This window comes from Vanacampus margaritifer, chromosome 2 (assembly GCF_051991255.1).
Source record: "Vanacampus margaritifer isolate UIUO_Vmar chromosome 2, RoL_Vmar_1.0, whole genome shotgun sequence".
Classification (NCBI taxonomy): Eukaryota; Metazoa; Chordata; class Actinopteri; order Syngnathiformes; family Syngnathidae; genus Vanacampus; species Vanacampus margaritifer.
In genome coordinates this window covers 50,374,126-50,648,068 of record NC_135433.1, presented here as the reverse complement: position 1 = coordinate 50,648,068, position 273,943 = coordinate 50,374,126, and the positions used below count along the sequence as shown (strand labels likewise).

The 273,943-nt window shown below is 40.4% G+C and overlaps 12 protein-coding genes across 21 annotated transcripts; 6 read left to right on the top strand and 6 right to left on the bottom strand.

Annotated features, from left to right (window-relative positions):
- Positions 1–2,613: 2,613 nt before the first annotated feature.
- Positions 2,614–28,506, top strand: grb2b (growth factor receptor-bound protein 2b). The gene is made up of 6 exons (XM_077557952.1): positions 2,614–2,790; positions 3,921–4,178; positions 20,495–20,592; positions 23,342–23,464; positions 23,846–24,014; positions 26,803–28,506. Exons 2-6 carry the CDS (start codon positions 4,101–4,103, stop codon positions 26,986–26,988), a joined length of 654 nt encoding a protein of 217 aa, XP_077414078.1. The 5' UTR covers positions 2,614–2,790; positions 3,921–4,100; the 3' UTR covers positions 26,989–28,506.
- Positions 28,507–32,122: 3,616 nt separating this feature from the next.
- bptf (bromodomain PHD finger transcription factor) lies at positions 32,123–62,449 on the top strand. 4 transcript variants are annotated; one of them, XM_077555802.1, is made up of 31 exons: positions 32,123–32,913; positions 35,826–36,648; positions 40,383–40,603; positions 42,420–42,605; positions 42,740–42,886; positions 44,245–44,415; positions 44,519–44,598; positions 44,760–45,112; positions 45,615–45,746; positions 45,833–45,962; positions 46,187–46,322; positions 46,425–46,676; positions 47,723–49,253; positions 49,404–49,528; positions 49,712–49,840; positions 50,123–50,276; positions 50,463–50,586; positions 50,700–50,952; positions 52,199–52,317; positions 52,403–52,460; positions 52,560–52,795; positions 53,132–54,221; positions 54,335–55,728; positions 55,803–55,885; positions 56,049–56,274; positions 56,429–56,964; positions 57,066–57,242; positions 57,311–57,503; positions 60,290–60,374; positions 60,480–60,666; positions 61,684–62,449. In XM_077555802.1, exons 1-31 carry the CDS (start codon positions 32,394–32,396, stop codon positions 61,718–61,720), a joined length of 9,888 nt encoding a protein of 3,295 aa, XP_077411928.1. In that variant the 5' UTR covers positions 32,123–32,393; the 3' UTR covers positions 61,721–62,449. The 4 variants fall into 4 exon arrangements, with proteins under 4 accessions (XP_077411928.1, XP_077411927.1, XP_077411929.1 ...); XM_077555801.1 differs by having other exon boundaries at positions 42,737–42,886; XM_077555803.1 differs by having other exon boundaries at positions 42,737–42,886; positions 60,978–62,449.
- Positions 62,450–63,652: 1,203 nt separating this feature from the next.
- Positions 63,653–69,689, top strand: kpna2 (karyopherin alpha 2 (RAG cohort 1, importin alpha 1)). The gene is made up of 11 exons (XM_077555806.1): positions 63,653–63,696; positions 63,914–64,035; positions 64,126–64,266; positions 67,158–67,246; positions 67,418–67,686; positions 67,785–67,879; positions 68,200–68,463; positions 68,633–68,866; positions 68,958–69,140; positions 69,227–69,376; positions 69,455–69,689. The coding sequence occupies exons 2-11, from the start codon at positions 63,979–63,981 to the stop codon at positions 69,542–69,544; spliced, it is 1,572 nt and encodes a 523-aa protein (XP_077411932.1). The 5' UTR covers positions 63,653–63,696; positions 63,914–63,978; the 3' UTR covers positions 69,545–69,689.
- A 1,111-nt stretch (positions 69,690–70,800) lies between these two features.
- Positions 70,801–122,414, top strand: smurf2 (SMAD specific E3 ubiquitin protein ligase 2). Its single transcript, XM_077557511.1, has 19 exons — positions 70,801–71,313; positions 99,031–99,069; positions 101,256–101,364; positions 104,049–104,182; positions 107,074–107,139; positions 107,963–108,047; positions 108,252–108,335; positions 108,444–108,652; positions 110,337–110,421; positions 111,399–111,557; positions 111,671–111,718; positions 114,606–114,807; positions 117,378–117,481; positions 117,791–117,905; positions 118,392–118,570; positions 118,806–119,064; positions 119,164–119,365; positions 119,905–119,980; positions 121,759–122,414. Exons 1-19 carry the CDS (start codon positions 71,232–71,234, stop codon positions 121,856–121,858), a joined length of 2,337 nt encoding a protein of 778 aa, XP_077413637.1. The 5' UTR covers positions 70,801–71,231; the 3' UTR covers positions 121,859–122,414.
- A 4,024-nt stretch (positions 122,415–126,438) lies between these two features.
- On the top strand, positions 126,439–131,507 carry ddx5 (DEAD (Asp-Glu-Ala-Asp) box helicase 5). Of its 2 annotated transcripts, none has more exons than XM_077556708.1 (13): positions 126,439–126,628; positions 127,246–127,426; positions 127,543–127,639; positions 127,720–127,853; positions 127,927–127,992; positions 128,089–128,230; positions 128,302–128,462; positions 128,552–128,724; positions 128,817–128,927; positions 129,003–129,064; positions 129,155–129,214; positions 130,437–130,658; positions 130,796–131,507. In XM_077556708.1, the coding sequence occupies exons 1-13, from the start codon at positions 126,576–126,578 to the stop codon at positions 131,188–131,190; spliced, it is 1,857 nt and encodes a 618-aa protein (XP_077412834.1). In that variant the 5' UTR covers positions 126,439–126,575; the 3' UTR covers positions 131,191–131,507. The 2 variants fall into 2 exon arrangements, with proteins under 2 accessions (XP_077412834.1, XP_077412835.1); XM_077556709.1 differs by having other exon boundaries at positions 130,437–130,671; positions 130,796–130,972.
- A 3,692-nt stretch (positions 131,508–135,199) lies between these two features.
- Positions 135,200–158,796, top strand: LOC144043331 (envoplakin-like). Its single transcript, XM_077556846.1, has 22 exons — positions 135,200–135,359; positions 139,753–139,852; positions 139,922–140,076; positions 140,294–140,417; positions 140,509–140,640; positions 140,745–140,786; positions 140,884–141,045; positions 142,432–142,539; positions 142,627–142,722; positions 142,791–142,901; positions 144,612–144,758; positions 144,927–145,081; positions 145,174–145,271; positions 145,343–145,515; positions 148,562–148,740; positions 148,828–148,966; positions 149,125–149,318; positions 149,634–149,784; positions 149,875–149,958; positions 150,028–150,165; positions 150,255–150,347; positions 153,472–158,796. Exons 1-22 carry the CDS (start codon positions 135,319–135,321, stop codon positions 156,961–156,963), a joined length of 6,114 nt encoding a protein of 2,037 aa, XP_077412972.1. The 5' UTR covers positions 135,200–135,318; the 3' UTR covers positions 156,964–158,796.
- Positions 158,797–159,651: 855 nt separating this feature from the next.
- Positions 159,652–163,420, bottom strand: LOC144043332 (serotonin N-acetyltransferase-like). Its single transcript, XM_077556847.1, has 4 exons — positions 163,342–163,420; positions 162,664–162,882; positions 162,137–162,291; positions 159,652–160,417 (listed from the first exon to the last, which is right to left on the bottom strand). The coding sequence occupies exons 2-4, from the start codon at positions 162,815–162,817 to the stop codon at positions 160,049–160,051; spliced, it is 678 nt and encodes a 225-aa protein (XP_077412973.1). The 5' UTR covers positions 162,818–162,882; positions 163,342–163,420; the 3' UTR covers positions 159,652–160,048.
- A 6,378-nt stretch (positions 163,421–169,798) lies between these two features.
- Positions 169,799–230,328, bottom strand: LOC144043236 (myosin-10-like). 2 transcript variants are annotated; one of them, XM_077556603.1, is made up of 42 exons: positions 230,145–230,328; positions 227,593–227,970; positions 221,776–221,932; positions 199,864–199,891; positions 198,028–198,130; positions 197,723–197,752; positions 195,589–195,681; positions 194,966–195,029; positions 194,567–194,665; positions 193,845–193,988; positions 193,622–193,717; positions 192,994–193,112; positions 192,706–192,858; positions 192,446–192,619; positions 192,192–192,365; positions 191,075–191,189; positions 189,080–189,273; positions 188,566–188,687; positions 188,356–188,425; positions 188,116–188,276; positions 187,928–188,036; positions 187,690–187,821; positions 187,411–187,617; positions 186,774–186,911; positions 186,505–186,628; positions 186,243–186,414; positions 185,068–185,280; positions 184,849–184,993; positions 184,543–184,749; positions 183,749–183,853; positions 183,496–183,648; positions 183,166–183,414; positions 182,835–183,047; positions 182,548–182,760; positions 182,297–182,458; positions 182,091–182,219; positions 181,911–181,999; positions 176,654–176,777; positions 176,366–176,574; positions 176,174–176,282; positions 175,861–176,033; positions 169,799–173,681 (listed from the first exon to the last, which is right to left on the bottom strand). In XM_077556603.1, the coding sequence occupies exons 2-42, from the start codon at positions 227,935–227,937 to the stop codon at positions 173,528–173,530; spliced, it is 5,970 nt and encodes a 1,989-aa protein (XP_077412729.1). In that variant the 5' UTR covers positions 227,938–227,970; positions 230,145–230,328; the 3' UTR covers positions 169,799–173,527. The 2 variants fall into 2 exon arrangements, with proteins under 2 accessions (XP_077412729.1, XP_077412730.1); XM_077556604.1 differs by lacking the exon at positions 197,723–197,752.
- A 1,961-nt stretch (positions 230,329–232,289) lies between these two features.
- ddx47 (DEAD (Asp-Glu-Ala-Asp) box polypeptide 47) lies at positions 232,290–237,075 on the bottom strand. Its single transcript, XM_077557557.1, has 12 exons — positions 236,901–237,075; positions 236,609–236,702; positions 236,281–236,469; positions 236,131–236,202; positions 234,245–234,363; positions 234,053–234,124; positions 233,875–233,991; positions 233,620–233,766; positions 233,335–233,472; positions 233,189–233,259; positions 232,905–233,034; positions 232,290–232,639 (listed from the first exon to the last, which is right to left on the bottom strand). The coding sequence occupies exons 1-12, from the start codon at positions 237,033–237,035 to the stop codon at positions 232,463–232,465; spliced, it is 1,461 nt and encodes a 486-aa protein (XP_077413683.1). The 5' UTR covers positions 237,036–237,075; the 3' UTR covers positions 232,290–232,462.
- Positions 237,076–238,143: 1,068 nt separating this feature from the next.
- On the bottom strand, positions 238,144–244,913 carry wbp11 (WW domain binding protein 11). 2 transcript variants are annotated; one of them, XM_077559345.1, is made up of 12 exons: positions 244,738–244,913; positions 244,170–244,258; positions 244,035–244,066; positions 243,854–243,947; positions 243,521–243,717; positions 243,197–243,330; positions 242,809–242,969; positions 242,505–242,693; positions 242,110–242,235; positions 241,746–242,015; positions 241,321–241,503; positions 238,144–239,212 (listed from the first exon to the last, which is right to left on the bottom strand). In XM_077559345.1, the coding sequence occupies exons 2-12, from the start codon at positions 244,231–244,233 to the stop codon at positions 238,557–238,559; spliced, it is 2,106 nt and encodes a 701-aa protein (XP_077415471.1). In that variant the 5' UTR covers positions 244,234–244,258; positions 244,738–244,913; the 3' UTR covers positions 238,144–238,556. The 2 variants fall into 2 exon arrangements, with proteins under 2 accessions (XP_077415471.1, XP_077415472.1); XM_077559346.1 differs by having other exon boundaries at positions 242,520–242,693.
- A 1,993-nt stretch (positions 244,914–246,906) lies between these two features.
- bglap (bone gamma-carboxyglutamate (gla) protein) lies at positions 246,907–249,030 on the bottom strand. 4 transcript variants are annotated; one of them, XM_077558489.1, is made up of 5 exons: positions 248,977–249,030; positions 248,213–248,328; positions 247,754–247,996; positions 247,394–247,469; positions 246,907–247,295 (listed from the first exon to the last, which is right to left on the bottom strand). In XM_077558489.1, exons 2-5 carry the CDS (start codon positions 248,268–248,270, stop codon positions 247,193–247,195), a joined length of 480 nt encoding a protein of 159 aa, XP_077414615.1. In that variant the 5' UTR covers positions 248,271–248,328; positions 248,977–249,030; the 3' UTR covers positions 246,907–247,192. The 4 variants fall into 4 exon arrangements, with proteins under 4 accessions (XP_077414615.1, XP_077414616.1, XP_077414617.1 ...); XM_077558490.1 differs by lacking the exon at positions 248,977–249,030 and adding an exon at positions 248,923–248,969; XM_077558491.1 differs by lacking the exon at positions 248,977–249,030 and adding an exon at positions 248,675–248,880.
- A 470-nt stretch (positions 249,031–249,500) lies between these two features.
- On the bottom strand, positions 249,501–251,894 carry mgp (matrix Gla protein). Its single transcript, XM_077558131.1, has 5 exons — positions 251,794–251,894; positions 250,522–250,632; positions 250,417–250,446; positions 250,153–250,255; positions 249,501–250,022 (listed from the first exon to the last, which is right to left on the bottom strand). The coding sequence occupies exons 2-5, from the start codon at positions 250,610–250,612 to the stop codon at positions 249,863–249,865; spliced, it is 384 nt and encodes a 127-aa protein (XP_077414257.1). The 5' UTR covers positions 250,613–250,632; positions 251,794–251,894; the 3' UTR covers positions 249,501–249,862.
- Between the last annotated feature and the right edge of the window lie 22,049 nt (positions 251,895–273,943).

The window sequence follows — 273,943 nt, the reverse complement described above, 5'->3', positions numbered from 1 at the left end:
AGCTACATTTTATGCAGTATGTGTGTTTGTATTTTTAATTATTGGAGTTATTGTAGCATTTAAATGACAATACATCCACGTTTTGTTTGCCCATGGTGGCATGTTTTACATGGGGGTTGGAAAAAAAAAAGGATGAATTTAACATTGTGATACAACACTCCAGCCATTTTGGAAACTTTCGAAATTTTCAATACCCACACAATATTATGTTCAATAATTATATATAAACCAAATCTGCCTACTGACAGAATAGACCGCCAGGTGTCAGTAGTGACAAGGTATTCGCAGAGTATTCGCCTCTGTTCCAGATGGGCCCAACGTTGAAAACCAGATGGCTGAAAAATGATAACAAAACACCACAAGCAAATATCACAAACACTTGTAAGTCATTGTGCTGTTTTTGAAACTGTGACCAATAATTTGCTTAACATAATATATAGTAATATTTTATATCAAAACAAAGAAAAATGAATTAGCAAGTCAAAAAAATGTGCGTTGTTGTTGTTTTCTGGATGCGTGGTGTCTTTTGTTAGATTGACCCAAGCTGCAAAGCCAAGCTTTACCTGTCTGTCTTTATTCAGTGCACACGCCCAGTTGCACCACAATGCGTTGCATTTATGTCTACATCCATTGCTGGGATGCAATAAATTGATCCATTCATTTACTTTACTGCTTACTTATCCTACAGTCCCAAAGCGTAAAAGTAGGTTAGCTGCTGTGTTATAAATGCTGTCGTTGGAATTAAGTACCATGGCCCACCGAGCATTTACATTTTAAAGAGTCATGTAATAGGTCTAGTTGTTGCATTAAATTACACGTTGTTGTATTAGGTAATTAGTTAAGTAATTATAGTGAAATGAATAAATTAAATACAAGCATATGAGAAATAATTATTTTATTAATAAAATCCGCTATTTTGCATATTGTCCTATCTACATATAGGCTAACTTTAAAACACAAATGTGGGCATTGAGCGCAAAAGTTAGCCCACCCTTGAAGTACATGGAATCATATGGACGAATGAGGTCGTTTAATGGTGACAGTTATGTTGGAGTTGGGAGTGTTGAAGCAGAACAGCTTGGGCGGGCGGAGTTTCACTTCCTACAAGCGCAGGCTGACAAATATAAATAAATAAATAAGCATAATATATAGCTTCTCATTGAGCAGGTTCGCATGTTGCTCCTATCCGACAGCACGTCCGCCATGTTGGATGTGTCATATCTGCCTGCACGTAAACTAATAATAGAAAAAAATGGCCTGAACTTCATGCAGCGTATAGTGCACATTTGCACAAAGTTAAGACTGTGCATCTCTCACTCACTCCTTTGCACACACATTTACATCGTTTTGGAAAAGGATAGGCATAAAAAAAATTATGTAACTTCGTAATATTTCTTAAATGTTTATCAATGCGTATATGTAACATTGTTACCCAATTGTGTTGACAAATATTGAAATAAAAATAACTTTTTAACTTATGAGTTTCTGATGGTGTAGTGATACATTCTCATGGCTAAGTGTAAGTTCAGTTCCCATTCTGTAACAGTGTGAACGTGAGAGTGAAAGTTTATTGTCTCTACATGTGCCTCTGCAACTAGAAGTCAGCTGGGAAAAGCTCTAGCTCATTCGCAACCTGGCTGAACGGGATAAGCAGTCTAAAAAATGGATAGTCAGACTTCTGACTTCATCTGTGTCTAAATTAGCCTACTAGCATGTAGATGTGACATGTATGTTTTGTGAATAAAGACCACTAATGTTTACGTTTAATTGTTAATATGGATCATTTTCTCATGACATCACACACCACCATTGTTTTGTTTGTTCCTACTAAAAAATACTAATCATCAATCATGTGAACAAAAAATATCCATATTCAGTGACTTACATCAATTTAACTAGTCTAAATAGAAAATAGTAATTTGCCTGATTTATTTTTTGTTTTTATTTTTTTTTTGACTTTTATGGGCTAAAGTATTAGTCACAAAGTCAGTAAATTCCATTGGCAAAATAATGTTTTAATCATATGAGATCTGGCTTTGAGTGTATCCCAATTGGTTAACCAAACAGTCCAAGCAGCACATGACCTGCCGGCCACTTCCTGATCACGAATTTACCACATCTTATATGGTGGCAACGTTTAAGACTGATTCAGTACCAAGGCAGGATGTTGGTATTGTTTATGATGATATACATGTGTGTCTCTCTCAATAAATAATCAATCCCTTCAAACTGTATTAATTTTGGCAATTGATTGAACTATTATGGATTCACTACACAGACTGTACGATATAAAGTGTACTTATACAGTAGGTTTTATGCTGACAGCTAAAAATGTGAGGCCTGTAGGGTTTAAATATGTGCTACTTGGAACTGAAATTGGATCATTTATACAGTGGTTGAATTTAAATGCAACTATTCAACTTAAGCAATTAAAATTAAAATACAAAAATGCTTCAAATTATTTTTCCGGAGGGCAGCACATTATTTCAGGCCACATGCCGTTCTATTTTGCCACATACAATATGGCGTCAACGTACGCCGACTAGAACTTGGTCTATAATATCTACGATGCTGACCCTCCCTCCCAGCTCAGTGAAAGGAAGCGGAAATAAACGTCTCCAAGCTTATGCTAACAGCTCGAGTCAAGCTCCGGGGACGGGCTGGAAGTGATACATGACACACATCGGGGGATTTTTTTTCCGTCACCAAAACCGAGACCGAGGAGCGGGTAACAGCGCGATAGGGATTTTTTTGTTAGGGTTGTAACATTGACGCGGAATATATCGAGTGGTGAGTTTGCGTCCTCTACGCGTCAAAGTTGTGTACTGTTTCCTTTTCGCGACGCAGGCTAGTCAAGTTTAGTGAGGCTAACGGGGCTAACTGTACCACTACGCTAGCAACAACAGCTTGCGCTATGAAAAAAAAGGTGTTTTCTTCCATGTCATATTTGCCAACGCGAAGCTAGCAGCAGTGTTCCCCGTCGTTTATCAACTCATCGCTTGACGTTAAAACGCGCGTTCACTTGTTGACTAATGTCGCCTCTTCTTCAGTCCGTTTTGCTAGATTGGTGGAAGTGAGTTGGAGAATCAGTAGTTATTGTTATCCCACCGTTAGCCGGCATGCTAACCTTAGCCTCCTAGTAGACTGGGCGCAGTCGTTTGGGGGCTAACAGGCGAAGTCCACGAGCATGATTGAAAGTACGATTTGAAGAGAAATATATTGTTTATGTAATGTACATTCCAGCCGACACTACTTGAGAAAATATATCAAGATTAGTGGCAATATAAGCACGACTTTCTTTTTATCGACTGATAAAATTATTTATTATTAACCTGTCTGACGATCACTTTTTAGATGGCACTGCGGATTGCAGTCAACTAGTGCCTTTTTCTTGCACGCTCCTAACGACTTTTCTAGAAAAGTGTCACATCCTCTGTTCTAAGTTCTCACATTCAGAGCGGATGAATCGTGCCTATTCTTTCTTCCTTTTTAAAACATAAATAATAAGCGATGGTGTTCTGTTGACAAGATCGTTGTTCGCCGTCGGCTATTGGCGTACAAGTCTGTTTTAATGACCTTAGGGATCGTTCGGCTGTATTAGATTGACGCGTATTTGTCAACAACATAATGAGATAACGCTGCTTTATCCGTTTAGCAAGTGTAGGTTGAGCTAATGTATCACTGACGGCTCTGCATAATCTCCAGTCTGCACAGGTGTTTAGCAGTCTGACAGGGATTGATTTAAATGTCCTCCAACGTTATTCCTCATTTTGAAGCAAACGGAATTACTGTCATTGTCATATGTCTGTTTACATGAGCTTGTGCATAGCTCAACTTCTTTTGAAGAACATTTCTCACAAACCTGTGCACATTTTTGCCCAGCCTGTCTTACTCAGCTTCATCTTTCCTCCCTTTTACAGGAACCTCGCTGCGACCTTTATGTAAGGTCAAAGCCCTAAAGCAGCGGGTCACAGACGGGAGGAGAGACTCGGGAGAAAAGCATCTGGCGGTAGAAGCTGGGATAAGCGCTGTTTTTATTTATTTTTTTATTTAGTCCCTGAATCCCAACTTGAGCCAAGACGTTATCTCGCACTCTCACCATGGAGGCCATCGCCAAATACGATTTCAACGCTACTGCTGAAGATGAGCTTAGCTTTAAGCGTGGAGAGGTCCTTAAGGTAAGTAGAAACCATTCGGTTTTCGTTGGAGGGAAGCGAATACTTTGTGTGGCTTTATGTAAGTAAAGTTTTAATGCCATCTGCCTTGACATTGCAGTGCCTCCTCAGTTTGGGTTGGTGTTTTGTTTTTTGTTAAATGCATGTTTTCCGAGCTTATGAGCAGGGTGCAATGAGCTAGTTTGCATATGAATATGTGGTCATGCATCACACTCAGTTACTGCTGTATGCACTATTTTTCGTTTGTTTCTATTATATTTCTGGCATAGAAACATTTTTCATACATAAGTAGGGAGCACCCCATTTGTTTTGTGTTTTTGGCATTGGTGCATTCACCCGTTTGCACTTTTTTTTATTTTGCTCTTGTTATTGTTGTTTATTTAGAACCCTTATTCACAGTTTTTATGCTTAGGCCAAAGCAACAAAAGCATTACCGTAATTTAGTTGCCATCTTGAGGAATCAAGGAACTATGAAGTGACTTGATGAGCTTCAGTGAGACAGTAGTAAAGCTTTGCCCCTATCTTGTGGCCTCTTGGTGCCATGGAGCTCCGTTGGAGTGAATTGAGGAGTTTCCTTTGGATAATTGTGACTTTTGGCTATTTACTGTATGGCAGGGCTTGGTCTACTCCCACTTGGGCGTTCACTGTTCATGTCTTTTTTTCCACTAAATGCAAATGTAAATACACAAAAGTCAATGCTACAATGGTTGAATGCCCAAATATTCAACCAACATGTACATTCAACCCATCATCATTCATGACGTGTAATGTCAGAAGACCTACAGTATTGTGGCTGAAGCTCATGATCCTGACATACTCTCTGTTTTGCATTTTCTTTCTTCTTCTTTTTTTTGCTTTTTGTGCTTGTAGCCCCACAGACAGAAGCGTAGCAGTGACGGCACAGTAAAAAGCATGCTATATATAGAACTGGGAATGACATTCATTGCTATGTCAGAAAACATCTGGCTGTCCAGTTCAATATGAGCAATACAATGAGTTTGGTATCAGTTGCATACATAAATACATGTTCATAAATATACACTTTACGAACATTCACTCTGTAAAGCTTTTTACTGAATCAAATCCAAATGCTAATTTGTGCATCCATCAAAAGTCAGTGCAGTTCCGCTTTAGGCTTTGCTGTAATGTTTCAGACAATGTGGTCCTCCCAACACTTGAAAGTGGCTTTGGATTTGCAGCTAGCCTAACTTCCAAGTCGTTGGCAGAGAAACTGAAGAGAAATGGTTATGTAAAGTACGAGTGGGCAGAAGTGCAGAACAGCTCACAGATATATTTTTGGAACAAGGCAAAGCAAACTATTTACTTTTAATTTTACACTTGATGGATGAGCAGCTTCACCAGAGAGCCAACTATTTATATACACACGTTTGAAAAGTAAGTTTTTCTTAATCTGTCCCCTTTAAATGAATAAATACCGTACAAGTTTTAAAATAAGGTAACGATTAATGTGACGTAAAACTGATGTACCTTTGCAATCAAATTTCCAGTGAACTGTGAATTCAGTCTCTTGAGTTTCTGAGGCACTTCGTAGGCCCATTTGTTTATTTTTGAGTCAGTTTATGGCGTGTACAAATTCATTCAAACCTTGTGCTTTTGTTTTGCCTCAACATGTCTCTCTGCAACCTTGATGTGATAAAGATATTTTGAAAATACACGCTGCAATTTTCCTGCACTATGGTGTTCTTAGGATTTAAACACAGGCATCATAATCCCTTTTGGCTAAAGCCATGCACATCAGGGTAACTGTTTTGTCGTAAGGTTGTGAAATAAATATTTGCCTCAATGTGATAAGAAGCAAACCTTATAACATAGGTAATCTCTTTCTATTTGATGAAAAAAATAAAGTATCAATAATAATAATAACAATTGTAATTGTATGTGCAGTTTGGAAGCACGTACCTCAGGTCACAAGTTTCCAAAGTAGGCAAGTCACTGACAGCTTTTGCAAGGCATAAATGGGCACCATGTTTTTGACTACATGATTGAGTGCCTTCCTCCTTTGATGTCATACGCAAAATAATGAAAAAATGATTCTGCTTACGTTTTCTGTCTAAAGTGTGTTTGAGTGGTTGCTGGACAGTTCAGAAAAGTTGCTAATCTCGAAATGCTGGCTGTGCTTTTGTAGACTAGTTCCCGCCTGTTTGTAGCCAGGTTTTCGGAAGCAGTGCATATCAGCAAGGACTATGGAAGCTGCAAAAAAGTAGATTAATGAATAAAAGCATTGAATGGCTCAGCCCCAATACTGTATGTGTGTGTCAGCGTGTTGGTGCAGGGGAGATGATATAGCTCAGTAAACACTGAGCAAGTATTATATTTCCATAGGCATGGTAATACGGATAGTGATGTTTTTCTTTGTTGAAATCCTATAGATCAAGGGGTTCTTAATCAGAAATGTAAAAGGTCCAGAATTTTTCTTTTTTTAGGAAGTCGTAGTTCCACACAGCGCGTGCATAGTAGTGTAAAATGTTGGTCTTTTTTTTTATTTTATTTTTTATACTCTGTGTAGCTGGGTGTACTGTACAGTAATATTCAGGCGTTAGTGGAAGGCACAAAAACATTTATTTTCAGCATCAAACATTCACACTGATTGTTTCTTCTTTAGTATGACTCAAGAAAGTAAAAATAAACAACTTTAAAGTTGAATCAAGTGTCTTGGGAGTTCATGGTCACATCAGCAAAATTATCATGCGTGTTATGTGGGCAAGTGTGGCAAGACTGAGGCCTTATCTAAGTAAAGAAAAACCTGGCTACATTTTGCACACACAAAAAACAAAGACTTGAACTCTCAAATGTATGTGGGGAAAATGTGTTGCGGTTCAATGAAACAGAGTTCGAACATTTTGGGCACTCGTTCCAAAAGGTGCAGGTATGTATGTTTGGCACAAACACAACACTCTTCATCACCAAAGCACAAAACCTCAAGAGAAGGCTAGCCTACTCGAGCATCTTAACTTTATTTGGCCTTAATCAGAGGCACTTGGTTGGCAGGTGTGAACAGACACCCATTTAAAATGAGCTTGAATGTGATTGGTTAATTCTAAACATGGCTACATCCCCAGTTACTAGAGATTGTGAGCACTTGTGCAACTACAGTATCCGAGATGTTTGTTTTTATTTCCCCTTCTCAAAGATCCCCCCCGCCTCCATTTGACTTTTACAGGTTATTGGTCACATTAATGTTGACCATTTTAGGCCCTTTAAAGAAAATCACAACAACAAAAACACATTGACCAAGGGTGTGTGTAGACTTTATATCCACCGTAGAAAGAGACAGGAAGGTGGTATATACCAGCAATTCTTGTTAATTAGTTGATCTGCATGTATTTTCCTTGAAATTGTATCTTCTTTTTGAGTCCACTCAATGCATGCTCTGACAGTTAAGCTGCAAACCAAAATATCTCTATAGAAAAAGAATGCTTTTAATTTTGCAACCAAAGCTAAATCTTGCATGTAACATCCATAATAACCTGAAGCTTGTACAGAAAGGAATTATTAATTTCCTGTAAAAGTCATTACTGTACAGGTATATTGAGGGAAGAATTTCATATTCTTTTCAAGTGATTTCTTGAGAGAAGATGAATCTAAAATAGACTGCCATGAAACTGCCCCCGGCACCATCCACAATTCATCTGAATCATTTGTTGGCTGCTTTCCCAATTGGACTAATTTGCTTTTTGAAGCAGGCACGATGTTCTTTCCTTTGTCGGATTGAATCCCCCTTTCTCTCACTCTTTCATCTTTTTTTTGTTTGTATCCGCTTTCACTCTTCCTCTAGTTTACTCCCCTTCCAACTGCATCCACCCTTTACAGCCATGTCTGACTGAGACAGATGCACGGTGCTACAAAGATGGAGCCATGTTATATAAGCTGTAACTAAATTTTCAGGAATTTCTCTTTCAAAGGAAAGATGACTAATTTAGTAGCATTTTATCCGAGAACTTAACAATGTCCGTGATCAAACTAATATCCTAACATCATGGCTGCTTCTGTACACAGCAAACAACAAAACTTAATGTCTGCCCAAATACAAATGTGAGTAGACTGACTTGAAAAAACAGAACTTAAGGTCAGATGTGCTCTGGTGGTACTGAAATTAGGCTACCAATTGATGAAGCAAGAATTGGTTCTCAGTGGTGCCAATGTGTATGGAGTCAAAGCAAGCCTTCTGCCAATCCTGATGCTAAACGGCTCTGTTCCAAGGACAAAAGGTCTCTCATGAGAGCCTACTGGCCTTGCTTAGTTGAACATCTACTTCTATCTTTGAAAAATGGTAGCAGTGCTGCATGGCATGAATAGGAAAAATATGAGATTGCCCTAAGGTAGAGCTTCTTTTTATGTAAACATTAACATGCCATGAACTGCAATAAATCCTAAGTTATAGACATTGTACTTTTTCCAACACTCCAGATATTTTCATGAATGGCAAAGGAAGGGAATACAGTCATCTTTACAGTTCTGCCGCTCTACCTTAAGCTTAATGCTTCCGTGCATCATATTTAATTCATTGAAATTACGCCCTTGAAGGTGATTGCAGTACAATCACTGTCTTGGATATAGTCTGCGCATGTATTTTGAGCTTTTTTACTTGCAGATAATGAAGAGAACTCAAATAGAGATTCGCACATTTTTATCCGAGATGTTTCTGTGGGCGCAGCACGGTGGCTGACTGGTTAGCACGTCCGCCTCCCAGTGCAGAGGACGTGAGATCGAGTCCGGGCTTCGGCCTTCCTGGGTGGAGTTTGCATGTTCTCCCCGTGCTTGCGTGGGTTTTCACCGGGTACTCCGGTTTCCTCCCACATTCCAAAAACATGCATGGCAGGTTAATTGAACACTCCAAATTGTCCCTAGGTGTGAATGTGAGTGTGGTTGTTCGTCTCTGTGTGCCCTGCGATTGGCTGGCAACCAGTTCAGGGTGTACCCCGCCTACTGCCCGAAGCCAGCTGGGATAGGCTCCAGCACCCCCGCGACCCTAGTGAGGAAAAGCGGCCAAGAAAATGGATGGATGGATGGATGTTTCTGTGGGCGTTTGTAAGATGAAAGAAAGGCCACTTTGTCCAGTGTCACTAGGATATTTAGTAATCAGGTTCCACAACTAGCCTCCAGCGAGCAATCACTGCGTCACTGTGTTTCACAACAGCTGGCCGCCCTGACCAGGCTCCCCTCTAATTTGCAGCCTTGAGTCATTCAGTAACATTTAGTTCTGTCATTTGCCATCTCATGAGTCATGAAGCAAACTATCACATAGGCATATCGCAGCATCTTCTTGGTGTGTTAGCTATTAAGGAAGACTATGTGATGACAAAAATAGAAAAGTCACTTAAATGATTGTTAAGCAAGTTGGTGTATAGACTCCAACACAACTTTATGCTGAATGTTGCATATTTTCTGTTGTCCTTCATTTTTATGTCCGTTGATTTGTAGGCAAAGCAAAACATCTTACTGAAGTCTGGCCGCTGCCCCAAGCACTGTTCTCATTTCCTCTTTAAATAAATAAAGATTAACAGCCCGTCGTACTGACAAAATAAGCTCCTCTCAACAGATCTGGGAGCTTTATGTCAACAGTTATAATTAAAACTCATTGTGCTCAGAGTTCACTACCCACCGATACAGACTGCTAATATAGGCTACACCTCGCAAGTGCTAAATGTAAAACATCACATCGTTGTTCTTGATAAATGAGCATCATATAGCTTCTTTCACCAAATCAAAACATTTCTAGTATGAAGCAGAATTTACAAAAAATATATACTAGTGTCAACATATTATTATTGCATCCACAACACACTGATTTTAGAGGCAACGCTGCATGTTAATGAGAGTGGACCAGTGTCATTCATTATTATTGGCATTGAATGTAATAACGTAAGAGGAAATTCGTAAAGATAAAAATGTATCTCACCTTGGCTAGAATGAATTTGGAAAGTAGCATGTTTATTTGACACGTTTAAAATATGGAAGTAATACTAATAAATATTATATCAGCATCCCATTACTTAAGTCTTAATTTATTTATCTATAGTATCGCTTTAAACTCATTCACTCCCAGACATTTTCACTGAAGCAACCCCCTTCACTCTTTTACTTGATTTTGACTGTTTTTGCAAGGCCCACAAAATATGTTCTATTGCTATAAAAACATGGAACCTACCAAAAGAAAGACCAAAAAGATTATGTTTCTATCTGTTTCTGTTTCGCAGCAATTAGCATTATAATATAGCTTAGTTTAATCATAATTCACAAATCTGTTTAGAACTGTGGGTAAATTCGCTATTTTCAACATGGCCCTGGTTGATCTCTTTTGCTCTGCTGACCGTTTTTGTAATAACTACTATTTCTTCAACCGTTCTCTGCATTTGATAGGCTGCATCAAAACCTTCTGATGCTCTAGCATAAAAAAACACACACACATAAAAAAACATCAATACGTCTTCGGGACAATGTTTAAAATAGAACGTATTTGTACGTTTGTGGGAGCAAATGAGTTAAAAGGTGCATTTTTCTTGTATCACAAGCATAGGTGATCTCTCTCTTTCTCTCTGTGTGACTAGGTTTACATGCAGCCAATACTCTGTAAAGGTCAAAATTCCGGTTTCTAAAATGTTTGGGATAACCCATTTACATGCGTGATTGGACAGAGTTACTCCAGTTAACCAACTGTTAGTTACAAAAGTGGGACGGACAGACCAAAGTCATTACGCAAATAGACGTCATTTCCACTTTAACTCTCTACTTTTTCAATAAAAGACATTATTTATGTTACTCACCACACTAAATAAAGTAGTCTGTTTCCTCCTCACTCCAAAAGTTTGGTTCTTTGCTGCCTCATCATGTTTGTTTTGGTTTACCTCTGCTTAACTATTTCTGGTGGATTACACGTCAGAAGCAGAGACTTATATATGTTAGATAACACAGTAGCCTTTTTGCGTAGACACAGAAAATTATGTGAAATCACCATAGAGAGATCAATGTATTCCAGTGAGGTTTGTTTAGCGTGCAAGGCATTCCTTCGTTGCAAATGCAAATAAGTGAAGGAGAAGAAAAAGAATAGAGCACGCGCACAAGGCAAACCAATGCCCTGTTCAATCACACATTTATATGAAGAATAATTCTGGTTACGAAAGGGGTAACCAAGGGGTCTTATTCAGGTTTTTAGCGTATTTGGGTTTACAGTATAGGCGTGTTTACATGGCCGTTCAATTCCCGAATATATATATATATATATATATATATATATATATATATATATATATATATATATATATATATATATATATATATATATAGGTTTTAAAAGGTTTATTGCCTGTATATAACCATACTATCTCTCTCTTTCTCTTTCTTTCTCTCTCCCTCCCTCTCTGTCTTTCTGTCTCTCTGTGTCTGTCTCTCACGCTCTGGGATTTCTAGAGACTGTGTAACAGAGCGTAGCTTCTTTCTTTTTTTTCACATCCTGTTTGTGTCGTCCAAACCCCCTGCAACTTCCTGCATCTTCGCAGCCAACGCCAGCAACCCCTGTCTGCATCTACCACAATTTTGTACTGCCGATGCTGAGAAGAATGAGTTGGAGTTGGACTGTGGAATTGTCATATGCAGTCCGCCAAACCTCAGACATTTTTCCCCTCTTGCCTTGCTGTTTTCATTTTCAAACGTTCTTATATTCTGGCTAACGATACTTTCTGTGTAAAACCCCATCAATGTTATCCTAGAAAGAAGCTTTTAAGCTTGTTGCCTCCATTACTTTCTAGAAGCCGCTCCACCCATCCCTGATTAATGGGTCCCACACTGCCTATTACTCATTGAACTATTGATCCTGCTCTAAGAAAAGTGTTTTATCAGGGCTGCCTTTTGATACCTAAATGTCAGGAGACTATATCCGGAGCTTTTATAGACAAATCTAAATCCATGCTTTTACTAAGAACTTTAGGACTACACAAATCTAGCTCTGATTTTCTGTGGAAATCTTGGCTGCTTGTCTGCCTTTAAATGGGGATCTTAGAGGTTATTAAATCTCTGCCTGGTTGCTTATTGGTAAACGGCCTTTCACCTATATAGCGCTTTTTCACCTACAAAGATACTCAAGGCGTTTAACACTAGCTGTGTTTCCATTACAGTTTTTCGCAAAAATAAAAGCGATATTGTACTATTTCGATGAAGTGCCATTTTCGACTTGCCGGTATTTCCATTGAAAAGCGTTTCGCTTCTGAGGCGCAATTTTCATAATATCCCGTCTCGCGGGATCTCACAGTTCTGTAGGAGGTGCTGATGATGTTTACAGAAGACAGACGCCCGGAGTTGTTAATATTACTTTAAAAACATCTCCCTCCCCTCATCGGGCGGGTTCGGCCATTTGGTGTTGGTGTGTGCGCACACGCTTATAACTCGTGTTATGGTGCGGACGGATGGATTTCAACGACGACGTGTGCCGTATGTCGCTCGTTGCCAGGGGCAACGGCCATTTGTCATGCAACGATATGGGACATGCGTTGAACGTCGGCATATTGGCTCCATAATGAATCGCTTTGTGCTTAAAAAGACCTGTTATCCCCTCCGAAGGCACCTCCGACACGAAAGCGAGTGGCCCCGTACTTCCTATTTCCTTTCCTCCGTTACTGGGCGGGGGTCACATGACTACAGAGAATGCGCAGAAAGAGTTTCCATTACACTTTTGCAAAATACTTCTATTTCGACACGTCTCAAAAACCACCTCATGAGAGCGTAAAAACTTTTTTTGCAATGTTTGAGAGTTTTTTCAAAAATCATGTGTTTCCATTACCAGCTTGCTTTTGCGCAACTTGCCTTTTGTGCAAAACTGAGGGTAATGGAAACGAACCTACTCCTCATTCACAGACTCATGATGCAGCATCAGGAGCAACTTGTGGTGTCTTACCTTGCTCAAGGACACTGACATGGTCACAAGGCTGGGGATCGAACCCACGACCTCTGGGATGGGAGATGACTGCTCTACCACCTGAGCCATGCCACGCATTATTGTGCAGTCGATTCAATTTTAGGATGTTGCAGAAAAAAATGAATTTTTTTGGGTGTTACATTTGCATAAAATTGTAAGGCTCAGTACATGTGTAACCCCCCCCCCCCCCCCTATTTAAAAAAAAATGTGGGTGGGCGTGAAACGTATCAACCGCGAAAAGTGAAGGAACACTGTGTGTACATAATATCCGAGGATGTCACTCTCTTGGCATGAATAATCGATGTAACCGTTACACTAATGTAAAGGTTGGTTATTATTGGTTAGTGTGGTTATGCCTAGAAAGGGACGGAAAGATGATGTCACCGAAAGAGGGTGCAAACGGCAGGGACAACGGGGCAGGGGCCATGGGTGTCCACCTGACAGGCGGGCACACACCCATCCACTTTCCTTTGCACGCCATTGGGTCACCACCAAGCATTATTGTGATTGATTGGTAAAGTCCAAATCTCTAAAGTCGGCCAAATTTAAGATGATGACGACTATTTGTTGTTGCATGGTTCGGTATTGTCTGACAAGTTATGCCCAATTTCCATGGTGATTACATTATTATCCTTTGATGTTGCATTTAGTTTGAAGTGGATACTGTTGGAATGACTGTGGACCTAGTCTACTTCTATTCCATCATGTTTGCACCACTTTTTTCTTGATTCTACTACCATCATGCTCTTGGTCCCAGTGCCCATGGCAAAACATGGAACTCACAAAACCACTACAAACTTAAAGATGTGATTGTCCTGAAAGCACGTTTTCAATGAATGATTAATGTGGTTTACTGATGTTACCATTTGTTTGAGCTTTCGCTGCTTCTGTCTTAGGAATGTGGTAATATTGAAATGGTACCACTGCTGGATTGTAGATTTTGGTTCTGTGCAAGCATGCGAATGAGAGGACAAGTTTCTTTTTCAGAAAGGATTGATGCGGGTTACACAAAGACATTTGATTAGTAAGTGAGCACAAATGCAGGACAACAGTACACACCTGACAGGAACATAGCTTGCTTAACTGCTTTGCAGTAGAGATGACCTTTTGATAACACTATTCTTTCTAGCGTATGACAAGATGTGGGATTCTTTGGTAGGGAGTCCTCTCTCTACTTCTTTGGCATTCATCTGTCATGATCTCTATTTGTCATATTGTTTTTTTCTCCACTGATTCCTCCAAGTCATTTCTTCCTGCTCTTCCTCTATTTGACTTAGTGCTGAGTCAGAGAGCTGTAATTAGGACGCCTCCTCATCACCACATCACTTCCTGCTGATGTGTGTCAAAAACAGACTTCTGTATTTCAAACAGAGCCCCATAATTCTCACTCTTAGACCTGTAACATCCTTCACTGTTACAGTTCCCATGCTGCAAAGTCTGAAGTGATTCAAAGTAGGTCAGAAATCACAGACACTAATAAGATGTATACTGTATTACACAAAAGATGTTTAAAGAGCCCACAGTAGTGATGTAACCATACTATCACTCTTTCTCTCTCTCTCCCTCTTTTTCTCTCTCTATTTCTTTATCCCTCTCTCTCTTGCCCCCTCTCTCTCTTTACCCACGTTCTCTCTCTCTCCCTCCGTTTGCCTTTCAACAATGTTGCTTCACTTGTACAGTAATAATATATAGGTTCCACTGTAATAACATTTATTTCCGCAATTTACTCCGCAAGCAGTGGGAGTGTTCATTTTACCTTTACCACAAGTGTGTTGAATAGTTGGAAGTCTGATTTGTGTATTATGATGCTGCAAGTTCTGCTCTCTAAGGGAGGCCCTCACGCATGGTATTGGTCTCAAGCATTATTCTGAATAAATAGATTTCATTGAATGAAATCACTGTAATCTTTCTCAGTTGATCTGAGACAGTTAGCTCATGACCCCTTTGGGCTGTTCTGCGCCGTCTGCTGCTTCCCTGCTGGGCATAAAGGAGGTCACAGTCGTTAGCATGACTTTTCCTAAATAACACAAAATACTTGTTTATCAGGGGTTTCACTCTAAGAGCCTTAAACTGTCACAATTCCAGTGGTAAGCACTCAATGGCATTTTCAACAAACACCTAATTCACTCTGGGATATATGATGTGTCTCAACAAGCCAATGTGGCTAAAGCTAAAATGTGATAAGGTGGCATATAAGCAAACCAATATTTAGTCCTTGCAGCATTGTCTGGGATAATCAGCAGATAGTCATTTCTGAGGTCTGAATATCTCTATTTGCTGCCTACACCTTTCAGTTAGTCTTTGCTCAACTTGCATCTATTTCCAGCCACAATTTAGTGCAAACATTTGTCACATAAATATCAGTATAAACATCTTGTAAATTAATTTGATCAATACACAATCTACCTTTGGTATTTTGGTATATCATTACAAATGCGCCGAAAACCTTTTAATGTCCAAATTTGGTCACTCCCCACGTGTGTCTGATATTTATTATAATTTTTTCTTGTATTTTGTTATTGTTTTGCAAATTATTGACCAATCTAAAGTGTTGAAAATGGCTTTCTGTTTTTGGCAATGTAATGTTAAATGGCGAAGTTTGCAGTTTTCAAACTATCAAGTTTTGAACGTAGCACACACTCCTTCGGTAGCATGTATATGAGCTGTGCAAAAGTCACTGGCGATAACGTCCGGATCCACGGCGCAAGTTACTTTACAGACCTGCATTACAAAATTGATCTTTATGGAATTTACATCTCATGAAAACTCCCCAGTCCGGGAAATTAGGGCCACCCTCGGACTAAACCGAAACATGCCTCTTTGGTTGTTGGTGGTTGGTATTCAAATTTTGTGAAAATACTGTTTTCGTGGGTTTTATGAGCTAGAAGCATAAATTATGTTAAAAACAAACAATAAAACAAATAAATGCTTATGATTATACTTATGAGTGTTTGACTTTTTGAATGGAATTATGGCAATAAATGAACTTTTCCATGATCTTTAAATTTTTTGAAAAAGGTGTCGTGTGTATCTTATGTTTACTCATGGTTGTGTTGATGGAAGTGCTGTATAATCTAATGTCAAAGAGGAGGTCTGCAGTGGCAGCTGTGGAGAAGATAATCCCTGGTATGGACCATAGCCTATCAAATAGCAATTTATATCTTTTGTAGCTCAATCAGATTAAAAAGACCAAAAAATAAACAGGTAGTCAGCACAAAGAGAAGAAGGATGCAAATCGTCCATTGTCTTGTCTTGGAGCAGAGACAAAATTCAGACGTAGACATATTGCTGTGGTTGTGCCATTTCTGTATGGTATGAACATTGCCTGCCAAGCAGATATTTAGTTCTGCTTTTTACGCTGTCAGTTCCAAGAAACACACCAGATAGACAACTACGCAAATGAAAAAGCCAACCAATTTCAGTGGGTTTTGTTTGATTGTAACCAGGACTAACCCAAATGGGGGGGGATTATGTGCTGTGTAGCACAGCTATGTCACCTATGTACATTGTGTTTTTAGGGATGCCTCAGTGTGGATTATTCAAATCAGATAAGCATCTGTGCACTTTGATTTTGTGGTCTTAATCACTTTTTTTTTTTTTCAGAGGTGTTTGCGTTGTTCCTGTGGCAAAATGGGTTCACTGGAAAACATATGAGAACCGACAGCAAAATGAGTCACAGACTGCCCAATTTTCAATAATAAGGTTTTGGCATAATCAAAAAGTGGAGGATCTTGGCTTTCAAATGATGTATCAACAGTTGTGATTTGGTGTTCAATTTCCGAGATATCTCTGTTTGAATGTGGTCTGGACATGTGGGAAAAATCTGAAATTGTCATCAACATTTTTACAACATCCTGAACTTCAGCAACGTCAGCAACCAGCATGTTTGTGTAGCTAGAAAACAACTAATTTTGACTCAGAAACTCAGGGCCTACAATTTAATGTAATTTTCAGCCATGAAATTGTGATTTTTAATGCATTTAATTCAACTTTTAAAAGCAATCTGGAAACCTAATTGACCTTTTTAACTCATTCACCCCAAGCTATTTTCACTGAAGCAACCCCCTTCGCTCCTGACTCTATTACTGGATTTTGATTAATTTTGCCAGGCCCACAGAACATTGTGTTATATTGCTATAAAAACATGGAACCTACCAAAACACAGATTAAATTATCTTCTTTCATCAGGAAGAAAAGGGTATTTTTATCTGTTTCAGTCTTGCAGCAATTAGCATTAGAATATAGCTAAGTTTCATCATTATTCACAAATCTCTTTAGAACTGTGGGTAAAAGAGTTTGTTTGCAGCATGGCCCTGGTTGATCTCTTATACTCTGCTGCCACCTGCTGGCTGTCTTTTGAACTTTATTACGTGATTGCTTCACCCGTACTCTGCAGTTCAGAGGCTGCATCAAAGCATTCTGTATGCTCTAGTAGAGCTGGGCTATAAGACGTCAAATAAATACCGCGATAAATTGTTTTACCTCGATAACTATAAATGCAAGATACACACCACTATATCGATACCATCTGAAAATAACTACAGGGAATGCTAAATAACTGATTCATTGACTAACTGGCAAACATTACTTTCATTAACCATTCAAGTATAAATATTCAAAATAGCTTGCATGACTTGAACAATGGCACATTGGAACATGAGAAAAGGGTGACCTTTTTTGTGTGCAAATGGCTTGTACAAAAGGTACTCTCCGATATTTGTGTAAAGGCGGTAATGTCTTTGTGGAGGTAATGTTTTTTGTAAAGAAATAATATAAATAATGCCATGTGCAAAGGAGGTAGTGTGGCTTGTAAACAATATACATAAAATGAAAACAATTTCAATGCAACAACTATAAACATTTGCAAATAAAAATGCTTGTCATGTCTAAGCTCGGCAGCCTGTCAGTGTACATATTGGGAAGCACGATTTGCGAGAAATATTTTTGCGATGGTATGGTGTACCTCTTGTCGGCTACTTTCATGAGGTGTTTAAACCCCATGCGCGCCGTTATGGGCTGCTGTAGCACTATTCAAACCTTGCTTCACACTTAAAAGCTTTTTGCGCATCTTCGACCTCAATAGTATAGTTGTGCTGTCGGTGTTGGACGTCTTGCTCTGGGTGGTTACGACGGTTTTCAGACACACTTTACATTTCCTGTTTTACTCAACATTTGTCTTTGTGGAACCCAAAATATTTCCAAACGACAGAGGTCAACTTTCTTTTCGGGACAAGCACAACAGGATCAACTTCGACAAACAATACTTCCGCTGTGTCAGACGCTTTTTCATATAAACCACCCGACCATTTACTTGTCGTCTGTTTCCCTTCTTGTTCAGACTGGATGGGTGGAGTCACGTGACTACACACGCTGAACACTGTCTTATAGGGAAATAAACATAGCCTACCAAGAACACACAATCAAAACAGACTAAAATACTTTTATTTTTTATTCAAACACCGAATTTACCGACATGTGCAAAATGACTTCGGTTATTGTAAATTTTCGGTTAATCGCCCAGCCCTATGCTCTAGCATAAAAAACATGAAAAACATATAAATACGCATTGGAACACTTGAAACATTTAAAATAGAACTTATTTAGGCGTTTTTGGGAGCAAATGAGTTAACAGCATGAATTCAGGAGTCCAGTACATGTATCAACATCAGGAGTATATGGAATCCCGTAAAATCTGGTTAAGCCTAAAATGCTGACAGGGGGTCCTGTTACTTTGTTTAAAGAATGAGAAATTCTAATGTTTTTGATTTTTCAATTAATTTGAATAATGAAATCAAAAATTTGAATAATACATAATAAACCAAAAAAAAGTTTTTTGTTTTTCCAGCTTTTCCCAACAAAACTTTTGAAAATGGAAATTACTTGAAGAAGATTTTGTAGTTAGAATTTGAGAGAAAGATTATAATGTACAAATTTCAGGGCGAGATCCACCCTGAGGAGGTTCTGAAAAGCGGTTCCATTGTAACCACACTGCTCTGAAAATGTCTAATGAAAAACTGAACACTCACAGCCTTCTGGTGTGGAACTGTGGGACAAGGCAGAAGAGGCTTAATTGAGGCATGGTTGGTGGCTATTTAACGACAGAAACCACAGCCACCCTCACAATTGATCTCTGCTTCTACCAACTTGTATTTGAAGTCCACTGCCTCACCAGATGAGATATTCAAGGGTTAACCTTAGCAGCTGAGAAAGGCTAGTGACAGCTGGCATTCTGCAAGCTCACTTTAGCAAAAAGACCTTGGCCATTTGCAATACGCTGAGGCCAACAGGACAGCTGTCTTGGGTGGGTCGGGGAAATAATCAAAGTTTTAGGGCAGAGGCAAAATGAGGATGGCGGGTAAAAGTGATACGGAAAATGGGAGCATATGAAGACATCCGATTTTAAGAGCAAGCTTGTGCCCCAGACCAAAAAAAGCATGTTTTCCTCTTTGAATTATGTAGATGGGATGCGATCAAAGGAAGTCAAGCCTCTGAACTTATGAAATTCTAATGAGTGAAACTGAGTCATTCTTCAATGCAGGATTCTGCCTGACTCCTTCCAAGGCTTGAGATTAATGCCATCTCTGCTTAAATTCAAGTCGCTCACAGTCTTAGTCAAATGACGGCCTGCTTTTGTGACACATTCCTGCTCATCTTCTTTGCATTACACTAAATGCCTTTACTTTCTTTTTTCAGTTTTTTGTTGTTTTTTTTTATTGTTTGGTCATTATGAAGCAAGTGAGTTTGCAGCTATGACATTAAATTGGAATTAACTGAAATTAACTCATTATCGTTATGCTTATTTGCCTTCTATCCTCACAGTTGAACTTCCATCCATTTTCCGAACTGCTTATTCCTCACAAGGCAATGTGTAGCTTTAGACAAACTGAATGTGAACTGCAACCATTTTACCCACATCCTTGCCCCATAAGTAAAGGGCTGCATTCTATTTTTGAATAGAGCGAGAGAGGATTATAAAAGCCAGCCACACGCACACGCACACGCATAGAATGATACAATACGGAAATATCACTGAAGGTTGTGGGCTTGTGGCTTAGGTAACTTTTGTGCTGACTTATCTGTATTTGGTTCAGTTCAGTCTATTAAAGCAGTGGTTGTCATTTTACACTTTGTAATGAGAATGACGGAAAAATCTAAAATCTCTTTCATTTGAATCTTGATGTAGTAGTTTTGCTATATTGTCTTTTTAATTGTGCTCTACCATATCACAGTCTTGTTTAAGTCATTTCCAAATATTTACCAAACAGTTACCTTGTATACGGTGTGCGCTCCACCCGAGGCCACCACCACAAATTATGAACTTCCACTTTAGAGGTCCTGCTGGATGTCATCCAGATGATTGACCCTCTTTCTTTGTTTTTGTCTTCTCCAGGTATTAAATGAAGAGTGTGATCAGAACTGGTATAAGGCAGAGCTAAATGGAAAAGATGGTTTCATTCCCAAGAACTACATAGAGATGAAGGCCCATCCGTAAGTATTCTAATAGTGCTTTCTAAAATATCTCATTTCACTGTCATTTGTACAACTTTCCTCCTGCGAAATGAAATTATTTGATGGAGGTCCAATAGGTTGCATCTGATCTTCCAAGAGTTCTTTGTTAAATGTATTTAACCAATGAAATGTTTAGTAATGGGAGTTTGAGCATTGTTTTGCCTCGTTAATTTGGACAATTTTATTTGAGTTGCACTCTAAATGGCAGTTGCTGGTTTACTGTACAATACATCATTTAAAAAAAAAAAAATCCTGTTGCATAACAATACAGGATGTTTTGTGCATGACTTTGCAATGACCGGCCACAACACGGGGGCCTTGCATAGTATAATAATTAAATAACAAAGAGCTGTATCAAAATATTTTATATTATACATATAATCTCATTTTTGATGATCACTCTGAGAAAGGTATTAATTGAACCTTGTTTATGTGTAGTTTACAGCGTCGAACTGCCTACATCATATTGAGCGCTTTCTCAGATGCCTTAAAATGTACTAATCCAAAGTACAGCATTCGTTACAGCTCTCGCAGTATGATGCCTTTGTTCACCACTGCAACCCGTGACCCCATGAAGACAAGCAGTATAAAAAATGTAACGATAGATGCAGACTAAGTACTTCAAAGGCAGAAAAATACTTTACATAACTCAACTGAGCATCATCTTTTGCAGACACACATTTTTCATGTGATGACTACCCTTCATCAGACCATTGGTTTGCTTTCTACTGTAAATTATTAATTCAATTACTATTAGAGCACAGTAAATAATGACTCCACAAAATTTTCAAATGTGTTTACTGGAGTGATTGTGCATTTTAAATATGCACCCATTGACTGTTCCGCTGTCTGGGGCAGGCTGTCAGGCTGCTCAGTTGCTTACTTCTATGTAGTACATACAGTCTTTCTCAATTTAATTTTTTTATTTTTGCTAAAATGTTCCGCAACCCCCCCCCCCCCCCCCAACTCTTCCCCTCGAGTATAAATACTGTCATTTGTCTATATAATTGTTGGAAGTACACCTGCAGAGGGGCTAATACTCCTTGCACACCATCTGAATGACAGCTCCACTGCCATCTATCTACAGTAGTGGATGTGCAATTCCACTTTATTCTAGAACAGCAAAAAAAAAAAAATCCCTGATGTCACATTTGAAAATAAAATAAGCTAGTTTGACAGTTGGGATCATTTGAATTTGCAAGTGGTCATAATATTGTGGTCGGCGGGTGTGGGTTTTAATGCGCTTTAGTCATGCTTGCGGTTTCGGGGGCCTGTAAAGTGCGATCAGTCAGTGAGAGTTGCGTTGTCAGTGAACCTCGGTAGACACGCAACGATCCAATTTGCTGTTAAATCTAATAATGATGTGTCTCTAAGAAGACTTCAATAAGAAATTGCTGCTCTCCAAACATCACCTCACCAAAAGCAAAACAAAGTGACTTCAATCATATTCAGTGTAATTAAAGCTCGACTGGTTTACATGTAATATGCTGCAGGCTTTTGTCCTTAATTAAATATTGACTTTAGCATTGTTGCACAATGAAACCTTTTTCCCCAGTGGGTAAATTGTTTAGGATGCATTGGTACCACTTTTTCTCTTTTCTCCACTCACGCTTATCATACTGTCAGAATTTGATCATGGCCCATGCCTAATTATGACTTTTTGTGGTTGTAGGGAATCATCTTGGTGTCAACTGTAATATCCATTGTATTGTTTTACAGCAGTTGTCAACAATACAATTTGTTGCCCCTGTTCTGGGAGCAAACCATTATAAGATTAGACCTTTAATAAATATATCAAAAAATTTCAAGTAACATTTTAACATTCTTAATAAGTAGTTAAAGGGGAAGTCAACCCCCCAAAAAATGTTTTTGGACGATATGTTCTATGCAGCCCCACTAGTCTAAATATGGTATTCTGTTTAATATTGCGTTAGTGGAATATGAGTTAAGCAGCAAAATCCAGCCGTTTTTATCCATCTCAGCGTGCGGCCATTTTGCCACTTGCTGTCAACTGAAGATGACATCACAGTTGCTCAGGTAACAACCAATCGCAGCGGAACTTCAGAAAACAGGGGAGCAGTGATTGGTCGTTGCCTGAGCCCTGAGCAACATTGATGTCATCTTCAGTTGACAGAAAGTGGCAAAATGGCCGCCCCCTGAGATGGATTAAAAAAAAAGAAGCTCATATTCCACAAATGTAATATTCATCAGAATGTCATGTTTAGTCTAGTGAGGTCATATATAACATATTATTGTCACGAAATGTTTAAGGTTGACTTTTACTTGTACTGTAATACCAAAAAAAAAAAAATCAACACTAACTTAACTCCAACAAGTGACGAAATATTGGTGCATTGGTCTTACAGCTTTGAATATGAATGCTTTTACTTTATGCAACTTCCTCCTCCTCTTTTCACTCCCAGTCTTGGCCTATGTGCATAAGCAATACGTTGAATATAGTAGATTTTACAATCAAGTCGTGTTTTGATTGACCTCTTAATTCATATCAGCCGCATAGTAAACTCTGAATATTCAAATGTGACCTTATAATGCAAGAGTGCTATTACAAGCAGAATACAATGTTGATTGACTGACTGTTAATATTGTCCTTAAACCGCTTTATCAGTGAGTCATTATCATCTCTTTTGAATGATTAGCTTCTGCCAAGATGGCACCTTTTTATTTGACTTTGCTAATGCTAATTAATAAAGTTTGTCTCCTCCTCCAGGTGGTTCTTTGGAAAGATCCCTCGGGCCAAAGCGGAGGAGATGCTCAACAAACAAAGGCACGATGGCGCCTTCCTTATTAGAGAGAGTGAGAGTGCACCGGGCGACTTCTCCCTCTCTGTCAAGTGAGTAGCACCGCACCAACTGGAGTTTAACATTAGACATCCATCATTGCTCGCTCTCCCGACTATCGATCAGCTTCACAAATGAGCAAGCTCTGGTGGTCTGAGTCATCAAGGCAGCTACTTCCTTATTCTGGTCAAGTCTGAGCGCGGTTTGCCCCCGTTAGCTTCTTTTCCAGTATTTGCTAAATAAACGGCCTTACTTCCTCTTCTGCGCTTCCATTTTCTGACCTTACCGAAAGACGCATCATGTCACTGCACTCTTCTCTTCGCACTTGAATGATTGTGCCGCTTCATTTGAATACAGTCCCCAGTCCCACACATTTCTACCGTTGATTTTCTTGCCAAGCCTTAACACTTTCTTCTGGCTGTGACCCTTTCCAGGTTTGGGAACGATGTACAGCACTTCAAGGTTCTCCGTGATGGCGCCGGCAAGTATTTCCTGTGGGTGGTGAAGTTTAACTCCCTCAATGAGCTAGTGGACTACCATCGCTCCACCTCCGTCTCCCGTAACCAGCAAATCTTTTTGCGAGACATCGAGCAGGTCCACCAGGTAACAACTTCCTGAGAAGATACTTTGTTCCCTCTTGTGCTTTATTGTTAGTGCAGATAGATTAATGAGCAGGAACTGACACTTGATAGAAACTTCCTATTGATGTTTATTAATGAGGAATTGGGAGGAAACCAACTGGTCCTTTTAAAAACAAACAAACATGTTTTGTTCATTTGCCGCACCAAAGAGAAGAATGATGTTAACAAGCCCGCAACATTTGAATGAAAAAGTAAAAAACAAAAATCTTCAAGTAGGTTGATGTTTCAAAATTATGATTTATTTTTGTGTGTGTGTGTGTGTGAAAATGTCTTCTCAGCTGCCAGACACTGTTGGCGTGTTGGCTAAATGAAATGAAGACATTGGCCCTGATTTAATACAATACTTAATCGTGATGGCAGCCGCTTAAAAAAAAAGAATATCCACGCTCAGCATATTATGGCAGCATAAGTAACACAAGATACACAACTTTTATTTTGAATTTAAATAACAGCACCAAGCTGCTGTTATGATGCATTTCGGGGAGTAGGCATAGCTAGCTCGCTAACTGCACTTTGTAGTGGTAGAAATGGGCCGCCAAATGATTACTTTTAGCCCCCATCCCACTGGGTTGCAAATGTTGCGTTTTGCCAGAGCTCGACAGGGTTCGGAGTTGGTTGGAATATGTCGTATTTGTGTTTGTAATTATTCGTTGCTGTTGTTATTTTCAGGCCTTGCCAATCCATTGTTTCGCCAAATCGGACTCCCTGAAAAATATGTTTAAGTCAATTAAGTGTCAAAGTGATGACATACCATGTACGCTGTCATACTGGAATATTTTTTATTAGTATTATTCATGTCCTGATGGCTGCCGTTGCCTATATAGACTTTAGACACAATACATTACGTCACTTTATGTAAAAAAGCAAAACAAGACTGATTGTCACCCCCAAAAAAATATGAAATGTTCAAACATGATTATCATAATCTGGAAATATTAGAACCAAATTTGCAATGTTTTGGATAATATTTGAAAGCGTTATTCATATGAATGTGTGGCAGCGAGTTTTGTTGTAATATTTTTAGACTGTGATTAACATACTCGTACATTTTGGTGACAATCAGTTGTGTTTTTTTTTGGATAGACATTTAATAGCACATATGTACTCATAAATTTTGGGGACAATCAGTCACGGTTTGCATTCATATGCCACCGTAATGGACCTGTTGCACACACAAACACGGGTTGCTGTGTTCTCTAGTCACTTCCGCAACAATTTTTTTTTCTCAAAGGAAGAATATGAAATCTGAGATAGAGTGATATCTAAATCATGGCAATACTTATACATACGCATTTTTATAGCACAATGAGACCATGAAATAAGGGGCGTGTTGCTTTCACGCACACGTCACAGCAATGACAGGACTGGAAAAAAATAACCAATGATTACATCTTCTAATGAAAAGAAAAAGAAAAATTTTAATGGGTCGATTTGACTCAGATTTCAGGTTCGTTTGTGCGTTGTCTCGAATGTCGCTTTTACCCCGCAAAATAACAGGGACGACAGCCTCATATTTTGCTAATTCAACCTTCGCAATGTCAGCAGTGTTTGCAGCTCAGTGGGATAGGGCCTTAAGCAACTCACAAAAAAATCTAATCATATCATAATGACTAACAAAGGTACACTATCTTCATCCTACCCTATAGCAGGAAACGTCATAGGCTAAAAGAAATTAGCATTATATTTAGTGTTGTCAAAGTTAAAGCGTTAACTAGTGTTGTTCCGATACCGGTATCGGCAGAGTCCCTGATCCTGAATAAAAACAGTGGCATCGGCAAGTACAGTACAGTACTAACAAGTAACATGCCGATACTATTATTTCTGACGCTAATATAGGACTTTGGATGCAGCGTCTTGTGTTTTACTTGTGCACAACATTCACTGATTTGTGACGTGTTCACTGCATGCCAAGCTACGATATCCTATTGGCTCTTGAATGCTCTGAACCAATGGCAGGGCAGCTTTTTCATGTTAAAAAAACAACAACAACCCAGTTATCGGAACGGTATCGTCATCGGCCGATACTGCAAAACGGGGTATCGGAATCGGTATCAGGGCCAAAAAATGGAAAAACACTAGCGTTAAATGATTAATTAATCACAAACAATTAACGCAGATTAATCACACTATTAATTTTGACCATAGATTATCCTTTAGCGTGACAGCGGATGGCTACGTTTAAAGTAGCACAGGTTGTGTTTTAGCAATAAACATAATTACATGCATTAAAGTAAAGCATTTAATAAATGTTTGCGTATCACATTTAGAATATTTGTGTCAAAATATTGGGGTCATTTTTTTTCCCACTTTAAATTATGCAAGTAATTAACTGATGAGGATGAGCGCGTGCAGTGGATCAAGAAATGTTGAAGACGTCCTAATAACAGTACATTTCAAAAGAATGAACACATAACCAGTGGAAAAAAAGGTTGATTAAAAAAAAGCCTCTTTTTTTTTCATGATTAATCAAGATTTGATTAATCTGATTAAAGCTCTAATTATATTCCATTCCATATCCCAGTTGAAATTTGGGATTGCAGCTTGAAGCGCGCAGTGTAATAACCAGCCTTAGTCTCATTTGTGTACTGTAATTAAGAATGACATCAGTCCCCAGTGTTGCTGTAGTTCCATTTTCCTTACAAACTTTTTTTTTTCCCCCTTAGCTTTGCCTTGCCAGTTTTTGATTATCCCGTCCCGGTGCACCTTGGCTAACCTGTGTTTGCTTGTGTTTCCCGCTTTCCATGGCACAGCATCCCACATACGTGCAGGCGCTCTTTGACTTCGACCCGCAGGAGGAAGGCGAGTTGGGTTTCCGACGCGGCGACTTCATCCAAGTCCTGGACAACTCTGACCCCAACTGGTGGAAAGGCGGTTGCCACGGCCAGACGGGCATGTTCCCGCGCAACTACGTCACGCCCGTCAATCGGAACATGTGAAACAGTCCCGCCATGTAAAATGGCCGCCACCACCTTCATCGTCATTCTAGATGTCATCAGTCCCTCCACCCTCATCCGATCGCCAAACAACCCCCACCCCGCATCCCCCTCCCTCCTCTTCACCAACCCCACAATAAGCAGGATCAGAGAGGAAGAATGCAAACAAGTGACAAGAGAGAGATAAGACGGAAGCGCTGTCACAGGTGGGTGGCAGCTGAGCAAAATCCACCTCGACTTGCACCGAGACTCGTTGAGGATCGCGACTGCCTTTGAGGGAAAGAGAGAAGCAAATGATTTGACTCCCACAGCCGCTTCTGTCTTCTCCTTAACTTCTTAACATTCTGCCGCCTTGTGTTTGCTTTTGCCGCATGTTCTTTTATCAGCCGCATCTGTTTTAAAGGAAAAATGTAAAGAAGAAATTGTTTTTAAAAAAAGAGAAAAAAAATAAGAGAACCGATGCCATATACAGCAAGTTTCCATGTCTGCGATGATTGGCTCGTGAGCATTGTACATCAGCCGCTGGCTGTATAAATAAATCAACTATAGAGAGAATCCATTTTTTAAGAATATATATATATTATATATTTGTATGTGTTTGTCTGTATTTCCGCTCATCACAAATGTGTAAATTATGTTGAATGGTTTGTTTGTCCGGAAAAGACCTAGTAGCTCTAGAATGTGCTGAATTGTCCTTCAAGTTTCTATCGGAGGCGTCTCGGATAACGTGAAATTTCCTCTTGTTCCTCACACGAGGAAGAAAACAGCGGAGCCCCTGTCGTTGAGCGGCAAGGGGGACGCAGCCGTGAATGCAAGCCATGTATGACGTCAGCCGCCCACAACCAAATGCAATGTATTTGTGGCAACCATTTGAATGTAGCTGAGCCAGTCCGCAGGCTGGGACAAGTGAACTACATGGTCGGCAAGGGGAAAAGGCGCTGTCATGTTATCCACGTTCGTTCATCACATGTACAGTCTAGCTAGTTAACAACGTGGCTCGAAGCTCTCCTTGTCATACGTGCGCATAGCATGGGGGCTGAGATCGGATAATCACGTGTAATCACCAGTCTGCAACCGGCACACATGAATACTTCCCACAACTGGGAGATCATCTTAAACAGGTTTGTCTTTTTGATTTTTGTCAATTGTGGTGTCGAGCACTTTTTTTTTTTTGGTCAAAGATTTCGATCTCCGTTCTGCTCCAGTTTGTGTCCGTGTGTTTTTTGTTGGTTTCTTGCTCTCTCTGGATAGTGCCTTTCTCCCTGGTGTTTTAGCGTCTCTGACCCCCTCCCTTTTTATGGGGCCTGCCAGTCCTGCAGTGAGAAACAAGTGTACATAATCTAACCTGTCCCACCACCTTCTCCCACATCAACTCGCCTTCACCTTAGTCCCCCACCTACATGGAACTCTTATTTAAGTGTCTCTCGCCTTGTCTTACCTAATGATACTCTTGGTTTTGCTCTTTTTTATTTTATTTTTTTGTTTCTTGTTTTCAATTAATAAAATGCAATTATTAAAAAAGGGGGTTGTGTGTTTTATTGAAAACCACTAAGAGAATTGTAAGGCTTACTCTGCTGGCCTAACCACTGACCTATACTAGCTAATTGTGTGTGCAACTATATCAGCAATGGGCCTGCACCTTGAGAAAATCTGATTTTAAATTGGACCCCACAAGCCCAGTGCACTGGCCCCTTAATGATATCCTTACAATTATTGTATGAAATTCATGGTATTACCAAATGGGCTTATATACTGTAAAACTTCATTGTTAAATTTACATCATGAATTTCAATTGCAATTATTCTTCCTGTTTTAGTATAATACAACACAAATTAATATTAATAGCATATATTATTAATAAATTCAAGAATTGAATTGGAATTTCGTGCTTATTCGATATTTTGTACAGCCCTGCTCCACATGTTAATACATTTCGATAATCAGCATTTATCATCAGTATGATGTCTTATATTTGTAAACGTTTTCATTAATGTCTAACTTATCTTGATTTACTTGTTGGGAGTAACCGTTGTGTTCTATCTCGCACTATTAGTGAGCCATGTGACATCCATTTTTAGATTAAGTTAATAAATACAGTTCCTCTCCCGAAATGAGTTGCAGAATACCATAGAAAACCCAAGAGACTATGCAACCAACTATGCCCCCGAGGGGATGTGAACATCACGTGAGTGACATCAGAACTAAGTAAGTGCTATGAAATCATTGACGCTACCCTTTGTCACATACTGTTTTTGTGTACGTGAACTAAGCACCTGCCTAAAGGCCCGCGATATCTCTCTCCCTCTCTTCATCTCTCTCTCTCTCTGTCTCTCTCTCTCCCTTCATCTCTCAGTCTCTCTCCATCTTGTTGCACTTTGTTGTTCTCGTACTTTTCTCACATTGCTGTTGCAGTTTTTTCAAACCCAAAACAGTAAACCACGTGACACCCTTATGGCAAATGCGTGAAATATTGGTTTGCTTGTATTGCATTTAGTATGTAGGCTAAGTTGATATTCTGTATCTCACTCTTGAAGATGAAAGTAAGTTTAATCTTGAAGATGAAAGTAAGTTTATAGTAGGTGTTTAAATGATCAATAATCAATATTATTGACAAAAATCAAATATTGCCTATAGGGCCTCTTGTAAGCTTCATATAACGTTTACCACCAAGCCTAATTTTATGGTCCAACGCCTCGCGGAGAGTTTGCACAATTCTTGTCATTCACAATGGGACAATGTTTTTCAGGCTCTGCTCTCCTATGAGGAACCTAGGTCGCGAGAGCAGCGCCCTCCCCCCACCTCTGCCCACAGGCACTTTTGACTACCAACAGATAGGTCAATGTGAGACACTTCTATCTGTGACAGCCCTCGGTGGTAAGTGTGTCCAACAAAGCAGAGATGGCACAGTATGTTTTTAATCTGCCACTGTGTTTTGTGTTGGTGATAAGATAACACAAACTCTTGTATTGTTTTGTGTCGTTGGACAACCATCATTTGAGTCTTTTAAAACACACTCGTTACATCATCAGTCCCCGTTTTACTTATCTAATCTGGACTCTTTTCTACTTATGAGAGATATCAGCCTGCTTCAGTGCTCCCATTCAATCCAAGGCACCCGCGACGCATTCAATGACAGCCACAGGCTCTGGCTTTAAATTGCATGAAAGGGTGTTCTGATGTTCTCAATGAATAAATAGAAAACAAAATGTGTGTGTTTCGAAAAGTATTCCTCTGATAACAATACTCTATACATTTTATGCCAATGGAAACACTGTTTTATTTCCCTCTTGGATGATGACCCATTTGCCAAGAAGGTGCATGTTAATGTGGCCTGCAGCTGTTTACCATATGTTGTGTCCATGCCGTGCCAGCATTTTAAGATGATTGAAGGATTTGCAAGAGACGGGACATTAAACCTTTTTCATTCAATCTAAACAGCAAGTGTTAAATGCATCACTTTGTGTGGCCTAGTTCAAGTTTCTTATTCTTTTTTTGGGTAGAAATTCTGTACAAAAAATAATTTTTTCCATCGCTTACAACAGAATTATTTTCCCCCTACACTTTTTGTCATCCACCCTTCAGCCGTTGGCAAAATCATGGATGTATGGCAGACTTGAGTTTTTGCAATTAATGTGGTTTCCATTTGTGTGCAGTCAGAGGTGTGCAAGTGTTGAGGTGTGAATGCTGTATTATCAGTTTAGCTCCTATTTTCAGCCCTGGTTGGTGCTGTTAATCATATCAGAGTCAACAGTGAGCTGAAGTTTAACCCTTCCTCTCACTTGTAAAATATTAAATCCAAATTTACTGATGTGTTAGTTATTTTGTTTTGCACTTCCCAGTTACCATGTCACTTATTCATATTACAATAAGCAGGTAAAAAAAAAAAAGAATCAATATCTCTATATTCCCAATCACTTTTGAACTATAGACAAAAAAGCAATGAAAACGCATACCCAAACAGTCTTATAAATAACTTTAATAATAATAATGGGCTATTGTTTGTTTTTGTTGTTGTGGTCAGATTTACTAACATGCAGGTTGAATGCCTTGTTTGCAAAACCTCAGTAAAATTGGTTTACAATCACCACTGTCATCTTGACAAACTCACCACTCTGCTTTCTTCAACCACACAAGGAGCGTCACCTGCCTGTCTTGTCTGTATACTGGAACCTTCCATCAAACTGCAGCCTGCTGTCAAGTTGGACGAATATAGCAACATCTTAATTACCACTATACGTTGTTATTAGACGTCTCAGAGTCCCTTGAAATGTGCTATATAAATCCAAGCTATTATCATGCTTTGTATGTGGTGCTGATGCTGTATTGTAGCCTATAGCTTACTCATACTGTTGTCTAATAAAACGACAGAGAATAAATATATGTTAATTATTTGATGTGATGTAATGTAATGATGACCTAAATATTATATCCACGCAGAATAGACAAAATGACATTTTTGAAAATGTGTGCAACTGCTCTGTTGTTGCCTCCCAGATGACAGCTTGTTTCTTTCTTCTGGGTTGTACGTCATTGGACTGCCACCTGCTGGTCATCTATTGTATGTGATAAAATATTACAAATACAGCACACAACGTTGACTGTGGGTACGGTATTTATGTTCTCACCATTTGATGTTCCGATGATTATGATGTGATGGCGAAATGTGCGTGAACCAATATCTGCTGCCTTCTAAATGTGTAAACTTGCATTGGTAAAGTAAATAAATGACTATTACAAATACGGACTTGATAATGAATTGAGATGAACGATTTGTGTTTGATTTTGTCCAACACGTAACTTATTTGTGGAATTTCACATTATGAAACCCTGTAATTTAAATAAAAATAACAATTATTTGTATATTATATAAGTGTATATTCGTATGTGTTAATATTGCTGCTGTGACAATTTAAATTGACGAAAGACTCCATCTATCTTACATTCAAAATACAATACAAAACAATACAATATGATGCAGCATATCATCAATGAAGGATACCCAGCAGTTAATAGAAAAAAAAAGGAAAAACGTTGACATGAAATAATAGTACTTCTGACAATAAATAACAAACCAATCGTTGTGTTTTTCCTCCCTCGGTTGTTGTTGTTACCACTAGGGAGCTCGTAGCTGTACCACGTGACCCGAGTGGTAGGGGCCTGTAGTGTTTGTTGAGCCAGAGACGGAGAGGCAGAAAAGAAAAATGGCGGCTCTAGGCGAACCCGAACGGGACGCCGGGCTAACATTTTGAGCTTTCGCACCCGAAGAAACGCACGGGGTGTTGTGGGCTTGCATGCTCGGCACCTACACTGACCGCTCCGGTACTGCGGGGGGACCTCTTTTCGCTCGCTTCCTCGTCGGCTAAGCGGACGCAATCATTGGGATTGTAAACGAATAGCTTTCGCCTATCATGAGAGGGAAAAGGGGCAGGCCGCCCAAACCGCTAGCAACCGAGGAGCAATCGCCAGCTTCGGCTTCGACCAGGGGCTTGCGGCCGAGGAGGAATATCAAGCCCCGTTTCCGAGACAGCGGGGACGAGGACGCGGAGAGTGTCGTTCGGGAAGCAGCCAAGCCGGTCAAGAAAAAGAAAGCTGGATCTGTCATCTCGACGCGAGGCAGGGGACGAGGCAGAGGTGGCCGCGGAGGAAGAGGGGGTCGCGCAGGCAGGAAGACGCCTGGCCACAAAACGGTGGTGTACGACGACCACGAGAGCGACGAGGACGACGACGCTGTCAGTTTGAGGTCGGAGGAGGAAGAGCCGGTCGAGGAGGACCCTCACTCCGACGAGGCCCTCAAGGAGGACTCAGACTGCCTCGAAGATGTGCTGGACGAGCAGCAGCAGGAGGAGGAGGAGGAGGAGGTGGAGGAGGATGCCAGCTACTGTACGGAGAGTAGCTTTCGGAGTCAGAGCACACACGCCAGCACTCCGGGTAATTAAATACAAACGTAACCATTATGCCCTAACATTGGCGACGTGGATCGTAATCCCACACAAGCTCAACAGGCGCTGCGCATAGTTTTACACGAAGCAGTAAGGTTATTGTTCAAAATGGAGAATGCACAGTATGGAACGCAGGCCGCAGTCTGTGCTTCGTTATCGGAGGCAGGTGGATTGTAAAGTTAGTTTACGGGAGCTACACGTTGCACACGCTATATTCCGATCGTGTATCTTGTGTGACCCAATTCAAACCTAATTGTTTTAGGGCATTGTGTTGCCCACAGGTGAGTAGTAGCATTGAATGCTAATGTTAGCAAGCAAAATTAGCCCATACAAACAAGTTACTGTCAACCAGAGGTGGCACGTTTCGTACTTACGCAAAAGTACAGATACTTAAAAAAACACACCTTCTTTTCACGTTTTAGTACAGATATTTTTTTTTATATAAAAAAAAAAACAAAGCAATAAAAACGTTTAACTTAAGTAGGAGACTGATTCCACTCTTGTACTTGAGAAAAGGAAAAATACACTGAATTATACTGAAGTTCAAAAGTAAAAATGACTTTTTACTGCTAATTATTTACAATATCAATTTTGATAATTTGTCAAAATGAAAAGGAAAAAAAAACCTACACACATGCTAGTTTAATAACTCTATTATTAACTTACGCATTGCTTGTACTGAGGAAAACAAACCTATAGTGGATATTTTGCCTGACCAGCAACTCTCCTAGCGCTATTTTGCCGTGTCTTTTTACAAAGTTTTAATTCCATTTTGCCACCAAAGATGCTGCTATTGGCATTACCAGCCTAACCATAACCCTCAGACCATATAGGCTGTTGACAAGAAACTGGAGTAAAAAAAAAAAAGAGAGCAGGATTCAAACCTGAATTCAAATCAAAATTTGAACACTTCACACTTAGGGGGTGACCGATCAAAATGCACAGAAGCTTCTACTCGTGAAAGATCAATCTCCGGGTTGTAAGCGAGCGAGGCACAGCTGTGCTCCACCAAACTATAGCAATACAATATACATAGTAGTACACATACAGTATGTGTTTTAAAAAAAACAATACTTAACCATTTTTATAATTCCATATGTACATGTGGATAAAAGTTTGTGGTAAAAATGTACGTGAAGCGGCGTACTTACTGCGCCAGTTCCATTCAAATGAGTGGGAGCGAGGCCCACCGGTTGACATTTTTTGCGATAGTCAGGTCCAAGTCGTGTTTGAAAGCATCCCGCAGTACGCTTTGGTCCAAAGGGCACTAAAAATTGAAAATTGTGCTCCAATTCAAGTGCGTTACTGCGCATTTGTGTATCATCCACTCATGCATTTTTTTGGGAGGGGGATGAGGTGATGGGGGTCGCGTTTTGTTGGCATTCGCGAACGACTTGTTCAAACAGACAAATGTTTTGAGTGAACACCATGAATGGAATCACTTCATGAACTGATTTGTTCCTTTCTCAGTTCAATTGAGCTCAGTCACGTGCATGTGTGGCACAAGACATTTCCCAGCAAACTGTGACACTCATGGGCTTCCGCCAAGGCACCAGGCTTCGCGAGTCTAGCAGTGCGGCATCTGTGACAGTTGTCAAATTATGTCTACAAGAAACCAGTCCATGGTGCGAAAAATATTAAGGACTGTTGCCCAATAGGCAACTGTACCAAATCAGCTGATCGCGCAGTCAAGTCAGGGCAATTCATTTTTCAAAGGGGCGATGTGAAAAACTGTTGCTGGTTGTCAAGGGCCACACTAACATGCTAATGTAATTTGTTTTAAGTATGGATTTAATGTGTTTGATTAAACAGTAAATTATTTTGTTTTAATAAGCCGCTACTTCTGTAGCTACAGTATTTCGGATGCTGTATTGCGGATTTTTGTTTGGATCCATAACTCGTACTTTGCGGGATTGTACCTTGATATTTCCTCAATGTTTTTCAGAGATCATCAGTAGTCATTGTCTATATTTAAAAATAAATATATATTTTTTAAATTGTGCTTCCATTATAAGCATAAACCATTAACTCATATTAACCAATAAATTTATCGGACTCCAGGATTACCAGGGAAAATTGTCCTTTTTCTTGGAATTACGCTATTCAAGGAAAGTACAGGTAATTTGAAATGGCTGCTTACAGAGTAACAAAGTATTTGTACTTGACTACTACTGAACACTACAGGCAACATATTTGTTATCATTGCTCTTCAAAACTTCTTTTGTACTGCTTTTTTATGGCAACAGTTACTCATTTATGTGGCTTGGCTCTTAAATTGACTATCCATCCATTTTCTGAACAGCTTATGTTATTGATTTAATCATTACCTGTATATTTGCGTAAATTAACTAGCTGGGCAACATATCTATGCTAATATTCCAGAAAGTGCCGCAATATTAGCTTCCTGGATCTTGCAGAAACACTGCCAAACTATTTTCAAATACAAATGAGCATTGTTTAGTTGGATGAATATAGATTTAGGACGTCATGTTTAGCATATTTGCATTTGAACTGAACTGTTGGTTATAGACCACCAAGATGACAGTTGGCAATAATGACACTGCTTGGAAGTAGCGCTTATATTTTTACCTCTACGCAAACCTGTCCAGGGTGTCCATAAAGTCTATTTATAGTTGACAACTTCAAAATACAAATTATACATATCTATGAAAATTATTATACAATAAATTGAGGAGTAGCGAGGAGAGTGTCTCATTTAATACAGCTCTTATAAGGGCATCATTAGTTGCATAAATTACATCATGACTATAAGCGATATAAATTGCAAAGACTGACATTGTAGACACTGGACACCTTGTAAAGTATACGAATATGTCATATGCGTGCTTATAATGGTAAATACAAAGGCATGCTAATACAATACCACTGTGTGTCCTACAGGGAAGAAACGGGCCCTCGCCCCCCGACCCCGCACCCCCATTCTGGAGGAGAAAAACATTCCCCCTCTTGAGCTACCTGGATCTTGCGAGGATCTCCTGGTGCCAAGTGAAGAGCTGCTAAACGCCACCTCCATCTACGAGGTGCTTCGGAACTTTAGCACGGTGCTGCGGCTGTCCCCCTTCCGCTTTGAGGACTTTTGCGCGGCACTCATCGGCCAGGAACAATGCACTTTAATTGCAGAGATACACATTTCTCTGCTGAAGGCCATCCTGCATGAAGAAGAAACATCCAACACTAGCTTTGGGCCTGCTGACCTCAAGGACAGCGTCAACTCCACTCTGTACTTCATCGACGGCATGACGTGGCCTGAGGTGTTACGTGCGTACTGTGAGAGTGACACGGAGTACCACTACGTCCTGCCGTATCAAGAACTAGATGACTATCCTTATGGTCCCGTTGAAAGTAAAATCAAGGTGCTTCAGTTCCTGGTCAACCAGTTTCTTACCACCAACGTTGCTCGTGAAGAGCTGATGTCTGATGGTGTCATGCGGTATGACGACCACTGTCGCGTATGTCACCGTCTGGGTGACCTGCTCTGCTGCGAGACCTGCTCTGCAGTTTACCACTTGGAGTGTGTGAAGCCACCACTAAAGGAAGTTCCGGAAGATGAGTGGCAGTGTGAGATCTGTGTGGCACATCAAGTACCCGGCGTTACGAACTGTGTGACGGAAGCGCAGAAGAACAGGCCCTACATACGCCAGGAGCCTATTGGATATGACCGCCACCAGAGGAAATACTGGTTTCTCAACAGAAGGATTATTGTGTAAGTCACGACCTCTCCGGACCAATTTACAGTTTCAGTCAAAAGTTTGAACGGTTACTGGTATTTAATGCTGCAGTGGTGTCTTGAGGTGAGGTTAGTTTGTGTCTTGACCCTGCTCATAACTCAAAACGCACTCAAATCATCTTTCACCATTGAAATGAAATGCCAATAATCCGTTCCAGCCTCTCAAAACATTTTATTCGCAGTGTTTTTTAATGAGAAAACTAGCACTATAAATACAATTCGATTGTATATAATTACAATTAGAAATAATTAAACTGTTTTTGCCACGTTCCAATGCACGTTCTGCTGCTCATTCTGGTGTGCGCGTCTTTGCCACATGGGAGCAGCATAAGACAGATATTATGGACGAGGAGGCTCAGCTCCTTTCTTGGCTTTATCAGTACGGCAGTATTAATAATATGAGTAATTTTTTTGCAGAGGATCAAGAATATGTGCCTCTGTGTTCAGATATGCGTTGCTTAAAGGGTAACAACACCGCCACATAGATGCTAATTGTTAGCTCATGCGCCTATGGGGTTTTCCACTGTAAGTTAGTGGAGACTATGTGGTTGTCTTTAAACACACAACGTGTAATTTAATGTGACAACTGAGAGTGGCAATAAACAGGTTGAAAGAAGCTAGTGACTTACGTCATCAATGTGACGTTGTTGAGGAAAACTTGAGCCAAATTCATTTGAAAGAGTTCTGTCTTTCCGTCCGTTCAAAAGGAAATGAATTGTCTTGCAAACCTGATAAAAGGACATCAAAGATTTTTTTTCTCCCAACTTTATTTTTGCACAGTTTTTTATTAACAAACAAACCAGCCTCTTAACAAACAGAGTGGTCAGACATGTCACAGCTTTAAATTCAATGGTAATCTGAGCATGTTATAAACAAGTTGTAACAATCAGCTATATCTGTCACATAAAGATATCATTTGAAAGGGAAAACTTTCCACACATTGTATGAAGGGACTCCAAGTCAGGATGAAATTCTTTCGGGCGTTAGACAGCTTGTATCGTAGTTTATAGATAAGTAAGATAGTACATTGACTCAACCACTGCAAGTACGATGGGGCTAAATATATTTGTTTCCAGTAGTCATTGAGGAAAGTACATGACCAAAACCTATGTCCAATCGAGGCAGGTTCATAACCACATCGTGGACAACTAGGATCCGTAGTGGGAAAGATTTTTGACAATTTATCCCTTGAATAATGCAGGCGATGTAGTACCTTGAATTGCAGCAGACCATGTCGTACACACAATGAGGTATGAATACATTTTTAAACATTGTTGCCACATATCATCAGAAAGGGTAACTCCCAAGTCCATCTCCCATGTCATTTCAATTTTATCCCATGTTATCGGTTTCAAATTGCTTAACAAGTTATCTATCACAGATACACGCTTCCTTCCATATGGATCCAATTCTAAAAATGCATCGAGATGATTTTTGGGTGGTAGGAATGGAAATGAGGGAAGCCTTTCCCTGGTGAAGCTGCGTAGTTGGAAAAAAACTAAAATAATGGGATCTAGGTATATTATGGGTACTTTCAAGCGTTTCAAACGAAATGAACACGTCGTCGGAATACAAATCACAAAAAAATACCAATACATTCCTTTGCCAAACTTGAAACGCCTTGTCAAGCCGAGATGGAGGGAAAAAGTGTTTACCTGCTACAGGAAAATACCTACTATACTGCTTTAAATCAAAATGTTTCCTAAACTGCAGCCATATTCTAAGTGAGGTTTGAACAACTGGGTTAGCTAAATGTACTACTGTCATGCGGTAACGATGATGTTGGGAGTGGGTTGGACAGTAGCTCCATCTGTACCCAGTCCGGGCCCTGCTTATTTTTGTTTGTGTAGATCCAGAGTAGTAGCTTTGTTATGTTTGTAGCCCAGTAATACCAGAGAAAATTGTGTAATCCGAACCCACCACCGTCTTTGGGAACCTCTAGGTAAAAACATTTTTTCATCCTAGGGTTAAAACTGTTACATATAAATGCAGAAATCAGTTTGTCTAATTGTTTGAATGTTTTCATAGGGATACATTTTGGAATCATCACACAAAGAAATCTAGGAAGGACCGTCATTTTAAACGTATTGATCCAACCTGCAAGTGAGATTGGCAAGGCCGTCCATCTCCCAAAATCTTGTTTGGTTTACTCGAATAATGGCTTAAAATGTTGACTCTCCAAGTTCCCCATCATACGGGTGACTTTAATTCCTAGATACGTGAACATATCTCGTTCTACTTTAAATGGGAAACCTGAATAATCATCATCTGTTCGATTAATTGGAAAAAGCAGGTTCTTTGAATAATTCAATTTGTAACCTGAGATGTATCAAACCTTTTCCAACATAGATAATAGGTTTGGTATTGACGACGTTTACAAGATGCCGCATCGTCCAATCAGCTCGAAGTACTGTACAGAATGTCCCGCCTTTCCCAAGCAAATCACCATGAAGAAGTCCCAGATTGATATTGTGGAGAACTCCCTTGAGTGAATCGCAATATCAATATGGCTATTGCCAGGTTAGGGACCTTTTACCGAGTTGATCATTTCATATGTACCTTTGGCAAGAAAGCAAAGCGCGGAGATTCTGTGTCGCCGAAATGCATGGGTTGCCAACAGCCACTCAAAGTATCCATGTTCTCTCCTTTATGTTAGCCTACGTCCTCTGTTTGTGCCAATGCGCTTCTTCTGTTGGCCGCAGTTTTTAATTTGCAGTCTAGTGATAGATGTCTGGTGCTAAATCGCTTGGTGTGCGTCGAAAACTGTAGTTTTTTCACACTGGTCCGTATCAGTCACATTTGACTATGTTGCTCAGTGTGGGGGGCTCTAAAATGCACCATAATCTTTACAGGTCACCTTAATTTGACAGTCTCTAAAGTTTTTAATCCAGAATTGTCATGTGACCAACTAACTTGAATGTTTCAGTACTTTTTCTGTTACCTAATAAAAAGCTGAACTGCAAAATTAATATTAGGAGTTTGTCGTAACACTGAGGAAGTGGTTTACACATTTGACTAACAGTTGAGGTCCTGAGTTTGAATGTCGGCTTAGGCCGTCTATAGTGTTTGCCAGGTTTAAAGTGGTGCTCTGGCTTCCTCCACCATTCCTTAAACGTGCAATAATGAACATTCTAAATTGTTCGCACATCGTAGGTTTTTGACTTTGAATAGTTGTTTGTATTTATGTGCCATGCAGTCTAGTACAGATAATAAATCGAAGGATGATTCCCTGCCACAAGTTTGTTTAACTTAGCAGTTGAGGATGACTGGGGTGCCCAACCATAGTGGCTGATCCTACCTGATTTGTCATATTATTTTGAAAATAATAACAAGAGTTACGGTAATAATAGGGTCAATTGGACAACTGGATAGGGGTTCGCACACTTTTTTTTTTAAACAACAAAAAGGTTTGTCACTTGAAGTGTTAACGTTTTTTTTTTCTCAATTAACAGTGGAAACCTCAAAATCACATGGTTTATTTATTACAATTGGTCAAGGTATCATTCATATATCGTAATTTGGATAAGGTGTATCCACAATCATTTTGTCTGAAATTTAAATACCTGCATGTGTAGACACCATAAATATAACATCTAGTATTTCATATCACTGTTACTGTATGAGATGTGTGTACTGTTAATTGTTAAACAGTCACCTGTATTGGTTTGCATTTATATTTACCAGCCTGTCTAATGTCATTTCCTTGCCAGCGAAGAGGACGGAGAACACGAGAAGAAAAAGATCTGGTACTATAGCAGCAGAGTCCAGTTTCAAGAGCTCCTTGAGTGTCTGGATAAGGAGTACTGGGAGATGGACCTTTGTGCCAGTCTGGAGGAGATGAAGGAGGAAGTTCAAACGCACATGGACATCACAGAAGACCTTACCAATACAGCTCGTGGAAACAATAAAGCCTACCTCACTGCTGTCAACGGTAGGGAATTGATATGAAGTTGTATGCCTATTGATTATTTAATGAAGGCGACTTGGACTGGGGCAACATTTGTTGTTAACAAGTTGTGTTGAGTTAAAGGTTTCGTTTGCACTATGCTCCATTTGTCTGAACCTCTGAGCTGAGGTATGATGGACTATTGAAATACTGGCTCATAGTCAGCTATATTCCTTAACTGACAGAAGCTCAAAATCATTATACATAGGGATGCACCGAAATCAAAACATTTTGGGCCAAAACCGAAAATGAAAAATGCTTGGCCGAAAACCGAAATGCCGAAAAAAAGTTATGCCAATTTTTTTGATTATCATTGCATTTATTATAATTAATTAAAATTATAATATTATTGTAAAATATTTAGGCCTATTTAGCACGGGCATTTTAAGAAAGCAAAATATAAGTTGAAATGCGTCAACACCACAGACATCAGATACATATTGGCGAATGGTACATTAAGCACCAAACGCGGGGTGAGCAACTGAGCATTTTCTGGCGGTGTAATTGCACTTTATAGTCAATGTACAGTACTTGGCAACGGCGGGCACGGATGCGTGCGGTGCGGATGACGCATTTGTAGGGTATTTGGAGCGGGACACGCGCACTTAAAATCGGCACATTCACATATTCACCAACCCTTAAAAATAAATAAATTTATTCGCACCAGCCAATCGGCTTTAGGAATGGACTTCAAAGTCACACACGGCGTCCTGTACAGGTCTGTCGCCACCCGGAGATAGTGGTAAGTGTTTACTTGTTTAAAACTGTTGATAACAATAGTGCTAACATTAGCTAAAGTATTTAGCATGGCCACCAAAATGCAAGTGAAAAAGTGGAAGCACTCGAGGGGCTCGCTCTCATCAAAGAAAAAAAGGAAGGCGCTGCAGTAGAAAGAGTGGCTCACCTGTAGTACAGTACTCGGCAGCGCTCTCTTTTTTTGACAGTTTACCAAGCGACCCTCTCATTCTCCGGTGTACACAATGAAGCTGCCGCTACTCACAAACGCCAACGAGCAACGAGGCAGACACTCACCCCCGCGTTTGGTGTTTAATTCAAACAGACACTGCCTTGCACCGTTTTTTTGTTGTTGTTGCTTGCGTCACCACAACATCCTCTTTCGGCCATATTCTTTTGGCTTTAATTTTATTTCGGCCGAATGGCAAAAATATGCATTTTCGGGCGAATTTTTTTCGGTTGTCAAATATTCGGTGCATCACTAATTATACATCCTCATGCTGGAGCTGCGTTAATTGTTGCAAATATCCTAATAATTGAGAATTCTATCTACAATTGAGGAAAAGTGAAGTGCACGACAGTATTTGTTTGCTGCCTGCACAGGTGCTGCAAATTCAGTTGTATCAAATGTACTGTTGCAAACATGAAGTCAAAATTTTGTTTTATTACGCTGTGTGCACCAAAGAAAAAAAGTTGGGCGCACCTGTGCAACCACGGCAAAAAAATTGGTTGAAAGCCCTGGTATGTTGGCTTCATCCAACAAGGAGTGCTGTTACAGGCCAAAAGACACACAAACACAATAGACTGTCATGGCCTGGAGTGACTTGGGGATTGATACTGTTTGAGCTGTCAATGCTTCTGATACCACTAAGATCGATTCTCAAGCTTGTATATAAGGTACAATACTTCTGGTTTGTTTTGGTTTTCATTATGGCTGCCCTATGTACATAATGAATTCTCAATGAATTCACTCTTACTTTATTTTTAGGACTCAATGTACTGATTGTTTACATGTGTCCAAATGTTACAATCTGATGCCAATTTGTCTGTGCCTGTTTTATGACAGAGACTGTCACGGAGCGTTTAAAGCTCAGAGGAGAAGCACGGAAAGCAAAGAGGCAAGCAGAGGAAGTGAATCCACCAGAAGAAACAAGTTCTGGGCAGACAGTGGGGGATTCTGCCAAAGTCACATCACAGATTGGTGATGGAGAGCACAAAGACACTGAGCCCAAAGAGGCCATACCTTCATCAGGTAAACGGAATAATTGTATGCACATCACTTTGTTTCCCTTGCTGCTACTCACTTGTGTGCAGTCTATGGTAAGAACTCATTTATATACAGTGTATAAACCCCCCCCGTACATTTATTCTCACGTGCGACAGCAGACATCATTCCGATTGATGCCCGGGAGAGCTGCATGTCTGATTCTAAGTCCAGCTCAGCCCCCCAGGACTCAACTGAATTTCCAGATTCAAACATAGAAGCCAATGAGGGAGGGGAATCCCCTCCAGTGGCAAAGCAGGAAAGGACAGGTACTCTTGAGTCAAATAATGACTCCTGCTGAGTTGACTTGTGTGGCTATCCGCTGCATCTTTAATCATTCAGTGCATTTCCTCCACCTACCCAAATGTGCAAATGCAGTTGGCTGCTCACTGGAGCCATACCTGATAGCTCACCTGGCTGATGTAGGGCATCACCTTTCAACTAAAGCCTTCCCAATTCTTCACCTTAGCAACCTACACTGCTTATTATCCCATTAAGCTTATACTACACTGTTCATTACACTGCTAACGGCACTGTCTGCACATTGGTACACTAACCATACCTGAGCCTTTTCATTCACCTGTCAGCCCATTCAACCATATTCTAACCCACTCGTCAGCCATACCTCATCATTACTGTATATCCAAATCTCCTGAGCAAGCTAACCATCCCCTCCCCTGCTCATCAGTCTGCTACCTACCAAATAAAATGCCTGCACATACATGCCACTATTAACCAGATGCAATGTTGTTTATCAGCCATCTTAATGCTAACCATTCCCATCAATGCACTTGAGGGAAGAGAGATTTTTCTTGTACAGATTTCACAAGATACAATTGTTGCTCAATTTACTTTTTCAAATCAGTGGTGTTTTGTGGTATTACATGTTATTAGTGTAATTTGTGTGATTAGTTCTAAAACGTATCTTACTAAAAAATTACACTATACCTGACTGAAGATATTACACCTATTGTGTAATTTACTCTCAGAGTTCCACATTAGCCACTGGAAATATAGTAGAACCTTGGTTCAACAACGAACAAACTGGGTTACGAACAAAATCTTTGGACAATTATTGCCATGTTTTGGAAACGGTCACATCCCCATTCTTCTGACACGGTGTGTGAACAGCATTCTCATATACTAGTACGTACAGATCTAGGTATCCCTTAGTATGTCTTCCAATAAAGTGAAAAGCGCAACTAGGAATTAGGAAGCACTGGGAAGTCTCGCGCTAATGGCGGCATCCGCCATCCGATGAGCTTCTTCTCTGAACGTGTGCCGCACTTGGGTGAACAGCCGCCAGAGCTGCGTTGTGGGAGTGCTGTCAGGCCGCTCAGTGGGAGCGGCCTGACAGCACCTGTGCGCGTGTAAGCAACTTTGCTGTGTATCGACTTTCATTAGTTTTAATGGGAAAATTACATGCATGTTTTGATGCCCTGCCTGCTTCCTTCTTGCTAAAAGCGGCCTTGTGGCAAGTGCACAACAAAACACCATCAAATCTTGTCATTATGTGCAGTACATAGTCTTTTCTTTCGCTGTATGGGTTATTCTATCGTATTGATCATTGCACCAGTAATACTTGGCTGTAGCTCACGTTTCCTATTATTTTACTTTATTTTTCAAGATGAGAATACAACAGCCAAGCGGAGCAGTGAATCCATGCAAGCACAAACCCTTGACGAGCATCCAGAAGCAGGTAGCCAGGTCTCCGACAGCGGGACTCCCAGAAAACCAGAGCAGCCGGACCTGTTTGAGAGGTCCTCTCGGTCTTCTTTTACCAGCCTAGATGGGACAGGTAAGTGAGGGGCAGGGGGGAGACTTTTATGAGAACACACTCATTTGGATGTTTTTGGTTTGTTTTTGCACGAAAGTAATGTGATCTGCTCTCTGGTTGACAGAGGAGTATAATGAAAAGCGCAACAGAGTAACTGGATCAGCGCTGGAATCTAGTCATCAAATTTCCAGAAAAAGCAAAGAGGTAATGCAGGTGTGAAAACACCCTCTTGAAAATGGACAATAGTTGTTTTTTGTGGCTTTACTTTTTTTTTTTTTTTACACACACTGTGGCTGCAAATGATTAAATCAAATGCAATATTTTTTGACATTATTTAGCCAACAAAAACTTCTCCTGTGTTTCAGTCATCCCCTGTGCACTCTGATGGAGAAACTTCACAGTCCAGCTTTTTCAAAAGTGACCTTGCACTGAACTTGAACAACTTATTCAAACTGGGTCAGGAAGGTAAATATAGGGTGTACCACAACCAGTACAGCACCAACGTCCTGGCTCTCAACAAGCATCAGCACCGGGAGGACCACGACAAAAGGCGCCACCTCTCCCACAAGTTCAGCTTGACGCCTGCATCTGAGTTCAAGTGGAACGGCTCCATCTATGGATCCCGCAGCCTGACTATCACCACCCTGCGTTTCAACATCATCCAGCTGGAGAGCAACGTCCCACCACCATTTATGCACCTTAACTGGGCATCACACAGGTTAGACCTTGGATCAAGTCAGAAAGAAAACGACCCAAAACACCAGCAGGTCGACTTCTGAATGGCTTTTGAAAAGGAAAGTTTTGGAGTAGCTTAGTCAAAGTCCAGACTTAAATCCGATTGAAATGCTGCTGGCATGACCTTATAAAGGCCATTCATATTTGGAAACTGCATTTTATGTTAACTTGGGTTATCTTTGTTTGATTTTTACATTTTGATTGCTGATCATACAACTAAGTGGGAAAACATCAAAAACAAGAATTTGAGAAGAGGGTAAATACTTTTTCATGACATTGTATATGGATACAAATTGAAGTTCCTCTGTTTTATCAAAGGAGATATAACTTGGTCCGTTAATCAGAAACTATTAGATGAGCTGATGAGCTCATCTAATGAGACTGTCCAACCTATATGTGAAGCTTTCAGCTGCTGTCTGTATGATTCTTTTTGACAAAAAAATCTGTAAATGCATGAACAAAACTGTGTTGTTATTCGTTTCTAGAACCAACTGGAACAAAGCCGTGCAAATGTGCAGCAAAGCGAGGGAATTTGCTCTGGCTTTGGCCATACTGGAGTGTGCCATCAAACCAGTTGTCATGCTGCCTGTTTGGAAAGAGTCTCTTGGGCACACAAGGTGACGTGTGTATTGTTACTACAGGAGCTGTGTAACACTCAAATAGTCCTTAGTGAGATTTTAAACCGGAAGTTCTCCTGTCTCAGGCTACACCGCATGACCGCCATGGAGCGTGAAGAGAACGAGAAAGTGAAGAAACGGGAGAAAAAATTGGAGGATGAGGAGTCACTTCAGCAGGCCACGTGGGTGAAGTACAGCGTTAACATCAAACACCAGGTAAAACGGCAACAATTAAAACATTTTATACAACATGAGTACAAGTATTATTAACACCATGGCCTACATTATTATATAGAATAATTAGTGTGGTCAAAAAATAATGGCTGGATGAATGTCTTTGTAAAGTTTTCATTTGTAATGTCTGAATGATCCTCACAAATATCCATACAATTGAAGGTATGCTTCATTATGATAATTTACTATTGTGTTGTTCTGACTAGGTGTGGAAGCAGAAGGGTGAGGAGTACAGAGTGACAGGCTATGGTGGCTGGAGCTGGGTCAGTAAGACTCGCGTACCACGTTTTGTTCCTAAATTACCAGGAAACACAAATGCAAACTACAGAAAAGAACTGAAAGGTAAGGAATAAAGTCAAGTGTTTTTTAAACACCCCACCTCACTCCAAAATACAGTATGTCCTACAGATGCCAGTTGCATATCTAATTCTGTCTTCATAACAGCCAAAATAAGCAAGGAAACTGCTGCTTCAACAAATAAACAGAAAAAATCAGAGGAGGAAATTGAGACCACTCAAAGTACGGCAGAGGACAAGCAGCAGGTTGCCATTAGGATGTCAGCTCAAAATACCTCACCAGAACAAGAACAGGCATCAAAAGAGGAAGTGAAGCCCACAGAAGACGAGCAAGAAAAGGAAGACAGCAAAATGGAGGTTGAACCCAGTCTGAATACTGCACCATCAAATGAAGAAAGAGGTGAGTGTGTAATTTGACCAAATTCAACACTGCAAAAAGGACTGTAGAAATGTTAAAAAAAATATATAGTAAAATAAGAAAATTATTACTTCAAATAAGCAAAATTAGAACAACAAAACAAGAATATTTTACTTAAATTTACCTGTAAATTTTGAAAAATAAGAAAATAATACTAGGCCCATATCAACCACTGCGGTCTTGAAAATAGTATTTTCAGAATAAAAACAAGTAATGTTGACTTTTTTCAAGCTGTAATAAATAGAACAATTTTTTTTAAATACGTGATTTTTTTTTCTTACGCTTGGATAACAGCACAGGTCCCATTTTCTTTGTCATGGCCCAGCCAGGAATTGAACCCACAACCTCCAAGTCTGAGGGTAGGCACTCTACCACTAGACAACTAAGCTGGTACTGACACCAGGAAAAATTAACGAAATGAACCATATTGCACTCGTCTGTTTTTGTACTTTTATTTTTTTCGATTTATCTTATTACTAGATTATGCAAAAATCTTAAAATAAGAAAACTCATGAAACCCCAGTTCAGGGCCTTTGACGTTGGTTAGTTGTCATCTTAAAATGTGGGAAATGCTTGTTTTAATCCTCACAGTACTTAAAACTGGCTGTTAACACTCAATGCCAAGACTGCTTGATCATATAAGATAATTAAGTAATAATTATCCTAAAATAAGCACAAGGATCTTGCCTGACAATTTCATTTTAAGTAAAAATAACTTGTGAAATCAAAATAAGCAAATTTAGTTTAAATTTAAGAAATTATATCTTACTTAAGATTTTAGTTTTTGCAGTGCACACTTGTCATTTGTGTATCAAGTGAAGAGGAGGTTTGAAGAGTGTTTTTGTGTGTAATTTATTGATATTACAGTGGTACTGGTTATCTTATTTTCACACATGTATGGGCATTGAGTTGTCATGATGTTGCTTAAAACATTGCGTTGGATTAAATAAATGTTTTCCAACTTAACTATTTGTAAAACATTATCACTCTTCAGACATGACATTGTCTTACTGTCCTGTTTATTCTAGAAAATGTTGAAAACGAAGACCCTTCCTCGCCTACTGTGCAACCTGTAAAAACAGAGCCAATCCAGAAAGTTGACCTACCTAAGGAGGGGACCACTGCACTGAAGCCTTCATATGACGTCGTCAATGTCAGCGAAGGATTCCATTTGCGAACAGCTTATAAGCAGAAGGTAAAGCCTTCCAAATTGGATGGACTCTTGGAGCGGCGTGTCAAACAGTTCACTTTGGAGGAGAAGCAAAGACTGGAGCGGCTGAGACAGGCAGCCTTGCTGTCAAAAATGGCTTCCGCAAGGTCGACTTCTGCAGTCAAGACTGAAGCTAAACAGTTGCCTGCTGTGAGCCCATGCGTAAAATTCGAAGAAAGGGAAGGTGACAAGCAGATGAAAGACGATGTTGTTAAAAAGCTTGACTTTGATCAGGAAAATAATGAGCTCAAAATAAACTCTGATATCAAATTGGACTCCACAGCAGTCAATCACAGCATGCAGACAGAAGTCAGTCATGGGCATGAGAAGAGCGGAGGTGCTGCAGCACACAACAAATTGAATGGAGGATCCCAAGGAAGCGCTGGTCACAATGGTAAAAATCATTTTAAATCCGAAGCAATAGAAAGCCAGGAGAAACCTCAGAAGCAAGAGGTGACACCAGTGGAAGAGAACACAAAGAAGCGTAGCTATGAGGAAATGGAGCACGGCAGTAGGCAGACTGATGGAGCCATCATGGAGGCCGACCAAAGCAAGACCAATTCAGAGCCGGTGAATGGAGAAACTGGGGTCACTGTTGTTTCAAACTCAAACATATGCAATCAAATCCAAGGTGATGACAAAGAACCTGTCAAGCCGCTAATGAATGGAAGTTTGTCCCAACATGAACCTTCCTATGACAGTCATCCACCTCCCCCAAAGATCCCCAAATTAGAAAATCATGCGACTGATACAGGGAAGCCTCATAATGTTATAAGTAATAATAAGGATGCACTCGTAGGTTCAGATGAAGCAGTGCCTGCTCATTTGCAAACTTCAACTGCCTCTTGTCTTAGTACTGACAACGGCAGTGGTACAGATGATGTAAAGACATCCACGCAAAATGTCCTACAGTCTCAAAACGCCCAAACTTCTGCAGCAAATAACACATTTGCTCCCACTCCAACCTCTACCAACAAACCAGTGTCAGAAGTCGCCCAAAGTTCCGAGCCTGCCATTGCAGATGTTACTAGTACAAAGCTGGCCACCACAGCCTCACCCATAAGCAGCTCCATGAAGATAAGCAAAGAGTATACCACCAGCGAGAGAGTCAGTCTTCTCAAGTTCACCAAATGTAAGAAGGCGCGATCAGGCACAGCCCTGCCGTCCTATCGCAAATTTGTCACCAAAAGCAGCAAAAAGAGCATCTTTGTCCTGCCCAATGATGACCTGAAGAGGCTGGCGAGGCGAGGAGGCTTCCGAGAGGTTCCTATTTTCAACTACAATGCCAAGCCAGCCCTGGATATATGGCCCTACCCATCACCTCGGCCTACATTTGGAATCACATGGAGGTTAGCATCACAGCAACATCTTTTTCTTCATCATTCTGATACTTGAGATGTTTATATCACCATGCATATTCTCCAAGGCTATAAATAGAAATGTATTTTATTTTTTCAATGTCTTGAATATGCAGATTCTCTTATTTGTTCCCTGTTTAGGTACCGTCTTCAGACTATGAGATCGCTGGCAGGAGTTAGCCTTATGCTCAGGTTACTCTGGGCCTGTCTAAGGTGGGACGACATGGCTGTGAAGCCTTCTGTTACTGTGGGACTAACACGCAAAGGTGGGAAGTGAACCAGTTATCTTTACTTGAGAGTAGCTCGTTTGTTTTTCCCATGTGTTAACATAGGCTTTGCGGATGTATATAGTAGTCTGCATGCCTGCCTCACAATTGACAGAAGTGCTATAGAATATGGATGGATGGATGGATACTGTGTTCCAATGTATTTATGGTCTTTTTTTCCAGAAACTACTGACACAGACGTCACCACAACAGAGATCATAAAACGCAGAGATGTGGGGCCTTACGGCATCTACTCAGAATACTGTATCAGGAAGATTATCTGTCCGCTTGGAAACAAGGACACTCCAAAAGGTAATATTTACAGTAGATGCTGTAGTAGGTTGGAGAGTGTAAAGCCAGCTGCACAACAAGTGATGTGACAGAACTGTGGCACACTGCGTTGGGTGCTGCAATTAGTCTTCATGGCCGGTCCACCATCGGCAACTGGTTTTGCTGGTGTCAGTCTAACTTAATCGCAATTGTCTAGTTCAGATGTGTTCGGCTGTCTTGCCTTGGTGTGTGGAAGACGTAGTGAAGGGCAGGATTTGTTAGAGTTTTAACAACCCTTTATGAACGGTTTCCCTTCCATATCAGCCGGAACTCCGACTCCACAAAGGAAAGGCCTACGGTCAAGTGCCCTGAGACCCAAGAAACAGGAGGCAATCAAGCCAACTGGCCCTATTGCTGTGGAGTCCTGGATTCCTGAAGAGGATCTCGAGCTGTGGGAGATCAGAGCCTTTGCTGAAAAGTGAGCGTCAGAGATCAACTTGTACAGTTTGGGAGACAATCATTTTTGGATTTATCACTTTTTCCAGATGTTATATTGCACATAATGTGATGTGAATGAGACAATTCTGTAATAGGGCTTTGAAGTACGCCAGTGGAACAGCATTTTATAAATGTAGCCCAATTACCCTTTTCCTTGTGCTTATAGAATGGAGAAGGAGAAATCACAGGGACTAGATTCCCCCAAGACTGTCAGTACCCTGAAGAGTGCAGAGGATGTCAAGGCACATTTGGAGAATCAGCTTAAACAGACTAGAATGGCTGCGCAGCAGGTGAGAAGACAGCGCAAGTCAGCAGTCGGCTTCTTTGGAACAGTTTTAGAAAAGCTTGATCAGATTGGTTAGTAAAATAAAAAAGTAAAGTTTCACTTAATGTGTCATTTTAGAAACGCTTTGAGCACCATGCCGTATCCACAGCTACAATAACAACAAGCACCACAACCACGACCTCATCATCCAGCACTTCATGTTCTGTTAGTGCGCCTATGTCCATGGGCCAGAGAACAGGTCAGGTCACATCAGGGACCAAGATGGTCTTGGCCTCCAAATTGGGCTCTCCGGTCTCTTTGCAGCAAGACAAGAACTTCCATCAGTCTTTTGCCACCTGGGTCAGGCAGGGTCAGACCAGTGGTAATAAAGGTAAACTTGTGTATACATCCCCAAACCATCTATCGAAAATGTAAAATTACAATTGCATTCCTGGCCCGTTTTAGACTTTTGGCTTCATGCATGTAAATACTAAATACCTGAAAATTCTAATCCTAATGAAGAAATCATGTTTTTTAATAAAAACAAATCATTACAATTACCGATAATCATTATACAGTGGTACCTCAGAGTTTGAAACTAATTTGTTCTGCGAAGTGTTCAAAGTCCGAATTGTTCAACCTCCGAAACATTTTTTCCCATAGAAATTAATGTAAATGCAATGAATCCGTTCCCAATCTCCAAAAACAAAAAAATCCTATTTTAATTTCTATTTATGTTTTTTACATTTATACCATATACAGTATTTAAACAATAAAAAACACCGTACCTTTTTGTTGTGGTGTGATGCCATTAGTGGATGATAAATGCTATGTTAATGCTAGCTTTAGTTCAGCGCCGAGTTTTTGTATTTTACATTGGGCATTTTGTTAGACTACTAAGCGGTCCTTGCGTACGTTGTTTAACGTCAGGCACGTTGTTGAACAGCTAAGGGCCTCGTGCCAGTATTTGCAGAAGTAGTCACGGTAGTTACAACTGCGCGATAATCTCCTTCCTAATTGCACTGTGGTTCGTAAAACTGTATGTTTTTCCTTGCTGCCACTGGCACTGTTGTCTTTCTTTGGGCCCATGGCGAAGAAAATTGTCGTGGTAAAATCAAAATGCACTCGCAAGTATGGAGCACCTCCGGGAGTATTCACGATCTGACTGGAAATGAGCAGTGTATCGTCTCAACTACCGCAACGTGAGCATTCGGCTTCACTCTGCTTCACTCGGCTTCCCATTTTCAAGGTACGTTCGGCTTAGCTTGCTTTGTTTGGGTGTTTAAACTCCGAAAATGAGTTCAAACCCCAAAAAGCTGTTTTTTTTTTTTTTGTTGAAGTCCGATTTGTACGAGTTCGGAAACATTCAAACTCCGAGGTTCCACTGTATTTTAGCATTAAATATGTCATTTTGGTTAGTTTCTACATACTGGTGCATGAATCAAAACCATGTGTGTCCATGTATTTAGAGTTGATATACTATACACACACACACACACACACACTCTGATGTTTATTTCACATCTTTATTTATTTAAAGGCAACTTTAAATAAAATGCATTATTATAACTTGCTTGTTTTTTTTAGTATCACACTCTGCTTTGCAACAGTGTTCATGTCAATGTTTCTATTGACAGATGAGCAGAAATGTACAAGCATATTCCCATCTGGGCCACCTGCAAACCTGAGGACATACAGTACACTACATCCTACAACTGGCAATATCAACCTCAGAGCTTCATCTACGCAACAACAGGTATTTATGTCTTCTAGACTTAAACCTAGTTCAAGAATGACCTCAAACAAGGCATGCACAATGGTTACTATTGTTTTTGCTCCAGATGATGAAAGCAGGTTGCCAAACACAACCAGGAACAAGCCCTAAATTGGCTACACAAGGTATTCTTTCAATTTGTTAGATTTTAATTTGAAATAACACTTAGCGATTAGGGGCTAATGCCTTATAAATAAAATCTATTTTTGTTTCCTCTTGACTAGGCCATTCCCAACAACTCCAGATGGGTGAAGGTCGAGTTGGATCTGCAGCTGTTTCTGGTTCTACTCCCGTGCAGACAACTGAAGCTCCGAGAGCTGCAGCTCCTGTTCCATCACCTTGCGCTACCGCCACAGCGCCTGGGCAGAGTCCTGTGACTCCTTCCCAGCCCGGTAGACCACAGCAGGGCCAAGTGAGGCTCACGATGGCACAGCTCATGCAGTTAACACAGAGTGCCGAGGTGAGTGAGGGGCGCATTTAAAACAGTGGAACAAATCGATTTACGATGATTTTTATAAAAATGAATATTAAGTTTATGAACAATATCCAGTCCACAAGGAAGACTCTATTATACTTTGTTTTGCACAGTCCTGTATTTTGCATAGAAAACATTTCTTTGTAAATGTATCAACTTGAGAATGGAGTCTCAGAACGAATTAAGTTTGTGAACTGAGGTTCCACTCTAGCTTTTTTCATTTACCCCATATTTTGAAAACCTCTTAGAATGTCTCAAAAATTGAAAGGGATTTTACACATTTTGTGTATAACACAATATTTTATTTGTTTACCATCTGAGGGAGGGAATCCTGGTTTGACGGTGGTGATCCAGGGTCAAGGCCAGACTGAGGGCCAACTGCAAATTGTCCCACAAGGTGTAACAGTCATCCCTTCCCCTGGTCAGCAACTGATGCAGGCGGCTATGCCCAATGGCCAAGTCCATCGCTTCCTCTTCACTCCCATGCTGGTGCCGTCTTCAGTTTCAACTTCAGTGCCTGCTGCAGCTCTTCCCACAAATCCTTCTGCACTACCGAGTCCGCAAACCCAAATATCAACTCCTGCTCTACATAGGTCCAACGTCCAGACAACTCCTTCAGCCTTGGCCCAGACCCAAATGGCCGCCCCTATTCCTGCTCCAACGCAACCCATTTCACCTCTTTCTTTAAAATCTAGTCCAGATTTGGCTTCCACCCCAGCCTCTCTTCCTATACCCCCCCAAGTGGCAGCCTCTGTTCCAACGACAGTGCACGTTCCTCCACAAGCTGCAGTACAACCCCACATTGTAGCATTATCATCACAATTACCCCCTGTTGCAGCCCAGTCTTTGTCACAAACACTAGTTTCATCCTCCTTCACAGTCTCTGCCCCAGCACAACCTGAAGTGGCAAAATCTGTGCCTGTCTCCCAACATAATGCAGGGCAAACTATGATTCAAACCCAATTATTAAACCAGAATCGAACGGTAATGTCTGTAGCTGTCGCAGGACAAGTTGCACCCCAGTCCCAGGTCCTGGCACAAACTTTGACCACTTCATCAACCTTCACATCAGCTCCGGTCCAGATGCATGTCACTGCCCCTGCTCCTGCTTTCGTTCCTCTCTCAAGCACTTCTACTGTCCAGTATGCTAGCTCGACCCAATTGCAGTGCATTTCCGCATCTCTCCCGTCACCTGTCCAACAACAAGTTCCAACATCTGGAATCACTCCCGTCTCTGGCCCTGTCATTGCTATGGCATCCAATCAAATTGGCGTCCTGTCCCCTGCTAAAGCACTCGCCCAAATTCAAGCCGTAGCGCTTCCTCCTCCTCCTCCTCCAACTCTTCATGCTGCCGCAGGAAATGCTGTGGTCACGCCAGTCACAGCCACATATACAACACCTTCAGTGCCAGGTAATCAGCCTGCACCGCTGTGGCGCCACAGTCTGTATTATTTTGATTAATGTTATTGATCTTTGAATATTTTGTACATTAATTTGTTCATCTTTTTTCCTGTCCTGCTGTAGCGCTAATAGAGCAGAGGGCTGCTCAGCCCCAGGTTTGGAAACCAGCTTCATGTGAAGCCCAGATTCCAATCCATTCTGTTCAACAGGCAACCATTCCTAGTCCACCTGGTCTAACTGCTCTTCCTGCCTGTACCCTGGCATCGGGTTCCACGCCCGTTTCCCCACTGCATCAGGCATCTCTTTCCTTACAATCTCAAGTCCAACACCCAGCAGTAGTGTCTGTGCAACAGGTGTCTCAAATTCCTCTCTCTGCTGTGCAGCTTCAAATGAAGGCATTGCCTGTCTCCTCTGTCGTGACTACAGTTAGACAGCCCCAAGCATTCAATCAACTGCAGTCCCGCCCGCAAAACCAAATCTGTGCACAGATTCAAGTCCAGCCTTGTGGCCAAGTCCAAAAAATGCAACACATTCAGTCGTCACCTCATCTTCAGGCTCAAGCGCAAATACACCCCCAGATCCGAGTTCAATTTCAACCACAAACTCAGCCAGCGTCCCAACCCCAAGTGCAGCAGCTTCCTCAAATTCAACCCCAGATGCAGTTTCAGTCCCCAAAGCCAACTTTGCCGCAGGTTCAAGTTCAACACCAACCAAGGGTCCAACCCCAGTACCAGTCACAGGTACAAGGTGCACTTCAAACTCAAGTGCAAACACAACCTCAGGCTCAGCAACAGCCTCAGGCTCCAATCCAATCCCAGTTGCATCCCCAGGTTCAGGTTCAGTTCCAGCAACAGAACCAGATTCACCCCCTGCCTCATGCTTCGCAGCAACCTCAAGTTCAGAGTCGCTCAGCAATTAAAAGTCAAATTCCAACCCAAACCCAATTCAAAGCACAGTCGCCAACCCAGGTTTCAGTACAGACTCAACCACAGTTGCAAGCGCAGGTTCAAGTCCAGTTACAATCTCCGAACCAAACCCATGTTCAAGCTCAGCCTCAGCTTCATGTCCAGCCCTCAATCAGGCATCAGCTTATCACTGTTCCGGGAATTCAACAACCAGTCCAACTGCTGTCAGCTCTTCCAGCTCATGTTGCGGCCCAAATCCAAGCTCAGATCCAAGCACAGGCACAGCAGCAAGGTGGTGCAGTTCCCCAGCAGATCAAACTGCAGCTGCCTATCCAGATCCAGCAGACGGGGGGTCAACTTCAGGCCCACCAAATCCAGAATATGGTGACGATACAGGCACCAACGAGCCTGCAGGACCAACTTCAGAGGATGCAGCAACAAAGAGACCAGCAACAGCAGCAGCAGCAGCAGCAGCAGCAGCAGCAACAACAACTGCAGCAGCACCCACAGCAACAACCACCACCAAAGAAGAAGAAACACCAAGAGAATAAAAGGGAGCATAAGGATCATAATCAGTTGGCTGTGAGCCCAGGAGATGGTATTCATAAACAGGTGAGACTGTCAAACAATGACTGGTTTGTTGTCGCACATTTCAGCACTGATGGCATGTTTATGGTTGCTGTCAGGTGGGAACAAAGCAGAGCGTTACAGCGGAACAGCTCAAACTGAGGAAAACTCAAGCTGCTGCTGAGCGAGAGGAGAACCAGAGGTTTGGGACTTCATCATCATCGTTGTTGTATTAAATATTGTTATTGCTGCGCTAACGACATTCTTGATTGTAGTTTTTCAAAATAATTGTCTCACTGTAGAGCCGCTGCAAAACTGCTCCACCAAGTGTACTAACGTGATTTGGTCTTGTCTACTTTCTCCAGAATGATCGTATGCAACCAGGTGATGAAGTACATTCTCGATAAGATTGAGAAGGACGAGAAGCAGGCAGCTAAGAAGAGAAAGAAGGACGAGGTGGTTGAACAGAAACGCTCCAAACAGAATGCCACCAAGCTGACGGCACTGTTGTACAAGCACAAGGAACATCTGAAGGCTGAGATTCTAAAAAAGAGGGCTCTGCTGGACAAGGACCTTCAGCTGCAAGTGCAGGTTAGCAATAGCATGCATTCAACTTGGTTCAAAGCAGGCCGTATGGGTCAAAATATAGGGACTACAGGAATTGCTAATGGAAGGAAAACATTTTGTTTTTTATTATCAAACGAATTCTCTGTCATATCATGATGTTTCTTCTCATTACACTAAGGAGGAGCTCAGGCGCGACATTGCCAGGCTACAGAAAGAAAAGGAGAAAGCCCGAACCGCCATTGCCCAGGCTGCGGCAGCGGCGGTTAAGTCCTCCTCCCACTCCTCACACTCGTCCCACTCCTCACATTCTTCTCAACCCTCTCACTCAGCACATTCCTCTCACAGCAACCGCACAGCAGGACCCCCTTCATCCTTGCATAAACGTAAGCGCGAAGAGGAGCGAGACAGAGACAGAAACAGGGATAAGGAGCGGCATCATGACAAGAAACGGGAACGAGAACGGGACAAAGACCGGGATCGATACAAAGACAGAGAAAAAGACGGAGAGCGCGATGGAGATAAGGAGAGGATGAGAGAACAAGAGCATACTCGACCTCAGGACAGGGAGAAGGGCAGAGAAGGGGACAGCGACAAGGACAGAGAGCCCTTCTTGTTAAAACACAAAAAGAAGAAGAAGCTCTCCTCTACCTCAAAGGATCACAAGAAGGACAATAAACTGTACTGTATCTGTAAAACGCCCTACGATGAGTCCAAGTAAGCTCTACATCAGACCATGTTACATTGAAGACTCATTTAGATGAAAGCTCATGTTGATTTGATTCCAGTGGTATAAAGACATCTGTCTTTGCTCTCAGGTTTTATATCGGGTGTGACCTGTGCTCCAACTGGTTCCATGGCGCATGTGTGGGCATCACTGAGAAGGAAGCCAAAAAGTTAGAGGACTTTGTGTGTAATGATTGTAAACGGGGCCATGAAAGAGGAAGCAAGGAGGAGCTCTACTGCATCTGTCGGACGCCGTATGACGAATCACAGTACGTGACACACATTGTCTAATGTTAATGAACAATTCCTGATTTTTTTTCCAATGACGCCCTTTCAGGTTTTACATCGGCTGTGACCGTTGCCAGAACTGGTACCACGGGCGCTGTGTGGGCATCCTGCAGAGTGAGGCCAATCACATCGACGTGTACGTTTGCCCGCAGTGTCAGTCCACAGAAGACGCCATGACTGTTCTCACGCCACTTACTGACAAAGACTACGAGGGCTTGAAAAGAATTTTACGTTCCTTACAGGTATGCAGCCTACTCTGGACAGTATTTGCTTATGCGCTCACTACAAACAAAACTAACTAGGGAATGAAGGAATCACAGTCAAAGAATGTATTTGGACATCCGTTGTGAAAGGTACCTCTTGATGCCAAACTTGTTTTCATTGCGGGCAACATCTTAGTTTTATTTATTTATAGATTTTTTTTTTTGCTAACCATGATGTCTGCTAGCCAGGAGCTGAGCTTCAGTGTTATTTTTTTCATGGACTGGACGTGTAGTTAGAGTTTTTTTAAACCAAGTATCAAAATGAGAACTGTGGGCAACGCCATTATCGTAGTCATGGGATCGCGACGACATATCCGGTGCGTAAACGACAGCCGCCTTTGTTCATTTAAATGGGAGTTGGCAAATGTAATGGGCAAGAACAATGCTGTCTTGTTTCGCCAAATACTGTGCCAATTCTGATCAGAGTTATCCTCAGCAGGTCTCATGTCATTCCGTGTGGAGGTGAGGGGGGTGGTGGGTAGCCTCTCCTAATGTGGGCTAAAGCGCGCTGAACATGTAGGTGGCATAAAAGTTACCCGGAGGTTTATCATCCAGGTTAGGGACCGTCCACAACTTACATTTTCAGAACGACCAATGTCAATGGTGACTTGACTGTTAACGTAAGCCTCTGTAACACGCAATTTACAGACGGTCCCTAAAGTCTTCTCGCTATGGGCCGGCCGAACGCGCTCTCCTTTTTGAGCCACATCATCTTCATTTTTGGCGGGACACAAATCTTTGGCAATTCCCCCGTGGCTGCAGTGCTTTTGAAGAAGTGCTTCTTTGCTTTAGGGCGTAATTCCCCCTTTCATGTCCGCCGTGGGACGCAATCATTTCTCGTGAGTCTCTTTGTAGTCATTGGCAGCCATGTTATTCTTTGCGTGTTTACAGCACGTGATATGTCACGATGATCACGTGACTCTCCAAAAAATAGCCAGTAGTGTATTAATGCAAACATTTTCTTAAAAGGTACTAACAAATCAAAATCGCTCAACATAAATTGACAATTTTTTCAGGGAAGAGTTCAAATGAACCATTTCATAGAATAACTAATTAGTTTTTTTATTCTTGTCTTCCTTTAAGGAAAAATTGTGCTTCGGGATTGATTTTTAAGGTGCTTTTAATAGTTTTTAAATGTCTCAATGGTCTTGGGCCATCTTATTTATCTGACCTGCTTTTACCGTATCACCCCTTGCGGCTCCTGAGGTCCTCTGGCAGCGACCTTTTAACTGTTCCTAGGGTGAGGACCAAAACTAGGGATGTTCAATACCACTCTTTTTAAGACTGATACTAAAATTTTCAGTACTCACCGATACCAAGTGCTGATACCATTAAAAGACCTATATATATCCCAATTATAGCAACTTTCCTTAAAATTGCGTGACAATGGCAATTATATTCTTTCAATTTGCTCATAAAAGTCATTTTGCAGAGAGCACACAATAAAATGAATTTAAAAAAAAGATAAATAAAATGAAACAAATAATCCAGTGGCCAGGGAAAAAAAAAAAGTCCCAATCAAAATATGTGGTTGTCCTTTTAAGTATTTGAATACTGGACTGAAAAGTACTGAAATACTCGGATTTTTCTTTTGCATTATAGGTAAAAATAAAAACATTTAAAAGCTTGTGATGAATCTACAGACACGAAACAAATTAGCTACTGGAGTACTGCCCTACAGGCCACATCTTAAATCGGGAGCCAGTTGAAACGTAACGTGACAGCCTTCACATCACGCTAAAATAACATATACACATGACAACCAGAAAAAGAATCCCTCGCACACCGACAGAACTTTTTACTCAATGAGTTTATTTGAGGGGACAAGACGCATTGAGCGTTATCAGGTTCACCTCAAATTTTTGTTGTTTTCCTCAAATGAACTCATTGAGTGAAGTTCTGTCAGTGTGTGGGCGATTCTTTTGGTTGTCATACTCGAGTCCGAGCTCCTGCTGCCCACCATTTTTTTAATCATACTGTCTTTTAGCTTTGTTTTTGCCCTTTATTCTGTTTTCTTCTAGTGTTAAACTGTTTTATTTTAGCATTTAACTGTTTGTTTGTTTTGTTTTTTTGTTACTAAGTTTTTAGCTCCAGTGTTTCCTCATGGGTGAGCCTTTGCACTGGTAGGGATGGCTGGTCTTCTCCTGCGGGCGGGTGATCGTCCTGGGGGCCCATTGGCCCCAGGGGATTGTGGCACGCTTCACTCTGTGTGGGGCGGGCCGCGGTTAATCTGGGCCTGGGGTCTCTGGGAGGACATTGCTCCCTGTGGTGGTTGGCAGTCATCCCTCTCAGTGTGGATGAGCTCCTCCTGGGTGCCTTTCCTCACGGGGGTTTTCTGTGCCCCGCCATGTTGTGGTTTGTGTGAGTGTGATTGTGGGTTTGAGGATAGGGGTGCTGGGAAGAGGGGTGGATTTATCTTTTTCTTGTACTATGGATGTTTTAATTGTTCAGCACCTTAAGTTGCATTTAAATGTATGAAAGGTGCTATATAAATAAAGTTTGATTGAAAATGCTAACCAAAATGCACATATATTTTAAAAAGCCACATTCTTGTGTTCATATGGGCGTAGCCTCAGTCTGTAATGACATTACACTTGAGCCACATTCATGTCAACTTAGCACACACACACCCTCCCCCTGACCCAAAGGGATGTAGTGAAATCATCAGTCAATGGTTCCAGTCTTAACACATTTACTTTGGGACATGGTTTGTGTGATTTTTTTTTTTTTTTAATCACCTTTGTATTATATTCCCATTGTCACAGTCTCACAAGATGGCGTGGCCTTTCCTTGAACCAGTGGATCCGCATGATGCACCTGATTATTATCGCGTCATCAAGGAACCAATGGGTAAAAATAAGTCTCCTCACCGATGTGTTTTCAGCATCCAATTTGCGCAACTCGCCAATAGTAACCGTTTCCAAATGATGCCGATATAATCATTCTCCCTTGCAGACTTTTCCACAATGGAAAGCCGTTTACACAAGCGCCATTACCACAAGGTCACAGAGTTTGTGGCCGACGTGACCAAAATATTTGACAACTGCCGCTACTACAACCCCAATGACACGCCCTTCTTTCAGTGTGCGGAGGTGCTTGAAGGCTTCTTTGTACAGAAGCTCAAATGTTTCAAAGCTGGCAGGTAAGCCCATGTTGTGTTTTTTGTTGCACCATTCTTGTTTGCTTGCTGTAATGTGTTGGTCTGACGACTTGGTTTCTTCTATTGCATCAGTTTCACTCATGTTTTCAATTGTACTATTGGCTTGCATGAATTCACAGTCGGAGATGCTTTCCTTGCCGTGTTTGGCTCGGACCAAGAACTAACTGAGCTAACAATAAAGTCAAGACATGACGCGCATGATGTGCTCGTTTACAACATCCGCCATGTCTGGGTTTGTTCACCTTTGCTGCATGCCTTTGATTTATGCCATCCCATTTTCTTCTGTCTTGCAGATTGTCAGATTCTTAAATGGGCCAGTCTAGCTGGAGTCTGGACTGGATGCTTGTCTCTAATAATCATGGCAAGAATGTTCAGTAAACACCATAAACTGGCAGCCATGTTGACGTTACTCCATCAGTTCAATGATGACAATACTTTTTGTCCAACCCACATTAAGTTATTAGTCTTAATCAACAAGCGGGCACAGTGGTTGGCCATTTTAAATACATTTGACCCATTTTGTGTTCATTCCTGATATGTACTGTACATCTTGTTTGAATTAGATTGGGTTTGAGTCAGCTGTTAACAGCTGTTAAAATATACAGAGCTGCATATTTTATTAGAGATATTTATGAGAAGTATCGTTTGGCTCCACCTCTTTGGCTTGATCAGTGTTTAAGGTTAATGTATATAATTGTATCATGTACAGTGGTTGTAATATATTGTTTTTAAGCAAAATGTTTATATGAGGGTAAATGTCAGCAACATCAATCGTCATTCTGTTGTGCTGCGTCCCAAAAATTATAGTTTGCAAAAATTGTCATCAAGGAAAAAGGCATTAGCAGTGCATAACATCCAACATGGCTGTAGGATCATCTTCCAGGGAGGCGTTTTTGCATCCGTTGTGTGTGTTTGTGTGTGCGATCATTGTCCACATTTTACAACAACTGAGAAACATGTGAAGGCTTCTCAACTTCGCCCTCTCTCCACATGTTGTAGGTCTCATAACAACAAGCTACAGCCTTCATCCTCTTAAAGAGCGTGGCACAATGGTGAAACGCTGAAAAACAAAATGCACTTGCCAGGATGTTTGGGTTTTCTCGACTGGCTCTCTGTGACATACGGCCTGTTTTGGGGATGTGCTCATGTGAGTGCGCAACCAAGTACTGCTGCTTTCACAGAGTTGAGCAGGTGCACCATTTCAGCTTCAAGGGACCTTTTTTTGTACCCGTCTACATAAGCGGACCTGTACGGACGAGCTGGCATTTCACAAGAATCTTTACCTCGGAGAAAAGACTCTCGATGAGCTCTCGTGTTTCCATGTACTTTATTTTTTGGTCATGTTCGTTTGGCTCTTTTTCTTTGTTCTTGTTAAAGTCTCTCTGGCCATGCAAATGGTCGACTTGTTCAATGAGAAGTAGGAAATGGAAGATAATGGCTGAGTTTTACTGAGCATACTAAAATATGTTGTGTCTACATCCTTTTTTTTTACTATTTGCATTGTTCAAGCTGAAGTGGTATGGCATGAGAAGACAGTTCAGTACTACATGTCTGGACAGTAGATGCTCGTTAGGCTCCTTACCATGCTCTGCAATAGTGACTGACTTAAAAATGACGAGTCTGCGTATTCAAAGGTTACTGTTCTGTTTGTAAAAAAACAAAATATATACAAAAAGTTGTCACATTTTGACTTTTTTTTTATTATTATTATTACAGCCGAAGAAATATGGATGTATATGGAAATTAATAAAATTCAGAAATATTGTGTTGTTCCTATTTTTGATGGTAACTTTCAATAAGATATAGCAGCATAGGGCAAATAATGGCCCATGATTCTATTGAGCATTTACATTATCAATGTCTTGCATTAGTTCTGGTGATTTTTCTTTTAATTTTTTGGTGCTGAAGTTGGTTAGTTAAAATTTATTTTTTTCTTATTTATTTTTCCCTATTTTTTTTTAATATTACATATACTTACTAATATTACTATACATTAATCAATTCAGCAAATATATTGTAAAAATAAGACTATGTTGCATACTGATTTAACACTTGATTCCATTAAATAATTGGTTAATTATAATTTTGACCATTTCTGGTCTATCAAAATGTTGAAGGTTACAGTAATGTATGGTAAAGACGCATTCAGTATTATTGTCAAGTCATTGGTCATTGCGCTAAAAATATTTAGAAACGTTTTTTTTTTTTTTAACAATTTTCTTAAAATATAAATTTGATGCACTAATGAATCGAAAAATCGAAATCTGTTAGCGCCATTTATCCAACCACTGCTGCCCTCTTTGTATTGAAAGGATATGAGTACAGTTCCTGGAAGCAGAAAACAATCTTACATACGCACCGGACATGTAACCTTGAAACAGAGTGGACTCATATTCTACAGACTACAATCAAAAGCTAGCTAATCAACTCTGAATGCGTGCGGTCCCAATCAAAAGTGGTCGTACTGACATGTCTCTTTCCTTTGGTAACAAACCATATATTCACAAGGTTTTTGTTATTGCTGTTTTCGTACGGTACATTTCATCTGATTGTTTTAACATTTAATTAATGCAAACGAGGGGTGGTCAAAGTATGACCGATATGACATTTTTGCATGTGTCATTTATTTATTTAAAATGGTAACCTAATATATATTTGATTTCATTTTACAGCTGTACATATTTTTATATTCATATGCAAGGGTCAGATAATATTCTTGTAACATTTAAAGTATGTTTAATCATTGTTTATCATTAATCAATGTTGAATCATTGCTTTCAAAACTATGGACAGGGCCACATGTCATGGACTAATATCGACCACGTTCACAAATCTCGCGATAATATGGGAGTGACAGCTTCCGGTGCGCTGGCTGTTTCTTTTCAAACTGTCCAATGGCGAGAGGCGGCTGGATGCTTGTGCTCAAACTGTCCAATCAGAACGCCTTGCTCCAGGAATTTAAAGGTCTGTGCGGCGTTTTCCACACAGTTTGAACCATTTCTCGAGAAGCAGGTAAGCTTGTACTCCCTTCTTCTGACTTTTTTTTTTTAAGTAGGGTCTATATTAATGCGTTGCTTACCCCTTAATGCGTTATTTTCCATATGTTCGATCATATTATTGTTTAATCAGTCAATGAAATGTTATGCGCAATACGTATTCTGTCATCATGCTAAAGTGTCTCGAGGCGTCGCCAAGTGGAAGTGAGCTAACGTGACATTTTGTACGGCAGGAACTCAACTCCAGAAAACAACTTTTTCCTCACTGTCGCCCAGCTTATTATTGACGTTGTGCAAAATGTCCGAGAACGTCGTCCGTCTGAACAAGTTCAAGAACAAAGGCAAGGATGCTAATGTAAGTGATCGTGTCAAACGTGAAATCGAGTGTTCGTTTGCACAATGGCGCATTCGTAACATTTTTGGGATGTGTACAAAACGCACATAGGAGCTACGACGCAGAAGAGTGGAGGTGAACGTCGAGCTCCGCAAAGCCAAGAAAGATGATCAGATGTTCAAAAGAAGGAACGTGGCTGCATTTCCCGAAGAGGCCACGTCTCCTCTCCAAGAGAAAAATCAAAACGGCCAGGTAAGCAAATTGTGGTCTCTTTTTGAACGTGCCCCCTTTCAACGTATAGCAGAGAACAATGTGATGGGCCAATGCCGTTATCGCTACGTTTAACAGCTGCTAATCGTCACGTACGATTGACAACTAGATAACAGACTTGGGGATTTCTCACTACTTCTTGCTCTTTAGAAACCTCGAGATCGCTTAGCAACGCCATTTTGACGTCTCTCGAGTAAAGGGCTTTTACGGTGACCACCAGACAACATAAATGCAAAACAAAATGAAAACTTCGTGGAGACACAAAAGAGGGTGAAGTGAGGCAGAAACTTTGCCCAGTGCATGACTCGGTCTGGCGATTGACCAATCAGTGCCGTTTACGGCAAAAATAACGCTAGCAGAAGAGTTGTGAGTCACTACAAAATAGCTACTGTCTTCGCTCTCGCGCTCTCGCTCTCTCTAAGTACGGTACCACTAGGGAGTGTTTAAATAAAATGTACCGGTACCTTTTTCATTCGCTCTAAAAGTATGCAAACATATTGGTGGGAATACTCCTTGTGTCTTTAAAGCATTTGAATTTACGTTTTCCACAGAAAAAATAAGGGGAAAGCCTAAATATATATATGGGGGGGGTTGCCCAGCCCATCCCATCCCATCCCATCCGTGGGTCCCGTAATGTGTAAATGCAGTGGCTGACTGTAGTGTTTTAATATCGCCACTAGATGGCAGACGTGTCACCCGTGTATCTCTGCCGTCTATCATGCTTCAATATTAACTCTTTGACTGCCAGACGTTTTCAGAAAAGGGATGCCGTGGGTGCCAGCCGATTTAAGCATTTTGACTGATCTTTCAAGGTCCACAGAAAATTATGTGTTTGGACTATGGAAACACACATACTATCAAATGAAAGATTGGACTCTCATCTTTCATCAGGAAAAAAAAAAGTTTTCTACCTTATTCCGTTTTTCAGTAATCAACAATAGAAAATGGTTAGTTTTACCCAAATGCTCTGTTTTGAAACAAAATATGGAGAAATCAAGCTTTTTGTGAAACAATATTATTTCATGCACTCTCGTGAATTTGACACCTTTTTTTTCCCATGAATGATGCCACAAACACCTTTTAAACAGTGCTTTACTTCTGTAAAACACTACCACCAACAATGAAAAAGTGTTTTTTGATAGCAAAATACGTTTATTTACATTCAACAGTGTAACAATTTGACAAACTATTTACAAATGTGTGCAACTGTGGTACTATTTACAATTGTGTGGATGTTTCAAATACAGTTTTTCTTTTTGTAACACTCCCCTGCGTGCAAGGGGACGCAGCAGAATTTGCACAACAGATTAGTTTCACTGCGATTGCAGACGCTACACTTTTTTGCTGTCTTTTTTTCCCCCGGGGAATAGCAAGTATATACTGCAGTGTGTGTTTGGCCATGTTGCCATCAAGTCTACTCTCAGGATCATGATACGGTGGTGTTACGTCTGGCTTCCTCGTGTCCTTCAGTTCCCATACCGGGTGGTAAGAGATGTTCTGATCCATCTTATCCGCTCCATTCATAGTGGCATCGTAGTCCAGAACCAGTGTCTTCTCCGTGATCAGACTGTACCCACTCCTCCGATGAATATGCATTGGACTCGTCGTCCGGCTGAGCAGAAGTGCCCAGTTGTGCTCCGCGTTAGCATCGCTAGCCAGTGAGGCTTTATGACGTGATCATAGCCGCGTCAACCTCGGAGTCACCACCATCATCATCGTCGTCATCAATGTGCTCTTTAGCATTGGTCGATGCTTTTCGTCTTTGAAAAAAAATGCTCAAGCGTAAGCTGCTTGCCACCGGTCGCCATTATGGCTTCCTCAGCCATTGTCCCCTCAACACTCTAGCTCCGCCTCACGTCTTCTACTGACGCCTACCCGATCTTGTCCAAAGAGTCATCGCTGCCATCTAGGGGCCAAAAATAGTCATTATACTAACTAGATCTGCTTGATACTTTCAGCACAGCTGGCCAAAGCTTTCCTCCACCCGTTTCCCCCCCCAAAAAAAAAAAACTTGGTTAACTTCTTTAACGCTCCGTTGTAGGATTTTACTAAACGTTATTTAACGTTTTTGGCAGTCAAAGAGTTAAAAGTATGTGGTTATTTTGTTTCAAAACTTTTGTTTTTGGGTTATGATAGTGTACCTTTTTATGCGTCTATTGAAAAATTCATTATCAAAAAAAAAAAAAAAACACCAAAGTAGCATTCAGTTTTCTTTGTGACAAATGGGGAAAGGAGGAAGTGACATGCAATAAAGCAGTCAGCACACTTGTAAAAAAATAAATAAATAAAATAAAATTTGTGCGGTCCTCCTCAAAGTGGCTTAGTGCCAGTAAAAGTGATCCAGCTATGACAAAAGTACCCTTCGACTAGCTGGAAGTCCATGTTTCATCAGAAGAGTTATGAAAATAGTTTTTGAAGGTTAAAAAGTTCTTAAATATACTGTATTTTGTGCATATTTTAAAATAGCATTTTTGTCATACAGCTCGTTAGAAAGTGTGTGGTCCTACATGATTAAAAATGTTGGCCCATCCAAGTCAAACCACTGAAGTCTTCTACTATGCCCCTTTTAGACCCTGCCCTGGCTACAAGAACATTTCTTAATCCTTACTTATAATTTTTACTGTTTCGTCAACAGGGTACCTGAATTGCACAAATTAATGTGATTTAAACATTTGTGAATCACTGAGCACATTGAACATATTTGATTGTCTCAATTTGCATGCGTGTGTTTAAAAAAAAAAGAAAAAAAAAAAAGATTAAGATATTGTGCACTGTATATTTTGGTGGATCACTGAGATTTCTAATTCTCAAAAAAATATGAGCCCTGATGGTGTCCTGCATGTTATAATGTGGCTATATGTTGTCAATTTTAGACTTCCAGCCAGTGGACTGTTGCAGAGATTCTCACTGGGGTTAACAGTGGTAATGTCGATTCACAGCTGCAGGCAACTCAGGCAGCACGGTAAGTGTAAAATTTTATTTTCATTTAAAATTTTGCTTTAATGTTGGCTCTGCTGGAGTTTGCATTGCATTTTCTCCAAATGTCGCATTCAAAAAATGTGGCCTAAGACTCTGAACTGTTTATAGGCTCTAGAAAATGGACTAAATTCCATTTCTTGTATTCTGAATGCAGGAAACTGCTGTCCCGGGAAAGGCATCCCCCCATTGACCAGATCATCAGTGCTGGTCTGATCCAAAAATTTGTGGCCTTCTTGGGACTGTCTGACTGCCCTCCCATCCAGTTTGAGGCGTCCTGGGCATTGACCAACATCGCCTCCGGGACGTCTGACCAGACAGAAGCTGTGGTCCAGGGCGGGGCCATTCCTGCTTTCATTAGGTTGGTCCCGTCCCCCCACCAGCACATCAGCGAGCAAGCTGTCTGGGCTCTTGGAAACATTGCTGGTAATTAACACTTATTGTTGAATATGATAAGCCGACGTCACTTGATGTGCATTGGTTTTGTAGTGTGACACCTCCCCCCACCCCATTCTGTTGTTTAGGTGATGGATCGGCTCTGAGGGACAAGGTGATCAAGCATGGGGCTGTGGCCGCCTTGCTCAATCTGCTCACAGTGCCGGACCTCTCTGTATTAACCGTAAGTATCGGCTTTCAATAGGTTACCGAAAGTGTTACGTGGTACAGACATTTCAAAGGTCCTAACTTATTTGTGTAACAAATTGTGGACGCATGCTCAAATAATGCAATACTTGCCAGTTTTCATTTGTTCTCTTAATAGCTGGGTGTTATCCATACAAACGTTCTGTAATTTTGCTACCATGTTGGCATATGATAGTGATTGACTATGGTGAGTTATGATTTTAGTAAATGTACGGTAGCTATATCTTTTGTAGCCACTAGGTAGCAGTCCAACTGCAAATGACATTTAATTAATTTTTATTTTTTTCTTCTTCTTAGCCTGGTTACCTGAGAAATGTGACCTGGACTGTGTCCAACCTCTGTCGCAACAAGAACCCCTCACCCCCTCTACGTGCCGTGGAGCAGCTCTTGCCTGCTCTCATACGCCTCCTTCACCACCACGACAAAGAGGTGTTGGCCGACGCTTGTTGGGGGGTTTCGTACCTGACTGACGGTTCTAATGATCGCATCGCAGTGGTGGTGCAGGCGGGCCTGGTGCCTCGCCTGGTCGAACTTCTTGGTAGCACAGAACTCTCGGTGCTGGTAAGTATTGCTGCGCCGAGGGGAATGTCATGTAAAGCAGCAGCGTGAAACTTTTTTTATTTTCTTTTTTTAATACTACTAATCTTCTGGTTGATATTCGGTGTTTGCTGACTGCTGATGTAAAATGACTCTGAAAGTATTTAAAAGTGACCCACTTGTATACCCTCAGACCCCCTCTCTGCGTGCCATCGGTAACATTGTGACTGGCACCGATGAGCAGACCCAGTCAGTGCTCGATGCCGGGGCCCTGGGCATGTTTGCCCAATTACTGTGCCACAACAAGACCAACATTCAGAAGGAGGCCGCCTGGACTTTGTCCAACATCACGGCGGGAAAAGATACCCAGATCCAGGAAGTCATCAGCGCTGGCCTTGTTCCACATTTGGTCAATGTGCTTGTGAGGGTATGCCATCATTTGTGTTTGTGCCCTTTTCAAAGATCTACCCCAGGATGTGCCTTTCATTCACTCGCTGGGTTTCCTGGCCTCTTTACAGGGCGACTACAAAACCCAGAAGGAGGCTGTATGGGCTGTGACAAACTTCACCAGCGGGGGCACTGTGGAGCAAGTAGTGTACCTGGTGCAGTGTAACGTGGTGAAGCCTCTTCTCGATCTTCTGTCCTCAAAGGACAGCAAAACTGTTCTTGTCATCTTGGATGCCATTACCAACATATTTTTGGTTAGTGCAATACATTTTTAAATTACCATTGCTCGACCTAAAAAGGAATTGCTGTGGTTGTGACTTTCCCTGCCCCTTCCTTTAAGGCTGGTGACAAAATTGAAGAGTCACAAAAGTTGGCGCTGATGATTGAAGAATGTGGTGGGCTGGATCGTATTGAATCGCTACAGTCTCATGAAAATGAGATGATCTACAAAGCGGCTCTCAACTTGATTGAGAAGTACTTCTCTGAAGAGGTAATGGCCTTTTTTGGGGGAAAAAAAAATCTCTCTCTCTCAAACATTCTCACGTTTTGCCTCTATTTGAATTCCTAGGATGAGGAGTTGCAGTGTGTTGCCCCCGAAGCAACAGCTGATGGTTACGAATTCCAAATCGGCGAGAGCCAGAGCACTTTCAAATTCTAACACTTGGTTCTACTGCAGTCCCACTGCTACGGTTTGTTTGTCCTTGTTCATGTCAATGATCTATTATATAGCCTGTTGTATGTAGTGTACATACTGTTTTAAACACTTGATGAACCACTCATGTAAATAAAGCTGATGGACGGTGTGTGTGTGTGGGGGATTCTTTTTTCAAACCGCTATTAAGTATTTGAAGATGAACTTGATGGATGGCTGCCTGTAATCTTGGTGTTTTTTGTTTGAATTTCACAAAATAGGCTCCTAATACAGTCCAAGGCAATAGCTCATACACAAAATAAATTAATCAGAGCGTCACGGTAGTTGCTAATGTAATCTAATTACAGTTGCTTCACCCATTCTGCTTTCCCAAAGATAATACTGCTGTAATTGACACTCTTAGATGTGTTGCAGAAAAATTGAATTTTGAATTGTTACTGCCACGTGTGGACAAAATAAATAATGAAACTGCACACTTAGTTCTCACGTCCACAATGCGCACGTCACAACCACAAACAGAGTGTGAAATTTGAACCTGAATCCTGTTAAGAAACTTGGCCAGAGGGTTGTAGGGGTCAGTTATAATTCTCTAATCAGATGTTTGAATCATACATGGTCAGAAAGGCTATTGTAAAGATATTTGGGGGCAATTTAAGGTACCAAATACTAACGATTATTGAGAAAATGCTAACAGGTGGGCAAAATGACTAAAGCAAAACATTTTTACACCTGTGTTCATGTACATTTAATGTGTTATTGTTGAGAAGATCACAAATTTGATGTTCAACGGTTGGGCCAAAGCAATAAAAGGCCTGTGAATGGGTAGATTATTCCATGTACTACTGACATGGCCAATTCCGGACATTTCGTTTTTTGATATTTCCGCAATGCAAAATAATGCCTCTATTTCACGGTGGAGAAGGTGGGGGGGATAATGACGTAGCCTATTGTTTTTGCCTGTGACTTCCATACAAACCAGGCAAATTGTTACAGTAGTCAAACGACATTTAATCACATTTTTAAATCAAAAATAATCCTCACAAGTTAAATTACAATGGTCCAGAGCTGCTAAATTATCACAAGCAATGATTAAATGCGTTTGATAAGGGGTTTACAACTTGCCATTTATTCGTGTAAATGTCTATTTGTAATGTCGATAGATAAAATGGAAAAACACAGTTTGATAAACAAAAGGGGGCGTGGCGGTTGCGTGAGCTCTTAAAGAGACAGTAAACCGGGAATCGCCAATCTTGAGGACACGCTCAAGGGGCGTTCGTGAGTGTGTGGCGCGCGAGAAGGTTGGAGGTGCTGCGCCACATGTGAGGAGAAATGTTTGGAGTGTTGTCGTCACTGGTCAGCTCCCCGCAGCCCAGGCTGAGGCAGAGGCAGGGGCAGCCTCCTCAAGTGGGCTACACGCTGGAGGACTCCGCACTTCAACTCGCTGCTTGAGGAGAAGAGAGGACGGCTCCCAAGATGTGGCACTGCCTTAAGGAGAACTCGTCTCTTTAAATCAAACAGCGGTCCATTCACGAATTTTTAAATTGATTTATTTTTATTTTCCTTTTTTTTTTTTTTTTGCAATGGCAGTCCTGTCCACATCCGGGCCACAATGCCTTGAATCCATTATTGTGTAAAACTGGCGGAGCGACTGATAAATCTTGTTCTTTCCCCCCCACCTAACGACTCCTTTTGTATGCGCCGTGAAGGCTGGAACAAAGAGGTGATGTCTAACCAAGGAGTTCGGCGGAATGGACCTGTGAAGCTGCGATTAACAGGTAGTGAGCGATGTTGTTTTAAGCCCCCCCAAAGTAATGCTTCTATTCCGTCGCACACTGGCTAGGAGGGCTCAGTGTATTTCCTGGATAGGAGGAACAGTTCCCATGGGCCACGGAGTTGGCTCGTCGCCGCTTCACTCTTCCTTTATTCCTACCACTGCCCTTTTCATAGCTAAAATACATTTTAAAGCACACCATTCGTCGCACTCCACTGACTATCGCGGTCTCGCTTTGCTTGTCCCTACGTTGTGCTAAAATTGCTGGTAATTGTTCATGGAAATTGTGATCGTCGCCTCTTAACCAGCCGTAAGTCTGGTCCCTGCGGAGTAAAGCTATTATTGTGTTGTCACTATTAAGTCAGTCGTTATCTGGTGAACCGTGCATATGTGACAATATCATTTTGAATTAACACCTCCACTTGACACATTCTCTTGTGCAGACAGGTCAGCCGACTATCATCAGAGTCGTGCTGTCAGACGAGCTCATTTAAAGTTGACTAGCCGGCGTTAGCTCGCTAGTTAGCCCGCCCGCCGTCGGGTCTGCAATAATCAAGTCTTGATAGGTTTACATGACATTTAAAAATACTTTTGTCACCCTGGAGCTCGCATTTTCCTAGCATTGCAAAGTCGCAACCTGTTTATGTGGAAGTAGTTATGATTAGTAATAATAAAGGAAAATAGCTTTGGAAATGTTTAAAACAAAACTACTCCTACTACTACTTATTAATTTCTTAAATGTTAAAAGTGAATTTCAGAACACAGAAAAGGGATGAAGTCAACCCCCCGCCCCCACCCATTTTTTTTAAACTTCCAATATGTTATAAGCAACCCCACAAGTCTAAACATGGCATTCATAGTAATATTGTGTTTGTGGAATATGAATTAAAGGGATACTTGACTCATTGAGACATTTTCAATAGAAGAAAATATTTGGTCTATAATTATAACATGATAACGTCATTATTTTTCATGAACAATTAATACCTTACAAAAACTAATTTTACCACTTGCTGTCGAGTGCCGACTGTCGACATCACCTGTGCTGAGGAAAAATGTATCGGCCAATCATAGTTGGATACATCATATGACCAAATTTAGAAAACAGGTGAGCCGTGATTGGTCATTACCTGAGCATGTGTCTTGTCATTCACAAGAAACTGAGGATGAAAGTGAGCACAATTTTTCACTAGTCTTGGCACTGATCTCGTCTTTTGAGGAAAGTGCAACATAACATCAATAGTTGTTTATTTTTTGTAATTAGTCAATTAGACTGAATTATTGTGCTGTAAAAAGCACCAAAGACATTTGTTACATGGGTGGCTGTTTAATTGTTTTTTCATTGGAAGTTGTGTTTGCATCACGTTAGTTTTTCAGTCTCCACTGATATTACAAAGAATGTAATGTAAAACCAAAAGCATATCGCTAGCTCTGCTGTCCACTAGTCAGAGGCTGAGTTGCATTGTATTTGTTTGCTTTGCAATTACCGGTATTCCTCAGGTGGAAACTTGTACAGTACAAGGGCATACCAAACCGCGCGCCCACATTGAACACAATGTATTTTACTTTGCAACAAATTTGGTACCGAAGAGTTCATCTTAAACTTAAATAAATGTCAACATTCAGCTGTTTTAATTATTCTTAGTAACTCACAGTGTCCCATCACCGGTGAGCTATTTTTAGAACAGACCCATAGGCTACTCATGTTGACCTTGGGTTAACTTGTACAAAAAAAAAAGGTATAATGTCCATTAATTAATTAATCAACAGAGCAAAAATAAAATCTGTTTGCTCAGTGTCTCTTCAAAATTGTAGCTTGTTTACTCAACTCTTTGAGCAGTCAATCATATTTCGCCTTGCTTAGAAGTCCCTTCATACTTATCAGTTATAGCTAGTATTAGCGTTATTGAAACCTTGACTTAAAACACCAGTAAACTGGTAATCGGCCCATGCCTACGTGGCTAAGCTAAATCGAGGACCCCCCCCCTGTAATTTCGTAATACCTGTCTGTTACCCACCTGTTGAGATTACCTAGTTTAGATAACATTAAAATGACAGGTCACACGAGTGGTGTCTGTGCATTTTTCTCTAATAACTGCTTTATGGCGCACAATTGTTTTCCTCTTTTGTACACGACACCATGAACTTCCACTCACACTCTTGATTGCCAAATATCAAAATGTTGAGACTTTTTAGTCTGGTGATGATGTCGTTGTGCTTCCTCCTACACACTTTTCCTAAGCTGTTTGGTTTGTGCATTTTCAACAAAAACAGCACCGAGTTTACATGAGAACTCGGTGTTTTGACTGTGAGAAGTGGCTGACGGCTTGCCTTTTTTTTTTTAATCTACTTCCAGGATCTGACCTGCTTCACATTCCCAGGGAACTGTGTGTATATGTGTGCGAGTGCCAAGTGAAATATTTAAGCGATGGTGTTTTCTGATAGGCGTAAGTGGAGACAACAAGGGCTGATCTTAATGAGATGGATTAATGACCTGCACGCGTTTGATTGCCAAGTTAACTGCAAGCTTTCACAAATGTTTATGGTTGTCATAAATCACACATGCATATTGAGAGAGGTAACCCAAGTATTTGTCACATGATATGTAGTTTGGATTCAACGCCTTGTTGTGTTGATACAGTAAAACCTCCCAGTAAGGAAGTTAATATGAAAATAATCTATTCCGGGGTGGAGCTGTCTCCATCAAAAAAACCCTCAAACTTACTTTGCTATATTGCGTTTATTGTTTTAAAGGCTGGGTTTACACTGCATGGTTGAAGTGGCACAATTCGGATGTGCGCCATGGCAGAGTTAAAAAAACAAACTGGAGGGAGTCATATTGTCACATCGGAATGAGGCCTCTTGCAAATCTGGAACCAAATGTGTAAATGGCATACACATGGAGTATACAATGTTAAGGCAAGCTTGATGCCATCAAAATACATCAATTTCCATATTCCAATCCAAACCTTTATTGAAATCTTGTGATTGATTTGTGTATGAAGGAGTGTGTTTTAAGCTGTCACACAGCTGTGAAAATGAGTTGGCACTCTTGATAAGAATTTGCTGATATGTGGAATTGAATTTTAATTGATCTTGGCTTGAAGCAAAATGCAGTGCGCTATTTGCCATCAGCACAGACGCTGTTGATTGTGTCTCACCTGTCACATCATCAGTGTGAGTTGCAACCAGGCAGACCTCTCTATGTCAATATGTACTGTTTTGGTGACTAGGTTATATGATTGTATTTGGCATATTTCTGTTTCTGCACACAAAAGTAATCCATGGTTTAGAACTTTTCTCCTTTTGTATGGCGACGTCGCTCTCAGGTACTTTAGCACGCGAGAGCCATTTTACAAATCCAAGGAGTGCATTAGACTGTGAATTAGTTTGTCACCGCGGTTGGAGACTGCAGTGCTCTCCTGGAATGCCAGGAATGTGAGCCCGCTGTGGAAAATGGAGCGAGCCGGACTTTATAGACCGGCTCTCATCCTCTTCCTTCTCATAACGCTGAGCGACACTGCACAGTGCGCACCCCATCACCCTGGGCAACAATAGTAACTCACCACCTCTTCAAATCAGTCCCTTGATAAGTCTTTCACGTGCCATCTTCATGCCAATGGTGAGCAGTGTGTTGCCTCTGTGTTGAAATGCAGCGCAGGTAAGGAAGCGCAGTAGGAAGGACACAGGCGCTAAAACCCAAACCTTCACCGCACACTGTCATTATGTGTGTCTTTGCTTAGCACTGCACAGCTGTGTATATACAAGCTGGATCACACTTCTGCGATGCTTCACATGCAGTCATGGACCCGAAAAGTGTCACTGGGGCATTGTAGCTGCATGTTGATGACTCACACGAACCTGCATTTGTTTCCAGCCCGCTTGTGAAGGATGTCTTGCTACATCCAATCAGTCCCGGAGCTGTTTGCGCTGGAGGTGTCCTTCCTTGTTGACAAGCATCCCCCACATGTCCATTCAGCCAGATGTGTCAGGTGTTTGTCAGCTATTAAAGTGGGGAAATATGTCAGGCAAGCTGCTAAGACTACACTTGGGGTGACAATTGCCCCTTGAACACACACCTGCTGAATGTAATGGATATAAAAAACTTGTATGGTCCACTGAGTCAAATGATCACTCTTTATGAACCATTGGCTACTTTTACAGTTGTGCCAGGGATTTTGGCCAGTAATCAGCAGTATTTGTGAAGGATTAATGGTTTACAGATGACAGGGTTTTTTCTATGTACAAAATTCAGAGGCGGCCACCTCCAGCCTGACAGACTGATATCGCTCAATACAGAGCTCCAGCTGTGTGAAGTTCGGCAGCAATGTAATTTAATTTAATTGCAGATGCAGCATTGGTAATGGTTTAACGGTGTCTTCACCGCCGCAAGTACGATACCTTAAAATAAGACTGGTATTGGCACCGATACGATACCTGGTATCGGTAGTCGCCCATAGTCAGGATGGTACCACCTCTGCCTCAATTTGAGCCAGGAAAAACACTGAATGATTTAGAAAAAATGCGCAAGAAGTGCACATGTATGTGTCCTAGTGCAACCCATTAAATATTGTCAAGCAATAACAAGACGTTCATTGTTTGTTAGTTTGAGCTTTTTCCCAAGTTTGAAAATTAGATAAGATAAGATAGAACTTTTTGGTCATAATTCCAAAGGCATATTTGGCGTGAACACAACACAACACTGAATGGGTAAAAACACTGCTCATCAGGAAGGATTCATGGATGTTGTAGAACAAATCTTTCAGGTTTCAGCACAAAAAAAATCAACTATAACATCTTAAAATTATTTGGGGTTAATCACTTTAATTAATGGAGGAAATTTGAAATACATTTTGAAATGACTTCTTGATCTTATTTTTTAAATCAGAAAAACCTGGCATTTGAACAGGGTGTGTGTGGACTTTTACTATTCACTGTTGTGTGTTACTGTGTGTTATGTACAGTAATTGGCGACCGGGCTCCAATTCAACTGTAGACAGTAGAAGGTGTAACACAAACAGATTTGAATCGGAAAATTGTTTTTGATTTAAAAGATGCGAGTGCATCGAAATCTTTAATCCATTAAAAAAAAAAATAATCACAGACTTCCTCAAAGAACTCATACAGTGCCTCATACAGAGAGATGAGGGACTAGATTTATTGATGACATGCGTAATGGGCCAAATGTTTTGTAATTGCATATCTCTATCATGGAGGATTTATTTTTCCTCTGATTGAGTATTTGCCTGTTAGCTGGGAATCACCACGTGACTTGTAGGCATATGTTTTGCTCATCGGAATTCTTTGGTGCGGTGTGGATGAGCGCGCAGGGCTCGAATCTCAGTGGGCTTCCCTCGTACTCACCACTCGCATTCCCACCTCTTCCTCCCTGAGTCACTCCTGTTCTTTCCGATTCGAGGCTTCTCCCCTCCTCTGACCGCGTCCAAAGTGCTTTTCCCACCCACCCGCGTCAGAGAGGTCTAAACTGCTGCAAGAATGTCCACGTTGGTTTTATGTGGCTTCGCTCGGTGCTTGGTACGTTCATGTGCTCTCGGTCGTAGCTGCATGGAAGTGATTTGAGTTTATCATTTGGTTGTTCAGACAAGGTACATGCGCAATGACTGCACCGAGCTGGCATCAGCCTGCAAACATTTTCCACATTTGGCTTTAACAAGTACATCGTGCACGGGATGAAAAAGACGAAAAGAGCGGAATAATAAAACGGGACGGTAATGAGCGCTTATTGCACGCCATTTGTAAACATTTTCCTTCTTCCTGCTGAGACTCCTATAACTTTTAACTTTGTTCCATCAATTAATTGACTGGCCAGGCCTTGCTTTCCTGTTGGTTCAGCTGCTGCTCAGTGAGGACAAAAACCTCCTGCATTAGCTTTTTCCTCAAATGCGGCCGGCAGAAGCCCAGAGGAGGCCAGATGTGGGCAAGCCGTCAGAGAGGAAATGCACCCCGGACCCTAACGCCACCCCTCGCAGGTGGGCAGCAGAGCAGTAGGTCCCCACAACACCGACAACCCCGATCCCTCTTGAGGTTCCCTTGTCATAATAAAGTCAAGCCTTCCAGTCATATTACTCAGCAGGCTGTTCGGTACACAAAGACCAGGCCTGTCTTGGCCATCTGGAGCAGCGGGACAATTCCCGGTGGGCCACCAGAGGGCGCTATTTATTACGGGCCGTGGGTTCGTTGCGCAGGCAGCAGCCCACACATTCGTTTTGAAATCAGTCCGTAAATAAAGAGCGTCCATGTCATCTTAATTTGACTGTCTCATTGTCAATATGCTCCGAATATAGGCCATTATATTATATACGTATAACACTGCCTGCCTGCCTTTTTTATTAAGAGTGTTGCCAAGTTACAATAATGTAATATCTAAAGTAGCAACATTTTAATCCACGAATAGAAACAATAACACTAACTATACTAAACCTTGTCTATACAAAAATAACACATAAAAACAAAGTTTGAACATTAACACGACACCATAATGGGAAAAATCAACTAAAAAGTTAAATACAACTGAACTGAGCTTCATGTAACAAGTGCTTGTACCACACTTTGAGAATCACTGCCCTAATAGACCATAATTTATGCATTTTCTGCACTTTTAATTTGAAATCATGCCCTATTTTTTTAATCATGGGATGGAGTTTAAAATGCTTATTATAAATAATGATAGATTAATCGATGATTAAAATGATTGTTAGTTCCAGTCCTACTATTTTTTATGGGATAAAGAGGGCGACATACAGTACGGTACAAGCTAGCATCTACGCACTTCTGGTGCATTATTTTTTTTAAATTGAAATCATTCAATAATTAGTAAGCAATTTAGGTTAAAGGTAATAATGTAAAATGAGTTTGAAGCAACGTATTCAACATTTTTAAATGTATGTCAATTTACTCATGCTTTTGCTATTTATGGCTGGTGATGGCGGGGGTTTACTGTACATGGCACATTTGATTTTTCCCCCGCCCACTCGAATGAGGCCTGCCCCTGCATTCAAACTGCAATTGCCCTCTAATGTGCCCATTTTTTTTTAGATTTATGTCGACCCAGAGTGCTTAGAAACTCATTTAATTACATGCGGCCTACGAAGAATGTAAATGAATAATGGTGTACTGAGTCAAAGAAGAGTACGGTAGTTATATCTCAATTTCACGGCTGACTGACTTATTTTATCGCTTCTGGGCTGCAATCAGATGAGTTTCATCTAGTTTGCTGTCTAAAGGACAACATGATGTCATCTCATGCTTATTGTCTCTTCGCAGTGTCCTCATTAGTCTAGCGAGGTTGTTTCAGCAACTGTGACTAGTTGGCAATATATTTGGGAAGTGTTTCAATTTGCCAGAGTCCAATTTGACGAAGGAGAGAAACGTGATATAAATACTTGAGTGTGGCAGCACGGCCTCAAATCGGTACAGACAGCCATTGATACAATTAACTCTGACTTGCGTCAAGCAGACGGGGGGTCTCCCACGTCTCCACTGTTACTTACTGGAAAGTGTGTGCGTGTTGCTGGCGCGGAAGCCGCAAAAGCGCCAACAGCTGACTGGAGACGTCTGTCTGTGTCTGGCCCCGCCCGACGTTTGAGCCCCTTCAGTCGCCAAAGGAGACGAGATCAGAAGAGACTTGTTTATATTCACACCAGATCACCTTTCAAATGGCATCTCGGCTCAAGTTGAACAAATACACCAGCGGATTCCTGCGCGCACAGGCAAACGTTACAAGCCCAGGTCGTTTTTGCTCCAGATGTGCAAGAATCACAAAAAAGCACCGCAGCTCCTTCCTTGCCACTCTTCATAAATATGAGGACTGACTTGACGCTGTTTTATTCAACGTGCGTTGCTTCCCGGGGAAATTAAGTGACAGAAAGTTGTTTGGTGACACACGCATATTTTTTCTGCTCTCAACACATTTTACAGATAAATACACACATACTGGTCCTCTTGCACACCTCTGATGAGAACGATTTAGTACCAAAAATCTAATATAGAAGTGTTTTGACTCCCAAACTGCAGAGATGTCAACCTTCCCAATTTCCCAATTTCAGTATGGCAAATATCAAGTTCTGCCATTAGAATAGCTCGTTCTGATTTAGAAATTAAATGTACGCTCTCGCCTCACACAGCCTTTATAGCGGATATTCTGAATTCAGGCCGTGTATACACGTAGGCGGGCTTTTTGCAAACTGGAGACATTTTTCTGTGGCTTGCTCTGTCATCCACACGTCCGCGAGGATTTTTTTCATTACAAACGAATGTTTCTAAAAACTCCGGCCAAAGTGAAGATTTGCACACGTCACTCAATCACATACCTCAAGTTGTTAAAAAAAGAAGGGGAAAAAAACATGTTTGTATGTGTATGTGTGTGGTGAGTGAGTGGGAAAAAAAGTTGTTAAAAAAAGAAGTGAAGCTTTTAAAGATTTTGTATTTATCCTATTTGTTTTCCTCTATGCTCCGTTTATGATGTACTCATTGACTGTTTTAAGTACTTTTTTTTAATTGATTAAAAAAAAAAAGAATCTTGTGCGCGCTGACAGCACGTATCCGCATATATACAGATCAGCGGCTGACAATCCGTGCTTGTGTGACGTATGGTGAAGTGACGTCAAGAGATGAGCAGTATTTGGCTAACTACTGCCCCCTGGAGGCTTGGCATGCATCTCATTGTAGGCCCAATGGACTATATGCCACGGAGGAGGCGGGACTTCCGACTTACGGGTTTTCATCCATCAACTTTGTTTCCGGTTTTTGACGTGTGGGCCGCGTCCCAGTACTTGCGCTTCCGCCTGTGTGCCGCTCGGTTGCGCGTTCCCGTCGACGGGTGCGAGGCTGCGAGTGTGTAGTGTCTGTCTCAGTGTTCGAAGCATTTCAGATAGCCGAGACGCCCTCCCGCCGCTGAGCGGGAGCGCGCGGTTGGGGGGCACAGGGGTGGGGGTGTGAGTGTTGGAACTGCTGGCCAAAAACGGCGCTGACGTGTAAAACTCGGAAGTCCGTGGCATCTGCAATCCCATTTGTGGAAGAGGCATACTCTGATTGGATAGGATTTGGTGAACTGTTGCCACCTTAATTGTTATGAACGTACTTAAAAATGCATTAATGTTGTTAGCTGTGGATGTTTTCCTTTCTACAAACGAGGTGGTGTGGTGTGGACACTATTTGTTTTTTAGACACAGAGGAGGGAAATATCCGTTTAAAAAAAAAAACCCTGCTATGTGTGTACATGGCGTCAGAGTGCTGCATTCACACTGGGCCCCTGTTGTGTGCTCATATAGGAGCAAGTGTAGTATACTTATTTTAATATATGCAATGCATAAAACATGAAGGCTACACCAACACCTGCTATGTGAGGTGATAAGTGTGCACATGAATTCACAATTTACACTCGCATAGGTATCATTAGCGCATACAAGCGGGCTGTAGAGGCAAACGTGATGATATTACTTGCTTATGTGAAGCCTTATAGTACAAATGCATGCTACATCCTGTACATTTAAATTACTATGCCTTTTCTTCCATATCGTCATAAATTGTATTGCATTATTTCCTAAATCACAATAGATTAAGATGATATGCGCTTGATGATCAGTAAATAGGACTGTGAAATCTGATAGCTGCCAAGTATAATATGAATGCCACCTCTGCCCAGTCCTGCAATCCCAATTGCTTTTTAAATGCCCATCCTGAGTATTCTTAAATGTTTGGAATATGTACTGGGATTTTGGCCCATGCTAAAACATTCTACGATGCTTTTACAAAAAGTATTGTTGTAACTTATGGCTAAACCAACAAAGGGCAATGTTCATCCTCACAATCAGCACATTGTGTAGTTGAACCCAGGATTAGTGGAAGTCATACCACACTTTGAGGACCCATGCCAAGGGATGATGTCATTGTTGCTTGGTTAAATTTAGGGCACATGCATGATGTCATGTCTTGTAGCTGTGTGCAATCCACTACTTCACGCATGGCTGACATGCACCTGCACGCTGTAGCGCCACCAGTGTATTGCAGTGGGGCTTCAAACTCTTAATTGACGTTGACTGCTGGTGATGAACCCCATCTCATGTCGCAAAATGACAGGAAGGTGCAAAGGAAAAAGTCGTCCTGGTGTTCCGTCCCCGTGCCATTTGTTTCCTCATCCATTTTCCATTTAAAGCATTTCTCAAGCTTTCATCTACGATTATGACATAACTGTCCTGATTCTTAAAGTCTAACACATTCGCTGGCAGTGTCGGCAGTAGGAAAGGGGGAAAAACGGGAATGATGTAACTGAAGTTTCTCGATGAAGTTGTGAAATTATTTTTCGAAACCTAAACTTCCCAGCACTGGCTCCAGACAGGGCAGTGGTGTGCTCCTCAGCTTCTGTGCAATCCGCCCTGGCCCCATGACATCAGCGGGGTCAGCGGAGCCAAGAGGCGAGGAGAGGAGAGCCATGCAGCTACTCGGCTTGGGCCCCAGCCAGTAGCAGTGCAAGCTTGCAGAAGCCCCGCTCGCTTCTGCTCGCTGTTTTGACTTCTCACCAGTGTTGTTCCGATACAGTTTTTTGGGCCCCCGATACGATTCCAATACCCAGCTTTGCGGTATCGGCCGATGCTGATAACATACCGATACCTAAATATTTGTTTTTTCTCAACATGCAAAAAGCTGTCCTGCCATTGGTTCAGAGCATTCAAGGGTTAATAGGATATCTTAGCTCGGCATGCAGTGAACATGTCACACATCAGTGAATGTCGTGCATTATCAAGACACAAGATGCTGTATCCAAAGTCCTATATTAGTGTCAGAATGAATGGTATCGGCATGTTACTCACCGATACCGATACCACTGGTTTAATGCAGTATCGGGGCCTCTGGCAATACCAGTATCGGTATTGGAACAACACTACTTCTCACTATAGTGGCAGCGCTGACTGCACTGTGGAAGACTTTACTCGCCTGGCTGACTCCCTGTTAGGCACGTAGTCGCGCGCAGATTTGAAAGAGAGATTGATGTAGTCTGCAGGGCCAACAAGAATGCCTCTCAAATTTGCCAATGTGACATGCTTTCCCACTATTTTGGAGCTGAAAATAGTTGGGGTGGACTCCTCAGTTATGCAATTGCACAGGACTGAATCACAGAGGGAAAAGGTGACGTGAGATGGGTGAAATGTTCTCACACTAAAAATGTTGCCAGTCTCTAGTCCTCTTGCGCTTGTGTGTGTGTGTGTGTGCGCGCGTGTGTGGTGAATTTCCTCATGTCGTCAAACTGGTTCCTGTTGAACTACTCAAACGCCACCATTGTTAGACTTGCTTCACTTGCGCACCACTTTGAAAACGGGTTGGTTTAGAAAGACATATTTACCGAAAGGAATGTCATATGGAAATGTAACAGCTTCCCGCTAATGCTAGAAGCTGTAGGCATAACTTTAAATAATAATGAAAAAATATCCATCTTATGCTGGACAATATGTTGACAAAATTGCTTTTCAATAAAGTGGAACCTTTCTAGTATTTACTATGTGGGTAATATTAATCTGTAAAAATTGGAGTTTTGTCAGAGCAGAGTGAGTTTGAGTTTAAATTAGGGATGAGCAAGTACCAATAGCGACCTTTTTGAAGTTATCGGGTACTCGTAGAGGCTAACAATACCAAGCACTGATACTTTCTTGGCAGTAGTTGGCGCTATAGTGTGGCAGTTTGACTCATGGGCTAACTATCATCTGCATCAGAGGGAAAATTGTTCACAATTTTTCATCATTGTGTTAAATGGATCGTATTTATTATTTAGCACCATCTAGTGGTGAATTAATAATTCATTTATTAAAAAAAAACACTATTAATTTCAATAATATGCAAAAAAATATATTTATCATATCAACATTCATATTTAAATTTTTTATATAACCGTAGGTCTATCACTCTCTAATTATATTGCATAGGTCGTGTTGCATCTTGCAGAAAGAAGGCTGACATGTTTCGCCGCCATCTTTCTGCTACAGATGCCCGAAAGAGAAGAACTCAAAGGCCGTAGTTAGCCTCTGGTGGTGCTTGCAGGTAGTGTTCGGCCCCAATAGGTCGACCATCGCTTACTTTCCACAGCTGGGGCCTGCAGGTGGCCGTCGCTGAATTCCTTCTGCCGCTTGTCTCCCTCTGCTTTGCTCTCGCTAGCTTCTTCCCGATGACACTCAGTAAGGCAACTACAGTCCATTAACCAAGCGATTTAAAACAAAATCAATGTTCATTGTTACATGCAGGGAATCCATGTCCAGACAGTTAAAACCCTGAAATAATTTGGCTTTAACCACAGGTGCTTGTGCTCATCAGGTGGGGGCGAGTTTGTTTACCTGCCAGTTGAGTAGAAGCACCTGTGGTTAAAGTGAATCTGTGGCAGGCTTTTTACTTTCTGGACCTGGATTCCCCAATCCAGATTACATAGACAGGAAGCAGTTCAAGTAAACGTAACCTCATTTACAGCAGATGGCAAAAATTGTGGTCACATTAGTTGGAGTGGGCCTGTTGTAACTACTCAACATCTCGGGACAGGCATAATGTCTGCTGTTAGGAAGTACTTTAATTTGGAAAGCGATGGCAGTGCAACAGCAATTTGTAATGTGTCTCAGGTTTCTCTTGTTAATTTCAATATTAGACTATTTGGTCTATATTCTGCACTACTCTGAAATGACCTTTTATTTGTGACTTGATGTGACGCTAGCTCTTAGAAGTACAGTTAAGTGCTTTGCTTCTACAATGTTGTGCAATTCAAGAATAACTTTATTTTGTTATTTCACTGAGTTGATCTGGTATTGTATGTTTTTGTTTTTAAGACAGGATATTTCGACGTAATTCATTTGCATTGGTATGTTTTGCTTCATCACTGATATGCTAAAAGATTGTATTTGTTTAACTTGCTTTGAACCACTGCAGCACTAGATTTTGTAAAATGGTAACTGGTTTTATTCTTATTTATTTATTCGTTTATTCTAAGGAAATTTAAACAATTTCTCTTTATACCTCAACACATTGCTTTGAGGTATCAGATCAGGACAAGGTATCAGCAGATATTCAGGTAGCTCGGACTCAAGACAAAAAATTGTGATCAAGACATCCTTAGTTTACTGAATTTTAGACTTTACTACTGAGGTAAGGTGGGGCGGTAGACTACCATGCACTCTGACTTACACATTTGTGTTTTGCCGCCGCGCTCGTAAAAGACGTCTGTTGTAAACCCTCTGTATATTCTGAATGATGGATGAACTGAAACAAAATCACGACATGGGATTAAGCTTTCTCTCGTCAGTTGTTTCCCCTCCAGACGAACTGCAGCGTCTTTTACTCGATTCACAGATGCCCCCCCCCCCCCTGTTTTTGAGGGACTCTCCACAGAACTTCTGCATGACAGGAAGTGAGGGCCACAAACCATCAAAACAACTCCAATTATCAGCAATGGCCATTTAATTGTGAAGCCATAACGTAGCTGTTTGAACCATTAAGTTATTATTATGAGCATTTCATTTGAAACCTCCATCCATCCATCCATTTTCTTGGCCGCTTTTCCTCACAAGGGTCGCGGGGGTGCTGGAGCCTATCCCAGCTGGCTTCGGGCAGTAGGCGGGGTACACCCTGAACTGGTTGCCAGCCAATCGCAGGGCACACAAAGACGAACAACCACACTCACATTCACACCTAGGGACAATTTGGAGTGTTCAATTAACCTGCCATGCATGTTTTTGGAATGTGGGAGGAAACCGGAGTACCCGGTGAAAACCCACGCAAGCACGGGGAGAACATGCAAACTCCACCCAGGAAGGCCGAAGCCCGGACTCGATCTCACGTCCTCTGCACTGGGAGGCGGACGTGCTAACCAGTCAGCCACCGTGCTGCCCTGTCATTTGAAACCTGATTAAAAAAAAAAAAACAAGTATTAGCAACTCGGCCCCACGACTAGACAATCGGCATGTAATGAATTAACTTCTGTCTGATGTGTGAGCACGTGACTGGATGTGCTTGCAGAGATCTTTCAATACTCGAGCAGGTGCAGAGTGTAATGAATGATGATTTATGGCTTCTCTGAGTCATGACCTTTTGCCCTTTGTCCTGATGAGAAGCAATCTGAGGATATATTGTGTCTTTTCTGCGCGACTAGTCACTGTGATTTTGTGCAGCAGTTGTCCTTTACCCAAGTGTGTGGTAAAAAAAAAAAAAAGCCTGTTGTTGCATTGGCGAATTCGATACACATCACCAAATCTCTTCTGCTTTCCTATTCACTCCTGTTTTTTTGACAGAATCGTTTTTTCCTTTTCATACTGGTGTTCCCTTACATCATTCTCGGAACGTGTGAGATAAAGCGGGAGCGCGGCTTTGAATACCTAAGTAATTGTTTGAAACTCAAGATAGTTTCCTTTCATTTAAAAATGATTCTCCCTGTTTTCCTCTTTGAACAAAATGATGCATTGGAAGAGTGTGTTACTCTTTCCTACCTACATCTTGGAAATTGCTGATTTTAGAAGCGTTAGAAAAGTTTCCTGGCACTTTAAAGTTCCATGATGACTCTTGTATATACTTTATATACGCTGTGACCAAAGCAGATCTTATCAGATTTTTGCACATTTACATAAGAGGATCTGTGAGGAAAGCTAGGTTATTTCCCAGTTTGCCACAACCACATTCCCACAGTCCAGTGAAAAGCTGGACAAAGTTCCCTGAAATTCTACCCTGTGTTCTTATGCTCAGCCCTTTAAATGCAGACAGAATAGCGTAAGTGGTGTAAGCAGATCTTTAAAAAGCAACCCGCTTTTGTCATGAACAGCAGTGAGTGCACTTAGTGAACGGACGGTTTGCTAACCTCAGTGGCACTTGGACTCGACTGTACCACCGGCCTTTTTAGGCCGGTCAGTCATGATATTGTCATGCATACACTTCATGTAGAAATTAAAATTAATCTGTTACATTTAATACAAACTTTAGTTCCACTCACACACATTTTAATTCTTCGTCTGCCATTTTGGACAAAGTCTATGCTTTCAACATTGTGGGAACTTTGGCTGGAATTCCACATCAAAATGAGTTTGGTATGGAAAAACTGGAAAGGCGTGACTTCAACCCCTAACACAGGAATGAACTAGGACAGAGAACTTGAGCAAGGCCCTCTTGTTCCACATCAGTGAAATCTGTCATAAAATGTTTCATATGTAAACATATTCCCAAACAAAGTCTAGTTTTTTTTTAATTTATTTTTTTTAGATGTATTTGATTTTGTTTGAATGAAATACATTTTCATGCCATTTACATTTCTCTACTGCAAAAGCAGCTTTGCTCACCTCTGTTCCACTCACGTTGTTTTGGAGGAAGTCTGCTTTTAACTTCAAAACATGTCAGTCAAACGAACAGCAACAATGGAGGACAACGAAGGTGAAAAGGAGACTGAAGGCAGCGAGAAAATAAACCACAAAAGCACAGTGGACAGTGTGGAGTATGATATCTTAGTAGCCAACATTAGCATACAGTGCTTGTTGTATTTTTGGCCTTTCTACCCTACCTAGGGGTGGGACGGTATTTTTTCAGCCACTGTTGTGTATGTGTTTTGTGCATATTTTCCTGTTCGTGCGTAGGTACATTTCTTATGCGTACGTTGAATGAATCCAGAGAATTCCTGCAAGCTCCCAAATTGTGGCGTTTTTCTGAGACATTTAGAAAAAATATGTCATACTTTAATTGTGAAATTAATTTACAGTAAAAACTGAGATTAACCTCATAGCTCCAGAAGCTAAACTGATCGGCGCCAGTGACTTGTGTTTTTCATCTACAGGCTAATTTGAATTTGCATGTGTTTTTGCATTCACTTTTTAATAAATCCAATAAAAGCAATTTAATCAGAATACCACACTCATGACTGAACGCTTAGGAGATGATGCAAGGTTGCCAAGCAACGCAACATCATTTTTAAGTGTTTTCACTCTTGTGAGAGCGCAAATTCGCAAGAAATCAACACGTTTGCCAATTCCTGCCTTCTTTATTTACTAATAAAACCACAGAGTGAGTAAATATTAACTCTTTGACTGCCAGACGTTTTCAGAAACGGGATGTCGCCAGTGCCAGCCGATTTAAGCATTTTGACTGATCTTTCAAGGTCCACAGAAAATGTTGTGTTTGGACTATGGAAACACACATACTATCAAATGAAAGATTGAACTCTCATCTTTCATCAGAAAAAAAGTTTGTTTCTACCTTATTCCGTTCTTCAGTAATCAACAATAGAAAATGGTTACTTTCACCGAAATGCTCTGTTTTGAAACAAAAAGCGGAGAAAAAGAGCTTTTTGTGAAACGATGTTATTTCATGCACTCTAGTGAATTCTACACTTCTTTTTGTCCATGAATGATGCCACAAACACCTAAATAGTGCTTTACTTCTGTAATACACCACCACCAACAATGAAAAAGTGTTTTTAGATTGCAAAATACGTTTATTTCCATTCAACAGTGTAACAATTTGACAAAACAATTTCGCAAACTATTTACAAATGTGTGCAACTGTGGTACTATTTACAATTATGTGGATGTTTCAAATACAGTTTTTCTTTTTGTAACACTGCCCTGCGTGCAAGGAGACGGAGCAGGATTTGCACAACAGATACGTTTCACTTCGATTGTCCGTTTCGCGTGCAGACGTTACACTTTCTTGACGGCCTTTTTTTCCAGGGAATAGCAAGTAGCAGACTGTACCCACTAATCCGATGAATATGCATTGGACTCGGGGTACTCTTCGTTGTCCGATTGAACGTCCGCCTGAGCGTGCTCGGTTGTGCTCCGCGTTTTCCGGTGTTAGCATCGCTAGCCCGTGAACCTTTATGACGTCGTCATAGCCGCCGCGTCAGCGCTTCCAACTTCGGCGTCAACCTCGGAGTCACCATCATCATCATCGATGATGATCATCGTCGTCATCAATGTGCTCTTTAGCGGGCCATCTAGTGGCCAAAAATAGTCATTAGGCTAACTAGATCTGCTTGAAACTTTCACCACAGCTGGCCAAGGCTTTCCTCCACCCGTTTCCAAAAATAAAAAATAAAAAATTGGAGAACGTCTTTTAACGTCCTTGGCGGCCCTCCGTAGGTTTTTACTAAACGTCATTTAACGTTTTTGGCAGTCAAAGAGTTAAGCAACATATTTGATTTTATTATAAGTACAGAAGAAGACGTGACTTTCGGCTTTTTCCCTGTCAAGGGTTGCCATAATGAGTCACTTGCACGATATGTTTGACACTTAAAGGTGGAAGAAAAAAATAATTACCACCAGAGATTTTAATGAAGTTGGTGCTTCTTCAAATTTTCGGCTCTCAACTACTTTGCTTGTGTTAAATATGACAATATGTTCTATGCAGCCCCACTAGTCCAAATACGGCATCCTGCTTAATATTGCGTTAGTGGAATATGAGTTAAGCAGTAAAATCCCGCAGTTTTTATCAATATCCGAAGGCAGCCATTTTGCCACTTGCTGTCAAGTAAAAATGACATCACAGACAAACAAACCTAATAGACGAATGGGCGCTGCAATAAATTGTTTTCACAGAATTACTCACCATTTCCTTGTTGAATTTGAACAGCGATAGGTGCTTTGTGCATTTTTATCTGGTAAAGATGTTTGTTTTTTTTGCACTCTGAAAATCATGATTAAAAAAACTTGTCTTCATTTTTTTCCCACTCTAATGAGAAAGTAGATAATGCGCTGTAAGCTTGTGGTATTAAATTAAATTTAGGTTTGAGAGCTCTTGACAGGTGGTTTGACAGACGCTTTTCCAAGTATTACAGTTTACGTTTTAGTGGGTTCAGTGTGAGTCAGTCCCACTTCCACTGCAGTCCCAGCTGTTGAAGGTTTACATAGGCAGCTTTCAAGACCGAACATTACTCAATATACTGCCATAGGAAATTGATTTTGGTTTGGCGACAGCAGATAAAGAACAGGTTCACTCACACAACCATCACTCGACCTCTTTTTAGTTGTTGTAAAGCCTTGCAATGGCTTGGGAGGAGTGTGAAAGGGAAAGGGAAGCCTTTTGTTTATAGGTGAACAATGCTAGGCATGAAGGTGCATGGTCCAAGGATTGGAGTCAAAACATGGTCGTCAGACAGACAGGGGGGAAAAAAGCAGAGGAAACGTAGCGAGAGTATGAGGAGCTTGGAGAGTAGTGTTATCCAAAGATGTGTCAGACTGTCTGGAGTGTTGGGTCAGCTCACTGGCCTGGAGGAACCAGGTGGTCAGGAAGGGAGGTTCAAAAGGGGTTCAACCTGAACTTGTGGTCCTGAAGAGATTTGTGTAGTCTCGCACGTTAAATGCCTGATATTTCTAAAAGACCCACTACTCTCCCTTTTCCTCCTATTAAACATTTGACAGGGATGGGAATGGTGGAACATAACCAGACGGGTGTCTCAGTTCCCACACAGCCCATTTCCTCCCCCCTCACCGTCTCCAGTGTAATGGTTAACCACAGAGCAAGAGACTGGAGGCACTTTGAGCCCACTTTTCCTCCCCACTGTGCTCCTTTTCTTTTTCCCATGCTTCAATGTTTTTGTGCGTGATTATGATTCTCCTCTCCGCTTATATGATGAAAAGAAAGACGTACAGCTGACTTTTCATCCCGCCATCTGATTGTTACCATGGCGACGCTCGCCTTTTACCCTCCCCCAGACGTCACATGACCTCTCCCTTCACAGGTGTTTGGCTTGCGTCTGGCGGAGCACATTGATTTGCCCGCACAGTGGAGCTCTTTGTGTGCCCAACTTGGGACGGGGGGTGGGGGACTCAGCCCATCCTCTCTCCACAGGTGGAACTCAAACGTCAGCCCAAAGGCCTGGGACTGCCTGCGCAACACTACTGTTGCCACCCAGACGAATCCATTTGTGCTAAGCCGCAGGTTGGTAACGGCACTGGCAAATCCGTTGTGTGTGGTGATCGTTTAGCTTGCCCTGATGCCTTAGTGGGGGCAACCATGGCATGTGGAAACTAGTCATTGACTGACTAATAAAGTTGCATACTGCCACCAAGAGCATATACACATGCTCGTTATATTTTGACTTGGGCCCTGACAAATTTGCCATGAGTGTTTACCTTGTCCACGAGGGTGTTTGATGATACTGGATTTGAATAGTCTTCAACAAGTCTTCCCTTGTCTGCACAATTCTAGTGCCAGTGGGATTTATTGCTGTGTTGTATAGATGGATTACATAACAGACACCACCAAAAAAAAGAAAAGAAAAGCCAAACAACTTTGCACTGACTATCTGTTTATTCAGGTTTAATTTGCTACAAGATGGAAATGGCTCCCGTGCTCATTTTTATTGCCTTATTTCTCATTGTGAATTTCTTGCTGGTGCTCATCCCGTCTGCGTTTCGCTGCCTCTTCCCCTCCCTAAAGCCCAGTCATTAGTCGGAGCTGCAGTGCGACCGGAATGAGAAACACAGGCAGCACAGAGACACCCTTCTCTCAGTTTTGCTTCAGTACTCGCCGTCGCTATGACGACAGGGGATTTCAGATGGGCCAAGATACGAAAGGGTTATTTGATGCTTTTCCGGAGTGTGTGTCTGTGTGTTTTTGTGTGAAAGAAGGGTACGGTAAAATGAAAACAATCAGTGATTTAGAACATCTCCTGAATTTCAGTAACCGGTGCATAAGGAAAAGGCAAGAAAAAGGGAGTCATACGCAGGCCAAATACTGAATACAAGTTCAGATTTGTATTTGTTGAATGGGTATCGGGGACTGACATTAAGTGTTGGGCCTCAATACGTCAAATTTGAGGGATTATTTCATATTTAGCGTATTTATGCTGTACACAGTTGCATTCATGACTATGGCTGTGTACTAAATTGAAATGGACCGGCATAGAAATAAATATTACTCACTATTCAGCTATGTCTCAATGAGACTGGTTGTATGCTGTATTCTGACAAGTGTTACGACAATAATGGCACACTTATTGTCCGCACATTATTGGACATAATGATCTGGTGACAAAAGTGTCACTGACACTTTGCATTGCTGCCCTTCTTCATCGCCGTCATTCCACGGTCCCGTAGCCGCTTGCATGAATCTATGGTATTAATGCTTGTGGCGATCAAGCTAGCCGAAGCTAGTAACGAGAGTCTAACCCTGACTCAAGCCCGTTTTATCCAGTTGAGCATGCACTGATAGCATTTCTTTCTTGCGTCATCACATCATTTTCCGTTTCTGCCTGGTTGTTCTGTTGCTGTCAGAGGTTTTTGGTCTGTAACAAAAAAATGCAAATGCACACAATAAGTAGGATTTGATTATTGTAAAATAGTTTAATGAGATTATTGCTTGAGTTTCTTCACATGAAGACCAAACGATGCTTATTTTCCCCGTAAAGTTCTGCTCTTTACTTATCCATGTTGTAACAGAGCAGCCAGGACAGATGTGCTTGCACCGCTTTTCCGCTTCATGATCAACTCCATTAAAGGTTTACCATTACCACCACTGGTACTCTCTTGTGGCGGCATCACACACACAAAAAGCCAAAGAAACACGACATCATGCATGACGACGGTTTTAGAGGCACATGTTTTCCCAGGAGATTTAGATTTAAGTCCAATTTGTACAATGTCATGGATGCCCGTGCTTTTCTCTCTCACCACTTTCTAAATCCTCGTGTATTAGATTTTTATAGCACAACATTTGCAGTATGGCAACATAATCATTGCAAAGACCACTTCTTGAGAGCTAAACAACTACAGACATAAACAATGATACAGGCACTTCATAAAGGCAAAACTCCTATAGCCTACTGTATTTTCTTGAGAAAAACATGCTCTCACATATTGTACATCCTTCCCTAAAATGATTTATTTTAAATGAATCAATATTGATGACCCTTCAAAAGCTGATTAATCTTTGTGTTCATGTATTATGCACCCCATTTGGCCTGTGTCCAATGCAGAAAAGTTGTAAAAGTATTATCCACATATTAATTTAAAAAACTTGGGATTTCTTGCTATTCAGACACATTGCACCTTGCCAACAGTTTTGGCTGGAACTCTTGAACCTTTCTTGAGTCAAGCCCTTGGCGTCAGAAGAACGAAGAGCCGATAAGTGTCTCCGAAGATGACCGAGTCTTGAAGAATGGCAATGTGGTGAAAAAGGCTTGCTTTGAAAAATACTTCTTGCTCTCTGGGGTATCCACTTTTATACATAACATGGTAGACATTGAACATTATTTATGGCTGTTTCCTTGTTCTTTGCCCAGACTCATTGCAGGACAAATCCACTTGTGAGGTTGTCATGATACTTAGTGAGCAGCAAAAATCACGTTATTAATTATATAAAAAATTGTAACATTAGTCATTACTCATTACATATCATATTGTAATGAAAGTCTAACTTTTCCGAAATCTCTAGTACAAGTAAAGGACTTAGTGGTGAATGTTTGCAAGTTTTTCCAAAAGTTAGTGACTGTTGAGTTTCACCAGGGTTCGTTCAGGTTTGCAAAGACGTTCGCCAACATTTTTAATGGTCGGCAGCAAAAAAATTTACGTTCAAAATTTCTTTGTGACAGGAAAAAGCATTAAAACTGTTGGTGAATGTTTGCAATGTGACAAATTTTCATCATTTTGTTTAAATGCTCAATATGTTCAAGAAATTACGGTTTGTGGAGTACTTGAAGACCTCCACACTCAAAAGTATCAAACACCATTTTACTAAGAGACAAGAAGACTGACTGACAACAAACCAAGAGTTGTGTCAATATTATGGTGGTGAAACACATTTTTGGAGACATGATATGGCTCTCTTATTTTTTCAAATATGCCCTGTGTTCATTACGGCAAGGTGCACACAAGCTAAATGGGAAATTTCCCGACGATGTTTTGTTGTCATACACGCATGTGCAATCATCTAATTTAAAAGTAAATACTTGAAATGTTACTTTTATTTTGTTTTGTTTTTTAAAGTTTTTTTTAGCATTATTGACTGATCACAACACATTTTGACTGCATACGAATTTGAATGAAAGCACCATTCTCAGGCATATTTATCAAATGTTCCCACTGTCTCCTCTCATTTTCTGTTTCTGCAGTATTATTCTTGCGCTGCATGCCCAGACTGGTCACATGTTGATGCTGTAACTGAACTAGACACATTTTTATAATGGATTGGCTCTTAATGTATCACTCATGGCACGTTCCATTACCAAGGGGATATATGAGGGAGCACGCTCAAGGCTTTCCCATGCAACGCAGTTTTTTTTTTTAATGATTTGCTTTCATTCCACTTTGCGTTTGAATCACACTCTTGATACCCTGCTAAACAATGCTCAGATGATGATTAATATTGTTATAGAAAAAAAAAGATCTGCCACATTATGTATGTGTCTTTCTTTAGCCTAAAGTTTGGCAAATTCTTGTAAACTTAGCTACTTTCTGGGACAGTAGAACATCACCCCACTCCTCACTGCAGGCAAAAATGTGCAGCCAGTAAATCACACAGTGGCGGCATGAATACTGGCGGACTGTCTGTGTTTTCATTTTTCCTAGATTTCACTCAGCAACTTCTTCTCGTTTATTGTCATTCTTGCATTGTAAACTTGAAAGTTGATGCTCATTTGCCATATAAAGTCTACGGGTAATGCTGTTTTTTTCTTCATGCTCTACAATGCTCAAGTGGTGAAGCAAAGTAAAATAATCTGAAGGAGTATGGATAAAGAAGATAAACGTCTTGCTAACCTGCTCGCAGCTGGTCACTGGCTTCAGTCTGGCCTTGGCGGGATGAGCAGATGTTCAAATTACCTCACTATAAGCCTTCAACCAGCGTGCTACAAAGTTTGATTTACCTAGGAGAAGTCTGTGTATAATGGAAAAATATGTTGCTTTTCCTGTGCTATTAAGGCCATATGAAAACTGTAGAAACAGTGACAAAATGACTTGATTGGTCTTGCCAACATCAAAGTTGCTATCATCAGTCTGGTGGTTGAGGTGGTTTCTCGAATGTCCGAGGGCTTTTTTCTAATGGACGGAATTCCTGATTGCTGTCCTTGCACTTTTCTTGAGCGGCTCTGAAGTTTCAGACTCCCAATTGACTTCCCTGCTGCCACTGTCTTCCTGCATCACCCAGTCCGGTGGTTTGCTCTCCAGCTTCTGTTTTCAGCTGTAATTCAGCCATATATGTTTTCCTAAGGATCCTAAATAGGTATCTTTTTAGTGTTCACTTCCTGCAACGTGGCTCGCAGAAGACTGCATATGCTTTTATTGTAGAGTGTGGCATGGTTGGTGGCTCATTGTGTGCGCATGGCCATTGGGCCTACTCCTTTGACCAGTGACTTTAGACAATTAGTCCTGACGCTGTAGACTGGATCCTTTCAATTTCAAAATAAGAATGCGGCTTGCATTATCTGCCATAAAACAAGGAAGAACCAATGACATTTTGGTCATTGTTTAAAGAGTCTAATGGAGACCCAATTTTTTTTCTATTTTCTACGTAGCCCCACTAGTCTAGCCACGGTATTGTGATTAATATTGGGTTTGTGGAATATATATTAAGCAGCAAAATCCATTTTATCCACCTCATGCCATTTTGCCACTTGCTGTTGACTGAAAATTACATCACAGTTACTCAGTGTTCATGTAACTGACCAATCAGGTACTGAGCCATGATTGGTTGTTATCTGAGCCATGAGCAACTGTGATGTCATTTTTAGCCAACAGCAAGTGGCAAAATGGCCACCTCTCTGAGATGGACAAAAACGGGTAGCTTTTGCTGCTTAATTCATGTTCCCCAAACACTATTTAATCAAATGACTGTGGCTAGAATAGTGGGGACGCATACAACATACTGTTATTGTAAAGGAAATCTTTGGATCGACTTATAATTTATTTTCACTGGAACTATTCACGCCCCAGAATAATAATTTCACGGTCCTTCGGTTATGCCGAGTTTACATTATATTTGTAGTGGCAACGGCAGCCCCTTTTGCCCGAAATATAGTGTGCTGTGTAACTTGACCCATTTTTGGCTTCATATTCAAGTTTTGTCAGGTCTTAAGTTTTCAACACGGGTTAGCACGGTATCCTTGATTCAGCCAATGGTCTACCACGAATGTCATAATGTCAACGTGTTCCCTCCTGGCCTGTCACATTCGGATGAGGTCCCTCAGGTTTTTCACATTCTGTCAAGGTAAATGGTACTTCATTTATATAACACTTTTCCCCTTACAAGGCTCTCAAAGCACTTTACATTCGACTACTCATTCACCTACTGATGACGCAGCATCAGGAGCAACTGGGGGTTCAGTGTCTTGCTATCGAACCCACAACCTCTAGACTGGGAGACGACCACCAGTGAGCCACGCCTCCCCAAGGCTTTCTTGGTTGAAGTGCGGATGCTAGGGTGTATTTGAGCACGTTTATGGCCACGGCAGACTTGAAGCTTCTTTGCTCGGCCGGCTTTACATCCCCTTTTGAGTTGGCGTCAGAGCACTTTTATACGGGGAACATTAGGTCATTTCCTAGGGGGAGCATACGCTCAATAAATGCTTGTTAATATAATTTTTTTTGCCAACAATTAATTCAGTAATCCAGTTCTCGTACAAAAACAGGCGAAAAAGTCACATGCAAACTGAAGAAAACATTCCCATTGACATTGAAACAAAATAGCCTATGCCAATATTTAAAAAATTTAATAAAATTATATATATATTTTTTAAATGAACAACTTCAAGTTATGTACAAGCAGTCTATAAATCACAGGAGAATATGACAAATCAGGTTTGCTAAATAATGTCTTAGTTAAGCTTTTGTTAAAATAAGTAAATGAAAACAAATATTAAAATAAGATGAATCAAAATGTAACTAATCAAATATTTTAAACCAAATAGACATGTTTGTCGCTACAGCACAAAATGACTGAATACAAATTAAAAATGTCTGTTTTTCATTGTGTGGCGAGTAGGAGGTGGAGTGCACCATGTTCCCGAGACTAGTAGACTCCTGGCTGCTCCCAACATGAAGGGTGTAGTGAAAAAAGAAAGGCAGGTTTTGCCTGTGAGTGTTATTATTGTTACATATTAAAAAATGTTTGTTGTTTTTTCAAAGAAAAAAGTAGGTTACCACTTACCAGTTTACATACCTCACTTCCTAAGCGTTCAAATAAAGTTTTGAGCAGTGGCAGCAGCCCAGAACTTAAGCTCACTGGTAAATATTTGTGCTGACAAAACAGACGGTGTGGATACGAAGTCAATCGCGGGATCAAAAATGGTTGGGCTTACAACATGTCATTCATTCTTTATTCATTTGTCAAGTACAACTTCATCATATGAATCATATGTATAGTTATGTATGGCATCTTTGAGTAAACTTATTGTCATTAAGTATCTTGAGGCCGGGCTGAGTGTCCTCTTTTTTTTGAAAATGAAAATATGGTCACCCTATATTAAGTTATCCGCTAAAACAAGAGACTCCTGCATATTTTCGCCATTTGGAATTGAATTGAATTTGAACGTATTTGGCCATGATGGCCACAAATACAAGCAAACAAACAAATAAACAGCGGAATAAAATATCAACAAGTATATACATACAGTGTATATATAGTACTTTTATAATGCTGTGGCTGGCGGAAGGGTTTGGGGCAGAAGCACCTGATAAATGCCCTAACCGCACTCACTATCTTGTCCGCTGATTGAGCAAATGAGGACTGAAAATGTACTTCCTCCTCCTTTGCCGTTTATGCACACCTTTGGTCGTTTTAAGAAACTTTCAATTCATGATTTCAATTTATATCGCCTACCCCTACTGTAAGGCCATCATTAGCTCATTCACTCGCAGCCATTTTCACTGAAGCAATCTCCTTCGCTCCCTGCTGTTTTACTGGATTTTGACTGATTTTTGCAAGGCCCACAGAATATTGTGTTCTATTGCTATGAAATCATGGAACCTACCAAAGAAAAATTATGTTTCTGTTTAGCAGCAATTAGCATTAGAATATAGCTAAGTTTCATCATTATTCACAAATCTGCTTTGAATTGTGGGGAAATCAGCTTGTTTTCAAAATGGCCCTGGTTGAACGCTTCTACTCTGCTGTCACCGTTTTTGTAATAACTACAATTGCGTCAACCATTTTGTGCAGTTGAGAGGCTGCATCAAAGCCTTTTGTATGCTCTAGCATAAAAAAAACGTATACAAATGGCTGTGTGACACTTAAAACATTTTAAATAAAACGTATTTATACGTTTTTGGGAGCAAATTAGTTTAAAAAAGTTTTCTTAAAAATCTGCAATATAGCGAAAGGTGATGATGTTTGGTTCACTTTGCTGTCAATGTGCCTAAATGAATCTGTTTTGAGTTGACTGGTATGCCTTTGTTGTGATGTATGTATGACATGTCACAATGTACATAGCAGACTCAGCTATTGCCATCGGGCCGACACGCGGAAACATAAGCCAGATCAGATTTTGACATTATGATCCAAAATAAAATGTACTGCGTGGTGTCAATTTACAGTAGTAAGATAGCGAAACTAAAATCTGCCACCTGTTACCTTACGTCCACCCCCTTTGCTCCTCTCTCACAGAGACCAAGTGGTGCATGTTTACATCTGCAGACAATCTTCTATGTGCCTGGTAATAATTAGTTAGATAGATGGAGTTGGATTGAACAAGCCCGTGTGCTTGAAGCACGTGCATGGCTGTGTGTTCAGGCCAACTGGAAGCAATGTATACCAGATGTTGCAGAAATGAGTGGCTTTCTATGGAACGTAAAGCATTCCCAGGGATGTTTGCGGAAAGAAATTCTTCCTCATCTGTCGAGCATGTTCTGCAATCCCCCCCACCCCCCCACAGCACCTTTCAGCGACCAAGAGGTTATGCGTCTAGTTTAACTTTTCTTTTTTGTTAATATATTCTCCGCCTGTCTTTCAATGTACCTACGGTTATTGAACTTATGTTATATGTTGGGACTCATTATATTTTTTTTACTTTACGGTTTTGGGTTCAATGAATTTGAAAAGACTATTCAAGGTATTTTAGGGTCTGTGACATCATACACTATTGTGTGTTACATTACTTTGGAATGTCCGTCTTGTTGCCATCGTGAATAATATTTAGTGCAAGGAAATAAATCTCAATCAATGCCCTCAAATGTTATCAGCTCTTTGCTCTTTACAGCACAAAGTCCCATTAGTTTTCCGGACCAAACCCATTCATCATTCCAACAGAAACTAAGGTTGACTCACTGCCCGTAGCTGTTAATCCAGATGCCCAGGTGGTGACGGAGCTTCCTCGTCCGTACACACGCGCACGCACACTCGCGCACACACACTTCCGTCATCATTTGTTCTGCCTTCATGTTCTGAGGAGTCATTGATTTGCGCCAGTAGCACAATTTGATGGTGACATGCTAGCCATTGAAGTCTTTTTATTTGGGGGGATTATGCCAATCTTGCCTGTGTGTTTCTGTTTTCCTGAATTCTATAAATGTAACTGAAAGTGTTTTTGACTCAATTTATTGTCTTTAACTGCGATTGGCTGACGACCCTTTTAGTATGTACCCTGCCTCTTACAAGTCAGCTGGGATAGGCTGTTTTACTCACTGGGATTGTACCAATTAAGTTGTTGTTCTTTAAACACTGTTGACAGTGTTAGAATAATACTATAAAACCCTACTATTGGCTATGTCATTTGATACATTGGACTTAAGTCATTAACACGCAACCCTCCCTTTTTTCTTTTCAGTCCTCTGTGCCAAAAACCTCGTCAAGAAGGACTTCTTCCGTAAGTATGAGCCGAACACATCGTCTTCTTTTTTTTCTCCCCACAGTGTTTGTTTATAACTGTTCTGTCAAGATACTTTGAGATTAGCACATGTGGGTCATGCTGATCGGATACAATTCCCGTTGTCAGATTGTACTCGACGTCAGCATGCCATTGGCACAGATGTGAATGATTTACTACAAATGATTCTTTTGAATCGAGAGGGTCGTCTGCTCCATCACGCATATCACAAAAGGAAGTGATACACTTGTCTTATTTTTGACTTTGTCTCAACACAGTCAATTTTACATAAATGCAAATGGTTAAATAAAACCAAAATAGAATGAATATGTGTATGGTGTCTTGTAAACAAGTGAAGGGAAAAGTATTCCCTCATCCTGGGAAATTTTGCATGTGTTTTATTTTTGGTGTGTTTGGGTCAGGCTGTCATGGTGAATGCGCATGTAAAGGTCTAGTGCTCACTCAGGTGGTTTCTGTGGTGCCCATTCCTGCCATTCCCAAAGCTGAGCAAACATGGTGGATCGGTAGAGAGCAGCACTGAGCCTATTGATAAGACGGACACATTTGTCGACACTTGCACTGTGACTGACTGTGTGTGTCGTACTGTGCACACTTTAATCTCAAAATGTGTTTATTGTTATTATCCAAAATGTACTGAAAAAATGTGTTTATTGTTATTATCCAAAATGTACTGAAGACCACTTCTATATGAAACAAGTCATTGAGGGACATTAAATGAGGAAAAAATAACTTGAGATGATGATCCTCCTTCAGTGATGTCAACCCCCAAAAATAAAAAAAAATAAAAAATTGGTACATCGGTGGGGTAATCAATGCACGAATAAGAATATGAAATCAAATTAAATGTCCTTGGGTCCCTTGTACAACATTCTATAATAAATCTAAGATATTATTGTTAATATTAAATACTAAGGGTGTGCCAAAAAATCGATTCTCATAAGAATCGCGATCCTCATTTAGTACGATACAGAATCGATTTTAAATGTCCCAAAATCGATTTTATTTAAATTATTTTTTACTGTCTTGCCTTTATTTGGAGCGCTGTTCATGTTGTACATTTGGCCATTGAGGGGCAGTGTAGTTCCACGCGGTCTAATACACTTAAGTTGCAGCCACATTACAGAGTAGAAGGAAAAAGTCACGATCAAGTTATTCCAATAAAAGTTGTTTTTTTCAGCTTGGAGCCGTTCTTTTGAGTGATAAAAGTGCCGCGAGTAGTGCGCTAATTAGCATTAGCGGGTCAGACTGGAGTAGATCATTACAATTCCTTGCACATCTGTAGAATGAAGCAAAAATCATTGTCAATCAAATTATTTTGAACCAAAAATCGTTCTCAATCAATTCTGAATCGAATCGCAGGCCCAAAAATAGGAATAGAATCGAATCGTGAGACATTCAAAGATTCCCACCCCTATTAAATACTAAGCTGAGCACATTTCTTTCTCTGATTCACTTCCAATTTCCTCTAATAAAAAAAAGTAATTCCAACACGTGATGTAAAAGGGAATGGCCTTGTCACCATAAAATATTAATACATATATTGACAATGTTTTATGCTAGAACATTGTTCATTCTTAGCTGCTGTAAAATAACTTTTGCGGTTAACAATAGACGAGGTGTGTCGTAAAAGTTCCAGGACTGGTGTCACAAAAGATATTTGGAACCCAAAACACAAAAGTACAAGTTTCCACTTGAATGTAGGCCAGACGGTCAAACAGCACGTCTGCATAGAGATCCTGTTTCATTCGGTGCACGAGAAGAGGCGAGAGTTGTGGCAGGACAATTTGTGGCTGCTTCACCACGACAATGGGCCTGCTCACAATGCCACGAGCATCCACTTCTTGGCCGAAAAGATCATCTCCATACAGATTATCCATATACATTTTTATGTAAGTAATAACTGAAGTAACAGATAATAGCTATTAGCAGCCTCATTTTTTATTGCACATGCCGTGTCTTATTCAGTTGCCTGCATTTCAATTTGTGGGCTCACCAAAGCCAATTGTTATAATTATTGCCTTTCCCTTGACAACTCTGACAAGCTGACACTGCCTTTCTTTGCAAAGCAAGAATTTTGTATTGGGACTCCTTAGATTGTGCATGTTTACCAAATATACCGTAGTAGTCCGTTAGCTTAGTGTGGTGGTATTTTTCTCTTCTTGTAGGCCTCCCTGATCCTTTTGCTAAGGTGGTCGTGGATGGTTCGGGGCAATGCCACTCGACGGATACTGTGAGGAACACACTTGACCCCAAGTGGAATCAACACTATGACCTGTGAGTTACTTACTGTGTGTTTGAATGTTCCCCACCCAAATGAAGCTGTAATTTGACGACGAATGAAAGTTGAAGACGGTGTTTGAAGACTCACAATGTTTATTTTTCCCTGTTTGACCTTAGTAATTGCGATTTCGAACAGTACCAGCTGTAGAAGCTGACACTTTTCTAGACACACTTATGACATAACCTGTCAATGCGAGCAAACGGTCTAGAAATGTCCCCTGGAACAGTATTTCATACACAGAAATAGACTGTAGTAGTATTTTCTTCCAATGACTGGAACACGTGCATGTCCAGTACATTTACCCTGATCTCCGTTTCCAAAGATGGCTTGTCCTGTGGAAGTAACCTGGAAAAAAATACAGACAGAGCGCCTGAGCGAATGTGAGAGGGAAAGTTTCCAATGTTTATCCAACCGACTAGCATAGCCAACTGCAGAAGAAGCGCAACTAAGTTTGTTTGGTTGCTCGGGATACCGGACCGTCTCTTTTTACATTGCCGATATATTAACTGTTCATGTCACATTTGACTTTGCATTTTCAGCGTTTGATGGAGACAGACTCCGGCTTAGCGTAAATCCTTTGGGATTTGCTGAGAATGTTTCCTCCAACGTTAGGTTGAATATACAGCCTCTTAACTCTCAGATTTAATCCCAATTGAATGGAGAAGAGGTTTTATTCGACTGATCAAGATCTCTGGCCTTAAATTATACTCCACCTGTTGTCATAAACCTAGTGGCACAGTTCAATCTGGCATAAGTACACCTTGTAGTCTTGTATAAATGTCAGTCCCGACAGCTGCGATGTAACTCAAATCATTCACAACACCTTGTAATCTATCACCAACCTACGCTAATGTAGTATTAAGTCATAGTTGCCATAAATATTTGTGTTCAAACAGTTCAAGGCCATAAATATAAAACGAAGAGAATGAAAAACAAGTATAAACTAGACTACATGCGGTTCGTTATAGAGAGGACTCCCGTACAAGCGATTGAGGCACAATGTAGTGCATTACGTGGCGGCGACCAGGAGAGGTGACGAAGATTCAGTATTAACTAGTTAGTGTCCTAAACACAAGATGACCTCAGCAATGGGAAGTTGAGCTGCATCCATGCAGACAACATTATTGTGTAATATGTCTCTGGCATGGACATGGGAGGTTAGAACATGTAAAGAGATTTTCACATTCCAATTATTTAGGCTCAGTCAACACTCAGGCTTTTGTGGCATTGATATGAAGTTCCCGTATAAGAGATAATAGAATTAGAATGAATCTGATGTCCACTGCTATGTTGTGCAGGTATTTGTTTTTGTTAGTTTTTTTTTTGACATTTTGTTGCTGTTAATTACCTATGTAAAATGCAATTCAAAAGATGTCATAACAAACTGTTCCCGGCCATTTTCACTGAAGCAACCCCCTTCGCTCCTGCTGTTTTACTGTATTTTGACTGATTTTGCAAGGCCCACAGAATATTGTGTTCTATTGCTATAAAAATATGCAACCTACCAAAAGAAAGATTAGAGTCTCTTCTTTCATCTGGATTTTTTTTGTTTAAATTTCTCTCTGTTTCCGTTTTGCAGTAATTAGCATTAGAATATAGCTAAGTTTCATCATTATTCACAAATCTGTTTAAAACAGTGGGGAAAGAGCTTTGTGCATCATGGCCCTGGTTGATCTCTTCTAATCTGCTGCCAGCTGCTGGCCGTTTTTGTAATAACTATCATTGCTTTAAGCATTCTGTTCAGTTCAGAGGCTGCATCAAAGCCTTCTGTATGCTCTAGCATTAATAATAATAATAATAAAAACATAACCATATACAGTAAATACGATAAATACGAAGGGTGGCTAGTGTGAAGCACCAGAAAATTAAATAAAAAGTCAAGTAAGTATCTAATGATCAGCTCTGGCTAATTACCTCGATTAAAAAGTTTTGTTTTACCCACATACCTCAAAAGCATCTTAACATGTGTGGAAAGGTTTGGCACAATCCTACAGTATAACATTATTTTACAATTTATTTATTTATTTTATTTTGAAAACCACAATTGGCAGGCATTACAACCACGTACAACAGGACATACTTTTTTCCTCCTCGGTTGTTCATCTCTTTTTAACATAATATGAATGTGTTTTTGCATGGATTACTGTGTATGTTATTGGACATGAGTCGTATTAAAAGATCATAGCCAGACTAATTCATTTCGATGACACGGCGGGTGTTGTTGATGACCAGGACTTTACGGTACTTCTCCCTCCCGCCACGTCTGTCTGACCTAGCCGCACTCTCACATCGCACCCCAGACAGGCATTTGGCATTGACTCAAAATGTCCAGACGTCTTACTCACAGACCATTGTTTCATATCCCTTTTGGTAACTGCTATGATAATTACAGTGGCATCCCCTTTCGTCAGTTCTCCAGAGAAGGAGCAGGCCCACCCGTGTGTCAAAACATGTGGCCCATGTTTTAATCACATTCAGAGCTTCACCTGATTTATTAACAAAGTGGCTTTAGCGAAGCTCATACATGGACAGATTGGACATGACAGTATATGGAAAGATAACAATTGTGATGTGCTGCTTTGACTTTTTTTTAACCTTTTATTAAAAAACAGAACAAACTGACTCATGTCGTGGCTGTGAGAGTATCATGAATATGTATACATCTGTATTTTCTTAGATACATTGGGAAATCCGATTCTATCACTATCAGTGTGTGGAACCACAAGAAGATCCACAAGAAACAAGGGGCTGGCTTCCTGGGATGCATTCGCCTTTTGTCCAATGCTATCAACCGCCTTAAAGACACAGGCTGTAAGTCAGACTCAACCTTCATTTGTCACATTTTAAAAATACATTGTTATCATGTAAGTTATCATTGGAAGAGCCATCAAATAGGCCAGCGTTATTGGAATGATGTCTTATTGTTTGAATTCTCAAGGCCATAAACTTATGAAAGGACCAGCAATGGCTAAATGTGCTGTATGTTAAATACACAAAGTATTTTTGTTCATGTCATTCATTTGTGCTACGCAGCAAATTCCTTCTTGCACCCTAACCAATGAATCCACTCCATTATTAGCTCATCAGTGCTGCGGGAGTGCGGCGCTAAAACAAGTCTGTAGCGGTTAAGGACGTAACTAAAGTAAAATATATAACTATAGTGGGTGGTGTCATGTCTTGCTTATTAGGTCAGACGCAAGCCAGACGAGGGTGTAAGTGGGGTCAACCTTCAAACCACATCACCCTGTTATTATTTCAAAATGGCTGGTCAGAAGGTAACTGGATAAATGAATCTTTAAGCAATGGCACGGTAATGGAAGTCCATTATAGTTTCAATATAACAGGCCTACGTTTATTTAGAACTCACCCTGAATGTACTCGTCATCCACTCACACAATGAAGATTGATGCTGCCGTGGAAGAATAATAAATAATACGCATACTGATAGTCAGACCAAAGGAAACTGAAAAATGGGGCTGTGGATATGTTTGTTTGTTTTTTAGGTCTTCGATTTAAAGGGACCGCCCGGACCAGTAACATTTTTCATATAGTTGTAACCCTCCCACATGCTTTAAACACATTTAAACCCATTAAAACACCCTTTTAAAAATATTGCTTGCCGTCTGTTATCACTCTCTAACTGTCAAGAAATGGGAGCCTGTCATATAAAATACTTTGGAAAAATGAAAAGCGACTGTCGCTCACAGAGTCCTCCAAATAAGAGGCAAAAGTGTGCTTGCTGCAAGCTGTTTGTCATTTTCCCAGTTGAAGTCTGATGTCAAAGTGACTCATAAAGGAGAATTAAACGTTATATATTTTTGAACACCCAAATGCTCTACTGTATAATTTAACATTTCAATTTTATGCAGCTAAAATCTGGAAGTCTTCCAGAAGATGTGAGCGAGGCCTCAACTAAGACAATTTTCAAATCTAAGATGAGAACAGTTCTATTTGTGTTTTTGCTTTTAATTCAATTAATGAAAAACTATATTCATGTTTTTTGGAAATATTTTATTTGCTTTTGAATTGTTTTGTGCAAAAATTGCACTCTACAAATACACTTGTCTTGCTTCGCCTAACGGAAGTGGAGTCGTCTGCTAGCTATGCTAATTTATAATCCCATAGACAGAAATTGCATATGGTGCTTAATAAATATTCAAACAATCGCTACTTACCTACATTTTATTGTACCGTGTAAAATGACAATATAGATTACAATTCCACTTCTTTAATACACATTAAGCAGCAACACTGTGGGAACAACAAATAATACTGTTGGGACTACGATTTAGACCTTCTCTGCCTCTTCTTCTTTCTGTTAATGCTGCATCTCTCCCAGTAGAGCTCAGTGTTGCCCATCATGTTGAAGCACGACATTGGTTCTTCACTAAACACGTGTAACTCTGAATTTAGAAAAGAAAACTGAATGGCGAACCGCATTATGGCGGTGTTTGACTGTAGTCTCAAGCTTCAAATGAAGGGTTGTTTTCCTGGAGTGACAGATGAAACCTGAACCTTGTGCCGCAGCTGTGAGTGGTTTTACCTCTCCTGGCCTCACCCTCTCCCCTCAGTGTCCCCCATCAGTTTGCTCCACAGACGAGCAACATCGAAAGAGACAACAAGAGCGTGCCTTTGGGGACTTGCCTCCCTCTATATCTGTCTGCTCATCCAGACAGCCGCTCATTTCATGCAGACATGTATCATAGAGCAACTTTAGACTAGCTCCGTTGTCGTGTATTTGTCAAACTTTTGCTCTACATGCATTTAAATGAATGATAGGGTTTGTCCTATCTGCCAGCCCTTTACAGAGATTTGGCTTCCATTCATTATTTGTGTCAAACTCGCCATTGTTTATAAGGGTGCCCATGTACTTAAATGAAATGCACCAATGTGAGTGAGCACATTCTTGCAGACATCTATGTGTGTTTTGTGTTTGTCTCTCTGTGGTTGCTGACCTCCCGCCAGCCTTGTAATGGTTTGACCATAGCCTGTTTTTGGTCCCTGTTTAGTCTAGACAGACATCCTGGGCTGGTCTGCATGACACCCAGACAACAGGGAAGAGATAGTGGCCATTTTCATGTCTGCAGGCGACATGGACTTTTTTTTTTCTTGCTCCCTGATGTTTGTCTCTCTCTCTATCGTTCTCTTTTTCTCTCGCTCGTTCTCTCTTTCTCTTGCTCGTTCTCTCTGTCTCTGTCTCTCTCTCTTTCTCTCTCTTTCAAATTCCAGTCTTTAAGAACTTCAGACAGATTCCAGACTTGGCAATAGTTCATGTCCATTCTAAGACGGAGCGGAATAGTGCTGGCTTTGTACTGACATTTGTCAAATGTTTGACCTTTGCATTTGCACTGAAGCCTGCTCTCTGGCTGGCGATACTCGGCCAGATTTTACAGCCTGCGGTTATTGCATGGATCTGTTTCGGGACACCCTCCCTCAATATGTGGCCTGCAGACAGCTGGAGAGACGGTTATCATAAGCATATGCGGCTGTAACTGAGGTAGAGGGAGATGATGCAGAAGAATATGACTTCCCCAATGACAAGAATGTGCCCCACTTGTCCATTTATTGTTGTTTACACAGACGTAGCTGTATGAAACTGATGAAGCGTCTGTTTTCCCATCTGATCTTTCCAACTCAGTTCTCATTTCCTGTTTGTCTCTCCACTTTCTTTCTTTTTTTTTTGCATCCGTATTCCCCCACAGACCAGCGACTAGACTTGAACAAGCTGAGTCCAAATGACAGTGACACAGTCAGAGGCCAGATTGTGGGTAAGCTCACAAGCACACACAAGGATCACATCTTACTTCAAGCAATAATCGCTTAAATAGGAAATGATGGAGCAGTTAAATTTTGTTGTAATTTATTCTTTTTGATGCATATTCCAGGTTGTTTCTCTGCGCTGTATATTACAGTCATCTGCTGTAACAGTGGTGTCCAAACTACGGCCCGGGGGCCATTTGTGGCCCTCCATCCATTTTTAAGTGGCCCGCGGGATATGCTAAAAGTCACATCTGCTACTAATACATTTGTTTGATATACTGTAGAGCTTTTGTGAATATGCAAATGACCTCTTCAGAACACTTTGGTTAATAAAGATAATGAATTTTTAAAAGCAAAAATGCTTTCCCTCCACTTTCTGCAGTATGCAAAGGTCCAAACAGTCAAAATATCACATAAAAGACTCCCAAGTAACTACTCTAAAAATGGACATCTTACAACAGATTGCTTGTCTTTTGCTTCCAAATGTCGAGATGGGATTCGACAGCTGTTCAGCGCAGGGGCTGATATTTTCTGGTAAATTACAGCCAAGGGTCTTGAGTCTCGACAATCCCAAAATCTTGTAAAATCCTAAACTATTTGTCTTATAGAAACCTGTCCAGGTAGCAGTTTTTCACACAAAAAAAAAACCACTGTAATATATAAACAATTTGCTTCTTTTTTTTGGTTTGACTGATTTTCCCCTTGTATCCTTCTATTTTTCTCTATTTGGCCCTCGGAGGAAAAAAGTTTGGCCACCCCTGTACTAAAATGTGATGTAATGTGTTGTTTAGTAATCCAGTGTGTGCATCTGTCTGCCATGTGTTGCTTCAGTGAGCTTGCAATCCAGAGACCGGATCGGCACAGGAGGCCCAGTGGTAGACTGCAGTCGACTGTTTGACAACGATCTTCCCGACGGGTGAGTCTGTTGGGGCAAATTTCAATCTTAAATATCATCTGAGGGGGAGCTTTGTAGCCGGTGTTGCCCGCCTTAAACAACACATTCTGCTATATGAAATATGGAAATTCAGACAGCGCCGCAAGGCAGATCGCTGCTGATCAGTCCTGTGGCCACATAAGTATGTCCCCTCACTGCTGTGCATGTGTATGTTTCTGTTGCCAGCTGGGAGGAGAGGAGAACTGCATCTGGACGAATCCAATACTTGAACCACATCACACGCACTACACAGTGGGAGAGGCCGACCAGGTGAGTCCACTGTGTAGCCCGCAGAAACTCAACAAAATAACTCACTTCTAACCCTCGAATATTCAATCGAGAACAAAAACCACCATGTCCTGCCATTGTGTCTGTCAGACCTGCATCAGAGTACTCAAGTCCTGGGCGGCCACTTAGCTGCATCGTGGATGAGAACACGCCCATTAGCACAAACGGCGCCACGCCTACCACAGCAATGCCACCAAATGACGGTGACCAGCGGGAGAGGCGCGTTCGCTCCCAGAGGCACCGCAACTACATGAGCAGAACACACCTGCACACACCTCCAGACCTCCCAGAGGGCTATGGTTAGTGATGTCACAATTAGACGTGCAACAATTAATCTCATGAGAATCATTTAGAGACCTTGTTTAAAGGAGAAGTAACCCCCCGAAAAGAAAAAAAACACAACAACAACAATATGTTCCATGCAGCCCCACTAGTCTAAATATGGTGTTTTGGTTAATATTGGGTTAGTGGAATATGAGTTAAGCAGCAAAATCCAGCAGTTTTATCAATATCAGAAGGCGGCCATTTTGCCACTTGCCGCCAAATGAAAATGGCATCAAAGTTGCTCAGGTCTAAGGTAACAACCAATCATAGCTCATCTTCAGAAAACAGGTGAGCTGTGATTGGTCGTTGCCTGGGCCCTGAGCAACTGTGATGTCATCTTCAGTTGACAGCAACTGGCAAAATGTCTGCCCCCTGAAATAAATAACTCATAACTCATATTCCACATAAATGTAATATTAATCAGAATGTCATGTTTAGATTAGTAAGGTCCCATATAATATATTATTGTCAAGAAATGTTTAAAGTTGACTTTCATCATCTCCACAGTAAATAATAATATTCTCAGATTTCTGTAGTTCTCCGTGAAATGCCAACAATGTCTGTGTTTAGTCAAAATAAGACTATTTTCAATTTGCAAACATCTGCTTTTACTTTGGGAAACAAAGACCAAACCAGTAAAACTCCACTGTAAGTTTGAAAGAAAAATGCTGCACCGTTTAGCAACAGCATTATTATATGAAACATTATGCAGACATCTTTAATTTGTCCTGTTATCTCTTGTAAAGAGCATAAAATGTCCAGAATTTTGAACATTTGCAACCTGATTGGTGGTGATGATGAAGTGCTTTATAATGACATTAGATTTTCATGCGCCGGTATTTCTTTTGCGCTTCGACACTTCATGATGAATCCCGACATCACTGTAATTGGATTGTGCTAATTGCTCCGCTCCTCCCTGCTGAACACTGGGCTCAGTAAAGCAGCTCGTCTGAGGCCTCATTCAGTCCACAAGCTCGCTGTGATGCTGTGGCCCCACACAAGGAGCCTGTAATACTGGCTCCGTTTTAGACAATCTAATTGAATTGATCTAGCTGTTAAAGTCTGGCTGCTGCCATTTACCCCCTCCCCGCCTCTTTCTTTTTTCTGCACGCACTCAAACAATCAGACACATTCATGTAAAAAGTAAACACACACACCAGCTGCAGTCCTCCACACATGTTTGGGAGTTTTGTTTATCCTCATGGGATTTTTCTTCACCGGTGTTTTGGAGCCAGAGCTGTCGAAGAATATCTGAGCCTTGTGCTCAGTGTGTCTCAGATTTAGGAGGCTCCTATCCGCTCTAGGTTCTCCTTCCTCCCTCTGGCCTTCATTCCTTTTTTTTTAAGGTCATATTTTTTAAATCCGTCAGCAGATCCGATTCTTCTCATTTGAGCACGCACCAAGAATTGTCACCTCAAACTTATATGTGTAAATCAGGGTGATAATCCAAAGCGTTAGCAGGAACGCCAGTACCTTGAAAACCATATTGTAGCAGGCTGGACTAAAAAAAACAAAAAACAAAGCCCTCTCCTTCCTCTCTGATATTTCGTACATTGTAAATCTCCAATGACTCTTCAATTTGACTCGTTTAGCAATCTAATGATTGCATTGCATCTCATGTTATTGTTGACCTGACTCCTTTTATAAATAATTTTACAGAACAGAGGACCACGCAACAAGGTCAAGTGTACTTCCTTCACACTCAGACAGGTGTCAGCACATGGCACGACCCCAGAGTACCAAGGTATGTGACCTCCAGGATGTGACATCATCACGACAACACATGGTATGATGAAAGTGTTGTGGAAATATGCACTGCTTTTCCGCCTCATCACAAACCCGATGATTTTACCATCTGACACTGATGTACAGTGTGTATATAATATAACTGTATATGTGTGTATGTGTATATATACTGTATATACCATATGTGTATATGTATTGTACGGTATGTATATTTGACTTCGATATTGGACATTTTGACGAATATTGGTGTCTGCCTTTTTTCAAAATCTGACGGCCGATAAAACTATTTTAATCTCCGGGAACTTTAAGTTAACTTTATAAGAGATGCTGCTGACTCTGGGAACCTTCTGAACCATTCGTTAATGTTCGACATTAAAACTAAGAAATATGAAAGTGTTAGATTTCAGTTATTTTTAAATTTGGGGGAAAAAAATATTTACTGTTGAAAACTATAGAGAGCAATGGCTAACTTTTTAAGACATACTGATGAAAGAAACTTACATTTTGAAAAGTCTGAAAAATTGTTCATTGAACATGCTTTGAGAAAATACAACAAAGCCAGGATTGGCATTTGCATTAAAAAATAAATTTACAACAATATCCCCCCTCTTTTTTTATTATTATTGAAAATTAATGTCGGCTCCAATTATCGGTTATCGGCCTCCTTGACTACTAATAATCGGCATCGGTATCATCCCTGAAAAAAACATATTGAACTATCTTTAATGTATATGTTTACTGTATGCTTATGTACTGTATATACATATGTACTGAAGTAGAAATATATATTCTATATATAAAATGGAATTTGTCAAATTTGAAAAAAATATATCATAATGAGCATGCTATGTATACTTAATCTATTCTTGCTTGCAGGTCTATTATACAGTATAATATATTGTTCCATAGTCTGTTTATTCCGGTAATAATGTGCCTACATTATTTATTATTGTGTTTTTTTCTGTCGCATTCCAGAGATCTTAGTAATGTGAACTGTGAGGAACTGGGTCCTCTACCTCCTGGATGGGAGATACGGAACACTGCCACAGGGAGAGTATACTTTGTGGACCACAACAACCGAACCACACAGTTCACTGACCCGCGCCTCTCTGCCAACCTGCATCGAGTCCTTAAGTGAGTTCTGACCTTTTGTACTCTTACAGTATATTATCGTGAAATCATTAAAAATATATTTTTTTAATGTGGTTTTGTTTTAGTTCATGTACTCAATTGTTTTGCATTTACAGTCCAAGCCCAAATGGCTCACGGGGAGGCATTGAAAGTCAGAATGCGAGGTAAGATTTGTTTTTCATTCCAGGAAGCCCCTGTTGTTGCACACGGCTACACGTTCGCTCCACTTTTTCCACACATGCTTCAAGCCTTGTAGAGTTTCGGATCATTTGAGCATTTTAGCACACTATTCGTCACGTAGCTGCTATTGGCTAGACATCTGACAGGAGAATGGGAGCCGAGGACTAGTATAGCTTACATCCAGGAAATATCACATGGATGTAATGCCCGTTAATGAATTGTGTGTTTTGAGTCAATCTGAGGAGGTTTATGCATCGGTTTATGTATCTGTGCATGGCCCAAGCCTTTGAGCATGGCCCAAACACATGTTCAGAATGTCTTTGCCTATGCAGCTGTTCAAACACCTACTGTGCTGTTAACGGCCATAGAGTTACCCATAGGCCTTTGCTTCACGAAGATGGAGCTGTGGATGGGCCTGACCTCATTCCTCTGTGCAGGGACGGAATGCATTGCAGAGAGATCCGGTTTCTTCCTTTCCCGTTCTTATGGATCAAAGAACATGCTGGCATTCTTGACTCGTTTTTTTTCTTTTTCTCATCTGTGGTCCCCTGCAAAGTCTTAAAAATGCCACTTTTTTTTCCCAATGTCAGATGCTTTTTTATGAACAAGATTATGCAGGGAAGTTGTTTTGTTTATTCTGGTGGAATAGAACGCGTTCAAGTGGGTGAGGGCACAACCTTTCTCTCCATTGTGATTATTCTAGTGTTTAGGCATGGTGTGGTCCCCCAAAAAATTTTAAGTAAAAAAAATTGTACTATCATTGTCAAACCTGTGTTTGATTGCTCAAATACTTTTTAGTACGTTTGTGATGTTAGGAAATATGTGCTATCTGGAAAAGATATCAAGCATCATGGAGTTCCATCAAGACATCTGCTTTTTATCAATTCAGGGATTTCACCCCCTCTGTTCCATCATACCACAAAAAATGTTTGATATACTGTCTGAGTCTGACAAATTTGTTGTTTTTAATGCTGCTTTTTATTTCATTGCGACTTTGTCTGAACATCCAGCTCACTTTTTGCTATAATACAGATTTAGCCCATGATGTTACAAACCCGACTGGTCACCTTTCAGTAACTGAATCCTTGATTCCAGACCGGTTTTGAATATCGCGGCATGAGGAGTTATGTCATCTCACACAGGATTTACATTTACGGTCTACAATATCCTGTAAACGTGCGCTCATTTTGGTGTCTGTAGGTTACAGAGTTCTGTTCATGAAAGAAAGGAGAAGTCCGTTGCATTTTGTTTGTGATGTCTAGGGGAGGGAGGCTTTATAGGTGAAAGTGCAGAAAGAGATGCTTTGGCGCCTTGCTCTCATCCGTCCCCTCCCACCCTCCGACTTGTCTGCTGGATTTGGATGCTGTCAGGCGAGTGCCCTTCCTACTTCCCATCCCTCCCTCAGAGTCTAGTCTGCAGGAAATAAAAGGATTCAAGAGGAGTTCTTGAGAGTCTTTTGGGGCCCTGTGGCTTTCTGGGCTAACAGGAAGTGATTGAAAAGCCTAACTCGATTCCACTTGGCAGACACTACAAACTAAGCAAAGTTGTCAATGTGATTATAGACAATGCAGGCCATTAGAAGGATACTTGAGAGCAATTGTGGTCGAATTTAACCTCTGTTAACTGCAGCTGTCTGTTTTGCCCTCTGCCTTTATATCTCCTTTCGTAGAAGTTATCTTTTGTCAGATTAACTGACTTGAACTTCTATTAAAAATACTTATTGATTTGTTTTATTCATTTTTTTCCCTTTCGGACACATTATTACAGGTAACATCGTTCACATCATATCATTTGCAACATTGACATCCGAAAAAAGGGCTGACGGGTAAAAGCCATGGCTTATTAGTAACCCGTCCCCATCGATTCTTACTATACGCATCAGTCATATACATTGATTATGTATGTTCTTTACTACTTTCGCAGTCGACTGACACGTGCTTCTGCCGTTCTCGTCGCTTCACTTCTGTTTACGACCCTGAGCCTCATTTTGCCTGCTTCCCCAACTGAAGTGCAAAATGCCGTTGTGGAAGTAGTCCTACCCCATAAAGTGAAATATTATATTATATTATTGTATATTATATTATATTATATTATATTATATCATATTATATTGGATACTGCTTTTTTTGACACTGCATCTGACAAGTTATTGTAGTATTAATATCTTGTGGCAAAAAAGGTGAGAATTTTTTATGCTGAAAAATTATTTGATCAAATGGATTATGACCGTTCGTCCACAGCTAAATTTAGGCTGGGGGGGGGATGTGTTAGAAAGAAAAAGAACTATGTCTCCATTGTATAGTGCATGCTTTTATATCCTTACATATGTCTAATCTACTGGATTGTTTATATTTGTTAATGTTATATTCAAAAGTAATTCTTTTATTACACCACTTTGTGTCCATCTATCCAAAGTCAGCCATTTTGACACGAAAAAACAATAAACGGGGTTAAAAAAAACAACATATGTCCATTATAGCATTGCAAAAATAGCCAACTGTTTCCCTCCTTTTCACTTTGTTGTTGTTGTACTTACTGGGAGAGAGATCGCTTGTTCTTCATCTTTGTACTGACTAAAATGTGTCCTATTTCGGGATTATAGCACCACCTCTTGTTTCGGCATGTAATTAATGTTGCCATATGGCCAAGTTGACCCAAAATGGATTTGAAATACTTCTTTATGTGTGGGAATAGCCTTAATTATTATATCTAAAATGTGGATTGGGTGACCTAGAATACACAAGTGTAAAAGCTTATATTTATTCTTTAGCTATTCTGAGTAGAATATTGCTAACCTCAGGCCTAGTTAATCTCTGTATTTTATGTTCTGATCTTTCCCATCTTCCTTTTATTTATTTTTTTGCCCATCAGTCGTCAGAACCAGTTGAAGGATCAGGTCCAGCAGGCTCTGGTGTCCACAGGTCAGCTCCCAGAGGAGGCCGAGTGTCTCACGGTGCCCAAGTACAAGCGAGACCTGGTCCAGAAGCTCAAGATCCTCCGACAGGAACTGTCTCAGCAGCAACCGCAGGCTGGGCATTGTCGCATTGAGGTGTCCCGTGAGGAAATATTTGAGGTGAGGAGAGCGCGAAATCAATGTATCAAGTATCACAACATCAGTGTCTCACCGAGGCACCCCAATTAACTCATTCACTGCCATTGACGGCTATAGACGTTAAAAATTCATTTGAACTATTTCTATTAATTTAACTTTTGTTAACTAGAGTATGAAAACCTAGAATTTTTTTTATTGTACATTTAGAACAGATATCAAATTTGGGATTAATCGTGAGTTAACTACTGAAGTCATGCGATTAATTACAATTAAAAATTGTAATCATCTGATGCCCCTAATTTTTTATATTTTCTTTCTTTTTTTAAATTAGGGGCATCAGGTGATTATTTTTTTTAATTGTAATTAATCACATGACTTCACTAGTTAACTCAAGATTAATCACGAATTTGATATCTGTTCTAAATGTACAATACATTTTTTTCTAGGTTTTCATACTCTTGTTAACAAATGTGGAAAAAAAAGTGAAACTAATAGAAATAGTTCAAATGAATTTTTGACGTCTATAGCCGTCAACGGCAGTGAATGAATTAATTGTTAGAAAGAAATTTCTTTGAACCGACTGCCAAACTTCCATAGTGCCCCAAAACAGTCTTACAAGTCTTACAAGTTATGAGCTGTTGCTAGGTTGATGTTTTTGTGTTGTGAGCCAGAATGTGAGTAATTTGAGCATGCTTCAATTAGACTGCCGCTAAAGTAATGTGTCAAAAAACTGAAGCCATTAAGGTAGTAGTAAAGTCCTTGTAGGCCTATGTGGGAAAGGAGAACACAAATACTAGAGTACATAGAGTACTAACAGTATGTATATATATATATATATATATATATATATATATATATATATATATATATATATGAGTTTATTAATGTTTGCTTTTATTTTTTTTATTGTAACATGAATTCAATTCCTCTAACTGTGGAAAATGTATTTAATCTGACTTTTTAAATAAGGGTGCCACTTGCTATTCCACTGTCTGTGAGGCAGACAACACAAGATCTGCTCTTAGTTAACTGTTCCAAGTTATTTTTAGATTCACTCAAGCTACGTGCATGTGAACCTTTTATCTCGATTTCTTGTGTACTACCATAAACATTGCCCCCTGGCAGTTTGACGGTGACACACACATGTGGAAGCTTTTCAGTTTCCAATCCAAAGCAGAACTCTGTCTCAAGTACGTTTACTCAGTAGGGGAATGTTTTCTGCTTCTGCGAGACGCAGGGAGGGCCTTTATCAGCGCAGCAACACCTGCAACGGACTAGACGACCCTCATAAAATATGCAGCGGAATGTGCTGGAACAGCCATGTCTGTTAATCTGAACGAAGACATTTTTGTTGGCTGATCTCACAGCATATGAGAGAGACGGGCGTTATAGGGCAAAGGGCGTCTTAAGGTTGTGTGAGACATAACGCGTAGCTTCTCCAGACCATCTGAAGCATTAACTCATGACTGAATGGGCAAGCGTTAGCCTGTGGTCTGTCAGAGCCTTCTAAATGTGCTTTTGCTGTAGATAAGACCTTCGCTTTTCCCCTCACAGCACCTCGAAGTTGTCTGCCTCATCTGAAGGGAAGGGTGGAACGTGGTGGTGAAAGAGGCTGTGTTATTATAGCCTTATGGCTGTGTTTATTATAACTGCCCCTAATCCACTTTTAATGAACCCTGCCCTTAATACGCCAGCAGTCTGCACATGGGATGAACACTTATTGAGCTGGAGAATGACAGCAATGAGCCGCAAGAGGCACACTGCAACAGCACATACAGGACTTGATGACCTTCTCGTTAGCTGTAAAATTTCACTTTCATGTTGTGTGCTGCAACATTTTCATATCTAGCTGTTGTTAAATGGTTGCGTGCATCTGTGGTGCGTCGCTAGTTTAATGGCAATAATTTACATTGCAAATAAGGTTGAACAATTAATCAAATTAAAATCAACATTGCAGTGTTGTGGAATGCAATTTTCAAATTACAAAAGATGGAATTTTTGGGGGGTACACGGCTTCATTTCAGTGTGTCTACATAGGTTTGGTGCAATCCACATGTTTACATATCATTGTTTCATGAAACATGAAAAGTTGAAGCCATTAAGACACAGCTTTGTTTGCATTATTGTTGTAATGTGATTTGTGACTTAGTCATTTATTTTCTGATGCACATATTTGGTAGGATTTTGTGAATTTATCAAAGTGAATGCTTCAAATACTGCAAGTCAAGTTGTTTAGTAAGTAACTGTATTTTTTTCATGTTAATTTACGGTTCATTTGCCTTTTATTTTGTGTAAACCTAATTTATAAGACCAAAACATTTTGGTATACATCTGGTTGTTGTAATACAGATTAATTTATTGGTTGTGTTTGTATAAAAATACAGTACATAGGAAGCGGACCTTGACAAACAATCGCATATTGAGGGAAGGGGAAAAAAAATCGCATTGTTTATTTTTCAAAATCATTCAGTCCTATTTACAGTTGCTTATGCAACTGTGTGTTTGTACTTGCTCCATTTTGCTTTGTCCACGGGAACCACTAGCAAGTTTTGCTAACTTTCCTTAATGAGTCTGTCTTTACTGCACTGCAGGAATCCTATCGACAAGTGATGAAGATGAGGCCAAAGGACTTATGGAAAAGGCTAATGGTGAAGTTTCGGGGAGAAGAAGGACTTGATTATGGAGGAGTGGCCAGGTAGGAAAGCATTCGAAAGTAATTGACACCCCCTCCAAAACTGTTAATGATTTGCTGTTGCTTACAAAAGCACTGCTTTTGTCTAAATGAAGCTCCTCAACTCACTTCAACATAGTTGCTTGTTACCAAGATGCCACAAGATAGCAAAGCAATACTGATATTGTTTCAGTCAACAGCAAATAGGTAGAAAAAAAATCTGCGAAAAGGTTCATTTGAGAATGCTGTACTGCAAATATGGATGAGTTCACTGTAGAATACAGTATAGATTTTGGTCAACTTATTTTTTCGTTGTTTGGTCTCTCTGTACAGGGAGTGGCTCTATCTGCTATCACATGAGATGTTGAACCCGTACTATGGCCTGTTCCAGTACTCGCGTGATGACATCTACACACTGCAGATTAACCCGGACTCTGCAGTCAACCCTGTGAGTCATGCACAATACAGCAGTCATATGTGATGGCAGTGCAACCAACTCTAACCAAACACCTTGTGTTGCCAGAAAGAATCTCCTGGTATTTGATAATTCCTATCAAACCATCATTGAAATTTTTCATCGCTCAAACATTCTTGCTGGCTTCTTTTTATGAGCTCAAATACTCCTATTTTCCTAATCACGTTTCCTTCATTTCAGCTTTCTAGAGAAGGAATCATTTGGAAAACAAATCGTGGTTTTGAGATTCCATTTGTTTTTCACTTGTTTTATTTGAAATTAAATATATTTGCAAAATTTGTAATAGATTTCCACTTTCCCCAAAAAATGACAGCTTGTAATATTTATAGTATTGAGTTATTTAAAAAGAGATATATATTGGTCACAGTTTAACCTCTACAAATATTTAAATGCAACACATGAGCAAGTTCCACATGCAAATAATCATTTCTTTAATATGCACGTGTCCTCTATGTGTAGGAGCACTTGTCATACTTCCACTTTGTGGGCCGTATCATGGGGATGGCAGTGTTCCACGGCCACTACATTGATGGAGGCTTTACCTTACCCTTCTACAAACAACTGCTCGGCAAACCCATCACCCTGGACGACATGGAGTCTGTAGACCCGGACCTGCACAACAGTCTGGTCTGGATCCTGTACGTACAAGACACATTTCATTGTGATATTATAACAAATAAATGTGCAATCCAACTCACTACATTGACATTTTGAGCACAAAAGCCCTTGCCCAGACCTGGTTGCTTGATGACAGCACCCTCTAGGGTTTATTATTGAGCAAAGCTGAAGAGGATTCAGATGATGGATTTTTCTTTTTGTTGATGTTTTCCTCAATGTGTAAAATCCTGTGATTGACTTGAAATGACTCCTCAGAGACAACGACATCACAGGCGTGTTGGACCACACCTTCTGCGTCGAACACAATGCCTACGGAGAGATCATCCAGCATGAGCTGAAGCCAAATGGCAAAAGTATCCCCGTCACGCAGGACACGAAGAAAGAGTATGTGCGCTTGTACGTCAACTGGCGCTTCCTGCGGGGCATTGAGGCTCAGTTCCTGGCTCTGCAGAAGGGCTTCAATGAAGTCATCCCCCAACACCTTTTAAAGGCTTTTGACGAGAAAGAGCTTGAGGTACTTTCCCTTTGTCATGTCGGCAAATCAAACTTGATTCAGGGGGGTAGTAAATTTACACACTATTCAAATAAACATGTTGGTGTCTTCCTTCCTCAGCTGATCGTATGTGGCCTGGGTAAAATCGACATCAATGACTGGAAGTCCAACACACGGCTCAAACATTGCACTCCAGACAGCAACATCGTCAAGTGGTTCTGGAAAGCTGTGGAGTCTTTCGATGAGGAGCGAAGAGCCCGTCTACTACAGTTTGTCACAGGTTCTTCCAGGGTTCCGCTGCAGGGCTTCAAGGCCCTCCAAGGTAAAGAAAGACCAATGATGAGAAGAGAAGTTGTTTTTAAGTCATTGTCATGTTTCAATCACAACGCACCAAAACCATGAGTTCTAACTACAGAAGATGTCTCTGGGTTTTTTCGGACCAATTTCAAGCCCGTTCTGCTGCTGGCAGATCGTGTTACAGTGAGATGAAGCACTCGGGCATGAGGAGTACACTCTGACCTCTTGTTATCTCATGGGCGGACAAGAATGCTTAACATTGCCATCTTTTTTCCAGGGCTAACAAGAATGATAAGAAAATGAAAAAGCAAAACTAGAAACATTTAGTTGCTGCAGTTTTGTCTCTGTGACCTTGCATTGATTGTGATAAATGGACATATTTCTGCCATTAAGAGTCAGTATGCCAGCTTCACGAATGGCCTACATCAAAACTGATAAATTGACAATTTACAATCAAAAATGCAACATTTGTTTACCAATGCTTGGTAATGGTGCAAATGTACACTGTAAAAGCAAGTGTCCGGAAGTCGATTTTTACTGAAGTTTTATTTTCTTTGACTGCAGGTGCTGCTGGCCCACGGCTATTCACCATCCATCAGATTGATGCCAACACCAACAACCTCCCCAAAGCCCACACGTGGTGAGAAAAATGTTTGGGGGGATACTGTATTATTTTCGAGGAGGTGTGACACTAGGGGCTTCTGCAGCTAAAGAAAAAAAGACAAACTTCCGTTGTGCTTATTCAATCAATCTTTTTCAACTGGGAATGTTGTTAATTGGTTGTCTTTTTTCTTTTTTTAATGGAGAAATGTATTGAGTTACACCTCTAACAACCCCTAGGCAATATTGTGACCCGTTTTGGGCTTTTTGATGGTTCTGGTCAAGCCATTTCAAAATAAAATACTACCCACGGGTTAATATCATTGATAAAAAGAATGATATAATAATATTAGAGGAATCAGGTGATTACATTTTTAAATCATAATTAATCGCATGATGTGTTGAGGTCATTTTTTTGCCACATGACTTAAATAGTTAACTCACAATTAATCAAAAATTTTATATCTGTTCTAAATGTACAATAAAATGTTTTTCTAAGTTTTCATACTCTTGTTAACATAAAAGTGGGAAAAATGTTAAACTAATAGAAATATGTCTGCATCTTTTAGTCGTAATAATTCATAGTAATTCACAGTAATGACGCCATTTTAAATTTAGTTAAAGTTGTGTTGTTGTTACCTCCAGCAACGGACGTCCATCGAGCAGGTCGGCTCGCCATTAGGCGCGTCAAATTTCCATGTTTAAGCTTCATTTAGCTCCACTCTGCCGAAACACGAAATATTGGTTCTGGCTCTTCCAGGTCACGCAAAAAGCGTTTTAAAAATTACTGTACGAAGTATTTTGATGTAAATATCAACTTTAACAGGAAAATCTGACTTAAATCGAAATCCGGGTTACATCGCCAGCATAGGCACGGAGCTCCGCCTTAACTTGAGGACTCCCTGTACTGTATTAAATTAATTAGTAAAATAAGGAGTGCGATATTGATTTGTGTTGAGGTCATTTTTTTGTCACTAGATGGCATAATTGCATCTGTAAGACATTGGTGACAGCTCAGTACATTTTTCTTTTCATATCAAAAGCTATCTAATCTTTAACATGAAGTAACTTGTGAAATTCTGCACATTTTTAAAATTGTAATAAAGAACTTGACCCCAGTCGCCACAAATGTATGGATTATTACTAAATTTATTACTGCTAAATCTTGACATGGACATGCCTGCTGCCTTTCTACTGGAATTCCCCCAGTACAAGTTTTCCAAGTAAGGTGCGGTCATTAAAGACACTCAAATTTTGACACCCCTAAATAATATAAATATTTTGTTTTTGAATGAGAATGTTTCATTCTGTAGTTTTTCAGTATTTACTCTTACCGTATAACTGGCTGAGAGAAAATTGTTTTTGAAACCGTTCATAATTCCCTCCTTCCACCTTGACTAAAGGCCCTACCTCCAATTGAAGTAAAACAACCACAAAGCATGATACTGCCACGACCACACACAGATAGGGTGTCATTTTGATGATCTAATGATCAACAATGTGGCCAGAGATACCTTTTGGAATTATCACTTGAAAAGTTCCAACTTGGTCTCATCAGATGACCATAACAAAATCACCCAAACTCAACTTTGGTTGAGAAGAAATGTTACTAGTAACTTAGACATAGTCGTTCTACAAGTGTGCTTAATTGTCTTAGGGCAAAGTGTGTAATGGTACAGATCAAGAATATGGAATAAATGCTCATATGACTTCATGAATTTTCTGCTGGTTTCTCCAAGCACTCCTGTCCATTTATATGAACTTCCTAATGCTTTTCATACTGCCCTAACTTGAAATCCTCATCTTCTATTTTTACAGTTTCAACCGGATCGACATTCCTCCCTATGAAAGCTATGACAAACTATATGACAAGTTGCTGACTGCCATTGAGGAGACATGTGGCTTTGCTGTGGAGTGACTCTGTGATGGGGCATGGCAGAATAACCAGCAAACGTTACATGGTTTGGCCATGACCCCCCCCCCCCTTTTTTTTTTTTTACACACATGCATCGAACACTCTATGGTCTTTTCTGTTATTAAAAAAAAAAATCTGCAGCTGCTAATAACTCTATTTACTAACTTGAGGAACATGCAGGATTCGCTGGCTCTTCCTCTTTTTCTATGTTCATGCAAGCATTTTCAAATAATGACTATTCCATGTAGCAAGGATCATTCTGAACCCCAACAACTGCATATACAAGAATGGATTGTTAGCTGAAGTACAGGGTAATAATTTCATTGGTTACCGTAACCGCTTGGAAACATGAATTCTCGATATGGAGCGTGCCTTGGACTGATCACATGGGAGCAAGCGGGCATGTGCGGATGCAACGACTTTGAATTTGGCAGACGAGATTTCCATCGCTCTCCAAAGAAAGCAGCAAGGACCCCAATGTGTCGCTGCACAAGCTGCATTCCCATTGTCACTTATTGTCAACCAGTTTGTATGAACATGTATACACGAATGAAGTGCTTGCAATGTGTTATTTTTATATAGTAACGGGGAAAATGGAAGAAAATGAGTACAGTTCTAATATATCTAATTTATTGCTGATATTCTATATTCACACAGTATATATTTACACAATATATACAGTATAGATGACATCTCCCTGTTTCCATTGTTTCAGAAAATAGGGTTACTGTTTAAATTATAAAAGGAATTTGTAAGAACAGAACTACAGTATTTTGGTTTATTTAACAAACTTCTAATATTCAATGGGAAGCGTTTCTCAAAGGCTGGCAAATCATGAACACACACACAGAGATAGCCATTGTTGAATCTTTGTCCAACTGAGTAGACCCTTTAAAATCTATTAATAGAATTCTGAAGCCACTTAAGCAACATGTTTTGTGTGTGTGTGTGTGTTTTTTTTAATCCTTTAGTCAACAGTCGCTCATTAACAGGGCTTCATACATGAATTCAAATGTTTTCATTAATTCCTAGACCCCAAAGTCTTTGAATACCATGCGGTGTTAAATATCAGTTTATCGGCATTTGTCTGAAGTTGGCGCCCACCTGAACGTATATTGATTGATTTCTTTTCAAAGTCCACATACACTATTGATGCCTTTTGTGGCCAAAACGAAATCAAATTTTGCAAGAATAATACTCAATGGCCACTTTCTCAGGGGTTATAGTAGGAACCTTGTTATTTATGACAACAAAACAAGCAAATTGGCCACTGTACCTTATTGTCTGATCTAAAAGATGAACATCCACTTTCATTGCTTTGGCATCGACTAATTGTTGCATGTCTGAGCACTTGGTTGTACAGGAGTTGAATAAGATGGCCTCCTGCTATACTATTCTTTTGATAATGTTCCATTTGTGAGATTGTTTTCTACCATTGAACATAAAATTTTTGAATGTTTTCTAAAAGATGCTGCCTGTTAAGCAATCTCTCTGACCGTGGACTGTTCTTAACATTTGCATACACTGTTATGTTGTTCTTTAATGTAAACAAGTGTATGCAAAGTGACAAGTGTCCTCACATGGTGCTTTGTACAGTAAAAATATATCGTTCATATACTGTATGTGGATCAAACAACGTGTAATTTATGTTTAACTTAATTAGAAAGCGATTTTGTCTAAGGGGGGGATTGAATTGCACAAAACCAGACGGAGGTTCAGGTTGTGTTTGGTATTGAATGGTGACCTAAAGGGCATATTCATCCACTTAGAAGTCCAGTGCACACGCAGATAATTACACTTCCTACAGTACTTTACTCAATGTCGCCTCATTGCTGCCTTTCACTGAAGAATTGAAGAAAATGTTCAAGAGATGCAGCTCTTGCCTTTTCAGATTTGTTTTTTTAGCATGATCCACTAGGCCTATTACCGTATCTCCCCTAGCTGACTGATGCAATTTGATGTATGTTAACACTACCATTTTGTAAGAGTATTTTATTTTTGTGTGTAATTAGTTCTAATTAAACTTGCCTTTGTCTAACAATGTAAGTAAGGCCTTGTACAAAAAAAACAGCATTGTCTTTCTTCATCTTCATTTTGTTTTTCGTTTTCAATTTAAATCTGAAAATTTACAACAGCAGTGTGTCTACATTATTTACATTTGAATGGCATTGCATGGAAGATTAGGGGACACTGAGGGCTCAATGGGAAAGTCCAAAGTGTCAAGTACAGTTTTTGTTATGTAGATGTAACAACAGTAGACAGACATGATGTGGAAAATATTTATTATGGGACTGCTGAAAGCAACACATATTACTCTCCACCCTAGAAAATCCCCAGATTTTTTCGCAAAAATGCGGCCCGTACCGTAGATTGCACCGAGACAAATGAGGTATCAAACGATGCGGCTCGATCTGACTCGGTGCGGCATTACTTTTCTAGGAATTCCGAGTTACCATGGCGACGCAATTCCCAAAAAAGTCCCATAGGAAACGAATGGAGAAAGGGGGAACAAATTACAGATCAAGCACCTTTTTCCAAGACACGCTGCGCGTGCATACGTTAACCGACCGATATGAATTTTAGCTCATTTTGTAGCAATTTTTCCCATCTTTAGCTCAGTGTCGAAATTTATTTTAAGGAATGAAAGCTCTCCCCCCTGTGCGGGTTCAAAGACAGTGAGTGAACTAGCCTTCTAACACACTCTGTGGAGCAATTAGGCTTTGAGTGGCGGGAACCAAAAAAATCTATTTCCAAAAGTTTCACTTCAACTCGTCACCATGGCCTCAGTCTTTGCTTACTAGACATCAAATTCTCACATTTTGTAGTGACAAGTCTCTTCTTTCAGACAAACTAACTTTTATTTGGCTAAGGTGTCATTTAGTACCTTTATTTTCACTTTAAGCGAGGAGAAGTCGGACTAAATCACCTATCTTTTCCATGTTAAATTCGCCTCCTTTTACCTCTTCATTTTGGATAAATCATAAGTTTTCAACCTGCTCTCATTTGGTCATTTTTCATCCGATTAAAAAAGTGAGAACATGCTCGTGTTCCCCAAACCCTTGCCGTTCTAACGAGCCATTTCTTGAATCTGCATCTTTAACCGTTAAGTCGTGAGAGGCTTTTGTTCGAGGTGTGCGTCTCTCATACAATATAAATGGAATGTGGGTGCGTGACGTCTCCAAGTCAAATGTGTGTGCGTGAATTTGCATTTTTCTTAAAGGGACAGTAAGATACTTTTAGTTTATGTTGATTATGGTTAACTTCCACATTTCTTGACCGATTCCAGTCGTTTGAATTTTAAACTGTTCAGCTCATTTACATTTTTTAAAATACATTTTCAGGGACAGTGAGATACTTTTAGTTGATGTTGATTATGGTTAACTTCCATATTTCTTGACCGATTCCAGTCGCTTAAATTTTAAACTGCTCAGCTCATTTACATTTTTTTTATGGACAGTAAGATACTTTTAGTTAATGTTGATTATGGTTAACTTCCACATTTCTTGACCGATTCCAGTCGTTTAAATTTTAAACTGTTCAGCTCATTTACAAGAGTCAGCAGTCCCATTCAAAATTTCCGCGGGAATTTTTCTAGTTTACATTGCAATTATGGTTGATATTCTAGCATGGGGTAAGTGAAAACATATTTAGATGAAAAGTTAACTTACCGCTATTTCAAAGTTTCTTTTTTACTTGGCTTAAGTTGCTCGTGCAGTTTACACTTAACTGTGCGTATTTACTATACAAAATACGATAGTTGTCTAGGCATACATCGCCATACATTTGTGCTAATAAGTTTACGTAATGTATGGCGTTAAAAAAGCTTAATGCCCTAAAATCCAAAGTACTGTGGCAATTGTTTTTATATTTTTAGAAATTGAAGTGGACACGAGTAGAGATGTGCATGTGAATTTTGGTGGTGATACATGCCACTGTTTTGTCATGTTTTCCCGTTGATAATGACTGTCTTCACTATTTCCACCAGTATGCAAGTTTTTAAGGCTTAGTAGGGTGAATGAGAAAATGTGTCAGGTTTTTGCTAACTCCCATTTAACACGAGTTTTAATGTTATGGATTAATGCATTAACCATGCTGAGCACAATCACATCTCCAGTTATGAGGGTGTGCACTTATGCACTCACATCTTGTTTTTAATTCCCCTGTGAAGACTTTTAGTAAGAGTGGAAAATTAAATCACAGAAATTAATTGCAATGAACATATTAGTTATAAACTGAAACTAACGATAAAAGGAAGTAAAAAATGCCGTGACGTTCACGTTTGGGTTGGTCGTAGTGACGTCATTTGTGGTATTACACGAGTAACCGAATTACCGGACTTTGTTTGGAACATATTCATCCGCTATTTCAATAGTTCTCCGGAATGAGCAAAAGGTGAAACAGGGCCAAAAAGGATATTCTATCTCTTTACCCTTGGTTAAGTTTCATTTAAACACACATTCAAAAGCAATGTTTAAACGTCAAGAAGTTAAATTACTGTTTGCTACGTTTTCTTCGTGCCGCTGAAGTTAAAGGAAAAAAACATATAGCGGATGAATACGGAGGAAGCCGAACTTCCGCTTGCTACATAAGCCGGACCTCCTTTTTCTTGAACCGGCAGTTCGGCATTTCAGCACCGCTGCCGAATTCGACGAAAATCGGTGTCCGAAGAATTCTATTTCACTTTTCTTTTAGATTTAACGTTACACAAATACTAAGAAACATGCCAGGATATTCCGACAGAGATCGTGGCCGAGACAGGGACAGAGATCGAGGGTAAGTACATTTTTCCGTTTGTTCAAGGCGGTTTTCCCCTCGTTGCAAATGGCCGACCGGGTTTAACCAAGAGAATAAATGAGGATAATGTACGTCTTTTTCTATTTTGACAAAAATTATCAATTTGTGTTGATGCTGGAAAAAAACAGAATAAAGAACCGTTTCTATATTATTCGACAAAAGGCAGCCTCAGCCTCTGATGTCTTTGACTGAAGGCCTCGTCTGGCCTCGTGCCTGATATGGCGGCTACTCCTTAGCTTCAAGCTATTACTTTGTTAGCTTGTTCGACGTTAAACGTAGTCTGGCGTAGTTTGGTTAAAGACGTGTGCGCGTATTGAAAAGTAATTTCACACAAATGACAAATCTTGTATCATATTGAACAGATCTCGCCCGTTATTGTTAAGTTTTGCTATCGGCTTTTTCGCCATGTGGCAATGGTGAAGCCCATACAAAATGCCGGCTGTTTCCATTGTTCCTCTACTGGCTGGAAAGTATATAGCAGCAGGACATTTTCCACCAATGACTCAGTTAAGACGCGTTTCTCCTGTTTGGCCATCTATGCACTCGACCGAATTGATTTTTGTGTGCCTTTTTTGAGCGACCTTGTTGTATTTCAGTTACGGTGGCGGCCCTCATCGTTTTGGTGGCGGTCGCGGCGGCGGTGGTGGCGGAGGAGGTGGAGGAAAGTTCGGCAACCCCGGCGAACGCCTGCGGAAGAAACACTGGAATCTTGACGAGCTTCCCAAATTCGAGAAAAACTTTTACCAGGAGCACCCAGACGTGTCGAGGAGGCCTCTGGTGGGTCCCGCATGGTACATGTGTTACGCAACACGTGTGCTGCACGTGTTGGCGTTATGCAATCAGCATGGACGCTGGACTAAATCTTTTTTTTTTTTCATTATTCCCGACTATAGCAAGAAGTTGAAAATTATAGAAGAGCCAAAACGATCACAGTGAAGGGGAGGAACTGTCCAAACCCAATTATAAATTTCCACGAGGCAAGCTTCCCATGTAAGTACTGCTAGAGTTGATGACTGTTGAACTTGTTGCATTGAAAAACATGCCTTTAAAATGTGTTTTCTTCAAAACAGCTTACGTTATGGATGTGATCAACAAACAAAACTGGACAGAGCCAACCCCTATTCAGGCTCAGGGCTGGCCTTTAGCACTAAGTGGCAATGACATGGTTGGCATCGCACAGACTGGTTCTGGCAAAACTCTCTCTGTAAGTTGACATGATTTGATGAAACGGATGGCGTATTTGAAAGTGTTGTAATTGTTATGCATGTTCTGTACAGTATCTGTTGCCTGCAATCGTTCACATTAACCACCAGCCTTTCCTGGAACGTGGTGATGGACCTATTGTGAGTATTGACAAAAATGTAATAGAAATATTAAAAATGGGCACATATGTTGTCGCTAGCCAAGCTTGTGTGTAATTTAAATATTTCGATCGTCAGTGCTTGGTGCTGGCCCCAACTCGTGAGCTAGCACAGCAAGTGCAACAGGTGGCTGCGGAGTATGGTAGAGCTTCTCGCCTCAAGTCCACCTGCATCTATGGAGGAGCCCCCAAGGGACCGCAAATTCGTGACCTTGAAAGAGGTAAGCTGTTTATTTAAATTGAAAGTCATGTTTTGTATTTTTCATTCATTCACCTGTTTAATGTTTCTCAGGTGTGGAGATCTGCATCGCAACACCAGGAAGACTCATTGACTTCCTTGAAGCAGGAAAAACCAACCTGCGCCGTTGTACTTACCTCGTATTGGATGAGGCAGACAGAATGCTGGACATGGGATTTGAACCACAGATCAGGAAGATTGTTGATCAGATCAGAGTAAGTTCTTCTTTTTTCTCTACTGGTCCTTCAGATACCAGAATCCAATTTTGCCAGTTTCAGTTTGGTCATAATTATGTCTATTGCAGCCTGATCGCCAGACGCTGATGTGGAGCGCCACCTGGCCAAAAGAGGTGCGTCAGCTGGCTGAAGACTTCTTTAAAGACTACGTGCAGATCAATGTTGGTGCCTTGCAGCTCAGTGCAAACCACAACATCCTTCAGATTGTTGATGTGTGCAGTGATGGAGAGAAGGAGAACAAGTTAGTACATCACTGCGTGACATTTAATCACATACTCAACTGTTGGTGGCAATCGGGCATAACATAAATTTTCTGTTTTGTATTTTCAAAAGACTCATTCGCCTGCTGGAGGAAATCATGAGTGAGAAGGAGAACAAGACTATAATCTTTGTCGAGACAAAGAGGCGATGTGATGACCTGACGAGGAGAATGAGGCGGGACGGGTAAGTTGTGATGCAACCAAAAAGCACACCTTCTGTCAGACAGCATATTTAATGAGATGCTTTTGAAATGTTTAGATGGCCAGCTATGGGAATCCATGGAGATAAGAGCCAACAAGAAAGAGACTGGGTTCTTAATGGTGAGCTTACAGTGTGTTTTTTTTCTCCTTCCATTTCGCGGTTTACAAACGGAAGGTCGTAATTTCGTAAAATCTTTTTGTGTTTTTCAGAATTTAAATATGGAAAGGCTCCAATTCTGATCGCTACAGATGTTGCATCTCGTGGTTTAGGTCAGTATCCCCCGTAAAGCACTTAAAACGTTTGAATTTTTTTAGAAGAAAGTATATTTGCTTTCTTTAACTCTTCTGCTTCTCTCTGAGTCTCTCCCATGGGCCAAAGGAGCAGAGGTTATGGCAGGGCCTTGGCATGACAAGCCCAGGTGCCTAGAGGGGGAAGGAGGATTCTTGGAGATGTCCTGACTGGCGAGGCACGGGTCTCCCAGTCGTGCACATAAGCAGAGGTGTCGAGGTCAGAGTGCAGCATACAACGCGCTGGCCTATCTAAAAGTGGGGGAAGTCCACAGTTGCTCCCCTACACGCTTGACTGTTGTCTGGCAACGGTTTGGACTGCGTCACGCACCCAGGCTCTGTAACTGCCCCAGCTGAAAGCCCCGCAGCATTGTTTGGACACAAGCAAGTCCCGAGTCATTCCTAAGGTGCTTTCGGTTGCGTGGATGGGTTGTAAAGCATGGGTGGCGTCGCCGTTGCAGTTCAACTTGTCGGATGAGCAGCTTGTAAGATCGATTGGAATCTCACCTCTGCAATAACATGGCTACTGGCGCTTTTGGTGACAGTGGGACATGCTAGTTGGACACATTCCAAGCTCACACTCCTCCCTCGCCTGCGTTACAAAAGTCATGTCGAGACCTGCCAACGAGAGACTTTGATCACTGGGATAATCTTGCCCTGGCGACTGGGGTGCGCCGTTTGTAGGCATCCTGCAAACTGGTTCACATCTCCACTTTGTTGGCTAAAGACTGCCGTGTGAACTTAGTAGCACCTTCTCACCAGTGTGCGCTGACAAGTGGACTTTGAGTCGATCAGTGACACTAGGAGGCAGTAGTGTGCCTAGTGGCCCTACTATGTAGACCAAGTGGGGGGGGTGCGCTGCGATGGGAACGGACTAGTGAATGCACGCTCCAATGAAGGGTAAGGCTTGGGATCTGTTTTTTTGATGCCTTGGTCACAACTTGGAGGACATAATTTTTTTTTTTTCTCCCCTCCTAACTCCCCTCAATTAGAAGTGACTGGAGTGTGCATTGTTTCTCTCTTCCCACTGTAGTCTCCCCATATGTTGAAATGCGGTTGTCTAATGACAGTTTTTGTGGCTTTGCCGACCCCGTGACGCTACTAACGGTGCTTTGTTTGATCTGGTTGTTGTGGTGGCGCTGGCGCACGTCTTTGTGTGCTGTCCTCCTCTTCCCTTTTGCCACACCGCACCACAATCTTACAGATGTTGAGGACGTGAAATTTGTCATCAACTTTGACTACCCCAACAACTCTGAGGACTATATCCACCGCATTGGCAGAACGGCCCGTAGCCAAAAGACTGGCACGGCCTACACCTTCTTCACTCCCAACAACGTGAGGCAAGCCAGCGACCTCATCTCTGTTCTACGCGAGGCCAACCAGGCCATCAACCCCAAGCTCCTCCAAATGGGTGAAATCAGAGGAGGTAAATCAAATTGGTGAGATACGGAAACTGTGCTGTAAAACACAGCCACTTCTCTGCTAAAGTTTTTGTTTTTTTACATTTGCATGAGTTTGCCATATCCCAAGGGTCGTGTTAACACTATTCTGCTCTCTTTGCAGGTCGTTCAAGGGGAGGCAGAGGTGGTGATTTTGACCGCAGGGATCGGTATTCTTCTGGAAGGCGAGATTTTGGCAATTTTAGGGACAGGGATAGCAGTAGAGGCTATGACAATGGACCCGGACCAAACAAAAGCTTTAGCACAACTACTCAAAACGGAGGCTTTGCGGGAAACGGTGGTGGTGGCAGTGCTGGTACTAATGGCTTTAGCGGCGGCTACAATGGCAATGGACAGTCATTTAATAACCAGGCAGCATCCTTCCCCCCTCAGAACAGCTTCCAACCCCAGCAGAATGGCGCAAGTCACCCCCCATTCCCCTTCCCCCAAGCACAGCCCCCCCAGCAGCATCCGCCCCCGCTGACGCCGTACCCCATGCCACCGCAGTTTCCTCAGTAAACATGCAAAGTAATTTATTGCTTTTTTTTGACTTAAGTTACCTTCCGAATCATTTTTTCCTTTTTTTTTTTTTTGTATTTACACAACGGGGTTACAAACACCTTTAACCTAGTGAGCATTTTAAGATCTGCAGTGTTGCACATTTCCCCTCGCCACTCTATTGCTATTTAATTTGTTACATTCCTCGGTAATGTTTAGTTATGTTTTCTACTATGTAATTTCAGGAGTACTGTCTTTTCATGTGTATCCTTGAAAGTGATGTTACCTCCCGCCATGGAAGTGCACTGCATGATCTTTCCAATAAAAACAAAAACACATTTGACTTTGTGCTCTTTTGTGCGGGTGGGCCTTAGAAATAGTTGTGTTGCTATCGCTGGCCACTGGATGTCGTTAGCCGTTCAATTTCGCGACTGCTCATTTACAAGCAGCGCACCCCCTTTAACGTGTGTGCGCGCGCGTGTAACATCAGCACTCACTGTTAACTCAAGTTGGCGATGACGAGCTATCAGTAAGTTGCTCACTGTTTTTATTTATTGTAGTCTCACTGTTCTCAGCGCACAAAACCAAGGACATTTATTTTCTAAATTTTAGGGTTACCATGTTTCACTCCACTAAGACACCTGATTCATGATCAGGATCGTTATCAGGCTTCTGCAAAGCTTGCTGATTAACTGATTAGATTCAGTTGTGCTGCAGGAGGAAAACATTGGAAAACAGGCTGGATAGGTACACTCGAGGACCGAGCTTGAGCACCCCTGCAATACAGCGAAAGAAAAAAAATCCCTCAATGATCTCTGCTACACTTCCTAAGCAAATACTCTACTGTTTAACTTTTTTGCAACATTGGGGTTAAGCCCCGCCCCTTTTAATGCTGCCACTCATTCCTGTTAACTTGCTGCTCTTCCTATTATTTTTCTCCTCCCCCTGGAAGGTATGAGGGTGTTGGTTTTAGGAGATCTCATTGCGTGGGCGTGCACTTCGCAATGAGACACACCTACAGCAAGCATGAGCCGCAGCAGCATGCTCCAGTCGGCCCACTTCCAATTCCGATGAGCCATCAAGTCACATTACGGTGACGGCGCTTCCGCTTGCCCCCTGCCCACTTGTGCGTATTTGTGTCTTTACATTTGCTATTCATTTCATTTGCTTTTTTTTTTAAGGCCATTTGAATGTAAATAAATTAACTCTTTGCATATCAGGAAGGCTAAGCTTGAGCTTGACTCGTACTGATTGAGAAATACTTAGTGATTGTTGTCGTGCCAACTTGACACTTATTTATTGCAAAATGCCAGTTAATTAGACATACCAGGCTTGATAAAAGTCTTGAGACACCTTTTGTTTTACTCTAACTTTGCTTCCACGTGGACATTATTGTGCAAAATATGTCCAACGTTGGATGAGTTTGTTGTGGAAGAAAATAAGCAGGTGTTCGAAAACAGATTGTGAATCTTAATTTCTGACTTGGGAGGGGAAAAAACAATCTTCATGACTGTGCAAGTTATTTTTGACATACATAAATCCAAATCCACAAATGAGCTTTCCATCAAACAAGTTCCTTCACAAATGCTTATGCCAATGACTGTAAAATAATAGAATACCAGTGAGTTGTCATGTCATAATTGCAGATAATAATCTGTATATTCAGCTGCCAAGTTAACTCGTTCTTCTACATTCCACCGCGTTTGTGATGCATGCATGCAAGCCCACGTCTTTGTAAATGTGTCACATTTTGACTTGAACTCATTAGGGGCATGTTTAGGCGAACCAGGGCAAATCTATTCATCGGAAGATTTGTACTGCAAAGATTTTGGATATTGAAATGTAGCAACTAAAATGTACATTTGAGAACATTCTCCAATTGGCTCAGATAGATTACATCCTTGATCCTAAAAATCCTATCGACAAGTGAATGATCTCAATTATTTTATTGTATTTGTAAAAACATCAACATTTGATATGATTGACTATTTCAACCACTTTAGTAGTCGTCTTTTGAAACGTGTCACTTATGTCACTCTCCACTTCATCTCTGCTGCATTCTCTTCACTCAGCAGTTGACACTGACTGCTAACGACGAGAACATCTGTCACAGTGACAAAAGTTGAAACCTTTGGTAGTTTTGCAGGGCTGGAGCAGGACTCATCTTCAGGCCTAGAGTCTCACAGTTCAGACTGACCCACTTGAGTTTACAACGTATGAGTGAAAATCATTTTACACACAATTTACTATTAGGTCAATAATATCAATCGAATGTGCGTACAAGATCATGATCATGATGATGAACATCAATAGCTAAAAAAGGACCAATCAAAATCTATTCACACCACTTCCAGTGTACTATCGAACAGACTAGCGTTAAATTTACTTAAACTGCACAGAAACTTTCTCATAATACTTTGTTGTCGTTACTAGTATCAATTTAATGTGTTATTTTGTACAGACAGTGCGTAATACAGTGGACTGTTTCTAGTCATGTACTAAATTATTGCTACTTTTATGAAATTATTGCGACACCCTTAGAAACAAAAGGGAAATTGCCAGAATTTTGCTCGGCTCATCAATAATCAAGTCTGCACATGTGCAGTGAAATGGACAAATCCAAGAGTCAGCAATCTTTATCTCATTCACTGCCATTGGCGGCTATAGACGTAAAAAAAATCATTTTATCAATTTTTATTAGTTTAACATTTTTCCCCACTTTTGTTAACAAGAGAATGAAAACCTAGATTTTTTTGGGGTGAGATTTGTGATTTATCGTGAGTTAACTAGTGAAGTAATGTGATTAATTACAATAAAAAAATGTAATCGTCTGACGCCCCTAATTTTTAATAATCTTTTCTTTTTTTCTAATCGCATCAGGCGTTTAAATTTTTTAATTGTAATTAATTGCATGACTTCAATAGTTAACGATGGCACGGTTAATCACACATTTTATATCTGTTCTAAATGTACAATAAAAAAAAAAATCTAGGTTTTCATACTCTTATTAAAAAAAAGTGGAAAAAATGTTAAACTAATAGAAATGGTTAAAATGAATTTTTGATATCTATAGTTGTCAATGGCAGTGAATGAGTTAATGTCAATAGAGCCATTTTAGGCTCCAACATTTTTTTACATATTTTTTCTTGCCTTTTTTTTGCTATTAATCTTTTGACATTTTTGGCAATTTTGTGGATATTTTATGGTCATTTTCAGGATTTCTTCTTTTGTTTGGACATATTTTGTAGTTTTTGAACGTTTTCCTTTTCTTCTTTTCTGACTTTTTCATTCAGTTCTCTGACATTTTTGGCAATTTCATGGACATTTTATGGCAAAATTCAACTTTTCCTCTTCCTTTTTGGCCATTTTATGGTAACTTTAAAAAAACTTTAATCAAGCTTTTGTCCCTTTTTTTCTGACAACTTAATTAAAAAAATTAATACAAAATTAAAAAAAAAATAAAAATAAAAATAATAAATAAAATAAAAAATATATATATATATAATCTAAATCATTACTTAATTAGAAGAATATTTTATCTAAAAAAATAAAAATTTAAAAAGTTTTCTTAGAACTAGACGGGGAGCCACAGGTGAGTGACTGAAGAGCCACATGCGGCTCCAGAGCAGCATGTTGCAGACCCCTGGACTAATCCATTGCGTGAGAAGTGAAGAGCGGAGCATTAGAAATGATGATGATAGAGTGAGACTAAAACATGAATACAATACGACTTCAGATTTTCAGGTGCTCCAGGAAACTCCATTGCTCTAGGCAATTGCCTGTGTTAGCCTATGCCAAGTCCTCCTACAACTCTTAACATTTAAACCAAACCTACTTTACTTTTGTTTCTCCACAGTACTGATCAGAAATATGATGTGTGGTTAAGAAAGAAAGAAAAAAATTCCAAAGTGGGAATTACTGTATGTGACAGCTTACAGAGTGTGGAACAGGTCTGCCCGGTCTGCCCCTCGCTGCTGACGGCTTTTTATTGACGACACACCTGCTGGCCTGGGCGGAGCCGATAGACACACCTTAACTGAGGGAAGACGTCGTCAGAGACGGACAGACGGAGCGAGAGGAAGGAAGGAGGAGCGCGTCGACACACACTCATACTACGGTTACACAAGCCGGCCCGAACAGCTTCCTGTCATGTCGAAGAATCAAGAAAGCGGCCCTGTGAAGATCAGCAAGTGAGTTGGGCCTCTAAGTCGTGTAGTGTTGCTAAATGTTTGTGCGTGTGTGTCAAGTGTCTCACACTGCTCTCACTGGTCTAACCTGTCACATTTTCTAGTGCATGCATCCACTCTTCCATGTTAATACAATGCGTGCATGCAAACTAGTATACAGTGGTCATGAATCAACAGTTGTGTGCAATGAATGAACAATCTTACATGATTTTAGTGTCATTGTGCGTCGTCATGCCAACAAACCAGTTATTGAGTGGTCCGGTAGCATGCCGTAACACACTTGTGCCCAAACTTTTTCCTGAGAGGGTCATATTAAAAAAATTTTTTTTTTTTTAAATCAATGGCTGTAACGGACGTATAGAATTATTATTATTTTATTTAACAAGCACACCAAAATAAGTCAAGCAATTGCATTATTGTTTATATATTTGTGTGTGTTTTTTTGTATCTGCTACCTGAAGCACTTTCTATATAAGGCACATAGTTTACGATTTTACAAGATTTTTGGGTTGGTCGAGACGCTGAAAAGGCACCAGAAAATATCAACCTCTGCACTGAACAGCAGCCAACTCACATCTCTACATATATATATATTTTTTAAAAAGCACTTCCATGGGAATCATTCATCTGATATTTTCACAATTTTGACCTTGACACAGAGCACAAAGTGGAGAAAACCATTTTGGCTTGTGAAAAGTAATCATCTTTATTCTCCACAGTATTATGAAGAGAAATGTTGTTCGTTGTTTAATTGTAAATAGTTCATTTGCATATTTAGAGAAGCTCTGCAGTACATAAAACAAATTTGATGTCATTTTTAGTCTACGCTGTGGACCGCTTAATATTGTATGGCAGGCCACAAATGCCCCCTGGGCCATAGTTTGGACACCACTGCCTTAACAACAATTGTATTACTAGGGGTTGGCACATTTTTGTGTGCAAGGGCCACATTCGATTTTAGAAATAGGCGTTACATTAAGTAAAATAAAAAAGAAATGTGACTGTAAAATATACTTCACCAAAAATGATATTTTTTTAATATTTTAATTATAAATAATGTGTTTAATTAATTAAAAGAAATTATTTGATAACAAAAATTTAACTTATTATTAAATTATTTTTCACAAATCAATTAACCAATTATTGAATGGTACATGAGTTTAAAAAAAAAACAACTAGGTTTCAACCCATACATGCAAAGTGTTTTTGTATTTTGTTTTACTTTACATTAAACAAAAAGATGACAAATTACAGTTTTGCTAACCTCTTTTATGAAAAAATTAATCAGGCACTGTTCTGAGTGGTCGAGTCCAGGCGCCAGCTTGTTTTTGTTGCAGTTTTTATTGATTAATAGGACTCATGTTAATGTAACTACTTCAAATGGAGTAAGTCGTATGTAAGTCGGTGCAACGCTCTGTTTATCTCAGTGTGACCTGTCACTTGATCAGCTCGAGGGTGGGTTCACACCGGAGGTCCTGCTTGTGTAAATGGGTGTGACCCGTAAAATTGTGAAAGGAGAGGCCCAGGGAGTGTCAGGGGTCTCCAATGGAAGATGATTAACAGTCCATTTCTAATGTTTAAAAGGCTGCATGAAAACTTGTGCACACGTTGGACTTTTGCAACAAGGATAAGAGAGTGAAGAGCAATAAAAAGGGAAGGCACCACTGGAAGGGAAGCATAATTAGCACACTGTAGTATATGTGCATTTAAGTGGGTGTGGTCAAGAAGAGGAACTAATGAGATTGTACAGGCCATTCACCAGGCATTTAGTTCAGTGTTAGCGTCTTCTACATGCTCCTTGTGAGTAGTTTCATTTCGTATTTGTGTGTTTGAATGTATGTCCCAGTCAATAATTGGCTGAAAGTTCAAAAGGTGACAAACACTCTTCTTTTTTTCTTGCAGGTATTTCAAAGTTTGTGCAAAGTAGAAAAAAAACTATATAATCTGATATAATGTTAAAAATGTATTGCACGAGATGTTGAATTGATCATATATTGACAGAATGATCAATTACACAAATGGAGGAATAGCAGGTGTTCAGTTCACATCTGCCTTGGATCGGCTCTGCGTCTCTCTGCATCGCATTGTTGCACATGAATGCTGCCTTTCATGTACATTTCGGTCTGACAGCATTCCGGCAGGTGACTTAAGTGACGGGGGAGGCGATGGCATCCTCTCCCCTCCCCCGTGTCCTGCTTCGGGTGTGTTAGGACACATAGTTGCTTTTCATATCGCAGAGGTGAGGGAACGACAGAGCAAACACGCCGAGAGCAACAACAGGTCACCGCTTTGTGAATGACATGCTGATAAAAAATCTTTGTGTGTGGTGAACATTAGCCACACAGTCTAATGACATCTCATGTAGATACATGAACGCATGGTAAACCTACAAAACAAACAGCAGTGCATTTCTATATTAACGCAGACTACAACCACAATAACTACTACATATACTGTTCAATTCATACCTTTGTGACAGTCAATAATTATTTTCATTATAAAGCAGGTGGCATTTATGGCATGTCGTTAAGTTGTGCAGGTGTGTGGCCAGTAGGTCAACACCAGCGGGCATTTTTATTTCTATTATTTGTTAATTGTTTAAAAACGGTGCTCTTTCTTTCTAAAGGGGTTCAAAATATCTAACCGAACGGACTGGTTTATCCTGATTCTGTCATATACTGTAATTCGTACCTTCCAGCACATTTATTTCAAGCTAATTGCTAACATGTCAGTTGCACACAACAGTCCTTAACGCTTTTGAAGGGTGTTCATTGAAATACGTTGGAGAACATTAGTTTTTATTCTCCATTTTTGTTCATTTTCTCTTTACTGTGGAAAGTTAGTTGGACCTACTGCCTAACAGCGAGGTGTCCGTTTTGAACAGCATGCTAAAGACCCAAATATGGCTCCTTGTCTTAGCTGCATGCTAATGTGGCTACCAGTAAATTGGTTTCTTTCTGTCCTCTGTCAACAAAGGTGGCAAAAGTACTCTCACTCTGTAAAAACATGGATAAAATTATAAGGATTGATTTGTCTCATTGAGAAAGTCAAAAGAAGTACAGTCTAAAGTCAATTTTTTTATAGCCCTTCATTCCCAAAAGAGTGTCAAAGGGCTTCACATGCTCACAAGATTAGCAACATCCCCTGATCTCAACTAACTGAAATGTATGCTACTTAAGCACAGAAGCAGGAAGTAGAAATTTTACTGTCAAATATGCCCAATGAAAAACATGTTTGGAGCTAGAGCAAGCTAGCGTTGGCTCAGGCTTTTATGCTGTCAAAATGAGTTCCCTTAACTTTGCTAATGTAGTGAATAGGCTAACAAAAAATAGCTCAATTAGCTATTGCTAACACTTTACCTAAATGTGTTTATTTTCTTCAAATTAGACTGAGACTTTTTGAATGCCAGAAGTGTGTGGTTTGTCAGCTGGCACAAGGTACATACAACATATCTGCTGCAAATCTTTCTTGGAGCAGACAACAAACAATTCTCTTAAATTAGGTCATGGATGGGAAATGTGTTACATCGTCATCATTAATGGTTCACATGCCTCCATCTTGCTGCTGCCCCTATTTTTTCAAGATCTCAACTGTGGTTGACTCCATTTCTTCGTTCTTAGTTGTTGTTTTTTACATTGCGTCATCCACAAAGGTTGAAAATGGAAGTGAGCCAATCAAAAAGTGAGAAGTAAGAGAACAGATATCTTAAGTACAAGAACCTGTCCAGTACCGTAGAAACCAAGTACACAGTAAAGAAGTATTTGTACTGAAGGTATTATTTGATTACTATATTAAATGTAATCTTTGCGTGTTCGAAATAATTGAAAAATGAGATCTGATGAAGAAGCTTCTTTTGCAAAAGATTTATTTTAGGAGCTCCTAAAAGACACAAGACATGCTTACATTCAAAGGTGATGTTAAGCCTCGAGTGTGTCAATATGAAAACACACAGTCGCTTTATAGATGAAAAAAGCATACTCCTCCTCTGAGGCTGGACAAAGGGTTAGTAATTATAATAGACAGACAAGTGATTTACTGACATGTTTACTCCAGTTCCGTCCAAAGCCGGAAATATATGATTAGACAGGTACTACCATGCGGCCTAGACTCCCTCAGACCCACAGTGTTATCTTCCATGAGAACTTGAGAACTTGCCTCCCATGTGCATTCCTATCTCACCAGCTGGAAGGGAGTGAAAAGTGTTATTCATTACAATATAGTTATATGTCCAATATATTTCACACAAACATTATCACAGTTATATGGCATCTATATACTATAAGTAAATTCATAAACATTAGAAAATGTTAAATGTCTTCAGTACTTTGCTAACTCTTGCTTGCTAGCTTGTCAACATGATTTGGGCCGTCATTTTGGTTTGTTGTGTTCTCCACAGGATTCAGGCCAACGACCTGACTTTGCTCATTGCTCGCATGCAGAAGAATGCGGACCTAGTGGAGAAGGACATCCTGAGCGCAGAAGGGTTGCTGGCTGTGGTATGAACGGCTCAATCACTCAATTTTGTGAAAACAGACATGTGAGATTAAAACTGGCTGCTGTTACAGGACACCAAGCGTGAAGGAAATAACCAGACCCTGGTCCACCAGAAGGAGAACTCGGACAACCTGGCAGAGGCCGAATACTTGCTGAAGGATCTCTTCATGGACGTAGGCAAGGCCAAACGTCTGCACCACCCGCAGGCCAACGAGATCGAGCGAGAGTGAGTTGACTGGCGTCGGCTAACAGTTCTTTGGAACGTGATGACACGCTTGCATGCCCGGCAGACACGCCTCGCATTCCATCTCATCAAGATAAAAAAACACTTCCACATTACCTTCCATTGCTCTCCGCCCACCTCGTTACTACCAAGGAAACAATTTCATGTAACTTTTGTTTTTTTTATGTTTAATTATCTTTTCCCATATATATGTTCTCAGTGTTAAGAACCTGCACGACCGTTGGGTGAAGGACTGTGCCACCTACAGGGAACTGTATGACCAGGTGCAAGACTTGGTGCCCGTGTCGAGGATAGACTGGGGTTCCGCGCTCGATGATAAACAGGTTTGCTGATGAACCTTCAACTTCACGCCAACTACTGCTCACAACCTTGTGAAGAAGTCCTATTTCCCCTCTGTGTATTGACATGTTCCAGAGGCGTTTAGACACCGAAGGATACGGTCGCAGTCTCTCTGACGTCGAGAAGCAGATCGCAGCTCACAATATCCTGCATAAAGAGATCGAGGCTTACAGTGAGCAGCTAACACCCAGCTCGACCTCTTCTCAGGTAGCTTTATATCATATTCATGATTTGAATCCATTTTGGAATAATGGTGTAACATAACCAAATGCGTGTGCTCATTTGAATTCTTTGCAATCCTTTTCCAACAGGGCCAATATGCCGCACATAAAGAGAAGTACGATAAACTGTTGGTGAGTTCCGTCGTTCACCCCCCCGAATTCCATTTGACCACTCGACGTTTAAATACGAGGGGCTCGTCGTCGGACGTTTTGTTTGGCATCTTTGCAGGAGAGCTCCAGGAAGAGGCGCACCCACCTGGCCTCTCTGTACGAGTACATGCAAAGCTGCAGAAAGGAGCTGGACTACCTGTCTCAGCAGAAGGAAAGGATCTTGCAGAGAGACTGGAGTGATCGCATGGTTGACCCGCCCAGCGTCCGCATGGAGTATGAGGTCAGTCCTCTTTTGCTCAGGATGATACAGTAAATAGGAAAAAAAATATTGTCATTACATCATCAGGAAGGGAAATTGTAAGATACTATGGAGTTAGTCTAACACTTGTCTTACAATCTATGGACCTTACTTTGACTGGCACACTGAATAGGGCCTCCCTTTAAAGATGACGTCAACCCACAAATTTTCTCTACAATAGTATCTTCTATGCGCACCCACTAGTCTAAACATGGCATTCTGGTTAATATTGTGTTTTTGGAATATGAATTAAGCAGCAAAATCCACCCGGTTTCATCTATCGATCCCATTTTGTCACCTGTTGTCGACTGATAGTGACATCAGTTTCTCAGGGGTCAGGTAACAACCAATCACGGTTCAGCTTGCAAAAGTCACATGATCAAACTCAGCAAGTAGGTGAACCGTGATTGGTCACTACCTAAGCCCCGTGATGTCACTTTGTCGACAACAGGTGACAAAATGGCCGCCTCCTGAGATGGATAAAAACAATGGGTAGATTTTGCTGCTTAATTCATATTCCACAATGGCAATTAATCAGAATACTGTGTTTAAACTAGTGCATAAACTACAGCAAATTTGGCCACAATAAATAGTCTTAAATGTATTTTAAGATGAATTCTATAATTATATTAACCTCAAAAAGCCAGATTGAAAATTGTGATTCACTCAAGGGAATTCTTCACATTATCAATCTGGAACTTCACTCGGCAGATCCGTTCGGAAAAGGAGGGACATTCTGTACAATACTTTGAGCCGATTGGACGATGCGGCATCTTGATTTTGTTCTGACCAATCACGGCAACGGATGAAAATGTCGTCCTCGGTCTTGTCTTAGGAAAAACAACAAAAAAAGCACAAATATCTTTACCTGTAAAAATTCACTAAGCGCCTCTCGCTGTTCAACATTCAACAAGGAAACGGTGAGTAATTCTGCAAGAACAGAATTAATTGCAGCATCCATTCGTCTGTTAGGTTTGTTTGTTTCCCCCCCCCCCCCCCGCCATCCGCGCTTCTTGGTTTCGTCAACAACACCTAATTGGTCCGACCTAAAAAAGGTCGGTTGCAAACGTATCAGTCTTGTAATATGAATTACAGCCGAGGAATCCAACAGTGTGTGGCCAGCTGCTTTTATTCCACAGAACTTTATATTTTGCAAATGCACACACTGTTGTGCTGCACAGTATATTTGTCAAATATAATTCTTGTAGGCTGATTTTAGGAAGACATTTGCCTCTTTTGTTTGTCAGTTTGCCTCGGGGCCCTGCTGCAAACACGTACAACCAGTGACTAAATCAGCAGCTGCCGCTGGCTATAAACACGACATGACTTCTTCTTTACATATCTTCTTGCTAATTTGTTTGCATGCAGAAATTCAAAAGCAATGGGCTGCTGTCACACGAGGGTGAGGTCAATCAACTCCTGGAGGAAGGAGATCGTCTGGCCGACATGAAACATCCTGGCGCCGCCGCAATAATGGTATGCATTCGCTCGCTGACACTGAGTCAACATGAATGATTCTCTTCTTGTGATTTTTCACACAATGGCTGTAAATGTTGTTGACAGGCGCACAAAGACTCAATGCAGAGTGGATGGCAATCGTTCCTCAACTTGTGTCTGGCGCAAGAAATCCACCTGGACAACGTTGAAGACTACAAGAAGGTAAGCCAGCGTCATGTGACTTCTTCCATTAGCATGACGCCTTGTCAACCAACGACTGTTTGGTACAGTTCCAGTTGGATGCGGAGACCTTGTCTGAGTCCCTGGACAGACTCATTTCCAATCTGGACCCAAAGTTGTTGGCTGGCAAGAGCAACTCGGAGGCCCTCTTGGAACTTCAGGTACTCTGGCTTCTAACGAGCATGCGCTCGCCTTGGCTGCTCGCCTGGTTGGGTGTGCCTGTTGGTGGCGTCCGGGAACCGATTTACCAATTCCAAATGATTAGCTGCAACTTATACACGGACGTTACTCAAGATGAACTGAGCGAGGAGTGTGCAGACTTAAGTCTGGGATTGATAACAATAAGAATCAATGACCTTCATAATCAATGTATATGACTGATGCGTATAGTAAGAATCGATGGGGACGGGTTACTAATAAGCCATGGCGTCACCCGTCAGCCCTTCTTTCGGATGTCAATGTTGCAAATGATATGATGTGATTGATGTAACCTGTAATAATGTGTCCGAAAGGAAAAAATGAACAAAACTAAACTAAACAAAACGGATGACGTCACAACAAGGGTTTCCCCAGGGACAACATTCATTATGCATTCTTGTTGAATTTCGCATGTTACCCAATGGATACTCACTTACCCCATCAAACAAGCAAATACACAAAAACAAACAAGTAAATCAAGATTTTTTATTTTTTTTTAATTACTCAATAAACTATACTGATGTTAACAGTAGTAACAATAACACTTTTTTAGTTATAACTATAATAACAATTATATTATGATAATAACAAAAAATATTTGTGATACAATAATGCACAACAATAGTAGTGATAATAATAACAATCATCAAATTATTCTTATACATAAAAAAATCAAAGTAGAAGACTGGAGTGACATTAACAGTAATAATAATAATAATAATAATACAACAACAGTACTGCTAATTAGAGTGATGGTAGCACTAGCAATAATAATAATAATAATAATATTAATAATAATAATAATAATAATGAAATTATTATTTTAGAAGAAATAAATAAAATCAAAGTGACATTTACACTAGTAATAATGACACTGCATAGATAAAAGTTATTACAACAAGGTTTATACAACTACTTATTATAATAACTATATCAACAATAATAATCATTTAATTATTAGTTTAGATTTTTACTACTATCATTACTACTACTACTACTACTAATAATAATAATGATGGTGATTATGATGGTAACAATTTTGTTTTAGTACATCGCTGCTATGTGAAAAACATAACATTTTTGTTATTTAAAAACAATTTTTTTTATGGTTTTAGGATGAAACTCAATGCAGACATCCTCAAAACGTAAAAATATAAAAAATGGGGGAAAAAATTGACAAAAGTGTTTTTCACATAGCAAAAACAATATTTATTTATTTTTTAGTCCATCCCAACTGACTGTGAAAGCAAGTATACACCCTGACTGGTCACAAGTTATTTGCATAATAATAATAATGGTTATGATAAACAATAACACCAATCTGAAGAACACTTATCATAAAGTAGACCTGTTGGCTAGTGTGCCAGTCTGCTTGAGTGAAAGCAAATTGTGAGTCCTAATATTCAGGTTCTTCCAAGTCTTGGCCCGTGTTGACATACAGTATTTGTTGAGTCGCATGTGTTTGCAGAGGTCTGTTTTCAGAAGAAGCTTTGCTCTGGATTATCTCTTCCGTCCAACCCTTAGCAGACGCTTTCTTTTTTGTCCGTGTGCCAGATTTTCCAGTGTCACCACACAACAAGCTTGAGCTACAGTATGCGAGGCTGACTGAACAAGCGTGCGGATGTTGGATTTTGCATTTCAAGGTCCTTGTGATATGTGCATTCTTCCCCCAGGGGGACGAGCCAGCGGTCAAGAGGAACGAGCAGCGCCTGGCGGCTCTCAGAGAGCTCAGTCGCAACATCGCGCCTCTGAAGCTCCGTCGGAGCAAACCCACAAAAGCCACCAAAGTCGTAGCTCTGTGTGACTGGGACAATGAAAACGTGAGAAGATTTCGGATTTTACAATGATGTTAAAATGAACAAACTCCACTGTGTGTCTTTTACTTTGGGTTGTAGAGGGGTTGACCATTTTCTAGACAGCTTCCATTTCAGTTAAGATGGAGGAATTGCATTTCCTGTTAATTCCCATAATGCGTGTGTCTACGTTAGGGAGCTGTGAGGCGTGGCGATGAGCTAACATTAAAGTCCATTCATGATCATGAGAACTGGGAGCTGCAGGATAGCAGCAAGAGAACCAAAAGGCTCCCCGGGGCGTGTTTCATGGTGCCACCACCTGACGCTGAATCTCTGGAGAAAGTAAACAGGTACATGTTGACATTGAATATTGCCATTGTGTTGCTAAAGGCCAAGCCCAGTTATTGACGGGTTCAAATGGAAAATGTCTTTTAACGTTCAGATTTGAGAAAACGCTGATAAACCTGAAGAGCCAGAGATCAGCCAAAATGGCCGCAATGAAGACCTCCACCGTGGAGGTCGATCGCCCTCAGCGTGCAGGTGGGAAAGAATGTTCTTCTTACATCCTTTTATTTTTGGCTAAACAATTTTCTATCAATGTTGCGCCCTAGCTTCTGTACAAAGAGCTCCAGAAGACTCCAGAGCTACACTGCTAGCCAGACAAATAGATGAGCTCAACAACAATCTGGATCTTTGCAAAATGGACATCCAGAAACGACTGAGGGCTCCTCTGGACAACCGCGACCCAGCACTCGACCTGGAAAACAGGCTGCAGGATCTCAAGGTTCGTGTTCAGCAAAGTAAGGCTGGCGGAAGGCTCAGTACATTAATCCAGCCCACTGAGTATATACAGCGTAAGTGTCAAATTCACGGCTGCCACATCATTTTATGCAAACTGAAGCAAGCACAGTAGTGTGTCTACTACTGTTTGAATAACTTCCGTTTTTTTGTACATTCGAGACTGACTAATTGATGACGTCATTTGCTCGGTTTTGGTGTTTTGGCCTCCAAACACAAGCTTACTCAATTTCCTCGCTTTCTTTGGTTGCACAGGCCCCTCCCCCTATTTTATTCATCCAATCACATTCAAATGCTTTCATGGCGTCGCAGACAATCGGAACTTGTAATGGACACTCTAAATTCACGTAGCACAACTGCAGGGTCACTACTCGCTGTTGTATAAAATAGGAATTTGTTGCAAACCAGTTACGTGGATTGTTGCAGGAATTTAATAAGCTTTGACTGTGAGAACATGAAGGCATATTAGTGTGATTTATAATTGGATGGGTGACTCACCACTTGGAGCAAAAATGCTAGTTGATCGACCTCTGCTTGTCTTCGTTTTTGTCATCCATGAAGACACTATAATATTTCGCCTTTTCAATGATGACTGACAAGGATTTAAGCTGTTTGTGAGCTTGTGTTAAAGTGGAAGTCAACCTTCAACATTTCTTGACAATAATATGTGGTATGTGCCCTCACTAGTCTAAACATGGCATTCTGATTAATATGAATTTTTTGGAATATGAATTATAAAGCAAAATCCAGCCAATCACAGCTCAGCTTCAGAAAACAGGTGAGCTGTGATTGGTCGTTGCCTGAGACCTGAGCAACTGTGATGTCATCTTCAGTTGACAGCAAGTGGCAAAATGGCCGCCCCCTGAGATGGATAAAAAAAAAAGAAGCTGGATTTTACTACTTAACTCATATTAAACCTATTAACATCAGGGCGGTCAAAGTGTACACAGTCCTTTACAATGCAGAAGCAGAATTTGATTCTCTGGTGTCCGTGCATGCATGACATTGGCATTCATGTCATAATTTATTTATTTATTTAAATAGTTATATATTATTTATTTCATTTTCATTGAACCTTTATTTAACCAGAGATTAAAAACCTATTTTTCAAGGGTGACCTGGCCAAGACAGGCAGCAACAAAAAAACACAAAGTTGCAGACATACAGTAGAGAGTGGGACAATTTTTTTAAAAAAATGTACAAGGTACAAAATTTTGGATTAAATGATCAATAAAATAGCTAAAACGGCCAAACTAAAAAATCAACACTGTATGGAAGCTGTTTGTTTGTTTTATTCATTTCCCTTTCGGACACATTATTACAGGTTACATCGATCACATCATGTCATTTACAACATTGACATCCGAAAGAAGGGCTGACGGGTGACGCCATGGCTTATTAGTAACTCGTCCCCATCTATTCTTACTATAAGCATCAGTCATATACACTGATTATGTAGGTCATTGATTCATATCGTTATAAATCCCGGACTTAAGTCTGCACACTCCTCGCTCAGTTCATCTTGAGTAATGTCCGTGTATAAGTTGCAGCTAGTACCAAACATTTGGAATTGGTAAATCGGTTCCCGGACGCCACCAACAGGACCACCCAACCAGGTGAGCAGCCAAGTCGGACGCATGCTCGTTTGCCAGTAGCGTCTTCGCTGACCTTGGAGCAGCTTTCACACATGTTGTGGCTTCCAAAAGAGTATGTCGGCTTATATTCTGCCCATTGCGTCCACAGCAATGTTCACTCCATTCTGGTCATTTCAGCCACCACTGTTGCCAACATCCGATTAGGTTTCGATCTTGACGCTCCTGAGCGCCCACCAAAGCTAGCCCACCCGGCTGAGTAGCCCCCGCTTGCCGCATCCCGGAACCATATTCACCAACCCCATTGTAAATATTTACAGCAGATACATTGCAGCCACAATACAACCTTATCACGACAGCCTTGCATGTTACAACAAATGTCCAAGCAGAAATAGAGCCAGACAATGTTTACATTCTTACAGGAACAGCAATACATGTTATCAATGCAGGTATATAAACAAAGGTTAACCATGTAATCATAGTAATCATATGCTATATTTACAATATTCAAATCATGACAGCTTCAGTTTTGGGTTAATTAATAATATGTTACAATAATTTCATTTGGGTAAAACATAATTCACAATTTAATGATGTGAGTTACTGATAGCAGTTATTGTCTCTTAAACACCGCCAATTTTTTTCACTCTTTTCACAATCCATAATTTCTTTTCAGAAGATGAGTCTTCTTTTGTTTGAATGAAGATCTGACAGTGCACATTTTTTACAAGGCAAAGTACATCTAATTCAAAGTTAAGGGATTCATCAATTAATATGCCCAGGTATTTGTAACAATGTACAACCTCAATCTCCTTTCCATCAAGAATCGAAAAAACAGGAACATATGGTCGGGTCCTAGATCTAGTAAAAAGCATAAGTTTGGTCTTATCTGTGTTTAAAGCAAATTTCCGCTCATGCAGTGTATTTTTAATGACCACAAAGTTTTTTTGTGTGCAAATCTTTAACTGCTTGTGCAAGAGGAGCAGCACAGCAGTATACAATAGAGTCATCCGCATAAAGGTGAAGTTTTGACCAAGATTGTTCACATAAATGGTAAATAAAAGCGGACCCAGCGCAGAGCCCTGTGGTATACCTTTAAGAACAGATATAATGTCACAGCATAAATCATCATATCGAATGCGCTGCGTCCGAAGATAATTAGAGAACCAAGAAACAGCTTCTTTTGAGAGCTGAAAAGTCTGTGTTCTAAAATAGCATGGTCGACAGTATCATATATTATTAAACATGTTGGTAAAAAAAAAAAAAGTATATAGACAATACATTCCTTTTTATAATGTACTTTATTAAATAAAATTAAAATAAAATTAATTGTGATTAAACAGACAATTTTACATATTATATTATATTATATTATATTATATTATATTACCCACCCCTGCTTTATGTTTATACTGTACACATCATATGCTTCCACTGTAGAATTGGTCCCAGACAGCGAGGAGGCTAGAGTCCGAGAAGGCTGCCATCCAGAGAGACATGGAACCCGTTCTGGCCAAGAAACCACTCGGACCCAATGCCTCAATCTTGCCGCTCAAACTCACTGCTGCCAATAGCAAATTGGATGACATCTACAGTCTTATTGATCTTCATGATAAAAAGTAAGAGGAGCAGTGTGAAGCTCCAAGTCACATTTTGCATGGAAAACGTCTCAGTTACAGATTGTTATTCTGCTCTTTTTCACTCAGAGCTTCGGCCTCTATGTTCTTGGAGAGGCAGATGCGGAAGGTAGAAGGTGTGGTCTCCGGGTTCGAACAGCAGATGGCGAAAGATGGCGTCATTCCTAATAAAAAAAATGCCCTAATGAGTCGCAGCCGTCAACTGCAGGTGAGGAAAACTTGGACGGACATTATAATTTCAGGCTAACAGCACAAAGCAAGATACTGCAGAGGAATTTATTCAGTGGTGGACACCAATGTCGCCCCCGTAACCAGTAGTGCTTTTTCATTTAAACTACATCACTTTATGTTCATGTCACCAAACAGGACCTTCGCCAGGAGGTTTCCTCGAAGAAGGATGAGTTGAACACATTAGGCAAAGACTTGGACCTGACTAAGCAAGCGTGCAGCTCCCTGCAGCAGAATTTCAATGAATACTGCCATGAAGTTCGCCGGCAGGAAAGTGCAGTCAAACATCTCAAGAACCGCTTCACTAACGTCAGTAATCAGTTGCAGGACAGGTGAGAGTTCCAAATTCAGTAGACTTCTCTCAAGTCGGAATTCAACCAAAACTTACAACATTTCGAGGTTATGAACAAGAACATGTTGTTATAGGCCGCAAGAAAGTACACTCATTTATGTGTGTCTATCCAGCAATGCAATTTTGAGCTTCTGAATGATTCAAAGTTCAAGTTAGGTCTAAAAAGGAGTCGTGCCTTATCACCTATGATGAAACAGTGTGTCGTTAATGTCATTGGTATGTGCATGTGTGGTTTGATGACATCTTAAAAATGCTGTTAGCAATCATGAGCGTCTTTCCTGCTCTGTTGCTGTAGGTCCACCCTCATACAGGAAGCCAGCAATAAAAACCAAGACTTCCAGAATGCTGCTCAGTCGCTGGATTTCTTTTTGGTCAATTTACCAAATAACACAATCAGTCCCACTGATAACGTGGCCGAGATAACAGCCAAGCACAACTCTCAGAACGTGAGTGAAAACGTACTTTGTCGACATGATTGTGAATATGTGAACACACCTGATCTCATCATTTGCTCGGGAATACTGTCTAATGTTTAGAAAGTGATGGAGGACATAAACAGAAAGTCAGGTGACGTGCACCGGATCAAGGATCTCTCCCGAGAACTCCAAAACACCTTAAATGTAAGTCAGGATTGTTGTCATTCACAATTTATTCGCACAAGACACATGGTCCTCCAAATGTACTTTCAGGATTACGAGACAAAATCAAACACATACCGCGCCATTTTATATGAAGACGAGGATGAAGATGATGACGATGATGACGATGACAAACCCGTTCTGAAAAAGGGGCAATCTTCTACGATGGCTCAGGCAGTGCAGAGGAAGGTACGACCACTTCAAGTATTATTTTAATCATAAATGTGACTTTTTCTATGCTTCATGTTGTCTAAACTTGAGATTTGTTTGTCCTACAGGAAAAAGATTTATTGAACCGTTTCACTGAAGTGTCTGTGAAGAACGAGCAGGTTTTCAGCCAGATGGGGACCGCCAAGAACATCATTCTCAGGGTAAAACAGCACCAATCATGTCAACATTAAGGTCTTATCTGGCTTTTTGATAAGATGGCGAGAGCATATGCCAAAATGACTTGCTCATTTGGAAACTCATTTGGTCTTGCAATAACATTATGAAACAATTCACTTTGGTACAATACGGATTTGGGGCATTTCAATGTATAACGTGCGAAAGGTTTAGGGATAACGTGCTAAACTGCACCGAATTTTGTCACTATTGTGGGAGGTAAATAAGGTAGTATGAAGTATGTCTTATTGTTCAGTACTGGAGAGGCACAGTGGGCTAGAGGTTAGCATGTATGCATCACTGTTGAAAAAGCCAACTGTGATAGGTTACTGCTTAGCTATGACCCAAATGAGGACCAGCACTATGGAAAATGGATGGATGGACGGACAGATGGATGGGTTCAGTTCTGAAAGGGGAAGCTAGGCATGTTGCTTGCTGTCCATTGATTGGTAGAAGCAATTTTCACTTCAGGATTGCGTTTGGAAGAACACATTTGAATGTACTACAACTAAGAGTGGGTGATCTGCCGCTGTTTTTTCTTGTTTGTGGATAATGACCGGTTCCTGTTTGATACTTTTGATGACTTCATTGACATTGTCATTGTCACGGAGTTAGGACCCAAATGCAGACAAGGTGCAAAAGTAAAAAACAGTCTTTATCTACAAAAATATAAAGTAACAACAGATAGCAGGTCTGGATTCAGATAGCTTCAAAGAAAACCTTGACTAAGAATCTTGAGTGTGCTAGATGCAGAGAAATCTTTTGAATGGAGAGGAGGGCAGGATGCATGAGAGCAACCCTGAACACGTGGAAGAACAACTTGCATGGAAGAAAACTTACATTGAAGAGTAGGAATAAGAAACCTGGACGTACTGACAAAAGAGTCATTCAGAAACTCCAGCTAGGGGGAGGCACAATTATATAGGACAGAAAAAAAGCCTATATGACAAAATAAGAGTGCCTAGACAAACTAAGAGTGACAAAAGCAATGCAACTGACAACATTCGCATCATAAGGATCATTAGCATAAGACTAGACAAACTTTTCTGGCTTTTTTCTGTTTTTCATCAAAGAAAAAGCATTTGAAAAAAAATACACCTGACATTTTGCCAGGATTGTTTAAAAAGATAGAAGTTCAAAATGGCGCCATGCTGTAATTTATAATTATTACCAAACAGGAGGGAGAGATTCACACGAAGTTGTTGTAATAATGCCCGATTTTGGCTCATTGACTCCCATTATAAATCACAGTTTTTGATATGCTGTAAACCTGATGTGTTATAATGCATTTTCCGTGATTACTGATGCAATCGCTTCTTTGACGAGTCATAAACATGAAAATAGAGGAATTTGTGTGTTTAGAGTGTTAACACAAAAATCCACTAGGTGGCGGCAAAGGCTAATAAATGAATACAAAATGCATGCATAAAAAAATTATATTGTTATGACTTATGGACTTGTTTGAGCCTCTAATTATGTCATATGAAATATATAAATTATTATTTTATTTTATATATATATATACAGCATAGTTAGTCTTGCTATTAGCATAATACTGCTATTGTTGTCCATAGGGGGCATTAAAAAAATAAATAAAAATAAAAACTATATATGTGTAGATAGGTCTGATGCCACTGAACATTTGAGTGGTTGAAAGTGAAAAAAATATTCATAAATGACTAAATTATCTCACTTCAAAGGAAATGACGGATTTTGGCAAAATTACAAGAGTTTTGTGCTAATCGGAAAACTGCCATTGTGTGAAAACTGGGATATGCAGAAAAAATTCTATTGTTATGACTTATGGACTTATTCAAGCCTCTAAATATGTCATATGAAATATTCAAATTAGTCTTTTATTTTATATATATATACAGCATAGTTTATCTTGCTATTAGCATAATACCGCTATTATTGTCCATAGGGGGCATTTAAAAAATATAATAAAATAAAAACTATATATGTATAGATAGGTCTGATGCCACTGAACATTTTGAGCGGTTGAAAGTGAAAAAATATTCATAAATGACTAAGTTATGTCACTTCAAAGGAAATGCCAGATTTTGGCAAAATTACAAGAACTTTGTTTTATTCAGAAAACTGCCATTGTGTGAAAACTGGGCATGCATAAAAAATTCTATTGTTATGACTTATGGACTTATTCAAGCCTCTAAATATGTCATATGAAATATTCAAATTAGTCTTTTATTTTATATATATATATATACAGCATAGTTTGTCTTGCTATTAGCATAATACCGCTATTATTGTCCATAGGGGGCATTAAAAAAATAAAATAAAATAAAATAAAAACTATATATGTATAGATAGGTCTGATGCCACTGAACATTTTGAGCGGTTGAAAGTGAAAAAATGATGTCACTTCAAAGGAAATGCCAGATTTTGGCAAAATTACAAGAGTTTTGTGCTATTCAGAAAAATGCCATTGTGAAAAACTGGGCATGCATAAAAAAATTATATTGTTATGATTTATGGACTTATTCAAGCCTTTAAATATGTCATATGAAATATTCAAATTAGACCTTTATTTTTTCCTTTATACAGCATAGTTAATTTTGCTGTTAGCATAATACTGCTATTATTGTCCATAGAGGGCATTAAAAAAAACTTTTTTTTAAAACTATATATGAATAGATAGGTCTGATGCCAGTGAACATTTTGAGCTGTTGAAAGTGAAAAAAATATTCATAAATGACTAAGTTATCACACTTCAAAGGAAATGCCAGATTTTGGCAAAAATTAAAAGAATTTAATCAAACTATAATAACGCCCAGTGGCTAACACATGATCATTAATTATCATCATAAGAGACATAGCAACTGTATAGCAACTACAAAATAAAAATGACTAGACAAAATAAAACTGACAAAGGGCCAACATATTACAAGACTAGAACAATTCAATGTCCCCCATGACAGGTGTGTCACACTTGTCAAATAGCTGCTGATTGAGCTGTCTTCATTTAGACATTCACTGAACTGTACCAATTCAGAAATATGCTTTTCTGTCCGAACTGTAATGAATCCCAGAGTTCTGTAAAATAAATAAATAAATCACCTTTTCTCTCTCTGCTCTCTGATATGTGGACAGAACGACGACAAAGTCAGCAGTGTGGTCGTCAGTCAGCAGCTGCAACTACAGAGCCAGAGGAAGGACATGGAGGAGTCCGAGACAATGAAAAAAGAACTGAGCGAGGAGACGGCCCGTCGCTTACATGCTGAAAATGACTTGGAAACATACAGACAGAGATACTTGTCTTTGAAGAGCAGGAGAGGAGTGGAGCGGTTGGAGGAGAAGGAGGTGGTGCAGTATTACCGTGATCACAAAGTGGAAGCGGAACTACAGAATCTGAAAAGCAGGATCCAAGAGGAAGGATTTAAGAGAACAAGAAGCCATTCAGATATAGAGATTATCAATGAGAAAATAATCCATATGGAAAAGCAGATGTCTGGTGCTGAACCTAAACTGTTAACCAAAGTAGTAACGGAATACGAAAGAGACCCGCAGCTGGATAAAGAAGTGGTCAGGATCCGAAGTGAGATGCAGAAGATACGACTGGAGATCCAAACCAAAGAGTCAGAGACCATCCATGTGAAAAAACAGCTCACTCTCCTGGCTCAACAGAAACCCAAAATCAGAGAGAGGCTTGTGAAGAAGGACGTGGTGAAGCTCGAAAAGGATCCCGAGATGCAAAAAGCTGTTTTCACGTTCAAGAATGACATTGCAGCAGAAGAAGCCCAATGCCTGTCCATCAATGACAGCATTTTCAGCATTCGTAGTCGGATAAACACACTGGAGAGGATCATTCCCACCATTGAACCAAAAATCGTCACCAAGGTGGTGAAGCAAGTACAACAAGATCCAGAAATAGTCAGCGAGTCAAAGAAACTACACATGGCTTTGGAAGAGGAGAAGGACGAGAACGTTATCTTGCTAAAGGACTTGACCACTCTTAAGCTGAAATACGGCGAAGTGGAGAAACTGCGGCCTAAGTTTGAAGTCAAAGAGGTGGTCAATGAGATTTTCCGAGTTGACCCTGAGACCGAAGTCCAGCTGCAGCGTCTAAAGAATGAGCTGCAAGACTGTGGACGAAAACGCACAGCAATCGAGCAAGAAACCAACGTGCTGATGACCACGTTGACCACGCTGCGTACTCAGAAACCTAAAGTTGATTACAAGGAAGTGACCCAGGAGGTTATCAAAGAAGAGAAAAGTCCGGAGGTCATTAGGGAGTTACAGCGGCTGGGCAATCAAGTTTCACGCCTTAAAGTCAACTATGACACCACTCTTGAGCTGCTGATGCACCTGCGCAAAGAAAGAGATGACCTGAAAGCTAAAAAATCCAAAGTGGAGACCACAATTGTCAACAAAGAGGTGGTCAAATATGAGAATGACCCCCTGCTGGAAAAAGAGGTTAACCGACTCCGGAGGACTGTACGAGACGAGACTCAACAACGTCGCAGTTTGGAAGAATGTCTCTTTGACCTTCAGAACCAGTACATTGTCCTTGAGCGCCAGAAGCCAGAGGAGAAAACGGTGGTACAGGAAATGGTGCGTCTTCAGAAGGACCCCAAGCAGATTTTAGAGCACGAGAGGTTAAACAAGTCTCTCGATGATGAAGTCAAAACCCGTCGGAAACTTGAAATCGAAGTGAGACAGCTGAGAGCCCTGACTCAAGAAAAGGAGAACACCGTAGCTCAGTTGGATGAACGCCAGAAGAAGATTCTGATCGAATCAGAGCTGCGGCAGGTCAAGGCTCAGATTCATGAGCTGGAGACGTCTCCAAAGGCTGTTGAGGAGAAGATCGTCATTGAGGAAGTCTTGAAAGTGGAGAGGGACCTGAAGCTGGAGAAACTCATGGCTGACATACGTGTTGGGATGGAAGGCGAGGCAAACCAACTCATTCACCTTCAGAGAGAAATCACCAGCCTGAAGATGAAGTTGGAAATTCTGGAAAAAGAAAAGACAACAGAAAAGATTGTTTACAGAGAAGTGGTCCACGTGGAGAAAGACCCGGGAGTGGAAGCCGAGAGAGACCATTTGAGAGATCTTGTTGCACAGGAGAGGAATATGCGACGTGACAAAGAAGACAACCTCCAAAGCTATAGAATAAAAATCTCCCATCTGGAGACATCCATATCTGTTATTTCTCAAGAGGAGACAACTCTGGGTGTCAGCAGAAGTAAGCTCCAGAGGGAGAAGGAAGACCTTCTCAAACAGCTCAAAATGCTTGAGGTTCAAAGACAGACCATCAGCTTTACCTTCCAGCAACAGTCCAAGCTTATGAGCGAGAGAACCCAGATCGTCAAGCAGAGGAGTCTCAAGGCGTCCTCTGAAATACAACGGATGGAGAAGGAGATCCTGAATGAAAAAGACAAAAACCACCGAAAGGAGGCACTCATCATGGAGTTGAAAGAAGCCCTCAGGAAGGAGGACCAGGCCGAAACTCACACAAGAGAGACAAACCTTTCTACAAGGGTCACCATCATGGATCCCGACACGGGTAAAGACATGTCCCCTTATGACGCCTATCTGAAAGGACTAATAGACCGCAATCAGTACATCCACCTGTCCGAACTGGAGTGCGATTGGGAAGAAATCACATCCACCGGCCCAGATGGCGATTCAACAATTCTGCAGGATCGTAAGAGCGGGATGCAGTACGCTGTCAAAGACGCCCTGAGAGACGGCCGCTTGACCCAATATGATGTGATGCGCTACAAGGACGGCCACATGCCCATTTCGGAATTTGCTCTTCTTGTGGTAGGGGAATCTCGAAGACCTTTTGTTCCGCCGCCACCAATTACAAGCCCAAAATCCCCCATCAAATCGATCCCAAGCTCTCCCTTAAACTCTACGCCCACTTCCATGATGTCCTCCCTCACCAGGCTCAACAGCCACAGTGACAGTGTTAACAACCTCTTTGCTTTAGGTGATGAGCAATTCCCAATCTCTGGTATTTTCGACACGTCCACGGAGAGCCGCATGTCCGTGAGAAGCGCCTTGACCCGGAAGCTCATCGATGCCGACACGGCTCTGAAGCTGCTGGAAGCGCAGGCGGCCTCCGGTGGAATTGTCGACCTCAACAAGAAGGACAAACTGTCCGTCCACAAAGCAGCCGAACACGGCCTCATTGATAACGCTCACATGTACAAGCTCCTTAACGCTCAGAAGGCCTTCACCGGGATTGAGGATCCTCTGACCAAAGAGCGTCTCTCCGTGGGGAAGGCGGCGCAAAAAGGGTACATCCCTCAGGAAAACGCCAGGTGGTATATTGAGGCGCAGTACCTGACCGGAGGCTTGGTCGATCCCACCAAAGCCGGCCGCCTCAGTCTCCAAGAAGCCGAAGCATCCAACGTGATCGACACCAAGACGGCCGAAGAACTGAAGAACGAGTCGTCCTACCCGAAAGTTCTGGTCGACCCCATCAGCAAAGAGAAGATCTCATACAAGCAGGCCATGGATAAGTGTAAGACTGACAAGAGCACGGGACTGTTGCTCCTTCCTGCGGCCTCGGGTGATGAAACCGATTCGCCGTCATACTCCAACTTTCGGTTTATTTCTTCTCACAACAGAATCTAGATAGTGAGTTTAAAATAGGTGAAATGTTTGACACCGGTGCTAGAGGGTTCATGGTCTTACTAACTAGAAGATTACATTAACACTTACTGATATTGATAACCCTACTGTGGATCTGGTTTGAATATGATTTGGGGATTTGCTGTAAAAAATCAGGGTCATGTTTAATGTTCCATTCAGCATCAAAGTCAAATCCAAGAATCCACACAACTTGAGTTGCTTTTTACTCACTTGTTTTTTTTAAACAATAGTATTTGCATTTTCAAAACACATGCATGTATATTGCATAAATGTGAATCATACTTTATACGGCATAAATGACAATCTTCATTACGTCTGCATCTTTTTTGTCCATCACAGCAAGTTAATATTTGGTCGACACATGGTTGTTACCTGAATTTCATTCAGCTATAAATACACCAATCCTATCAATTAACTGTAAAACTGATTAATTACAATTTTTTACTAGTCAACTTTCAGAAGCCTTACACCTTACCATGGACACGTTTTTTAAGGATACTAGCTTTACTTACTGTGTTGTAATGGCAATTTATTTGAACTACAAAAAGTAGAGAAAATCATCACTTGCAATCTTTACACATGCAGCCATGATATTCTGTCACTTTTTACCAACAAATTTACCTTAGCTCTTCCCCCGAAATACAGAGACCACAGATGTCAGGAGAGATTAAATTAAACCTTAAGTACAGAGTGTGAGCACATTTGCCACCTCTTATCAGCTGCATCAAAAAGATCTTATTTGAATGTGCATGGTGGTTGGTGCCAGTCAGTCTGTGAAGCGATTCTGAAGTAACCAGTTTGATAAGATTTTTGCAGCGCTCTTTAGTTCGCCGATCAGTCCGGGCTGATGCACTCCATTTGACACTTTTAGAAAGTACATCTCACAGCAAAACGACTCTTAATAGCAAATGCTCGTTAACACGGACGGGTGAGTCATACGCTTTGAGGAATGGATTAAGGATACAGATTAGATATGACTCATGTGTTAAGGTTTACAAGGTCAAATTCTACAGCAAGGGTGGGGAACCCTTTTCCCTATCAGAGGCCATTATGACAAAACATGACACAGTACACACCCTAACAAATGTGAGTTATGATATAATGTCTGCATTTGTGGGACAATTGTTTGGGGCTTTTATAAAATACCATTTCCTCTGAGTTATATTTGTTATTAGAATAGCATGGTGGGCCTCATTAAAATAAATACAATCGTATAAAACCATCATAAATACATTTTATGTTGAGTTCCTGTAGTTGGAGGCAATTGTTATATAAGTATACACATTTCAATTGAAATGAGCAGGAAATGTGATAATGACAGCTTTATGAGTAGCAGATTTTCAAACCACCAGATAAAACAGAGATGGGCTCGTTTGAGCATTTCATGTGGCCCCACTATGCAATTCTGTATTTAACGCACAATGCCCTTTGAAGCATCATGAACACGGTTTCATTCTTTCCACTCTATTTATTTATTAAAATGCAATTCTATACAGTGCCTATATTATTATAGTGTTATATATTTTTTAATTGTTCTTTGGGCGCTGGAATGATATGAATATTTCTATTCATTTCCAATAGAGGAAAGATGATTTAAGATGAGACATCACAGTGATACTGAAATGTATTCATATCATCTTCTGAAATATGCCTTTCTGCAGTTTGTTTATGAAAGCAAGAAAAAAAAAAGCGATCGAAAGCACTTTAGATGAATTATGTCTGTTGTGCCCACAAATGCTCATAACATGTAATGCTAATGTAAAACTTGTGTGAAATAATATGGCAGTGGTTACAGTAAATGGTGTTAAAGGCGTGCTGGGACGTCTGCCTGGCAGATTATTTGGGATTATTCCACATGAGCCTGTCTGGAGGTAGATGTGAACCCCCCTGTCTGCTACACAAAGGTTGTGTCATCATACCAAAAGAATAACATCACCTTGCTCTCACTGTAACGTGTTACCACCTTTGTCTTTTCATTGCGTGCTGCTTAACACAGGAAATGGTGGTGCATATGCTCTGTTTAGAATATTGTCCAAGTGACACACATCATGTCAGTCATATTTCATTTAGTCAGTATTTATAAGGCAAGACAATAATCCTTGAAGGGAAACCCATTTCCCACTGCACTTAGCAATATGCAACATATTGTCAATGAATGATGATGACTCCATTTGCTTCCTTGTGCAAAACTCCAATGCAAACAAGTTGAGGTATGTTGTTACGATTGCTTTATGTGAAAAAACAAACAAACAGACAAAAACAAATGAAGCAGCTCCTTTCCACTATATATACATATATCCCTTTTTTAAATTTTATTTTAATACACATAAAGCAGGATCGTAACATTTTATTACCAAAGTGAATGCGTGCACTTCAAAAGTACCTCAACTTGTTTGCATTGGAGTTTTGCACAAGAAAGCAAATGGAGTAGATGTCACATTTCTCAGACAGAGAGACTCTGCTGGTATGCGTAAATACGAAAAGCTTTTATCAGCCTGAAAACAATGAAGCATCTTGGTGTGGAACAATGTCTTTGTGCGGGCGCACATGTGACTCATGCTTGATTTTAAACTTTGAACACGATCACTCCACCCTCTAGTTTCTTATCTTAAAAGAAGTGATGGTTACAAACTGATGGGAACAAAACACTGAAGTTAGATTAGCGTTAGCCTCTATACAGTATAAATCATTTTATTTGCAGTTTGACAGTAACATGCGGACACACAGCACTATAACATGGAGCATATGTTTGGTTCATTTAGTGGCTCAAGTGTAACTAATCGGTGGCTCCTCTAAATCCTCCAGTGTTGACGCGTGCGATTGTGCAGCACAAACCTGTTTACTGACGCACGACACGGCTTATCATGGCTCACACACAGGAAACAACTTTACTCACATGCTCATGTCTTTACACATGCTACAACACTTATGTTGAAAATGTCTATTTAAACTACTTTTTGTTCATGTTAATGTATTTGCTAAGAAAAATATAATTGAATCACACATCACATGTAGTCTGACATCTACAAGGGTTACAATACTAATGGTCTGATGTGAAATGATGACATCATACGTCCATATGCTGGTCGCTCTGGGCAAGTGGCACAGTCAGGGGCGCGTTGGGGAAGCGGATGGCCTCGCTGTTGCGCCTCATGTAGGCGTGGCCACTGATGGGGTACCACATCTCCATGAAGGTCAAGGTGCCCACGGTGATGGCGCAGCGGCCCAGCACCTTGAAGCCCATCTTGACGTAGAAGGGGACCAGGAAGTCCTCGCACATGAGCACGGCCCGCCGCACCTTGGGCAGGCAGCGCAGGTACTGCAGGTAGCGCCACATCAGGATGGGGCCTTTGCCCTGCTGCCGGAACGTGCGATGAACCGCCAGCACGTGGATGTGCGCGGTGGAGCCGCGCGGCTTGTGGAGAGTTAGGGCCCCCTATGGAATACAGACTTCACTTCTATTTACCGTGGCTATAAAAAGTCTACACAGTTCATCCAACTCAAATCCTTTAAATCTGTCTGCTCTTCTGTTACGTCAGGTGTGCCACAGGGATCTGTCCTGGGGCCCCTCCTCTTCATCATCTACCTCCTACCCCTCAGCAATATTTTCCGCAAATTTAACATCCAATTTCAATGCTATGCTGATGACACCCAACTACACCTCTCTACCAAATCCTCTTCCATTCTACCACCCACCTCCCTTATGGACTGTATCTCTGAAATAAATACCTGGTTTACGCTAAACTTCCTGCAAATATTTTTTCCCCCTCTTCTTTGTAGTCTTATAGTCTTTTGCAACATATTGTACGGTGTCCTTGAGTGCCAAGACAGGTGCATCTAAAAATAATGCATTGTTATTATTATTATTATTATTACACACCCCTGTTCAAATGCCAGGTTTTTGTGTTTACAAAAAAAATAAGACCATTTCAAAACTTTCCCCACCATTAATAGGTACTAAAACCTTTCCAACTCGATTGATGGAGAGGGTAAGTTAATATAAAGAGCAGTGATAATGTGGTTGCATAAGTGTGCACACCCCTTTGTAACTTTTTTTAAGACAAGGAAAATGGCTTATTAGGCCTAGTTTGGACATTTTCACTTAGGAGTGTACTCACTTTTGTTGCCATCATTTTAATCAGTTTTTTTCTCTCTACAATGATGGCCTTCCAGTAGCAAACTGTAATTTATGTCCGTCCGTCCATCCATCCATTTTCTTAACCGATTGTCCTCACAAGAGTCGTGGGGTGATGGAGCCTATCCCAGCTGCCTACGGGCAGTAGGCGGGGTACACCCTGAACTGGTGGCCAGCCAATCGCAGGACACACAGAGACGAACAACCATCCACACTCACAATCACACCGATGGACAATTTTGGAGCATTCAATTAACCTGCCATGCATGTCTTTCGAATGTGGGAGGAGACCTGGAGAAAACCCACACAGGCACAGGGAGAACATGTAAACTCCCACGTCCTCTGCAGCGGGAGGCGGACGTGTTAACCACTAAGCCACCGTGCTGCCCCCATCCATATATATATATATACACATAAATTATACACATATCCCAACATGAAAAAGCATGAAAAGCAAAACAAAACAAGAAATCACAAGCACATACACAACATTCACAGCCTTTGCTCTATCTATCTATATATCTATCTTTTTGATGCACCTTTGGCGGAAGTTCCAGACTCAAATCTTTTGACAATATGATGTCTGCTTGGACACTTTGGCCCATTCCTTTTTGCAGCATCTCTCTCAAGAAATCACAAACTTTTTTCATGTGGTCACTAGACAGTATTGTATGTAGAATCTTGAGGAATAAAATATGTTGGAATGAGGTTAGTGTAACACGTATCAATAGGTCATCCTGGAAGGGGGATTAGCCCATTTGTGGTCCTTTCTCAAGGTTTCTCATTTTTCCCCTAATGGGGTTTTTGAGTTTTCCCTTGCCGTCTTGTGGTTCGATCAGTTGAAGTCGTAGATATTTGTCAACTGTGGGCAAGTGAAGCCCTTTGAGACTCTTGTGTGATTAAGGGCTATATAAATAAACTTGACTTGTGTAAAAAGCAAAACGCTCATTCGAGGAATTAATCCTGCCACGCTTTGCTCACAACTCCACACTGTTTAACATTCATCGGCAGATGGCTTACAGTGGTGAGCCGGTCGCGGTCCCACAGTGATCCGATGATGAAGGCCACCAGCCGGCCCTCCTCGAACCAGCCCATGGAAAATTCGGGACACAGAGTGAGGAAGTGACGCACCTCGTCCAGGTGCAGCGGACATTCGCCTGACACGGAGATGAACGCTGGCGTGACAACACACAAGCAAACATTTTTACTGGAGTACACAAGAAAACTTGACGCTGATTTATCATAATTTATTATTCATCATGTGAATGTCATTTTATGTGATGGTCTTTTTTTTGATGAGGTAATTATTTGAGTGACCTGTAAGAGCAGAAATTTGGATAGTTCATTTATGATTATACCTCTTGAAATTAAAATAAATATTTTTCTTCAATTAAATATTTAATAACCCATTTTTATGAGCTGATTGACTGGTAAAAGAAAAAAAAAATCATAAATAAAAGTGGCAGCTACACCAAAACTGTGTAATGCCCCCCCCCCAACCAATCAATTTGAAGATGAGTTGTAAGGACAAGACGGCGACCTCTTACCCTCTCGCTCAATCTCAAAGACGCTGATGGCATCCTGCGCGTTGAGAGGTCGGACTTCGCTGGCAGGAAGTGTGTGTCTCCGCTGGATGCCGGGCGACACCGAGGGCAACGGCTGCATGGGTTCGACGGAGGGCTGAGCGAGCACGGAGGACATGACACGCTTGAACACCCGTTGGCCCCACTCCAAGCGCCCTTCTGCAGGAGCGGCTGCGGCGGGCCCTGCGTGGACCGAGCGGACACGCTTGGACTTTTTAAAGGACGCCCGTGAGTCATGCAGGTCTCATTTGCATTTGAATATCTGACGGCGAGTCGAAGGCCTCAGCTGCTTGCGGCCTCCTGCCGAAACCCGTAATTTGTTTGCACTCACATGGATGCCATTTGAGTTTTGTTTCTACAAGGCATATAATCATCAATCTCCTCCTCCGGCATATTCATTAACATCCACTCAATAGAGGTCGAGCATGAGTCGCTAAAAGCAGCTGTTTACATGTATGCAGTTTTAGTGAATGAGTCGAGAAATACGCGTGTGAAAATTTATTTGAGAACATCCATGCACTTTATATATCACTTCTACGGTAATATAAATGGCAACTATCATTAAAACCGCAATGATAAACAGTTGCCAATCAAAATATGACCTCCTCAGTGGAGGTGATATCGGGTGATGTGGTCACTTACCTGTTAGCTTTGTTTTGGATCTTCAGGTGGAACAGTCCTTGTGTGTCTGCCTCCCACTCTAGCAGCACACGCACGTCCCTCGTCATTATGGAGTGATTATTATTATGGGTCACATGATGGAGGATTACAGAAGTTGTTTCCACAACTCGATGCATTAACTGACACGTTATCTCCTCTGCGGCAGGACGCGGGGACAAAAGCTTGGAAGATGAACGATAAGAGTGGCAGTAGCCCAAAAAGTTGAATGGCTTTACAGTTTTTCTCCACAGGTTTGGCACATTTCTTCAAACTGAAATTACAAATGGTTGTGTACATTTAGCCTACATTTAGCACAATGTGCCCACATTTAGCACATTTTCCAAATGAATAGACCTTGCTGATCGAGCTGGATTAGTTGTTTTTCAGTCTAATGGCTGTCGTCTCCAAAACGTCATCAGGATTTCAGTGTGTAAGTCATAATATGCTAAATCATCTGTTCAATTGTCAAAATTAGTCAAGCATATCACAGCGGATCAGTGTAGAGGATGGTTGAGACATTCACGTTTTTTTCCCTCGCAGCATTGCAAGGGAAAATATCCACTGCGACGTGGATGAAGACCTTTGGCCAAACAGAGAGCAGCGTATGGATGGCCAAGAGTGGGAAGGTGATGATAGTGACTTCACAGTAAATTCTGTAGAGTAAATTTGACTCAGTTTAAGAGTAATATTTATACTTGGAAGAGAGTAAAATAAAGAATAAAAATAAAATAAATCACTCAAGGTTTGAGGAACCTTCATGTTGGAAGATGGCCCGCAATACCACCTGAGCTATGCCTCTTCTACTGTTTGCTTAGTTCAAAGTTGTTTTTGGTCTCAGTTATGAAGATTCAAGCTGACACGAGCAATATACTACAGTAACTAACACATAGCAGGAGCTCTGTGGCTCAGGACGTCGATCGGCTGTCTCCCAAGCTGAAGGTTGTGAGTTCTTTCCTCAACCCTTGACTGACTTTATTGTCACTTCTTTATTTTACTCTCTTCCAAGTGTAAATATTACTCTAAACCAGAGTCTATTTGGTCCCGCTCTAAATAGAGTGAAATTTACTCGACAGAATTTACTGTGTAGTGAAAGCGTTACAGTAGTTGGTTCTACATTTACGCTGTGCGCTGGATATCATTTTAGTATTTCATAAATATACAGAATTTGGCCAAGACTTTCTTTTGTTGCACTCTAATGTGTAAGTAACTTTGTGTGAATTAAAAGTGTTGCAATTTCCTTGACTGTGAGTGGAGTATGTCAAACCGCAAATATTGAAAACTGCTCTTGTAAAATCCTTTCCCCCCTCAGTTTTATATATAATTGTGTTTTGTTAGCAGCACCTCTGCTATTGTGACAAAACATCTAATGATTTTGACTTGCAGTGCTCACAGAATTGCCAAAGGGACAATGCATTGTGGGTGCACTGACTGCTTGTATGACATAGAAATTTGATTTTGACACATAGGTGAGATATATGAGCTTTTGCAGATGATCCATGGTGTTGTGCAAAATCATCCAAGTTAACTCTTTGACTGCCAGACGTTTTCAGAAACGGGATGTCGCCAGTGCCAGCCGATTTAAGCATTTTGACTGATCTTTCAAGGTCCACAGAAAATGTTGTGTTTGGACTATGGAAACACACATACTACCAAATGAAAGATTGAACTCTCATCTTTCATCAGAAAAAAAGTTTGTTTCTACCTTATTCCGTTCTTCAGTAATCAACAATAGAAAATGGTTAGTTTCACTGAAATGCTCTGTTTTGAAACAAAAAGCGGAGAAAACAAGCTTTTTGTGAAACAATGTTATTTCATGCACTCTAGTGAATTGTACACTTCTTTTTGTCCATGAATGATGCCACAAACACCTAAATAGTGCTTTACTTCTGTAAAACACTATCACCAACAATGAAAAAGTGTTTTTAGATTGCAAAATACGTTTATTTCAATTCAACAGTGTAACAATTTGACAAAACAATTTCGCAAACTATTTACAAATGTGTGCAACTGTGGTACTATTTACAATTATGTGGATGTTTCAAATACAGTTTTTCTTTTTGTAACACTGCCCTGCGTGCAAGGAGAGGGAGCAGGATTTGCACAACAGATACGTTTCACTGCGATTGTCCCTTTCGCGTGCAGACGTTATACTTTCTTGACGGCCTTTTTTTTCGGGGAATAGCAAGTAGCAGACTGTACCCACTCCTCCGATGAATATGCATTGGACTCGGGGCACTCTTCGTCGTCCGATTGAACGTCCGCCCGTGCAGAAGTGCTCGGTTGTGCTCCGCGTTTTCCGGTGTTAGCATCGCTAGCCGGTGAACCTTTATGACGTCGTCATAGCCGCCGTGTCAACGCTTCCAACTTCGGCGTCAACCTGAGTCACCATCATCATCATCGATGATGTTCATCGTCGTCATCAATGTGCGCTTTAGCGTTGGTCGATGCCTTTCGTCTTTGAAAAAAATTCCCAAGGGTGAGCTGCTAAAAACCGGTCGCCATTGTTCGCTTCTTCAGCAATCTAGCTCCGCCTCACGTCTTCTACTGCCGTGTCAACGCTTCCAACCTCGGAGTCACCATCATCATCATCGATGATGATCATCGTCGTCATCAATGTGCTCTTCAGCGTTGGTCGATGCTTTTCGTCTTTGAAAATAACTGCTCCAGCGTGAGCTGCTTGCAACCGGTCGCCATGTTCTCTTCCCTTCCCCAGCCATTGTCCCCTCTAGCTCCGCCTCACGTCTTCTACTGACGCCTACCCAATCTTGTCAAAAGAGAGTCATCGCTGCCATCTAGGGGCCAAAAATAGTCATTAGGCTAACTAGATCTGCTTGAAACTTTCACCACAGCTGGCCAAGGCTTTCCTCCACCCGTTTCAAAAAATAAATAAATAAAAATTGGATGACGTCTTTTAACTCTTTGACTGCCAGACGTTTTCAGAATCGGGATGTCCCCAGGGGGCAGCACGGTGGCTGACTGGTTAGCACGTCCGCCTCCCAGTGCAGAGGACGTGAGATCGAGTCCGGGCTTCGGCCTTCCTGGGTGGAGTTTGCATGTTCTCCCCGTGCTTGCGTGGGTTTTCACCGGGTACTCCGGTTTCCTCCCACATTCCAAAAACATGCATGGCAGGTTAATTGAACACTCCAAATTGTCCCTAGGTGTGAATGTGAGTGTGGTTGTTCGTCTCTGTGTGCCCTGCGATTGGCTGGCAACCAGTTCAGGGTGTACCCCGCCTACTGCCCGAAGCCAGCTGGGATAGGCTCCAGCACCCCCGCGACCCTAGTGAGGAAAAGCGGCCAAGAAAATGGATGGATGGATGGATGTCCCCAGTGCCAGCCGATTTAAGCATTTTGACTGATCTTTCAAGGTCCACAGAAAATGTTGTGTTTGGACTATGGAAACACACATACTACCAAATGAAAGATTGAACTCTCATCTTTCATCGGAATAAGAAAGTTTGTTTCTACCTTATTCCGTTCTTGAGTAATCAACAATAGAAAATGGTTAGTTTCACCGAAATGCTCTGTTTTGAAACAAAAAGCGGAGAAAAAGCTTTTTGTGAAACAATGTTATTTCATGCACTCTAGTGAATTCTACACTTCGTTTTGTCCATGAATGATGCCACAAACACCTAAATAGTGCTTTACTTCTGTAATACACCACCACCAACAATGAAAAAGTGTTTTTGGATTGCAAAATACGTTTATTTCCATTCAACAGTGTAACAATTTGACAAAACAATTTCGCAAACTATTTACAAATGTGAGCAACTGTGGTACAATTTACAATTATGTGGATGTTTCAAATACAGTTTTTCTTTTTGTAACACTGCCCTGTGTGCAAGGAGAGGGAGCAGGATTTGCACAACAGATACGTTTCACTTTGATTGTCCGTTTCGCGTGCAGACGTTACACTTTCTTGACGGCCTTTTTTTCCGGGGAATAGCAAGTAGCAGACTGTACCCACTACTCCGATGAATATGCTTTGGACTCGGGGCACTCTTCGTCGTCCGATTGAACGTCCGCCTGAGCGTGCTCGGTTGTGCTCCGCGTTTTCCGGTGTTAACATCGCTAGCCCGTGAACCTTTATGACGTCGTCATAGCCGCCGCGTCAGTGCTTCCAACTTCGGCGTCAACCTCGGAGTCACCATCATCATCATCGATGATGATCATCGTCATCATCAATGTGCTCTTTAGCGTTGGTCAATGCTTTTCATCTTTGAAAAAAACTGCTCGAGCGTGAGCTGCTTGCAACCGGTCGCCATGTTCTCTTCCCTTCCCCAGCCATTGTCCCCTCTAGCTCCGCCTCACGTCTTCTACTGACGCCTACCCAATCTTGTCAAAAGAGAGTCATTGCTGCCATCTAGGGGCCAAAAATAGTCATTAGGCTAACTAGATCTGCTTGAAACTTTCACCACAGCTGGGCAAGGCTTTCCTCCACCCGTTTCCCAAAAAAAAACGTCTTTTAACGTCCTTGGCGGCCCTCCGTAGGTTTTTACTAAACGTCATTTAACGTTTTTGGCAGTCAAAGAGTTAACGTCATTGGCGGCCCTCCGTAGGTTTTTACTTGACGTCTTTTAACGTCCATGGCAGCCAAAGAGTTAAGAAGCACTAAGTGAATGCAGATGAGCCAAAGCAATTGAAAAGGATCTTTGCAGTTGTGACAGTACCGACTCTTTGTTTGGGAAAGGAACTTGGAGTAAAGCATGTGTGAGCAGTTTTGGGATATATATGTGCTTTTGCTAATGAACTGCACAAATGAGCTTGCAGTTTTGAAAATGTCATCTCTGTTTCAAGAAATGTGCCAAACCTATGGAGAAAAACTGTAATATTAAGTCTTGAAGTTGTGCGATTCAAACTGATGATGGTATCTTGAAAATCAATGTTTTGACACTTTAAAATATTATACAACAATTCCAATCCATTATTGAGCCAAGGTACATATACAGTATTGCACATCTGTGGATATTTCATTATCTTTACATGGGACAGCACTGAATAAATGACACATTGAAAAGTAGTCAATGTACAACTAATATAACAGTGTAAATTCCCTCAAAATAAAGCCAATAGCTAAAACCATGGCAACAAAAGTGAGTATACCCCTAAGGGTCATTTCGTGTCATTTAACAACATTTCTGAAAATCTTCCAACCTAATCATCACAGAATTTCTTGAAAAAAAATCTCGTACAAATATATCTGTGTTGATAGGAAAAAAAATCAAAATATTAGGTCTCTACTTTCTCATAAAAAATCGTTGAATGAAGGGTTAGACTTTGAAAAGCCATAAAAAAAAAACCTCTCTCACCTGTAGCCTTCAACATTTTTACACTATGAATAGCCTCCAAACATGGAATGTCAGAGGTGTATGCTTATTAAACTTCTCCCACAATTTTGGCTTGTTGAAATGAAATTGAAAAATTTAAGATTTGCTGAAATCCCAGTTTTGCAGATAAAAGACATATCTCACTTCTGCTCTATCTCTGGTGTCAGATGAAATATTCTCCAAATGATGGTTTCTTTTGGGTGATTAGTTTCACAGATATTAAAACCAAAATGGAAGTAAGCAAATCTTTGCCCAACGTCATAGCCGCTCAAAAACTGACAACAGGTTCAACCTTTCGTTCTTCTTCGTTTTTTTGGGGGGGGGGGAGTAAAAGTATTTTTAAAATCATATTCAAAAGGGGTGAGAGGGTGTTTTGCCTCATTTTGACACAGCGATTTAAGAACAAAAACAAAATCCTGATATTAGTGGGGTTTTGTGGCGAGTTTTGGTACTGCATGCTATTCCAGGCCTTTGCGTAAACATCACCGCAGGGCACCTCCAAAAGACTGCATTCTAGTCCATTTGTTCTCAACCAAGGGTTAAAGCAAAAAAAATATATAAAAATCATTTGACTGATTTTAAATTGACTGCAGTCAATTAACACACATTTTGCAGGGCAGTAGGGCACACACAGATAAATTCTTTTTAAATAATAATATTTAGGCATTAATCAGGGATGGAAAATGTGACAAGTATACGACCGCTCTAGGAGGGTGCAATTTAAAAAAAAAATACTTAATACATACCCAAAACATCAATTTGATGCATTTTGAGAGATAAAAATCATGCAGACTTAAAAGACAGTATCAATGTATAATAAAATATCTATCTATACATGGTCATGTTATGCTATATAAGCAGGGTTGGGAGGCTTACTTTTAAATTGGATTCTTCTGATACAGTTTCTCGTTACTTGTTGTAAAAAAATGTAGTTATAGATAGATAGATAGATAGATAGCTACTGTAGATAGATAGATAGATAGATAGAAAGATAGATAGATAGATGGATAGGCGTGGATGGGTGGTGAACTGTTCACCTCAGATACATAGATTATTTATTCAGCCCATGAGGGAAGTAGATTTGCTTTCTCCATAACATTTGTTGCCATCATAACGTGTAAACTGGGGGAAAAGCGGACAAATAACGCTTATGAAGACAACAGTTACAGAATCACCCCCATTTTTTTTTATTGATTTATTTAACAAATTTAAATCAAAAGCCAAACAGCAAACATTAATCGAACAATACACACAGTACACAACAATCTCACAATAACAGTAAAGGAAAAGGGGAAAAAAGGAAAAAAATAAACAAATAAAAACGCCAGGGGTCTTAAACTAAGAAATATTAAAAACACCCAAACGAGAACACAAAATTAAGGTCTTGATAGCCTTCTTATTTTTGGAAGTAGAGATGGACTGTAAATATACATCTAACTCTTACAAAAACAGAAAAAAAATAGGTTTCGACTTTACCCATTTACATTTATGAATATAAAACTTAGCAAGATAAATTAAAAGATTAATCAAATAATATTATTTTTTAAATAAATTGTCATAGTTCAAAAATCCGAACAAAACATTCGGTAAGGAAAGCTCAAAATTACAAAAGATATTGTCAAAAATAAATTTGCAAATGTCTTGCAAATGCTTGCGAGCATAAGTACATTTCCAAAACAGATGCACAAGAGTCTCTGATTGGGAGCCACAGAAGGAGCAGTTCAGATCCATATCATAACCACATTTAACAAAAAAAAGATTTCACAGGATAGCAACAATGAATAATTTTGAAAGACACTTCCTTTACCTTGTTCACTAAAAAGCATTTCTGAAGCAGGGTCCAAATGTTTTTCCAGATAGTTCCAGTATGATTTTGCAGTTGACACAGACACAATATCAGATTGGAAAAAAAACACGGATTTTGGCGATTGTTTTTATGACATGAAGGATTGAAACATAATCTACCAATTGGTGATTCAGTGATATCAGCAAAAAGGACTGTCAGCTACAACACCAATGTGACCTCTATACAGCATTAATACACCAGAAGAAATAGCATAAAAAACTACAGCAAATTGTTTTGGCGTCACAGGTATCATTAAGTGTAGAAGAAATTCCTCATAATTAAATAAGTCCCCCCCCCGCTGTTGTTGAATAATTGACTCACCCAGATAATATTATGATCAAACCAAGTCTTAAAAAAATTAAAATAAAATTGTTCTTCTAACAATGTCGTGGTTATTCCAAATAGAGTAGCGGTGTGGTAAAAAAGTTATGCTTGTAAATGAGTGACCAAGCAAGCAATGCCTGTTTATGGAAGTTCGATAAGCGAATGGGGATTCTTTCAATTTTATAATTACATGACAACAGAAATCTAAATCCACCAAGTTTGGAAGATTCACACCCAGATAACATTGCCTTCATCTCTCACAAAGACACGCGCGCGCGCCGTAATTATGACCTAATTAACGATGATGGAGATGCGTTACATCAACCGCAAAACGAACTTTTATCCCATTTTGACATTTTTATTGTTAATATGGTTTTTAATTAGTATATCAGTGCGTAATATGTAAAGAAAGTGGAACTCTAACTCACGTTAGCATGTAGCGGGTTAGCAACTTTCTCCTCCGTAGCAGGACGCCCCAGCACGCTGACAGTTAATACTTCTTCCTTTTCTTCAGTGGGTAAATTGCAAACAGTGAATAAAGATTAACACATCCTCTTTCCCCTCCCACATTCAAATTGGCCGTAGTGTGTGGAGGACTCGACTCTCGACATGTCCCTTCCGCAATGCCACCCTGCACTCTAGGGACAGAACGTTTCGCCAACTTCTCCTAATATGTCTTGCTGCTTCTCTATAGAGAAGGTACACACAGCATGACATTTAAGACCTCAACCAGATATTAAAAATTCAATACTTATGACAAGAAGAATTTTCAAGGTGGTACAGTATTAATAAATTCAATGCGTGAAAGCAATGTCAGTTTAGTGATGGGATCTTAAACAACAAACGTGCAGTCCCCATGGGGACTTGTTTATAGGGTGCACCCCTGTCTCATTTTTCAAAATGACGGAAATCCGTCCCCACGAAGGAGAACTTTAACCCCTGTTCTCAACCCAACACAGCTGAGGATCGTTATCAGGCTTGATGCTGAGCTTGCTGATTAGCTGATCATTTGAAACACGTGTTGGCTGAGGGAGGCATGGAAAAAAAGGCTGAATAGGGGTACTCGAGGACCGCAGTTGAGAAACACTGGTCTAGTCTGTAGGACGGGTGTCGAATCAAAAATCATACGTTGAAAAGAACTTGTCAGGATTGGGATTTGAATCTACGCCTCCATTTGGAGACCAGAAGGCCCAAATCACTGAGGAAAGATGCAAGATGACATCTTGAGTCTGGCGCCTCAGACCACTCGGCCATCCTGACATGTCAAAAGAAACAAAATATCCGCCATGGGATACAAAATCTTAAACAGTCAATGCATCCTAAAGCACTTTCCAGCAGTGCGTTTTGAAAACCATGCCAAAAACGGCCAGAAAAACACCATCAATATCAAGATTTCAAAAAATTAGGGAAAACACCCTTCCAATTTTTTAAACATTTTAACAAGAATTTGATCTTCCAATAAAACTAAACCTAATACCTACCTGCTGTCAGTTTTTTGGAACATGACTCTGAAACTGGGCAAAGATTAGTTTACTTCCATTTTCGGCCTCAATATCTGTGAAACTAATCATTCAAGAGAAACCATATTTTGGAGAATGTTTAAACTGACACCGGAGAGGCAGAAGTGAGAGATGTCTTATCTGCAAAACTGGGAGCTCAGCCACTCTTCAAATTTGCGATTTCATTTTGACAAGCCAAATTTTCGGAGAAGATTACCTAGGATATAATTGATTTCCACGCCTGACAATCCAAATTTGGAGGCTATTAGTAACAGATATTGACTATTTTGAAAGCTGCAGGTGATAGTTTTCCTGATATTGCTGTTTAAAAATGTACTTTTCTTGAGTGTGATTACAAAAAAAAAAAACATTCAAACTACATATATTCAATGATTTTTCTTGAGAAAAATATTGGCAAGACAGACCTAATATTTTAATTATTTGTTTATTATTTAAGTATTTTTATTAGAATTTTTTACAGGATATTCTGAGATGATCAGGTGGGAGGCATTGGGATGAAATGACACGGAATGACCATTAAGTGAAAATGTCCAAATTGAGCACAGTTTGTCATTCTCCTCCCAGTGTCATGTGACTCATTAGTGTTGCAAGGTCTCGGGTCCAAATAGGGAGGCCTTGTGTTCAAACTTATTTTATTTCAGATGGTGTCAAGTGTGTGTGGCGACAACCACGTGAGGACAAACAACACCAGCTTTTTTTCTAAAAATATCATTACATGGATGTTTTATTAAAATACATCTTCACAAAATGATGCATATATGAACAGTACACGTGGCATAAATGTGTTTAAGGGAGTGGAACAAGGCACAGAAGATGAACGCAAGATAATTGCAAGAAGTTGGAGACAGACTGTCTCCAATCTCTACCTTCATACACAAGCAAAGCATTCTTCACACAGGGTTGGAAAAATACTACCCATCTCAAATAACTTATGTTTCTCTAATGGGATTTCGGGATAAGATGAATGCAGTCTCTACTTAACGAAGCTCTACAGGACCAATAAGGCAATGTTTGTTGGGAAAAGAGAATATTGGCATTCCAACCGCTGGTGTCTTTATACGACATGCTAAGGTGCATGTGATAGGAAAGGCGTTCATACTCAAGAAGCTGACAGTTCCTCACTGAAGGTTGAAATTGAAGGCAAGTTGCCATTTATTCCTGCTGGGGGGTGGGTGTCTCGTTGGCGTTGTTGTCTGTGACCTTGTTTTCCAGCTCGTCATCAGACAGGAGGTCCAAGGACGATCCCTCGGCTGGCAACTGACGTCTGCCTGAGCGACTGGAGGAAAAACTGATGGGGCCGCCACGCCTACAACAACAACAACAACAGCATAGTTTCAGAAATTCAACTAACATTTTTCCGTTCTCAGCACATATTGCTATGGTTCGATATGTAGAAACCAAAGAATGGTGGGTACATGTTGTATCAGTAAATGGAAATAAACTATCAATACCTGTACAGTGTCTACCCAGAGCATCTACCAACTTTCCCACTACTTACCTGCAAAACCTGCCTACCTACCAAAAGCAGCTAATGCCCTACCTACGACACTATCCCCCTTTCGTAGTACCTTCCTATACAGTACACGCCTACTAACTAGAGCTGTGCACAAATAGGTGGCAATTGAATCCTAATTTGCAGACTCAGATCATATGGTGTAGCATCACCGGAACCGGCATTTACAGTTTACAGTTACCGACTTAAACCATGTTACTAGTTCAAACGCCAATAGGCAAGGCATTTTGAAATGCTACGTGAATGTTTAAAAAAAAGGAAGCAAAACACGTACAATTTCAAGCAAGCGGCTAGCCACAGAGATATCAATACAGAGTTATACTTCCCTCTGAGTGGCTGCCATGCTGAGCAAGTCTTAGTGTGAGTTGGTCTTGTGGCTTGCATCATAGCTGCATGTCTGATGTTTGTAACAAACCAATCCGCGTCAATATTGCTAAAGAATTCAATGTGTTCTAATGAATTTATTGGAGCCAAACACACACAAAATGGCGGCTATATGCAGGGTCATCAGTAAGCGAAGGCTTGCTCTATTGCTAATATAGCTATGGTCGTGGTCACTAGCTAGTTTAGCAAGAAGAATAGGCTATAACCCATAAAGCATACAGCATGCTCCCTTGAGGATAATTTTCTCTGGTTTTACAACACAAAGTGTGCAATAACCGACCCAGATTCTACCGTTGGACACAATGCAACACGTAAGATAAGTCATTTGAAACTTAAAAGAACAACTTTTCTGCAATCCAGCAATCCAAATAACTGAGGCCCCGTCCAGACGGAAGCAAAGCCGGCTTCGTTCCTCAAACAAATCTCGTACACACAGAAGCATTTCAAGACTTGCGTGTGTCCAAAAGAAGACGCTGAGGACGTTTAACGGCTGTAATGTCTGGAGTCTGCCAAGTCTGGAGTGGCGCTGTAGCGCAGCCACAGGGAGTTAAGGGAAAGCGTAGAAGAAGAATCAGCGAAGAAGACGAACACTTTTTTTCTCCTAACTTTACTGCAATCTACAGAACAAACATGGCTTTGCATGTATCAAAACAACATGAAAAATATGAACACAGGAGAAGTGACAATGGCGGGTGATTCAAGTACAAGACTGCTTGTTGAACGTGGGAATAAAGAAGCAAAATATTATGCTGCAAAAGCATAAGCAAGCTAAGGAGGCTGCGCAAAACGACTATGACACGGCTATCTGCCATTGTTGTTGACCGATTGACGGTTCGCGCGCAGTCACGCGAGAATTGGCGCATACGTCGTCGAGCTGCGACCATTACGTCATCACTGGAGGAGTATCTTGCATATGGTGTCTAGACGGACACGTACGGGGCGCATTTTGAAATCTTTCCACTCTGGAGCCCGGTTTCAAAAGTGATCGGTTTTAAGCTCCGAAACCGCGCCGTCATGTGGACGAACAGATACATTGAAACTGGCTTTCGTGTGGACGGGGCCTGAATGTCGGGCTTTGGACACTGTATGGTGTAGAGAAAGCACTATATAAGTCTTCTCCATTAAACTAGTTAGGTCAAATTTGATTTATTTTCCAGGAAATACATATTTTTCCTTGGAAATATGCCATATTAAGTAACAAATTCAACCGGAACTCATTCACCAACGTTAACACGATTAGCAAATCAGCATTTTAGGAGCAAGTCCAGACTCTACCTGGTAGAGTCTACCACCTACTTACCTACCTACCTACCTACCTACCTACCACCAGCACCTACCCACCCACATACAGTACTTGTAGTACCTTTATACCTATTTACCAACCTAGTTACATATCTATCAACAACACTACCCTACTACAGGCCTACAGTCGGTACCTACCTATGGCTACCAATATTTCTCAAAATACCAAAAGTGCATACAGTACCAACCTGCTTACTTACTGCACACTTTCTACTAGGAATAGATGCCTAATTGCTTACAGTGCTTAAGTACATTGGAATTGCAAAATCGAGTGTATATCGAGTACCGGAGGCGGTTCTTCAGCGTGTGGACCTCCCGGCTGAGACCCTCGCTGGCCTCTGTGGCGTCATCCAGCTCTCGCTGCAGCTTCCTTCGTGACGCGTTGGACCTCGTGGCCTCTTCTTCTGCCTCCTCCAGCTGACGTTTCAGCTGCTTCATACGAGAGTTGGCTTTTTCTACCTTCACACACACAAAAACAAAGACAGCAAGTTGGGTAAAAGGTAGTAGTTGTTTAGAGAAGGGCAAATTAGGTCACCCTGTAAAGGTGAGTACATTTTTGTACTATCAAGTGGTTCAAGTTCAAATTCCAGGCTACATACTTGTTCTTTGAACTGGTCCGCATGGCGGCGTTCGTCCTCCACCTGCATACAAATCTCTTTCAGCTTCTTCTCAGTCCTCCTCACTAACTTGTTAGCTGCTGCTCGCTCCCTGCCGAGAAGGTTGATGGAAGATGTAGAGTTCAGGTTTAGGGCTTTGACGCGTTCCTGTCACGGCCAATTTGTACGTCTTACTTGGCCTCCTGCTCCAGCTGTTCTTCCAGCTGTGCTATCTTGGCCTCCAGTGCCGTGATGGAGGCCTTGAAGCGGCTCTTCACAGAACCTTCCAGCTCACCCAGCTTGGCCCGTAGCTCCTTGTTTTGACGTTCCAGCTGCTGCCGGGCGTTTTCGCTCTTCTGTGACGCGCTCCGCTCCGCACTCAACTCAGTGGTCAGCGTGTCCACCTGCCGAGAGAGAATGAAGGCAATATTAATGCAATTCGCTGATTCGGAACCCTGGCAAAATTTAAGGCTCATGGCGCACCTGCATAGTGGTCTTTCTGAAGCGGTCGTTCAGCAGCTCCATGTTGCCCTGCTCTTCTTCTAGCTCTTCCTCCAGCTGAGCGATACGAGCCTCCAGCCTCCGCTTCTCATCCAACAGTGCGGTCCTTCAACAGAAGCAGAGAGAAAGAATGTGATGGCTGATTGGATTACATTTACACTTGGCTAATGCAAGGAAATGCAACAAATAGGGAACATAGAAGGGAAGGGGGTGTTGCAATATATGTAGAAAAAGCTCTAAGAAGCAGTAAAATTGAACATTTGACTACCACCATTGACAACATAATGGAATGTTTAACCATTGAAGTACATATTAAAAATGCACCAAATGTTATTATAAGTTGTATGTATAGGACACCAGGATCATGTCTTGACATATTTAATGAAAAACTAACGGACATTCTCAGATACACAAATAATCAAAAAAACAAAATTTTTTATAATAATGTGTGGTGATTTTAACATTGATTTGTTAAATCCGAACGGGCATCAGAAAACAACTGAGTTTATAAATACAATGTATAGTAATAATCTATTCACTGCTATTACGAAACCTAGCAGAATAACAATTGATACAGCTACACTAATAGATAACATATTTATAAATAAATTTGACCATAAAATAGAAAGTGGACTTCTTATTAATGATATAAGTTATCATCTTCCGTTCTTTGCAATCTTCCAAGACTATTTTGATAAAAAAATAAAACCAACAATAACTTACACATCAGAAACAAGACTAAGAACACAACGCTCCATGGCTGCCTTTAAGTTGGATTTAGAAAAACACAATTGGTCTGAGGTCTATTCAAACGATGATCCCAATATCGCATACAGTGCATTTCAGTCTACCATTTTTTCTCTAGACAATAAACATTGTCCATTAATAAAAGTCACAAGAAAATATAAATGTCTAAATAAGGCATGGATGACAAAGCTGATAGAGAATGCATGTAAAAAGAAAAACATTTTATACAAAAGATTTATTACATTGAGAACTATGGAAGCTGAAATAAAGTACAAGACCTACAAAATAAACTATTGCATATTATACGTACAACTAAGAAAGATTATTGCCATGCATTACTAGAGCAGAATAAAAGCAACACACAGGAAATATGGAAAATACTAAATCATGTAATTAAAAAAAGCTTAAAAAAATAGATTATCCAGAATATTTTATAAAAGATACAAATATTGTTATTGAAACAAATTCAGATATAGCTAATGATTTTGTTAATGTTGGCAGTAATTTGGCAAAATAAATCCCTGAGCCAAGAAACAAACATGAAATAGATAAGCACATAAAAAAAAATCCATCCACTTTGTGGCTTAATGCTGTTAATGATACAGAAGTATTAAATGTTAAAATATTTAAAAAATCAAAAGTCCACTGACAACATCAACATTGATATGACATTAGTAAAAAGTATTATAGAATATGTTATGAAACCTTTTGTAATTTGTCGTTTAAAGCCGGTATATTTCCATCAAAAATGAAAATAGCAAAAGTTATTTCTATTCATAAAAATGGAGAAAGACATATATTCACTAATTATAGACCAATATCACTACTGCTGCCACAGTTCTAAAAAATTCTAGAAAAAATATTTTCATATAGACTGGAAAACTTTATTGAAAAACATAACCTTTTAAGTGAAAATCAATATGGGTTTAGAGAAAAACGGACCACCTCAATGGCAGTCATGGAACTTGTAGACGCAATATCTACTAACATAGATAATAAAACACAATTACTGTTGGAATTTTTTATAGATTTAAAAAAAACATTTGATACTATAGATCAGACATGGGCAAACCCCGGCCCACGGGCCAAATACAGCCCGTTATGCGTTTCAATCCGGCCCGCCAAACTTATCCAATAAGGCTAGGAAAAAATTCAAAATCGTTTTTTTTTTTTTCTTCAGCTCAGTGGGCCAAGTGGTTAGAGTGTCCGCCCTGAGACTGGGAGGTCGTGGGTTCAATTCCCGGCCGGGTCATACCAAAGACTATAAAAATTTGCCAAATAGTGTGTAAATGCCGCATCTTGCATATTCATTGAGGCAAACGTACTACCTGGATTAGGGCTATTTTATAATAATCATAATAATAATAATAATATATTTCATTTAAAAACAGCACCTTTCAGAACACCCAAGGTCACTTTACAAAGCATAAAAACACAGCAAAAGTTGAGCTAAAACAATAAAAATGAAGCTATTGGAAAAGCTGTTTTAAATATGTGGATTTTGCACATTTGAAAAACGCAGTCCTAAGTGCACACTATAAGTAAATTCGGTTGTACATTTATCTGTGTGTTTTTACTGTGCTATGAGGTCCAAATACTCCTGGTCCGGCCCATCTGTCAAAATTTCAAACCCATTGTGGCCCGCAAGTCAAAAAGTTTGCCCACCCCTGCTATAGATCATAGGTTTCAAACGCCGGTCCTGCAGGTTTTGGAGGTTTCCCTCTCCCAACACAAGCTGATTCCAGTCAGCAGGATCGTTATCCAGCTTATGCAGAGCTTGCTGATGAGCTGATCATATATCAGCTGTGTTGGAGAACAGAAACATCCAAAACCTGCAGGACTGCGGCCCTCCAGGACCAGAGTTTGACACCTATGCTATAGATCATTCTATACTAATGAATAAATTAGAAAGATATGGCATAAGAGGTTTGGCATATAAATGGATGAAAAGTTATTTGGCTAATAGACATCAGTACTTACAGTTTAACAATATACAATCAAAACACTTGAAGATTACTCACGGAGTCCCCAAAGGGTCTGAGCTAGGCCCCAAATTATTTATATTGTATATAAATATAAATATATAAAAAATATTCAAAAGTGTCTTATTCGCCGATGACTCAACTCTCTACTGTTCAGGAGAGAACCAGAAGCAGCTTCTGACTACTGTGGAGAATGAATTGAACACATTAAAAAACTGGTTTGACATAAACAAATTATCATTAAACTTAAACAAAACTGAGTTTATAGTTTTTGGTACAGACAAACCACACAGGTCAAAATTATGGTTAATTCAATTGAAATAGAAAGAGTCCATGAAAATAAATTTCTTGGAGCAGTTATTGATGAAACATTATGTTGGAAGTCACACATAGATAATGTCAAAAAGAAAATGTCAACAATTACAGGGATACTCTCTAAAACTAAGGATGTCCTGAATAAAAAATCATTATACACATATATTGTTTATTTTTATTACTATATCTGACCTATTGTGTGGAAATCTGGGGAAACGCATATAAAACAAATACCGATCCTGTTTTCAAACTGCAAAAAAGAGCCATAAGAATTATAAATCGAGCCAACTCATTCTCTATTTATTAAATCAAATACAATGAAATTCTGTGACTTAGTTGAATTTAAAATAGCACAAATAATGTATAAAGTACACAACAATCTACTCTGCCACAGTACTCAGAAGCTGTTTGAAATTAGAGAGAGTCCTTATAACATAAAGGGTACAAGTGTCTACAAAAAAATGAAAAGAAGAACAAATAGGTGTGTTTCTGTAAAAGGTGTTAATTTGTGGAATGATTTTGGAACTGATCTGAAAAGATGTCAGTCACTTGCTGAATTTAAAAAATTGTTTAAAAACAAAGTTTTAAAAAAATTACTTACATAAGACATGAGCTGTTAAAATTGTATATATGCTGTAATTTCTTTGGATGTATATGTATGAGTGTAATGAAAATTGTATATGTGAGTATGAGGATATGTTTTATAAATGTATGATGGTATATGTCTATGAATTTCATGTACATATGTCGCTGGCAAATGTGCGTATGTTAAAGTGCACTTGATTGATTAGGTTTATACATTTCCTTTTGTTGAAATACATTACCTTATTATTATGAACATAAAACAAATAAATGGTAGGACTAGATAAGTTTTTAACTTCCTCCTATCCCCTTTGAATATATAAACTCTTTTCTAACTTCCTATTCTTCTTTTCTTTTTAACTTAAATTTATATTTTAGACTTGTAATGTGTTTTTTTGTGTTGATTTGTTCAATAAAGAACCAAAGGATAAAAAAAATGCATGGTGCCATATACAGTAAGCAATACAATACATTATCTTCTATTTTAACTACCTAGAAGTGGAATGGTCAATGCGTTTCGAAAACTTTTGTACACTAACACCAAATAACACACGCACAGGGTTGGGAGGGTTACTTTTAAAATGTATTCCGTTACAGTTACAAGTTACCTGCTAAAAAAAATTATTTAGTAATGTAATCCAAGTACCATATTAAAGTAATGTAGCTTGATTACTTTGGATTACTTTTGGATTACTACAATACCAAGTATACTCATGAAGACAAAATAAAAATAAATATCACCACAATATTTATTAAAATGCATGTATAGGTAGGTTGATTGATTGAAGGCCATACACTGTTTCAAACTGTCACTGAAAGCAACCACACGTCACAGATGTATAGATGTATAGATAGATAGTTAGATGGTCATCCAATGAGGTAAAGTAAAGCTTTGCTTGCTGTTGCTGCAATGTAGAGTGGGGAGAAAAGGGACATATGGTTTTGAAACCAACATTTCCCATGGTAGCTCATTTCACCCCCATGCACGCAACGCATGCACTAATAATGATACGAGGATGACGATGCGTGACATCAACTACAAAATTAACTTTTATCCCAGTCACGAGTTTAGCCATGTATATTGTGTATAGTGTTTAAATAGTGAATTGGTGGGAGGGAGATTTGTTCGGAAGGTGTAACTACAATTATGGTGTAGTGGCGGCTAGCAAGAAGCTCATCGTGGCATACGCAGGACTCTCATCTCAAACTTTTTCTTTGTTAAAAGATAAATCGGTCCTTCAGCAAGCCAAGTATGTTCGCCACTTCCTCCTCTAGTCCGTGAATCTTTTTCAATTGGCCGCGGGTGGAGGACACGACATCAACACGACACAACAACAGCGTCTCTCTCTCTCTCATCATAGAAATTGTAATCCCTCGAAATAATTCCATTTCTAATAAATGTACCTGTAACATGATTACGTTTTTTTCCCCTGTACTGTAATGGAATACAGTTAAAAAATATATTTTAATTCTCAATACATACATGTATTTCGTTACTCCCCAAGCCTGCACACGCACACACAAACCCTTTTTTTTCTTCCCTACAACCCGAATCGACTGGATGGTTTGGTACTCCTGGTGTAGAAGATGAAGTAAAAGGAAGGTCAACGTACTTTCCAGATGTGCTGTTGGAGATTTCATCTTGCAACTCATCTCTCTCTTGCTCAGCGTGGCGTCGACCTCGCTCCGATGCTGCCAGGTCCTACAGAGAAAAAAGTTGAGAAAAGGTTTTCATGCTGCCTCAGTCTTTTAAGTTTGTGATGGAAAATTCCATTCTAGCAACAGTTCTGTACCTCATGCAGCTGCACAATCTCAGCCTCCAGACTCTTCAGTTTCTTCTCATTTTCCTTGGATAATGCAAAAATATCATCTCTGGAAGCCCTGGCATCTTCCAGTTCCCTCTGGTAGTCCTTCATTTGGGCCTGGAGACAAAATGTTGATGTTTAGATGCTAGTCCGGCATGTGAATGAAGGCACAGTGATGTGATCCAAACGTGCACCTGTAACTTGCGCAGTTGTTTGATGGCTTCGTCTCGAGCCTTGCTGGCACCTTCTATCTGACCCTCCACATCCTTCAAATCCATTTCCAGTTTCTTCTTAGCGGCAACGGCTAAAGCTTTCTGCTTCCTCTCATCCTCCAATTCTGCCTCCATCTCTCTGACCTGTAAGGAGGAGCCAAGACAATACAGTTGGCCACTGTTAAATGTAAGGGCATTAATATTAAAGGTCAAAGCCAAGCTGGATGCTGCACCTGCTTTATGAGTGCTCTTTTTTTCTCATCGTTCTGGTCGTCCCGGCCCTGAAGATCCCGCTCATACTGAGCCTTCATGGCCTGCATGTTGACCTCCAGGCGCAGCTTGGCATCCTCGGTGGCCTGCAGCTCGTCCTCCAGCTCCTCAAGTTGAGTCTTCATCTCCTCCATTTGCTGCTCCAGAGTACGCTTGGATTTCTCCAGTTCGTGAACCTTCAGCCCAGAGGAGATCAACGGACTTTATGAGGATTTCTGAACGCATGATTTACTGGTCCAATAAGACTCACATTTTTGCCCACGTCGTCCTTCGAGTTCATCAGATCTTCCATTTCGGCACGGAGCTGCTTGTTAACCCTCTCCAGCTCCTCTTTGGCCTCCAGAGCTTCATCCAGCGCTCTGGTCATGGACAGAGCTTTAGTCTCCTTCTCCCTGGCCTCAGCTTCAGCCCGGTCACGCTCTTCAGCATAGCGGGCTGAAATGCTCTTCTCCTCGGCCAGCAACTACAGAGAAGAATAATCCATGGTCAAAATAGAGACAGCATATTTGTGATCTGCCTATGGACACAATAATTTGGATATTTTCACAAAATATAAACGGGCAAAATCAAGATTTGCACACCTGGTCAAATTTCTTTTGTTTCTTCTCCAGGCTGGACACACTCTGCCGCTGATGGTCCAAGTCAACCGTGAGATCATCCAGCTCCTGCTGCAGACGAGTTTTTGTCTTTTCCATCTTCTCAAAAGCGATGGTCTTCTCCTCCAGACGCTGGCCTGACATCTCCAAGTCCTTTTGAAGCTTCTTCTTTGCCTCCTCCAGACCGTCTATTGTCCCTACATCGTCCTCAAGCTTCTTCTTGCTCTCGGACAACTACAAACAGAAAAATAAAACACATCTCAAATTGTGAATGAAAGAAAAGACACCAGCAAAATCAAAGATGATCAGCCCTACCTGAGCCTGTAAGGTCAGCAACTGCTTCTCCACATTTTTGCGGGCCAGCTCATCCTCCTCTTGCTGCTCCTGGAGGGCATTCTTCTCCTCTTCCAACTGGCGCATGCGACTGCTGAGGTTCAGTTTCTGACGGGTCTCCTCTTGAAGCAGCTCCTACATGAAAATATAGTTAGTTAGTTAATATAATTAGCTGAAATACAAAAGTTCATCACATTTCATTTTTGGATAAATACTGAAAAACAATGTGGAGCACCTGTGTGTCTTGGAGCTGACTTTCCAGTCCAGCAACATCTTTTGTCATCTTGATGCCTTTTCTCTCTAGATCTTCCAGCATGGCAGATACATTGTCAAGCTCAGTCTGCATGGACAAATGAGCAGTTTGTTGGTTAGTAGCTTGGAACATAGTGTATTTATAAGAAAAATTATACAATATCAAGAAGCACTCAATTTGAGAGTTGCCCTTACTTATCTGTCTGTTGTAATAAATGCAAACTCACCTAGGCGTCATGTAGATGAAAACATTAAATTGCAAACAAAAACGGAGTTGTTCTTCAGTTTTCAAGTATTTTCAAAACCAATTGTAATATGTTTTATGTTTCATATTGAGTCATCAATCTCTATGGATAGGTTCACACTGCAGGCAAATGCGAGTCAAATTGGATTTTTTTGCCCCGCAACCTGTATCAGATTTTTTTAATGACAGTCTTGGCTCAATTCCAATTTCTTCAAATCCGTCTTTTGTCACTTTCACATGTGGTCCTAGATCGGATGCATAGGCGATTTTTTTTGCAATACGACCTCCGTTTGAATGGCCAAGTCACATGTATCTGACCTATACATCATCAAAAGCCCAAGCTGTCTTCTTGGTCAAGTTGACCTAAATCATAAGCTACAATTTCATGCACTTGAAAACATCACCATTCTGAAGTTCAAGATGCTTGCTGAGATGGCAATGAGTGTATGACAAGATGTATAGATACCACCCATTTGCCTTTGAGGGAATTGTGCCTGCAGAGAACACACTGTGCCACTGTAAATACACGTCACCTGCAGTTTGAGCGCACGTTCAGTCAGTTCGCCCTTGGCACGCTCGCCTTCAGTGTTTCTGGCAGTGACTTCCTGCAGCTGAGCCTCCAGTTTCTTCCTCTTGTGCTCGGACTCTGTCTTCGCCTGTTGAAGGCTTTTGACTTCGCAAGCCATTTCCTTGTTGGCGCTCTCCTGGCTCTGCTTGGTCTTCTCCAGATTAGCTTTGAACTAGAAATAAATTGTAGGTAACATTAAGGTTCACAATTCTTCAGTAACTTTTTTTTTTTCTTCATGTGGGATGTTATATAATCAGGGAAGGTGCCCTACTCTCTTGGCCTGTTCAAGCTGCTCGGAGAGCTCTTCCAAAGCAGTGCCATGCCTCTGTCGCATATCCTGTATCTGAGCCTCATGGTTTTTAGTCTCCTCCTCAATGGCTTTCTTCAGCTCTGCAACTTCTTGCTCTCGTTTGGTTCTAAAAATGACAGAAAAGTTGAAACCTTATTGATTTTTGAAACTTGACAGTGAGACAAATCCAGAAATTGTTACCTTAGCTCCTGCTGGGCTGCAGTAGTATCAAGGGTGTCCTCCAGTTCTGTCTTAAGGGCTTCCAGTTCTTCACCCAAATCTCTCTTAAGCTTCTCAGCTTTGTTCCTGGCCTGTTTCTCCAACTCCATGTCCTCCTGCAGTTCCGACAGCTGAGCTTGAAGCTCTCGCACTTGTTTCAGAGCGTTGTTCTTCTGGTTGACCTCATCTTCACCCCTGTGAAACATCGAGCAACAACATATCAAATGTCAAAATTCATTAGGGTCACAGGTGAGCAGACTGGGCTGTACACATTGGACTGGTCGCCAGACAAACCACATACAGTGTAGACAACCAATCATTCATACACATCAACACAATTGGACTTTTTTTTTTTAAGTCTTCAGTGAACCTGACAAGCATGCTCTTGTAATGTGGGAAGAAGCCTGCGTATCCGGAGAAAACCTGTGCAAGCACGGGGAGAACATGCAAACTTCTCCACAGACCTATCAGGCAGATAATAACAACGTGTAATTAGGATAAAACTATCTATGGTACAGTGACATTATGACTTGTTTTTGACCACTGGATGGCAGCAGAGATAAAGTTACTGTCGTACATTGGACTCATGTGCATTCTTTTATGATGAGAAGTTTGCTCCACATCTCTTCTGACTTCTGAGTAAGGATTATTGCCCAAATCATCTTTGTAGTCATTTGTGGTGAATGACTGACTCACACTGACAACTTAAAATATGCGACACTTTTGTTTGCTGTGTAACAATTTTTTTCAGCTTGGTCTTTTGTTAGAAGCTCTCTTCGACTGCTGCTTATAGTAGTTGCATACTTACATTGCTTTATTTGTGCAAGACATATAATACTGATGACAAGGCCACCAATCACACAATGACACATTCCAAAACAGTGAGAATAAATACTTTGTTGGTTCAGACCCATGTTATGAGAGTTGATTTGTATACTTGTCTGAGCGATGTCAGTCCAATAACATGCAACACATAAAAGGAGCAGGTGAGACTACATATATTGCATCAATGTTAAATGAGGTGATGACAACGTTAATGTCATTCCCATCATGCTGCAAGGTATTATATCAGCAAGTCAATATTCAAACCCATATTTAGCTCTGACTCACAGTATTTTGTTGAACTTCTCTATCGTTCTGTATGACTGATCTCCTACCTTGTCTGAAGTAACTGCTGCTCATCCTCTTTCTTGACTATTTGAGTTTTCAACTCATCTGTCAGGGCCTGGAGCTCAGTGATCTGGTCCTGATAATCAGATGTTTCCCCATCCAGCTTCCTCTTAGCCTTCTCAAGCTCCTGACGGGTCTTTTCTTCCTTCTTAAGCCTCTCTGGATTAAACATTGGTCAATGTTCAAAGTGTTAGAGATGTGGCGAAGTGATGTGTCTTCTTTCACATGACAAAAGTGCATCTCCTTTACCTTCCAAGTCAACCATCATGATCTCTTGCTTGTTCTTGACCTTTCCTAGGTTCTTAGCCTTCTCTTCCTCTTCAGCAAGGAAAATGACCATCTCATTGATACGATCCTCCAGGGACTTTTTTTCCTAAAAGGCGCATACAGTATATACAATCTTAGGTTGCATGTGTAATCTCTCAACTCATCACTTTGTTTTAGTGCTGCATAGACAAACTTTTCATAGGACCAAAAAACATTTGTCATGAAGTAAATTCGACTTTGCTGCCTCTCACCTTGACAAACTTGGTGTTTTGGTCCTCTAGCAGCAAAATATCTTCTTCATACTTCTTCATTTTGGCCTCAGCTGTCACTTTCTCAAGCTGCAGCTTCTGCCGAGCAGCCTCCTCCTCATCCAACTGTTCCTCCAGGTCCTACCAAAACACACGCACACACAAATGCACCATTTATTTCAGCAAATTACTTTTTATTTTATTTTTTACTTTAATTACTAATTAATACTTTTTATTTCAGATCGAAGAATGATAATTATTCCTACAGAAAAGGCACTTTGCATGTTCGAATTAATCTAACATAGTTAATAAAGCGTGTGCAGTATGCAAAGAAGATTTGGGCGAAATATAAAACTCAAAGAGAAAGATGAAAAGGAAAATGCGTATCGTGTCACAGACAGTACACAGATTTGTGACTTTATGAAGTCCTTTAAAATCTATAAATTCTTAAAAATAAGTTTTTAGAATTTTGAAAAATATAAAATTTCTTTTTCAACTTGAAACCTGCTTAATTTTGGTTACCGAGGAACTGTAGTTAGACAGATATTTATATTTCAAATGGTGTAAAAAAAAAAAAGTGAACACCCTGTATAGTATTAGTGTCCGTCTATTTTTTTATTTCAATATGTTCAGGGCTTACCTGGATATGGGCTTGCATCTTCTTCTTCTCATTTACGATGCCCTGGCCCCTCTCCTCTTCTTCCTCCAGTCTGGACTCAAGGTCGTGAAGGATTTCCTCCAGCTCTTGCTTCTTGGTAGACAGACGAGCTCTCATCTCCTCAGCCTCAGCAAACAGCTCTGTCTCTGCCTGAAGCTGCTCTGCTAGGATGCTTTTCTCCTCTATTAACTACACAGAAACAACACTGATTGAGCATCGCGGAAAACTGTTTCTACCATTATTTAAATCAACAGATCTGACCTGCTGGTGTTTTTGTTCCATCTCTACTAGCTGTCCCTCCACCTTTGTATGCTTCTCCTTCACTTTGACCAGCTCTTCATCTTTTGCATGCATCTCCTCCTCTTGTCTGGTCACCTGCAGCAAGGGCTTCACCTGTATTTGGAATGGAAGGGGCAGTTGTCATAATGTCAGAGAAATTTGCTCTTGAATCTCAGTGGTTTGTGTAAATCCAAGCAGTTCTGTTCTCTAGCGGTCACACCTTAGTGAAAAGTCTCCACCACTGCCAGTGACGCAGCTTCAAGTATGCAGCACAGTTTCTTTGGAGAACCTTTAGTGCACTGAGCTGTTGCTGCTTCTTGGCAAAGGCTCTGAAGAGAGAACATGAAGCGTAGAGGGCATGCGGGTATAGATTAATCATGCAGAAAGAGGAAGAGATGCAACCCTTACTTGCGTGCAAGATATCCGCGACAAGCAGCCTGGAAGTAAATAATGATGTCAGTGATCTTCAGGTCCCTCTCTTCCTCCAAGTGGGCCAGCACTCCCGCTCTGAAGAAGATTTTACTCTGGCCAATGCGAAACAGGTTGTTGTCAAGCTCCAGGGATTTGATCTAGCAAAGAGGGAAATATTTGAAACAATGATGAGATCGTGATAAATAGCTAACAACAACTTTGTAATTGTTTGCTGACCATTCTCTCGCAGGCCTGTTTGCCGTCCATAAAGCCTTTCGGGATGGCGTTTGGAGTGAGAATCTCATACCTGGACACAGAGGTGTGAATAGAGGGCATGATTGGTAAAAATTGTTTATGAGCAATCAGAATTTATCTAACGTATTCAAAGTGATTTTTTAGTAAATTAGCAACGCTATCTACATAGGCATGAAACTGAAAGTAGAGTACCTCTGTCTGAACTCTTGGAAGACAATACGGTTGGGGAAGCCTTGTCTGCAGATACGGATCCCTTCCAGAACACCATTACATCTTAGCTGATCCAGAACCAGGTGAGGATCGAGTTTACCAGCCTGGAGGAGCCAGACAAACCACAATCAGCAAAAAAAATGAAATGCACCTAGTCAACATGACCTGATGAAGACTGTAACTTTGGTTAGAGTTACATAACACACCTGAGCCATATATATGCTATGGACAGCATTAGCCAGATTAGAGTTACATAATCGATTGAAGACCATTATAATAGCTCTAAAAATCTACAAAGTACAATCGCACTACATATTTTGTTAATACCTATCTGACGGCGGCAGTCGAAACTGCATTACTATTTTTGAATATGATTTTTTAAAATATGGTTAAATAGCTCATACTAGATGCATGTTTATCTACTTTATTTGTCTGTAGTATGTAAATAGAGCCATTTCAAAGGGTGACCAGGGACCGTGACCAGCTTGTGACTCACTCTTTTCTCATGGTTGGGGATGATGCAGCGGACAAAATTAGGGTTAGTGTTTCTCAATGTGGCCATCAGCTTCGACAGCTGCTCCTTGTACAGCTGACCCACTGTGCGGAACATGCCCTTCTTCGTTTTGTATGACGCACCGAATGCTGTCTCGTTCATGCCAGCAACTTGGTCCAGGCCAACGATTCGATCCACTGGTGATGACAAATGTGACATTGTTAGCAATACATGGTGAAAATTGGGTAGGGAAGCTAATTTAGCACATTAAGTGGCAAAATTATAAATGCAGGATATTGTATAGTGAAGATGAAATGAAGTATTCATGTGTGCAAATCTTTTCCCGTGTTGCAGTAGTGGTGAAAATCACCAACTGAGACCCATGACCCGGTTTGACCTCAGAACTGGCATAATATCAGCTAACTGTGAAAACACATATATCTACTTTTTTTCTCCCTTGGAAACATGCTGATTTTTTAAAAACGACTATTCACTGTTTTACTATAGTCAGAGCCGAACTAAATCTACTGGTACATCCATCCATCAATTTATCCATTTTCTTAACCGCTTGTCCTCACAAGGGTCGCGGGGGGCGCTGGAGCCTATCCCAGCTGGCTTTGGGCAGTAGGCGGGGTACACCCTGAACTGGTTGCCAGCCAATCGCAGGGCACACAGAGACAAACAACTATCTACATTCACAATCACACCTATGGACAATTTGGAGTGTTCAATTAACCTGCCATGCATGTCTTTGGAATGTGGGAGGAAACTGGAGTACCCAGAGAAAACCCACACAAGCACAGGGAGAACATGCAAACTCCACCCAGGAAGGCCCGAAGCCCGGACTCGATCACACGTCCTCTGCACTGGGAGGTGGACATGATAAATCTACTGGTACATGACCTGAAAATTGGTAATATAACATTTTCAAAATTTATTTTTTATTTGAAGAAATGCTATTGTCTCTTTATGTTTTGCAATATATGTTTTGGGAGGCTTACAAAAGGAAATTGAATACTTGAAATAATCATCAAGGAAGTCCCCAATCATGATGGAAGAATTACAAAATAACACCCTGTGTTATAAAAATGAGAATAGGCCATGCGATGCGAAACAGCATTTAAAGTGGGCATACAGCAGCCATTGACCAAATGTGGAATCAGTGATCCAATATGGAGGATGGGCAATCGCGAGGAGTACATATCATCATTCACCTTGAGCCTCATGGAGCACAGACACATTGTCATAGAAAGAGGCTCTCTGAAACGTCTGAATGTCTACAACAACACGTGCGTAAACCCACGCACCCACACATACACACACAAAGACACACTCACAGAGACACACAAAGACGCACACACACACACACACACACACACACACACGCACGCGCACGCACACGCACACACACACACACACACACACACACACACGCACACACACACACACACACACACACACACGCACGCACGCACACACACACACACACACAAGGCAGTGGAGTGAGTTAAAAGAAAGAGCTACAACCACCTCTTGCCATCTCCATGTGCACTAATGTGAGTTCTGTGTTTAAAGTCAAATTAGTCACAATAATCAGCATCAATAATGAAATTACACACTACTTTTAAAATAATAATTAAAACATATTATACACCATTGAGGATTAGTCCAGAAGGCAATATAAAGATGTAGTCTGTCATATTAACCATGTTCTTCATAGTGTAGGCATGCTTAGCTCATTAGCAAATACCACAAGTATGCAGTTGACAATGTTTTCTTTCTTCCACGTTCTATGTTTCTCTCACACCATCATCACCTTGTTTTACTCAATACATTGCATCCTCCTTCCTCTCTTTCTTCCTTAATACTCATTTTCTCTTTTAGTCATCTTTCCCAATCAACTTTATTTTTAATCCTTTGTTGTGTTTTATGTGTTCTTTCTTCATTATTATTTCATCTCCAAAATGAGGCAAAATAGGTCATGTGGAAACATCTCACCATCTTTCCAGAGTTCAGCAACAAACTTGTCAGTGGACTGATGCAGCAGTGTGGCCACGTTGTCATTCAGGGGATCCATGTTCTTCATGAGCCATTCATCAGCTTTATAGTCCACCTGAGGAAATAGCATTCCTATGTCATTTGGACTACGATTGGGAACCTCTTCCACTTGTGGCACTACAGCAGTATGTGTTGTACTAAAGATTGCAACTGCGCTTGTACTTAAATGACACACAGCATCAACGTGCAGAACCAAATTTGTTCCTGTCCATTCTTTTCATTTGACTGACAGGTCACTGTGTTCATCAGGGACCATGTCGGCTCATGTTTGGTCGTGCTATGTTAATTGGATTAGCCTGTAACACCATGATGCCCGACACACTAAAACGAGTGCTGGATCACAGCACGACATAGCAAGTAATTGACACGGTGAGGAACCTGAGATGAGGAATGTCAGTTCCCCATCTGGGATTCATCAGAATCCCGGAAAAGCAAACTCACACTGCGCATATTTTCTCTTCAGTACTACTCTGTCTCAGAGGATTTATTTGAACAAGTTGAAATGAAATGCTGCCTCCCGGACCGAATACTGGATGGAGTCTCTTCTCTGTTTGGCATGGCAAGCTTCACTTGCAGGACTGATACTCATCACTGTGTTCAAGAATTCAAGAAGGCAGAACAAGGCATTTAAGTCCAATTGAGACTCTACAGGCTCTAAAATCAACAGCCATGACTTACAAGCATCCGCATGGGAATGTCATACTGTAAGATTTCACTTTACAAACGCCACACAAAGGTGAAAACGGCAAACCTCTGTTATATAACTATCGCTGAACGAAGCCGTCAGTCTCACATCAATGTGAACCAGATGTGAGAATCCTCCAGCAGCAGCAGCAGAGGCGGCAGTACAACAACTGGGCTATTGTATGGAGGCCAATTGCAACCCATCAAAGTCCGTGCCTTAAAACATTAGCCAGACATAAGGGCATGCATAAATGTGACATCTATTCTTAAGTAGTAGTCATGCGATACGTTTTTCCTTCTTTTATATAGTAGAATAACATTCCATGTGTCTAAGTTTCACTAAGCCGTGCTCTATTTAGACAGAATGACATACCCTCCCTGCATAGTGGATGATGCAGAAGTCAGCTTTGTCCTTGAGCTGACGTGGTTTTTGGAACTTAGTGTGGGTGCCTTGCTCCTGGAGCACTTTATCCACAAAGGTCTTGTCTGTGGCTTTGGGAAACCAGCACTCTTCATCCAGCAGAGCCAGAATACCGGGAGGGTTATTCTGAAGGGACAGAGCTGGTTTAAAACAAATAAACACGACCAAGCCTGAACATTGCATGCATAGAAACAAGGAGCACCAACCGGCTTCTCAATGAGTTCGATACAGGGCTGAAGGTCAAGGCCGAAGTCGATGAAGCTCCACTCAATGCCCTCCCTCTGGTACTCTTCCTGCTCCAGGATGAACATGGTGTGGTTGAACAGCTGCTGCAGCTTCTCGTTGGTGTAGTTGATGCACAACTGCTCAAATGAGTTCAGCTTAAAATGAGACGTGAGGCAGAAGTCAAGTTAGTTAAGATGTCAAAAGTGCAAGATTGCCGTGCGCAAATTAGATTAATTTCCACCTCAAAAATTTCAAAGCCAGCGATATCCAGAATGCCGATGAAAGATGCACCCTGACGTTTAGTCCTGTCAAGGGCCTTGTTGATGCGATGGACCAGCCAGCGAAACAGTCGCTCATATGTAGCTTTGGCCAGAGCTTCTACAGCAAAGTCAGCCTGTGCAATGAGAGAAAACCAGTTAAAGTGACAAATTCAACCATGATAATTTCCTTTTTCCATAAATGATTACATTTTAGGGTGTAACTATTATAATTATTGTCATTTATTCTTGTGAGTTAAATAGCAACATGCCTGTTCCTTGGTCTGTGCTTTCTGTACATAGTCTCGTCCTACTTTTATCCTCGGAGTGAGGATAGCTCTTGTAAACTCCATAACGTTCATTCCAAGCAGATGGCAAAGTTTCTGTGCAGCTGAGAGACCAAGAAAAACAAAAAAACACCAAAACAAAACAGGAAGCTTTAACATATTGTACAATGTAATTGCACATTTCCCAATTGTATACCTATAAATTTATCAATTTGATGACAATATTTCAAGGATTAAGAACAAAAAAAACATAATTATATGGTGAAAATGTGGAATGGCTCGAATTATTCTCTGTCAGTCTATTCACTGACTATTATGTGGCTGATGTCTGCAGGGATATTGGATCACGCTGACACTCAACAATGTGGCCTGTCGACACTTGAAGGATTGATCAGAACATCGCAAAATCAAATACCAAGAAGACAACCTAACTTCTTGTTTGAGTGCACATTTTATAGATATGAGCAAGATGGTTTCTACCACCTGTTGTGGTGAAAGCTGAGGGTACACTGTAATCTCATTTTTAAGACTGGCCAATCATTAAATTCATGAGTGTTGAATTGATGTACGTGACAGTGTGTGTTTTGTGTGCATGTGTTTATTGAAAGCTCACCGGTGTTCTCAGGCATGGAGGCCTGATCTGTATTCCTCTCTTTCTTAAAGACAATGTTGCCAAATTGCAGCACCGCTGAGACGACCTTCAACATGCCTGATGAGAATTTAAAAAAAAACAACAAAACATCTTCGAGTGACGGAACATAAGATAAATAGTTGTCATCAATGTTGAGAGAAGCTGAGTGGAGTACTGTATATCAATATCTACAACTAAAACTTACAGACAATCTCATCATGGGAGAAGCTCATGATGTGCATGGCCTCCAGAGTCTCCTGGAAATTATCTTTGTCTTGCTGGCCAGGGATGGGAATGTTACCATTAGACAGGAATCGGTAGTTGTTAAAGCCTTCGAGAAGAAGGTCCGCTGTAATGGGAGAGAGAAATTGATATAGTTTTTTTTACTTTTGGGATAAAATAACAAAACAAACATCTTTCAAACATTTGCATTAAGGTCCATTTTGAAGGACTTGGTGTATAAATGGGTGAACTTGATACATCTCAATTACAACAGATTTTTGGTAAACAAATTAACAAACAAACAAGACTACACAACACACAATAACAAATTTGTTAACAATCTGGATATTAACAAATGATCTATTTTGTGTAGTTTTCTTAGCGCCCGTGATATGCTCCACTCTCACTATAGGAACTCAAAATGTATCCATTTTGTTGTTGCTCAATGCAATGCTTCCCCTGAAGGCACAACTCACTCTTTAAAAACTGCTCCTATAAATAAAAAAGGACAGTACTACATTCCTTGTTTCTAAAGCATATTAGGACAGACATTTCTTTAGATATAATAAGCAAAATATCAACATGCTATCAAAATAGTACACATAAATGTTACCGGTAATTGAAACCAGCTTTCTGAAGTCTCTTCATCTTGATGGAAGAAAACACATTGTTACGACTGTGATGCTGGCTACAGAATATACTCACTTTTGAGATGCTCTCCGGCTCCTGCCAGCAAGCGGTAGAAAATATGGAAAGTTCTTTCATCTTTAGCCTGTCTGATTGCCCGTGACTTCTCCAGAAGGTCTGACAGCAAATGTTAAGAACTGATAGCTGACAGTGGAATTAGAACAGGAATCAAGCTATTCACTTTTGCCAGTGCTGTAGCAACTATTACTATTAAAAGACATTACACAGAATATGGCCTGCAACTGAAGAATGGGATTTCTTTATAAACTTTCACAAAAACCTTGCAGCCAATCATATTGTTATATAACCCTGCAACCAGACACTTTCAGCCCAGGCTACATTGATTATTGTCAGGCAAAAACAAGCAGTATTTCAACCAGTTTCCATCTTTAATCTTTCTTTCAGTAATAAGGATACAGGTTTCAATATTGGCCCCAACAATGTAGCCCGCAACATCAAAATTGATTCGGATGAACTTGCCCTGCAGGAAAGAAAGATCAATATTCATGCTAAAATCCCAGTTGAATTGAAAAGTCTTCAATATGTGCTGCATCTGCATCTGAGCACCACGGTGGTTGCACTTGGCCACATTTTTCAATACTGTCTGACTAATAGTTGTGGTCATTCCTGTGAGTATCTTTACATAATATATTTTGATATAACCTTGATACATTAGTGAATCATTTGATCTTACTTTGAAACAAATATCCTCACAAGTGTGTACATATTAGTGACAATGGCATTTTTTAAAATAATTAATTTTGAGTTTACATTTAAGTGCTAATTTATACTTGTTCAAATATCACAACACTATAGTTGTAAAGTAGTCACACTTGCTCACAATGCAAATATGTCCTTGGAAAACTGGAGATAAAAATATGTCAAATCCATAATATGATGTTGTACATTCCATGGTAAACTGTTTGAGGAAATGTAAACTACACTGATGGATATTGTTAAGTTGACATAAATCTTTTCATTGAGTTGTAAACATACGTGCACTCAAAATAAAGATGGTCAGGGCATAAGGAAAAACTCACAAAGCGAGATGAGTTGTCATTTTTCACTGTCTTGGCATTACCAAACGATTCCAGTATAGGGTTAGCCTGAAGGAGCTGTCGTTCCAACTCGCCCTGCGGAGAGAGAAAACAAAGTCAGAGGACATCGACCTTGCCCACAACTGCAATGCCTTCACCAAATAATAAAAAATAACTCTCAAGTGCCGTTAAAATCACAAGTTAAAACAATTAAATGGAGTATTGCACTTGTAAACGTCAAGGTATGAGTATCAGGTCAAAAAATCATAGAGGGTTAAAATGTGTGTATTTACAGCAAACTCATGCAACATAAAAAATACTAATATGTTAAGGTAACTCTCAATTGTGCCTAAAATCTATTCAAGTCAATGTAATGGACAATGCAAGTAAACCAGACATTCTTAAAAGATCCTCCGATACATCTGCATGAGATTCAAGACCTCCTTGAGGTTCTTATGTGGTTGGGAGGTCAACAAGGATACAAATAGTGATGACAGAAAAAGTTCACAGATGACCCCAGAGCATTTTGGGAGCAAACGCAAGGACTCTACAACAACAAACACTACTAAGTGTAATTTGCTGATGCAGTATTGCAAAATGTGTTGATTGTAACTGAGCAGTTTCTGGCTCTACTTTCTTTCCTTAGAAGTGGACATGTGATGTGGAGCATAATTCAGCACAAATATTAATCATTCATGCTGCTACAATTCAGTGTCTTTTGAAGCTGACAATTACAAATAATAACTCAGAAATCAGCACATGTACAACTTCAGAATAGACAGACATTCCCAAGTGATTTGGTGTGTTTCTCCACTACCTCATATTTTCTCCCCCGACCATGCTCTCTCTCTCTCTCTCTCTCAATCGCTGTGTCCACATTCCTCTGGCTTTTGGTCAGAGGCAGCCATAATGTGAGGCAGAAGGAGAGCAGTCTGATGGAGGTCAGACTGATGGCAGGGGGAGTACTGAGGCCCAAGGTTTACAGTTACTTGCTCACAGCCACTGACTGAATCACAACATATATTAAACCATCATTTTCTCTGTTTGTAGGACCTTAAAGTAGCAGGTCGGGGACACTAATACAGTTTTTTTTTTTTAATTTGCAGCAGACTATTTATTTAATATTTAGTGTTGCTTTTCAATTAGCTGCAAATTAGCCAATTAAGGATTAGCCACATTAAGTGCAGTATGGCATGCAGGGAAATCTTTCTTTTTTTTTGCCCATGCAGCAGCAATAACATGACTATAATAAACCCAGAAATAAATGTTAAAAGTTTGTTATGCTATGCTAATGACACGCATCTAAACTACATGACTAATACTTAGTCAAGATATGTGCATCCCCCCTTCCATCTCACCCTGTTTGGTACCATAAGGTTCCCTCATAAAAATGGAAGCTTGACCTTGAGAATAATCAACCATATTTGTGTAAACTAAATACTGGTGTCACCAACATTGTACCCGCGGACTCCAGGTATCCCCCAATAACCACTTCTGTAGCTATGGACCTGTTCTAGAAAAAGAAAAAAGTATTGAATTTTGCTATTTATTTCAAAGGTCAATTCATTCATTATATATAATTAAAGGTCATTTGAGCAAAAAAATTCAGAAGTGTGTATGAAACTGGTAGCCCTTCACATTACCGCTCAGTTTCAAAAAGGTTGGTGACCCGTTTTATAAACCGTCCATAAAAGAAAGAAAAAAATCTCCTGTTTATAATTACTGCTCAGGTATCAGATTACAGGACATTGCAGCAATTGCTGCAATGTGACACTATAGTCACTATGATCATTGTGTGCAGTAGCTTCAAATGATATGGTCATCAAATACACATAAACGACAAAGTACTCAACGCAAAGGGACACGTCAGATTTTTTAAGCACATTTGACATGTGTTTCTACTAAAACTCCATTTTGGCCTTTAATTTCATGCGCCCTCCGATTTTATGGCAGATTTAGTGGGCTTCAAATAATCCCGTGAGGAAGCCGAGCGAACACAAATACCTCATAAAGAAAGAAGCTTCGATTAATCATGCAAAGTCATTATGGAAGTGGTGGATATTTCAAGATAAGGGCATGCAAACACACAGGCACAAATGATAATATATTGTATTGAGATAGTGGGAGATGCACTTGCCTGAAGCTTGAATGCTTTGGGAGATTCTGGCTGTTTGTTATGGATAAAAAAATGCAAGTGTTATGTCAGACACAAGCCGAGCCCCCATGAAAACAGCCATTGTATGGTGTGAAGCAGGAACAAGCTAGGCACAAGTCTATGAAGTTTGCTGTTGATTAGCGTCGGCAAAATATGCAAACTAGGTTATCCACTTCACTTTTCACGACAGTGTAATAATACAGTCAACATGACTATTCAATTTTGAGGTTAAAGAGCGAGGATGGATGAAAGCTTGGCTAAAACCAAAGTTAGAGTGGGGCTCTTACTGGAATGTTGTGGTCTTTGCGTCCTTTGTGTGAGGAGGCAACGTGGGCCAGGTACTGGATCACTTTCTTTGTGTTCTCTGTCTTCCCAGCGCCTGATTCACCTCTGAAAGCAAAGGGGTTGATACAAGTCAGATTGGCAAAGGTACAGACGTATACCTAAAAAACATCAAAGAAAGGCGAAGAAACAAAAGGGACAGAGGGTGAACATCGTCAGGCATGTGTTGTTGTTTTCTATATAATCACCCATCTGCCCAAATGCTCTATTGGCCCACCATGTGATTTTGTGGGCTTGTCTCCAAAGTTTCCAGGCTCTGCTTTCAGGCGGTTTCTAATGATAGCTGTGTTGAGAGAGGAGCATCCACACTTCCCACAACCAGGTCCCAGAGCCTGGAAAACCATGGCCAAGACAGAAGGCAGTCCAGGAGTTCGACATGCGGCAACATACCAGTGGCTTTAGTCAAGCTGGTTATTAGCTTCTCTGCACTTAGATGCAAGGGGTGAGCCCGCAAAGGCAGGATACAGACATGACGATGTAGGTCATCACATCCCATTTGGCTTCATGTTTTCATAGCTATGCTCGAGTGAGAAAATATCATGTTGGAAGATCTTTCTGGAAATAACCACCATCCTTACCAGGCTTTTTACTCCGAAAAGGAGTATTTTACTGAGTGATAGTTCACTTTTTAAATGTTGTCTGACTCATGCTCACTTCTAAACACTACCCATAACTTCTAGGTAAGAAATTCTCCAAGTTCTTCATTTCAAGAGCCACTCTCCGTTGTTATGTTTTAATGGTGTGCTTCTATTGCATATCAGACAAACATCTGGGCTACAAATCAAGCATCTCTGGCTGCGAAACTGAAACTTGGATTTACTGTCGTCTGTAATGTTTGACAAATCTTCCCTTTATGCGACCGTGATAATCAACATCCTTATTCGTCATCTACTTTATATGAGAACATACTCGAAGAATGGCAGACTGCCTTGGTGAAGTATACCATAAGGAAAGGTTTGATTTAAATGCATGTTAATCACAAATAAGGAACACCAATACATTCGTCCTCACTCAAAAATACTTTTGTTGGCTGTTATCTTTGGGTAACTTTCCACCAATTTTTCTGTACTGCTTATCCTCACCAGGGTTGCGGGTATGCTGGAACCTATCCCAGCTGAATTTGGGTGAGAGGCACGGTACATCCTGAACTGGTTGCCAGACAATCACATGGCAGTCTGTGGGTAACTTTGAAAAGTATTTTCAGCAAAATGATGAACAACAGAATACTCATTGTGCAAAATGCCAAAATTAAAGTGTCCCATTCATCAAATAGCAAAGATCAAAAGGCTTCCCAAACCACCAGCTTTGTTGTTTTAATTACCCTTTTCAACACCAATCATTACGACATAGTAAAACAGCAATATGTAGGACAGATAGTTAGCAGGATTGTGCCAAAAATCCAAAACGAAAAATTTTAAAGAGCATGGATGCTATCTTTTGGCGAGGATATGACTCAAGATGAAGAATAGAGCCATTTGTTTTCACTACTACCGGTATGCCATCTATAGCCTCTTTTACACATCAATCCTGCAAAACAGCTGCAAGGGAGTTCATCAATTGGCTTTGCCTTTTAACACACAACTAAGAAGACAAGAAGCTGTTTTGCAATAATATTGCATTAAACCACAAAAGGATGAAAGGCGGTGATCTACTGTGTAGGGGTGCGTGAATGGTGAGGATGGATTAAAAGACGAATGGTTAAGCAATAGAACAGACAAAGCAATTTATGTATAAAGATCTTTCATAAAAAGGCCAATGCAATATGAAGTCACAATACTCACGTGCAAAGGATTGATTGGTCCTCACGATCTGTTGAGATGAGAAAAGAACATGGTCACCATCTTTCTATGTTCCATATTTTGTTCATGAGCTGTTTGGAAATTCTTCAATTCAAAATTTAAACACATGCAGACTACTACTAAGTGGCATGAAAGCAAATGAGGTTAACAGTAAAAATGCCACGTCAGTCTCCAGAAAAGTCAACCATTAACTGAAACACCGACCAGAAAGTGAAGGACTTTCAGATTTCGTTACAGCACAATACAGGCCCAAATCCAGATGACAGGATTAAACTTTATTCACTGAGCTTCGCATTCACTAAACTTTCCTGGCAGAACGTCATCGCTTCAGCATTATTTATTTTATCCGATAACATGCTCATTGAAATACAACCGCATATTCCACCACTACCACCACGCTAGGAATTATGGAAATCTGCAATATAACCTAATCCAACAAGATCCCTCTGTAAAGTAAATACCTTCATCATATCCACAACCGCAACCCACACAAGCGCTCACCAAACCCACTTTCCCCCTTTAAAACTGAACCATATGATTAAAAGCCTCATGTAATGCAATGACAGCTGTCAATGACTGCAGTCAACATGTTTGCACTGCAGTTGGTCTGCTTCTGTGCTCTGTGAAAAAGCACATTCCATTAACAAAGCCACAACTAATTTCACTGCAACAACAATAATATCCTTCATGACGTGTCATGTGACACCTGTGTCAAGACAGGGAGCCCATTGTCCCCTTTATTATTTGCGATATTTATTGAGCTGCTTGCATTAGCTATACGCCAGGATAGAATAATCCAAGGAATTCACTCCAGGGTAACAGAACACAAAATTAATCTATATGCCGATGATATTTTACTCTTTTTAGAAGAACCTGCTATCTTGTTAGGGGAAGTATTTAACTTAATGACTAAATTCTCACATTTATCAGACTATTCTATTAACTGGACAAAATCAACACTACTACTTATTACAGAAAATTCATGGAACCCTACAAGCCAGGACCCTCACTCTTTTCCTTTAATTTAAAAAACTTCCGCTGGACTCGGCCGTTACAAAATTCTACTGGAATAAAAAAATAAGAAGCAACGATTAGGCTATCTACTCTTCAGAAAAGCAAATCCAAAGGAGGTCTAGAGGCATCAAATTTTATGCACTACTATATAGCTAACCAGCTACAATACCTCATTATATGGGATATAAAGAAATACCAACTGTTAGATGGAACTAGAAGAGAAGGATTGCAGCAACCTCAGACTTTCAGATTTACTCTTTATTACAACATCGATTAAGCGACACAATTGTTTTAAAAACCCAATGAGTTCCTCCACCCTGACCGCCTGGTGGAAGGCACTAGAAATCACAAAATTCCAATTGGAGCCCTGCAGGCTTTCTCCCATATGGCATAACCTCGACTTTCAACTTAACAAGCAATCGTTTTATTTAGGTGTGTGGGAGCAAAAAGGAATTACCCATCTCCACCATATTTTCTTAGATAATATGTTTATATCATATACAAACGTATACAAAATAAAAAACTGATTTTTTTTTACATTATCAGCAAGTTAAAAATATGGTAAAGAAACAAATTCCAACACTTTGGGGTACGCTCCAACCGCCTGTTTTAGCTAAAGATATTAAAGCTTTCTCCGACAAAAACAAAAAAACTCTCAAAAATATCTAGGTTACTTTCGTACACAGATAAAATGTATTTACCCATCTCGAAATGGGAGACAGACCTGTCTATAGCTCCGGAATCTGACTTTTGGATTAAATTTTGTGAAAACATATTTAAAATGACAAAACACACAAATTTACAACCTATCCAATATAACATTATTCATAAAACACATATTACTCAATACATGATGAAGAAAATGGGACTCTCAGACTCCGACATTTGTCTCCAGTGTTAACAAAACACTGCCGACACTTATTTTCATGCTTTAAAGTTATGCACTATGGTTATTTTCTGGACTAAAGTCTTAGAAAAACTTTCCGCTATCTTGGACAGTAGGATACCTTTATCTCCAAGCTTGTGTTTGCTAGGGGACCTAACAACAACTGACTTACTACGTAAACAATCTCAATCTTCACACGTAGCCCTTGCTATCGCCAAAAAAACAATTCTTATTAACTGGAAAAATAAACAAACTCTGAATATCGACCAATGGTCTAACCTCCTCATAAATCACTTTTTAATGCAAATAATCTCTGCTTCAAATAAAAAACATATCAAAATTTATACAAACATGGGCTACACGTACATAGAATCTTTTAATCTAAATCTGGTAACTTGATTCTGCCTGTTACCGAGAGCCACCACATCGCTATAACTTATATTGCTGCTTCTGTATTTGGCATTTGACTAATGGTTGTAATTTTATAGTCTGGAACCCAGTTAGTTGCTGCCAGCAGGATTGAGTAGTACACATTCAATGAGATCTTACAGTCACCAATTCCTCAAGACTCACTTCCAATGGGCACTAAGGGTTAATATTTTGAATCATTGCATGCTTGTTGGTTAACTTTCTACTGTAGGTGCTGTCCCCCCTGGCCGGACATGGGCGGCTCTGCCCCTCTGTTGGCTGCTGGGTGGTGGCTGCGTCTCGGCCGTTTCCTGGGTCTCTTGGGGGGTGCTGCTTCAGGGTGTTCTCTTTCGGGTGCCCCGTGGTTCCCTCTCATCTCCCCCTTCCTCCCCCTTGCCTGCCCCCGCCGGGTTGGGAGAGGTCCCTCTTAACGCACTCCACTAGTTTTGCACAATACACTTTGTAAATAGAAACATAAGGCACATAACACACTCCTTGGGGGGGGTCTAGGGTGGACACACCGTCTTCGCCCTGCAACTTCCCTCCAATTTTAATGCACCCCACAACTAGGAGGGGCGGTTGAGTTGGGGTGGGGAGCCATCGGTTGGGGCAGATTGGAATATTAAGCATCTGTATCCCTGCCGCGCCACCACAGCCACCTAGTCTGGGGATTTGGGGGCCTGGTTTGTGGTGGGTGGCGGGTGTGTGGGGGAAGGGGGTCGTGGGCCGAGCGGGGCCGGCGGGGTGCCTGGTGGGCCTGCCGTGTTGAGGTGGGGGGGCGCGTCGGGGTTTGCTCTCCGGCTGGTGGCCCTCGCGGGGCCCGGGGGTTGTGCCCTGGCGCTGGGGGGTTGTGCTTGGCCGGTCGTCAGCTCCGTTGTTTGGTGGAGGTTTCCATGCATGCCAGATCCACCACGGCAGCATCTACCGAAATTCAAACACAATCTGCTTCTTCCTGTAGTTGTTGAATCGGTGGAGGGTGATGTCTGTGGATCTTACCTCTGCTTCATCTATCCTTCCTTTCTTTCTTCAGTCTTTCTTTTGGTCTCTTGAGGTCTTCCTAATTTGTTGGACTTTAGATGTTTCTGGGGTTGGTGCAATATTCTGTTTTGTAACCCTGTGGGTAGTAGGTGGTGTCTGGTCGATGCTGGATTTCACTTTTCTTTCTTTTCTTTGATCCTTCCTCAGGTCTCCTGACAACTTCACGACTGTGATTCTGAAGTCTTCGGTTTAGGTGAAGGGTATGGGATTCTTAATAGGTGTCAGGTGAATTAATTAGCACAAACACACACACGCACTTACGCGCACACACACACACACAAACACACAAGCTAGAGCAATAATGATGACATCTTGAATCAGTAAGATTACCGAATGAACAATACTGTGCTCTCTCTAAAAAATTAAAAATAAGTGTTTTTGTTTTGTTTTATTTTATTATGTTTTAAATGGAATAGGCTACAGTTGAATTGCACAATCTACAATGATTCAGACCTTTAAAATTTGGCTTGTGATCTAATAGCCTTCTCTGAATCAGCCAAGATTTTTTTCCAATGAGGATTTTTTTGGGCTAATGATTACATGTAAAGCAGTTGTTTTTCAAAAAAAACAAAAAAACAACAACAACAAAAAAACACCACAGACCCACAGATTTATCTCCCCCAGCTTATAATAGGCACCAAAATGCAACCAGTCTCCACTTGGTTCCAATATAAACTTGGACTGAGGTTTGGTAAGTGACACTTAAAACCTTAATTATTGGGTAATACTGACAGGCGTGCTATGCAGGCTGACGTGAGAGTCTTAATCATGGACTAGCTTACTTCATCTTTGGACGGTCCAAATATTGCATTATAATCAATTTTTCTTCAATAAAAGTTGTAAAGTTGAACTTTGGTTCATGGAAAAGGCTCAGGGAACAGCCCTTATATTATAATTCCGTCAAGGGATTAATGAAGTGCATCTACCACAAAGGTGCCAGTTATGGTTGCAAGAGGTTATAAAGCTTAATTTCTCTATAAAGAACCAAGTGGGTTTAAACTGTTGTTTTTTTCTTCCTTCTCCCTTCAATGTCTGCTGGAATTCTTGTAGCAGGAAGCGAGGATCTTTTTCATTTCTTGGAAGATAAATTCAGAAACACCTCTACATACTTTCAAGGATTTCATCATCATCATTCATTCATCATCTTACACCATCTAAGACGCTGCAGCTGCTTTGTCTATTTGTAGGATTTAAAAACTTGAAACAAGTTTACAAATGAGGTCATCCTTGCTGAATAGACATTTGGAAAACTGGAGCTCCGCATTTATTCTGTTTAAAGCGAGCATGGGATGAAAAGCAGGATTGCACATAGCTAGTAAATTCACACCTTGTTCACATGAATCACTTTTTACAGATCATCAAGGTGTTATCTTTCACCAAAGAAATGCCCTTTTGTCCTCTCATAATCAAACATAGGCAAGCTAGACAGCAGATGCAAATGTGAACATACTTTATAAAACAAATACAATCAGCTTTGTGTTGGATGTTGGGAAAGAGCAACAAACTGCTTGCTTTGATTGGCCACATTCCCCCTAATCCCCCAAATTTGATTAGAAAAATCTTCCAGTCTGCCTTCCGCAGACAGATCTACACAAACCTGATGGTTAGCAGTTGCACCAACATGGCCCTGTACCAGTCCTGCTCAATCCTCTTAACTCAGGCACGCAATGCAGAAACCAAACCAAGCACAGGCACAAAACAGAGCTACATCAACCAGCTTTGAACGATTAAGGCAGGAGCTGGTTTGCATATATGACATCATGGATAGCAAAGCAACACAAGATCAGTTCTGCAATCCGCACAAAATGACAAACAAATCTGTTTTAAATTGTAATGATTTTGTACATTTTCACCGACCAATGACTTTTTTTCTAGTGTGGTCAAAGTCACATTTAGTTACATAAGTGCTTTAATGAATGGGCCAGAAAAGTCTTTCCAGGTATAAAAATCTTCTCATATGTACATCCTCTGGCGGCAACAGCAGCAGCAGCAACAGCAACAGCAACATGAAAACTAAAATCAACTCAATGTTAAAAAAAAAAATAAGTCCCTTAACCCCTGGGCGTTATTTGACCATTTTTTGGCTTTTTGTTGGTTCTGACCAAGCCATATCAAAATAAAATAACGCCCAGGGGTTAAGGTAACATATAAACATTACAAATGACTGTAAGTACACAGGCCACCCACCAGTAATGGCAGGAGCACAGAATTAGCAAAATAAAATTGAGCAAACACATTTGTGAAAGTCCATGAGCTATACAGTTGCTTCCCCTTCTACAGCCATTTCTCTTCTTAATCTCTCTTCCTCATGTTCTTTTCACTTTCATTTGACCTTGCTCTCCTGTGAACATCCATCATCTTTCAGTGAGACTATCATTACTTTCATCCCACATCTCCTGTGGTTTTCTCAAGTTATTGCTTCCACCAACCTATGAGCCCTAAACTAGAAAGCGGTACAAGAATAAAAATGGGTGAAAACATCCAGGATATTGCAATACATGTCTACCAATAATTAACATACATTTTACATTTTGTTGAATATAGCTTCTTGTAACTGTCAATGTGTTCTAATGCCTACATTAACTTTCAAACTTGTTTAACAGTGTGAGAACATAAACCTGGTCGAAGTGGCCAGCTCGACCCACTTGGCAGCTCGTTGGTAGGTCATATTTTCCCAGGATGTTACTCTGACAAGGCATGCACCAATCAAATAAAACATTTTCTTTCCTTCCAGGAGCTCATCAGAACACACATTACATATTTATATATCATATCGTAGGTGTGAAAGATTCATATAGGGGAGACCGGGGCTAGTTGTATCACGGGTAAGTTGTCTCATTGCAATTTTCTTGTCCACCAGAGGGCGCAACGAAAAAGTGGAATACTAATTTCCTTCGTATAAATGGTCAGGGGTTGTGTACTGTCTGAGAATAGAATAGCACATTGAGATCTGAGATGAGTGCCAGTTTTCTGTTTTGGACAACCCAAAGTAAAAAAATTCAACTTCATAGATTTTATAACAGGCATCGTACATAGACAAATTCTAGCAGCAAATCATGTTGACTCGTTAGAGGAGATATTCACTTTAAACTAGAGCAATTATTAGCCAACATGGTAGTTTGGGGCAACTTGTCTCAATCATGTTGGTGTTTGTTGTCACATATGCAAAGAATGGGCCAATGAAAATTGCACCTCTGGCAACTCTGTTTTTTTATGCCAGAATTGTTCTTCAGATGATGAGTCTGAAAAGTGAGGAAATTAGTTTGCCGGTTTTGTTTAAAAATGTATTTTCCAGTTGTTGGAACTACAGTATGCCCACATGTCAGGACTTTTAAATTTCATGATGAACCATCCATCCATTAACTGAAATGCTTTATTTTTTTAAATTAAATTTAATCTAAAATTTTCAGTTTAAGGTACGCAAAACAGGCATTTGAGGCTGAGAGCTATGACCTACATGCCAGGAGGTCCTAAGGACTTTAATCTAGTTCATAATATTTTATGTTAAATGCAACCCCAACTGTCATGACAAGTTTGCTCTATATTATTTATTTGGCTGTTAATAACATAACTATGAGATTCATTTTTCAAAAGTCATTTCCAGTTTAATACATTTTGTAGAAACTTTATTTGGACGTACGCCGCCATTGTTATTTACATTGCAACGCATTCAGTGCGTAGTGACGTAGAATGGCGGCAGGCTCTCTGCCAAGCAATGTGAAACGCCTATCAAGAAAGCAAGTTAAGCCTCGTAGCATTCCTTAAAAAAACAACATGCAATCGGGAGAGTCACCCTCCCCCACACCGTGCTCTCGTCATTCAAACAAAATTTATTAAACTGGAAATGATTTTTGAACAATGAATTTCATAGTCATGTTAGTAACAAGTTACAACCAAATATATAATATAGAGCAAACTTGTCATGACAGTCGGGGTTCCTTTTAAAGTTTGCTCAGTGACTATGGTAAATTTTCAACATCAATGAATAACAATTTTTATGTCTGTAAAAAAAAAACTAACAAAAACAAGGAGAACATGGAACATTTTGTCCTTGTTTTAGTAGTTGCAAAATGCAGTGTGACATCTTACCCCATATAGTGTGACAACTTACCTACTGGTGGGGTAACATGTCATGTTCACTCCCTCTATTTGATGGCTTATAACTCTGCACTGACACAAAGTATGAAACTGACATGGATACAAAAAATATACATAAGAATTCGGTCCTTCATTTGGTATACATTTTGCTTATATATGATATAATATATAAAAGTATAAAAAGTGATACAACTATACCCCGGTCTCCCCTACATACTAGACATGAATGTCACTTTCATTCAGAGTGTGTCTTGCACATCAGGGTTCCTTTTGCTGCTAATAATTTATCTCCCAAGGGGATTAAGCAAACCTTAATTCTTCACATTCCAGAGAAATTCCCACTCTCCCTCCACCTCAACTAAAGTCCAAATAATTCCATTAGTCACCTTTATCAAGCTTTTGCAACAATGTGCATCTTCAACTCAACACATTGCAGCTTTAAGAAAAATATGTGTAAAAACAAACAAACAAAAAAGACAGAAAAAAAGTTTTGTTTTGCCACAAAAAGGTTGTTGCGTTCCCTAACGCTCCGAAAATTAAAGCCAACATAGATACCTGACTTCAATTCCGAGATGTCATTTCATGTTTTCACATAATATTTACAACTTTATTATATCAAGCAACTGACCAAATGAACACTTTTTGTGACAGGTGCTCTGCAGGTAAACAAGGGGACATTGTAAGGTTATAAAAAAAAATTTTTTTGCCCTTGGTTGTCCTTGTAACTGGGTAACACATTTATTCCACTCTGCTGCTCAAGCTCAAAATGTGCTTGATAAAAGAAGTCGTAAAATGCAGTTGAATGCAGTGAAAGGTCCATTACCGTGGCAACCACTTCACACGCATCAGAAATCCTGAGCACTTGTGCTACTCATCTCTATTCAATTTTGGTGACATTTATCCACAGCTGCACACTCGTCTGCACTCTTGTCTCCCTTATTAAAACAAAACAATAATCTTGTTTTGTTTATATTCTTACTTTTTATACTATATGCTCCCCTAGAAAGTTATTTCCACATTAAGGCCAATTCCTTTATTTGTCTTTTAATGAGAGCAAAATCAACACTCAGTATTTCTTGATGTGATGCACAATTTAAAGTAAGTGATATTTGTAACAAAACACACAAACACTCTGAAAGAGATGACTTGATTGAAGCGACTTCATTCTTAAATCATTCACCACAGCCTCTGAGTTGCTGTTTGCTCTGGGGACTTATTCTTTTCGGTCTTCTCTTTAGCATATAAAATGCATACTGTATAGTGTTTAAGTCTGGAGATAGGCTTGACCAGTTGAAAACACTTCTTGCCACCTGGTGAACTCCTTTGTTCCTTTGGCAATGTACAGAATTTTGGGTCATGATTTTTGCTGCTGCTCTTGTCTCATTCGTTTTAAGATAAGCTAAGATAAGATACACCTTAATTTACCCCACGTTACCAGCAGCAATACACATCATCACACATCGTATATAAATAATATGTATCATAAAAAATACTTATGTAGCCTATAGTTAAATAAAAACAGAGAAACACAGTAGTGCAAATAGATGGCTGTGGTGTGCATCATCGTCATCATAATCATCACATTTGTTGAATTTGAAATTAAAACATCACATCACACCACTTCAATGGTCTACCGAGAGTACAGCTGATTGTAAAGTCTAAAAGCAGCAGGTAGGAAGGACCTTCGGTACCTTTCCTTGTTACAGCGTGGGTGAAGAAGCCTAGCACTAATGGTGCTCTCTAGGGTTCGAACAGTCCCGCACAGGGGGTGGGAGGCGTTACCCCGATATATGATAGCATTGTCACCATTCTCCTGTTGCCTACCACCTCTACCGTCTCGAGACTAGAGCCCAGAACAGAACCCGCCTTTTTCACCAATTTGTTCAGTCTCTTCCTCTCCGCAGCTGAGATGCTGCTGCTTCAGTAGACCACATCGTAAAATAAGACTGAGGCCACCACAGAGTCATAGAAGGTCCTTAATAAGTCCTTCCGCACCCCGAAGGACTCAGCAGGTGTAGTCAACTCAGAGAATTTTCAGTCCAGAGGTTTCCTATTAAGGTGAACACCCAAGTACTTGTAAGAGTCCACTATCTCAATGTCTATTCCCTGGATGAAGGGGGTGGGTTAAATTACCTTTAGTCAGGCGAAAATCCACCACCAGCTCCTTAGTTCTTCCTGCATTAATCAGGAAGCGCTTTTCCTCACACCAGGCGAAAAAGTTCATGTTCAGTTCTTGGAAAAAAAGTATTTGTACTTCGTTACTTCCCATCTCTGGAAGTCGGCTGTGTAAATGGTGAACAGTAGAGGCGCTAGAACTGTCCCTTGAGGCGCACCCGTACTACAGATCAATCACCGTACCAGACACACGGCCGCTTGTTTTCACATACTGCGGCCTATTGGTGAGGAAGTCCAGAACCCATGTAGTTAGCTGGTGGCACACCCCTTTGAGCCCCAATTTGTCCCTCAGGAGATCTGGCTGGATGGTATTGAAAGCACTGGCGAAATCATAGAACATGATTCCATTTTAGACGGTCCTTGTCCTATGTAAAAGTACCCCAATGTGCAAATACCCAACATGGCCAGGGTTGCGAGGGACCTTTATAGCAGCTCGCAGCTCTAGTTATTTTTATTTTTCAGATAAAATATTCTTTACATTAATTTCTGATTATATAAAAAAAAAAAATGTAATATTTAAAAAATGTCAGAGTGCAAATTTTCAAGTTGTGAGAAAAAGAGAGACGGAAGGTAGATGAAAAAGCTTTCAATTTGGCTAAAAATGTCCAAAAAGGAAAAGAAAAAGCAGAAAATGACCATCAAAATGTCCATGAAATTGCCCAAAATGATTTTTTTTCCTATTAAAAGAGGCAGGAAAGAAAACGTTCAAAAAGTTACCAGAAAATGTCCAAAAACAAAAGAAATTTCCAAAACTACCTTAAAATGTTGAAAAAATTGCCAAAAATGTCAGAAATTTGATAGCAAAAAAGACAAAAAAAATAAACACAAAATGTCAAAAAAAGGAAAAAGAGAGGCATAAAATTACCATATGTCCATAAAATTGTCAAAAAATGTCAGAAATTTGACAGAAAGGCAGAAAAGCCTAAAATGTATGAAAAAATACAAAAGGGTATAAGAAAATGAATTGGATGCAACATATTTATGTTTTCTGGTGCAGCTCTAATTAGCTATTGGGCCCTCAGTACATAGACTAACAGTTTCATTCATCACAATATTCAAAATGTTTTGCAGCGTCAGACTGATGTTTTTGTTATTTATTTGGCCTAAAATTGCTCTTTTGACAGTAAAGGTTGATGAACCCTGGTCTAAACTAAAAATATGACTAAAACGTAGAGATAAGAAATTCAGGTCCAGAAAGTAAAAACCCCGCCACAGTTTGGCTTTATCCACAGGTGCTTCTACTCAACTTGCAGGTAAATGAGCTCGGGTGAGTAGAGGCACCTGTGGACTGATACAGCCAAACTGTGGCAGGGTTTTTACTTTCTGGACATTCCCATCGCTGCTAAAAAGCTATAAATCCCCCAACACAAAAGATTTTGAAAATGATGGAGAACGGCCGCTAGAGAGAGAATTTGGAGTACCCCAGTTACAATACCATCCATTGCAGGACCACTGGCCTAGTTACATGCTCTTTGAAGAATATGGTTAACTTTTTTTTCAAGTGTTTATCTTAAACTGTGCCATGTGGATTATTAACTATTTTTGTCAGTGCATTAAAATCAATGAATGGTTCAGTACACATGCAAGAACCCCTTTTTGAAAAGACATACAATATACCACGGTAACCACAGTTACTGTAGAGCAGTTCTGTTTGTAATAGCTTCAAAAAGGAAAAGAGCTACAAATTACATCATAAAATGTTGCAGTTAATGATAGCTAATGACAAGTTACGATATTTGCAGACCTCTGGCTTAAAGATAAAACACTTTTGATGTAAAACTATGCATGTTTCAGTACATTCACTGTGGCTTTTTGTAAACCGCTGAATGACTAAGCATTAGTAATTTCCATGCTGTTGGACCAGCTGCCAGTTTGGCATTCAAAGGCATGCACAAGTCTATGAAGCGCAAGCCAGACAACCCTGCAGAGCTGACTGGCCATTTGTGTGGACCAATCTATGCGTATGTTGGAATTCAGCAGTCCCTATCAGCACCGGGGCCTCTGGGGTGAGTGGGTGTCATTTGCGGCAGGTTGTGATGTTCAGGGGAAATGAGAAGCAGGTGTGTAGAACACGTCGTCAGTTTTTATGACTTTTAGCGTTGTTCTTAAAGCAACACCAAGGACTCTATTGGGTGGAGTTTTCTTTGTTTTAGTATTTCCATAGACTTTGCGCTGGTAGAATTGGACGTAATGGCCGTTTGCGCCTTTGTACACCTTTGTGGGCTGGAACACAGTGTTTTCCCAGCCAATGGTAGCAGCCTACCATATTTGAAGAAGGAGGAGGAATCGGAGCACAGTCAACCTGAGTGCGCCGGGGTTGACATGGCGGAAAAAGAAACCGACAAACTGGAGTTCTTGCATAACATCAGCAGATAAGGTTCAAGTTCTCCCCTTGTGTGTGATGTGGGCAATTTGAAACCAACTTGCACCCACGACGTGTGTCTTTTTGTCTCCTCAGATAAAACTTTTCGTTTTTTTGTAGCTCCTGCAATGACAGCACCAATCGCGCACAGATGCTCAAATCAACATCAATTTTTGCAACAAATGGGGAAAGGGAGAAGTGCTGTATGCCGTAAAGCAGTACACATTTGTAGTATTTGTGTGGCAAGGTTCCTACCACCCTCATCAAAGTTGCTTAGTACCGGTAAAATAGGGTGACCATATTCCCATTTCCCCAAAAAAGGATACTTGCCCCGGCCTTAAAATTGTGGTAACAGTTGCAGTTACACTGTGTACTTCACCTCTTATTAGTCACGCAATGCCACGAGACATTTTCATGAATTTATAAAAACCCCGGACACCCAAACAGGATGTAAGAAAATGGTCTGTCCTGGACTCGTCAGAAAAGAAAATAGGACGTTTGGTCACCCTATGTAAAAGCGATATAGACTCCCTCAGGACATGACAAAGGTACCATTCAATTAGCTGTTAGCTGTTGTTTCATCACAAGAGTTATGAAAATATTTTTTGAAGATTGAAAAGTTCCTAAGTGTTGCTTTAAGCTTTAAGGACTTGTTGTCAACAACTTGCCTCTCATAATAAAGCATTTTCTTCTCTGCCAATCAGTAACGTCATCCGTAACAATGTCGACTCGAGTGTCATTTGCACTTGATTAACTAATGAAATTTGAAATTTGCAACAACAGGAGGAATGTGGCACTCTCTCAAGAGGTGACGGACCAGAGAGTGGGAAAAGAACTGATAGGAGTACAAACAGCTGGAAAGACAGATCAGCGGTGAGAAAGTGGCACATTGGAGACCCGTTGCAAGGCTGAAATGCACATAATATAAATCTGCTATATATAGAACTATGTCACTGCATGACATACTTGCGGTTGAAATCCTATGGGTGTTTCTGCATTGATTCAGGTTTGGACTAGTGACGGCAGTTGGCAGCTGAGATCATAAGACCAAAATAGTTTGTCATCAGGGGTTAGTGAGCGTCCACACCCTCACGGAAATGAGCACAGTGAGTTAGGGACCCCCTGTGTTGTGCGTGAAGGCTTCTACACACACACAGACGACAGGGAGGAAAGAGAGGAAGCCATAGTCATTCACACCTAGGCGGTACAATTACATGCTCTTAATGTAGCAGCTTAATGAGGTACCTAGCGTGGAATTGTCCCTGTACAGTTCATGTTTATTGATGTTCATATGACCAGAACAATACAAAAAACTACTTTGACTTCTTAGGCTTGGTTCTAGGTTATAAAAATGAAATCGCTAGCTGATCCAACCATAGTGAATTCCCTAAAAACAACTCATTATGTGGATTACTAGTATGTTATATTTAGCTTCCGCACACCTGTACTGTATTATTTACTCCCTCCAATATCTAGACATGCAACTGAAGAGATGAGAGATTGTCTTCTCTGTGGCGGTGACCTCAGTGGTCCGTGACATCAAATTGCAAAACCATTCCCTTAATTGGGGTTACGTGGCAGTACTTTCCACCTTTTGTTTGCTCAATTTGCATAGCAGCAGGCAAAACATTCACATTCACAATTCCTGAACAAGTTGACATCCATGTCTGACTTGCGAATGACCTGGAGTTACACCTTTATGATTATGTGTTCTTTTTATTTTTCTGAGCAGTGTAAAAAAATCACCAAAGGAATGAAACAATGAGGGAGCCAGAATAAGACATGCAATTATTTAGTGACTAGACACATAATTTAAAGCACGGAAAAATGCACTCGCACTGAGCCATAAAAAATTGACTTAACCACAATGAAATGCTTTGAACTTTCAAGTAAATGAATCAAAAAGATAGAATCTTATTAAGACAGGTACATTTGTAATAGTGCCCATGCAAACATATTTGAAGCAGATGCACTGGAGGTTTGATTTACAGAGGAAATTGTGAATTTATAAGTTTGTTTTGCTTCCTCTTTATTACTTGGCACACAGTGCATCGATTACCTTAATTGCACACAGAGAAAAACAGTAGACATCCAAGGATAATAATTTACAATGTGTCAAAAATATGGCACATTATCATTTCTATATTTGGAAAAAAAATACTTGGAAAAGATGAATGAAAAGCAGTCTGTGGTCAGTGCATGCTAAAAATGAGACATTCGGCTCCATATCTTGCAGACACATGGTTGCCGGTTTCTTATACTATCCACAGTTAATTCAGCCAGATTTGTTTCCTTTTCAAATTTTTTACAAATCATATTTATGTAATGCTCTTAATGTGGAGGTGAAATAAGAAAAGTCTGTGAAAGAAAAAAGAGGCGATTGTGTTGAAGAAATCCAGGCCCCACATGTTTCTCATGGTGAGGCGCTCCTATGGTGTGGAAAACATCATTAGGCTGAGGAATAAATTATTTGAAATGTAATGCCTTTATATCACTATGACTCAAGCCTTGGCAATATGGCACAAACACATCATTGTATTTAGTATTAGATTTAGAAATGAAAAATCCATGGCTGCACTTTCTTGTCACAAGTCTCGGCATTAAGGCGGATAACATCTGTTGAGTGGGGGCAAGAGTGAAAACAGACGTAATGATGTCACACTTTAGTCTGGACCGTTGATTGTGTTGTTCCTGCCTACATTTTTTGCTCCCTTTTTAACTACTCGCTCTATTAACTCTTCATACTCATGCACTTAGTGGCAGCAACATAGCTGCAACATAAGGTACAACCGCACAGATAAATTAAATCAAGTAAGATAACAGCAGGCCTCCACCAACGCTAAAGGATTTTATGGAGGACCAAAACTGCTAAAATTCAAAATAAATAAATGGCTAAATGAATAAATAAATGACTAAAAGTGAAAATAAAAACTGATATAAAAATTTTGGGGGAAATTTAAATCCCCCAAAATAAATATAAATGGGAATAAAAACAACTATATATATATATATATATATATATATATATATATATATATATATATATACAGTATATACACACATAAATAAATACATTTGTATTTAATTTTTGAATTATATTTTTTTATATTCGTTTTTATTTTATTTTTTTCATTTATTTATTTATTTAGTCATTTATTTATTTTTAATTTTGGTCGTTTTGGTCCATACTGCCAGGTCGAAATGTTATTCAAATGAGTGGGCGGTCCTAAGCGTGTTTTGGGTTGGACTCCGCCATTGCAAACTGCCTTTCATTGGTCGAGTGAGCAGCTCTGCGAACAAGGAAGTCTCGCCGGCTTGCATTGGAGAGCTCCAGCAATGGACGACTATCTTGTCCACTGTCACCTCGACTTGTTGTCGAGCAACTCAAGTCACAAGTTGTGGTGACAGTGGACAAGCTAGTCGTCCATTGCTGGATGTAATTATTTATGTATAAATATATTTTTTGTTGTTTTAAGTTTGTTGTTAAGTTTTGAATTATATTTTTTTATATCCGTTTTTATTTTCACTTTTAGTCATTTATTTATTTAGAATTTTGGCAGTTTTGGTCCTCCATAGGATTTTACCTTAATAGCTAAAATGAATAAAAGTATAGATGGTTTAATCCAGGGGGAAAAAAACATAGTTTTTTTATTTTCTAATACCTCTACTTATCTTATCTGTTGATGTCCTTTCTATACTTTAAATAGTACCTTTTGTTATTTGTTAAAGAAGTCATCCATGTTTTTGTGTGTGTGTTTTTCTCTAGGTTTCACCTTTAGGCCAATGAGAGGAGCGCGAGAGAGGGAGAGGTGCTGTAGGAGATATGGCAGAACTCGTTTGGCAAAGTAATCGATTGCAGATGGCAACCATTGGGTGGCTTGTCATTCCACAGAGGCTCTTTGTGATGGCTGGGCCCGCAATAATTCAACAGAACAAGACTGTTTTCATGTGTATGTGCGTGCATGGGTGTTTATGCTGTCACCTCTCATATCAGAATGCTAAACTCTGCAGCTCCGCAGGATTCCAGACACACACAAGGGAGTATATGGGACTTAATCACAAAAGAGAGTTACTGTGTCAAATAGTTTAACTAGCAATGTTACGTGACAAGTGGCCATTTGTGGAATAAAATAAATAAATAAATAAACATATCATGAGCACTTGAATTGCTTCTAAAATCCCGCATTACAAATTAATTCACCCAAAAATAATAAACTGTTCACAAACACGACCTATTCTACGGCCCATACTCCTTTGAGTTAACTCGAGTTTTCAGGGTAAGTGTCGAATGTTGAAACACGATGCTAACTTTGACTTGTGTGAATATAGCTGAATTTTAGCCTGCTAAAAACTTGGCCGATATTTTAACTGAACTTGCCAGCCAATTGGAGAAGGGAGTTTCCTGAGCTCGACAGCAACAAATTTTAACTGCAGTTGCAGTGTTGCGCCATTATGGAGGCACTATCAACAGCAGTTTACCGGAAAGACCTAAAGCAACAACCGAAGAAGAAACAGCTTTCTTTTTTTTTTAAACTTCAATGTACTGAAGAAGAAACAGATCATGGAGCAACCGTTACACATGGCCATTTTCTGGTTGTGAGGCAGAGGTGGCACGCTGAAGCCATCGCCAAAGTCTTAAAAACACAGTACAAACAATAAACATAATATTGTTTTACAACGCTGAACTATATTTCCAATTTAATATGTAGTAGTGGGTGAATTTTTAATGATTGTAGTTAAAAAATTGCAAAAAATTAATGGCAACTTTGTATTCATATAATTTCTCATTTCAAGTCCTCGTAAAATGGCTGCAGGAGGGCGGTTGATACTGGTATAGGTCATTGCCGCGGGTACTGATACCTTAAAATAAGACTGGTATTGGCACTGTTTCCGATACCTGGTATCGGTAGTCACCCATCATAGTCAGGGTGACACCACCTCTGCCTCATTTTGAGCCAGGAAAACCCCTTTTGTGTATTGTGTACCTAGTCCAGACTGGTAAAATACAGTATCATTGAATATTCGATATATGTGCTGCCCATTGCTAAAGCAGGGAATCTGCTTTTCAGAAATCTGTGTGAAAAAGACTAACAATAGGGGGGAAAACTGAGGTGTAAGTATATGCTGAGTAATCTAAGGACTAAGCTATAAAAATCACAGCAGAAATACTGTATAACCGTATCCTGTATGGTTTCCGCAGCTGTCTGCCCTTAAATGATGCATCTGCCATTATATATTACAGTGTGTGTGTTTGTGTGTAAGTGTGTGTGAGCAACAGACTGTTTAAACAGGCCTCACATTTGTCTGAAAGTCATCTCCTGAAGAGACGGACCTTTTGAAGACTAGGACACCCCTTCTTTAAACACTCACATACATGCACGCACATACTCAGTCTGACACACCACACCTGTTTTGTCACTCAAACAATATGTGCACCCTCCACTGGCTCTGCTCGCCCTCATTGCCCCAGAGAAAGGCCTTGTTTCCAAGGGGAGATTTTAGGAGTACCCGTCTGCATCCGCACCCTCAGAGCACACAGGTCCCAGCCCCCTTCAGACTGCACAAAGCCTCCATTGTGCAGCACAATGCTGGCTGCCCCCTCTGAATTTCCCATCTACCCCCTTCTCTCTTTCCCTCATAACTCTGCCCTTTTTTGCTTTTGCATAACTCCTGGTCTCTTGTTCGGTGCTTTTCAGTCACTTTCCAGCATCCTCCATCTCAACTTAATAGTTCAATCTTGCTCCCAAAACTACAAATTTTGGAACTTTTCAAAATACTTGGGAATGAAGCAAAAATAATAATGTAATAATATACTAACTTCTTAAATAGTATCTTATGCAAGATACACAAATAGGCTCAAACGCCAAATCAGAATGCGCAAATTATGTTCTTTTTATTTTTTAAACAACATTACTCATTGAGTTAATTGGATATTTGGCGTGAGATGGCAGAAAGAGCTGGGACATCAATTACATATTCCTTGTCCTCATGCAACTTCCCTTCACTATTTAGCAGTGATCATATTGCAAGCTATTGCAGTGTCAAAATAAAGAATAAAACATTGAAGATAGTTACAAAATGAAAACGGAATGTCCCCCACCCCCCCAAAAAAGCCACAAAATGCATGCAACAATAACTAGAGTGTGGGGGGCGACTCCTTTATCCCAAACTATGCAGTATTATAGCAAGAAAACTAGATTCCTGCTAAATATGGCAATAAATAACTATTATAAGTCATTGTAGCATCAGATTTGTATGGGAATGGCAAAGCGCCAGTGTTCACCTCACCATATTGTCAGCAGCGAAATGGCCTAACTACAGCAACACTGGCCATATCCTAAAAGGGACAAATGTGGACATTCCAGACTACCCGTTCAATGCTTTCTTATAAAAAGGGTTGAAAATAAGGCTGAAGAGACTAGAACAGTTCTAGCAGATCTGTGGTTGTATTTTTCATGTTAAGCAAGGGGGGACCAAAATGCCTTAAAGGATGTGGGAAATTCCTCTCTTCCAAGCCAGAGGATTTTGTTGTAGGAAAAAGAATAAATAAGGAATGAAACAATTCTCGAGTGAAGAAGACAGAAGGGCGGGAAAGAGTAGGACCAGCTGTTTGAGTTGCAGTTAGTTTTGAGATTTGAATGTGGGGGGAAAAAAGCCCCGTTTTTTTCTGTATGAACTCCACAGAGTGGTGGCCGTATTCAACAAGTGTAAGAAGATCCAGTAACACAAAAGGCCCGTTTTTGTGCCTGCTAAAACACTGTCACACAAGTGACACATCTATCTGAGTTTCCTGGAGATGGTTATTTTGTTTGCAGTGCACACGCGCTACATGCACACGCACGCACGCACGCACGCACGCACGCACACACACACACACACACACACACACACAGTATCCACGGTGATGCACTCCTCCCCAAATGACTCCTGTAGTAGGCAATGGTATTTATCGAGGGGACAGTGATGACCTCATTCCACTGGCTACTGTGCCACTCCCCCTGTGTGGGCCAGGGGCTCAAAAGAATGAAACCTCCTGCAGGGAAAAATGGGGTCAAAGAAGAATGGTGGCTGGCACAGGAGTTTTCCAATACCGAGGTAAACATCTTGCATTATGTTCATAGGCTGAGAGAGGTTTAAATATGTGGTCTTATAGGGTTGGGACGGTCCAGGTAACCCACAGTACAGTCAGTAACTCTGTTCTTGACCAGTGTTTCAATACATTTTGTGTTTCGTGTTTTGTGCATAAAGAGAACACATTTCTCTCACAAATGTAAACAAACCCCAACTTGTGGAACACTTGGATTAAGTGTTGCTCAATTGGTCATCTAAGCAAATATATATATATATATATATATATATATATATATATATATATATATTATATGTTAAACAATGCACGCAAATACCGCTTAGTAGTCTAACAATATGCTTAATGTAAAATACACAAACTCAGCACTGAACTAAAGCTAGCATTAACCAGGGATGTGATTTGACCAAAGTGAAATTATCTGAAAATTTAGCCGGGGGTCTGGGGGCCGCTGGCACCCAGCTAGGTCCAGGGTTTTCCGTGTTTTTAAGTACTTTCAATGCACTCACATGACAAAGAAATAGACAAAACAACAGCATAAATTTTCAATGTATATTGAACTATCCCATATAAAATGGCAGTTTTAGTCAACTCAAAATCAGTCACATTCAAAAACATTGAACTGCCTTTGCTTTTAAAAACTATCACTGAGAATATCATCATATCTAACTAATGTGATTACTAAGTTAACACATAAATAATGTTGAAGAGTTCAAATTTCATGAACAAATAATTGTATCATGACCAAATGAAAAGTAACTCATATTAGAGCATACCACAAATGTCTTTGTTATAGCAGAAGATGTTATCTGTCGGAGTCATGTGCATACACAATGAACTACTACTAAAAAAAAAAAAAAAAAAAATCAATTTTTTTTTTTGTCGGGAGATAAAAAAAGCGGAATTCCGCGAATTAGCGGAAAAATCACATCCCTGATTAACATAGCATTTATCTTCCACTGATGCCATCACACCACAACAAAAAAGGTAAGGTACTTTTTATTTTTTAAATACTGTATTGTACTGTAAATGTAAAAAACATAAATAGAAATTAAAATAGGAAATTTCTGTTTTTGGAGCTTGGGAACGGATTAATTGCATTTAAATTATTTCCTATGGGAAAAAATGTTGAACAATTCGGACTTTGAACATTTTGCAGGAGCCAATTAACCAATGAGCTGCAGGAATTTCTGGCAAGTACTGGTCTTATCAAAAAAGTCCAGTGCACCTGTTCGGAAGTTCCCAAGTAATTCATTTTGGGTCCCTTTTCTTTTATTTACATCAGAAAACCATGACATCTCATGGGTGCACTGACTGTACTGTACGTTCACTGTTGCTTCCATTAAGGTGGAACCTCTGACACTGATGGACAATAATTACAAGCTGTTACTCAAGTGTAAAGTTTAGAGTTTGAAGTTTGAAGAATGATGCTGGCTAAACATCGGTCACTTTCTCTAGAAACCTCTCCACTACAGAACTTGTGCTTCTGAAGGAAGCCTTTTCACCCCAAACATACACGTGCATGATTTGATGATAGAGTGCATTAAGAAAGCACACTAAGCAACACTTAAACCTTTTCCAAATTTTAGTCCAACCTTCTTCTGAAATATATCAAATGTTTTTTCTCCCCTCAAAATTCTACAGACCATAATTAATGTTTAAAAAAAGAAGAAGGGATTGCTAACTTATTCTAAATATAAAACTACAAAACCAGGCAGGGATGTGCCCAACAACCCAATAGTCACTCTCTCAGTGCTCCAATGTTAGTCTATGAAAAGAAAACCATTCAAAAGGACAACCAATCACACCTGTATGGTAGAGTGGTCCGACGTAAGCCAGGTACAAGGCAGACCGCCTAGAGTTTTCCCAAAGGCACCTCTCAGCCTATGAGAGACAAAATTCTCTGGTCTGACAAGACAAAAACTGAACTCTCTAGCATGAATGCCAGATGTCATGTTTTGAATGAGTCACCTGGGCAAGCATGGTGGTGGCAGCATCATGTTGAGGGGATGTTTTTCAGCAGGAGGAATTGTGACACTAGTCAGGACTGAAGGGAGGATGAATGCAGCAATGTGCAGAGACATGCTGGATGAAAACTTGCTCCACAGCACTCTTGAAAGCACACTTTGAAAACGGTTAATCTTCCAGCAAGCTAGCAACCCTTAGCACACAGCTAAGATACTAAAGGAGTGGCTTCAGGGCAACTCTGTGAATGTCCTTCAGTAGGCCAACCAGAGCCCAAACGTGAATCAAACTGAACACCTCTGGCAAGATCAGAAAATGGCTGTGCACCAACACTTCCAATTAAACCCGGCGTAGCTTAAGACAAAGAGGTGTGCAAATAGGAATGGGCGCATTGATACAGACTTAGTTGCTTCATTTCAGAGCTATCATGCCTTCCTCTGACTATCTCCATTCTTTGACAGCAATTTTCAAATGATGATCAAATGGCAATAGGATTAAGTGAAAAACACATTATGTTGATGATCCCTTGATGCGCTACACTTCCCAGATAATCAGTAATGTCACATCCTCCCTGACCTTGTGACGTTTTACACACTTTAAACACTTTCTTCACACACTAATCTCCTGGAGTATGCAGTAAACCCAATGCTCACTGCAAGTGATCTTAACTCTTGCACGGGAATGACTCTTGGCTAAAAACACTTATTTTTATCTGCTTCTAACAATTAGCATTCACACCTTCTAAGCAAATCAACAAATCAATTGTAATGCATGGTAGCAATGTCCCATTCTCAAAGTCAATAAAATTGACAGAACAAGAACGTCTTCACACATTTGTCAGTGACAATACAAAAGTCGTACCTTGAAGCATGCAGCGGTATGCTGACTCTGAGATGGCGTAGATGTGAGGTGGCATCTCGTGCCTCTTCTTGCCCCGGTACATCTCAATGATGTTCTCTGAATAGATGGGCAAGTTCTTGTAGGGGTTGATGACCACGCAAAACAGGCCAGAATACGTCTGCAAAGATGAAATGGAAGGAGCTGTAGTAAAATATTCGACTATGTGTTATTGTATGTTGAAATATACTAAGTCATATTGCCATGGAATATACTGAACAATTACATTAACTTTAAAATATGTAACTCCAGAATAAACTGTAGTATGTGACAGCAAAACACAGAAGAAACACATTCCAAAGAATACAGAAAAGACTTAAAAATACTTCATGAAAAATATGGGCACATAGAACATATTATTGTTAAGATTTTTTTTTCCTACTTGACTTCCGCTTTAAGGATTTGTTCACTACACTTGATAGCTCCTGCTCTGTGCTCTCAGTGCACAAGCTCGGTGGCAAAAAAAAACCTACACTTGATAGCTATTACTCCCTTGGCACATTCTGACAATGAGTATGCCACTGCCACCTACTGTAATGGATGGGGAATTACAGCTTATTCTCACCAGGCAAAAGAAAACACGTTTCCTGAGGTGACACGCACCACCCTTGCATTAAGGACTGCTGTAGACACGTATTAATTATAATGCTAATTTGCTGTTCATAGCTGGTTGCTCTTTGCGCTAATGCGGTTTTAGACAGACTTCTGTGAAAAGTTTACTGTACACGTATTACCTTGGTGATTAGCATTGGCTTGTCCATCTTCCCCTCTTCTCCCTTCTTGCACGGTGTGCCTCATATTTAGCTACGTCTTGTTGTCTGCCTTTAGTGATAGTGATTATTATCAGAAGTCAACTTTATTTATTTATTGCCACAGAGGCAAGGATTGTTTACTTAGCACCACACAAGTATAGTGTCTATGATCGTTGTAACTCATCATTTTTAGTATAACGCAAACTTAAGTCAAGTTTGCCTTTGTAATTTGTTCTGTGTCATCTAGAACCATACAGAAGAATTTGTGAAAGCTGTTACAATGTAACTGAAAAGTTTCTGGGAAAATCTCCTTTGGTGATTGCCAACCTATTTTGAGACCTCATTTTTTTACTTCCTACGTTTAGACACCCTGCCATTCATTGGCAAGAGTAGAGTGCAGCCAGCCGTTCATTGCCCAACGAACCGTCACACTGTTACACATGCTGACATGTGTATCGTAATTAGAGTCCACTGTGACAGGACTTTAGGAGCAGGCACCCAGGAACCAGACAACATACTGAAATCATTCTATAATAGCTCAGTGTGGCGCCCCTAGATCAAAAACAAGTGATGGTTCTGTACTAAATGATGCAGACAAAAAACGAGAAAGGCTGTAGAAAGAAGTTGACGAAGCATAAAACGGCTGGTAGAAACGAAGATATGAGCCTGATAGCTTTTCCAAAGGTCCAGTTCAGTAGTGGTGTAACATAGTGCTGCCTTTGTTTACATCTTGCTCCCCATATAAGGAGAGATGACATACAGAATGAAGACCAGATGGAACTCTCACAAGCTCTTGATTTTTTTGAGGAATGACAGTTCCTCCTATCTGAGACTGTGCCTGGTGGATAGTGATTGTTTCTTGATCCCGACATGTAGAGTAGAACCGCTGCTGTTTTTACCTGGACAATCGGGTAGAATGATGAGTCAAACAGTCAGGTGCAGCAGTTTAAGATTGGGCATGAAATTTAAGTTAAGTATTTGTGCTCCCTCCCACACCCAGGCCTTGCAACTCCCAGAGTCAATGACTTCAATATTGAGCCTTTTTCACCCTTTAGGGGCCACTGTATTTCTCGCTTGTGTTTGGAAACATGCAGGTTACAATTTAGAGGTGGCATGAATGTTTATTTGTGACATGGTGCATCACTTGGTATGTTTACATACAATATAAATGACATGCAATTTCCATGAACATTTCCCATGTGACATTTATCTGCAGCCACGACAGTGACTCATGGATAGGGGAGATGGTGTGAAGTGTGTAGAGGTGTAATCGCTCCCCCTTCCACTCTACAATGCAGAGTTGTAGCTGAAGTTCCATAGTAAATTTCAAAAATACATCAATTGTTGTTTAAGTAATATATGATAGCTGCTGTGTCCTTTGCATGAGTGATAAAAATGATATAAATCTCACAGCACCAAGGCACTAATGGCAATTGACAAACCTCTGTTATCACTGGCTGCAGCACACCGTACAAATAACTCATCATGCCCAGCCCCATCCAGGAAAGGGAAGGTGATATTTCCACTATGAAATCAGATCCAGGGAAGGGGATCCTGTGGCCTGGTAACAGCTGAGCCACACACAAGCAACAGGGGACACGACAGCCGACCCCATCTGCCATCTCTGGACAGGACATGGATATGCTGCTGTCCATTGTAGAGGAGAGGGCACACTGTCAAGCGCAACAGACTGCCTTCATGCCACTAGTCTGTGTGGCGTTCAGAAGACTTGACCATGTGCACATGTCATAGCAACACAAAAGACACAACAGAGCAGCCTTTGACGTAATGTGCAGTACGTTTTATGCATGGAATCAAACCACGCTGACAGCGAGGTTGACAGTGCTTCTGTTTCCTGATTATTATACTTGGATTTAAGAACAGGCTGTCTGACTGATAACTAAAGATATATGTTCACAAATATGAATGATCACATTATTAACCCGAGTGTTAAGAACTGTTATCTTATTAGACAGCATGAAGCCCCAGGCAAATTATGCTGAATAAAAGACAATTTTGTTTGAAACATCTTCACTGATAAGCTTATCTAACAGGGAAGGAAAGAAAAAGGACAGACAAAATTAAAGCAAACGAACTGAGGTGAACACGTTAAAGTGGAGAGCAGAAGAAAGGCACATCAGCAGACAGATGGACACTAGGACAATCTTTTTGCCATGGAAGAATGCTGATGCTTTCTGACAGCTGGGGCTTATCTTACAATATTAAGGCCTGCTTGTTTCCAAGCTAACTGTGGTCAAGCCCAACGTGGAGCTCTGATTAGCCTGTGACGCACCACCTTGTTGAAATAAATCCTTCCAACCAAGTGTGCGCTCATTCCGTCTAGATGCTACGACAATGACCAGCACCTAAATGATGGTGCGCGTCAGATATCTTTGCTATGATCCAAATATGGAAGCCATCATACAAATTGTAAGTCCTCGGCATGAGGAAGGTTTAGGGGGGCTTACATCATGTCTGCATTGGATATAGTTGAACTCTGAGGAGGTAAGTCAAACAACTGAGCTAGGACATTTTCTTCCTGCCACAAAAAAAATCCACTTAGTAAGAACACATGTTTGCAATTTGTCTTAGCCAAAATACAAATTAACAAGATCCCAAGCTGAACATGTGCCATGACAAAGCTCAGACCGAGCCACCTATTGGTATCAGAAGAAGAAGCAGATGGGGAAAAAAAGGACCCCACAAGGGGATTGGGATTCAAAGTACAGTAGCTGTGAGATGACTGCGCATGATAACCTTAGCAGACCAGTGCCAGAGGATGTATGCAGATCAATATGACTACAAAGTACAATACATATTGCACTGAATCCCAGGATGTCTTTTATGAAGCTTTTTACGATGACAAATGGCAAAATACATAAGAATTAATAGAAAACACATACAGTAAACTACAAATACAGGTACACTAACAAGTCAAAACATTATTACCACTTGCACAATAATGAATGCCTTGTGTTGTAATTAGCAGCTTGACAAGTGGCCAGCATATTTGTGGAATATTCACCCCAAAAAAAGTAAAGTACTTCAAATACCTCTAAAATCCTCCATAACAAGTAACTTCACTTCACACAAAAAAACAATTGACTGCTGCAGTAGCTGCCCTATGCTCACACTGTTGAGTTCTTAGGGCAAGTGTCGGCATTTGAAACATCACGGTTATTTTGACCCGTTGACGTTTCGGAATTTTGGCCTGCCCTGTACAAGCAATTGATGGATATTTTTAACTGAAACCTGTCAGTCAATCGGAGAAGGGGGTTCTCCGAGTAGAAGATAGGTCAAGGAAAATCAAAATATTGAAGTTATTGCCTATTACTCTAATTTGAAGGTATTGTGGCCAGATTTTTCTTACAGTTAAGCAGGAGTAATTTTACTGACTGGAGACTGGTAAACATCATATATGTATATTTTATTTATTTATCTGTCTAATTTAATCTAGATTTCAAATGTTGTCACCCAGGGACCCGCATGTTCCAGTTGTTGCAAAGCCTTGACCCACTTTGTATATGCTATGGTTTTGTTTAGAAATAGCCTTTGGAAACACAACAGTATAGAGAAGAGCATCTTGTATTTTCAAATGTAATTTCAAAAAGCATATTACTCACCATAACATCTCCTAGCCAGAGGCTGAGCTTCACTGTATTTGTTCAGAGCATAAATTAGTGGCTAAACAGCAAAGTTTTCCTGTTGCTTACTAAATATGTTTCAATTGGGAACTTGGCACACCTCCAAAATAAGAATGCATGAAATCTTGTTTACAAGCTGTCTGGGACGCACACAAAATGGGTGCGAGACCCACTTTTGGGTCCCGACCCACCAGTTGAGAACCACTGGTCTGGATGATAAGTTCAGTGTTTAAGAAGTTCAGTCCACGTGTTTACATGTCATATTTCATAAAACATTTGGAAATGTTAATTGATATGTTAAAGCCACATATTTGTTTACATTGTTATATTCTATCGGCACTTTAGTTGTGTGATTTTTTTTCTTTTTTTTCTTTTTACTGATTTTCAGAATTATATTGTGGGAAACGCTTACAAGACTGCGCACCAACGTATTTAGTAAGTTAACAGTAAGTTTACACTTGTAATTGTACTTGATAAACTTTCACATTACTTCATTTGACATTATCTTAGAATCCTGGATGATAGTTTATTGTACTAAAGGTTCATTAATTGCTTGTTTGTTGAAAAATATATATATTTTTAAAAAGGACGTGTGAAAACAATCGTGTTACTTTGCAATATCAATATTGGGGGGTGGAGGACTACGAAGGTGGAAAATTGCAAAGTCTACTTGCATTCTGCATCTGTGCCTTTTATATAGAACTGTGACTCAGATATGACTTATGGCATGTGTGTGTGTGGGGGGGGGGGTGTGGGTATAGTGTACAGTATGCCATACTGTATATATGAATGTAGCATGTATGACAAACATAGTGTGTCTCGGACACAATGAAATGTTATTGTTTTTATTCATCTGAATTGAGTTTTCTACTTTTGATGAAATAAACTGTGAAAGGATTGTGCATTGTCTGAGATTTTTCCAACACTCTTTGTAGTCCCTGAATGATATTCCCTCAGGTGACAACCAACCTACATTCTATTCCCGAATGCCAAATAATGGGTCACTCACAATCAGAGAAATAGAACATCAAAAAAAAATTTTTTTTCATGAGTTTAGAATATACAGTGCAGTATTTATTTGAAAAGTATGAAGTACTTCAACATAGTCTGAATTTCACCCATGGGTACCAAGGAGAAGAATTCCAATAGAAGAAAGCAATAGTTTAACATGAACACAATTCATGTGGAACATGTGTGGTCAGGAAGTTCAATGTCCCATCCTATCCCAAACACAGACTGATAAATATTAGATGTAGCTATTGCATAATAAACGTCTAAAGGTTAACTCGTGTGTGCGAGAAACATTGAATTTAAGGTGAGTTTTAAGGTTAATCATCACCCTGTGAAAATTATACAGTTATGAAAAACTTCACTGAACTACTTACATATATGAGTCCAGAGTAGTAGCGGTCCTTCAGGTTGTGCAGCACAGATGCCTCATTCAGGCAGGTGAGCTCGGCCATGTCCTCCACCTTACTGAACTTGGGAGGGTTCATCTTCTGGATGTCATCCTTGTTAATCACCACCTTTTTGCCATTCTCGGCCAGCTCCACCACGACCTCCTCACCGCGCTCCTCGCGGATACTGGCTCCCTCAAAACCATGGCGCTCTGAGGGAATCCAAACCAGCTTCTTGGCTGTCCAGTCAGCCTGTGTGGCCGGGTTGTAAACCACAGCACGATCCACAAACAGGTATCGCTCTGGGTCCTCTTGAGCACTTCGATGCGACATCTTTTGTTGGGGTGACGAAAGCAATGTGGCCGCCTAGAAGAGACAAGTACAACTTTGAACACATGTCAGCAATGCACACTCACAATCATTGGGTTAGCTAATCACTTTATCGTGTAACTTTTTTCCTGTAAGCTATTTTTGAGCATTGTATGGCCACAAAACAGCACTTTTCAAAAAATAAAATAAAATGTAAAAAAAAATATTTTTTTTTTTATTATGACATATGGAGGGAAATTTGCATTTAGAATGTTTTTATTTATTTGTAAAAATGTAAATGCAATATAAAATACATAGAGTGTAGCATATTGCTGGCATTGGGCTGAAACCTTTCAACTACAGCATATGGTGCCCAAAGCACTTTACAATGCCTCACATTCACCCATTCACACACATTAATGGTCGACTGCTGCTACGCAGGGCACTGCCAGGTCCATTGAGAGCAAATTGGGGTTCAGTGTCTTTGTCAAGGACATTTCGACATGGCCACCAGGGGTGTGGATCCAACCTACAACCTCACAGATGGGAGACGACCACTCTAACACTGATCCATGCCACCCCTAAGTTTAAGATGGAAATCTAGTCGGATCCAATACAAAAGCTTTGATCATCAGCTAAAAAATGTCATCCATCCATTTTTAGAAATTGCTTATCCCATTCATGGTCATGGGGAGCTTGACCCTATCCTAGCTGAGTAGGCAAAAGTCAGACAACACCCTTCACTGGTCCCTAGTCAATCACACTTACTTACTGTATAGAAAAAAAAACAGACTCAGTCACACTCAGTTCACGCTGTCACTGAATGAATGAACGAACGAACGAACGAACGAACGAACGAATGAATGAACGAACGAACGAACGAACGAACGAACGAACGAACGAACGAACGAACGAATGAATGAACATTAGTTAGACAAGTAAGCCGCTAGACAATTAGAGATTGATCAATAATGGCACCAAACTTTACAAAATGGCATATTTTTTCTTGATCCAGTTCAGGGTCATGGTGAGTCTATCTATGCCAGCTAACAGTGGGCAAGAGATGGGGTACACCCTGGTCTGGACTGGTTGACTGTCAGTCACAGGCTACATATAATGAGTCAACCTTTCACACTTACAACTTTGGAATCTTTAGTGACACTAACATGCATGCTTTTGACGTTTTCACCTGGAGAAAACCAGCCTAAGCACGGGGAGAACATGAAAATGCCACACAGGGGGGCCTGCGGGTCGAGATTTGAACCGGAACCTCCCAAATGTGTCTGCGCACTCCAAACTACAATCACACATATGACCACAGCAACTAAAACAGAACATTAGTAATACAGTACCAACTGTGATAGAGCTTAATTGTTTTTGGATGATTTGATTGTGCCAGTGTACGGTGTACCTAATGTTCTGTCCAGCTGTGTCTGACAGATAATTTCTGGTAAAACAAAGTTTAAAAATCATCATCACAAGCATATCAAAATATGCTGGCAAATGAAAGATGAGTTAAAAGCTGTCAACAACAGAGATTAGTGTAAAGTGTGCATGACAAGCAGATTGCCTTACGGCTTTGCCTCTGTGTCATATAATGCGCAATGTGCGTAACTGCGCCGCTCTGAGCACAACGGGACATGGGGACGTTATTAACGGCATATAAAATCCCTATCGACCAAACCGTCCCACTATGGAAACCCATGGTAAAACATACCAGTTGTTGGGCATCTTTATGTACGGCTTAAAAAGAAAGATGACTGTGCATATAAACAGCAAATGCGACAGAAAAAAAAACTTTGTATCCATTCAAACAAATGCGACATTACAAAGGTCATTAGAAGTTAACAAAACGGATAACTAATGGAACTGAGCTGTCTCTAAAACATTTTGCTTTAAAAGGGAGAAGCTAATTGGGTGATAACGGTGCTATACCTGTTTGTTTGGTTTCACCCAAAGTGCACTCCTGCTGCTAGCTTAAACTGCTAATTATAGCGCGGGCTGTGTCGTCTAATTCGGCTTCATCTGACTAACAAGAGTCTGGCAGAAAAACAGACAACAAGCAAGCATTCAAAACAGCCTTCTAAACTCATGTCACACGAATAATAAGCCTAGTCCAACTAAGTTTGAGAAAGGACCTCAAACACACCCTCCATCCTGAAAACACCGGCTCCCAAAATATGGTCATCATCATGGTCATCCATATCCGCCCGGTGACCTCCGAAACTCACCTGGTGTCGTTCCGAGAAGCTCGAGTCCGGTTCCCCACGCAGTCCGCTGTGCCTCTGATGCGCAGCCTCTGTGCAACGTTCTGGTCCACGCACACAATGGAGATGCAGGCATGTGTTTGGGCTCTGGTATGCGCCACAGAGTCGGGGCTGCTGCCTCGACACTGGGGCCCCTCCTCGACCCTACAGTTACTCACTTGACCGCCCCAGCCCCCGCCTACAACCGACACCCAACTCACTCAGCACCCCTTAAACGGATGAGTGCGTCACCACCTGCCTGTCAAATATACTGCTTATACCGGTACAGGACTCTCTAGAAGAATTTGCAGAGGTGGGAAAATTACTCACACTGTACAGATAATTGGGTTTAATAAATTAAGTAGTAGTGGTGTACGTCAGTTAAAAATAAATAAATAAATAAAATAAAGCACCGGGAGTGCGAAGTAGTTTATTACAGTATTTTAAGTCGCTTTTTCAGGTACAGTATCTATATTTTACTAAGTTGACTTGTGTAGCTATACTTGTCTGACAAATTTTTACTCTTAATCCCCACATTTGAAAACAGCTTCTGCTTACTTAAGTAGGCTTGTTACTTTCATATAACTTTAGTAAATGACAACACACAAAAAAGATCAAATAAAAAAGCAGAAAAGTAAAAAAATATTGACGAAATCTTGGTGAACGGGAATCATATAGCATTAACAAAGACAAAATCACTTTGGAGAAGCAAGATATTCCCCGCATGGCTTAATTTATAAATAATACAAGTCGCTACAGCTCTGTTGCTCTTGCATTAGGTAGGCTATTTGGTCAGAATTTACTGCTCAGTCCTCACATTCTGGGTGGAATTGGGAGTCTTTTCATTCACGGTTAATTTTTCTATTTGTGATTGCTCTTAATGTATTCTTTCATGTTTACTTTTATATATACTATGTTGCGTCCTCTTATGTGTTAATTGTGTTTTTTTGTGTCTTCTTGGTTAGCTTACCATTGAAAAGGAGACATGTGAATGAGTTTTATTATAAGGGTTTCAAGTCATTGGTCGATTAATTATTTCAGATCAAGAATGATTTGTAGCGAATGCAATGTGTTTAATTGTGACAGTTTCAAAAGTATAAGCTAGCTGATTTAAAAAATTCTTATCTGAAAATAACTGGTACTGTGTACAGACAGGTACTCTATTCTAATTATTTGTTATCATTAGCTAATATTGCATATTTGTTACTCAGGCCACAACATGAGCGCGTGTCCAATTCTTTGTTAGATTTTCTAAATTAGCTTATCAGCCATGCTAGAGAAACTATATAACTAGTGTTTTTTCCAATAGATATCAAAACACAATTCTTGGAGCCCACCAATTAGTTTTATCTTGCTTTTCCGAATCTATTGCATCAGTTAAGGCTCCCTGGGCCTGGCATTCCTCCTTGTCACTTCTGCAATGCTGTCCCTGCTTTTCCACCAAACAGGACCCGAAGATGTCAATTATTTAAGATGTCAACCTTGGTATACTTTACCTCTTTCTAATCTAATTGAAAGTTGTTTTTATTTATTCATTTATTTGTTAATGTGTTTTCAGTGGAGGATAAAAAAAAAGTAAGAAGACAATTTTTGCCAACATAAGGGACGTACAGATATATATTTTCAATTATAGAAAGTACATTTAAAACACACAAACAGAAGAATACATACTGTACTCGGGTAAAGTAGGCTACAAATCCTTTGGGAAATCTAACAAATTAAGTAAGACGTTATTTCCCACCATCCTATTTGTCCTTGGTTGTACAGCCAGTCTTACGTTTAATTTTCACATTTATGTACAGCACGTTTCAGCTGCAACTGTTTTATGAATAGCAAATTTGTGTCTTCTGCCATCTAGTGGAAGAACATTTATTTGCTGTCTGGCTAGCACAAAAATTAAAGGCATTGATAGATGAGCAAGTTACAATATTTGTTATTAATACAACATAATTTTTGGACCAATTTAGTAAAATTGGGTTATTTCCCACAGCATACCTGAGCTGTACCGCATACAACCTTGACATGTTGTAAACCAATGATACCCTGTAGTGCACAAATCAGTTCTATGAGCTTGATTGAGACTAACAGCTCTCTATTGGGTCTAAAAAGACAACGATTCTTAATCAAAGCTTCAAGTGGAAGAATTTTACTACAAATGATAAAGAAAAAAGACACATTTAAATGTAATTAAATAGTCATGTATCAAGATAAAGGCAAGACATTTTTGTGTCATAATGATCCAGATTTGGCATGAAAAAGACAATATTTAATGTTGTGGTTATTATGTACAGTCAATATTTAAGTCAACGGCCTCTGCGTCCACCTCTCCAGGCAGCTCCGCCCCTTTTCTTCTCGCCTCCTCGTCCTGCTCCCGGGCCTCCTTTCACCTTCTTCCTCACGCCGCTTGCTTGCTCCGTGTCATCCTCGTCTCCAGCTCGGTCTTTGAATCTTTTCCTTTTCTCACCTTGTTCCTTCATTTCCTGAAGGAATGTAATCAAAGTGTTACCTCGTCAATTCCTTTGTCTTATTCTAAGCTTAGTTTGCACTTTGCAGTGTTTATTAATGGCACTGCATCACACCGGCGTGTTTCTAATATTTGGAAAACTTCTTTAGCTACATAACAGGGGTAACATATTAGTCACACTATATTTAAAACTGAGCCTTTAGTAGCCTATCTTCTAAATATAAAATTGAAACGCAAGCTCTATGCACACATTTTAAGATTATGCAACAACGCTGACTCACCAGCCTGGCAAATCGCTGGGCCTCGCTGACCCTCTCCACCAACATCATCACCTCATCCTCGTGGGTGGGGAAGGCAGGAAGCTTTTTTCCAATCAAGCTTTCTATTCTCTGGAAAAGCTCCACATCATACCTGAAAGGGGGGGGGGGGGTGTCAGTTAACTGGAGCAAAATTGCCTTTTATAAGCACATGACAGACATTGGCAATTTGCAGCAGGAATAAGTTAAAATCTGAAAATGATAGTAGGTGAAGAGGGATACTGGCAAGACAAACAGGAAGTGCTTACTGGGTGACAAACGTGATTGACTTCCCCGATCGTCCTGCTCTGGCTGTCCGCCCGACTCTGTGGATGTAGTCCTGTGTGGGTCAACACGTACTATAATCAGCTGCGTACGTTAATGAGCGGTGAAGAGACTGACAGCCCCGCGTTACCTTGGAGTGTGTGGGGATGTCGTAATTGATGACGCAATCAACGTGTGGAATGTCGAGCCCTCTGGACGCCACATCAGTTGCCAGCAGCACTGACCGCGACTTGGCTTTGAATTTATTCAGCGACCCGAGACGTTTATTCTTAACAATGAGAAAAGAGTGAGGTATTAAAAATATCGCACAAGAACATATGCTGACAAAAAACTAAAAGAAGACAAACATAATCAGAGAGTAGTGCTGTGTTTTGCATTTTCATTACTATTAAAAACAAAAGCTCTGATGTTCTACCTGACTCATCTGCCCATGAAGTGGGATGGCCGTGATGCCAAGGTTCCTCAGCAAGAGCGCCACCCGCTGTGCACTGTTGCATGTGCTGCAGAAAATAATGAAGGAGTTGCCTGCCAGCTCGTTGATGATAGACACCAGATAACAATCCTGACACACACAACGCACAACCATGACGTGTTAGCAAACAATCATCTTTATATTTCATCTTTAAATGTTTGGTGAGGAGTGCCTGAAAACCAGCATGTGTATACAAACCTTGTATTTAGACGGTATGAAGATGTAATACTGCTGCAGTTTATCTACTGTGGAGTATTTGGTAGAAACAGCACACTTGACTGGGTCTTTCAGTGCCGCCCGCTGTAGTTTCTGGACCTGTAGACAATCAAAAGGATGGTCAATGTGGGGTACTGCGTGAAAACAAATGTGCAATTACCTTTTTGGTCATGGTTGCAGAGAAAAGGAATGTGCGCCTATCCCGGGGAATCACCTTCAAGATTTTATCCACCTGGTTAAAACAAGCGTACTCATATCATCATGCTTCAACTGGAAAGATGAATAATGGCTATATTTGCATTGCGGTTGAACCACAACAAATTCTGCTTAGGCGAGAAGTTTAATGACCCACCTCGGACTCAAAGTCCATGTTGAGAATTCGGTCCGCTTCATCCATGACAAGGAACTTCAGCGCTCGCAAGTTGAAGCCCTTTGTGTTCTCCAAGTGATCCATCAGTCGACCGGGTGTGGCTGCACAAATGTATGTGTATTAGAAATGACACAAATGTAATAATGAATACTTCTACAATACAGCTGCCAACTCAAAGACTGACAGATCCGACCCCATTTTTGTGGCCCACTAATAATACTTTTTTTTTTTTTTTTTACCAAAACCATTCTCAACATAAATTGAATAGTGGTATAGTAAATGTTTGGTTGACACTATTTTCCATTACTTCTGATTTCTAGTGACATTTTAAATCAATAAAATACAAGGACTATTGTGCTACATAGTATTACAATATTATGTTTACAGTCACAATTAGGGATGTCCCGCACCAATCACATGATCGGAAAGCGGACCCAATCACGTGGTTGCTGACTCGATCGGAATCGGACATTGTCTCCCGATCAGGACTCGGATAAATATGAGGTTGTTTTTTATAACTTTTTATCAAATCTGGAGTTGGGCGGTGGCACAGAGTGACACTTCATTTTTCCACACGTCACTTTACTACAGTGACACTATTAATGCCATCAAGCGCCGGGGCTAAACAAGGAAATGCCGCCGAGATATTTGGAAATAGATGATAATAAGTTATCATCATCTCTAATGTGGAAAGCGGAGACGGTGCGATTTGCACTGTGTGCAAAGTGAGCATTTTGTGTAGCGGAAAGTAAGTAAAGTAGATGCGTTGCACACTTTCCCGCTACACTTCATTGGCAGCCAGTCAAGCAGCCCTGCCGCCATTAGGCGCTGGCGACTTGGAAGTGCTTCATGCCATCCCTGCAGATCCAGCCGCGGTCGCACTTCATTTCCCCCCCGCGCATGTAGGTGCGGCGCCTGCGCCTCTGGACGCCCTTCGAAGGGAGCGGCACTTCGCTTAGCCTAGCGCGAATCCGGTTGGTCAGACGTCCTTAGCAGAGTCGCCTAATCCCGCCTGAGCCGGCATTTTGGCCTGGTGCAAGTCCAGACCCAAAGTCATGATATGGTAAGATTAAATACTGTAACAAACTTGCTATTTCTGTTTTGCACTCTTATATCCGACTGTTAGTGAACGCAACACAGGTCTCGCGGGAGGGGAGGGACGAGACGTACGGTTTAGTTGCGCGTGTTGTCTTTTTTTTGCTAGCCTCTTGAGTTGTACGTCCAACAGCGCCGTTTGTTGAGAGAATTAAAAGGTTGACATGCCAACCAACATTTGGCTGTGGCGTTCTTGCAAGACGTTAGAATACATTTTGCTTGCTTGTTCATCAAATTCAGCCTTTTGTTTGTTGTGAAGTTGGCTTGTTTCACGCACATATATACTGCATTTTTTTCTTCCTAAAGTAAAACAACATTAAGTTCTCAAAAATAAAGGTCTTGTGAAAAATTAATATACTGATTAATAATATCCATTTGAGTCACTCATAGATGTGCCAAAAAAAAGGGAAGTTAAATGTTTTACTTAGTTTAACCACTGTTCACTCACCATATAAAGGTGTTTGGGTAGTTTTGTTTAAAATAAATAAATAAAAAAATTTCCTCCTCCTTAATAAAATGCCGAGGTATCGGATCGAGACTCGGAATCGGACATATATGTATATATATATATATATATATATATATATATATATATATATATATATATATATATATATATATATATATATATATATATATATATATATAAATAAATAAATAAATAAATAAATATAAAGGTTTTTGATTCCCATACCCATAGAAAATGTTAAACGATGTGGGCCTTGATGAAATATAGTTTGACATCCCCATTCCAAAAGAATGTAATGTCTTACCAATGACAATGTGTGGTTTCTTGGCCAACACCAAAGACTGAGACATCATGTCAATTCCTCCAACTACGACAGCTGAAACAAAAACATTGGTTTAAGACACAATTATTGTTTATTCTGTTGTATACCATCCATCTTTTACAGGACACCTACCACACTTGACGCCAATGCTTGAACCCAGGGCCTCAAACTGCTCTGAGATCTGAAAGGCCAACTCTCTAGTGGGAGTGAGGACGAGGGTATGAAGCCTCTGGGGTGAGGCCAGCAGTGACTGGAGGATGGGCAGAGCAAAGGCACCCGTCTTTCCTGAACCAGTCTCAGCCAAGCCGATGACATCCTTGCCTTCACGCCATGAAGAGAGAGAGAAAAAAATAACATGATACCACAGCACTCCTACACACAACTTCAGATGGCAAAGTGTAAAATAAGGATGATTCACATGCAAACAAAAAAAAGTTTTAAAAAAGAGACGACGTCTTACCTTGCAGGGCCAATGGTACAGCTTCAATCTGAATCTTTGTTGGACTCTTCCATCCCAGCAGATCACAAGCTTCGCACAGTACGTCGGTGACTCCCTATCCAAAAAAGATTAATTATATGTGTAAACTGTTGGATTTACATTTAGTTATAGTAGCCGAACTTCATCAGACAACAACTTTGGGGTAGGACTTCCGAAGAACGTTCGGATATTGGCTTACTTTCACCTCTCCCGCCTTGCCTGTCAACTAGGACACAACATGTCCTGCCTTTTAATTTGCTTAAGGTAAACCTACCAAGTCTCGGAAGGTCTTTACTGCCTCCTGATTTCCGCCACTGTTGTCGTTAGTGTGATCATCGTCACCACTCGACTCTTCGTGTATTTCTGCATCTGTGTTTAGCTTAGAGCTTCCCTCACCGACGTCCGCCATGCTTTTTTTTGCCCAACCAACGTGCCTCCGTGCACCACAGTGCGCAGATGCGGAAATACGTTCAAGCTGAAACAGCAAAGATTCATGGGAATTTGAGTTTTTTCCACTTGCAACTTGTTTTATTACGTCTTGTAATAAAATGTATTTATTACGTCTCACTTTTATCACTGGGCCCTTATGGAGGTAAATATGGTGCAAAAGTAACTTGTAATTTTTTTTTGTACCTGTAGAAAAAAGTATAAATTTGTATCTGTAAAAGTCGTGATGTGTACATTGTACCTGTAAAAAAAAAAATTGTATGTGTAAATTTTTTTTGTATCTGTAAAAACAAATTTGTACCTGTAAAAGTCATGATTTTTACCTGTACAAAAAAACGTTTGTACCTGTACAAAAAGTGTCAATTTGTATCTGTAAAAGTTGTGATTTGAAATGACAACTTCTAGTCGTCCTCTTCTTCCAAAATGACGCGTAAACTGGTGTGGCTACTCTGTTTGGAATTTCAGACCTGTGGATATTTATGATAAAAACGTGGCGTCATTTGACTTCAACCCACTGTCGTTCGCTCAACCAATGAGGTTGAGCTTTAGCCCGCCCAAATCCTCCAGAGCCCGCCCTCTTCTTCTACGAGTACAAATCACGGTGCTCTACAAGTACAAATCAATTTGCACCATTTGTAGCGAGAGATTTGGTGCAAAAGTGACGTGACGGGACAGCAGCAGAAAAAACACTTGTGACTCCTAGTGGCGACTTCTTTGACTACAAGTTGTAATTTCTACAGGTACAAATTTACACTTTTTTGTACAGGTACAAATGTTTTTTTACACATACCCAATGTTTTTTTTACAGATACAAATTTAGACTTTTTTCTTTACAAGTTAGTTTTGCACCATATTTACCTCCATAGTTATCAGGCTTCTGCAAAGCTTGCTGTGATGAGCTGATCATTATATTCTGCCGAGCTGAAGGAGGGAGACATGGAAAACAGTACTTGGTACCTGCGGTCACCTAGTGTGATCCCTGATGCATCGCCTATACTTGTTTAATTTAGAAAATTCATAGGGCAGCCTAAAATTTACATTGTGTACTTTTGATACATCACACAGACACAGGAGTTCTTGAAATGTTTATTTAGATGCAGATCAAACAGTTTGAGGCATCTGTTTGCCAGTGGAATAAAAAAACACACACGATGAAGTCTAATAAAACACAGAGAGTAGAATACATAATAAATCAACAGTAATGAGAGACCAAGTCATAGAATAGCTTCTGGCAAAAAAAAAATAAAAAAAATACACTCAATTAGACCTAATTGTTTCCTTTTACTCATAAAATTGCATATTTTATGTTAACAGATTGATTTTGTTTTACTAGTAATATTCCAGATTAAATGAAATCAACAGTTGAGACAATTTTTTTTAGAACGCAGCAGTCTTGGCAACAGATCCAGGAGAGAACACTAGCCTATTATGCTGCAATTTGAGAGACAAATACAACATTTCTTCAGTTTGACCTTGGTGCGTATCACAAGAGTCCCTCCATCTCTCTCATAAAGGCTTCATACACCTGGTCCTTGGTCTTCATGCTGGGCTGAGCCACAGCCCCAAACTGAGCTGGGTGAGACATGCCCATGGAAGCAGCGGAAGAGTGATGTTTGTGGCCATGGCCACTTCCCATACCGTCATCCCCTCTCCTTCCCCCGACACCACCTTTGTCTAACGGACCAACCATTGGACCTGGCGCTGCACCACTCTTGTCCCTTCGCACTCTCAGTGCAGTGGGCACAAACCGTGTGACCTCCGTTTTGGGATTGATAATTTGTGGTTTGGCAGAGATGGTGGCCCCAGAGCCAGCACCGGCTGCCAGGCCGCCTGCACCAGCGACAGAGGTGAGATTGGCCCGTTTTTCAATGGTGGCTGCGTGGAGGTGGCTGACAGCAGAGGCTGCAGCAGTCCCTGGAGGAGGGGGAATTTGCATGACACTGGCACGCATGGACATTGATGGAGGAGGAGGCATGTTGCCTTGCGAGCCATCCTGGCTGGATCCTGGGCCTTTTTGCCGCTGGACGAGGCTGGGAGGAGCACTAAGCACGTTGGCGCTGAGAGGTGGTGGGAAGAGGGCAAGCGGTGGCGCCATGGGACGAGGGGGCCCTCCTGCTCTCGGGGGAGGAGGTGGAATACCTGGAAGGAAAAACACAATTTATTTCCAATTAGAAATATGTAGTTTGAATTTAAAACAACTTGGGAATCCACCAGGGTCAAAGAATAGACCACAAGACAGATACAAAGATCATATACGGACACTAATCTACTTTGATGATGGGTGCAGCTGTTGATAAACGTATCTTCTGTTTAATGTACTTGTAAGTACACCACATATGTTCTAATTGTGCATTACTTATTAAATTACTACTTCTGGTTGCGTAATTTGATAGTAAGAGAGCATCCGGAAGTTTAGACATTAACCCATTAAGATTGGGCGCGCATAACCGCGCTTCTACCGTTAAACCCGAGAGCGCTCCTGTGCTCTTCTCCCTTTAAGCCCGTGAGAGCGGATATGTCATTTTGTTGTGTTTTGACCAATTCTTCGTCTCTTAACCGATGAAATGTATCAGAATATGCAGGTCCTGGAATTTTATTAGAGCATTTATGGTTGACGCAGATTCGCGGGAGTTATGAAATAAATGATGGCGCGGGAGGAATTCGAATCACTGTAACGAGTCGACAGTGAGATACTGCTAAGAAATATGTTTGTAGACGATGAGGATGTTGCTTTGTAACGGAATTGACGACGAATAATTACCCCGATCCCCCGAGGTTTTTACAACTGCGCTCCAGTGTTGAAGGTAAATATATTTGGATTTATACACTCGCAGATGCGGCATTTGTTTGTTGATTTAAAAAAAATCTATATTGAAGGTTTATAATAATAAAGTTAGGTTTGTGCGAACGCCACACGTGTAAGCTCTGAAATGTTTTTAGAATTATGTTTATATCTGCTTCAAGGGCTGAGATATCAATATTTTTCTAATATTGTTGAATTTCCAGGAAAACTTTAGAGGCATGGTTTGCCAGGCGCTTTAGGCCTTAATGGGTTAATTACAGCAGCATTAGCTCTCTTATTATATCGCTTACAGTCTTATTTTACTTGTCAAAAAATGTCATTCATTAAAACTAGGTTACTTACCTGGCGGGTGTACCAGGAGTGCTTAATACTCCATAAAAATGTTGTTGACCTTTTTAGGGACAAAGGTTAATTTTGCTAGGAAGCAGTACCATGAGCATTTGAAATGTTAGGGTTGCGTTTAAATGGCCATGTCAGAGTTTTCAATATTAGCTTTGTCATTGGATTGTTTTTTCTATGGAAAGGGACAATAAACAATCAAAATCATAAACTGGATTGGGTGGGGGAATCAGGGATTTTAATTTAAGTGCTATATCACTTGCCTTTTGATGGCCGGCTAAATACTTAAGCTAATGACATTAGCTAAAGTATTTAGCACGGCCATTAGTATTAGCCTAATGTTAGCACTATTGCTATCAACGGTTTTAAACAAGTAAACGCTTACTACTATCTCCGGGTGACTACAGACCTGTACAGGCCGCCGTGTGTGACTTTGCAGTGCGTTCCCGAAGCCGATTGGCTGGTGCGAAGTATTATTATTTTTAAACGTTGGCGAACGTGTGAATGTGCGAATTTAAAGCGCGCCGCACCGTACGTGTCCCGCTCTAAATACCCTACACACGCGTCATCCGCACAGCACCGTGCAAACTACAATGACTATAAAGCGCAATCGCACCGCCAGAAAATGCTCCCCCTGCGTTTGATGTTTGATGTGCCATTCGCCAACATGTCTGCGGTGTGGCCACATTTCAATTTATATTGTGTGCTAGTTTAAAAAGCCAGTACTAAATACATATTTTATAATAATATTATAATTTTAATTAATTATAATAAATGCAATGATAGTAAAAAAATGGCATGTTTTTTCCCCGGCGTTTCAGTTTTCGGCCGAGCATTTCTCATTTTCGGTTTCGGGCAAAACATTTCATTTCGGTGCATCCCTACTTACGAGTTAAAACAAATAGACAGGAAGTTTGTAGAAATTTGTCAGGAGACAATTCTTCTCACATGTATGAACTAACATGCATTCAACTTAGCAGACTTTGTATTGGTGGATGTGTATTACAGATCTCAAACATGACGTGCCGTGACGTTATAACACTTCAACATTCTTTAAATTCACTCCACCAGTTTAACTTTACTCTGCCCGCAATCATAAGCTTACCAGGTGGTGCTGGGGGTGGTAGCCGGGGAGGGGGTCCACGTGGTGGGGGGCCAGGAGGAAGACCGGGAGGGGGACCAGGTGGTGGGCCAGGTGGGCGACCAGGTGGAGGTCCAGGGGGTAAAAGACGAGGTATTGGACCTCTCATGCCAGGAATACCCAATGGCCTTAAGAACGGAGGAGCACCTGAAGACACAATGCATAAAATATAATACAAATTAAGATTTCAAGCAAAAGCTAAACAGATATGAGTTGCAGTGTATTTTTCAAGTTTTAGATCATTTTTGTGCTAAGGCAGAGCGGTTGAAACATTTGCCCTAGATTTGATTGTTTTTAGGAATAACAGCAATGACGGTGATGAAGTGTTAGCTTTGTTGACTGCAGTGTGTTTCGGGCAGACGTGTCAATGAATAGGATCATAATCTGACCTGGTGGGGGGCCAGGAGGTGGACCAGAGGGTGGACCAGGAGGCCTGATTGGTGGAGCTGGTGGAGGACCCATAGGTGGAGGCCCAGTCATTGGTGGACCCTGCAAGGGTGGAGGTTGTCCCACTGGACCACTTGGAGGTGGGAGACGCTGACCAGCAACCGGTTGGGGCGGCTCCCCTGGTGGCCCTGTGTCTTCAGCGTCAGAACTATCCGATTCATCTGTGTACTCTTCCTCAACTTCTTCTTCATCCTCTTCAGGAATGGACTGACCTGAACAGAGAAAATAACATCATGTCACATTATTTACAAAACTAAGGTGAGTAAATTTGAGGAGAGATTATTTCCACGAGTTCAGTACACGAACCTGCCATCCTTAACATCATGGCCTGCAGGGGCGTGATGGCCTTGGTCTTCTTCCCAGATTTTTTCTTCTTTTTTGTTTCATCTTGGGATGTATCTGAAGGCATATCTGCAAAATGTACACTGCGACCTAAAACACAGTACAACATCAAAATAATACATTAGTATCAGGACACAAACATATTGGCAAAAATTGCAAATCACCCAGAAAAAGAATGAAAAAAAATATCCTGCAAGACTTAATTAACTTTCGAGAAAGTTTATCCAATTTCTTTTTGATAACTCAAGGAGAACTGACAATTTTGGAGACAAATTTTGTCATTTTGAACATTTGACATTTATATTTATAGCATATATCAAATAAAGTAGATATAACAGGCTAAAATCTGAAACGCTCACCAGCCTGTATTTCACCTCTCTCCTCACGTCTGTCTCCCTTTCTCGAGTCACCATCTTCATCCCGCTCGTCGTCACTGTCTTCCTCAGACTCGCTGTCATCGTCATCCAGATCGTCCCTGTCGCTTCCACTGCCGCTGTCCTGATCTCTTCTGTCCGTTGAGGACCTGTCTAAGCCAGGAATGGAGGGCTCTACTCAGGCAGGAAAAAAAGCCGAAAGAACAATCTAATTAGTAAAATAAACATCCACCATCCAAAAGATCAAAACAAAAGCCATTAATGAAGATAAAGTTATAATTTGTCTTACCAGATTCAGTGCCATAAGGCCGCCGTGAAGGAATACCATACAGAGCCAAGACTTGAGGTGGTGGGGGTCCAGGTGGAGGCCCGGGGGGTTTCTTCCCAGGGGGTAAACGTGGCACAGGTGGCAATGTTGGCAATACCAGGCCAGACGATAGAGGTGCTTTACTGTGGGGCACACAAACGAATGGTGGCAATTTAACAATCTTGATCTGCCGTTCGGGAAAATCCCGATATTCCAACCCCGCCCCTTGCATAGAGGGGAGTTTCCTCTACACATATGCCAAGAGATCATGGTCTTGATCCAAGTTTAAGACAATCGGACACCAAAGAAGAACTCACATTTATTAGACCTGGACAAAAACAACAACCAAACAAGACAAGTTAGAGCCTACCCAAAAAAGGAGCCCTTCTTCAGTATTGAAGGAGGCTGAGCCCCCGGTAGAGGGATGTCCTGGATGTGAATATTGGAAGGTGCATGGGGCATATCTGGTAAAGGAATACTATCAACCTCCACAGATTCTGCATTCTGCAAGGGGAAAAAACATTAACATTAACATTTGTCAATAAAAAAACAACACAGCGTTTGATTGACACATTGAAATTCCCTCTTATGAAGTTTGACAACTTGCGGTATAAAATGCTGGTCGGTGCATGTTTTAGGTTAAAGGTTAAAACAAAAACAACAACAACACAAATATAAATATATATTTACAAACCTTGACTGAATCGAAATAGAGTGCTAGCTGGCCCCGTTTACTCTCGTATTCTAGTTCCAGTTTGCGCAGATCCTTGTAGGTTTCAGGATTCTCCCGCTCATACAGACGAACGATACGTTCAAATGTCTCCCGCAGCTTCTTCCGCTTGTCCCTCAGCACCTTCTCATTCAGCAAGGGCTGCTGGACTGGGTTGAACTCTATTGCAGAGATTAAATAATACCTTCAGATTTGAATGAATATTACAGTTACAACATAGTGAATGTGCAAGCTGCAGGTCTTAAAATAACCAAATGCAACCATAAAAATAACCAAGGTGCAAATTCAGTCTCTCACCCATCTCATCCAATTTCTCCATGTCTCTGATTATCTGTCTGGGGTCCTTCATCTTAAGCACAGCTGCTCTCACCATCATTCTCTGCTTTTTGTTCTATAAATTAAATAAATAACAGTTGGGAAATGTAAATAACAACAGAATTGCCTCACAAATGATTTTAAAATACAATAAAAATAATACCTTTTTTAATTCCCTTTTCCTAGCTTCTTTTCCTGTACAAAAAAAGTGTGTGAAATGTGCATTATTATGCTAATCTGGTCACAACAGACAATTTCTGTTGATTTGCACTAATAGGTCCCGCTGGAATGTACTTACTGGCCTGATCCGTGGGGTTCATGAATTTCCCACTCTTGGTGGACGAAGTTGAACGCCGTCCCATTGTGATGCTGCTGTCTTCCTTTTGCCTGAAGAGACATTCAAATCCATCAAACCTGGAAGCTGGTTGTTTGCTTCACATGCCGTGAAGCAAACAACCAGCTTCCAAATATATGCATTTAAAAGTTATACACACAGACACTGTTTCCATTCTACAAGTACGCGCATTTCAAAAAGCAGTACATCACTGATCTCTTAAGGTACATTAACGAAACAGTCAAGTGCGCAGATGGTGCATTCATTCATTACACATTATGTATACTTTAACATTTACACAAACCTCGCGATCAGCGAACAAATACACATTTTTACCTCTATCTATAAAGCATATTGTGCTAAAATAATCAGAGGTAGAGAATATACAGATTGATTGTTTTAAAAGCAAGTTAGATTACTAAAACGACGTTGGGAATTAGCCGAAAAGCTAATATTAGCTTGCACTTGTAGCTAGGGCCGCGTTAGCTTCAACACCGGAGAACACACACAGAGAAAAGCAATACAGTATTACCTTAAGAGGAAAACAAGTAGAAAGGGTAATACCCTTCAAACACGACTTCGGGTAATAAGGTTCAAATGCGATATTTTGCTTAAGCAATATAACAGAAACCAAAAGCCCCCATAACTGAATGGAACACGACTTCTCGTTAGCCGCTCGCCATGTTTGCGCTGGCACTGGGAGCCGTAAGCAACACCGGAAGTAGATCAAGTTGAACGGACATCATAAAAATAAGACAGCCGTAGCTGTGCTGTCTGGCATTCAAGTGTTGTGATCCCAGCCGTAGTAAAACGATAAAATACATTTTGTTACACCGTTTACTTTCATTTTCTTTCAGCAGATATTAGAACTATTTTATCACACCAAATCTCTTCACTAAATAAATAGTTTTACTCAAATAAATACAATATTTTTTTTAAATATTCTGACTTGAAATTTAGTTTATTGTTTACAGCATATAGAATAATCACTTTCAGAGACAATATATGCAAAAATAAGACTATTGTCTATACTAGTGTCTATACATTTACATATTTTTACTGCCGTAAATGTCTTTCTGTAAATAAAGACTGAATGTCAGAGGGTGGTAAACGTGAAAAAAGTACACAGCAGAGGGCGACATTCCACTGTTTTATGCTGTCTATGAAAACAAAAAACACCTAAATTTTACGAAATAGACTATTAGGCGGAAGATCATTTTATTACCATGAACCATTTTGCAGTACATAAAACAAGCTGACATACACAACCAATTAAAAAAAACCTCCATTAGTGACAAACTGGAGTAATTGGCAAAGGAGTTCATGGGGTCCAATCAAACTTCTTCAGGGCTGTACTCGTCAAAGCACCAAATTACAACATATTAAAACCCGTGGGGAGTATTTTATTTTGAAATGGCTTGGTCAGAACCAACAAAAAGCCAAAAAATGGACACAATAACGCCTAGGGGTTATATCTGCTGGATTGACTGATTGATTACTCAATAGACTTGATTAGGACTTTGCTTTTAACTCAGAAAATTGGGTTTAGAACAGGCCTACGCCCTTTTCAGTCCAGTAATGGGGAAATTCGTGCAATCTCAGAGATGTGAATGTGAGAAACTTACCCATCATATGTTAAAAAATATCTCACTGTTGATAACTAGTGGCTATTAATGATTCCATAATCAATTGAAAGTTAAATTACAGTTAAAGTACAAATTTGATATGAGTTGAGATGTAAATATGACAGAAACTACACGGCTAATGATAATGAAAGTAAACAGGCTTAATGTTGAACTATATAAGATTTATTCCTCCTGGTATGAATGAAAAATTAAAAGATATGTGGATTTAATAGCCAATTATAAGGCCATAACAACAAGCTAAAGCACTAACTTTTTTTCTGTTGATATGCATGAGAAACTTGAAGAAGACAGGTTCAAGTAACATATTGTTTTCAGTGATGAGCTCACTATTCATACAAATGGCAAAGTCAAGAAGCATAATGTTCGTATTTGAGGTGAAGAAAGTCTGGAGTACCGAATTGTATGTACCGTGTCGCAGGCACAGCACATACGGAACATTGTGAAATCGGCAATGAAATCTACATATCTTACATTTATTCATTCAAATTTGGAGGCGTGAATCTTATATTGCTCAACATTAAGCCTATTTCGTGTCATTAACCTTGACCATGTAGTTTCTGTCATATTTAAATCTCAAATGATAGCAAATTATATGAAACACTCTGGATATAAGATGGGACCATACGCTTGCCTTGTGGTTAGGCTCTTATGTGTGGATTTTACATGTTCTATTGCGGGTATTCTGACTTGCTCCCCACATCCCAAAAACATGCATGTTAGGTTCATCCAAGACTCTTGAGCTGCCTATCGCCATGAACGTGAGTGTGAATGGTTGTATATGTGCTCTGCTGTGACTGGCTGGCATACAATCCAAGGTCTTACCTTAGATAGATGGATAGATGACTACATACAGTAGGCTACATAGCGTGACAGAATGTAAGTGTGATAGTAATATTTCATACAGGAATATTAAGCTATATAGTCCTATCGAAGATTAGTCTGTAAGGAGTGTAAGCACTTGAACATTGGCATACACACGAAAGCTGAACTTGTGTTTAACTCTTCCCTGTAAACTTCATTTATCACACTTGAGGAATAACGACACAACACACATATTGATTTTCATTATTTTTTACTTATTCATCTCACTACTCTACAGGCAGAAAGAGGTGATAGAATCATAGGCTCACCTGGGCTGGTCTGTACAGAATTGCAAAGTAAGTTCACATGCCAGTGCTATTCCTCCAGCACTGCTCCCACATTTTTGCTCAAAACACTTTTGGAACGTTTTTTTCATATTATTTGCATAGAAAAGGGCTTCAAATTTAAAGAGGAAGGTGATAATAAAAAGCAATATAAAGCTGTTTATGTCATGATGGGGAGTCAATTGTGGTTTGGCGTCTAATAAGGAACTGGTCCGTAGTAGGCGTTGTAAGCAGCCACGACTCCATCTGTGTCCATCATGTGATCGCAAGCCACGTTGGACTCGCAGACTTCTCTCAGGCTGAGTGGAGAAACAGAAGATAGAGATATGCTTTTCAAACATATTTTTGGCCAAAGTCATTCCTAAAAGTTGCTCTTGGTTAGCAGTATGTACAATACCTCTCCACTTGGGTCAGGGTCAGCTCTCTCCTTGGCACCACTGCAGCGGCCTGTGACCTGTCCACAAAAACTTGTCCTGCACACCACACACATTTAACGTTACGTCTCCTTACTTCATTTTTTACTTAGTTAAGATTTCAAGTTATCCTACACTCTACTGCTGATCACACAAACCAAAGCCAAATTATAGCAGTACCGCACATTACAGTTGACATGTATTATTATTTTTCACTTGAGGTGGTCATGAAACAAAATCCTATCAGTTTTAATTTCCGTATAGACAAAAGACAATGTTTGACTCATAGACAAAAATATGCTATTCAGGAACTACAGTGCGAAAATGTGAACCCATGACCTTACCATGATGGCGGTAGTTGTAGCGGTCATCACCATTGTTGTAACGGTCATCACCGTTGTTGTAGCGGCCATCACCGTTGTTGTAGCGGTCGCGGTCACCGTTGTAGCGGCCATTGTCACCATTGTAGTGGCCATTGTCACCGTTGTTGTAGCGGCCATTATCGTAGCGGTCATTGTAGTTGCGGCGGTGGTTATCACGCTCATGACGGTCTTCATCACGGTCATCGCCGTTGGAATCCATTGAGTCTGGAAAATATGAGAAAAAAAACAAAAGCCAGTCATGTTAAAAAAAATAAGAAAGAAGAAAACTGAAGATAATAGAAGGAATGTGTCTTTGTCAAGTGATATGCTTGGCCTTAAGTTTCTTTGTCAATGCTGATTTTCAGAGAAAAATCTTTAAATACTATCATAATACCTGCTATATAATTACACAGCAAGCCTATGATAGACTGGATTTCTTACCTGAAGCCAGACAGGCAACAGCCAGGGTGCAAAAAACCAGGATGGCCAAAGTCTTCATCTTGAGTGTCAGGCAAGGACGAGGCTTGAAGATGGGAACGGCTCTGTTGTTCTTCTCTCTGCAAATGTATAGACCAACTCAGATTTATAGACGTGGCTCTCTTGATATGATTGGTTAGGGAATCATGTATCACACACACGCGCACACACACTCTAGAAAAAAAACAAACATTTACTCTCACATTTAACTCTTAAAGACTTTCTGATGAGGCTGATGTGAAATCAAAGTGGACTAATTACTGATATTAGTTTTTGTAAAAACAATATTACACCTATTTTTTTGCTTCTTCTGTGTGTATTGCTATTTATATATATTATTATTATTATTATTATTTTTATATATACATTTTATAAAGCTGTTTTTTGTCAAGCAAAATATGTCATGTGAGATAGTTGCAAAATTACAATCAAACTTCTGTGCAGGATTTCTGTCTAATTTCAACGTGGAGCTTGATGACGTGTCAGTGTTGTGATGCCTTTTAGAGCAGCCTGAAGAATTCTTATAGACTAGCCTCTGTCACTTTGCCATACTTGCCATAGAGGTCATATTACAGGACATTTCAAACATACAAAACCCAGTATCTTACATAACAGTTTAATTCTGATAATTTGTCATTTATAATAAATCCCATTCTATTTATTAGTATTACTACCATTATTATTTACTGTATAAAACAGGTGTCAAATTCAGGAAGCAAAAACCTTACCACAGTTTGGCTTTAGCCACAGGTGTTTCTACTCAACCGACAGGTAAACGAGCTAGCTCCCGGTTGATTAGAAGCACCTGTGGCTAAAGCCAAACTGTGGCATGGTTGACTCCTCTACTGGCTAATCCCTCAAGTAAAAACTCAAATTGCTTATTGTCTCCTGCTTTTTTTAGTTTCTCCCCCCCTATTTGGATACATTCTGGATTGCTCTTGCTGGGCTCACACAGGATGTAATTTCACCGTCTGAGTCAATGTTGGTCCTTGGCTGTATTTAAGAGACTGGCTTCAACTGACTTTCAGTTCCATTTCAGGACATCTTGATTGGATCATTTGTGGGTATGCGGGAGCACAGAGTACGAAATCATTAAAACATTTTGGGCTTTCAAATCTGCTATGTGGCAGGCAGTGTGTTAGAGCAACAGTCTGCAGCAGTAAAGCTCCCACTTTTATAAGGCGCATGGATTCCCCTGATCATTGCAAAAAACACTCCCAATGAAAAGGCAAAAGGAAGATGAAGACAAACACAAAATAAAAGATTTTTATTTTCTCACTGACAGCAGAGCTGCGGGTGGATGATGGGTTATAACGTAGTGTGGTTAATATACAGGGAGCAAACATAACACACATAGCTTATAAATGATTGGACGATGAGATCATCAGATAAAAAAGTTATCCTGTGCTGATACAAATGACGGTGCATTTTGATAATAATGAGTTGTCTTGTCATTTATCGTTTAAAAAATGATCATATCCAGAGAACACCATTATAACTTAAGTCATATATATAATAAGTCCCTGTTGGTGAAATGCGTCTGTTGCAAACATATATCCAGATGGTGGAGACACTTTTGCATTTGGTTCAATATTGTGTGTGCATAGGAGTTGTTTAATATCGGCGAGCTGCAGTAGGTCTCCTCTGTGGAGTGCTGGTCCCAAAGTATCTCCGGTATGCCACCTGGTAGCCATTGTGATAGGCGAAGAAGCGGCAGGGAGAGTAATCTTCGCACGTCTCGGCACGTCTCTCTGCTGGGGACTTGACCCTGCGACTGAAGTTTAGAAAGGAGAGAGATGTGTCTTTCATTCCTTCCTGCTTTTCATCATTGCCATTGATCTTATTGTGTGTTGTGTAATTGTGTGATTTTTTTTCAATCTGCAGTGTATAGATGTGCATTTTACCTCATGAAGTAATTGTTGTAGCGGTTTCCTCTGGGAAGGTTGTACCCGGTGTTTCTCTGCGGCATGATGAAAGAATTGGCTCGCCTCGGGGCCACAAACACATCTGAAACCGCAAAGTTTTTCATTTAACTCAAACACATAGTTCACACAAGCCAGACAGCAAGCCACTCTGCTCTTTTACTCGACTATTTTAAAGTAACCTTGAGTTTTATTTAGTGCGAGTGGCATCCAAACGATTTTGAAAGAGAGTGAACATTGATTTACCTTCACTGGATTCTGTGCTTTCATTGGAGTCTATAGGGAAAGACATGGAATGGGTTTAATCAAAAATGCTTAACTGGATATAGTCACAGTGAAGGCGACACATACCTGAATTTGAGTTGGTAGCTCTACCTCTGTTAAGGCAAACGCACAGCGAGAGCACAGCACAGAGGGCAAGAAATTGAAGAAGGCTTCTCATTTTTGGGCCTCTTTCTCTACCTGGAACATGGGGATAAAAAGTTACATATCTGGCATTTGCTTTTTATTTATTTTTTTAAATAATTTTTTTTAAAGATATAACCAGTAGTTGTTAAGTTTGAATGATCTGATATGACCTTGAAATCCATAGCATGCAATAAATAAACTTATTTTCCCATGCAGTACAAATGTCTAAATGGGACAAATATAACTTAAATTATATTTATAAAACCGGCCTGAAAACCCTCAAAGCCACAGCCAATCCACAAGAAGGGCCTTGGAGTTCAAAATTCTATTTGTGAGGAAGAACCATAAAAGAGTGCTTGGTGTTTAACGCAGCACTACCAACTCGAGGAGAAATAGATTATGGTTATAAAGAAGTGCGCACACACACACACACACACACACACACATGCAGGCACAGAATTGGCACATATACAGTCATAGAAGATGTAAACTGTAAAATGTGCAGAAGGTGTGCAAACAGAATTACTTTGAACACTTTTTACTCTCATGCACACATGCTGTATTTGCATGCCTGCACTGCAGAGGAGCTTTCATCCTCCTGCCTGTTTGTGCGGTTTGGATACGATTCAGTTCCAGCCGCCTCCCCTTTTTCACTGTCAATAGATGCTTTCATTATACAGTGAGCACACCCACCCACCCACGGGACACTCTGACACATGCTTACACACTCTCAGAATTTTCATAACACCAGCCCCTCAGGCATATCTTGGCCCCGCTTAAAAACACGCAGGAGTGGGCACAGAAACAGCAAGTCTGCAGGCCAAAGTTCAAAAGGAAGCCACATGTGTGTGTGTTTGCATGTGTGCATGTGTGTTTGGAATTGCTGACAACAATGTTTGCAGAATTTAATCGGCACTTAATTCTTCACAGGTGTGTTTATGGCCCACAAGCCCCTGCAGTTAGAATGTGTCCACCTCAATGGAAAACGTTGCTTACATGATATATATATATATATATATATATATATATATATATATAAACTAAACTAAAATACAACCATTTTGCAATATTGTGAACAAATATGTTTTAAAAGTGTGATATTGAAAATGCACAAGACATTTTGAATTGTACAAAAAGAAAAAAAGAAAACATCTTACTCAATAAAAACAAGACTAGCAATTAATTTCAAAACATATTATTCCATAATGTACTCACCGTTAGTTAGGTATGGAGTAGTAAGTGTTGGTAATATCAGTCAGTCTATTTTTCCTGAGGAATATTTCCTAATTCCTTAGAGCAAGACTTTTATACTTACCTCTCCTCCCTCCACCCTTTCATTTCACCCACCGACTCCCTCCCCAATTGCCCTCTCTCCTCCCTTCTCATATGTATCAACCCTCTTTTTTCCATCATTTATTCAAACCAGAGTATTAGCTCACGCTCCCCAACTCCCATGATTCACCAGTACAGTTAGAAAAACACAGAGCGGGTAAACAGAAGCAGGCTGAATGAAGTCTGGCTGCAGGACACTGAAACTGGCTCATAGCAGGTACATGATAATATTCACTGCCATTTGACAGCAAATTATATGAAACACACTCACCACCATCCATCTCTCCAGGCAGTGAGTGGATGCGCTCCACTTTCAGGCCCCATAATTCAGATGTGGTGAGGCATGGGCAGCAGTTCTTGATGATGGAGTGATTCAGAGAGCAAGTCCTCAAAGATTTACTTGGGGGGATTTTGGAAATGTTCCTTTACGTTCATGAAAAGTAGATGTGTTCTCATATGGGCAGTGGTGTCTGGGATAGTCAGTAAAAAGTCAACGTTTAAGGTGCAAACAAAACAAGACTTTATTTTAAAACACACAAAAAAGGTGATCACTGATTTATTGTTATTTGTGAACATGTCTCTAGTGTAAAAGCACTTATGTGGTGGCTTCACAGCCAAGTCCACCAATGTCTCAATGGTCCAATTATGCTGAGGTCGATGCAGGAGTAAGATTATGGTGTATATCTGAGCGTTATGTAACGCCAAATCACTTTTGGCTCAAGCAGAATAGCTGAGTGAGAGCCGACCTCTGCCAACAGTAAACAAACAAGAATAGGAGGCCTGTCGATGCCAGGAAGCCGCGAGACGCAGACAGTCACATCAACATTAGGATGGAGATAAAGTCTGCAGATGATGTGGGGGTAATACACACATTCGGTTGTGTTATATGAGTGGCTGTTGACTCTGGAACCACCGAGCAGATTATCATCCACTGAAAATATGAAATGTCCAAATTCAGCTGTTCTTAGTGGGAAAGTGCAGTGACTGAGAAACGGTCCAATGAAACCTTGCACAGTAAATCCACATAATGATTGTACAGTACTGTTACCATACTCTCACACCTTTGACAATTGCACCAGACCACACCAAAATGGGTTAAAAAATATGCTGGCACCTCACACAAGTGACTAGAAACCCATACAAGCTTCCCATCCCATATCTAAGGCCAAGTTTTAACATTGAGTTAATGACGTCCACTGTTGTGTGTTCAAGTGATTTAAAAGCATAGGAGTGGCTTGATTGGTTGTTAGCATCCAACTGCCAGATCCAGATTAATGAGAAATTAGAAAACAGGAAGTAATGGGAGGCGGCCATCACACCCATGCGTGACTAACAGTAAATATTTGTAAAAACACATGATGGTTTATTGACTGTTATTATGAATTATGTCATTGACTTTGACTTTTTATTTTATTCTGATGGCGTTTTGGTGTTTACTGTGGTTTCTTGTCTGTTTTCATTGCAACTTGTTATTTAGTTGGATCATGTAAAACAAAAACAAAAAAAGCAAGCTTGTGTTATTTTTTTTCTTGATTCTTCAATGAATAATGCATTGATGACTGGCCTTAATGGAGGTTTGTACTCTACTAAGAGTCAACCCAAATTCTGAAATCACATGCCTCTTGTAGGGCCATTAGTTAGTGTTTCGCATAAGATGTCCATGCAGCTGGCATGTGATGAATTCCTACTCAATACCCACTTGCAATCGCCCTGTGGTTGATTAGAGAGCAGTCCGCAGTGTCGTCTGCCTGCATACTGAACAAGGTGAGCAGTATAGAAAACCGATGGACGCACATGCCACTTTTTCTTCATATATACAGTATATATACATTTTAAATGGAAGTCAACCATAAACATTTCTTGACAATAATATGTGACCTCACTAGTCTAAACATGACATTCTGATTAACATTACATTTTTGGAATATGAGTTGCGAAGCAAAATCCAGCCGTTTTTTAAAATCCACCTCAGAGGGCGGCCATTTTGCCACTTGTTGTCGACTGTAGATGACATCAATGTTGCTCAGGTACAACAACCAATCACAGCGCAGCTTCTGAAAACAGGTGAGCTGTGATTGGTCGTTGTCTGAGCCCTGAGCAACATCGATGTCATCTTCAGTCAACAGCAAGTGGCAAAATGGCCGCCCCCTGTATTTTGCTCCGTAACTCACATTCCACTAACGCAATATATTAACCAGAATACCATATTTAAACTAGTGGGGCAGCATAGAACATATTTCTTCCCCTTTAAAACTGTTTTCCATTCTGTTTTGCTGCAAGATTCAAACAGATGAATTGATTCCAAGCCAGGAGGCCTGCAGACTCTTGTCGATTGTACCCCTTCAAGGCCTCACAACCTGGCCTCCAGCAACAAACCACAGACTGCCCCCACACAGACAACTGGCCAAATTCAGAGCAGAGCAGTCCCTTGCAAGTGTGTTCCTCAGACATTTCCGTTCTTTCCTTGCAAACAGTCTGGGTCTTCCCTCTGCGCCCACTGCCTCGTCTAGCCTTCAAAGCCACCTCAGTGTTGAGTGTTTCGTAGCCTCATTGCCCCCTCCAGTCATCATCCAGAGTTGTGCTGTTGGATCACAGGCTGCTTTGCAAATCTTTATCACTGGCACTGGCTGGGATGCCCTCGCTAAAGGCTCTTATCTGCTGTTCTCACAGGCTGAGCGTTCCCTCTAATCTGCTGCCATCACTCCTGTCTAGTCCTAGTTTGCCCTGTTGAACTCTTCTATCTGCCCACTTTACAGTTTTTTTCATCATATGGATAACTTTTTTTGTGTTCCCACTAGCAAGCATTCACATACTATTTCACATATATTTTTAGTTTCTGTTTATATCACAAGTGTCTTACTACTTTTCTTAGCCTGGACACTTTTTAAAACCATTCTGAAAGAAGAACAAAGGTGAGATCATGGTCAGCCAAGCAAATAAAGTGGGATTGCTGTTCTAGTGTCACCAGAAACTCATTGAACGTCCAATCAGAGTTATGTGAAAGCCTTTCTGAATTTTTCATTGCCCATTGGTAGAATACATTTTCCTGATATCTGGGGATTGCTATAATAACCATTCTAATCCTAAACTCCATTAACTTCTATTTTTGTTCATTTCTTTCTTTAATTTGGTGACTACTTGTGAGAAAATGTTTTTTACTGTCTTTATCATGTGACTGATTTTTACTTCATGTAAAACACTATACAGGTTGTTCTAAAGAGTTTTATAAATAACGCTGAATTGAGTTGAGTTCCAACCAAAGCTTAATAATATACTCTTATTTTCACAAGTATAAAATGGTATTCTGAACAATAGTGTTTGTGGAATATGAATAAAGCAGTAAAATCCACCTGTTAATCCATCCAACCATTAGGGCTCGACCCTTGACTGTATTGTCTTAGCAGTCGCGCTGGCATATTCTTTTTTGACATTTCTAAATGCCCATTTATTTACATTCTTCAGTCAAACTGAGTTCTCAGTTTGGTCATTGTAACGTCACGATCTCACAACATATAAGATACGAATCCATTCTGAGCTGGTTTCAGAAGAAGCCCATTAAATTTTTAAAAACTCTCTTTTCAGAGTCAACTTTTTGAATTTCATAACAGCAAATATCTTCAAGTAAACAAACAATTTGATTGGGTCATTATGGTCACGTGATCATAACAAGTGCTACGATAGCACTCAATAGGCACAGTCTGTGACAGCGGTGTACTTTTGTGAGAAAAAAAATTGACGATTCACAGGCCGCCACCCGTTATAAAGGAATTAGGGCCTATTCAATAATAAATAAATTCCCAATTGCCAATCCGTCCTGATATAATGAATGTTATCAGTTATCAGCCATGACAGATGATGAAGAAATGTGATTGAATTATTGGACTAGTGAAACAGATTTGGGACATTTCAAAACGAGGGCATGACCTCAAATGAGTGAATATTTTTCTCATGTCTGTAAAAACAGAGAGACATAATCCAACTTGTTTGAGCTGGCTTGTTTCCACAGGTGTCTGAGCAGGTGTACCTCAGGGTGCAGTGTGGTTCCGGCAAAACACATACAGTATTACACAACACTTGCTATATATGGACCCCAACTAGAGGACCAAGACATTTGGCCTGCTATTTTTTTGCAATTTTTTAATGTTCTGTGCAAGTATTCACTTCTATATTAAAAAAAAAAAAAGTATTCAAAAGCAGGGAACGAAGTGAGTGACTCAGATAGTTGATGAAAATAACTGGTGATGTAATCATGTTCCCTGAGCGTGCCAGTTCATGGCATGATGGAAGTTACGGGCCAGACTGGATGAAGGACAGACGTTACGCACCACTGTCCGCCTTTCGGAGCCTTTTGGTGGTTGTGTTGTCTCACGGCTGTAAATATTGCCTTCTGAAAGTCAACATTTACACGTTGTATTTGTGTTGCATGGCATGTCAAGCACGAACAATTTATTTCAGTTTAAAGCAATGGAAATGTATGTATATTTTAGCCAGTTCCAAATCAATCAATCTTTTTGGCACAGTTTTCATAGATGCACAGCGGGATTAAAACAAGAAATCCAACAGTGGTTTAGGAAGTAGATCTTAAGCATCGATTGACCTTTTATTATTTGTCATTGTAGGTAGGCAATGGCGGCTGGTGGAAATTTTTCAATTACGGGCCATGTTACTCGAAGAGAGATCACATTAACCAATCAGCTTATAGCTGATTAAAAAGCGTCACACAGTCACCCATCCTCCCTTGAGTCCCTGCTTTCTATGTTGTTCACAAACGCTAGCCGCTAAGCTAACTTACTCTGCACAGTGTCTTTGGACTGCCGCAACAAGCTGCACAGTGTGGATGCTCTCCTCTAAGTAACTAATCCGTGGCGGAAAATAAAAAACATTTTTAACAAATAACACTATTCCCAAAAGTGGACGAGGAGTAGCTAACAAACAGCAAGAAGAAAGAACAAGTGAAGATGGAGAAGCTATTGCGAATCACTTAACTAAAGTGAATATGTAGAGTCAAGAAAGACTGTACGCCTAAGCCTATTTGTTTAGGCGTACAGTACACTTTTCACAGAGGTCTGCCTGGAAGCGCGTTAGTGTGGAGAGCAACTAGTTTTAAACAGCAAATTAGTATTACAGTACAAGTATCAAAAAGTAAAATAAGACAACAGCGACATCGTAAGTGCATGCTGGAAAACCAGAAAGGAATCGGCTACGGCTGCTGTCAGCCATGACAAGAAGCTTATAACGTCAAAATCATATTAAATATTTATAACATCAGCATATCATTATACTGTATGTTGTTTGCATTTATTCACACTATTTTCGACCACAAAGTGCTGAGTTTTGAGATGTCCACATTAATAGGTCCCAATATTACTGAAATGTATGGGCCCTACTTTCATAGACTCGCATACATCCACTGGGCGTAAAAACTGTCACAGCGTGTTTGGGAATTTGGGCGTTCCTGCGGACCGAGGACGCTTTCTATTACACACCTCAGCCACACTGGACAATTTGGTGATAAAAAGTAGACGAATTTAGACCAGCTAAAAGTAGGTCTAAGTTGTGGCGGAGGTGTACAATTTTGGTGGATTTGCTTGAGGCGCAGGGAGACAAATTCTGAGCTCTGAGGACGTGTGTGGTGGATGTCATCCTACTTCATACGTATGACAACAGCGTGTGTAAATTCCTCTGAATCATTGCAGAAATCAATTTACTGAATACATTATCATTATTATTCATCATTTTTAAATATATCGTAAGCACCCAAAATATCTCTCTGTTCATCTGTCTATGTGAGCAATGTGTAGTGATAGGCAAAACAAATAAATGGGCAATAAACCTGATGTATTCAGATGCTGCCATTCGTTTGGAATGAATCATGGCTTCCTCTGAGCATATCAACTATGTGATGAACTAAATAGGTCCAGGGTTCACGCTGATTTAGCACACTTGTAAGTAAATTAAGACACTTTTGCAATTTGGTGAATGTAAAGTGGGTGCCTTGGCCCCGTAAACGCTGGGAAACTTTAAGCCAATCATGCTGCATAAAATAAAAACGGATATTTAATATTACAAAAATGCGTTCAAATGTGTTTTATAGATTACAAAGAAATATAGGTTGTAACAATTATTCGTTAAGTATACAGACGCTCCCCAACTTACGAACGAGTTACGATCCGAGCGATCGTTCGTAAGATGAATTCGTTCGTAAGTTGCTTCAGTGCTATATTTTGTATTATAATTTATGTTTAAAGCCTATATAAGTATATTGAAGGTTTATATAAGTATGTTTAAGGCTTGTACAAGTAACCTGCATTGGTTTGTACTGAAAAAAACTTTTAATAAAATGGAGAGAATACGTACAGTACTGTATGTTAGAGAGAGAGCGAGAGACACTGAATGGAAGAACACTTAGGAAGAAGTTGAGGGTCGAGGAGAAGAAGATGAGGGTTGATGAGTATCTTCCTTGGAGGATTTACTAGAAACTGGCCGAAAGAAGCGATCCAACGACGATTGCACAGTTTCCTTCTTTTTTTCATCATAAATGATGCGGTAGCACTGTATGGCATCATTCAATTGATTTGCAACCTTTGTGCAACGTTCAATATTTGGGTCTTGCTGCTCGAAGAGTGCGATGGCTTTATCTATGAGCGAAAACACTCGGAAAAAGAAGCGCAATACAAAATCTAACTTACAGCATCTCTTTCCGGACATTTTCCGACACACGCGCAGACATGTTCGTATGTACCGTTGTTCGTAACTCGAATGTTCGTAAGTAGGGGAGCGTCTGTAATGGCGAATTACACAGTGTTGTGCTGTTATGATTTCACACTTACACTTATAAGAGTTACTTTTAAATCACCCTGCATTTATGTAGCTTCCACAGTGATTGTTATCCCGCCTACACACCAAACCAGAGCAGTCAAGATTGTGGACACAAAGCAATAATGTCGCTCGCCGTGGTGCCAAGGTTATCACCTCAAAGCAACTTACTGTACTAGGCACACAATCCGATTGCTCTCGGGTCGTCTATATTTTACACAGAGCCGCAAGAGAGCATTGGTGTGTGGTTATGTGTGTGATGTGTTAGCTAGAGCGCTACATCAATGACTTTTTTTTTTTTAACAATTCTCTTAGCATTCCATTTTATTATCATTTATTCACAGTTTTAAGTTGCAGGCTTTATTTAGACAATTAGTTCAGTTGGGGCAGCAGTGCTGTGGTCCCCCCATCTGCTCCTCCGGCCTTCAGGGTTGGCTCTCTGGCTGGGGACCGGGGAATTGTGCCCTAGTGCTGCCATGGCCTGGGTGGCGCTGGGGGGCTGTGCTTGCCTGGTCGGGCCGAGGTCGACGGCTCCGCTCTTTGGAGGAAGTTCTCATGCATGCCAGATCCACCACACCGGCATCTACTGAAACATTAACACAATTTGCTTCTCTCACTGGTCGCTGAATCTGTATCATCTATCCTTCCTTCTTTCCTTCCTTCCTTCCTTGAGTTTCTCCTCTGGTCTCTTAAGGTCTCCCTAATCTGTTAGAATTTAGATGTTTCTGAGGTTGGTGAAATATTCTGGCTTTGTAACTCTGTGGGTGGTAGATGGTGTCTGGTTGGTGCTGGATTTCACAGTTTCGTCTTTCTTCCCTTTGATCCTTCCTCTGGTCTCCTGAGAACTTCACGACGCTCTGAAGTATCCGGTTAAAGTGAAGGGTCTGGGATTTATGAGGTGAATTAAAGAGCACAAACTCACTCGCTTGCACGCACGCACACACACAGGCAAAAAAATATATAAGAGCGATGACGATGGCATGTTCACTTGAATGAATAATACTCTAAAAAAATAAAATAAAAACACATAAAAAATAGACAATTAGTTCTTATAATGTGCAGTTACCTCAATGACTCTTCCTAACATTGAAGCCTATTAGACAGATGTGTAAATTTGGTTACGCTCAAAGCTGCTTCCTCTTCGAAAAAGGGACTGTTCCATCAATAATGTTGCCAAGCGCTTGCTCATTGAGGGAATTTATGCGCCTCTAAAATGGGGCGTAGATGTCTACTGTTTGAATGGTTCCCAAGATAAATCTTCTTGAAAGCTGGATCTTCCCGTATGATTGAATTGATCATGTGATCTACAGTATTTACTCATCCATCGTATGTAAGTTATTTTATTTGGAAAAACAAGACAGACCCTGTACTGTCACAAATGATTTAAATTATTTGTGCTCATCAACACCACACTCGCCATTTCAATTTGCAGACTTTGTGTTCCACTCGACGTTGCCAAAGATACGTTATGAGGTTGTCTAACACCTCGTAGTCACAAATCTCTCAAATTGTCAACTCCAGTGCTGGTGGGAAAGAAGAGGCAGCTGCTTGGATGCTTCCCTGTCACTTCCAGCCTTGTAAACAAACTCTTGCAGCCAACCTGTTGCAGAAATAGGCCATCACATAAAAACATATAATCCTAGTTAGGAAATAGATCACACTCAAAACCAAAGAATAGCATAAAGATGAATTTGCAGTTATTCCTTAGTGAGGTTTCACAAGATTGAGCGTGTGGGATCCAGATGGATGTACAACATATAACCCCAAAATTGTTCTCATTGTGTGACTTGGAAGTGCGTGTTTTTTTTTTATTGATCTCCTTGTGCACAAATCCACAATGCCATAACCACTCGATTGTTTTTTTAACACTTTGCTTTGACATACTTAATTTGAAGTTCTTACCAGGCCATATAACACAAGTTCATTGCGTCAATAATCAAGGTTATTTCAGGACACATTACACAATAATGCAGCAACCATAGATGTATACATTTTGTGGTGGAGCTCAATGGAAAACAACAACAACAACAACAACAATTAGAAGGTTTGAAATGAACTACTTCAGATAATGCCATTTTAAATACAAATATTTGGAAAAAAATATGCAGTTTTTAAATTCCAATAGATTTGGTGGACAAGCAGGTAGTAAGTGCAACTAAATTCAATCAGCGATTGTGTCCAAAAAAAAAGAAGATGACTTGCCATCCTGCCATTTCCCCCCTAAATTGCAAGTGCAAAAGAATAGGATTCCAAGCTGCATTTTGAACTGCCAAAATACACAGAGCTTTAAAATTCATAGATTCAAGTTGGCTCGCTGACTTTTTGCATACCCCAACACTTTTTATGACTCAAAAACATATTTGTTTTTGTTGTACTTCCGAGGACATTCCAAGACAGCGGAACACCAAAATACCCTGAGACACAAGTAAACAGACCAAAACGTTAACACAAAATATATTGTTTACCATCTGAAATGGTGAGAAAAAAAAATGCTTGTCTGACCTAAGTCTCTTTTAGCCATTCCATTGTCCCAAGCAAAATGTTATAATATAGGAAAGATCAATTTGGGTCATTTAGGGTCATTAAACAATATAGAGGACAATGTAACAACAAACCACTTGCATCATTATGGCTCTAAGTCCAATTTGTTTCTCCTCTTTTAGAATTTTACTGAGATTGCCTTGCTGGTACTGGAATGGTTGGTTAGCGCTGGTGTCCACGCTCATTGCAACAAGTCTTTCATTAAAGGGATACTGGATTCATCGAGCCATTTAGAACAGTAAGAAGATAATATTTTGTCTATAATTAATGTGATAACTTTATAACATTATATTTTCATGAACAATTAATAACTTTAAAACTAATTTTGCCACTTGCTCTCGACTGAAGAACCCGTGTTGAGGAAATATGTAACGATCAATCATGGCTGAGTTTGCTGACCAAACCCAGAAAACAGGTCAGCTGTGATTGGTTGTAATCTAATTCCTCAGCATAGGTGATGTCATCTTCAGTTGACAGCAAGTGGCAAAATTAGTTTTAAAGGTATTAATTGTACTCAAAAAATGATGAAATTATCAAATTAATGCTGGACCAAATAGTAACTTTTTACTAATGAAAATGTCTCAATCAGCCAAGTATCCCTTTAATGGGATAAACAAAAACAATATCTATTACATACATACAACAATATCTATTACATACATACAACAATATCTACTATCATTCAATGTGACACAATTTCAATATATATATAACATACAACCAGGAAATGTTTGTAAATTTGTGGTTTGTAACGGTGGAACAGTATGAGTGAGGAATTACTGTAAAATGCCCTGAGTAACTATAATATTTTGCCCCCCCCCCCCAAAAAAAAAGTATACAATAAGAAGCAAGCAAGCATTTTTCACATTGTTTAGACGTTAACCAGTACTTAGGCAGTACCTAGGGGTGTTCCCCCCCGGGGTACACCCTAGGTACTGCCCCCCCAACAATCACTGGTTTATAGCTAATTTCCTACACAAAGTAACTCAATATGCTTTACATTTTGTAATTAAAAGTATGTAAACTTAGGAGCACAACTTTATGTCGTTATACTTCTTCAATCATATCAAGGGCACTGAGTGAGAACGTCTTTTTTATTTTTATTTTTTAATCATTTGGAGTATAGAAATAGGTAACAAAAATTGAATAGACATTAAAAAAAAAACATTTTTAACATGTTGACGTTTTTTGTGTGCAATCATTTAATCAAGTAAACAATGCTGTGTGTGCATGCAAGTGCATTGCGCAGTAGGGATAATTGTAATGGCAATAACGTGATATCGTGGTATTAACTCTTTTACTGCGTTACTAACATTATCCAAAAAGTAACCCATACACAGCCAGCCCATTTCGAGCATTTTCACTCATCTTTCAAGGCAAACTTTTTTTTTTTTTTACTGTGCACTATGACTACATAAACATGGTGGATACCATATGAAAGATTGGATTCCATTATTTCATTAGAAAAACTATGTTTCTATTATATTCTGTTCTTTAGTAATCACCATTTGAAAATAGGTTATTTGAGTGACATGGAAAAAATAACGAGAAAACAAGCTTTTTGTGAAAAGATACATTTTCTGCACATCAGTGACTTTGACACTAACATTTTTTGTTTAGTGACTCTCTGTGAACTAGATTTAATGTGACAAATGCTTTGATTATTCACGTCATCCTTAAAAACGTTTTATTTCCTAAGATCTGCCATGTTTTCATGTAATTTGCTACAGGGGACCCCATTGAAAATACAATGCTGCCATCTTAGTGGGTATTTTTGTATTCACAAAGCAGCGCTGCACAAGACGTTGCACTGCCCATTGGGGAAAAACATTTAGTTAACGTCAATTGACGTTATTGGCGGTATACAGTGGGCGTGTCCTTAACGTCAATTGACGCTTATGGCGGTAAAAGAGCTAAAATTGTCACATCATCGTCGTCATGTCACGTTATTAAATGCAGCATATCTGTTAAAAAGTCTCATTTGTGTTCCATTTGTGCAGTTCTAGCACCCTCTGGTTAGTTTATTAGTGCTGTTTCATTTGAACTGTTTTGGCCACTATGGCATTTATCACTCCTATGAATCAGTCATACCAGTAAAAAAAACTACAACAAAACATTACTATTGGCCCATTTCAGCCAAACACAACATTGTGAACTACATAGACCTAGATACTTTGTGCCACTAAGCACATGTGATAATTAAATCATGAGGTTTGGATATTGTTAAGATCCCTAATGTGCAGCCCCGCAATTGTGTACGGCGCCTCTCGGTAGAAGTCTGCAAGGATCAGCTCCAGCTCAGCCGTGACCCTACTGAGGACAACATAGATGGCAAGACATGCATGTGTATGTGAGAATGTTTACCATCCTGTTGCTGCATAGCTCAGTTTCTAGTTCTCATAACAGCACCATCCAAGTTTTCTTTTTTTTTTCTTTTTTATTTTGTGGTACGTCCTATTTACCTTGGTGCCTCACATCTCTTCTGCACAGCCCACTCTAACAAAGTGAGTTGCAGAATACGCGAGCTGCACCCACCTACCCGGCCCGGAATGTAACACACACTTGCAAGCATTCACAAAGCACAACATCAGATAGCATTCATAAGGAAAGCAAACTGCCACAGATTGTGGCAGGGGTACCAGTTGGGGAGCGGGCACAATATATTTGGGGCCTTTTTCCCAATCAATACATAAATGGCTGTTTGTGGGGGCATTGATATTGACTAATACCTGGTATTGGTGCTCGCCCATTCCAACTTCAGAGTTTTTCAATTTGTTCTGCTTTAAGACTAGAGTGCTGGATGGTGGCAGTGAGCTCAACTCACATAACAAGCAGTAGCTTGGCAAATAGAATAAGGGAGCAATTCTCGAAATAAAGTAGAGCTCGTTGCCACTCCCAGATGAAGTTAACTGTCAAACTGAACATCAAACAAGGAGAATTACACAATCAAATTAACAACCACATAGCTCATCCGGCCTGATGCTATTGCTAACACACAGGCTTTGCGAGTAACGGAATACATGTACTGCCGTTACGTAATCAGATTACATTTATTTTTAAACTGTATTCCTTACAGTTACAGTAAAAAACATGTAATCAGATTACAGGTACATTTATTAAAAATGGGGATTACTTCGAGGGATTAAAATTTCTACAATGAGAGCGAGAGAGAGAGAGAGAGAGAGAGAGAGAGATAGAGAGAGAGAGAGAGAGAAACCCGCCCGCGCGAGTGGGACCGTTGCTACATGTCGGGGAGGTGGGAACGAACAAACTGACTAGTCGTGTCCTCCACACGTGGGCAGTTTGAAAAAGCTTCACGGACGGGAGGAGAAAATGGCGACCGGTATTCATTGGAACTTAATCGGAGTGAAAGTTTGAGCTGAGAGTCCAGCAGCATGCTACGTGCTGTAGCTTCTTGCTAGCTAGCCCGCTAGCCTATAACCATAATGTGAGTTACACCTTCCAAACAAATCTTCCTCCCACCAATTCACTATTTAAACATCATGCACAACATATACATTACTTTAATATTATGGTACTTGGATTACGTTACTAACTAAAAAAAATTAGCAGGTAACTTGTAACTGTAATGGAATACATTCTAAAAGTAACCCTCCCAACCCTGCTAACACATAATGGAAAACACCATAACAAATGCCAATGCACAGCATCTATGTTGCTAGAACGTTTCAATCAACGGATATTTGAACACAAAATGTGGAGCAACACATGTAAACAGATATGATATTCACAGGCATATATTCTTTAACTTCACTAACATTTCTGCACCCTTGAATTCATGTTAATTCGCTACTAATATAACTTGTCTTGATTGCGCAGGCAAGTGAGCAGAAAATAAAACAAGCTTTCAACAGTATTGCATGTGGTTAATTGTGCGAAACACTCCCAGAGAGAACATTAGAGATGAACAAAACTTGGAGCCCAAAATAAATAAATAAATAAATACTTTTAACTTTGTTGAAATGTCTTTCAGCATAATGATTTTCAGATTTGGATGTTGTATTTTTTAATTTATTTATTTTATGTTAGACAATTGACATCTTTGTTTTAAAATTCTAACAAAAAGTTCATGGAGCTTCCAGGGTCATCAGTGTGTCTTTTAAAGTTGAATGAAAATGTAAACAATTAAGAGTGAGATACAGCCGCTATATGCCAAGTCATAAAAACAAAAAATGTACAGTACACATATTGTGTTTTACAACACTTAGCCATATTTATAATTTCATATATTTGTGTTGGCCGTGGCTCAGGGTGTGTTCAGTAACCAGAAGGTCGGCTGTTCAATCCCCGCTCTCCCCAAATCATGCGTTGTTGTGTCCTTGGGCAAGGCACTTCACACATTGCCTCCAGGGCTACTCACACTGGTTGGTGTATGGAAGGTGCGAATGTTTGGTGGTGGTCGGGGGGCCCGTAGGCGCACACTGGCAGCCACGCTTCCGTCAGCCTGCTCCAGGGCAGCTGTGGCTACTTAAGTAGCTTACCGCCAACACAGTGTGGATGTGTAAGTGCATGAATGATGTATCCGTTCCATTGTAAAGCGTCTTTGAGTGTCTGATTAGATAGAAAAGCGCTATATAAATCTATCCATCCATCCATTTTCTTAACCGCTTGTCCTGGTGCCAATCTCAGCTGGCTACAGGCTGTAGGCGGGGTACACCCTGAACTGGTTGCCAGCCAATCACAGGTCACACAGAGACGGACAACCATCCCCACTCACAATCACACCTATGAATGTTCAATTAACCTGACATACTGTATAAATCCAATGCATTATTATCGAATTGCGAAGCTTGGGGTGAAAATGTACACGAGCAGCACACGTACCGCACTGATTACATTCAGATGAATGAGAGCGAGCTCCACCTTTCACACAAAACTGACATTATGGCTCACCTGTTGTCTGGGTTAGGTCATGTGACATTTGCAATGCGAGCTTTGACGTCAGTTCCGGTCGATCGCAGGGGGCAGTGCTACACAGCATGTCAGCCTGCTTGGATGGCAAAAAAGCGGTGGATTATTTTCTTTTAGTTATTTTATATTATTTTCAACTATGACGATAGCCTGTGCTTTGCAATCCACTTTGGAGGACTTCCTTGGCCCGACATGAGCACAGTGAGTACCACAAGCACATTGACAGTAACAAGCTGCTCATTTGCTGCCTCGCTCACTCTTTTTTCCATCTTTCTATAATCTTATTGTTTGCTTATTCCAAGTGTGCAAACAAAACGATGCAGTTGCTGCGCTCCTTTTGTCTTGGCTATGCATTACTGCTCATTATCCAACATCTTGGACTCCACTTCACATGCTTTTGGTAATCTAAACTTAAACCTACAGTGGGAGTTTGAGCTGACTGTGCACAGCCAGATAAGGAATATAACTACAGTCGTAAGTTTGAGTGTAAAATTACCACATTTGAGGCCAACTCAATTTGTAATTCTGGTCTCGTGATAAAATTTCTCCTCTTGCCACTTAAATTTCAAGTTGTCACTCACTTTTGATGACTTGTTTTCCATCGGGATCATCAAGTCTATTGCTTCGCCCTTAACTATCATTTTAAAATGTCTTCTCCCGCAGCCTGTCTCTCTCCCTTTGTGGTTGTCAAAAGCGGTCAACGTAATCACAAGTTTGCCAACCACTAACACAACAGGCAGAGCTGCGAACCTGCACGTCGTCTGCAGCTGACCGATGACACGCAGGCAGGCAGGCAGGGACACGAGGCCCGACACCTGTCGACACCTTTAGTCTTCAACGCACATAAATGCACGCTCGCTTTACAACCCTTAAAAGAAGCATTTATTGACATACGTTCATCTGCTGAGGATTGACCCAAACTGCCGCTTGCAAAATGGCAGCTAACCCTCAGCCCTGCATACCAGACAGCTAGGAATAAAATGAGTGGGTTTTGCGGAGGAGTGTGTGGAAGTGGGGGGGTGTCGTTGGCTTTTCTTGTTCTAAACCAGTCTAAACTGAGTCTTTGTACTAAAATAAAGTGATTTACACTACAGGGACCAGGCCACTGAGTTTGATTGTGTATGCGGATACAGTATTTGATTGTGCGTGAAAAATACCAGCAGCAATGAGTATTTTTGACTTCACCTGGTAGAAGTCCAGGGTTAAAATACATAATAATATTTGAACGACTTATTTTCAGAGTGCTAGAAATGTAATAAAAATGTCAATAGGTAGCATCACTTTTGGTTGTGTGCAGTTTGCATGTTCTCCCATGCTTGCTTGAAGGGGCTTCCTCCCACATTCCAAAAACAGGCATGTTAGGTAGGTCAACTCAAGCCAATGCAGGTCAATTGTCCATACAGAATGTGAGTGTGAATGTATGTGCCTTGCGATTGTCTAGCGCCCAGAGTGGCCAAAGTCAGTCAGGGGAGGCTCCAACTCCTCCGTGACCCTGATGAGGACAGGCACCATAGAAAATGGGATGCATGGAAATAGACATGTAACATGAGACAATACCAAATTATGCCTTGTGTAATTGGGATTGTTTGTGATCAGGATTATTCATAAAGTGATCAGATGACGTCAACTCATTTTCATTCAACTCTGTTCACCTTGTGCTTGTGTGGCTTTCCTCACACGTTTCAAAAACACACAGGTTAGGTTAAACATGTGTCGAACGGTTGTTTGTCATTTTGAGCCCTGATTGGTTGGTGACTGTTTTAACATCAGCTGGGAAAGTCTCAAGCTCACCTACGAACCTAATGAGGTCAAGCGCTAAAGAAAATGGATTAATGGACAATTCCATAATTATCATTTAACTGTTTTCATGGATTGGCTGGGGGAAATTTCGAGGATCTATTGTGAAATATTCATCAAATGTTTCCTTGCCTTTCGAATGTCTATAGATAAACACATATTGTGCACAAATGTGCATATTGTGTAATTGTCTCCTATTTTACCAGTGAAGGCCATTTCTGTGAATTCAAAGCTCATGATATAAAGTGGTGCAGACAAGTGGAAGTCCACATCAGCAGGCCCCAAAACCACGTATTATATTCCTAGCTGCCTGTGGCACAATGTTTGCACAATACTCAAGTGTCATGGCAGTGTGCAACCCCACTGATGTGTCCTCTTTCGCCCCCACGGCCACAGACTTGGATTTAGGAAGTGGACCAGGAAAGTCTGCAAACACCTACTGTACAAGGCTACAATGTGATGCTAACCTGCCCCCTGCTGGTGATTTAAAAAAAAAAGAATTACAATTTGAATTGGAGGTCCTTCACAAAGTGCTGCATAGTCGTTAGCTAGTCTTTCTCACAGTTTTGAGGTTCAGAGTTCAAATCTATGCTCTGGCCTTCCTGTGTACTGTAAAGTGTACATAGTGTTAATGAGTATGGATAGGAGAGGCATGAGCCTAAATCATTTCCCCATTACCTGGGGCCCCTTATGACAAAATGGCACCCTGCTGGTCTGAATAAATAAATAAATAAATAAATACAAGCATTCAAATCATCTAGGGGGCGGGGGGGAGGGGGCTCATTAATATGTATTTTTAAAAAACACAATTACTAGAAAATTATTATTATTATTATTATTATAGTTTATTAGGGTTAGGGTTCGCGTCAAAGCGCTTTACAAAATTCATGGTTCATTTGCCTTTATTTTAGCATAAACCTTATCTTTATAACCAAAACATTGATGGATAATAAATCTGAGTTTATTGTAATACAGTTTAAAGGGATACTTGACATGAAGCCATTTTCAGCAATAAAAAGTTAGCATTTTGTCTAAAATTAATTTGATAAGTTAACCAATTTTCATGTACAATTAATACCTTTAAAAACACATTTTGCCACTTGCTACCGACTGAAAATGACATCACGGGTGCTCAGAGCTCAGGTAACGACCTATTTGCGGGCTTTGGTCATGTGAAGTTAGCAAACTGACCATGATTGCTTGTACTCGTTACCTGAGGCCTGAGCACACGTGTTGTCATTTTCAGTTGACAAGTGGCAACATTTTTTTTGAAGGTATTACATGTACATGAAAAAAAAATGAAGGTATCAAATTAATTAGACAAAATATTATCTACTTACTGCTGAAAATGGCTATGTGAGTCAAGTATCCCTTTAATTTATTGCTCGTGTTTGTTGAAAAAAATACTTGGGACCTTGAAAAAATAATTGTAATGTTAAGGGAAAATAAAATTCAACCCTTATCTCAAGGCACTTCTTATGTTTGACTCATAAGTCAAAATTATTTTTTTCTAATCCTTAGCAAATAAAATCAACAAAATTTCCCTTTCACATTTACTGTATGTTTTGGCAGCCATTTTGCACAATTTAAAACACTGGGTAGATGAATGTTAACATTCAACATTCCAACAAGCTCTTCATGGCTGCTTTTTGGAGAGTCGTTTCCACACATTCTGCGCTGTGAGCGTGAATGAGAGTCTCACTGTTCATTTCGTTTCTCTCTGGAGCTTTCCTGACCTCTCGCTGACTGCCTTAGCGCTGCCAGCCAGGACTAGTAATGAGATATTTGCTCTGACAGGGCAAAGTGGGGAGGAGTGGAAAGTGCTATTACCTCATCTTCCATTGCTCTTTTCTCCCCTCACTTGTAAAGATTGAATTCCCTTTTGCTTCTTCTCTTCTGTATTCCTCACACTTCTTCCCCTCTATTTCTTTAGGTTTTATGGCATCTTTCTTTTAGTGACCCGCCAATCTTCCTCTTCTTTCTCCCTTGCTCTCTCACAACCTGCTTGGTGGCTGTTGCTTTAAATGACAGTAGTGGGAGTGGGACGAGTGAAATGAACGGCATGTGCACACGGCCAGTATTTTGGCTAGCTGGAGATGGTCTTCTTTTTCTTTCCTAGAACCCTGGTATGGCCTCCCGCTCTCCTCACTATAATGTGTCTGGATGGAAAAGTCAGTTAACCCAATAAACAATTCAGAATTTGCGTCAACATTTGAAGTGCCATCATAGGTGTTTTTTGGTATGTGCGATATGTGTGGCAGCACATGGCGGCATTGCCATGTTTTCGCCCTTTCTATATCACAGATTTATAAAGGAGGGTAGTTTTTATTTTTTTTACAGTATCTAACAGGCAAATGAAAATGCAGACATGCTCACCTTAACTGCAGTACTGTGTGTGTTTTGCCATGCTGTTGTTGTTGTATGCGGTGTAACCAAGGAAGACGACACCATCCCTTCAGTGGAATATAGTAACACATTTTGCCGTTTTCATATTATCTCACTCCGTAGTGTCATTCGTGTTAAAGTAGCAGTTGTTTGAGGGTTTATAATTACCGTAGCATCAGTGCTAATTACCGGCATATGGAGTTTCACATTTAGCTAAAACGACTTTCATTAGACAAAATTGTATGGTTGCTTGTGCATTTGCTGTGAGTCATGGCTTACGCTGTAATTTATCCAGGTTGTTATTAATCCACTCGATCTGTTCATGCTTTGAAAAAAAAAAAAACTACTTTAAACACTAACAGAATATTACTTATACAGTGGAACCTCGGAGTTTGAACGTCTCGGAACTCGTACAAATCGGACTTCAACCAAAAAATCTGAGTAAAAAATGCCGAGCGAAGCCGAGCGAACCCGAGCGAAGCCGAGCAATGCCGAATGCTCACGTTGCGGTAGTTGAGACAATACACTGCTCATTTCCAGTCAGAACGTGAATGCTCCCGGAGGTGCTCCATACTTGCGAGTGCATTTGATTTTACCACGACAATTTTCTTCGCCGTGGGCCCAAAGAAAGACAACAGTGCCACTGATTCGTATCCCTCATGTGGAAATTGAATGGATACTGTGCTGTATATATTTGACTGTTAAAAGCATTTTACTTTACATTTAAGAAATAGGAGTTGAATTGGTGGACAGTTTACATATTTGTCTGCTGCATAATTTGAACCGTGACCCTCCACTTGAAAAGCACAAAACCTCACAAATGAGCTCCATGCTGGGTGATGGACTACTCCAAAATGCTGCATATGGTGTTTATAGCAGCTACTCACAACATTACATTAGATGTGCAATCATTGGCTTCCGGGGCTTTAATGGATGCTTGAGAGTCTGTGAAGAAGTAATGAGTGCATTACTACTAATGGGAATTCGCGCACGCACACTAAACTCCAAAACAAATCCTGCTGCTACACTGATGCCTTGAAAAGAGCGGAAGGGAAGAGGCAGAATGTCGACTGCAAAAAAGATAGGTGACCTCTTCCACCGCTCAAAGTCATCCCCAAAACAGCAAGTTTCCCTCAGTGGGACTGTGGTGTGCTGTGCAGAGCCTCTGAGCACTTGTCACATTGAATAACCTTTTGCTTACTCACTTCTCCCCTCAAACTCGAGTCCCTCCTTTCCTTTAATCCCCTCTCTCTTTCTATCTGGCCTCCATGCACCATTAATCCATTCTTTATCTGCACTGCTCCCATTTTTCTTTTGCCCTTCGGCTGCCTCAATGTTGCCTTGTTGTGTCGGGGAATTATTCACAAGCAACATTGCTGTTAACAATACTGGGAAAAGCTTTGTTTTTTTTCAAACTATGTGCATGCTGAAAAATTAGTTTGCATTACATTTTCTATCTTGCTTGGTGGCCAGCCAATGAAAGGGCACATCCATCCATCCATCCATCCATTCATTCATTCATTCATTCATTCACTGTCACGATTCACACCAAGAGTCTTAAATGATTCTAATGTAGCGGTACCTTGAATTGGTGTCCCCCAATTGGCCAGTCTTTGGAGTCAGATATGCCACAGTTTAAGTGAAAAGGGGGGAAGGGAAGGGGAGAGTCAGAGTAACTGATGCAGTGATGGGTTTTAGGATTTTGACATTATAAAGTGTGATAAACGTGTATACTTTCACTTTCACTGTAAGAGGTTTTACCGAGCCATTTTACACAGACCATTTAGAAGAAAGAAGGAAGTGAAAAAACTTCATGGCCAAGTCAGTGTCCTGATTTCAAGCCATTTTGTTTCATTTGCTCCAAACAAACGACAAACAAGCAGTAAGTGAAGATGACTGCAGTGAAAAGCTGGCAAAGCTTCTCCAGGGAGGAATTTGATGAGGTCCACGGGCTATCAGTGCCCGCAATGGATTCATAATTATGGTTTGCACGTGAAAATGAAGTTAATACTAAAATGGTACTATGAGTGGGGCTAGTAAAGTGGCCAGCATGTCAGGCAGGACAAGATGGCGGGCAAGCCGTGAGAGTTGTGGGATGATGATCATGTGGGATAAACAACATCATTCATCACTAGACAATGTGCATTTTCTGAAGAAATTGCGTGTGAAGGCTGTGAAGCTCAATGAAAAACAAGAATTATCTGGAATGATATTGAATGATGTTGAAGTATAATGAATGATATGGAATGATATACAATGAGCTGCAAATAGCTGAGAATGTTGAAGTTGAAATGGTTTGAATCCATCAAGAAATGTTCAAGTAGTTGGCAGGTTGAACAGTTGAAAATTGGAACGGTTTGAACCGATGAACAAATGTAGAAATTGTATAGTGGTAAAAGCAGAAAGAGGTAAGGTGTTAAGAATCAAGTAGGGTATTAAAGTTGCAATATGGAACTTTTACCCCAAAAATAACTTTACAATAAGCTTTTTATTTGCCCAATTATGAGTGAAATACCTTCTAATTAGTAGATTAACACTTTAGCTGTTCACAATGGGTACTCCTGCAAACCTCTGGCCAATAGTTTTCGGACTGGATTGGGTTAGAATTTGTCTGCGGACGTGACGTAATGTGCGTGGTGTGTATGTGAAGAACGGTATGTGCAGTTTCATTTTTCGTCAGCGAGTGGCAGTAGCGATTCGAAATGGAATATTCTACCTTCAGTAGCTTTTTAAGTAAGGTTTGAAGAATCAAGTGGGGAATAGACTAATAATCATCACTAAAGTGAAATGAATGAGTTAAATGATTTGAATATCACTTTGAAATGATGTAAATGTGTAATGTTGAATCTGCCATTAAGAATGAATGGGGAAAATTAGAGTTCAAAATCAAGAATTGTAGGTAAGGCGTGAATATTCGGAATAAGACAAATGGAAGAAAGAATGGTGTGAATATTTGGAATATGTTAAAATTGGAATGACGGGAATCAACTGAATTATGTGGAAGGAGTTGGATGCCAAAAAATGCGAGGAATACCTTGTGTGAAGGCCACAGCCTTCACACAATTAACTTGGTAAGTTATTAAGTTATCTGCAACTGTAGAGCCACTGTAGCTAATGTTTACAGTCGTTTTACTGGCCACAGCATCAACATCACACAGATACGTTCATAAATCCATAGAAGGGGAACTCCGCCCTTATTATTGTTTTATTTACCAGATTGTGATTTAAGTCCGATGCTAAGGAGCTAGCATGTGATAGATGGGGAATGCTGTAACTTCTACACGATGCATCCACCCGTAAATTCTTGCTTCAATTCAGTTTATACTGTGAGCATTTTTGTTTTGTATAAACTCAAAATTTGTCACCATATCCACAATACCGAGCATATAGTTAAGCATATTATCTCATTAAAGGTAAGATTATTTGATGCAGCTCACATATTGGAAATGTTTTTTTTTTGTGCAAGTAGTTATGTTGTGGGCTTGTTCGTGTGTCATCAGCAGTCTCCACTAATTGCAGTCAAGTGTGTTTCCATTGCTTCCATGCCTGTTTAAGCATCGTA

Excerpts from the sequence above, each read along its gene's own strand:
- grb2b (XM_077557952.1), top strand. The coding sequence starts at position 4,101 with ATGGAGGCCATCGCCAAATACGATTTCAACGCTACTGCTGAAGATGAG. Across the intron at positions 20,593-23,341 it reads ATAGAGATGAAGGCCCATCC|GTGGTTCTTTGGAAAGATCC; the intron begins GTAAGTATTCTA and ends CTCCTCCTCCAG. Across the intron at positions 23,465-23,845 it reads GACTTCTCCCTCTCTGTCAA|GTTTGGGAACGATGTACAGC; the intron begins GTGAGTAGCACC and ends GACCCTTTCCAG.
- bptf (XM_077555801.1), top strand. The coding sequence starts at position 32,394 with ATGAGAGGGAAAAGGGGCAGGCCGCCCAAACCGCTAGCAACCGAGGAG. Across the intron at positions 42,606-42,736 it reads AGAGGCCATACCTTCATCAG|CAGACATCATTCCGATTGAT; the intron begins GTAAACGGAATA and ends CACGTGCGACAG. Across the intron at positions 50,587-50,699 it reads CTAGAATGGCTGCGCAGCAG|AAACGCTTTGAGCACCATGC; the intron begins GTGAGAAGACAG and ends GTGTCATTTTAG.
- kpna2 (XM_077555806.1), top strand. The coding sequence starts at position 63,979 with ATGTCCGAGAACGTCGTCCGTCTGAACAAGTTCAAGAACAAAGGCAAG. Across the intron at positions 67,247-67,417 it reads CAGGCAACTCAGGCAGCACG|GAAACTGCTGTCCCGGGAAA; the intron begins GTAAGTGTAAAA and ends TTCTGAATGCAG. Across the intron at positions 67,687-67,784 it reads GGCTCTTGGAAACATTGCTG|GTGATGGATCGGCTCTGAGG; the intron begins GTAATTAACACT and ends TCTGTTGTTTAG.
- smurf2 (XM_077557511.1), top strand. The coding sequence starts at position 71,232 with ATGCGCCGTGAAGGCTGGAACAAAGAGGTGATGTCTAACCAAGGAGTT. Across the intron at positions 99,070-101,255 it reads CGTCAAGAAGGACTTCTTCC|GCCTCCCTGATCCTTTTGCT; the intron begins GTAAGTATGAGC and ends CTCTTCTTGTAG. Across the intron at positions 111,558-111,670 it reads AACCTGCATCGAGTCCTTAA|TCCAAGCCCAAATGGCTCAC; the intron begins GTGAGTTCTGAC and ends TTGCATTTACAG.
- ddx5 (XM_077556708.1), top strand. The coding sequence starts at position 126,576 with ATGCCAGGATATTCCGACAGAGATCGTGGCCGAGACAGGGACAGAGAT. Across the intron at positions 127,854-127,926 it reads GTTCTGGCAAAACTCTCTCT|TATCTGTTGCCTGCAATCGT; the intron begins GTAAGTTGACAT and ends TGTTCTGTACAG. Across the intron at positions 128,725-128,816 it reads GATGGAGAGAAGGAGAACAA|ACTCATTCGCCTGCTGGAGG; the intron begins GTTAGTACATCA and ends TATTTTCAAAAG.
- LOC144043331 (XM_077556846.1), top strand. The coding sequence starts at position 135,319 with ATGTCGAAGAATCAAGAAAGCGGCCCTGTGAAGATCAGCAA. Across the intron at positions 140,418-140,508 it reads CCGCGCTCGATGATAAACAG|AGGCGTTTAGACACCGAAGG; the intron begins GTTTGCTGATGA and ends GACATGTTCCAG. Across the intron at positions 144,759-144,926 it reads GTGACTGGGACAATGAAAAC|GGAGCTGTGAGGCGTGGCGA; the intron begins GTGAGAAGATTT and ends TGTCTACGTTAG.
- LOC144043332 (XM_077556847.1), bottom strand. The coding sequence starts at position 162,817 with ATGTCCTCCGTGCTCGCTCAGCCCTCCGTCGAACCCATGCAGCCGTTG. Across the intron at positions 162,292-162,663 it reads CTTTGAGATTGAGCGAGAGG|CGTTCATCTCCGTGTCAGGC; the intron begins GTAAGAGGTCGC and ends TTGTCACGCCAG. Across the intron at positions 160,418-162,136 it reads ACCGCGACCGGCTCACCACT|GGGGCCCTAACTCTCCACAA; the intron begins GTAAGCCATCTG and ends TGTATTCCATAG.
- LOC144043236 (XM_077556603.1), bottom strand. The coding sequence starts at position 227,937 with ATGTCGCATCGAAGTGCTCAAGAGGACCCAGAGCGATACCTGTTTGTG. Across the intron at positions 193,718-193,844 it reads CTCCCATGATGAGATTGTCT|GCATGTTGAAGGTCGTCTCA; the intron begins GTAAGTTTTAGT and ends AATTCTCATCAG. Across the intron at positions 193,113-193,621 it reads CTCCATGCCTGAGAACACCG|CTGCACAGAAACTTTGCCAT; the intron begins GTGAGCTTTCAA and ends TTGGTCTCTCAG.
- ddx47 (XM_077557557.1), bottom strand. The coding sequence starts at position 237,035 with ATGGCGGACGTCGGTGAGGGAAGCTCTAAGCTAAACACAGATGCAGAA. Across the intron at positions 236,470-236,608 it reads TGTACCATTGGCCCTGCAAG|GCAAGGATGTCATCGGCTTG; the intron begins GTAAGACGTCGT and ends CATGGCGTGAAG. Across the intron at positions 236,203-236,280 it reads AAGCATTGGCGTCAAGTGTG|CTGTCGTAGTTGGAGGAATT; the intron begins GTAGGTGTCCTG and ends TTTTTGTTTCAG.
- wbp11 (XM_077559345.1), bottom strand. The coding sequence starts at position 244,233 with ATGGGACGGCGTTCAACTTCGTCCACCAAGAGTGGGAAATTCATGAAC. Across the intron at positions 242,970-243,196 it reads AAGAAGGGCTCCTTTTTTGG|TAAAGCACCTCTATCGTCTG; the intron begins GTAGGCTCTAAC and ends TGTGCCCCACAG. Across the intron at positions 242,016-242,109 it reads CATGATGTTAAGGATGGCAG|GTCAGTCCATTCCTGAAGAG; the intron begins GTTCGTGTACTG and ends TTCTCTGTTCAG.
- bglap (XM_077558489.1), bottom strand. The coding sequence starts at position 248,270 with ATGAAGACTTTGGCCATCCTGGTTTTTTGCACCCTGGCTGTTGCCTGT. Across the intron at positions 247,997-248,212 it reads TGTTGCCTGTCTGGCTTCAG|ACTCAATGGATTCCAACGGC; the intron begins GTAAGAAATCCA and ends CATATTTTCCAG. Across the intron at positions 247,470-247,753 it reads CTACAACTACCGCCATCATG|GACAAGTTTTTGTGGACAGG; the intron begins GTAAGGTCATGG and ends TGTGGTGTGCAG.
- mgp (XM_077558131.1), bottom strand. The coding sequence starts at position 250,612 with ATGAGAAGCCTTCTTCAATTTCTTGCCCTCTGTGCTGTGCTCTCGCTG. Across the intron at positions 250,256-250,416 it reads AAGCACAGAATCCAGTGAAG|ATGTGTTTGTGGCCCCGAGG; the intron begins GTAAATCAATGT and ends TTGCGGTTTCAG. Across the intron at positions 250,023-250,152 it reads TACAACAATTACTTCATGAG|TCGCAGGGTCAAGTCCCCAG; the intron begins GTAAAATGCACA and ends TCTAAACTTCAG.